We start from the raw sequence: 222,996 nt of genomic DNA on the forward strand, positions 1-222,996 counted from the left end.
TCATCTGTAAAACGGGGGCTAAGGCTGTGAGCCCCCATGTGGGACAGGGACTGGGTCCAACCCGATTAGCTTGTATCTACCCCGGCACTTAGAACAGTGCTTGGCGCGTAGTAAGTGCTTAAATACCATAATTATTATTAGCTTGTATCTACCATGGCGCTTAGAACAGTACTTCGTGCAAAGTAAGTGCTGAACAAATACCATAATTATTATTATTAGCTTGTATCTACCACAGGGCTTAGAACAGCACTTGGCACATAGTAAGTGCTTAACAAATACCATTATTATTATTATTATTATTATTATTATTATTATTAGGTTTACCCTGGCAGAACAGTACGTGATGCATAGTAAGTGCTGAACAAATACCATAATTATTATTATTAGCTTGTATCTGCCACGGGGCTTAGAACAGTACTTGGCACAAAGTAAATGCTTAACAAATACCATTATTATTATTATTAGCTTTACCCTGGCACTTAGAACAGTGCTTGGCGCATAGTAAAAGTGCTTAAATACCATAATTATTATTAGCTTGTATCTACCATGGCACTTAGAACAGTATTTGGTGCATGGGAAGTGCTGAACAAATACCATAATTATTATTATTAGCTTGTATCTATCACGGGGCTTAGAACAGTACTTGGCACATAGTAAGTGCATAACAAATACCATTATTATTTATTATTATCATTATTATTAGCTTTACCCTGGTACTTAGAACAGTGCTTGGCGCATAGTAAAAGTGCTTAACAAATACCATAATTATTATTAGCTTGTATCTACCATGGCGCTTAGAACAGTACTTGGTGCATAGTAAGTGCTGAACAAATACCATAATTATTATTATTAGCTTGTATATACCATGGGGCTTAGAACAGTACTTGGCACATAGTAAGTGCTTAACAAATACCATTATTATTATTATTAGCTTTACCCTGAACTTATAACAGTGCTTGGCGCATAGTAAGTGCTTAACAAATACCATCACCATTATTAATTATTGTTATTAGCTTGTATCTACCACAGCACTTAGAACAGTGCTTGGTGCATAGTAAGTACTTAACAAATACCATAATTATTATTAGCTTGTATCTACCATGGTGCTTAGAACAGTACTTGGTGCAAAGTAAGTGCTGAACAAATACCATAATTATTATTATTAGCATGTATCTACCACAGGGCTTAGAACAGTACTTGGCACATAGTAAGTGCTTAACAAATACCATTATTATTCAATTATTATTATTATTAGCTTTACCCTGGCACTTAGAACAATGCTTGGCGCATAGTAAGTGCTTAACAAATACCATAATTATTATTAGCTTCTATCTACCATGGCACTTAGAACAGTACTTGGCGCATAGTAAGTCCTTAACAAATACCATAGTTATTATTAGCTTGTATCTACCATGGCACTTAGAACAGTACATGGTGCATAGTAAGTGCTGAACAAATACCGTAATTATTATTATTAGCTTGTATCTACCACGGGGCTTAGATCAGTACTTGGCACAAAGTAAGTGCTTAACAAATACCATTATATTATTATTATTAGCTTTACCCTGGCACTTAGAACAGTGCTTGGCGCATAGTAAAAGTGCTTAACAAATACCATAATTATTATTAGCTTGTATCTACCATGGCACTTAGAACAGTATGTGGTGCATAGTAAGTGCTGAACAAATACCATAATTATTATTATTAGCTTGTATCTATCACGGGGCTTAGAACAGTACTTGGCACAAAGTAAGTGCTTAACAAATACCATTATTATTATTATTATTATTATTAGCTTTACCCTGGCACTTAGAACAGTGCTTGGCACATTGTAAGTGCTTAACAAATGCTATAATCATTATTAATTATTATTATTAGCTTGTATCTACCCCGGCACTTAGAACAGTGCTTGGCGCATAGTAAGTGCTTAACAAATACCATAATTATTATTAGCTTGTATCTACCATGGCACTTAGACTGTATTTGGTGCAAAGTAAGTGCTGAACAAATACCATTATTATTATTATTATTATTGTTAGCCTGTATCTACCACGGGGCTTAGAACAGTACTTGGCACGTAGTAAGTGCTTAACAAATACCATTATTATTTCTTCTTATTATTATTAGCTTTACCCTGGCACTTAGAACAGTGCTTGGCGCGTAGTAAGTGCTTAACAAATACCATAATTATTATTAGCTTGTATCTACCATGGCGTTTAGAGCAGTACTTGGTGCATAGTAAGTGCTGAACAAATACCATAATTATTATTATTAGCTTATTATCTACCACGGGGCTTAGAACAGTACTTGGCACATAGTAAGTGCTTACAAATACCATTATTATTATCACCATTAGCTTTATCCCAGCACTTAGAACAGTGCTTGGCGCATAGTAAGTGCTTAACAAATACCATCATCATTATTGTTATTAGCTTGTATCTACCACGGGACTTAGAACAGTACTTGGCACATAGTAAGTGCTTAACAAATACCATTATTATTATTATTAGCTTTATCCCAGCACTTAGAACAGTGCTTGGCGCATAGTAAATGCTTAACATTTGACAATGCTTACTGTGACTAGACTGTGAGCCCACTGTTGGGTAGGGACCGTCTCTATATGTTGCCAACTTGTACTTCCCAAGCGCTTAGTACAATGCTCTGCGCACAGTAAGCGCTCAATAAATACGATTGATAGATTAACAAATACCATCATCATTATTGTTATTAGCTTGTATCTACCCCAGCGCTTAGAACGGTACTTGACGCATAGTAAGTGCTTAACAAAGACCACAAATATTATTATTATTATTATTATTAGCTTGTATCTACCCCGGCACTTAGAACAGTGCATGACAACTGTTGCCAACTTGTACTTCCCAAGCTCTTAGTACAGTGCTCTGCGCACAGTAAGCGCTCAATAAATATGATTGATTGATTAACAAATACCATCATCATTATTGTTATTAGCTTGTATCTACCCTGGTGCTTAGAACGGTACTTGACGCATAGTAAGTGCTTAACAAAGACCATATTTATTATTATTATTAGCTTGTATCTACCCCGGCACTTAGAACAGTGCATGACACATAGTAAGTGATCAACAAATACCATCATCATTATTATTATTATCTGTTTCTATTGCTCACCATCTCCCACTGCCTGTCTCTTCCTCCTTGTCTCTAGCTGTATCTCTGCCTTGGTTTCCCTATTTACTTGTCTGTCCCTTTCTCTCCATCCATCTCCCTATTGCCTCGTTCTATATTCTCTACTTTCCTCTCTTTCCATCTGTGTGTCTCCATAGTCGTGTCTTCTTTTCCCCTTTGTCTCTTGGTGTCTGCCTCCCTTCCCATCTCATGTCCCACATCTGTCTCTGTCTACAAATACATATCATTTTCTGTCTCTGATCGCTTTCTATTTCCTGTCTGTCTTTGTTTCCTTTTCTGCCTCTACCACCGTCTCCCCATCTGTCTCTCGTCGTGTTTTTCTACTTTTGTCTCCCTTTCTGTACCTTTTTCTCCCCCTCTACCTGGCTCTATCTTGTCTCCAGCTGAGGAGGAGGTGGCGGTGGGTTAGCGAATGATCTCGGCCCTCTGGGCTTGCAGAGGTCGGCCCAGCTGGCCTGGGGTGGCAGTGAATGCCCCAGATGGCAAACCCTTCGTCCTGTCTTTCCAGGAGAGAACCAGGATGACCAAAAGGACTGTCGAAGGCCTCTCCCGGGGCTCCTGACACCTATTCAGCTCTTACAGTGCGCTAAGCACTGAACTTGTGTTGCGGGGGTGGAGGGGTGACACCGCCCCGGCTTGCAATTTCAGCGGATTTGTGTCGATCAAGAGGGCTGGCCGGGAGCCTGCGAGGTGGGGAGAGACAGTGAGTCTTCTTGGATCGTTTCCTCCTTGGTCAGTGAGTCTGCTTGGATCGTTTCCTCCTTTCCTCCTCGGTCCCACGCTCAAATGCATCTCTTTCCATGATTGCCTGTGTCTGTCTCTCTCTTTCTTTCTGCCTGCCTCTCTTTTTCTCTTTCTCTCTCCCCACCTCTCCTACTTCTGGGTTTCTGTCCATCCCTTGTTCCTCTGTGCCACCCCCTTTCTGTCCTTCTATATCTCTCTCCCTCCTGTTCTCTATTTCTCTGTTAATCTTTTTATCCGTATAGATCCCTTTCTGTCCATGTCTTTGCTCTACCTCTGTCTACCTGCCTCTTTCTAGGGTATTTAAGTGATTACTATGTTTCAACCACTGTTCTAAACGCTGGGGGAGATACAAGTTTATCAGGTGGACATAGTCCTTGTCCCACATTGGGCTCTCTCTCTCATCCCTGTCTCTCTTCCCAACTTGTACTTCCCAAGCGCTTAGTACAGTGCTCTGCACACAGTAAGTGCTCAATAAATACAATTGATTGATTTATCTTTCTGTTTCTGCCTCCCTGTCTCTGTCACTCTTTCCTTTTCTGTCTCTTTCCTCATATCTCTTGGTCTATCTTACTTTCTCTAATCTACCTTTTTGTCTCTGCCTTTCTGTTTATCTCTGTCTTCCCTCTTTATCTCTTTCTGTTGGTCTCTGTCTCTTCCTCCATCTCTATATCTGTCTCTGTCTTTTCCCATCTTACTTTCTGTCTCTTTATCAATGGTACTTACTGAGCGCTTACTGTGTACAGAGCACTATACTAAGCAATTGGGAGAGTACAATAGAACAGAGTTGGTAGACGGGTTCCCTGCCCACAACCAGCTTAGTCTCTGCCTCAGTCTCTCATTCTGTTGATCTTTTTCTTCTATATATATATATATATATATATATATATATATATATATATACACACACACACACACACACAAACCCATCTGTCTTGTTTTATTTCACTTTCTATATCCCTTTGTCTCACTCATTCCAGATTTCTCAAATTTTTTTTGTCTCTACCTTTTTCCCTGTCTCTATACATGTCTTTTTGTTTCTTCCCATTATCTTTTTTTCTCTCTCTAATCTTTCTTCCCATCCTTCCCTTTCTTCTCATCCCTCCCGTCTTCCTCTATCCACCTCTCTTCCTATCTCTCTATTTCCACATATGCGTACTTCTATACATGCCTTTCTTTAGTCTCTACAAGCCTATCCCCTTGTCTTTATATATATACCTTTCTGCCTCTTGCACTTTGTTTCTGTAGTGCTCTATAATCTTTGTCTCATCCTATCTTTTTATAAGTATGCCCTTTTCTGTTTCTCTCTTCTCATCTCCTGTCTCTCTACTTCTGTCTCTCTAGGTATCCCTTTCTGTATCAATCTTTCTCCTGTCTAGCTGTCTGTCTCTATATCTCTTCTATCTCTACCGGTCTCCTATCCCTTTGTCTAAAAAAATATATCCCTTTCTGCCTCCATATATCTCAGCCTCTCTCTCTTGCTCTTCCCATTTGTCTTTCTCTACATTCACTCATTCAATTGTATTTATTGAGCACTGTGTGCAGAGCACTGTACTAAGCGCTTGACATGTCTTTTCTGTTTCACTTTCTCCATCTCTATAGCTCTTTTCTCTGTATTTTTCTCTCCCTATCCCTTTCTACCTTTATCACTTCTCATCCCTTTTTCTATACGACTTTTTTTCTGCCTAAAAGGGAGACAGAGACAATCTCTGTCCATCTGTCTTTCTCTCTGCCCCTCTCATATCTCTCTGTCTCTCTCCCTCTACCTTTCTATCTCTGTCTCTCCTTTGTGTATCTATAGAAATGTATAGCACAACAGAGATAGGAGAAATATCTGTCTATATACATCCTTTTGTCTGCCTCTGTAGCTCTTGCTCTGCTCTTCTTCCCCTCTGTCTCTCCCTGTTTCCCTCTCTCTAGGTCTACCTCTATATATTCTCCTTGTCTCTCTCTTCCCATCTGTCTCTTTCTAGATGTCTGTTTCTGTCTGAAAGGAAGACAGCCTTTCTGTTGGTCTCTTCCTCTCACTGCTTCTCTATCCCGGTCTCCATGTTTCTCTCTCTTTCTCCTCTCTTCTTTCTCTCTCTCTCTCAGAGAGGTGTGTATATACAGATATAGATATCTGTCTATATCTATCCATCACTCTATATAACTCTTGCTCTCTTCTTCCTACCTACCTCTCTATATCTCTTTCTCTTCATATGTCTCATTCTGTTTCTCCTCTTTTGGTATGTCTCTGTCCCATCTCTCCACTTCACTCTGTGGATCTTATTCTCTTTTACTGTCTTTAAACCTCTTTGCCTGTTTCCCTCAGGGTTTCTCTTCCCATCTTTGTCTCTTTCTGTTCATATATGTCCCCTCCTTTTTCTGTCTCAGGAGTTAGAAAGAGACAATCTCTGCTGGTCTTTCTCTCCCCATCTCTGTCTTCCCACCTATGCCTATACCTCTGTGTTTCAGGATGTCTACCCATTTGTCTCTTTCTTCTTCTTTTTTTTCCTGAATGGCATTTATTAAGCGCTTACTATGTGCAAAGCACTGTTCTTCTCTTCAAGTCTCTCTCTACCCTAGCTTTGTCTCCCTCTGCTCCTTACTCTTCCCATCTCTGTATCTCTCATGTTCTGTCTCTGACCCTTCCTTACTTTTCTGTCTCTCCCCTCAGTCTCCCTACCTACTTCTGTACCCCATCTCCCTCTCCCTACTATCTCACTATATGATCCTCTAGACTGTAAGATCGCTGTCGGTCGGGAACACGTCTGCCAACGCTGTTGTACTGTCAGTCAATCAACGGTATTTGAGTGCTTACTATGTGCAGAGCACTGTACTTAGTGCTTGGGAGACTACGACAGAATAAACAGACACGATCGCTGCCCACGACGATCTTACGGTCTAGAGTTGGAGATAGATATTAATATAAATTATCAGATATCATTTAAGGATATATACCTCAGTGCTGCGGGACTGAGGGTGGGCAAACACCAAATGCCCAAAGGTCACAGAAGCAAGTGCGTAGACGACACAGAAGGGAGAGCGAACAAGGGAAAAGAAGGCTTCTTGGAGGAGATGTGACCTTAATAATGCTTTGAAGGAGGGGAGAGTCATTGTCTGTTGGCTATGAGGAGGGAGGGCATTCCAGGCCAGAGGCAGGACGTGGGCGAGAGGCCGGTGGAGAGACAGGTTAGATCGAGGCACAGTGAGAAGGTTAACACTAGAGGAGGGAAGTGTGTGGGTGGGATTGGTGTAAGAGAGCAGCAAGGCAAGGTAGGAGGGGGCAAGCTGATTGAGGGCTTTAAATAACAATGATGGTATCTGTTAAGCGCTTACTTTGGGCCGAGCACTGTCCTATGCACTGGAGGCCCATGTGAGGAGTTTCTGTTCGAGGCAGAGGTGGATCGGCAGCCTTTGGAGGTTCTTGTGGAATGGAGATGCATGGGCTGAGCTCTTTTCTTTTTAGAAAAATGATCTCGGTGATATTTCCTCTTCCTATTGCAACTCTGTAATCGTCCTCTCCCAAGCACTTAGTACAGAATATAGTAAGCACTCATTAAATATCATTGTATATAGTCTTTGTCTTTCTGGGGCTTTTTTAAATCTGCTTTTGTCTCTCTTCCCATCTTTGCCTCTTTGTTTATACCTCTCTTCCCATCTCTGTCTCTTTATCCCTGTCTCCTATGTCTTTCTTTCTCCTTCTGCCTCTCTTCCCCTCTATCTCTAATATCATTGTTTTTCTGCTTATCTTTATCTTTTTCTGACCCTATTTCTCTCTATATCATCTGTCTGCTTTCTATACGTTTTTTTTTCTGGTCTCTTCTCATGTCAATCTCCATGTCTTTTTTTCTCTATCTCTTTATATCTCTGCCCTTATCCCTCTTTCTTCTCCTCTGTTTTCCTGTCTGCCTCATTCTTGTTTGTCTCTCTCCATTTATGTATCTCTATCACTCACGGTCTCTTCCCATCTGGCCTTCTCTCCCTAACTCCTTTCTATCTCTAGTAGTATCTCTCCTTCCTTTTCCCTATTTACTTGTCTATTTCTTCTCATGTCTCTCCTTAATACCTCTCTATAATCTCTGCTTTTCTCTCTTCCCATCTGTGTGTCTCTGTATGTGTCTATTTCTTTCTCTTTTAGTATCTGCCCTTCTTCCCATCTGTCTCTATAAATATATATCACTTTAATCACTTTCTATTTTGGCTCTACCTTTTTGTTTCTTTTTCTGCCTATACTTCTGTCTCCCAATGTTTCTCATCTTTATCTACTTTTGTCTCACTTTCTGTAATTTTTTTCTCTCCCTCTGTCTCTACCTTGTCTCCTTTTCTGCCCCTCATTCTATACTTATTCTACACCTATTTGTCTTTGTATCTCTCTCTTCCCACCTCGATCTCTATTTCCCTTTATGTATCTTTCTCTTGTTCTCCATCTCTTCCTGTCTGTCTGATTTTGCCTCCTTCTATATGTCTTTCTCTTACTGTTTCTATTCCCATCTCTGTCCCTTCTTCTTGTCTCTATCTGTATCTCTCCCTCCATGTCCCCATCTCTTTCTTTCCATCTCTCCCTATCACTATCACAATATCATTCTAATCTCTCTATGCATGTCTCTCATCCCATCTCTGTCTCAACATATGTCTTTGGCAGTTTCTCCAACTCTTTCTGTATCTACCTATCTCCCCATCTCTCTCGAATCTGATACCTAGCTCTTTTCCTGGCTATATCGCTGTAGCTTCCCAGCACTGTATTTCTGTCTGAGGAACACCTAAAGAGGCAATCTGTCTCTAATATCTTTGTGTTTTTCTTCTTCTCTCACGATCTATATCTTTTTCTGTCCCCCTCTCTCTATTCTTTCTATATATCTGCATAGAAAGAGAAGAGGCGAAAGAGCCCGGGCTTGGGAGTCAGAGGTCATGGGCTCTAATCCTGACTCGGCCGCTTATCAGCTGCGTGACTTTGGGCAAGCCGATTAACTTCTCTGTGCCTCAGTTACCTCATCTGTAAAATGGGGATTAGGACTGAGCCCCATGTAGGGCAACCTGATTAACTTGTATCTACCCCAGTGCTTAGAACAGTGCTTGGCACTTAGTAAGCACTTAAATACCATTATCATTATTATTATATATCCCTTTCTATCTTTTCCTCTATCTCTCCCATCTTTATATTACTATCTCTGCCCCTCTCTGTCTCTCCTCACCTGCCTCTCTCCCTTTATGTATCTTTCTATGTCAACCTGTCACTTTCTCTCTTTCTCCTTTCTCTTTTGGTATCCTTGTCCCTATTTCAGTCTCTTTGCCTGTCTCTACTCCCATTACTATTTCTACCTCATCGCCTCTGTTCGGTCTCTCCCTCTATATTTGTACATGGCTCAGAGAGAGGGGGAGACAAGTAAAGACATGGAGCTGAGAAGAGAGATGCTGTCTTGAACTCCATCTCTCTTCCTGTCCCCATCTCTATCTCAATGAGAGATAGAGACAGAGATGGGCAGATAGAAATGGAGAAACAGATATAGAGTGAAAGACGCACAGGAAGAGGTGCAGAAAATGATACTTAGAGCCACAGATGCAGAGGCAGAACTATAGAGAGCTAAAGAGGGAGACACAGATGGGAAGAAATAAAGACAAAGGGATACATTAGATACTAAAAGATAGGGAGAGGGATAGGGAAATGGGCAGAGAGGTGAAAACGGAGAAACGGAAACAGGGATAGAGGCAGATATAGCGGTGGAAATGGGAAGAGAATAGAGAGATATAGGAAGAGACAGATGAGAAAAGAGGACAAAGGGATGGTGAAAAGAGACAGAGATAGACCGATAAGAGGCAGAAAGATGGAGCGTGAGAATGGAGAAACAAGACATAACAAATAGAGACACACAGATGTGGAGAGAAATAAAGTAGAGGGGGAGACAGTGAGACACAAAGAAAGAGAGAGAGGTTGGTCTTGTGTGTTTCAGGTATTTCTGATTTTCTCCTTACCCTATCTCTCTCATATCTGTTTCTCTCCTCTGGTCAACCCTGATTCTGTCTCTCCTGTCTCTGTCTCCCCCCACCCCGTCATCTGACTGCCTCTCCCTTTGTGTATCTCATTTCTCTTTGGCATGTTCCTGTTTCTCATTTTGCATTTGGCATCTGCCTGCCTTTTCCTCTCACCTATTTGTCTCACTTATGTCTCTGCCTAGCCCTCGGGTCTCTCGGTCAAGTCTCTATCCCTCCAGGCCTCTTGTCTCTCCTCTCGCTCTCCTTCCGTTTCCTGTTTCTCTCTGGCTTTCCCCCTGCCTCACGTCTCCGACCCTCTGGTCTGCCTACCTTTGTCTTGTGTCCAACTGTATCTCCGGGGTATCTCTGATGCTGTCTCATTTCTTTCTCTCGCTGTCTTTCCCCCCCAGCTCTCTTTGGGCGTAACCCTCTGTCACCTCTCTGTGTCACAGCCACCCAACCCTGGAGGTTGTTTTACCTGGGGAGGACTCAAAGACGGGGGTCAGACAGACCCGATGTCTCCAGCACAAGGCTGTGCCTGCCCCCCGGGGATGCCGGGAGGGGCCGGTTGCCCTCCTGGACGCCCACGGCTTTTTGGAAGAGCGCTTTCCAACCTGTCCAGTTGTGACCGATTCCACCGCGCTCCCCCCACACCCCACCTCTCGAGCCCGCAGCCGGGTTGGGTTGCCCACACTCTTACCACCCATCAGGGCGTCGCAGGGGCAGAGTAGCAGCGGACTCAGGATGGAGAGAATCATCAGCAGGGAGGACGACATGCGGAACATCCTTGCCCGGGGGGGCCGGGTCTTCCTTTTCCCGTGGCCACCGTGTGAGAACACGGTTGCAGTCAAGACCTGGTGACTGAAGCGGGACTCCTCCCCCCCCACTGCTCTCCCTTTCATCCACCTCTTTTCTCTGGGCCTCCCCCCAACTGAGACTGTGAGCTCCCTGATGATGATGGCATTTCTCAAGTGCCGACTATGCGCCGAGCACCGTACTGAGCACTGGGGTGGAGCCCACTGTTGGGTAGGGACCGTCTCTATATGTTGCCAACTTGTACTTCCCAAGCGCTTAGTACAGTCATCTGCACACAGTAAGCACTCAATAAATACGATTGATTGAGCTAATCGGGTTGGGGATGGTCCCTAGGCGGCTCATAGTCTTGACCATCATTTCACAGATGAGGGAACTGAAGCCCAGACAACAGAAGTGACTTTTCTAGACTGTGAGCCCACTACTGGGTAGGGACCATCTCTATATGTTGCCAATTTGTACTTCCCAAGCGCTTAGTACAGTGCTCTGCACACACTAAGCGCTCAATAAATACGATTGATTGATTGATTGAGCTAATCAGGTTGGGGATGGCCCCTAGGCAGCTAACAGTCTTGATGATCATTTCACAGATGAGGGAACTGAAGCCCAGAGAACAGAAGTGACTTTTCTAGACTGTGAGCCCACTGTTGGGTAGGGACCGTCTCTCTATGTTGCCAACTTGTACTTCCCAAGCGCTTAGTACAGTGCTTTGCACACAGTAAGCATTCAGTAAATACGACTGAATGAATGAAAGTGACTTGCCCAAGGTCACGGCAGTGAGGAACAGGGGCTGTTTATTTCCACTGGGCTTCCCCAGTGCCTGGCCTTTAAATAATAGTAATTGCGGTATTGTTAAGCACTTACTGTGTGCCAGCCTCTGTACTAAGCGCTGGAGTGGATGCAAGCAAATAGGGAGCCTCTGGGAGCTAGCGGTTTGTGTTGCAGACCTGCTAGGAGTGAAGATTAAACTGTACTGAGCGCTTAGGAGGGAACGACAGAAATAGGAGACACGAGTAGCTTACCGTCTTAAGATGGGAGCAGGACAAAGGAAAATGCTTTAAATTTTCAAAGCAAAGATATGGCTGGATAAAGAGATGAATAACAACAGTAGTGGGGCTGACGTGTGCAGAACACTCTACTAAGTGCTTGGGAGAGGACAACAGAATTGGCAGATAATAATAACGATGGGCTCACAGTCTTAGTCCCCATTTTACAGACGAGGGAACTGAGGCCCAGAGAAGTGAAGTGACTTGCCCAAAGTCGCACAGCTGACAAGTGGCAGAGCTGGGATTCGAACCCATGACTTCTGACTCCAAAGTCTTTCCACTAAGCCACAGCAGACGGGGAATCTAGACGGGGAGACAGACACCCAAATACGTTTGTTAGAAGGAAGCAGAAGTGGCAGTAAGGAAGATAAATCAGGGAGGGCCTGCTGGAGGAGAAATGATTCCAGAAGCGATCTCAAGATGGGGAGAACGGTGGGCCGCCGGATGGGAAGGGGAAGGTTGTGAGAAGAAAGGGGTCGGTGGAGGGAGTCGAGAATGAGGGCCGGTAAGGAGGTGGGCTTACGGAGAAACGAAACGGGCGGGTTGTGGCAGAGGGGGGCTAAGGGAAGTGGTCTGAGCGAGACTCTCTTAAGGCCAGTGTGCAGGAGTTTCTGTTGGATGCGGAGAGGAACGGGGAGTCGTTCGTGGGCAGAACGCCGTTTCGGAAAAACGTTCAGGACAAGAGCGGTGGCTGTTTGGGCGGAGTGGATTCCGAAAGGGGGACTGGTGACGGATTGAAGGCGGAGGCTGAGAGAGAAAGGAGTGGAGGCTAATGCCGGGGTTACGGTGGAAAAAATCATGAGAATCTAAATTCATTCATGCAGTCATTCATTCAATCGTATGTATTGAGCGCTTGCTGTGTGCAGAGCACCGTACTAAGCGCTTGGGAAGTACAAGTCGGCAACATACAGAGACGGTCCCTACCCACCAACGGGCTCATCGGTGACGCCAGTAGGAGTAGAAATATCGGATCGCCTCGTGGTAAGCGCTTAAATACCACAATGATCGTCAGTGTGGACTGTAAACTATTGCGGGTGGGGAACTTGCCTACCAACTCTGTTGTATTGTGCTCTCCCAAGTACTTAGTACGGCGGTCTGCACACAGTAAATGCTCAATAAATACAATCGAATGGACATTTATTGAGCGCTTACTGTACGCAGAGCAGCTGGGAAAGGACAAGACAATGGGGCAGGCAGAGAAGCAGTGTGGCCTAGTGGGCAGAACCCGGGCCTGGGAGCTCGAAAAAGCTGGGGTTCTAATCCCGCTCCGCAACTCGTCTGCTCTATGACCACGGCAAGTCACTTAATTCCTCCGTGCCTTCCGTTACATCAACTGTAAAACAGGGATTAAGAGTGCGAACCCCACGTGGGACACGGATTGGGTCCAACCCAATCAGCTTGTATTCATCCCAGTGCTTGGCACATAGTAAGCGCTTAACCAATACCACTGGAAGAAAAAAAAAGCAGAAGAGAACGCGCCTACCTCCGCCAAACACCGCCTCGTCCAGCAGCAACAGGTAGGAATTCAACTACTTGCCGCCTTCGGATTTTGCCCGCCGGCTCCTGAATCTAACCTGCTTGACGGAGGCAGCGGGATCCTGCCCCGGCTGGTTTGCCGTTGGGCAGGTGGATTTTAAAACGGGTTCTTTCCGTTCTCGTCAACGAATCCCCTCCTCAAGGGTGAAAACCACATCTTCTATTGTTTGAACACTGCCAAGTGCCTACGGGCTCTGCTCTGCACACATCCCAATGGATAGCGGCGGCGGTGACGGTAAAGACCGATTTTCCAGATGGGTGGCAGAATCGAGACCCCCGGGCACTTTGGAAGGGTCCAGCTTGGGGAAAAAGAGGCTTGTGATTAAAAATGATTAAGAGCAGAGAGAACGGCCCAGAAAACGGAGGGATATTGGGAAAGAATACTGGATTGTAAACTCTATTATGCTGGACTCTACCAAGCTTTTAGTACAGTGCTCTACACATACTCTACGATCAATGGGCTGATGAAGCCTGAGGGCGGGGATCACGCCGACCAATTCTACTTGTACCGCGCTCTCCCAAGCGCTCAGTACATCGCTCTGCCCCGTGGCAAGCGCTCGATACAAACCATCAAGTGAGCGGCCGCTCGAAAACACAACCGACAAAACATTTTGAAAGGCGGGCTTGAGGAAAGAGAGACTCCGACCCGCACCGCTTCACTGCCGAAGGGTCGGCGGGGCGGTGGGCGGGTTGGGGCGTAATTAAGCGCAACGATAAAAATGAAGGAAAAACTTACGGGTGGACAGCCGGCCGGAGCGGAGGTGAGTCTTCAGGCGAGACCGAGGGAAAGGAGGAAACTGCGACAAACCTATCACCAGCAACCAAGAGGACAACTCCGAGGCCTCTCACGTTCCCTTTTTCCGGGATCCTACACGCTGGCCGACGCGATCCAAAGGACTGTTTCGTTGTTCCCTGTTCCGATTCCTTGCAGTTTGCTCTGGCCTCTCCGAGCTGGTAAGGCCCCTCCCCACGGGGCTGGCCAAATGACTCCGGCCCGGGCTGTCCTCCTGGCCCTGCTCCAGCCGAGGGTCGGAGTGGGGGCCCCACCCGGGGCCCCGGACTCCGTCTCCTCTCACCTGTGTATTTTTGGCCCGGTGGCTGGAGCCCGGGCCTGTGAGCCAGAGGGTCATGGGTTCTAATTCCGGCTCCGCCGCTTGCCTGCTGGGTGACCTGGGGCAAGCCACTTCAATTCTCCGGCCCTCAGTTCTGTAAAATGGGGGTTAAGACCGTGACCCCCGTGCCGAACTAGGACCGGGTCCGATCCAACCGCCCGCCTCCACCCCGGCGCTTAATACAGTGCGTGGCACGTAGCAGGCGCTTAACAGATACCCTAATTTATGATTATTACTCCCAGCACTCAGCCAGCAGGCGATTAACACTACCGTAATCGTGACATTTGTCAAGCGCTGCCTCTGTGCCCCGTACGGTACCGAGCACGAGGCGATCAGGTCGGAAACGGTCGTTATCCTCCGCGGGGCTCGGAGTCCGAGAGGCGGACCGTTTTACGGATGAGGAAACTGAGGCCCAGAGAAGTGAAAGGGCGGAGCCGGGATGAGAACCCAGGTCGTTCTGACTCCCAAGCACGGGCGGGCCCTACCCGCCAGGCAGGCTCCGCCGCTTCACCTCACGGAAACGCTCCAACAACTAAGGCGGGCTTTGGTGTCTTTCTGGAAAGACAGGAAGGAGCAGCGGTGACGCGAGACGAGCCCCCAACTTCCCGTCCGTCCGTCCGCCCGGACCGGCTCGCGGGCCTAGAGGAGGCCGAAGAGGCAGTACAGGGAACGTTCTGGATTTTGGTCACTTTATTAAATGATATTAAATAGTTTTAAGTTTCAACTACTAAACAGCACTTTGAATGGTGAAAACACAGATAGGATATTGTCATACTTGAATGCTTTTCTTTAAAAACACAATTCCAGTCCTTATATATTACAAAACAGCCTTATAGGAAGAGTTGACATCTTTTCTACAGTACTTAAGATATTGAATACAGAACTGAAAAGCCGTCTAACAGAAACAAAGGCAAGTCTTCACAGCTGTATGATTTCAGCAGCCAAAGCTGGTTTGATGGACTGAATCGTTACTATACAACTGGGACAAAACATATACAATATCACGATACTAAGCAAAAACGCTTTACATCCAAAGGAATAAACAGGTTACAAAATGTGGAGAATTGAGCAGGCAAGGTTGTATTACAAGCAACAATTTTAATCATCATCTTCTTAAGCCATTGCAACTAGTTAAAACATCTAAAACAAATAGAAAAATGAGACTCTTTACCTTAGTGATGTCATTTTGTCCTTAAATATTGGTTAAAGCTCGATGTTATACTCAAAGCACGTATTGTGTGGCTAAAATGTCAAAGTGTATGCAATGTGGTCCAAGTTTTGTTTCCGGTTTCCAATTCGGTCTTCCTAGCCGTTACTCCGGAGTTTCATCCGGGGTGGGGAGAAAGAAATGCATCTTTTACAGTGCTGCCTCCAACTTCCACATCTAAAACCCTCGAGCGGATCAGCGGCCCGTGCTGGAAGTTCGCGCCCGGCCGTGGGGGACGCGTGGGGGTGAACGGAGACGGCCGCCCACAACCCACCTCCTTGGGACGTTTGCCTCGATCTGTCGTTCCCTTCCAAAGTGAATCCGCGCCTGCTCCCCGCTTCCTCCGCCGCTTTTCCTCCCTCCACCCACCCCAAGAGCTCCGGATTAACAGACGACTGGCGGGAAGTGTCCAGACTCGCACTCTGTCCTAGCCCGGCCCCCTCTACCCCGCCACCACAAGCCCCCGCTCTACCGAGACTAACGGGAGAAACTCACGGCCACCACCTGGCTCCTCCGTTTTGCACTAGACCGCGCCGATTCTAGAGAGCGAACCAAAACCAAAAGCTTCACCGAAAACAAAGTACCTCACGGCGAGTGCTTTTTTTTTTCTTTTTCGATTCCAAAACGCTAGTCCGATCGAGAGCGAAAACAAAATCCTCTGACAGTGATTCTAGAGCCCAGGAGAGGTTTAGCTGAGACCGGCAGCTCACACGAGGCCAGCGATGCCCGGGGACGGATCGCCCGGCCAGCCGTCCGATTCCTCCCGCGTTCCCGAGCGGTCGCCGCTCCCCGTTGCCACGTGGGCTCAGAGAGCTTCCCGTCGCTCCGAGGCGGCTTCCGCGGTCGGGCCGATCTGGTCCTTCGGAGACTCCGCGGGCCAAATCGCACGCAAAAGAGAGATGCTTCACCGAACCAGATCGCAAGTCCGGAGAACTTACTGATTTCCTCCCCCGCCGGGGCAAGGGGGAAGCCTTCCCGGCAGAAGGACGCCCCTGGGCCTGAAACTCACAGAGGAACTCTTCTGGTGGTGGATTCGTGTTCTGAAGAAAATGCAGGGGCCGAGAGCCAGAAAACCTCACCTCTAACAGGACAACTGACCTCCCGCTACCGCCTGCCCAGGAAACGGGGTAAAGCCCACCCCGCCGCGGACCCTTAAACCTCGGCAACGGCGTTTCCACGTCGGCGAGTCCCGGAGGACCGCCCCTGCCGCCTTCACCCCCTTGCCGGCAACGGGATGAAGCCCGGCCCCCGACGCCCTCGGGCGCAACTGTTGGAGGAGGTGGGACTCCTTCGAAGCCGTCCTTAAGGCCGTTGGCACCAGGTCAATGGCACCACAGGATTCCTCGAGAAGCTCAGGGCCCTGGCATTTCAGTGGGAGAGGGAGAGAGAGGAGAGAGGAGATAGAGAGAATGTGTGTGTCTGCAGCCCCCTCAGCTCCTGCCTCTCTGATCGGCACAGACGCTGTCCACGGAGCCCCCGTTTCACACTTCGGTGGGGTGGCCGGGTGTCCATTTCTATCCCTTTAATTTCCAGAAATGGGTTAAACGTACAAAAGCGTTCCGTAATTTGAGGAATCAAGTCTAAGTAAGAACTCAGCTGTGTGCGTGGCAGGCGATCAACAGAAATGTGGACATCTGCACTCTTTCCTAAGCGCCTCGAATCTGGTGACGGGCTGATGGCTTTGCTAGAAGCAAGCGGGGGAGTCGAGTTTAGAGACGGGGACTGGGGGCGGGTGGGGTGGGTGTCGGGTGCGGAGCTCCTACTGCTACAGAAGGACTTGTTTTCACTGAAAACGACTGGCAATCTCTCCTGCCCTCGCCATGCGTAATAAGAAAGTTCTAGGCGGCGTCCCCGGGGTTGGGGGGGATGGCGTGTCCCTGTTGAAAGAAAATCCCAAAAACTACCGTGGAGCGGGTGGCCTGGGAAGGGGGTGGGGAGTGTCGGGGGTTGGGGGGGGGGGGGGGCGGGGGGCGGACTATTCTACAGTTGAGTTCTGGAGAGCCATTGATTCCTAAAAAAATAAAAGATCTTCCTTTGCTCGTAGTGCAAAATCACATCGATTTCCCTTGGGAAGGTCCGGGATTTTTGCCTCTCATGGGGGGTGGGGCCCGCTGGAGGGGAGGGGGCTGCAAGCCTCCGGCCACCGACTGATACATTCCTCTCATATCAATCTGCTGGTAGTTGGAGGGGTTCATGATTAAACTGGGAGGCTTTGGCATCATGAGGTGACTCAGGGCGGCTTGCTGATAGGACATTTGCTGCTGCTGCTGCTGATTGTACTGCTGCTGGAGTCTTCGGTTCATAAGGATCCTCTGAACGCAACTGATTAACTGTGAACGGAGAGTAGGGAGCCGTTAGAAGGGCCAGACCCCTTTCGAGGCAGCAAGTATCAGGTTTTGAGTTCAAAGTCAATTTGTTCGGGGAGGGGGGGGGCGGGAGAGGGGAACGACCCGCCGAGAGGAAAGAGCCTCGCTCTTATCCGCCATCGCTAACTCGATGGCATTCGCCGGCTGATTAGTGGAGAAACCGGTTAGTAACTTCGTTCGGGCCCAGTTCTCTTAACGAACTAAGAGACAATTGTATTGGAGCGGGATGGAAGTCGGTTGCCCTGGCAAACCGGGCCCCCCCGGGAGATCCCTCCCAAGTATCGTTAGTTACAGCGCTTTTCCTCCCGGGCTCTGCCTTTCTCCAACATCCCCGGGAAAAACTCGCTCGTCAGCGAGCAGGTGACCGTTTCTGAAGGAGAAAGCACTTCCGGGTCGAAGACGACTTCCACCCCGGAAAGGTCTCGGCTTTCCTAAGGAAACTCAAATCCGACCGGCTCCGTCAATCACCTCCGCGCCTCCTGATCCACCCGAGTTCAGACCGCGGGGCCGGGAGCCGGGCTCTCCCCTGGCCACGGAACACGTTGGGAAAGACCGACGCTATACAAAGCGGGTCGGCTTCCCTCAACTTTGTGGCCACTTTCTCCACGAGACGGGGACGTCCGCTACGCGCAAAATGTCCTCAACCGTGGGGAAGGGCCGGGCCGCTATGGTTTGATATTTTTCAATCGGCAAAAATACCTATCGCTCAGTACAATGCTCTGCACGCGGTAAGCGCTCAACACGTCCAACAGGAAGATTTCAGAAAACCCAACGCGGACCTCGGCACTGGCTTTCTGACAAAAAGAAAGCTCTCGACTGAGTCTCCTGAGGGTAACAAGTGTTTGGTAAAAGCATTTTTAGACAAAGGTACAGTCTTCACTACTTTTCCCTTTTGAGGAATCAAGTCACCACCACAACCATGTCTCTCTCTTTCTCTCTCACACACGCACATTTTCTTTCTCTCTTCTACACCTATCTACTGGCATCAGTCCAAGGGAATGGACCTGCATCTTCAACCCATTCAAAACTCTTACCATCTGCTGTTTTGTCAACACGTCGGTGTAGATTGCTTCTCTGCGTTTCACGTCAAGCTCCTGGCTGGCTTGTCTACTCAGTGCCAAAGCCTGCACTTGGTCTTCTGTCAGATTCATATTTTCCTTCCACTAAATGGAAAAAATGCGCTTTATTACTCATTACCATGGAATCGCAAGAACAATTAAGGTGCCTCAAGATATCCAGCGTCTGCCAGAGTCCCTGGGTTTGAGATGACTTCAGTTCAATTCGCTGCCCTACTTACGTCGCAAGGATTGTAAAGGGAAGCACTGAAAAAAACGCTCTTGTCGACCCCGGGTTAAGACAGCGATATGAAGCTGATTGGTGCGGAGGGACTGGCGTGGCAATTTAAAAAAATTAACATAAATAAATAGATAATAGGGAAACGGTGCGCAAATATTTCTGGGAGAAGAATTTCCACGTCAATTTGTCCTCGCCAGGAACCGGCCGTTTCCCTTAACTGCTGCCCAAAAGATTTCCATCGCAGATGCAGGGATTACAAGCTTCTACCCCATATGCATCCCCTCCACACTCCACCTCGCTTTCTTAATAAGCGCTCCCTCGGGGGAGAATTGACAAGCCCCCACCCTCGCTGTCAGAAGAAAGCAAAGTCACAAAACCCCGTCCCTCCCCTCTCCCCTGGGGTCCCGCCTTTTCCAAAATCTGGCCGGGGAAGGGGGCGGGGAGACGAGGGAGGACTCCGGGCAACTCACTATCGTTGAAATGATGTCCTCAATGGGCTGGATCCTCACTGATGTCACGCTGTTTGTGGCTTCCACAACTTTCTCTCTCCCTTGATTAATGAGGTCCTGGGAAGGGAGCAGGAAATGCTTTAGGAGAGACTAGGTGAAAAGGCAACACGCTCCTCTCTCATCAAACCCCGAGGCCCGTCCCCTCCCCGGTGTGAGAGAACTTGATTTCTGCGACGTACAGAATTGAAAATAGAAGGGGCGATCTAGCGTAGGGCACAAAATTCACTCTAGCCAAGGTTTGGGACTGAAAACAACGCGGCATCCCAGCACCGATCTTTAGAATCGAATCGATGACCTCGAAGTGCCATTCGTCGTTTTAGTGCCTAAAGGAATTTTACGGATACGGGCCGTTTCCTGGTGTTTCCTGACAGCACGGCATTATTATTTCCTTAATGGAGCACCTACGCCTGTCCCAGAACACGAATGCATGCACACGAAACCCAGAGAACAGGGCAGGAGGTGCTTGTTGATTTTATTTAAAATCGCCCCCAATTTAAAGCCTTCTCCGACACACCGTACAGTTTACGTAGAGAGCACGGGCCTGGGAGTTGGGAGGACCTGGGTTCTAATCCCGACTCCGCCACGTGTCTACTGTGTGACCCTGGGCAAGTCACTTCACGTTTCTGAGCCTCAGTTACCTCATCTGTAAAATGGGGGATGAGACTGTGAGCCCCAAGCGGGTCAGGCACTGTGTCTTGATTTGCTTCTATCTACCCCAGCACTTAGAACAGTGCTTGGCGCATTGTACACGCTTAACAAGTACCGTAATTATTATTATTTGAATTTCCAATTAATGAAAATGCTTATGGATCAGAAAGATTTTTTTTTTTTTTTTTTTTGCATTTTTCACAGGGAAACTCTGAGAGGATGCGCTACTCCTACCTGGGGAACGTTTGCTCGAGGGACCCTTAGAAACGGCCTTGGAAAAGATTCGGTTTCTAATTGATACCATGCCTCCAGGCCCGCAACTTTATATTCGAGCCCGACCCCTTCGGTTCTTTCCCCACCTACCTCCAGCTGCTGATTACTCATTGCTGACAGGGCCCCCAAATTGAAAGGAAGATAAGGAGTCTGAGAGTTGAAATTGACAGGGGGCAAATTGGTCCCAGTTGGCATGTTGAAACGCATGGTCAGGCCCTGGAAAACAAGCAGACAAACAAAAAAAACGGGCTTTACACACTGAGCTCCCAGACTTGACATCCTACAACCCCTTATTGACCGGGGACGGACTTTTTGGCCTTCTCGGTGCCAAGAAATTTTCAACACCCACCCACACACACAAACAAAACCTCTTCTCCGCCCGAAACTGAGATCCTATTACCTAGAAGGCATTAACCCGTAAACCGCCGTCTCTCGCTCTCTGAAACTTCTCATAAGACCGCGCTCGCTCTGCCATCTGTCCGCTCAGCTCCTACACATCAGTGGGGCCGGGGTGGGGGGGGATGTTCCCAGAAGTCCGAAGAGTTGGAAAAGAGGGGCTGGGGCAGCGGGGGAGGTTCCGCTGAAATACCTTCGTGGAAATCGGTTTGATATTTGAAATGGCTGTGGGATTTTCCAACCAATCTGACCCCTCCCGGCCCCCCGTTCCCCCGCAAACCAGAGGCCGAGAGGCGACTCTCCACAATGGTTTCTCTCTGCTTTGGGAGGGTTTCCTGCTCCGCATTTTCTGGAGGAGCGGGTGGGCGCAGAGGGAAAACCACTCCGTGTTTCAGCCGTGGTTTTCGGGGGTCACGTCACCACTTTTAACCTCCTGGCCCCCCGTTAATCGCCACTGCTGTTACCCCATACCAGTGCCACAATTACTCTCGGGAGGGGCGGGAGGGCGGAAACACAATCGAGCCTCGATCCCCGATCCCTTGTTCCTGTTTCCCGAGTCCGTCTTCCAAATGGCCGGACAGGCTTACCTTCTTCTCTGCTTCGTATTCGGCCCACGCTGCCTTCCTCTCCTCCTCCGTCAACTCCTCTTCCTCTTTGTGGTCCAAAAGAGAGTCGTGCTCATGATAGCCCACTATGTGTTCTTTATGTATCTGCAGTAATTCCGCAAGGATGGTGTCCTGGTGGGAGATGCGGTTGATAGGCACGTGGCGTTAGTCGACTCTTGGGATGGGTAGTTCTTCCCTGGCGTCCCTAAATGCCACCGCTCCACCCATGCCAAATTTCAGACGTGAGCTACCCCCAGATACCCTCCAAGCCAGGTGACGACTTGCTCTTTCGGCACCTGAAGCTTCCTTTCTAATCCGTCGATCGGCCAATGCACCGAGAAGAGCACGGGCCTGGGAATCGGAAGGTCGTGACTTCGAATCCCGGCTCCGCCCCACTTGTCTGTGTGACCTTGGGCAAGCCACTTGATTGCTCTGTGTCTCAGTTACCTCATCTGTAAAATGGGGATTGAGGCCGTGAGCCCCATGGGAGACGGGGGCTTGTCCAACCCGATTTGCTTGTACCCACCCTAGACCACGCAGAGTGGCTGGGCGCATAGTAAGCGCTTAACAAATACCACAATTATTATTAAGTGCCTCAGTTACCTCATCTGTAAAATGGGGATTAAAAGTGTGAACAAATATCACAATTATTATTATTAAGTGCCTCAGTTACCTCATCTGTAAAATGGGGATTAAAAGTATGAATCCCACGAGGGACAACCTGATTACCCCGTATTTACCCCAGCATCTAGAACAGTGCTTGGCACATAGTAAGCCGCTTAACACATACCATTATTATTATTATTATTACTACTGAGTGCTTACTGTGCAGCTTGGCACACAGTAAGCCGCTTAACAAATACCATTATTATTATTATTACTACTGAGTGCTTACTGTGCACAGCGCACTGTACTAAAGTGCCTGGGAACGTATAACCAATACGGGTCAGTAGACATGCTCTCTACTACCCACAACGAGCTTACGGTCTAGAGATGGAGACAGGCATTAATATAAATGAATAAATTATAGAAGTGGACCTAAGTTCTAAGGGGCTGAGGAAGGGTCCGATACCAAGTGCACAAAGGGATACTTTCTAACAAATACCGTCTTTCCACAGATAAATCTTGGAGTGTATTTTGCTATTTTTCTTCCATCTCAAATGTTTCCAGAACTGCACCCGGGGGCAGTGACCACACCGTTTGTGAATCACCACTCTAAGCGAAGCATCGACTCACTTTACCTCCGTCTGTTCTCTCCCACCATTATCCTGATGCTCATCCCCTCCCTCCCGCCTGGAACTCTCAGACTGTAAGCTCTTTGGGGGCAGGGAACGTGTCTACCAATATGTAATGATTGACCTTTCCCAAGCACTTAGTACGGTGCTCTATACACAGTAAGTGTTCTCTAAATACCACTTTATGTATATATCTGTAATTTATTTCTTTATATTAATGTATGTCTCCCCCACTAGACTAAGCTTGCTGGGGGAAGGAAATGTGTGTTTATTGTTACATTGTACTCTCCCAAGTGCTTAGTACCGTGCTCTGCACACAGTAAGCGCTCGATATGACTGACTGACTGGCCGACTCCCCCTTCACAATCCACAGACCACTATTCCCATCTTCAGAGCCCTACTTGTGACACCTCCTTCAGGAAGCCTTCCCTGACTAACCTTTCATCGCCCCATCCTATTTTTCCTCCCTACCATTTCCTTTGAGTTGGTTCCCCCTAGATGCTCACTCCACCCCTAGCCCCTAAGTATTATCTTTACATTACCAGTAATTCAATCAATCAATCAATCAATCAATCAATCGTATTTATTGAGCGCTTACTATGTGCAGAGCACTGTACTAAGCGCTTGGGAAGTACAAATTGGCATCACATAGAGACAGTCCCTACCCGATAGTGGGCTCACAGTCCAAAAGGGGGAGACAGAGAACAGAACCAAACATACCAACAAAATAAAATAAGTAGGATAGAAATGTACAAGTAAAATAAATAAATAAATAAATAAATAAACAGAGTAATAAATATGTACAACCATATATACATATATACAGGTGCTGTGGGGAGGGGAAGGCGGTAAGGCGGGGGGATGGAGAGGGGGACGAGGGGGAGAGGAAAGAAGGGGCTCAATCTGGGAAGGCCTCCTGGAGGCCTTCATTCATTTTAGTGTCCATCTCTCCCGCTAGATTGTTAGCTCCTTGGGGGCAGAGAGGTGTCAATGCACTTGGACTTGTGACCTCTGGGCACCTGATTTGATTTCCACCCCCAGCCCCACGGCACTAAGTATGTATCTTTAATTTATGTATTATAATTTACATATATGCATATACATATAAAACTATATATGACAAATCATTCATTTATATTAACAGTTGTCTCCCCCTCTAGACTGTAAGCTTGTTAGGGGTAGGGAACGTGTCTGCTAATGCTTTCCATCCATCCTTCCATTCCATTCCATCCCATCCATCCATCCATCCATGCCAAGCAATGCTTCTTTCGGTATTCTTCCTAGAGGGGTTGTTTGCCTCCAACAAGCGAGAGATGGCACAACGAAAGCTAATGATTTCTAGTACTGTTCTCGCAACAGACTGGCATTCAGAGGACCTGATATAATTCTCACAAGGAAAGACAGCTCTATACTGGGGGGAGTTTCCCGTAAAGAATTACTTCATCTAAAAACTGCCATCCATCCTTCCATAATCGTTTTTTTTTTTTAAAAAAAAACCTAGCAATAAATACGTGTTCTCAATTTGGCCGCCAGCTTAATTCTTCTGCTCCCTCTTGGAGAAACCGATCTGCCTGACTTCTAGCCAGAGACTCTCCCTGAGGATCACAGGATCTGACTCCTAGTCCAAACCCAGGGATTCGACTTAGAGAAAATCCTCTTCTCTGTGGCCATCAGGAAGACTGTGGAGAACAGGGCTCCCCTGGCCACCCCCGGGACCCCCTCACTATACAATATGGAGGCACCGCCCAGGATTCCCCCTCAGCTCTTTGGTTATAAAAGTGCCCCGATTTTAATGCGCTATTAACTTTTTCAAGAAGAACCCTCAAGATGGGAGGAGATACAAAACCAACTATTCCCCCTCAGCTCTCTGGTTAGAAAAGTGCCTCCACTTTAATGAGCTATTAACTTCTTCAAGAAGAATCCTCAAGATGGGAGGACAGTGCTCTGCACATAGTAAGCGCTCAATAAATATGATTGATGATGAGGAGATACAAAACCAACTGAGCGAGGGGGGAGAGCTCCCCAGAGATTTCAGCCAGTTGTGATACCAGAAGCGTGATCAAGGCAACTCCGGGGTCCTATATAGCTTGGAATCAACGTAATTCAACATGTATTAAGGGGCTCAAAAGGCCAACAGAGTATGAGGCCAGGCATCTTTATGTGGGAGAGAAGAGTGGGGTGCACCATCTAACTGGGCTCCATCCGCTATTAGACACGAGCCAGGCTGTGCATCTCTGTGCTCTTCTCCTGCTATGGTCTACAGAGAGAGATCTAACGTGGCAGCTCTAGCGGATGGGTTTCGGGGGGAAAAGGGGGCTCATTCTCAGCCTGGGAAGCTCCCTTGAATGTCTGCCTCTCTTTGGGGGGCTGGGGGGTGTTTGTGTGTGTGCGGTCCCTAGTTTCAGGGAACTTATAAACCCCCTGACACAGGGTCTCCTTAGAGGAAACACATAGCTTTGGCTTAGCATGCAGCAGGGAGAGGGGGAGAGAAGGGGAGGGGGAATGCGTGGGGATGTGTGTGTATTTGTGGGGTGTCCCCAGTTTCAGAAAACTCATAAACTCCTTAAAAGAAGAGTGAGAGAGGGAGTGAGTGAGTGTGGTGTCCTCAGTTTCAGGGAACTTATAAACCCCTGGACACAATCTCTCCTTAGAGGAAACCCACAGCCTCATTTCAATGTGGGTGTGCGTGTCTTCAGTTTCGGAGAACCAACCCCTGACACAGGCTCTCCTTAGAGGAATCCCGTAGCCTCGGTTTAGCGCCCAGCCAAAATCCGCACCTCAGCAAGACCTCGGGTCACAGAATACCACTTTCTCTTCCCTGCACCTCGCGCAGCCCTATTCCTCTGCCACGTTTCAGTAGGTTTCCCAGGCCGGCCCCCGCGGAACCCGAACGTCCCGGCAACAGGGGGGATGGAGTCGTCTCTATTCACAGGTCAGGAAAAAAAGACAGGAAAGCCGGCCACTTGCCCAGGGTGACCGAGCGAGTTGACGTCCACGACCAAAATGGGGCCCGAATAAACAGCCCAGAGGGGCCGGCCTGCTTGGCCACCGAGACTTTTCGCTTCCGCGGGACAGGGGTTTTGCTTCTAAGACTTCTAGCTATTGCCAGAGAAAGTAAAACCCCTAAACCCACATCTGAAAGCAAAGTAAAAGCGACCAGACTTCACCTACACAAAAGGGCAATCAATTTGTCCTCTTTAAGGTCCCGGTGGGCGGAAATTAAATTGTCCACGAACAATCCAGTAATCGGATTACGGAGGGGGAATGGTGTTGGAAACGAGATACGTTAGAATGCATGTGGGGGAGATGGGGGAAGAAGTCCAGAAGAAGATATAGAAATTAAACTAACCCAATGCCAACTTTTAGCACAATATAGCAACATGCACCATATGTGGAAAAGTGGGTTTTTTTCCCTTTTTTTCCCCCCTTTGCAATATGCATGTGTCAGTTGCTATGGTAACATTATTATTGCAAACAATACTGGAATATAATCCACACTCACTTGGCCAGCCCGGCCATCAAAATGTGGTTTAAATTACCTCCAAATGTGTATGTTTGCTTTTCTTTGTCTAAACTTTTATTTTGTACAGTACTGAGTAAGTGATGAAGCTTGAAAGCTGAGAAAAGCAAGATCTACTTTTCAGTTAATGCTCTTTAATGTCCCTGATTTGAAAAGATGAGTAATTCAATTGGTGGAGCAGAATTAGTGGCAAATTAAACATTTTCATCCACTTGGATTAATTTACTTGGAAGTTAAAAAATATTTGGCAACACAGAGAAAAATTCCCATCTAATTAGTACCAAAATGCAACCTTGAAAGTCAGAATTGAGACGTGAAGCTGATTCTGGGGGTTTGTGGGGGGGCCTCCAGTATTTTTAAAAGTTTTTTAAAATCTGTAACCATCTGCAACTTTTCACAATGGCTAGCCACGGCAATCATCTGCTAGGTTGCGACCGTGATTCTTGATTTTATACGACTAATAGGAGTAGTGATAACCTTTCTGAAGGGAAGGGTCTACTGTGTGCAACGCACTGTACTAAGCGTTGGGAAAGATTACAGAGGTAAGGAATTAGGCACGGTCCCTGCCCCTCAAGGGGCTCCCAATCTAAGGATACAAGTGTGTGTGGTGGTGGCGACACACACAAATATAAAGGAAAGATGAAACGACAAAACATTAAAGCATGGTAAGGCGAGTGACTCTCATGAGGTCCCAACCAGAATAATATAATATATAATATTATTATATATTACATATATAATAAAAGTTGGTAGCCAACTAGAACGGCAACTTAAGCTGCCCGACACAACTGTCAGGATGAAACTGTCTGGTTTCACACACACTATTACACTCCCAGCCCAACCATTTAACTGCTACATAAAAGTGAAAGGGAAGAGAAACAAGAACCGAACACCACAAGCTGTCTAGCAGTTTTAAGTTAAAAACATGGAACTACTAGAGGAAAGGTGGCTTTGAAAAGATATGCTGTGTGACTTTGGGCAAGTCACCTAACTTCTCTGTGCCTCAGTTACCTCATCTGCCAAATGGGGATGAAGACTGTGAGCCCCCCGTGGGACAGCCTGATCACCTTTGTATCCTCCCCGGCGCTTAGAACAGTGCTTTGCACATAGTAAGCACTTAATAAATGCCATTAGTATTATTATTATATGCAACAGGGAAACCAGTGTGGCCTAGGGAAAAGAGCTCGGTCAAAGAGTTAGAAGAACTGGGTTCCAATCCTGACTCTGCCCCTTGCCTGCTGTGGACCTTTGGGCCAATCACTGCACTTTTCTGTTTTCGCTGCCTCAATTTTCTCACTTGTAAAATGGGCATTCGATACTTGTTTCTCTCTCCCCTTTAGACTGCCAGACCTAAGCGGGACACGATCTGGAGAAGCAGCGTGGCGCAGTGGAAAGAGCCCGGGCTTTGGAGTCAGAGGTCAGGGGTTCAAATCCCGGCCCCACCAACTGTCAGCTGTGTGACTTTGGGCAAGTCACTTAACTTCTCTGGGCCTCAGTTCCCTCATCTGTAAAATGGGGATTAAGACTGTGAGCCCCCCGTGGGACAATCTGATCACCTTGTCACCTCCCCAGCACTTAGAACAGTGCTTTGCACATAGCAACTGCTTAATAAATGCCACTATTATTATTATTATTATCTTGTATCTATCAAATCAATCAATCAACGGTATTTACTGGATACTTCCTGTATGCACAGCACGGTACTGAGTGCTCAACTATCACGGCTCTTAGTATAGTGCTTGTAACATTAGTAAGCACCCAAACACCACAATTATTATAGTAATCATAATGATAGTAACTTATTATTTTGGGGCCAGATCAAAATCAAGGGTTTGCAAATCGTATCATCATCAATGGTATTTATTGAGCACGCACTGTGTGCAGAGTACCATGCTGAGCATTTGGTGGAGCACTGTAAATCCCAACATAGTGGGAAGAGCACAGGCTTGGGAGAGGTCATGGGTTCTAATCCCGCTCCGCCACTTAGCTGTGTGGCTTTGGGCAAGTCACTTAACTTCTCTGTGCCTCAGTTACTTCATGGGAATTAAGACTGTGAGCCCCACGTGGGACAACCTCATTACCTTGTATCTACCCCAGTGCTTAGAACAGTGCTTGGCACACAGTAAGCCCTTAATACCACCGTAATTATTATTATTAACAACGAGGCCCTTCCACGTCCCCAGACGACGAAGCCAATTTGCCAAAGCATTAAAAATAAGAAAATTCAGTACCCTCCTTCAAAAATTTTCCTTTAAAAAATTAAAGACCAACTTCTTTGTCGTTGTCCATGTCTTTGTGGAATTTCTCATGGAATCGTTTCCCCTTGAAGTTAACTTTTAATTTGGCGGAGGAGAAGAAAAACACCTCTCGAGGGTGTCAGAGCCCGCGGGGAAACGGCAAACTACGAGACACTGACGTACGGCCGTTACTGTATTTGGGAGCTTTCTCGATGTTCACAATGGTTTTGGATCTCTGACCAGATAACCCAGAACATATGGAAGTAATGCCTTCCTGGGAAAAGAGAGGAGGAAAAATCCTCTGAGGACCTCCAGTCTGGGGTCAGACCTGGCTTCCGTCCGGATTCAGGCCTTCGATCTGTTTCAGAATCTGACCACCATTCATTCATTCATTCATTCAATCGTATTTATTGAGCGCTTACTGTGTGCAGAGCACTGTACTAAGCGCTTGGGAAGTACAAGTCGGCAACATCTAGAGACGGTCCCTACCCAGCAGCGGGCTCACAGTCTAGAAGGGGGAGACAGACAACAAAACAAGACATATTAACCAAATAAAATAGAGTAAATATGTACAAGTAGAGTAATAAATCTGTACAAACATATATACAGGTGCTGTGGGAGGTCACTCATTCAATCGTACTTATTGGGCGCTTACTGTGTGCAGAGCACTGTACTAAGCGCTTGGGAAGTCCAAGTTGGCAACATAGAGAGACAGTCCCTACCCAACAGCGGGCTCACAGTCTAGAGGGGGAGACGGACAACAAAACAAGAAATATTAACGAAATAAACAGAATATGTACAAGTAAAATAGAGTAATAAATATGTACAAACACATATACAGGTGCTGCGGGAGGTCATTCATTAATCGTATTTACTGAGCGCTTACTGTGTGCAGAGCACTGTATTAAGCGCTTGGGAAGTCCAAGTTGGCAACATAGAGAGACGGTCCCTACCCAACAGCGGGCTCACAGTCTAGAAGGGGGGAGACAGACAACTAAACAAGACATGTCAACAAAATAAAATAAATAGAATATTCATTCATTCATTCAATCGTATTTATTTGGCGCTTACTGTGTGCAGAGCACTGTACTAGAATTTGATGTGGCCCCAACCGCCACATCTTCACTCGGGGCCCGCTGCCACACGCTGTGCCCTGGCTACACACGAGGCAAGGGTCCCTACCCTCAGAAAGCTACGGGGGCCCGGTTAAGCGATCCACCTCCGGCGGGGTCAGGGGTCTACTGTGCTTTGCACATAGTAAGCGCTTAATAAATGCCATCATTATTATCATTATTATTACTGTGTCAAAGAATCAGGTTTCGGGCCGTTTCCTGGCGCTGCTGTCTTCGGGCTCTTCCACAGCCTCACGGATTTTTGAGGCAGGTGGACGAGAGTGTTAGAGAGACCACCTATGCCTTTTAGAGATTTCCAAGGGCCCAAAACGTGGCCCTGGGCGGCTGGAGGGATTGCGCCCGGCGGACTCCTGTGCAGCCCCAGGGCTCGGCCCCCTCTGGTTTCTCGCGTCTGATGTCTGTCCCCCGGGCCGGCAGAGAGAGCGGACGGGCCCGGCCGGTTTGGGGGCGGTGGGAGGATTTAGCCTCCACCGAGGACGCATTAGGTCCTGGGGCTGCGCCGTTCCATCCATCGCTGGTATTTCCCGAGCACTTGGCGTGTGCGGAGCGCTGGGCCGCGGGTTTGGGAGAGTCCAGTCCAACAGAAGGAGCCTTCCCAGACTGAGCCCCTTCCTTCCTCTCCCCCTCATCCCCCTCTCCATCCCCCTCATCTTACCTCCTTCCCTTCCCCACAGCACCCGTATATATGTATATATGTTTGTACATACTTATTACTCTATTTATTTTACTTGTACATATCTATTCTGTTTATTTTGTTAGTATGTTTGGTTTTGTTCTCTGTCTCCCCCTTTTAGACTGTGAGCCCGCTGTTGGGTAGGGACTGTCTCTCTATGTTGCCAACTTGTACTTCCCAAGCGCTTAGTACAGTGCTCTGCACACAGTAAGCGCTCAATAAATACGATTGATTGATTGATTGGAGGCGGCACAGCAGTGGGGGTGAGTGGATGTACGTGACAGTTGCAGGGAAACTTGCTGTGGGCCCTAAAAACCTTCCGCTGGGAGTTTTGGACCACACTGGGTTTGGCCCACTTTCGGGTTGGCGACGGCCTGCCGCTGAGCAGCAATTTCGAGCCGGCCTGCCCCGGCCGGCTTTGTGTCCGGGTGTCCCAGGCGGCGAGCTGCTCGAGCGCCGGGTCCCAGACCACCCTCGTTTTCAGGGGTCCCATCTCGCCGACCTCCCGGGTGCTTCCCCCTAGGTCAAGTACCCGTTCCAGACAACATTTCAGAGCACTTCCTAAATTCTTCCGACGTTCCCACCTGCAGTTCTTGGTTCTCCTCTATTTAACTGAATCAAAGCTCGGGCAGGGGCCTGGGGAGTCATTTTTGGTTTTTTTAACACTGTATTTGTTAAGTGCTTACTATGTGCCAGGCAATGAATGGGCAGGTTGGAATATTCTATTTATTTTATTTTGTTAACATGTCTTGTTTTGTTGTCCGTCTCCTCCCTTCTAGACTGTGAGCCCTGTCCCACATCGGACTCAGTCTTCACCCCCCTTTGACAGATGACGTACCTGAGGCCCAGAGAAGTTAAGTGGCTTGCCGTTGGGTGGAGCCGGGATTAGAACCCAGGTCCTTCTGATTCCCAGGCCTCTGCCCTAGCCTTCCTAGTGCTTCCCTAGTTCTTCAAGTTGTGCCTCTTATATAGATGTGCTTCCCTAGTTCCTTGAGTTGTGCCTCTCATACAGACATCCCGGTTTCAAAGCTTCCAGGGAAGCTGATCCCTTCGGTTAGCCCGAACGCTTAGGTTAGGAAGCGCACGCTAATGCTTGGCTGAAATTTCCCCTCATCTTTTTCCTCTTCCTCTCTTTCCACAGCTCCCTGGAGAGCCAAACCCACAACTGCTAATTCTAGTGACTCGCCCAAGGTCACACAGCAGACAAGGGGCAGAGCCGGGATCGGAACCCATGACCTTCTGACTCCGGGGCCTGTGTTCAATCGACTCCACCATGCTCCTTCTCTTACGTACATCGCCTCGAGACCCAACCTAGTTCCTGTCAACGGGTGACCCCACGGTGATGATATGGGAAGGTGGCTGACAGAAGTCGGTTATGAGAAGCAACGTGGTTTATTGGAAAGAGCCCGGGCTTGGGAGTCAGGTCACGGGTTCTAATCCCGGCTCCGCCACTTATCAGCCATGTGACTTTGGGCAAGCCACCTAACTTCTCTGTGCCTCAGTTCCCTCATCTGTAAACTGGGGATTAAGACTCTGAGCCCCACATGGGATGACCTGATTACCCTGTATCCACCCCAGAGCTTAGAACAGTGCTTGGAACATAGTAAGTGGTTAACAAATACCATCATTATTATTATTATCTCCCATCTGATGGTTGGCAGGAGGGGGGTAGGGAGGGGGCAACCGCAGGCTCAGAATTAGCAGGGCAATCAACCTGCACAATGGCATCTTTGTTCTGGAATCTCTGCTTTGAGGTATAAAGACATGAATAGAGGGCCTGAACGGGGAAGAAAAATTTGTATTTAAAACCTGGAAGGGGAAAAAAGCAAAAGTAAGCCTCACTTCAATTTCAATCCCTATTTTACTCTCCTTGTAATTACCGACCTAGCAGCCCACAGTTGAAAAGACACAGGTAGTGCAGTATTGGACGGGAGAAATGTCGGTAAAAAAAATGTTTGTGCTTGATTTACCGGCCTTTGTTTCTCTAAGAGAGGTCGCCAGACTTAAAAGAAACATGCCCCCCCCGTTTAATCATATGGTGGAATACGACCCGGCCTGAGATTTTCCTCTGACAGCTGGGTAATTCGTAAGTGTCATTCCCACAGAAGGTGCTTTCCCAACCAAATTTACAGAAACGTGAGCCGCGACGAGGCCCGAACCTCGAGAAGCCAGCCCGTCGGGCTGGGCTAGTCAAGCCTTGCTGGCAGGACACCAAGATTTTCGAAGCAAAAGTCCTTTGATGGGTTTGAAAAGTGCTGAACTGAAACCAGAACAGAAATGGATGGGCCCGGGGACGTGTGGCATTTGCGAGATCGGTACCCTGACGTTCGGGAAACACAGCAGCAGCGGGCTATTATTTCAAGAAAGCGCATTTCGGCGACTTAAGAACCAAAGTGCAATTGTTCAGGGAGAGGAGGATAAGGCGGCCGAAGGAATTACGCGGCTGGCTTTTGAACTCTTCTCCCGTTTCTTCCCCACGCTTGGGTCCGGGCTGGGGGGCTGGGGGCGGTTCTTGGCCTCTCTGTTCTAGTTTTAAGGCCTAGGAGACGGAGCTAATTGCACCCTGAAACTCACGGGAGTGTCGTGCAGGTTAACACACCACGGCGAACAGGGCAGCCCCGCAATTCGAGGTGGGCTGGCAGGATGACTGGAAAGGCCGAAACCGGGGAAAATAAAATCGAACACCAACTGACTGAAGAATTGGAAATTGCCACTGGGAAGCAGCGTGGCTCGGTGGAAAGAGCCCGGCCTTTGGAGTCAGAGGTCATCGGTTCAAATCCCGGCCACTTTGGGCAAGTCACTTCACTTCTCTGGGCCTCAGCTCCCTCATCTGTAAAATGGGGATTAAGACTGTGAGCCCCCCGTGGGACAACCTGATCACCTTGTAAACTCCCCAGTGCTTAGAACAGTGCTTTGCACATAGTAAGCGCTTAATAAATGCCATTATTATTATTATTATTATTATCATAAAGAACTCCGGATGCAGAGGCGGCCATCTAATTCAGAAACAGAGAAGGAAAAGGAACCACGAGAGACTGCAATGATTAGGTGAAACAGAAAAAGAAGGGGACAGGTAGTGGAAGGCATCCCCTGACAATCGCTCTTGCCAAGAATATGCTCTAAGATCCGACAACGAAGACAATCTTAGGAAATTTTAGACTGGGAGCCCACTGTTGGGTAGCGACTGTTGCCAACTTGTACTTCCCAAGCGCTTAGTACAGTGCTCTGCACACAGTAAACGCTCAATAAATACGATTGATTGATTGATTGAAAGAAAAAATCGTTCTTGGTCAGGACGGGGATGCAAATTAATTTCTACTTTAGCCAACAGAGGAACTGAAAGCCAAATTCATCATGAGAAAAATCAAAGCAGGGGCAAACAGGCACATTAAGAATAAAGACCACAGTAGTAGCATGTATATGTAAAGCACTGTACTAAGCGCTGGAAAAGATACGAAACGGTAAGCTCATCTTGGGCGGGGGGTGTGTATGTTTACTGTTGTATTACACTCTCCCAAGCACTTAGTACAGTGCTCTGCACACAGATAAATAAATATTTATCTCAATAAATATGACTGAATGGCTATATGGGTGAGAATTAGACATGACTGCTGGCCCACCGGGGGTCACAAGCTAAGAAAGAGGGGAGAGGGAAGGGGTGGGGACTGGAGACAGACACACAAGAAACGAGACCACCCCAAAATCAACACAAAAGCCAAGGCCAAGGATGGACACAAAAGTCAAACCAAAAGAGCAGAAGGATCTCTGTGGCTCAGAGAGCAGAGTTTTGGGCTCCCCAAAGCTCAGAATCTGACGACCACACAGCCACCCCATCACCTTCCAAGTCCTAAAACAGACCGGACAGAGGGTGAGGGATGGCTTGGGAAAAGCAGAGACCGAGAGCTCAACTCCGACAAATGAAGAGGTTAACGTGGAAGTATGAACGGATACCTCTGCCAATGCAGAGAACGAGAAAGGTATAAGGAAACTGTGTGGAATGAGGGTAAGAAATGAATGACATCAATACAGTGGAAAACTGACTTTCCCAAGACTTTGTCATCTGAAAGCTGGAGAGGAGAGCACCTCGGATAAATGGGGACCAGGAAAAAACCGCGCTTGCGGTTTATTAATAATGACTGATGGTAAGATGATAAGAAAAATTATTGTAGTATTTGTCAAAGGCTTACTATGATGTCCAGCACCGTACTAAGCGCTGGGGTACACACCTAATAATCAGATCCCACATGGGGCTCAAAGTCTACAGAGGAGGGGGTTCTGAATCCCCATTTTGCAGATGAGGGAACCGAGGCATCGAAATGCTAAGTGATCTGCCCAAGGTCACAGAGCAGGCAAGGGGTGGAGCCAGAATTAGAACCCAGGTCTCCAGACTCCCATGCCCACGCTCTTTCCACTAGGCCACGTTGCTTCCCAGTTCAATTAATCTCGGGTCCCAACACGTAAAGTGATATTTTCCCTTGCAGGACTCATGGTTTCGATATACACACTGAAGTGTGTATTCGTGGATGCCAAATGGGTTTAAGGAATAGTTGTTACTTTGACCCAGGCAATTACCACACTCTACTCACTGAGGTAAGTGACTACACACAACTGGTCTAAACGGACTATACAGAATGTCTCTGATCCTTGGCTTTTGGGGAAAAAGAAAAGCATTAACCTCCCCATAAGAAAGCCACACCGCTTGAACTTCCGGGGCTTTATCTTGAAATAAATACCACTAAAAAAAAAAATGGTTTCCGCAGTGGGCGGGCATAAAGATTCCGACACCCTCCATGTTTCAAGGTACACAGAACGGTCAATGAATGGAACCTAGATTAAAAAAAAAAGTTCTGGGTCTCAGAAGTTAGGGTTCAAATATGGTTAAAAGCTAATGTTCCTTAAATTCGGCAGATCCAGGGCACGTAATTTTCTAAGCAGGGACTGAAGAGCTGCAATACTTCAACGGAACTGCTTTTTCTCCGAACGGGACCTCGACATCGGGTTAGTATGCCATAGGAAAAATTGGGCGTTGTGAAATCCAAGTGGGTGACCACGTAAACTGGGAAGCTGACCGCTCCATAGGACAAATGTATCAGCATGACCTAGTGGACAGAGCACGGCCCTGGGAGTAAGACGGGCCTGGGTTCTAATCCCGGCTCTGCCACTTGTCTGCTGCGTGACCTTGGGCAAGTCGCTTCCCTCCTCTCTGCCACTGCGCCCCTCTATCTCCACTCCATTTGGCCCAGGCAACCCCTTTGCCTAGAGAGGGTGTGCCATAAACCAACAGAAATTTCAAAGCACAGCTAGAGATCGATCTAGAATGAAATTTTTACACTCCTTAAGCCCCTCATTTATGGCACCGTCTAACACATAGCTGACTTATCCCCACTTCTGGCAACCATGCGGCTGTTTATCTGAAAGAGTTAACACGGCCCTCAAAAAGACAAAAAATTCCCAAACCCTGTTGACTGAACAAAATCACAAGGTACCGTCCAAAATACCCCAACAGAATTGGCTCTGGTTACCTCAACTTCAATTCTATGGCTCCTCTTTCTTTGGATAATGGCTTGCTGCTGTCTATTTTTTACATCCAACGTAACTGCTAAAGCTACAGCCTAAGAAAGTGACCATCTCAGGTGCGATATTTTCACTTTTCACAGGGTGGAAATCAACAGAGCACTTTCAGTTGGTACTTGGAGTTATGTCCTAATCCTTTCTTTAAAACAAAAACAAAAAACCAGAAATTGTGAACTGGACAAAACGTCTAACCATCACGACCATTTATCATGGAATCTTTTCTTTGCCCACTGAAGACTGAGTATGTGGACATTCGCTGAAAAATATTTCTCTTTATAAAGGAGTAGAAACCCAAATAGAAGATACCGATATTATGTGCTTAGGGCCCGGTTCAATGTGCATATCAAACTCAAATTGTGACACAAGTTCTCTGAAAAGAACAGGGAGCTAGACTGCGAAGAGACAGACACAGAATCATGAAATAAAGGCTCCACACCGCACGGTACCGATACTGAATTTAAGGTTCAAGTTGGGCTCTCATTAACGTTACCGTACTGAAACCACCCCAAACGCTCAACTGGGCGATCAGCGCAGTTTATTTAGGGTTTACTGTGTGCAGGGCATGCTACTAAACACTTCGAAGAATACAATTCGGTCGGTCCATCGTATTTATTCCATCGTACCAATGCAGAGTTGGTAGACACAGTCCCCGTCCGGAACTTTTGAGAAAATCTATCAATACTTCAGGCTAAAAGCAGTTCTAAATGCCTATACAACTCTGACGTTTTTCGTAATCTTTTTGAAGAGTGTCTGGGCCAGGGTAAAAAATTATCATTTGCTACGATGGGCAATTTGGAAGAATTCACATTTCTGCCGATTGATGCCTTACAACTACTGTCTCCTGTTTACTTTGTCAGCTCCTGGAGGGCAATGGTTATTACTTGCATGTTTTTGTCAGTTCCTCAAGATACTAGAGCAGTGCCCTGCCCAAGAGAAGGGGCTCCAAACTGTGGATACCGATCCCGAGTTCAAAAGTAGCAATGGCTACGGATACTACTGAAAACGCAATAATCCCTTTCTGGTGTGCAACTGGACACACATACTTCATTTCCCAAAGCAATAGTAGATAGCCTTCTTCTCCCCTCTACCCCCACCTCACTTTAAATTCACTTTAACTGCTTAGAGCAAACTGTGGATTGATACAACGGGGCGAATCGCGTTTAGCGTTCCATCAGAGAAATGTAAAAGAATATTGTACCTGTTTTGTTAAAAAGAGATGTTCATTTTCCCGCAGTGAACTGGTTTACCACTGGGTTTAAAACATCTTACAGCCCACTGAAAGTGAGACTATTCTAAAGTTATCCAAATGTCTGACACAATCATAATTCAGAGTAATACACAAAGCGAGTCAGAAGAATACTTCTAATGCAAGTTTTCACAATTCAAATTAATTCCAAAAGAAGTTATTTGAGGTTTATCTTTCCTTTTTAATGGAAAGAAAGTTAACTAACCTTCCACCTTCAAGAAAAGTCTGTTTCTGTGACCTATTAAACGGCTCATTCTATGCGAAGGGCTTACATCTACTTGTTCACATTTATTTTCAAGTATTTTAAAGGGACTTTGCTATATAGAGTCTGTAGGCTAAGCTAACGCTTTCTAAATCCCCGACAGCTGCAAAGGCACTGTAGGTGGTCTAGTCAAATTCAGCCTGAAAAGAAAGGGATCCTGCGGAACCATTCCAAAACGTGCAGTTTAAGGTTTAAAGGTCAGTCTTATTCTAAAAATCCAGATTACCAAAATGAGGACTCTTTGAAGAATGGGAAAAAAAAAAAAATACACTGCGTCCTTCAAGTTCCACAAAAGAAAAAGGATTGTGATCATGTTCAACCTGACACATCATAAATGCAACTTCAAGCCCTTTAACCGAAACACAGAAAGGTGTTTTATTCAACAGCTACATGACTAGCAAATAGAGTTTTCCTGACACAGAATATCACCTACGGAAGTCGATTAATAACAGACAGGCCACCTTAACATGCTCTCGCATTCTACTTTAAGCAAATAAAAAGAACTCAGTTGGCAGACATTTCAAGATAAGGCGGGCATTGGGTTTTTGGTCAATTCAATGGCTTTCGAATTTTGGCGTTTAAGAAGAGAATGCCTATGTTCCAAGAACGTGAATAGCTAAGGGCTTGAATTCAATTTACGATGATAAAAGACAACAAGAGGAACAAATTTTCATACGTATACCTGAATGCAAAGAGCGTTAAACTAACCAAATAGATCATGCCCTATTTCTACAATTAGAACACATAGCTAGAAGGGAGTACCAGAGGACATTTGCAAAAAAACATTTCCAGGTGCAGTAATTAGTGTAAAAAAACTAAACAACAACAAAGTCTTCCTTTCACATTCTCCAAAATGCTCCGTAAATGACTGAATTCGCTATTCCATCTTATTTTTTTAACGCGGACCTTCCTCACAATGGACGATGCTTGCTAAGGAAGGATATTAGAATTTATGTCTGCCCTCTGCTGGGGTTTTATTAGAGACAGTTATAGATTTTCCTTGATGGCTTTAAATCCGGAAACTCTCTACAAGTCCTAGCCTCTTATCTGAAAAGCGACTGGAACTCAAATTGATGAACTCTGGCCAATGCCAAATAAATATGGTTCAGCAGGGGGATGGAGAGGATAGAAAAGGAGGACGTTTGTGATACCTAGAACTTGTGTAGTTCTCTCCCCCTCTCCTCCCCATCGTCCCCACCTTACCTCCTTCCCCTCCCCACAGCACCTGTATATATGTTTGTACAGATTTATTACTCTATTTTACTTGTACATACTTATTATTCTATTTATTTTATTACTATGTTTTGTTGTCTGTCTCCCCCTTCTAGACTGTGAGCCCGCTGCTGGGTAGGGACCGTCTCTATGTGTTGCCAGCTTGTACTTCCCAAGCGCTTAGTACAGTGGTCTGCACACAGTAAGTGCTCAATAAATACGACAATGAATGAATGAATTCAGGCAACAACAGTCTCTCTTGGGGGAAGTGGATGACAACTTGGCCACAATTACTCTCCTTGACTTAAAAGTTTTATTGAAGGCACATCTCCTCCCAAAGATCTTCCCAGACTAAGCCTCGCCTTTCCTCTTCTCCCACTGCCTTCTGCATTGCTCTGACCTGCTCCTTTCACTCTTCCCCTCTCCCTTCCCCACAGCACTTAAGTACATATCTGTAATCTATTTATTTGTATCGATATCTGTCTCATTCAATCGTTCGTATTTACCGAGTGCTTACGTGTGCAGAGCACTGTACCGAGTGTTTGGAAAGTACAATTCGGCAACAATCCTCCCTGCCCCTAGACTGTAAGCAGGGAACGTGTCCGTTTATTGTTGTATTATACCCTCTCAAGAGCTTAGTACAGTGCTCTGCACACAGGTAAATGTGATTGAACTGAATGAATGGATCCCCCCTCACCACCAAACCCCCCAACTTTAGACGTCTCAGTCTTTGTGCTCTTTCCAACGGCTCGAGCAGACATCTCGGGTGGGGACAGGATACTATCACCTCAGGAAATGCTCCCAACCCAGGGTCCTAGGCACAGGATTGGAATTTCCACCAATTCGCCCCAACACACCGGCGCCGGGTTTCCTCGTGACTACTTCAAGGATCGCATTTACCTTGGGTAGCATGGGGGTATCTCTCTTCTTCTTCTTTTCTGAATTGGGGTCATCCAACAAATCTGGCTCGAACGTATAGAGCTCGGTGAGCTCATTCATGGTAAAATGGCGCTCCACCTGCTGCTGGTCAACAACGCGGAATGACAGGGACTGCTTCGTTACTTGCCGGTCGTAGATTTTATCTTCCATGGTTCCCTACAGGAGAAGACACAATGCCATGCTGCAAAACATTCCACTGAACCCGTTACTGGAAATACAACCCACGTGGGACAGGGATTGTGTCCATCTCAATTATCTTGATGCTACCCCAAGGCTCAAGGCAGCGCTTGGCACATAGCAGGCATTTAAATACCATAGCTGTTATCACCACCATCATCATCACCATCACTGAGAATATTGGTGTTGATGAGAACTCCAGACCCTGGGATCGGTTTTAGCTGTACCTCCTGTATTGAGGACCGCCAAATTTCACTGACCAAGTTGCTTTGCCTGGTTTGGGTTTCCACGTCTTTGGGGAGATTTATAAATCAACAGCATCATAAAACAGGCCGGCCTAGGAGACAGAGCAACGGCCTGGAAGTTGGAAGGACCAAGGCTCTAATCCCGGCTCTGCCACTTGTCAGCTGGGTGACCTTAGGTAAGCCACTTCACTTCTCTTTACCTCAGTTCTCTCATCCGCGAAATGGGGATTAAGAACGCGTGCCCCATGTTGGACAGGGACTGGGTCCAACCTGATTAACTTCTATAATAATGATGGCATTTATTAAGCACTTGCTATGTGCAAAGCACTGTTCTAAGTGCTGGGGAGGCTACAAGGTGACCAGGATGTCCCGCAGGGGGGCTCACAGGTTTAATCCCCATTTGACAGATGAGGTCACTGAGGCACTGAGAAGTGGACTTGCCCAAAGTCACACAGCTGACAGAGCCAGGATTTGAACCCATGACCACTGGCTCTTTCCACTGACCCATGAGCCTGGGCTCTTTCCACTGGGCCACGCTATTCTCTATCTAACTTGTATCTTCTCTAACTTGTATCTACCCCAGCGCTTAGTAGAGGGCCTGGCACATGGTAAGCGCTTAACGAATATTATTAAAAAAACAACAACAGGCTAGTCCCATCTTGCTTTGCCAATATGTGGCAGTTGAGATATTATCAGGGTCGTTGGACGGGGGGTATAGGCGTCTCTGATTGGGAGCGACAGCTGGGTCTCAGCCCTGAGGCTTCGAGGCCAAGAACTGGGCACAGAGGAACCGATCCTAGAAACTGTGGATCGTAGAAACATCCTCTGACCGTCGTCGCTCGCGTTCCCGCTAGGGTACGGAGACCACGCGGCCGGTAAAGCGAGCAGGGGTGGGTCGCTCGCCGACAAGTGCACGTGTGGCCATGGCCCACCTCACTGGTTCCAAAGACGACCTGGACTAGAACTCGGGTCTCCATCACACAAAAAGTAGAGGGTGGAGGAAATGAAAGGCACTTAAGGTGCCCTTCCTCTCTAAACAGATGCCGGGTGGAATCTACTGCCCAGAGCAATCGACCTGGGGGACGGGGCGACCTCCAATCTGAAAACTTGCCGCCGCATAATAATAATGATGGCATTTGTTTAATACACTTACTATGTGCAAAGCACTGTAATGCTACGGGTCCGCCTCCTCGACTTTTACCACCTTTTCCTAAACTCATCTGGTTGTGCGGATTCCCGGGCAGAAAGCTGTTCGGTCATATATAGGAAAAACTGGCAGAACTTTTCAGAAGCCCAGTTTTCTTCGTGTCACAAGCTGTGAACCCCAGGACCAACTTAACCATTTCACCCCAGTCACCGACTCTTGGGTATACACAGACATTTCTCCTGGAGCTAAAAGTAGGGGGAGGCGTCAAAAACGGTCTGACCTTGGCCTCAAAAGAAATCTGGATGTAAGTGAAAGGCTCAAGATACACCTTTTTGACACGGTCAAGAAAAACCATACTGCGCTTGAGAATTTTTCCCCAAAATATTGAGCTGCACTAAACGATTTTCATCTAAAAAGAACTGGGCAGTGGGGAAACTGTTCCGTATTCAACTCATCAAATAGTCAAATGTTATTAAGACTCTGCGTCCCCGAGCGGAACAGGGACTGTAACCAACCCAATTGGCTTGTATCTACCCCAGCGCTTAGCACGGTGCCTGGCACATAGTAAGCGCTTAACTAATATAGGTATTATTATTATTAGAGAATCCTATCTTTGGCTTTGGAGCCGGGCCGTACAGCGCCGTTTCTCTTTACATGGACATCCTTTCTTTTCCCCACGGCACCTCTCGTCACCCCTCCGGATGGTCTGTCAGAGAACATGCGCTTTGAACCCACCTGAGCTAAGAATCTGTACACGTACACAGGCTTATTTTGTCCAAAGCGATAAACCCTGAATATACTCTGGATATCATAGGATGGATTCCAAGAGGCGTCAAAGATGATCACACGGTTAGCAGCTACCAGATTAATGCCAAGAGAGCCTGCTTTAGTTGAAATGATGAACAACCGGCCCCTGGAAAAAACACAAAGGAGGAAAAAAACAAACAGGGAAGGCTTTACTTATTTTCCAGCATTAGAATGTAAGCTTATTTTGCAGGCAGGGAATGTGTCTGTTTATTGTTGAACTGTACTCTCCCAAGCGCTCAGTACAGTGCTCCGCATACAGTAAGCACTCAATAAATACAACTGAGTGAGTATTTAGCCAGAAGTGGAACTCTGCCTGAGTGAGAGTCTTTGAAAAGATCCAAAGCCCTTGGAGATCGACTTGCCACCCGCTGAGCGGAACAAATCTGCGAATTAGACCCTGAAATGGACGACGGAGTTGGTGAAGGAGTGGGCAGCGTTCTGGCTAACAGAGGAAAGTCTGGAGAGAGAGAAGGCAAGTTTAGTCACTGAATGCACATACACGTCCACCACCGTATGTCCGGGCATAACAGGCTCTCCTCCCAGAGGGTAGTTTGAGATCCCGGGATTGGCAGCGTTCTTGGGCGGAAGACCTGAGCGTGGTGAAATCTGAGCGGTGAGTGCACGGAGGGCCAATCGTAGGATTTACGAGCTCCCCACCCCACGGGGCGTTATTACGTCATGCTCCGCCTGGAGCGATGCGATTATGTCATGGTGCCCAGTGGGTCCTTCGGGGCCAGGGCTGGGGTTGCGGGTGTAGAAAGCAGAGGAAGGAGTGATGGGGGAAGGGAGACGGAGAGGAGGAAAAAGGACAGGAGACGGCGGGGGGAATGGAGAAGAGGGGAAGGGGAAAGGAGAGGAGGGTAAAGGATAAGCGGGAGGGAAGGGATGGGTTAGTCTTTCCCCCCACCCCTCCCACCTTCTTACCCCAGTGAGATGACAGGGCAGTGTCCACGCAGGTGGGCACAAGCAACAACAGCAGCATAGACCCTCTCTCACCCCTGCCCGGATCCTCCCAGGGAAAGAAAGGAGCCCCTCATCTCCAGGGAACAGGTGGGCTCTGCTCTCCGCAGCTGGGAATGCCACACTGCCCTCCTCCAGCCCAGCGGTGACTGATTCTGGCTGGGCTGTTGGGATGTAAGGGGGCTTGCCAGTTGCCCCCCAGTCTAAATCCTCCTTCTCCCACTTATCCCTGGGTCTGGGCTTTGCCTTAACCCTCTGGGCTTAGAGACGGAGGTTGGAGACAAAAGCACGGACAACCGGGGACAGAAGGTAGCACCCAGGCCCTCAGGACTCCCGTCGTTCCTTTCCTTGACAACACCCTACAATACTTCTCCCGCCTCTGGTTCCCAGATGATCCCCTGATTTGAAGAGGCTGCTTCAGTCCTGACCCCAGCTGCTACCCACCTTTTCGGCCAAAAGGAATACAAGCCAAAATATAGAAAGCAAAACTCCTTGATCCTGAGTAGATCAGTGAGAGCGGTGGTTACTTCGATCTATCAGAAAGAGGATGTGCAGCATGGTGGACGCCATTTACAGTATTTCTACCTCTACTAGAAAGAAGCAGGTGTGTTCAACTCCCTGGGCACACTCCTGTCACCCCATTTAGTCACATAATAATAATAATAATAGCATTTGTTAAGCGCTTACTATGCGCAAAGCATTGTTCTATGCGCTGGGGTAGATACAAGGTGATCAGGTTGTCCCATGTGGGGCTCACCGTCTTAATCCCCATTTTGCAGATGAGGTAACTGAGGCCCAGAGAAGTTAAGTGACTTGGCCAAGGTCACACGGCTGACAATTGGCAGAGCCGGGATTTCAACCCATGACCCCTGACTCCCAAACCTGGGCTCTTTCCACTGAGCCACGCTGCTTCTCAATCTGGCCTTGTATGGTTAAAGTTTCCGAGGGCTGAATCTTGAAAGTTACTTTTCCTTTCAATTGCTTCGAAATGCAACAACACCATGCCTTAATTATAGATCATGTCATCAATAATACTGGAGTTTTGAAAAAATGCTACATTTTTATTATCTGAATGTAAAAACATTGTTTTTTTTTTATTTACTGGGAAAGGAAAATGCATTCCTGAAGCGCCTCGAGGTAAAAGCTGGGTGGAATTTGGCCAAAACTCACCCCAAAACTCAGTTAAAATTCAACCCTCCAACCGGGGCACAGTGGTCTAGTTCTCGGCAACATAACTGGGGAAAAAATGATGCAAGGGAGAGTAGCAGGAATGACCAGGTCCCAAAAAATACGACCCCTAGGACCAAAACAGTTAGCTTTTTGGGCAGGGAATATGTACATGTTATTATGGAGGTGGTTACTGACCATTTATTAACCAGGGTCGCGGAGGGAGAGAAATGAACAATGAATTTCAACACTTTGAGGAAGCTTTTGATAAGGCGTGAGTAGAGGAACACACTTGGCAGGGTTTTAGACAGTGATCTGAAAAGCTCAAACACTTTACTTACTCATTCATTCAATCGTATTTATTGAGCGCCTACTGTGTGCAGGGCACTGTACTATGCGTTTTATTGAGGAGGATCACTTTGCCTAGACAGAGCCCTACTTTTGAATGTTTTTATGATTCTCTGAAAACAAGGGAATAATGAAAATACCTCTCTTCACTACAGCACTGACTACACACTTAATGAACTGAGTTCTGAACTAAAATGAGTCCAAAAGAACACAAACCACAGCGAGCCAATCACGTTATGAACTGCTGGAAAGAGAAAAAAATAAACCTGACTGCACCAAGAACAAATTGATAAAACACTACACTTTTCATCTTCTACTTCAATTTTGAGCTCTTGCGGTAAATTGAGATTGGTAGGACACGCTTACGGTCAGGTTTATAGACCAAGGCAGCTCCAGAATGACTCCATTCGTTATATTCCGAATTTACAAAGTTTACTCAACATGTGCAAGAGATGGCAAGCAGCCACATCAAAGGATAAGACATGTGGCATGGAGCAAACCCTATAATCAAGAAACTTAATAGGAAACCTTTACCAAAATGATAAGTCTCGTTAGGTGTTTTCCCCCAAATCAAAAAAAAGCAGCCCCTCAAAAAACACTCCAAACCCAAACATCAAATGCATTTCTCCTCATTAAGGGCAAACCACCCATTATCAAGTTCACAAGCCCAAACTGAACTAGTGGTTTTTTGTTTCTTTTTGGAGTGGGAGGGTGTTAAATCTTTCAGGGTTAAATACCTCAATTGTTATGAAAAGCTATTTTGCAAACTCTTTTTATCTTTAATTTTCTCAGTCTGGCATCTTCAAGCCTAGTCTAAAAAGTATTAACCGGGGTTTCGAACATCACCTCAGATTTAAAATCAGTGACAAGGTCCATATCTAGACCGGTCTTATTTTTCTAATAGAGAAAATGTACACACAAGCACGCTTCAAAACGGAATGGCTGTCTGGATGCGGCTAATAAGAACAGACAGATTTCCTCCAATGCAGAATTCATCAACAGGCCCTTGGTTTGTGACACTCCTGGGCCAACGTGGAAGAAGCTGAATTGGGGCATCGACCGCCAAGGATTGATCGATGACCAGACTGTTGGGCAAAAATGTACACTTGGAAAAGACGGAGCCGCAACTCTATGACTTGTCTTAAATTCTTTAAAGCGCTCAGTGCTTCTCCAATGCAAACCACATTGGAAAAAAGTTGGTTTGGAATCTGCTGCGACACTGGTTTGAGCCCCCGTTCCCCTCTCCCCCAAATTCAACGACTCAAGGGGCCTTTCGTAGTTAAACGTGGGGTTCGACGAATTTTGGCTCAGTTCACCACACACAGTCATCCCGCCCCATTTGTCCCTGCCTTTGCCCGCAGGTACTATCCAGAACGGATGTCCGGAAGATCACCATCACGCGGTTTTTTCCCCCCAAGAATCCAGCTGCCAACAAAGACCAAATATTAGGCTAATCTGGACCCACTGGCCGAATCTCAATGGCCTTGCTCAAGCGTGTAGGCACTGATTTGTTGTTGATTTAAATCTCAATTCCGCGTACTTCTACCGCTTTGCCCATTTCCTACAAGACTGTTGCGTTCTTATTGTGCTTTTTCCACTGCCCCTGAACAAGCAGACCAGTCTGTTTGTAAGGCCGTGGGTAGAACAATCACTGTGGGGGAACAGTGCCCATTAGAAAGAAGGATTGGCAAAAACAGTAGCAAAAATTACAAAGAAAACTGATAAATTATATTCAGCCACGGCTGGAATCAACTGTATTTATTTAGCGCTTATGAGTGTAGACCACTGTACTACGCACTTGGGACAGCGCTTAGTACAGTGCTCTGCACACAGTAAGCGCTCAATAAATACGATTGATGATGATGAGAGTACAATATAACAACAGGCACGTTACCTGCCCACGAATTTACAGTTTAGAAGGGGAGACAAACATTAATATAAAATAAAATATGTATGTAAGTGCCATGGGGCAGGGAGGGGGGATGAATTAAGGGAGCAAGTCACTGGACTGAGACGCAAACTGGTCCAGTGGAAAGCACACAGGCCTGGAGACCTGGGTTCTAATTCTACCTCTTGTCTGTTCTGTGACCCTGGGCAAGTCACTTAACCTCTCAAGGCTTCAGTCCTCTCACGGTGTACGATGCGGATTAAATTCTGTGCTCCCTCCCCCTTAGACTGTAAACCCCATGTGGGAAAGAGGCTGAGGGCTTAGCACAGCGCCTGGCCCATAGTGAGCATTTAATAAACACCACCGTTATTATTATGATTTTTCGGATACCAGAGAAGCAGCATGGCCCAATGGATAGAGCACGGGAGTCAGAAGGTCATGGGTTCTAATCCCAGATCTGCCCCTTGTCTGCTGTGCGACCTTGGGCAAGTCACTTTGTTTCTCTGGGCCTCGGTTCCCTCATCTCAAAATGGGGATTAAGACTGTGAGCGCTTTATGGGACAGGGACTGTGTCCAACCTGATTATCTTCTAACTACCCTAGTGCTTAAGAACACAGTGCCTGGCATATAGTAATAACAAATACCGTTATTATTATTATTATTAGATACCAGAGGATAAACCAACCGGGTAGGAAGCTCTTAAAATGGCAATCCTCAAGTTCTGCCCTCTGAAGATACAGAGAACAGCTGGCTGGCCCCCTCTTAAACAAGAACCCTTCAGAGACTGGAAGGTGGCTACTAAGTCGTCTTTCCTCCAGACTCGACAACCCTGCTTCCTTTGGCCTTCTCTCGCCAGCTCATTTTCCACCCGCTTAAATCATTTTGGTTCCGCTTCTTCAAACGGAGCCACGCTATCGCCGCGACCGTGACGGTCTAAAGGACAACTGGATCCTTCGCAATAGACGGGCGGGAGCCCGCAGAACAGAGCGTCAAATGAGGCTTTCCACAGCGAAAAATCATCTCCTACCTCACGTTAGTTTCATCGTTGAACTCTTCGGCCCATTTCTTTCTGGACTGGGCGGTGGTGGAGCCGTCTAAACGATAGTAATCGATGTTTCGAAACCATTTCCCTTCACCTGGAAATTGAGCAGACACATAAATAAAAATAAAGGTCACAAGATTTATAGCCATGGGATGCCCTTTATGTCCACGAGGAAAAAAAAGTTTAAACACACATGAGCACACAGTGTGGCACCTGAACGATGTATGGAGCAAGATTCTAGACTGCAAACTGATTGTGAGCAGAAACATTAATAATCTGATGTACTAAGTGCCTAGTACAGTACCCCCCACCACAGTAACTGATCAATAAATACCACTGATGTTGATGACGACGAGGAGTTTGGGGCCCACCTACAGGGTAACTGACAATGCTGTCTCTGGTGCCCCTGAAATCCCAAAAATGCTTCAAACAATAATAATAATAATCATGGTATTTGTTAAGCGCTTATTATGTGCCAAGCACTGTTGTAAGCGCTGGGGTAGATACAAGGTAATCAGGTTGTCCCATGTGGGGCTCACAGTCTTAATCCCCATTTTACAGATGAGCTAACTGAGGTTAAAGCGCTTAGTACAGGGCTCTGCACCCAGTAAGCGCTCAATAAATATGATTGATTAAAGAGAAGTGAAGTGACTTGCCCAGAGTCCCACGGCAGACAAGTGACAGAGCTGGGATTAGAACCCAGGTCCTTCTGATTCCCAGCCCCGTGCTCTAACCACTACTCCACGCTGCTTCTCAAATGCAACAGTCTGTCCTGACTCCCTCCTTCCCCTTCTCCCCGTAACCCCGCTTTCACTGCCCTTTCTCCAGATCCGAGGTTACTATGCACTTGTTATCCGTCTATTTAAAAAGAATCAGAGGCAGCCTTGTGAGAGGAATGTTGGCCAGAATCTCCCTCCGGTTATTTTTTTAAAATGGTGTTTCCTAATATTAATTACCATTAAATATAAATTAAATAATTTTAAATAGCATTATGGTACATATATGCCAGGCACTGTACTAAGCGCTGGGGTAGATAGAAGCTAATCAGGCTGGATGCGGTCCTTGTCCCACATGGGGCTCAAGAGTGTTCATTCTCATTTTACACACTGAAGCCCAGAGAAGTTAAATGAGTTGCCTAAGGTCACACAGCAGTCAAGCGGCGGAGGCAGGATTAGAACCCAGATCCTTCTGCCTCCCATGCTCACGCTCTATCCAATAGGCCACGCTGCTTCTCCTTCCCTTCCCCACAGCACCTGTATATATGTATATATGTTTGTACATATTTATTACTCTATTTATTTTACTTGTACATATCTATTCTATTTATTTTATTTTGTTAGTATGTTTGGTTTGGTTCTCTGTCTCCCCCTTTTAGGCTGTGAGCCCACTGTTGGGTAGGGACTGTCACTATATGTTGCCAATTTGTACTTCCCAAGCGCTTAGTACAGTGCTCTGCACATAGTAAGCGCTCAATAAATCCGATTGATGATGATGATGTTCTGCTTCAGTTACCATTAAGCATCTGTTCTCCTTCCTACTTACACTCTAAATCCCATGCCGGGGAGGACAAGTGTCCACCCTGATTATCTTGGAGTTACCTCAGCGCTTAGTACAGTGTCTGGCACACAGCAGGAGCCTCCCATCTCTGATAATGATTAAATACCACATCGGGTGGAACTTTAAACTACAGATTATGTTAGGACTGGCATCTTTTTTTTTTATATAAAACTTCCGTGTCTTTTTCTATTAGACTGTGAGCCCAATTTTTAGACTGTGAGCCCGCTGTTGGGTAGGGACTGTCTCTATATGTTGCCAACTTGTACTTCCCAAGCGCTTAGTATAGTGCTCTGCACACAGTAAGCGCTCAATAAATACGATTGATTGATTGATTGATTAGAATTTGCTGCCGGCCCAAGATCTCCAAAAGGCTTGGTTTGGTAAAGAACCTACTCACGAGTCCTGGCTAGCCGAGATCGCCGATGAGTCTAAACTGCAATGGCTTCAAGAACATGCTTTTATCTGATTTCTCCTGCCGGTCCGAGTAGCGTTGTTTCCAACCATTAGCAACCTCAGCATTATCGCCTAACAAAACCAAAGAACCGGCTTCCCTTTACGAGAAATACCCGATGTCGGCATATGGTCCCAATTCGGGGGACGTTGTTCAGTTGATAAGGGAGCTGTTTCGACTTCAGATGTACATTTAATATCGTTGACAAGTCGTATTAACCTTTTGGCAGTGAGGTGGAACTTGGCCTACAGCTGGCATTAATGCCAGTAACCTGGGGTTAAGTATTTTTTCCTAGATCTATAAAAACACCCCTGAATTACAGGGGAGACGCTGCAAAACAGGCAGCACGAGGGGAAGGGGAGGGAAAGGGGAACAAAACCTCTTTTTTCCACCTTACGCCGATAGTCCCAATGTTAGCCCCAACACATCGGGCATATTCTCCCCTCCAAATGATACTGCATCGGTTCAGAGATGCTTGTTTATCGGCTGTGTGACTTTGGGCAAGTCACTTGACTTCTCTGGGCCTCAGTTACCTCATATGTAAAATGGGGATTAAGACCGTGAGCCCCACGGGGGACAAGCTGATTACCTTGTATATACCCCAGCGCTTAAAACAGTGCTTGGCACATACTACGCGCTTAACGAATACCATCATTATTATTTTTATTATTTTCCATTCCTCCTTGGACGTTCAAATTCCAAGTGCCGACTTCACATTCATGCCCCGAATACAATCAGTCCATCAATTCACGGTATTTACTGAGTGATTACTGTGTGCAGAGCACTCTCTGGAGTGCTCGGGAGAAACAACAGATGTGCCTAAAGCGTTTCATATTTTTGACTTCAAATGAATTTAAATGCACTCTTCCAATGATCACATCAAAGGCGATGCCTTTGAAAGGTTACTTAAGGACAAGTATTTGCCACATGGGCCCCACTGTCCATTGTCTGCTTATTTATATTAATGTTTGTCTCCCCGTCTAGACCGTATCCTCGCTGTGGGCAAGGAATGCACCTGTTTATTGTTATACTGTACTTTCCCAAGTGCTAAGTACAGTGCTTTATACACAGCTTACTATGCTCAATAACTATGACTGACAATGAGTAAATGAGCTTAAAGATGATAGTGATCTTCTCTTCCATCTCACCACTCCCTTACCTACTCTAACTTTTCCTCCTCTCAAATTCCCTGGCATTAATTGTGCGTTCTAAAATGGATTATTTCATAGCGCTTCTCACTTTGGCACAGCTAAGTGACTCCACACAGGCCGCCGTGTTTTACAGGATAAGAGACCGGGGCCGCCAACTCCCAAACGTAGTCTGCTCTGCTTTAAGCCGAGCACCAGTCAGTGACCGAGAAACGGCGTGGTTTTCTTATAATTTGGCCGTATTGGGCAGAAACCACCGGCCTTTATGGCAAAGTGGTGGATTTTAAGGTTTTACCACACGCCTCCTGATTAGCACACATCAGGTTTGGGCTTCCCCTTTTGGCTCAGAAGTGGAAAGTGCACAAACTGACACCTGTTTCTTTTGTTCTGCTGGTGTGCGAGGACAGCGTGGCTCTCCATAATCCAGGCACAACGTGGAACTATTAGAACAGATAAATCTAAGCCGAAGGGTAGTAAGGTCGATTTCCTTTTAAAGGATGATTAGCTTTAAAGGCTATCTACGGGCCTTACGCATGAGAAGCAGCACGGCGTAATGGATAGAGCACAGGCCTGGGAGCCAGGTGGTTGTGGGTTCTAATCCCGGCTCTGCCGCCTGCCTGCTGTGTGACTTTGGGCAAGTTACTTGACTACTCTGTGCCTTCAGTTACCTCACCTGGAAAATGGGGATGGAGACTGTGAGCCCCACGTGGGCCAGGGACTGTGTCCAACCAGATTTTCTTGCATCCACCCCAGTGCTTAGCATATGATAAGCACTTAAATACCACGATTATTATTATTACTACCGTGAACTCGTTGTGGGCAGCGACTGTCACTGTTTATTGTTGCATCGTGCTTTCCCAAAAGCTTACTACAGTGCTCTGAGCACAGTTAACGCTTAATAAATACAGTTGAATGAATGAACCAAGGAGAGTATTACAGTTCTACAAGGAGTCTTTCCATCTGATAGACTGTGAGCCCGCTGTTGGGTAGGGACTGTCTCTATGTGTTGCCAATTTGTACTTCCCAAGCGCTTAGTACAGTGCTCTGCACATAGTAAGCGCTCAATAAATACGATTGATTGATTGATTGATCTGATAGTCACCGCTACTATTCTTTCCAGTTCCTCCTCTGAGTCCAGGTAAGTTCAGAGAGTGGGCACAGGTGAGCTTACTGGCGTTAGGGTGCCACGGGGCAGATTGTGGGATCGCCTTCGGAAACAACCACCATGCCCAGGGCTCTCGCCAACGTCCGGACTAAGACACTCCGTGAGCTCTGTCCCGGGCGGTCACCGAGCAGAAAGGGAATTCTGCACCGAGCGGATCTCATTCAAAACCCACGCTTGCGCCGCGTCCGCTTCGGGACAGCCGACGGAGTTTGTTCTCGACCGCTCCGTCCGTCTACCCGAACGCAAATAAATACCACTGCCACCACCAAACCTGCGGGGAACTTCCCCGAACATACAACCGTAGCAGTCGAGCGGCCTGACAATGAGAGGGGTTCATTTCATCATCAATCGTATTTATTGAGCGCTTACTGTGTGCAGAGCACTGGACTAAGCGCTTGGGAAGTACAAATTGGCAACACATAGAGACAGTCCCTACCCAACAGTGGGCTCACAGTCTAAAAGGGGGAGACAGAGAACAAAACCAAACATACTAACAAAATAAAATAAATAGAATAGATATGTACAAATAAAATAGAGTAAAAAATATGTACAAACATATATACATATATACAGGCGCTGTGGGGAAGGGAAGGAGGTAAGATGGGGGGGATGGAGAGGGGGACGAGGGGGGACCTGAATGTGACAGCGAACCCTTCCCTGGGAAAATTCCCTAATCAACCCAACAAATCTGAATGGCAGATGGTAATTCTCAAGATAACCTAGGTCATTATGAAATGTATAAGTCTGATTCAAATTTACACTCGGAAGAACTTTACATGTGACTGTGACTTTCAATCAGTTTTTTAAACATCTTTTGGCTTTCACTGTTTTCTCACCCTGTTCGATGCCCCAGATGATTTGCGGCTGAATCATCCATCAGGTTTCTTGTACAACCTTGTTGCCCACTTTAATTCTAAAAAGGAACTACATTTAACCTTTGGGCACGATACCAGTAACCCTAATTTTCTAATTGATCCTTACGGTCTGCCTGTTTCGAATTACTATCGCTACAGACTCTTGTACAAATTGAAAGGGGGATTTCCAAAAAAAAAAAAAAAAGTCAAGGTCTAATCATTGCCGAGTTTAAATTTAGAACAGCTGTTTGAGTTTAATTAGGTTCTGAGTTACAGCTACTTCTTGCCAGATGTGGGAAGGAAAAATACAGCTGATAGAAGCAGATTTTTCTCTTTCGCTTTATAACGACCCTTTCATTTTCCCCGAAGGTCAAGGCTTATAGTTACACAAAATGACCCCCACTGTTGCCATCAATTAAAGTCAGAGCAGTTGTGTAGGAAGTACCGGTGAATTAGTGGAATTTACGTGTTCTCTCATGTCAGAAGAATGACACACCCACCACCGAGGGTGGAACTTTTTAACAAAAATCAAGGACCAGCTGAACACCAATAAAACAAGGAACACTAAAAAAAAAAAAAAAAAAATCACATGAAGTCACCGCAGGTGCTTTGAATAATCTTCAAAATATTTGAGACCTGTAAGTGATCCGCAATAAAAGTCTGGAGCTGGGTGCATAACAAAATATCTGAAAAATGTGGGTTAATGAGATTAAAAACAAAACAAAATAATAAAAAATTGTTTTATTATTATTATATTATTTTATTATAATAAAATAATAAAAAAAGAAACTAAAGATCACACCAAAAGCTGTGACCACTGACTCGGTAATTTCTTAAAACTCTTCATCAGGGAGGAAACTAAGCAAAGGGTTAGAATTTGCAGGGAGTGACCTCATAGTCAAGAACAGAAAAATCCGTTCTTTCGAATACACCAGTTGCTTACAGAGGTGCGAATTCATGAACATAACGACTTTGAAAATGAATTTTTTCCTGTTCCTCTCCAATACATGCATGCACACTTTACCACAGAGCGGGTGGGTTTGGCAAAGAAAGAGAGGGACGGGATCATACAATCACTGTAGTTCTTCCCCATATCATTGATTTACTGGCCACTTTAGTTCTCTAATGTTGCTGGATGACGCTTTTCTAGGATACCCACAGCGCTCTGCGCACAGTAAGCGCTCAACAAATACCACTGATTGATTGACTGCATCAGAGTTATGAGGTTTTGAGGATAAAGTGCATGGTTGGGTGTCCGAACCCTTTCGATCTCCGAATCATGCTTCTGGTGGGAGGGGTGGATGTCATTTCTCACTCCAGAGGGTTGCTATGAACATTCAATGTCTCCCCCTTCTTGAGTGTGAGCCCGTTGTTGGGTAGGGACGGTCTCTATATGCTGCCAACTTGTACTTCCCAAGCGCTTAGTACAGTGCTCTGCACACAGTAAGCGCTCAATAAATACGACTGAACGAATGAATGAATTTACTGAGCGCTTGCTGTGTGCAAAGCACTACGGTAAGCGCTTGGGAGAGTGCAGTATAACAATAAACACACACATTCCCTTTCCATGTGACCTTACAGTCTAGAGGACTGCCATATAATAATAATAATGGCATTTGTTAAGCGCTTACTATGTGCAAAGCACTGTTCTAAGCGCTGGGGGGGGGGATACAAAGTGATCAAGTTGTCCCATGTGGGGTTCACAGTCTTAATCCCCGTTTTACAGATGAGGTGACTGAGGCTCAGAGAAGTTAAGTGACTTGCCCAAGGTCACACAGCCTTCGTGTGGTGGAGTCGGGATTCGAACCCATGACCTCTGACTCCAAAGCCCGTGCTTTTTTCACTGAGCCACGCTGCTTCTCACAGCCACGCTGCTTCTCATATGCCATACATATGCCATATGTATATATGTTTGTACATATTTATTACTCTATTTATTTATTTATTTTATTTGTGCATATCTATTCTATTTATTTTATTTTGTTAGTATGTTTGTTTTTTTTTCCTCTGTCTCCCCCTTTTAGACTGTGAGCCCACTGTTGGGTAGGGACCGTCTCTATATGTTGCCAACTTGGACTTTCCAAGCGCTTAGTACAGTGCTCCGCACACAGTAAGCGCTCAATAAATACGATTGACTGACTGACATAAGCTGCTTTCGGGGGTCTTCATCAGCCACGAACCTCAAGTTATGCCCTTTGGAACCAAAGTTACACACGATCCAAACTTTCCTAACCAGAGTATAAGGGGGAGGATAGCACCTCCCTTCTCCCCAACCCAGGAGAGAACAGTGAACAGAGACTGCCATCCCAACATTTAGAAGGTTGTATTTATTGAGCACTTACTGAGCGCAAAGCTCTGTACTAAGCACTTGGGAAAGTCCAACGTAACAATAAACAGACACATTCCCTGCCCACGACAAGGTGTAAACAGTCTTCCGCACAAGATTTTGCCTTGAGGAGGCTGATGCCCAGAGATCAAATATTAACAGCTATTAAAGCTGTTCAATTTCATCCAGTTTGTTTTCTCCTCGGGGGTCTGGTTCATTTTAACTTTTGGCCGTAGCCTGTGCGCCCCTTCCCGCGCATGCGCTTCATCTCTTGGGTTCTAATCCCAGCTCAGCCACTTGTCTGCTGTGTGACCTTGGCCAAGCCGCTTTACTTCTCTGTGCCTCAGTTACCTCATCTGGAAAACGGGGATTGAGACTGTGAGCCCCACATGGGACTGGGATTGAGTCCAACCCGATTTGCCTGTATCTAACCCGGAGCGTAGAACAGTGCCTGTGGCACATAGAAAGCGCTTAAATACCGTTATTATCTGAGCAGAGTTTGGTTTTGAGTCAGTTAATTCTCTCTTGCTTGTATCTACCCTGGTGCTTAGAACAGTGCCTGGCACATGGTAAGTGCTTATCAAATACCAGAATTATTTTTATTATCTGAGCAGGGTTCGGTTCTGAGACCATCACTTCTCTCCCTGGCACTGAATATGGGCTCCTGACATGGGAAGTGCTTGATTAATTCCACGGAGAGGGGATCAAACAGCCTCTCTACAGATGAGTGCCAATTAGGCTTCTGGGGTCCAGCGATAATTCCCATTTAATGATGTCAGGATCCAAGAGGAATGTAAAAAATGATAGATGGCATCACTAAAATTTGTGTCAATGGTCCCCACAGTTTCTGGAATCTTCGTGTTAATGTTTCCAAATAAACCGATCACTGAAATTCCAAGTATCCAGAATCCAACAAGCACTGCTAAGTTACTCTCCAGGGAACAATACTACTCTAGGGGAGACAAAGAAATGAGGCAAAACATGATCACTGAATTCTAACGCTGGCTGAAACATTAAAATGCGGATACCAAAAATCATTTTTCCAAGGCACAGCACAGAAGTACTAACTCACCTTTATAAATAAGAGGCTTGTTCGTATCATCCGACTTTTCCCTACTAGCCAGCTCAAGAAAATCTTCAATCAAGTCCAGTGATATGAGAGATTGGCTAAAAACCAGCCTGGAAAGGAAGGAAAGACAGATTAAAGGGTAAAGCAGTAGCATGAGAGTTTCCTAAAATGAGTCCTAATTTCCAGAGAATTTGCAGAGAAGCAGCGTGGCTCAGTGGAAAGAGCACGGGCTTGGGAGTCGGATGTCATGGATTCAAATCCCGCCTCCACCAACTGTCAGCTGTGTGATCCTGGGCAAGTCACTTAACTTCTCTGCGCCTCAATTACCTCATCTGTAAAATGGGGATTAAGACTGGGAGCCCCACGTGGGACAACCTGATCACCTTGTATTCATTCAATCATATTTACTGAGCGCTGTGTGCAGAGCACTGTGCTAAGCGATTGGGAAGTACAAGTTGGCAACATATAGAGACGGTCCCTACCCAACAGTGGGCTCACAGTCTAGAAGACCTTGTATCCCCCTCCAGCGCTTAAAACAGTGCTTTGCACATAGTAAGTGCTTAACGAATGCCATCACTATTAATAATAATAATAATAATAATAATAATAATGGCATTTATTAAGCGCTTACTATGTGCAAAGCACTGTTCTAAGCGCTGGAGAGATTACAAGGTGATCAGGTTGTCCCACGGGGGGCTCACAGTCTTAATCCCCATTTTACAGATGAGGTAACTGAGGCACAGAGAAGTTCAGTGACTTGCCCAAAGTCGCACAGCTGACAATTGGCAGAGCTGGGATTTGAACCCATGACCTCCGACTCCAAAGCCCGAGCTCTTTCCGCTGAGCCACGCTGCTTCTTTATTATTATTCCAGCAACAAAAGGAAAATCCACCTGTTTGATTTTTAACACTTTTACTCGGTCCCAGGTTCACTACCCAAGTAAAGGATGTAGACGGGTGTAATTACAATGGTAGAAGAGGACTTTAATCGGGAAAAAAACCAACATTGGAAATCACCTCCTCATCTTGACTCCAGTATGGTACGAGAGGAGGGGACGAAGGAAGTTGAGAAGGATGGGATCAAAGCATGGGCCTTCTACTTCTTACCGGTCTTGTCTTATGCTGTTAAGTCGTCTCCGACCCATAGCGACTCCACGGATACGTCCCCCCAACCCAGAACGCCCCACCTCCACCTGTAATCCTTCTGGTGGTGTATCCAGAGGGTTTTCTTGGAAATGGTTTACCATCGCCTCCTTCCGCGCAGTAAACTCAAGTCTCTTCCCTCGACTCCATACTTCATGCTGCTGCCCGGATTATCTTTGTCCAGAAACGCTCTGGGCATGTTACTCCCCTCCTCAAAAAATCTCCAGTGGCTACCAATCAATCTGCGCATCAGGTAGAAACTCCTCACCCTGGGCTTCAAGGCTGTCCATCACCTCACCCCCTCCTACCTCACCTCCCTTCTCTCCTTCTCCAGCCCAGCCCGCACCCTCCGCTCCTCCACCGCTAATCTCCTCACTGTACCTCGTTCTCGCCTGTCCTGCCATCGACCCCCGGCCCACGTCCTCCCCCTGGCCTGGAATGCCCTCCCTCTGCCCCTCCGCCAAGCTAGCTCTCTTCCTCCCTTCAAGGCCCTGCTGAGAGCTCACCTCCTCCAGGAGGCCTTCCCAGACTGAGCCCCTTCCTTCCTCTCCCCATCGTCCCCCTCTCCATCCCCCACATCTTACCTCCTTCCCTTCCCCACAGCACCTGTATATATGTATATATGTTTGTATTTATTCATCACTCTATTTATTTTACTTGTACATATCGATTCTATTTATTTTATTTTGTTGGTATGTTTGGTTCTGTGCTCTGTCTCCCCCTTTCAGACTGTGAGCCCACTGTTGGGTAGGGCCTGTCTCTATGTGTTGCCAATTTATACTTCCCAAGCGCTTAGTACAGTGCTCTGCACATAGTAAGCGCTCAATAAATACGATTGATGATGATGATGACTCTCTCCCCTGCCGGCGCCGTCCAGCACAGGTGAGTTTTGACTTGCAGCATTCATTCATTCATTCAATCACATTTATTTTGCGCTTACTGTGTGCAGAGCACTGTACTAAGCGCTTGGGAAGTACAAGTCGGCAACATATAGGGACAGTCCCTACCCAACAACGGGCTCACAGTCTAGAAGAGGGAGACAGACAACAAAACATTTACGAGAGTGCTCAGTAAATTGGATGATTTGACGGACTTATGAAAGCGTTTCAGTAAATGGGCTGCTTTTAGGGATTTACGAGACCGCTCAGTAAGTGGGCTGATTTTAAAAAGTTACGAAAGTGCTCAGTCATTACTGTTTTAGGGATTTACGAGCGCTCAGTAAATAGGACGATTTGACAGATTTCCGGAAGCGGTCAGTAAACAGGAGGATCTTACGGATTTAGGCGCGGTCAGTAAATAGTTGACTTTACAGATTTACAAAAGCTCTCAGGAAACAGGCTGAGTTTAAGGAGTTCAGTCATGACGATTTCTCAGCGCTCACAACAATGCTCAGCACCTAGTAAGCCTTTAACAGATACCACCGCTGAAAAATTGCCGAAAACGCTCAGTAAATAGGAGGATCTGACGGATTTACGAGTGCTCAGTAAATAAGAGGATCTGACGGATTTAGGGACGCTCAGTAAATAGGAGGATCTGACAGACTTACGAGCGCTCAGTAAATAAGAGGATCGGACGGATTTAGGGACGCTCAGTAAATAGGCTAATTTAGATTGCCTTCCACTCGCTAGCCACGGGCCAAGTTGGGAATGTACATACGTTTGTATATATTTATTACTCTATTTTACTTGTACATATCTATTCTATTTATTTTATTTTGTTAGTATGTTTGGTTTTGTTCTCTGTCTCCCCCTTTTAGACTGTGAGCCCGTTGTTGGGTAGGGACTGTCTCTATATGTTGCCAACTTGTACTTCCCAAGCGCTTAGTCCAGTGCTCTGCACATAGTAAGCGCTCAATAAATACGATTGATGATGATGATGATGATGAATGGAATGGGTAGGCCTCTGCTTTACCCTCTCTCCCACAGCCGAGACTGGCAGAGGACTGGAAACTCTCCGGGTGCGGCCCTGAGAGGGGACTTTCTACTTTGCCATCCCCAAATGTACAATGTTGGGAAAGTTGTAGTCGTTCTTTAACCCAAGATGATTAGCCTTGAGCAGGGGGGTGTTGTCCAAAGACGGAATCAGAGCCCTGTTCTGTTCCTTGCCGTGAAAGCCCTTAAATTTGTCTAGTTTTATCTTCCCGGGGCATTTGAACCGTCTGTTCTCCTCATCCTACGTGCCTGCCCCTCCTCCTTCGTCCCCGCTTGGATCGCGGCGGCGGCGACAAGCAGCGTGGCTCAGCGGAAAGAGCACAGGCTCTGGAGTCAGAGGTCATGGGTTCAAATCCCGGCTCTGCCAACTGTCAGCTGTGTGACTTTGGGCAAGTCCCTTCATTTCTCTGGGCCTCAGTTCCTCATCTGTAAAATGGGGATTAAGACTGTGAGCCCCCCGTGGGACAACCTGATCACCTTGTGACCTCCCCAGGGCTTAGAACAGTGCTTTGCACATAGTAAGTGCTTAATAAATGCCGTTATTATTATTATTATTGAGGTTCCCAGGATATTAATGGGCAAACTCCCCCGATGGGAGACTTGAGGAAACATTTATGTATCGAGACCCCGCCGTCCAGATATGTCGCCAAGTGGTCATCATCATCATCAATCGCATTTATTGAGCGCTGTGTGCAGAGCACTGTACTAAGCGCTTGGGAAGTACAAGTTGGCAACATATAGAGACGGTCCCTACCCAATAGTGGGCTCACAGTCTAAAAGGTCCCAGACAGGTGAGGGGCTACTGCGGCCAGTGACTGGGCCCCAGCAAAAAGTTACTCGCCCCTTCTGGGACTAAAGCCTCCCCCGTGCCTGTGAGATTACCACTCTTGTTAAAATAAAATGTGGCTTCGCACAACCTCTCTGCCAGATACCTGTGAAATCCGGGGGTCCCTCTCCAGAACCCAATTACTTTAGTTAGAGAGCGCCAATAAAATACATTGGATCCAGTTGAAGAATAAACCACTAGAAAGGAACAATGTTCAATCCAACTCAACAGTTATCTGCATGAAAGCAAAATCAAGGAAAAAAGCTCAAACAAAATAAACTAACTTACACTTTATCCCCAAGCTCCTCTGCCATCCGCAGAATTTCGAAGAGGAGTACCATTTTCCCAGAATGTTCCAACACTTCCGCATCAGCGTCGCTAACGAAGTCTTTGTACCAGTCTGGGGCTGGACTGCCCGGGTTGGAAGAGGACGTGGCTTTACCTACGAAAGCAAAAATTACCCTGCGCTTTAAACAGGTCGTCAAAGCTGAAGAAGGAAAGCTACATCGGGGATAGTTGCGATAAGATGGGCAGGGAGGCAGTGTGGCCAAGTGGAAAAGCTACTGCCCTGGGACTCAGAAGATCCTGGGTTCAAATCCCGGCTCCGCCACTTCCCTCCTGTGTGACCTAGGGCAAATCACCTAACAGCCCCACACCTTACTCTCTCCCATTTGTAAAATGGGAAAAATAATACCCAACCCTACCTCGCCGGGCTGCTGTGAGGGCTAAAATAAAATCAGTAACGTAAGGTCCTTTGGTAATAAAAGCAGTCAACTGTATTTATTGCGCACTTACTGTGAGCGGAGCACTGTACTAAGCGCTTGGGAGGGTACAATAATAACAATAAACAGATACATAACCCTGCTCACGAGCGGCTTACAGTCTAGAGGGGGAGCAAATATTAATAGAAACCGATGACAGATATGTACATAAGTGTTGCGGGGCTGGAGAAAACACAAAATCAAACTCCTCTAGACTATAAGTCTGGGAATGCGTCCACCAACTCTGTGGTACAGAATTCCCCGACAAGCACTTTTACAGTGCTCTGCATACGGTAAGCGCTCAAAAAATACCACCGACTGATCGACAGACTACAGCTGAAGATATAACAGAGAAGGGCAACCAAGGTGACCAGGCGAATGGGGAGGCTTCCTTTTGAAGAAAGATGAAAACAGTGTCCAGTGCTTAGAACTGTGCTTGGCACATAGTAAGCACTTAAATACCATCATTATTATTATTATGAAAGAGAAAATGAGGCTTCTTCATCTGGTAATTTGTCATACGCAGGCCGAGAGGGGATATTTGAAGTCTCCAAAATCATACACGGTAAAAGCAAGGCCAATACCAAATTATCCCCAGTTTCTTCGTCTGCTCCGTCTATCTCTTACATGGCCAGCGCTATGTGGGATGGAGGCTCTGCTTGACAGGATTACAGTGTGGCCTAGTGGATGGAGCCCGAGCATGGGAGTCTTAAAGTCATGGGTTCTAATCCCGGCTCCGCCACCGGTCTGCTGTGTGACTTTGGGCAAGTGACAACCTCTCTGGGCCTCAGTTCCCTCATCTATAAAATGGGGATTAAGATTGTGAGCCCTATGTAGGACAGGGATTTTTGTCCATCCTGAATATCTTGTATCTGCCCCAGTGCTTAGATCAGTGCCAGGCACATAGTAAGCATTAACAAATGCTGAACTTATCATTACTATTGCTGTTATTATTACTATTATCGGTGGTGACCCTGAATGCTCACATAGTTTGCATTTCTTAGTTCTAGAACAATTGCTCCCAAATGTCCCTCAACCAGAACAAGAGACTGAAGAATGGGAGGTTAAAAATAAACCCCCCTGTCTAATAAATAAAATGAATAAATAAAAATAAAATGAACCCTGTCTTTCCACAGCAGGGGGGAAGCTTATAGAATTTGCTGCCCAGACAGTTGTGCAGAAGCTGAATACGCTGGCAGGTCTGAGCAGAATTTGGATCCATCCGTGGTCAAGAGGATCCTAACAGGCTAGCACGGGGAAGGAAAGTTCGGATTGCGGAGAGCTAAGTTTCTGCACTGTGGCGGAAAACCGCTGTTTGGGAACCTGGGGGGCCCATGTTTTGGGCCCAAAACACTTTTCATTTTTGAGCACAGGGGTGAGAAGAGTGCGGAGAGGCACCTGGGTTTATGAGGACTGTGAGAAGGCAGACTTTGAAGAGCTACGAGGCCAGGAAAGCCCTTATTTTGGATCTTTTCCGCCCTGGTTGCAAAATCCCAGGTCTTCTCAGGGACCTGCAAGAAGGAAGTCTGAGAGCTGAGCTGAAAAAAATAGTTCCGGGGCCATCCTCCTTCCAACACTCTCGTGGAGGGGACACCTAGACACCTCCATGGTTATTTAGTGTCGGTTCACCAACCAAAGTCGACAAACCCAACCCCAGGCATCTGAGAGAATGGAGGTATTTACCACCCCTAGAAAAAATCACTGAGTTCCACGTTTTTTCTTTAATTTAATTTTTTATGTGGTATTTGTTAAGCGCTCACCATGCGCCGAGCGCTGTACTAAGCACTGGGGTAGATATAAGGGTAATCAGGTTGAACACAGTCCTTGTCCCACATGGAGCTCACGGTCTTAATCCCCATTTTGCAAATGAGGTAACTGAGGCACCGAGAAGTTAAGGAAACTGCTAAGGGTCACAGAGCAACCGTGTTCTCCTCGAGGCGGGATCCCCAAATCGATCGATCGGTATTTCCACAGCACTTGAGGGCCTGTGCGCAAAACGCCTCTCATCATCATCAATCATCAATCGTATTTATTGAGCGCTTACTGGGTGCAGAGCACTGTACTAAGCGCTTGGGAAGTCCAAGTTGGCAACATATAGAGACAGTCCCTGAGAATTAGTATACGTAAGGAGTTTACAATCTTGTAGGGGGGTGGGGACACGCACAAAAATAAGATGGAAATAGATCACAGAGGAACTCGGTCAAATGGGGACTGGAAAGCCCTGTTTCGAATCGCTGCTCATCCTACATTACAATGGATCTAATAAAAGGGCTTTCTAAGTCTGGTTTGGATTAAGGAGGGAATAAGTTACTGCATGTAATTAGTTTGACTGGACACAAATCGCACGATGTGGTACAGCCCAGTGGAAAGAGCGTGGGGTTTGAAAAACAAGAGGCCTGAGGTTTTATAATCCCAGCTTTGTCACCGGGGAGAGTTGTTTCACCTCTCTGGGCCTCAATTCCCCAATCTGTATCAACTGATAAGTAGCACGTGTCTAGATCTGGGCGCTAATCGTTCGGGTAAGAGACGTAATCGCTGGCCTCAAGAAAGGGGAGAGCGACACTAAAATAAATGGTAAAATGGCAGTGTGACCCCTGTCCTCACTGCTTGGACCGTGTCCAATCTGATTACCTTGTACCTACCACTGCGCTGAGCCCAGGGTTTGACGCCTAGTTAATAAGCCCTCAATAAACACCATGACCAGCAGAAAGTTACTGAATTATAAACGAACACCCATCATCGCTACCCAGGCACTGCAACCTCTGAGAGAATAAATGCTCACGGCGCAGGTAACAAGACAATACCATCACAAAACAAGTGCACTGCAAAAGCACTCCACTCTGAGAAATATTAGTGAATAAAATCTAATTCTGAGAGAATAAATGCTCATGGCACAGGTAACAAGACAATACCGCCACAAAACAAGTGCACTGCCAAAGCACCCTACTCTGAGAAATATTAGTGAATAAAATCTAATTCTGATGCTGACAATCGGCCCTAATTCCTATGTTTGGCATCACTGGAGGCAAACAGAGCCTGTGTTTGTCTCGAGTTACCACTGCCTATCTCGCTCTGTAATAATAATAGTAATAATTCTGGTACTTGTTAAGCGCTTACTGCGTGCCAGGCACTGTACTAAGCGCTGGGGTGGATACAAGCAAATCGGGTTGGACACAGTCCTTGTCCCACATATGGCTCACAGTCTTAATCCTCATTTTACACATGAGGCAATTGAGGCCCGGAGAAGTGAAGTGATTTGTCCAAGGCCACACAAAGGACAAGTGGGAAGCAGCGTGGATCAGTGGAAAGAGCCCGGGCTTTGGAGCCAGAGGTCATGGGTTCAAATCCCAGCTCCGCCAACTGTCAGCTGTGTGACTTTGGGCAAGTCACTTCACTTCTCTGTGCCTCAGTTACCTCATCTGTAATATGGAGACTAAGACTGTGAGCCCCCCGTGAGACAACTTGATCATCTAGTAACCTCCCCAGCACAGAACAGTGCTTTGCACATTGTAAGCGCATAATAAATGCCATTATTATTATTATTATTATTATTAAGTGGCAGAGCCACAATTAGAACCCACGACCTTCGGACACCCAGTCCCATGCTCTATCCACTACGCCATGCTGCTCTGTACTGGACAGCCTGACCTGTACTAGATAGAGCAATGCAACGAACACCGAGCTTTTCATTTGTTAATGGGATTTTGGGTGTCCTCCTATTCTGGAGAAAAACTGCTTGAGGTCTGCACTTAAGGAAAACTTGCTAGTTTGACATCAAACTGAAGTTTGGCTCCAGGTGGTTTGTCCAATAGCAAAGGAGAGCATAAATTGATAAACTACGCAGTACGATTCAAATTGCACAGCAATGACCTGCTTATGAAACCAAAAGGTGACAATGATCAGGTCTACTGGCAAGCTGTACTCATTATACCTATATCTTAAGGAAGGAACAGCGAGTTCCAAACATGTTCACTTGGTAGTTTTAATGTGGGAATATGGTAGGAGCTCATTTTTCTGTCAGCGAATTATGAACAAAAGCAGGAAATGCTCTGCTGCAGTGACATACCCGCTGTGCTCCTTTTATTTCAAGCAAGGTGAGAAGTTCAAGAATCCATTGACAATTTGCATTGCCCCAAGGAGGAAAAATGCTTTTTTTAAAAAAATAAAACCTCTCACCTGCAAAAATAAAGGGAAACGCAAAATAGTTGTTCTCGGTAGTTATGGTTTTAATTTCCAGAATAACACTCCCTCTCTTTCAACTCTCACATTCAGACTGCTGGTAAAACCTATGGGTTTTTCCTCCACAATATTTCCTAGTTCTATCCATTCCCCTCCATCAGAAGGACCACCACCATAATTCAGACACTTTTAATAGTTAGTCAGGCATCGAGAAACAGCATGGCCTAGAGGAACGCGCAGTCGCGGGACCTGGGTTCTACTCCCAGGCAAGTCGCTTAACTCCTCTGTGCTTCAGTAATCTCATCTGTAAAATAAGGATTAGATCTTCCTCCTCCTGACTCCGGCTGCTTCTCATGGGTCAGGGACTGTGTCTAATCTGATTATCCTTTATCTACCCCGGTGCTTAGTACAGTGCCTGACACATAGCACTTAACGAGTATGAGGCTGGATGTGCAATTCAGGCTCCACACTGTCATTTCTGCCTCCCGTCTCTCCCCTCAACAGTCCACCCGTCTTCCTGATGTCTGGATCATTTTTCGATGTCAACTCCCCACTCCTTAAAAGTCTCTGACCCATATTCCTCTTACGATTCCTCTGACAAACAAAACAACTGACTTCAAGACACTTCCTGAGCACTCGCCCTCTTACTTAGCCACTCTCTTCCCCCACTCTGCCTCAACTCACACACTTCCCCTCAAATTACACTGTACCCTGTGCCTTGTTTTCATGTCTCCTGCTTCAGTCTTTTTGCTCCTTGCCCTCCTTCTCATTTACCAGGCCACACCTCGCCCTACCTACAAAGCCACTCTGAAAAAACCACCTTCTCCAAGAGGCCTTCCACGATTCACTTTTCTCTTCCTTGGGGCATAATGCGTCCGACCCTTCTGCACCAAGTACGTGTTTATGGGCGCAGACCTAATCACAGCACTCCTGCCCATCACTACTTACATCCTCTATACACAAGTGGGAGGAAGACACCACTCATGGTGAAGTTCACCTCTGAATCCACATCTGGCTTGGATTCATGCTAAACGGTGGTTCCCCTGGCCGTGACTTGGGGGCTACGGCACGGGCCTGGGATACGAGGAGGGAGGGCGTCCCAGGCCAGAGGCGGGACGTGGGAGAGCGGTTGGCGAACAGACGTGGTTTCGGTGAAGGGGCGATAAGCTCGGTTTGGATATGTTGAGTCTGGGACGCAGACAAGCCCCCCACATGGATGATCCTAGGGCCCAGGTGAGATGAAGGACCGAAAAGCGGGGGGCCGCAACAGGGCGAGAGGTAGATTTCCGAGTCACTCGCAAAGAGACGGTACCTAGAGTTGTGCGAGCAGATGAGTTTGAGAGTGGGTACTGAAGGAGCAGACCGAAAGATGGACCGAAAGAGGGAGCAGACCAAAAGTGCGTGAGGACACAGGCCGCTCCAGCCTCCTGCACTCTTTCCTTTCTCCTTCCTTCCTCCTTTCCCATCTCCTTCCCTCCTCCTTCCCTCCTCCTTTCCTTTCTCCTTCCTTCTTCCTTTCCCATCTCCTTCCCTTCTCCTTTCCCATTTCCTTCCCTCCTCCTTTCCTTTCTCCTTCCCTCCTCCTTTCCCATCTCCTTCCCTCCTCCTTTCCTTTCTCCTTCCTTCCTCCTTTTCCATCTCCTTCCCTCCTCCTTTCCCATCTCCTTCCCTCCTCCTTTCCCATCTCCTTCCCTCCTCCTTTCCTTTCTCCTTCCCTCCTCCTTTCCTTTCTCCTTCCCTTCTCCTTTCCTTTCTCCTTCCTTCCTCCTTCCCCATCTCCTTCCCTCCTCCTTTCCCATCTCCTTCCCTTCCCTTCCAAGGCCCTGCTGAGAGCTCACCACCTCCAGGAGGCCTTCCCAGACTGAGCCCCTTCCTTCCTCTCCCCCTCGTCCCCCCCTCCATCCCCCCCATCTTACCTCCTTCCCTTCCCCACAGCACCTGTATATATGGATATATATTTGTACATATTTATTACTCTATTTATTTATTTTACTTGTACATATCTATTCTATTTATTTTATTTTGTTAGTATGTTTGGTTTTGTTCTCTGTCTCCCCCTCTTAGACTGTGAGCCCAATGTTGGGTAGGAACTGTCTCTATATGTTGCCAATTTGTACTTCCCAAGCGCTTAGTACAGTGCTCTGCACATAGTAAGCGCTCAATAAATATGATTGATTGATTGATTGATTGAAAGATGCCACACGGAGCCTTGAAGGACGCCCGGGATGAGAGAGACGCTAAACGGCAAGCCGACTGCACTCAGTCAACCCAAACAGAAAGCTGCTGCTACGCTAAAGAGAACAGCCGCTGTTTCGAGTCACGTCGGTAGATCCGCTTTTACGTACAACTTCACCTCAGTGGGACCGTTGTACTCTAGCTCTGTTATTGCCACCTGCTCGCTCAATGTTTAATTCACAAACCAGATGGGATAATGAAGGCTGCACTTGGCTGCTGTTGCTCCTCGCGTCCCTGAGGTTCCTGACACATATCTGAACCACGGTAAGGTGGGAGGCAAATCCAACAGTGTGCTCTCACTTTCTGTGTTTTAGTCAATTCTACTACAAGGTAGGGTCAAAATCTATAGCATGACAGTGCTAGTCACCCTTCGAGGAAGAAGTGGATTTTAATGAGGAGCACATGATGAATGTAATTCCCAGGCCCTGGCAGGATTAATTCCACTCCTTTAGAGCGGACAGTGTTGGTGGGAATTGAGCGACGGCCTTCTACAAGGCTCAGGCAAGGGAGGGTTTTTTCCTTTTTCTTTCCTCATTTCAATGGTCTTTGTTAAGCACTTATAGGAACTGTACTAAGCGCTGGGAGAGATACAACGTAATCAGGCTGGCACAGTCCATGTCCCACATGGGACTCACAGTCTTCATCCCCACTTCACAACTAAGGAAACTGAGGTCCAGAGAAGTGAAGTGGTTTGCCCAAGGTCACACAGCAGACAAGTGGCGGAGCCGGGATGAGTAACCCTTTTGATTCCCGGATCCGGAGTCCAACCACTAGGCTGTTTCTCTGCACCAACAGTACGTCACATCAAAACTGACTCAGACATCAGACTCACTTTCCTCTTGCTTTACGGAGGCCGTGGGGTTATTTGAGGGTTCATCCGCGTTCCCTTCACCTCCTCCTCGGGATCGTGAGTTCCAGACTTTTATCACCTCGACATCGTTATCGCTGCCGCTGCCACTGGAGCTGCTGTCTTTTTTGCCTTTTTTCCCCTTGGATTTTTTTTTCCTAGAAAACATCAGAGGGTCAGGCAACGAACAAAACCTAAAAGCATTTCCAGTGACTGAAAAACGGGCTGCGGCTCTTATCGCTTGACATCTACCAAACTCATGCCGAAAAGAAAACGAACGCATAACCGGTCTTATGTCAAATCCACAGGTCCACAGAGACAAGTTCAATTTACTTAGCATAGTCGTCTGAGCTTAAACTCATTGAGGTCTCGTCGGAATCGGAAGCTATGAATTCATCCAAACTGTCTTCATCAAAATAGCCCTGGAAGACAAATTCATGGCAATGAGCGCTCTATCGCCATTTCAAACGGTCTTTCTTAATGACAAAACAGCCACAGATATGCGTTCCAACCTGAGGTAAAACGGCAGGTAAAATGACTGAGCTGTGTTTGGGACATTCTTCCCCACTTGTGGAGAACGTCCAGTGGTCGCCCATCCACCTCCACATCAAACAGAAACTCCTCACCACTGGCTTCAAAGCAGTTGATCACTTTACATATCTGTCATTTATTTATATTACTGTCTCTCTCCCACTCTAGACTGTAAGCGCATTTTGGGCCGGGAATGTGTCTGTTCATTTTTATTTTGTACCCTCCCAAGCGCTCGGTACAGTGCTCTGCACCCAGTAAGCGCTCAATAAATACGATCTGAACGGACTGAATGGATCAACAGAATTTTCCGTTACTGCAAACAAGTGTTTCTTGCACTGGACCTGAGTTGTTATTTGGAAAGTTTGCAATGGGGGAAGAAATAGGTGTATTTCCATATATCTGATTTACCTTGTTTTCTTTGCTAATGTAGTCCAGCTGCAAACACCAAGGGTGAGTCCAGATTCTGCTCAACATCTGGAAATCCTGGAAGAGTTTGGCTCCCGCTTTGCCCCTTCCCCCTTCGCTACTGCAACCGACACCTGAGGATGAAGGTACTGGGTTAGAGTTTTATGCTGAAACACTTAATTCCGTGCCAACGATGGTAGTGCATCTCTACCTCCAAGTGCACTCTTTGGCTCGTCTTGGGTTTTAAGACTTCCAACTGCTGACAAAATTAGAGTACACACCGAAGTGGACTTAACGCCAACGCGGACATAAACCTGCACTAAAATTAAAGGTAAAATATGTGCTTCTGATATACTACTTTTTCCGTTCGTTAAAGTTTAATGCCTACGAGCGATGGTCTGCTATACCAGATCTTTTCTTCAAAGCCCAAATATCAATACAGTCCTCTTTCCACAGGCGATTTTAGAAGAAAATAATACGCCGTTTAATGAACTCCAAGTTTTCCATCTAAGTCCCCTACATAAAATTTAAAAAATTACGTTGAACAGTAACAAATCTGGTGCCCATTACTTTCCCTAATAGGTATTTGTATTTAAGGTAGATAAAATCAGAGCTGTGATAATTATGTGACCCTTACTAATTTAAGATGGCATTTCAAAGTAAAGCCTCCATCTTGGTTTTATTAGACTTCCACGTTTGCAGTCTTCACGGCAAACTAGGAGTAGATGTAGTTTAGACAGGGGGCATGTCAAAGGACAGGGAGAGGAATCCAAAATCTAGGGTGCGTGTCGCTATTAAAAAAAGGCTTTAAAATATTCTTCTAATATCGGTAATCTAAAAACAAAATTCCTTACCTATCACGTCAGAACCCATGTACTCTTGTGGTTACGTATTAAAAAGCTATCATAAAATGAAGTACTAAAAGCTTAACATAAAATGAGACGTTAATGAAATAAACCCAACCTGCTAAGATAAAGCAGGATTACATCTGTAAGTGCCTATTTAGATAATAAAATTGAGGCCCCCATACGCAAATGCTCCAACTGGGGGAAAAAGGAATTCTTAAAAGAAAATACCTTAAAGCTTGGCCCACCAGTTTGGAAAAATCAATCTCTGAACCGCTTTTAAGAAACCTCCTCCAGAATCAGAACAAGTTACAAAGGGACAAAAAATAGACATAAAATTAAAAAAAACTTTCTGAAAGGCTTCTCTGATACTCATTCACAAGAGAAATTCTATAGCTTAGCATTTTACACTTGATTTTCTAAACCCCAAGATTCGGTTTTACCAAAACCCAAGAAGAAAATTCCTCTTCGAAACCACACCAAGGCATTTGGCTGCAATCTTGTCTGCAGATATTTACCTTTCTAACAGGCACACAACTAAACGCATCTCGTACACCTCAGAAGGCTTACACTAATGGTTCTCAGAAGACATCAACGCATCTTCTACTTTTATTCACATTGGTAGCCCGGAAAGATTCCTTTCATTTCGATCCTTACCCTCGGGAAGAGGGTTGGCTCAGGAATGAATCCGTCAAAAGACTTCTGGAAAGGCACTTTCTAGTTCAAAGGATTATTCAGTAACTCTTCCGGAATACGAAGAGCTGACGCTGTCGCCTGTTGATGCTTTCAAGTGTGATGAACGCACACGTCCAACACGGACAAGTAAAACTTTTCAGAAATACGCAACTGTATGTAGACCTTCTCTCATATCCAGAATTACCGGGTGTGCATCCATTTACTTCTGCTTGTCTTTTCTGCTGGACTTTCAATTCTCCCACGGCCCGGATCAGGTCCCAAGCGTGATTATGACGGCACTCTGACCCGAGAAATCATACTGAGGTTGATGATGATAAGTAAGGTCCCGTGACTTTTAGGAATGTGGACAACTGTTTATGGAGTAACTGCCTATCTTTAAAAGATCCCAGGATAAAGTGAGTGAGGGATAAAGCAACTCCAGCCCCATTTAATTGCTTTCGTTGAAAACTCCATTCCCACATTTGCCAAGGGTCGTATCGCATTGCAGGGTTCAGGTGGATCCGAATTTTTTTAATCCCTTGGCTCGTATCGTAACTGAAATATTGCCTCCGATAACTGACGCTGAAATTTTATCTGAAAAAGCTACCCCTCCAGTCCGTTTTGGTCTCATTAAATCTTTGAATGTCGAATCTGGGGGAGGAGTTCTTCAGTTGCGTTTGGCTACACGAACCAGGAATTGGGGACAGAGGGTTCGTAGCAAGGAACGTTCCAGACGTAGGCATAAGAAAAATGAAATCAGATACTCCTTAAAATACCACCGGGATTACTCTTTCACCTCTTGGGAAAGTTATCCAATGAAGTTATCCGTGGCTCTTTTAAAAATAAGGGGTTAACTTTTAAATCTCCTGTACTTACATTTCCTGCCCTAACCAAATGGGAAACAATAGGAGGAACAGAAAATGACACTGATCAATTTATGCAGGCTGATTCATATTTAGGGGGACACTGACATTTTGACATTTTTCAAAAATGTCGGTGTCCCCCTAAATATGAATCAGGGGGACACTGACATTTTGAAATATTTAATGTACCTAGCAACTATGAGATGATATTTTAAATGCATTGCAAAACTATGAAGAAAGTAAGAAAAATCAAAACATCACAAGCGCTATGTGTCAAGCACTGTTCTAAATGTTGGGGTTGACGCCAGTCAACCAGGTTGGACACAGTCCCTGTCCCACATAGAGCTTACAGTCTAAACTGGATGGAGCGCAAATAACGAACGGAAAAGAGTTTCCTTGGAACGTAGGGAAACTGCTGAATTTGGGGAAAAAAATATTTAAACTATATCAAAGGGGACTTATTTTAAATTTACATAGATCTCGAGCTTCATATATAACTCTGATAAGATTCTAGTGAGGTAAATGGGGATGGTTTTTAATTATTTCACTATTTATTTTAAAAGCAGAGAAATAACCCCGGGGTCTACATACGGGAATCAAGAGAGAACAACCTTTAATAAGCATCTCGGCTTGGGAAAAAGCTGCTTCAAAAGAGCTGTTTGATTGTAGTTGTTTTATTTTAAGGAAAATAAAGGTTGTATTCACTTAAAAAAAAAAAAAGCACCTTACAAAATCAGAAAGATTCATGGCACCAGATGAAGACGCAACAAGCATACCTTCCAGGGTTTACAAGGCATAGTTATTAGTGCTTTAGAAGTTTTATTCCTTTCGACTGCAGTCACAAAATAATTTGAGGCTTGGATTCTTTCTTTCCCCCTAAATTTTTAAACACTTGACTCCTCTTGGGCTAGTGAGTAGTTGCAGACACATCTAAACGTTAACATTTTGGTATCGGCTAATACGGCAGGCAATGCCCCGCATGCCACTTGGAAAAAAAAAAAGTCAGCTTATCTAAGACATCACAAGCTACAAAACTAAAAGCAAAGAAATTAAGACAGCACAGTCCCTTTCATGTCCAATTCAGCATCTGCTACGTATCAGTTTGATGCAAGATAGAATTGGTTTAATGACATCATCTTGTTCCTGAGAACTTCAGACTGACTGAACAGCAAACTAGTCCAGTAAACAATCCCATTAGAGTGTCTACATGATTATACTATCTCTTAGTACTAATCTTCAAATGTTTCATGACAAAGCTCTCCGGATCATTATAACAAATGTCCTCTAAATAATTAAAAATGAAGAAAAAAAAATGCCGCTGGCTAAGACTCCTCACCAAAGATGCGTGAGAAAAGGTGCAGCCAGGATGCGCACGCACACAAGTTGTGGGGCGTTGGAGATCTGGATGTGATTTTTTTTTTGTTTCCTTTCTGAAAGGGACCCACACGGCATTTTATGGTCTAATACCCGCAACATCTGGCGCTTAACAGGTGGCACACACCTGGCAACCTTCCCTGGGACTCCCAACACTGGCCCATTTGACCAACGGCACGGCCTACTGGGGTGACCTTGGGCCAGTCACTTACACTTCTCTGTGCCTCAATTAATCCATCAGTCGTATTTATTGAGCGCTTACTGTGTGCAGAGCACTGTACTAAGCGCTTGGGAAGTACAAGTTGGCAACACATAGAGACAGTCCCTACCCAACAGTGGGCTCACAGTCTAAAAGGGGGAGACAGAGAACAAAACCAAACATACTAGCAAAATAAAATAGAATAGATATGTACAGGTAAAATAAATAGAGTAATAAATATGTACAAACATATATACTTATCTACAGGTGCTGTGGGGAAGGGAAGGAGGTAAATTACCCACCCCCAAACTGTCAGGTCACTGTGTGGGCAGGGAAGGTCACTGTTTATTGTTGTGTTGTACTCTCCCAAGCGCTTTTCACAATGCTCCGCACATGGCAAGCGCTCAATAAATACACTGAATAAATGTTAAATGGGGACTCCATCCTCCTCCCTCCCACTCAGACTCTGAGTCCATGGGGGACAGAAACGGTACCCAACCTGATTATCTTGTATCTACCCAATACTTTGGACAGTGCTTGACACGCAGTAAATGATGAACAAATACCACAAGTATTATTATTATTAGAAACTCTGGGCTCTTTCCTGTTGGCTACAGCACTACTCTGACACCCCGGTTATTAGTGGGAGAGAAGGGTAGGAGTGAGGAGATGCTCAAGTCGACTTGATATCCCCGGAGTTTACTGGTGAACCTTCTCTCCCGCCCTCCCCACCACCATATGGGCACTTGGGGAAAAGTGAAAAGGCGTAATTTCTGCTCCTGAGAAACATACATAATGAAACATAATGGTAGGGTCAAGAGACAAAACGACAAATACCGTTTAGTTAAGCCTGAGACAATAGAAAAGAACCATAAATCTTCCAAGCATTGATCAACTGCCCCCAGACAGACCCAGTGTGCCAATAATATTAATAATCAGTGTGCTTGGTAAGCGCTTCCTATGTGCCAAGCACAGGGGAGATAAGAATCCGATCAGATCAGACACAATTTCTGTCCTACGTGGGGCTCAGCATCTAAGCGGGCAGGAGCGCAGGGATGTTATTTCACAGATGAAGAGACTGGGGTATGGAGAAATTAAGTAATTTGTCCAAGGTCACACTGCAGGCAACTGATGGGGCAGGGATTAGAACCCAGAATTCCCAACTCCTAGCCTGTGCTCCTTCCACTAGGCTTCACTTTTTCACGCTTGGCATAGCAACACCAAATATTTCTAGTCTGTTTTGCAGAGAGAACTGTCAAAAGCCATTATGGCCCATCTTTCTGGGAGGATTTTTTTTTTAACTTTATAGTTACTGTTTTTCAGGGCCCAAACATCCCTCTGATTCCTTTCTCTCAGGCTTTCTAATAGTACTATTGTAAAAAACAAAAGAAAATACTTCTTCCAAAGTAACAGGTGCTCTCTTTTCCACCCTGAACCACAACCAAATTCATTCTTCTTTTCTTCCTCTTACCCGAAGCCTGGGTTTTTACCTTTATATCCTTCCCCTGTGCTTACAAGACACCCGGTTTACGTTAACCGGTCCCTAGTTAAGTGCAGAGCTGAGTTCAGATGACAGTATTTGAGTCGTGGAATTAGAAGGGACGAACCGGCCGTTTTATAAGCCCACATATTCTACTCACATATTTGTAGCATGGGAAAACAGCTGGTTGGAAAACTGAAAATTGCAAAAGTACCACCTTTGTGGCAAGGGGAAGTTATGGTCTACTACCAAGAGACCAACAACAGAAGTATTTCGGTTGCCTACCTGTTAAGTGGTCCAAGTAGTACTGATAAAGCTTGCACTGAATTGACGTCATCCTGACCGCCAGCACGTATTCATGTTTTGGTGGCAAAAACTTGGTTAATGCGGTGTAATCTTTCCTCTGTGAATGAAGGAGAGAGGAAAATTGGCAGGAAGTTATTTACGTTACTTGGTAGGGTAGAGCCCCGCAACACTTTCATCTCCTTGAAATACAATGCTTTTGAGGAGAACGGGTGCTACTGCAGGAAACTCTTTTCAGGAGGGGACGGGCCAATAATACGAAAAGCCAGAGGCGAGTTTGGCTCATAGCTATCTCTAAAAGGCTAAGGTCCTCTCTTCATAAAATAAGCCCCCTCCTCCCCCACATCCCCCCCGCCTTACCTCCTTCCCCTCCCCATAGCACCTGTATTTATGTATATATGTTTGTATGTATTTATTACTCTATTTTATTTGTACATATTTATTCTATTTATTTTATTTTAATATGTTTTGTTTTGTTCTCTGTCTCCCCCTTCTAGACTGTGAGCCCACGGTTAGGTAGGGACCGTCTCTATATGTTGCCAACCTGTACTTCCCAAGCGCTCAGTACAGTGCTCTGCACACAGTAAGTGCTCAATAAATACGACTGAATGAATAAAATGATGATGGGTAGTGAAAATGTCAAATCAGAGTCTCTTGTCAAATGCCATTCATACGGAGAAGCATAATGTTCTCTCAGTATGAGAAGCATAATGCTCTCTCAGTATGAGAAGCATAATGCGAAGCAGCGTGGCTCAGTGGAAGGAGCCTGGGCTTTGGAGTCAGAGGTCACGGGTTCAAATCCCGGCTCCGCCAATTGTCAGCTGTGTGACTCTGGGCAAGTCACGTCACTTCTCTGTGCCTCAGTTCCCTCATCTGTAAAAATGGGGATTAAGACTGTGAGCCCCCCCTGGGCCAACCTGATCACCTTGTATCCTCCCTGGCGCTTAGAACAGTGCTTTGCATATAATAAGCACTAAATAAATGCCATCATCATCTTCACCATACTGCTGTCCACCCAAGTCCATGGCACGCTGGGTCTTTCCCAGGTTTTTTCTTTTTCCTGAACTAAATTCACGTCCCATCAACACCTCCTGTAGTGACTCTCTGATACCAAACTGTTGGCATGGACAAAGAGGGCTGGAAAATAACTAGTTTGATTTAAGGATGTTCATGACTGGGAATTCCTCTCAAAAAAAAAAAAAAAAGACCAAATACCTCCATTCTAAGGGTCCACAATGATTAAGTCCAGCCGAGCAAGGTGGTTTATAAAGGTCCTGATACCACTCCTATTTTGAATCAGAATAACTGATCACTCCCAACATGTCTCTCATGATTACCCACGAATACACTTAAGCCATTCTGAGGATTCCTCCCATCAGAAAATAATTCTCAATGCTAGCTACTGAATGCAGATACTGAATACTAAGCACTTAGTACAGTGCTCTGCACACAGTAAGTGCTCAATAAATACGATTGATGATGAAATACGATTGATGAATGCCAACCTGAAGTGATTTTTACCCGGAAGAACATAGATCCCTTCAGAAATTTTCAAAATAAAGACAGCAGTCCCTGAAATAATAATAATAACTATAGTATTTGTTAAGCGCTTGCTATGTGCCAAGCACTACTATTATAAACAATGGGGTAGATACAAGGTAATCAGGTTGACCCTTGTGGGGCTCACAGTCTCTATCCCCATTTTACAGATGAGGGAACTGAGGCCCAAGGGAAGTGAAGTGACTTGCCCAAGGTCACGGAGCAGACAAGTGGTGGAACCGGGATTAGAACCCACATCCTGACTCCCAAGCACGGGCTCCTCCTACTAAACCACGCTGCTTCTCTATGAAAAACATGGTTACAGTTGACTTGGCAAATGTTTAAATATTTGGTTGTAAAGGAGGAACCCCTATATGAACCCCTTTAACTGAACATTTACCTCAGGCACACTAGAAATCCTATAAATGTATTTTCCCAATGGGTCTTACAGCATGCATTTCAAATACTCTTAGGAAGGGATACCATCCTACAGTGCGAGGCAACTGACAGACCAAAATTAAACAACTTCCTTAAAGATGCAAAGCACGTCACAGGACCGGAACCCTCCCCACACAAAAAAAAAAAATCACACACGTTGCTCCTCCACTCGTAACTCGAACACAAGCCCCAGGGTGAGGTTGACTGATTTGGATAAAAACAAACACTTCGGGACTTCTCATTTCCGACGGACGTGTAGATGCATCGCGAAAAGTTTACCAAAAGTAAGTGTCACAAAGGGGGTGAGGTTTTGTTTGTTTTTTCAACAGCCACAAACATAAAGCAGTTTTGGTTTCTTGAATAATGCCAGAAGGTTGCCAAGACTGCTACATCATTCTAACACGATACTTGAGTGACGTGTATTAGTACCTGAACGCATCCGGCCAACATCTCATACAGGATATGGGCGCGCTTTTTCATCACTCTGACGTCCACCATGGTAGAATCAGCGCACTGGCCATTTTGAATGGGGTTAATAAACCGATTCCGGAATTCCTTAATTGAGCCAAGCAAATTTTCCTTAATAAAATTAACCATGCAGTGATCTAGGAGAGAAGAAAAGGCCTCCAGTAATACAACCGCAAATAAAAAACAGTTGACTGCTTAGGGGTTGATTCTCTGACAAAAAGATGATCCATTCGACTTTTGCGTATTGTTTATACGAAAGAGCTGGAATGGGTCACGTGACCCGAATCATTTCCCGTTAAACGCTGAACAAATTGTGCATAAGGAAAAAAAACGGGCCGATTTTACTCTAAATGAGCTCTACTTAATGATCTTAATGTTTGGAAGTATAAGATGCTTCTCAATCAATCAATAAATCGTATTTATTGAGCGCTTACAGTGTGCAGAGAACTGTACTAAGCGCTTGGGAAGTACAAGTTGGCAACATATAGAGACAGTCCCTAACCAACAGTGGGCTCACAGTCTAAAAGGGGGAGACAGAGAACAAAACCAAACATACTAACAAAATAAAATAGAATAGATATGTACAAGTAAAATAATAAATAAATAGAGTAATAAATATGTACAAACATATATACATATATACAGGTATAATGTAATTAGCATCAAATAATGTAATTCTCAATAATGTAATTAGCATCAAAAGTACAAATTCTTCTCCCCAAATGATGAAATTTGATACAAGCCACTTGAGAAGTTGGAGGCTACATTACAACGTTGGAGAGGTATTTACTTACATTCTATTAAGTTATTCTGTAGTGGTGTTCCAGTTAAAATAATCCTCCTTCTCGACCGTATGGAATTCATGGCTTTAGAAACAGCCGAAGCTTCATTTTTCAGAATGTGACCTTCGTCACAAACAACGAAGTCTGGGCCTAGAAGAAAAAATGAATTTCGCGTTACCGTTAAGAGTTCTTGGAATTGCTGAGACGCCCTATTGGACTCAACCGTGAACCATCGCTCGAGGACTAAGTCGGTGTACAAGTCAAGCCTTCGAGACAAATAGAAAAAACGGGACAGACTCTAAAGGTTTATTCACCAGCACGATTTTTCAAGAGGCATGTCCTGAGAAAGCAGCATGGCTTGGGAGTCAGAGGTCACGGGTTCCAAACCTGCCTCCGCCACTTGTCTGCTGTGTGACCACGGGCAAGTCACTTCACTTCTCTGTGCTTCAGTGACCTCATCTAGAAAATGGGGATTAAGACTGGGAGCCCCACGTGGCACAACCTGATTACCTTGTATGTCCCCCAGTGCTTGGCACATAGTAAGCGCTTAACAAATACCATCATTATAATTATCAGTATTACTCTAGCCCCTATCTGTAAACTCCTCGTGGGCTGGGATCAACGTCTACCAACTCTACTGAACTGGACTCTCCCAAGCGCTTAAAACGTAGCAAAGGCTCAGCACCATCACGAACACCATCGACGACTGATTTGCCACAATCAGTCAATCAATGGTATTTATTGAGCGCTTACTGTGTGCAGAGCACTTTACTAAGCACTTGGGAAGTACAACTCCTGACGGGGCAGGAGATAAGCAATCAATCCATCGATCAATGGTATTTACTGAGCGCTTCCTGGGGGCGGGGCACTGTACTCAGCGCTTGGGAGGGTACATTATAACAGAGTCGGTAGCCTTGTTCCCTGCCCACAAGCACCTTACAGTCTTGGCCTGCCGCTCACCCACTATCTCCTTGCTTCCCACCCAACCGGAAGGGCAAAGCAAAATTCCGGGGCAGCTCAGGATTATAGAAATTCCTTGGCTTTTCCAAGGTGCTCCAGCCTACACTCCTCTGGGGACTGGATCACGTCTCCCGTGCCACTGAAAGGATGGATCCCTGAAGTCTGCTGCAGTACTCTAGGAAATCTCTCTAGCGGTTACTCTGTCTCAAAATATCTGTCGGTAATCTGTGCTTTTCAGACCTTGGCCATTACCTGCACCGAAATTTCTATTCTCCTCCAATTCCATTTTTATCTTATTCCACCCGTGTGATTTAACACTGTCGACCCACACTGAAAGATGGAGGCGGATCACGGTAGCCGGAGAAACACATTGATTAATTCCTGGAATTCTGTCCCTGAATGACCTGCGCCTTAATTCCTTTGCTCTGAATAGATAAGATCAGTTCAAGATCGATTTCTAAAAGAACCAGCTGCAGCTTAGCCAGGGCTTCACATGGCTAGTTTCTCATCCAGTTCATTTTTCAATGCGCGGGGCAAGTCTATTTCCCTGCCAGACTCGACACTCCCATCACACCATTCCCAAGGATTGGGTGGAAAACTAAAGTCTGATTCATAAACTACAGAATTTAATGGCCTCCTAATTCTGAACACCATGTGCTTCACGAGAACAGATAATCCCCCCCGGCAACACTGCGCATATTTTCCTGCGGGTAGTCACCGGTAATTCCTTAATCGTTTCTGCAGTTGGTAGACACTCCCGTCACAAACAAAAACATCTTTCCGTTTACAAATATTTATTCGGCACGCGGCACCGGTGCCGGAATCTCACTTGCTCCACATGCTGAGATTTCATCAGCCAGCACGGTATCCCGGCCGCGTACGTCTTCGAGAAGCGCCTTTCGGGACCAGTGCAAACTAAAGGAGAGTGACACGTCGTGATTGACTTTAGGCTGAAATTCCCCAAAGCCCAATATGTTTTTCCCTCATTAGGGAAATGACACCAGTTCAGGGGAAACAGGCGACTTCTGGCTGAGTCAATGAATTCATTTTTAGGAGACCTGACAAAACCAACGACCTCAACCCATCACGCCGCAGAATTCCAACGTGAACACAGAAAATGAACTCATTTTATGCCCAGATGACACTTGACCATATCAATGGTGAATTTTCTCCTTCGCTCAAAGCTTTCCTTCTTGCACTGCGAAGGAGTCTGGGGCTCATCACATCCCAAATCCTCTCAGGATGCTTTCACAACCCCTTGACTGGGTTGTTACTCTTGGGTAACCTTGCATTCATCTCCAGCGAACTCGTTAGATTTAGAGGAACAGTGTGCCCTAGTAAATAGAGCCCGGACCTCGAGTCAAAAGGACAAGCATTCTAATCCTGCCTTCACCACTTGTTTGCTGGGTGACCTTGGGCAAGTCATTTCAGCGCTCTGAGCCTCTCTTTCCTCAATGGCAAAATGAGGATTAAGACTGTGAGCCCCACATGGGACAGGGGCTTTGCCCAACCCACCCCGGGGCTTGGCATATACTGAACATTTACCAAATACTATTGATCACTATTAGTTCAGAAACCAGTGACTGGTTAATGATTTTTGAGGACATGCGCAGTCTGCAAGGGAGCAACATACAAAACAAACTGGTTAATGATTTTTGAGGACATGCACAGTCTGCAAGGGAGCAACATACAAAACAAAGATCGTAATAGTATCTCATAAGGGCTTACTGTGTGCCAGGCACTGTACTGAGAACGGGGGTGGATACGAGCAAATCGGGTTGGACATGATCCTTGCCCCACATGGGGCTCACAGTCTCAATCCCCATTTTACAGATGAAGTAACTGAGGCCCAGAGAAGTGAAATCAATCATATTTACTGAGCGCTTACTGTGTGCAGAGCACCGTACTAAGCGCTTGGGAAGTACAAGTTGGCAACATATAGAGACAGTCCCTACTCAACAGTGGGCTCACGGTCTAAAAGGGGGAGACAGAGAACAGAACCAAACATACTAACAAAATAAAATAAATAGATATGTACAATAAAATAGAGTAATAGTAAAATAGAGTAATAGTAAAATAAATAAATAAATAGGCTCTTTCCACTGAGCCACGCTGCAAGTCACTTCACTTCTCGGTGTCTCAGTGACCTCATCTGGAAATGACTTGCCCAGGGTGACACAGCAGACAAGTGGCAGAGCCAGGATTAGAACCCACGACCCTCCGACTCCCGGGCCTGGGCTCTAGCCACTAGGCCAGGCTCAGAGAGCTGTCACATCACGAACACTAACCCTCGTTCGAATGTCCCGCGGCCGGCCGGGACCCTCGCACTTTGGTCTTGACGTCACGCCGGGAAAGAAGCGACCGGGCGGAGGCTCGTCGGGTCCGTCCAGCCGGACGCTCCCGGCGTCGCCGCTCGGGTCTCCACCCAAATGATGGGACTGCTTTTATGATTTCTTGAAAATTCACGTCCCCCGTGTGCGTCCTAACTAGCGACATCTACGCCGATCTCCACTGCACCCCGACCGCTGAGGGTGCAACAGCTATTCCCTAAGTGTTGGCTTATTTAATTGGCTGGCACATTAAAAGGCTTTTAACGGGAATCCTGGTAAAAAGGCATCAAGGCTCACAGGGGGCACATCTGTAGGTTTATGACAGGCAGCTGGTTTAAACTCCCACAGAATCTCAAGTCAGCTGCGTCTCACGATGAAGAAGTCAAAATAATGGCTTTGGCCAACTGTCACTCGATAACATTCAGGAGAGATTCTGGCCAGTCTTTAGTACTACAGCACTGATTCGTAAAAGCCGCCCCGATGACGTAGTCTCTGATGCATAGCTCCATTTTAAATTCAGCTTATTCGACTAACAATTAGCCGATGATGGTGGTGGAAATGTATTCACCCCTTCTTCAGGTCTTACGGGCGCGGAACGGATCTGGCTTTTCAAACCTATCAATTATCCCGCTGCACAAAATGCACCTTGTGACGACACCGTCAGCTTCTCTTAACTTTCAGGGACTTGGTTTAGGGCAGATGTTACTCGTACACGGGGAAGTATTTAATTAGCATGCTTCTACTGGATTTCTAAGATGATAGCTGCAAAAATAAGAGTCTTCGTTTGTCTTTCCCCCTCCTTCTTCCCTGCTTTCTTTCCTTCGCCCTCCCGTTTGGGGCTTCAGCTACTCTTGACTAAAGGCACCGAGCTAAGTCTCACCAATGAACCGCAAAAAGGTGCATTCTTGGATACCCGCGATTTTCAGGAGCAAATACTGTTCATTTTCATACTGCGATTTTCAGGAGCAAATATCTTGTTCGGATTTCTTAGGGATCCAGGAACCGCACCTAGTTCTCCTGGAAAACGTTTTACCTCGCCTTCCAAAATGACGTCCCCCGACCTCGCAAATCGGGTTTCGCCCATCTGAGATACTCTGTTTCCTCAAATCACCAGCGGTGATGCATAAATTCTCCCTCCATCGCGTACACGGAACCCAGAGGGAGAAAGGGTTTACATAAATAAGAAGAATGCGGTGGTTTCCAAGTTAACAACAGTGACGGAATTTTAATTAGCTGTTGTAGTACTGATGCAATATGTGAGTAATTCTGGACTGTGTTCTCGCTATTGCTATCAATAAACCAAAGAGCGTTTTATCGGGTTTCGCCAGGCATTATGGGAAACCATTTGCTGCCTTCTGCAAGGGCTGTTATTACTTCACATAGCAGAGTTAATTCATTAATGAAATCACTTCTCACACTCTTCCTCCACCCATAAACTTTGGCTAAACTTGTCCCCTCCCGCTCCCTTTCCCATAGACGCTTACGGCGGACTCCGGGCCATGCCATTACCCTAGCGGTGCTCGACCCGACCAGCCGCGTGTAATTAAATTATGGCTCAAATTCCACTTTTGCCACTTTTTAAAATTACAATGGCTCCCAGAGGCCCCGGTTTTCTGATTTACAGTCCCAGCAGTAGGCCGATGCATAATTCTGCAACAGCCTTTTACTGGAAGTCAGCTTTACTGCCAGAATCCTGACTCACAGAGGTACGACAACCCAAGCGATCGAAGTACGGCAGAGTTTTACCACCGAAACGTGGCCCCCGACTACCGAGGACTAAGAAAAAGGGCCTTTTTGGGCTGGGTGTCGCTCAGCAATCTGTAATGTACATTAAACTCTTTGCTACAATTCGAATGAGGAAATCCCCTGGCATCCACTGCCACTGGAACACGTTGAAAGAACTCACTGGGCACAGTACACACAGGCTCCGTGCTTTTCAAAACCAGTGATCATCAATCGTATTTATTGAGCGCTTACTGAGTAGTGATGCTACTTGTCCTTGTCGAACTACCCCCACCTCCCGCCCCCCAAAAAGTATCCCGGGCCAGGATAGTTTTGGGGTTAGAGAGACCAAATTAGTTATGGGGTCACAGAGACCAAGAAGGAGGAGGGACTCGCCTCGCCTCAGGCCCGTCATGTTTCCTCCCTGCCTCTCTGCCCACCCCCCGAGCGCTTAGTACAGTGCCCTGCACGCATTAATTTATTTATTATACTTGTACATATCTATTATTTATCTTGTACACATCTAGTCTATTTATTTTATTTTGTTAGTACGTTTGGTTTTGTTCTCTGTCTCCCCTTTTAGACTGTGAGCCCACTGTTGGGTATGTTTGTACGTATTTATTACTCTTCATTTATTTTACTTGTACACATCTAAGTCTATTTTATTTTGTTAGTACGTTTGGTTTTGTTCTCTGTCTCCCCCTTTTAGACTGTGAGCCCACTGTTGGGTATGTTTGTACGTATTGATTACTCTTCATTTATTTTACTTGTACACATCTAAGTCTATTTTATTTCGTTAGTACGTTTGGTTTTGTTCTCTGTCTCCCCCGTTTAGACTGTGAGCCCACTGTTGGGTATGTTTGTACATATTTAGTACTCTTCATTTATTTTACTTGTACACATCTAAGTCTATTTTATTTTGTTAGTACGTTTGGTTTTGTTCTCTGTCTCCCACTTTTAGACCGCGAGCCCACTGTTGGACAGGGACTGTCTCTATATGTTGCCAATTTGTACTTCCCAAACGCTTAGTACAGTGCTCTGCACACAGTAAGCGCTCAATAAATATGATTGATGATGATGAGGAGGAGGAGGGAAGCCAACTCATCCCAACTTTCAGATCTGTTTTCCACTTGCTATTATCCCCGGGGTCACAGAGACCCAAGAAGAGAGGAGGGAAGATGAATAACACAACTTTCAGCCAACTCATCCCAACTTTCAGATCTGTTTTCCACTTGCTATTATCCCTCAACTCACTCTCAACCAGTGCTATTTACTGAACGCTTTATTTGTGCACAGCCCTATTCGACAAGCCTGTAAAACAGATTTGATCTGCACGACTGGGGAGTTTACAGGCTCCAGTGGGGGGAACGACTCCTGTCATTTCTCTCGAGACCATCTTCTAACCGTGTGACCTGGAGGAAAGAGCCTGAACCTTGGCGGCACCGGACTTGGGTTCTAATCTTGGCTCCAGCACTTATCTGCTGTGGGAATTTAAGTAAGTCACTTAGCTTCTCTGGGCCTCGGTTTCACGATCCATACAACGGGGATTCAAACCCTGTTTTCCCTCCTACTTAGATTCCAACCCCATGAGGGATGGGGACCGTGTCCAACCTGGCTTGTATCTGCCCCAGGACTCAGTACAGTGCTTAGCACACTGTTCTGGCCTAACTCATACCGTGATTATCATTTACCTCCCTCTCGGCTCTCACACCTCTGTCCACTCGCTCATAAAACTGCACAAAAAACTCCACAGCACCTGTATATTTATATATGTTTGTACATATTTATTACTCTATTTTGCTTGTACATATCTATTTTATTTTGTTAGTATGTTTGGTTTTGTTCTCTGTCTCAATCAATCAATCAATCAATCATATTTATTGAGTGCTTACTATGTGCAGAGCACTGTACTAAGAGCTTGGGAAGTACAAATTGGCAACATAATTTGTCTGTTTCCCCCTTTTAGACTGTGAGCCCACTGCTGGGTAGGGACTGTCTCTATATGTTGCCAACTTGTACTTCCCAAGCGCTTAGTACAGTGCTCTGCACACAGTAAGCGCTCAATAAATACGATTGATTGATTGATTGATTGATTAAACTCCCCTGGATTGGAGCATCCCAACCAAATTCGAAAAACCACAGCATCCCCTTACACTAGAGGTCTCTTGAAACCCTGCCAACCTGCCTACACCCCAAGTCAACAAAGCCGAATTTTAACACACATGTGAGTGTTCACTCAGTTGGATGCTGAATTATTGTCATTTATTCAATCGTATTTATTGAGCGCTTACTGTGTGCAGAGCACCATACTAAGCGCTTGGGAAGTACAAGTTGGCAACATATAGAGACGGTCCCTACCCAACAGTGGGCTCACAGTCTAGGAGGGGGAGACAGAGAACAAAACAAAACATATTAACAAAATAAAATAAATAGAATAAATACGTCCAAATAAAATAGAGTAATTACTGTTTGTAAGTGCTTTCAGGTGCTTCTGCCCTTCGGAGTGGAAAATTCCTGGAGGGCAGGGAGTGTCACTAGTTTGTTCTGAACATCCCAAGAATTTAATCTAGTGGGTACTCACTAACTGCTACAGATTTTCTCTCCTACTCCCTACTTAAACATTCTGTGCTTGGCAATTTCACCAGGTTTCCCCTCTATTCTGTGAAAAAAAAAATTACCATAACCAATTTAACCTTTAATTTAACCTTTCATTTAGAAAAGGAGTTGATGCGGCCTGTTGGGCTTTCAGCACTACAACTTTTTTTAAAAATAAACGTTATTTCCCAAAATTAAGAAAGGTGCAGAATTTTAATTTTAATTAATTTAATTATAAGGTATAGCCTTTTAAATACTGTACAGCTTATCACTTCTAATGACATATACAGTGGATGTGAGCCCGCTGTTGGGTAGGGACTGTCTCTATGTGACTTGTACTTCCCAAGCGCTTAGTACAGTGCTCTGCACACAGTAAGCGCTCAATAAATACGATTGATTGATTGACTGATCTCAACTTTTAAAAAAAAAAAACCAACTGATTTATCAACACAATTAAATCCAATGTTTGGGCATTCTGCTTAATTTATCATGCTTTCAAAATAAAAATCCCCCTAACTCCCATTTATTAACAACCATCGTGAATGATAACACTGAACCTATGTGAGAGGTTAGAAAAGGGGTGACTAAAATCAGTTCTAGGTGACTAGACAAATTTTCCAATTGTCTTTCACCGCTGTAGTTAGAAGAGCATGAAATCTGTTTCCACAAAAAAATACAGGTGCAGAATAAGGTAAGCTTTAGGCTAATTTATTGGTACAGATGTTCACTTGTGTGGGGTTCCTGACTTCAAGTCTGGATTCCTAATCTTTTTGCCAGTTTTCAGATCCCACAAAGGACCCAGTCCACAGTTTCTGAGTCTTAAACACAGCGTAAGGAATGCGAGACAGGAACCATTTCCCTGGCTTGTCACACTCCAGCTGCTGATACGAGTCAACCAAGTGCCACTGCTGCCCTGATTTTGGAAGCTATTTCATTCCTCCAGGCATAACTATGATTCGGGAACTCTGTCAAAATAAAAAGGGAGAGGGAGGATGGCTGATGAGCCCACTGTTGGGCAGGGACTGTCTCTATATGTTGCCAATTTGTACTTCCCAAGCGCTTAGTACAGTGCTCTGCACATAGTAAGCGCTCAATAAATACGACTGATTGATTGATCAGAGGAGGGAAAGCATGGAATCTAACGGAAGGTCAGAGGCAAAGAGAGTTATCTACGGGTTCTGTCGTAAAAGGGAGTAACTCATAAAAGTATATTCGGGACATTCCCGAGTGCTTGGTGTGGTGTTCTGCGTGCAGGAAACGCTCAATAAACACCACTGATTGATTGACTGATTGATTGGTACAGGGCCAACACCATCTGGGGTGGAGGGATGAGAATGACTCAGACATCAAAGAGCTACTTGCCAAGAACCAAGCAGGCCTGTCCTTCCCGCGACGTTCCCATCACTGTAGACAGCCACCACCCTCCCCATCTCATAAACGTGGCCTTATCCCGGCCATCTCTCTCATTCAGCCTACCTTCGCGACACCGCTAAAATCCACCCTTTCTCTCGCCCCAAACTGCTATCGCGCCGCTCCAAATACATATCCTATGCCACCTTGAGTCCTACGTCGGCCTCCTGGCTCTCCTCTCTCCAGACACTCCTCCACTCTGCTGCTCGGATCACTTCATCATCAATCGTATCTATTGAGCGCTTACTACGTGCAGAGCACTGTACTAAGCGCATCACTTCTACAAAACCGTTCAGTCCCCGGTTTCCCCGATCCTCGAGACCCTCAGATGGTCACCCACCCACTTCGGCATCCATCAGAAACTCCCTCGGCCCTCTCCTCCCTCAGTTCTCCGATTTCCCACTACAACCCAGCCCCGGCGTTACAGCCGCTGCTGTGGCTACAGGTGTGCCGTGGGCTCTGAAGTCACGAGGAGCCTGAAACTCTTCTCTGATCACTACTGACTTCTGTTTTTATTTCGTGTACTGTACATATTTACTATTTTATTTTGTTAATGATGTGCATTTAGCTTTCATTCTATTTGTTCTGACTTGACACCTGTCCACATGTTTTGTTGTCTGGCCCAGGAAAGTGAAGTGTATATATGTTTGTACATATTTATTACTCTATTTATTTTACTTGTGCATATCTACTCTATTTATTTTACTTCGTTAGTATGTTTGGTTTTGTTCTCTGTCTCCCCCTTTTAGACTGTGAGCCCGTTGTTGGGTAGGGTCTATGTTGCCAACCTGTACTTCCCAAACGCTTAGTACAGTGCTCTGCACACAGTAAGTGCTCAATAAATATGATTGAATGAATGAATATTGTGCCCTTCTCCTGTTTTAACGTTTTATTTCTTCTTTGCTCCCAATGTGTCTCTCGTCACAGATTGAGCGCGTTGAGGGGGGCTCAATTTATTTCTATGAATGTCTGTCTCCCCCCTCTAGACTGTAAGCTCATTGTGGGCAGGGAATGCGTCTATTATATTGTTGTACTGTGCTCTCACAAGAGCTTAGTACAGTGCTTGGCACACAGTAAGCGCTCAAAAAAGTACAATTCACTGTCCGAGGGGCAAGGTGCATACCTAATGCCACCTGTATATTCTTCGAATTTCAGCAGATTGGACTGAGAAGCAGCGTGGCTCAGTGGAAAGAGCCTGGTCATGGGTTCAAATCCCCGCTCCGCCAATTGTCAGCTGTGTGACTTGGGCAGGTCACTTCATCATCATCATCATCATCAATCGTATTTATTGAGCGCTTACTGTGTGCAGAGCACTGTACTAAGCGCTTGGGAAGTACAAGTTGGCAACCTATAGAGACAGTCCCTACCCAACAGCGGGCTCCCAGTCTAAAAGGGGGAGACAGAGAACAAAACCAAACATACTAACAAAATAAAATAGAGTAGATATGCACAAAATAAATAAATAAATAGAGTAATATGTACAAACATATATACATATATATACTTCACTTTTCTGGGCCTCAGTTACCTCATCTGGAAAATGGGAATGAAGACTGTGAGCCCCACGTGGGACAACCTGATCACCTTGTAACATCCCCAGTGCTTAGAACAGTGCTTTGCACATAGTAAGCGCTTAATAAATGCCATTATTATTATTATTATTATTATTATTATTGGACACAGACCCTGCCCCACATGGGGCTCTGAGGGGGAGGAATAACAAGGACTGCACCCCCCATTTTACAGACGAGGAAACAGAGGCCTGGAGAAGCGAATTGGCTTGCCCAAAGTCACAAAGCCAGCAAGTGGAGGAGACAGAATTAGAACCAGGGCCTCCTGACTCTCAGGCGTGTACTCTGTCTGCTGCTATACGGTCTATACACGGCTTCTCGAACATGTATGCGTACATGCTGAGGATGGGTATGAATCGCTACGTCGGTGCTGGAGATGGCTGAGGGGAAAGCGTGTTGGAGGGGAGATTTCAGGAGGCTGGAAAATATGGAGAGGGGGAGATTTTCCAAGCCGGGTGAAACTCTGAGCGTGGGGATGGAGGGTGGAGAGTCGAAGAGCGAGGCACAGCTAGGTTCGCTGAGGGGGAACGATGGGAGCAAGATGGCAAACACCGCAGACACGTAAGGGCGGGGAGAGTCGGAGGACAACCTGAAATCCGATGGCGAAGACTGGACGAGGAAGGCCATAGTTCGGCAGCAGAAAAAAACGTAGGTTGGAGGCCGATGCCGAGTCGAGGGTGGCGCAAAGTCTGTGAGCTTCTGGGATGACGAGGGTTCACGACACGGGTGGAAAAGTTAGGAGGGGTGGGTTTAATAATAATAATAATAATGATAGCATTTATTAAGCGCTTACTATGTGCACTGTTCTAAGCGCTGGGGAGGTTATAAGGTGAACAGGTTGTCCCACGTGGGGCTCACAGTCTTAATCCCCATTTTACAGATGAGGGAACTGTGGCCCAGGGAAGCTAAGTGACTCGCCCAAAGTCACACAGCTGACAAGTGGCAGAGCCGGGACTTGAACCTCTTCCCTCTCTCCATCCCCCACATCTTACCTCCTTCCCTTCCCCACAGCACCTGTATATATGTATACATGTTTGTACATATTTGTTACTCTATTTATTTATTTATTTTACTTGTACCTATCTATTCATTTTATTTTGTTAGTATGTTTGGTTTTGTTCTCCGTCTCCCCCCTTTTAGACTGTGAGCCCACCGTTGGGTAGGGACTGTCTCTATATGTTGCCAACTTGTACTTCCCAAGCGCTTAGTACAGTGCTCTGCACACAGTAAGCGCTCAATAAATACGATTGATTGATTGATTGATCCCCTGACCTATGACTCCTAAAGCCCGGGCTCTTTCCACTGAGCCATGCTGCTTCTCTGCTAGGATGAAAGGTTTAGGTTTAGGATGAAAGATGGTTGCGTGAGCGTTGAAATGGTGTATGCACCTGCTGAGGTGATGGTTTTGGGGGGAGGATAAGACCTAAGGAAGAAAAAAAACAAGCAATGGGGAAGAGCCTAGTGGGAAAGATGGGATTTCGGGAAGGTCTTTGTGGTGGGTTTTACGAAAGGGCGAGGGATTTGCAAGGGCTGGGAAGCAGAAGAGTGAAGAACAAAAAGCAGTATGACTTAGTGGACACAATACGGGCCTGGGAGCAGGAAGGACTTGGGTTCCATCCCGGCTCCACCCCATCTGCTGTGTGACCTTGAGTGAGTCACTTCCCTTCTCTGGGCCTCAATAACCCCATCTGTCAAATGGGGATTAAGTCTGCCAACCCCATGTGGGACAGGGACCCGCGTCCAACGGGATTAACTTGTATCTACCCCAGTGCTTAGAACAGTGCTTGGCTCACAGCAAGCGCTTAACAAGCACCATAATAATTATTATTATTAACAAGGCAAGAGTTAAGAAGGGGAGTTTGGGAAAACACATGTGGGGTAGGAGGAGAAGACAGTGGGAAGGGAGAGCGGACGGAAGAGTTTCTGGTCCTTCCCTTCCCCACAGCACCTGTATATATGTTTGTACATATTTATTACTCTATTTATTTATTTTACTTGTACCTATCTATTCTATTTATTTTATTTTGTTAGTATGTTTGGTTTTGTTCTCTGTCTCCCCCTTCTAGACTGTGAGCCCACTGGTGGGTAGGGACTGTCTCTATATGTTGCCAGCTTGTACTTCCCAAGCGCTTAGTACAGTGCTCTGCACACAGTAAGTGCTCAATAGATACGATTGATTGATTGATTGTCTGATCCAAAGGCAGATGGATAACCATTAGGGGATTTTGTGGAGTGAAGAAACAAATGCAGTACAAAGACAGTCTTAAGCAGATGAAGCTTGGCACGGAAACCAGTACAGAGGGTGTTACAAGCATCAACCGTATCTATTGAGCGCTTACTGTGTATGGAGGACAGGACTAAGCGCTTGGAGAGTATAACAGAGTTCCCTGCCCACAACAAGCTTACAGCCGAGAGTCAAATTAGGATAGGACAAAGATCGAGACTAGGGTGTGGCAGTTTGGATGGCGAGGAACAGGCAAATCCGGGAAGAATCGCGGAGGAAAAACCGACAGGATTTGGCGACGGACAATGCGAGAGCTGGACGAGAGCAAGGAATCAAGGCTACTGCCCACAGTAAGCAGGAAGACGGGGAAATTAGAAGGAGGAGTGGATGTGGGGAGGAAGGGGAAGCTCTTAATTTTAGACATAACAACCTTGAGGTGCCGGCAGAACATCCAAGTGGAGATGCGCTAGGGACGAGAACAGACACGGGACTGAAGACAACATCGACGAATACTTCTCATTGGGACCAAACGCTCCACAAAATAAAATCTGAACACTCTTCGCTAAAGGACCGTGTCCCAAAGCTTCAACCGAAATTTATGGTGGGGAAGGAGAGAGAGGGGAGAAATGAGCAGTCAAGGGTCATGGCTGTGTTTTTTCAATCATTCACTTTATCGTATTTATTATTATTATTTTATTATTATTAGTGATAATAATAATATAACAACAATAATAGTATTTGTTAAGCACCTATTATGTACTAAGAACTGTTCTAAGTGGGGGGGGGGGGGGGTAGATACCTCTAGGAGGCCTTCCCAGACTGAGCCCCCTCCTTCCTCTCCCCCTCGTCCCCCTCTCCATCCCCCCTCCGTCTTACCTCCTTCCCTTCCCCACAGCACCTGTATATATGTATATATGTTTGTACATATTTATTACTCTATATTTATTTGACTTGTACATATCTATTCTATTTATTTTATTTTGTTAATATGTTTGGTTTTGTTCTCTGTCTCCCCTCTCCCCCTTCTAGACTGTGAGCCCACTGTTAGGAAGGGACTGTCTCCGTATGTTGCCACCTTGTACTTCCCAAGCGCTTAGTCCAGTGCTCTGCACACAGTAAGCGCTCAATAAATACGACTGATTGATTGATCAGGTCGTCCCACATGGGGCTCACAATCTTAATCCCCATTTTCCAGATGAGGTAACTGAGGCCCAGAGAAGTGAAGCGACTTGCCCAAGGCCACACAGCAGAAAAGTGCGGAGCCGGGATTTGAACCCACGTTCTCTGACTGCCAAGCCCGTGATCCTGCCACTAGGCCAAGCTGCTTCTCTTTATTGAGCACTTACTGTTTGCAGAACACTGTACTAAGCCCTGGGGAAAGTACAACGCAACAATAAATAAGAGAAGCAGCGTGGCTCAGTGGAAAGAGCACGGGCTTTGGAGTCAGAGGTCACGGGTTCAAACCCCAGCTCTGCCAATTGTCAGCTGTGTGACTTTGGGCAACTCACTTAACTTCTCTGTGCCTCGGTTACCCTATCTGTAAAATGGGGATTAAGACTGTGAGCCTCACGTGGGACAACCTGATCAACTTGTATCTACCCCAGCGCTTAGAACAGTGCTTTGCACATAGTAAGCACTTAACAAATACCAACATTACGATTATTATAAACAGACACGCTCCCTGCCCGGAACGAGCTTCCTCGCTGCCCCGCCGGCGTTCAGCACAGCAGCACCGGTGACTTCCTCGACCCCCCTCTCGTGCCTTGAAACACACTCCGGTGGTAAATCTGCCCTTTCCAACTCCTTCCAGATGCTGCGTGGAACGGTTAGTGACCAGGGAAGATTCGGACTACTGCTACAGGAAGCGGCAGTGGGAGAAGCAGCGCGGAAAGAGCCCGGGCTTGGGAGTCAGAGGTCTTGGGTTCTAATCCCGCCTCCGCCACTTGTCTGCTGTGTGACCTTGGGCAGGCCGCTTCACTTCTCAGGGCCTCAGTTCCTGCATCTGTAAAATGGGGGCTGAGACCGTGAGCCCCACGTGGGACAACCTGATTGCCTCGGATCGACCCCAGCGCTTAGAACAATGCTTGGCACATGGTCACATGCTTCTTTTAGACTGTGAGCCCACTGTTGGGTAGGGACTTTATATGTTGCCAATTTCTACTTTCCAAGCGCTTAGTACAGTGCTCTGCACATAGTAAGCGCTCAATAAATATGATTGATGATGATGGTCAGCCCTTAACAAATACCCTTATTATTACTATTGGACTGTTACTATTATTATTATTACTATCACCCTTTTAGACTGTGAGCCCACTGTTGGGTAGGGACTGTCTCTATATGTTGCCAATTTGTACTTCCCAAGCGCTAAGTACAGTGCTCTGCACATAGTAAGCGCTCAATAAATACGATTGATGATGATGGTCAGCCCTTAACAAATACCCTTATTATTACTATTGGACTGTTACTATTATTATTATTACTATCACCCTTTTAGACTGTGAGCCCACTGTTGGGTAGGGACTGTATATGTTGCCGACTTGTACTTCCCAAGCGCTTAGTACAGTGCTCTGCACACAGTAAGCGCTCAATAGATACGATTGATTGATACTGGAGAAGGCTTTGGCCCGCAATCTCAGTTTCCCCTTCCACAGTCCCCGTCCCCCGGGATGCCGAGCCTTGACTTCCCGCAGCCGCACCAACAGACAGGCAAGAAACGGGAACTGAGTGCACGGAGGGGAACGGTCATTTGGGGGTCCCACGTCCGGGGCTGCCTCGGCTGTGCCGGAAACCTCCCCGGGTACGGGATCGGTCCTGTCCGGGGGCGGGGACGACTCTGGAGCTTCCACTCCCGGGATTTGGCCGGATCTTGGAAAAGCGCCAGCGGGCTACGGATTCCTGGAAGTCACGGGGTCGCTGGTCTTTGGCGGGTCGGTTTGGCCGAAGCCTGCCGAAGAGGGTCTGCTCACCCCTCTCCTCAAAGGAACAGCAGAATCAACCGGTCCCTTGGAGAACGGAAACCTGACGACGGCTTTCTTCCTAATTTGAAAAATGACTTCACGCAGTGACATTCATTACCGCGCACTGTTTCCTCCCCAAAGCCTGCCCCTCCTTCCCGACCAGCTCTACATGGAAACTCCGCTCTGGGAAGAGGGGGTTTGTTTCAAGGACCTGACCGTTCCCCTTGGGGACAGGCCAACCCAAAACCAAACCCTGAATCCGGTGGGGTTGGACAGTCGGCCCTAGCTTTCCAAACCATCGTGGCCTCGTGGACAGAGCAGGGGCTTGGGGATCAAAAGGACTTGGGTTCTAATCCCGGCTCTGCCCCTTGTCTGCTGCAGGACCTCGGGCAAGTCACTTCACTTCTCAGCACCTCATCTATAAACTGGGGATTGAGACTGCGGGCCCCGAGTGGGACGGGGACTGTGTCCAACCTGATTCGCTTCTATCTTACCCCAGTGTTTACAACAGTGCCTGGCACATAGCTAGCGCTTAACAAATACCATACAAAAAAGCAAAAAACGGGTAAGCCAGAAGAGAGCCTGAAATTCACATCTGCAACAGATTCTCCAAGAGCCCGAGTTGTCCCCTGATCTGCGGGGCCTATTACTCCGGAAGGCAGGCAGTCACACAATCATCATCATCATCAATCGTATTTATTGAGCGCTTACTGTGTGCAGAGCACTGTACTAAGTGCTTGGGAAGTACAAATTGGCAACATATAGAGACAGTCCCTACCCAACAGTGGGCTCCCAGTCTAAACACAATACGCAGAGTGCCCTCCCAACTGCATCTCACCACCTCGGGTGTTTGCCTGATGGTTCAATTTTAGGGGTTTCTCCGCAATCCTAAAATTAAATCACACCACCTCATTTGTTCTGAGCTATTGGTTTCTGTATAAAAGCCTGCTAAGCAGAACCCCGCGGAAATGCCTAAAAACCGTCTTCAATGTAAATATTTTTCAGCAACACAGTTGACACCAGGAGAGGAAGTGGCACAAAGAGCAGGGAAGAATTCATTCATTCAATTGTATTTATTGAGCGCTGACCGTGTACAGAACACACTGTATTAAGCGCTTGGAAAGTATAATTTGGCTATGTGAAATCCTTCTTATGACACTGCTTTGGCTGAAGCCTGGGCTAAACGCATAAAGAGGCTCCCTTTAAATGATTTCAAGGGACTGTGGCAAAGGAAAACAGCTGCAGCAATAATACTTCACTTAAGAAGCTCACAGTTCTTAAAAGTCCACCAACACTGAAACTAACCACGGGCCTTTTTACGATAACAATTTCACTCAGTTTGAAGCAGCTAAATTTGGTATATCTTAAATAATTTCACAAGTACTGTACTCAGCAGTCCATGAAGGAAAATTGCTTTTCTTACTGAATACTCTCTCACTTGACGAAAGGATTTCCAGCACACTAAAAACAAAGTAGATTCAAATAGATCATGGCCTTTGGCTAAAATAGTATGATGTGCTAAAACTCACCGTACATTAAACTGATGACATCGATTCATAGAATAAATTGAATATATTAAAACACGTTCAAGATCTATTCATATCTATGTGCGCGAATAAATGTAAATGGACCCTCAAAAGAATCTTAACGTTCTTGATTGTACCAAGTCCATGTTAATCCCAAAGAGAGTGGATACACATATAATGGACAGTGTCAGAAAAACTCTTTCAAGAATCCTTAATGATTTACTGAATTGAAGGTACAGGTAAACCCTGCGAAGGTAAAGAGTCTTAAGGGGTCACCTTGGTAATGGCTGAACCGGAATACTACGATAGAGGGGAAAGACGTTAACAATAGCATTGATGAAGGTGGAAGTAGTAGTGTTTACAGAGGAGAAAAAGGACACCAAAATATTCCAGCTTCCTCCGAAACCAGAAGTGATGAGGTGGGGCCAGTGGAGGTTTTGGGAATACGGCAGTGGCCATCGTATCACTGTCACGCTGCATCCACTAAGAGAACAGAAAATTTGCAAGGGTGGGGAAGCTTCTCCCGATACTTCAACACCTTAACTTACTAAACTGACAACAATCAGGATGGGTGTCGATTATCTATGGCTGAAATAGTGCAAGAGAATGAACAATCACCCCAACGTGCTCACTGGCACGCTGCTGAATGTTCCACATAAACCGATCGTGCTCAACTGGATGAAATCTGCGGTAAGCTCCACGCTAAACTGCACCTGCAACTAAAACCCCAACCCTGCGGCAGCTAAAAACCGAGTCCAGCTGAATGGGTCCCAAGAAGCCGGACGCACCAGGTGCTTCGAACGTCGTGGATAGCTGAAGGTGAATGTAATCCTGCCTTTCCTTCCAAACTTCCGGGAGCCAGTAAAACAGCTATCCAAATTGGAGACAGGAAGAACAGGGATAAGAGGGCACTGGGAGACTTTTGGCATTTGAATTTCTCGAGAAATGCCAAGTAATGACTGGACTCCGTGAAAAGTGAAAATCTAAAATATACGATTTCAATTCTATTTAACTAATCCGGCACATGATATATACACACAGTCCAAACTATGTCCAAGCGCCTAGAACAGTGCTTTGCACATAGTAAGCGCTTAATAAATGCCATTATTATTATTACCTGATTAAGAAGTGCTTAGGACAGTGCTTGACTCATAGTTAAACAATCAAAAAAAAAAACAAAAACAAACTGACCCCTTCTCTTGCTTTTGCTACAATGGTATACTTCAAAATGGGAAAGACTTAATTCCTCTAGTCAACTTTCCCCCATGTATTTGTCCTGACCCTAAATCTCTCATTGGCCACTCCTCTCTCTTTACCCTTTCCCATATATTGGAGACAGAGAGAGAGAGACAGATTAGATATGTGTGGGGGGAAGAGGGGGAGAGAAAGAAAGAGGGACAGAGAAAAAACACAATCACAAACACATATATGGGGGGAAAAAGAAAGAGAGGGAGAAAGACAGTGTGAGCGAGCACACACCTTTGTTTTGGGGGCTGAAAAAAGCCCCCCAAACCCATGAGTTTTGAAGAAGTATGGCACTGAGTAAACCAATAAAAATGCCAGAATGAACTTTCGTCAGGGGGGTTATTTCAAAGAAAATCAGGATCATACCTGGGTCCACCAGAGCCTTGTTAAATATTTCTTTCAGCTTTCTGCTCTTCACATTCCTTCCTTGGGCGAGATTGCGGTACATCTCATAGCCAATGATCATGACGCCTCCATCCTCCTGCCACCTTTGGAGCATGTAGCTTCTCTCTTGAGGACGTTTCACAGTTGCTAATTCAGAGACCTTTCGAGGGAAGAAAACACTCGGTACTCTTCAACAGAAAACAAACACCACATGCTTTTTCTACGTGTCCCCCCGAAACGTTCCACGCCAACGCTTAGCAGTGAGGTTTGCTTTTTCACGGTTCCCTACAAATAGATGAGTGATAAATGATATCGAATATAAGTTGCATTGTACTCTCCCAAGTGCTTAGTACAGTGCTTGGCACAGAGTAAGCGCTCAATAAATATGACAATGAAAGATTACCTCAAGTTTCTCATCATCTTCTAATCCATCCTGCCACTTCTCGAATTCATTCATCCAGTTCAAGGCGGTGTTGAGGGGACACACCACCAGGGCCGTGCTGAAATCCAGTTTGTCGCACAACAGGACTGTATGAAGAAAACTCACCACCTAAAAGGAATATCCACATTGTATTCTTTACAAGTTTATAGGGCACGCGTTCCTGGACACAATCCTCCTTCTTGTCAGCTAAGAAATACATGCAATGTTAAACAGTGAAATACGGCATGGCGGAAACCTGTTATTCTTTCATTTCACTACAGTCCTGATATCAACTGGTCATAGCACTGTGAAATAACAAAAACAGCACCGGCTCTCTATTACAGCGACAATCTAAGGAAAAAGCCCAAGGCGTATCACAGACAGTTCAGAGACAAGAGATAGTGTATGTCAACTGCATGATCAATTTCCAGAGGAGAAACTCAAAATATCAGTTTAGGGACTGGGCAAGATTCATTAAACCCAATCCCAGGTGCTCAGTTTACCTTGATTTTCCTCCCTTTTTACCTGTAATGTCTTGCCAAGACCCATACAATGGGCAAGGATGCATCCCGAGCCTGTGGACTTCTTCGTTTTTCTGACAGATTCACAACAACAATCCCACATAAACTGAACGCCTGCAAAGAGCATTGAGAAAGTTCTCTGAGAAATACTGATGGACGGATAAGGAGAGAGGGGTTCTCACTTTCTACTTAGGAATACAGTAAAATAAAAAAATGTAGTTTTAAAAGGCCTGGAATTTCTCAAATTCATTCATTCATTCACTCATTCAATCAATCGTATTTATTGAGCGCTTACTGGGTGCAGAGCACTGGACTAAGTGCTTGGGAAGCACAAGTTGGCAACATGTAGAGATGATCCCTACCCAACAATGGGCTCACAGTCTAGAAGGGGGAGACAGACAACAAAACAAAACAAGTGGACAGGTGTCAAGACGTCAGAACAACTAGAATTAAAGCTAAATGCACATCATTAACAAAATAAATAGAATAATAAATATTTACAAGCAAAAAAGAGTAATAAATCTGTACAAACATCTATACAGGTGCTGTGGGGAGGGGAAGGAGGTAGGGCGGAGGGGATGGGGAGGAGGAGAGGAAAAAGGGGGCTCAGGCTGGGAAGGCCTCTTGGAGGAGGTGAGCTCTCGGTAGGGCTTTGAAGGAAGAATGTTATTTGTTTTTCACTCAGACTTGGACAATCAGAAATCGAGTGGCAAATGATGTAGGAAAAAATATGCCTTATTGTAAGACAACTGCAATGTTGAGACTATATCCTCCAAGCACATAGACAGTGAAAGCTACAAGGCCTCTCTGGAGCACGTATGGACAGGTCTTCATACTCAGTTGCTTCTGCCTATAATTTATTTTAATGTCTGCCTCTCCCGCTGGTTTGTCAACTCTGAGGGAAGGGATTGTGTCAGATTACTGTACTCTCCCACACATTTAGTACAGTTCTGGGCACTCAAGCGCTCAATAAATCCCACTGACTGATTGACTGTGGGCCAGTCCACCCACCCAAATAACTGTCTCAACAGTGACCCAAAAGTGCACATTTATGATGTCATTCCTCTATGAAATCATCATCATCTTAATCTTTCCCCTTCAACACCCTATTTTGGAATTACGGCTGACGAATTTACCCAGACCAATCGTACCTTGTCTCTTTTCTGCATAACCACTTTCCTCTGGTAACAAATCCCATATGCTCAGCACACCCCGAGTGAACAGATGTTTCCGTGCCTTTGGAGCCTACCACCTTCACCCTTCAATGGGGACCGACTCCATGTGGAGTGAGACTTTTAAACAATTCTGCGGTTCCGCGAACATCATACAGCACTCCTCACTTCTGTCCTTCTGAAAGTGAAGAGTTCTAATCCTTTCCATCTACCCAGAGATGATTGTTACTCGAACTACTTGGGCTCCGTCTTCTAAAGTGAACCCCGTCTACTCAGGGAGCAACGGATGACAGAGTGGATCTAAATTACAGTGGAATTTACCATAATGTAGGTTTCTTACCATCGACTTGATGGGGTTTCAATTTGGTAACCATGTTTCTATGAACCTGTACTAAAGGTTCTTTCGTTTCTTCATCTTCGTCCAAAACTAACTTGGTTGTTATTGGACATTTGACGGGTGAGGCATCCTCAATTTCTATAACCTGGAAGGAAAGTGGAAAGTTATCCCAAGTCACATTGAAAGTACTTCCTTCCTGCTGGGACAGACAGCTCGACATCATGGTAAGGACTGTTACCTGATAACTACTGTGGGGAAAAGAGCCGCCGCCTCCATTTCAAAGTACTTCTTAAGCAGCTACATAGAGAAGCAGCATGGCTCAGTGGGAAGAGCCTAAGCTTGGGAGTCAGAGGTCATGGGTTCTAATCCCGACTCGGCTACTTGTCAGCTGCGTGACTTTAGGCAAGTCACTTCGCTTCTCAGAGCCTCAGTGACCTCATCGGGAAAATGGGGATTAAGGCTGTGAGCCCCACATGGGGCAACTCACCTTGCGACCCCCAAAGCGCTTAGAACAGCGCTTGGCACATAGGAAGCGCTTAACGAATGCCATCATTATTATTATTACTTATACCCTGCTATATTCCAGAGTGCTTCACAATAAGAATCCTAATCTCCCCCAGGAGTCCTAAAGTCACATCCCCGCCAAGAGTTTTTCCCTGACTAAATCTCCATTCCCTCTTCTCCTATTTCCTTCCACATCACCCTTGCATTTGGATTCCACACTCGAATCATCCTATCCTCAGCCCCGCGGCACTCACGTCTGCATCTGTAATTTATTTAGTTACATCAATATCTGTCTCCCCTTCTAAGCCTTAAACTCTTGAAATTGTGTGTTTATTGTTATATTGGACTCTCCCAGGGGCTTAGTACACGGTAACTGCACTCAGTAAGTGCTCAACATAAACAGCTGACTGATTCTAATACCCCTTGCATTCAATTATCTCCTGCATTACAGAGTCCAGATTCTCATTTTTGGAAATAGACAGCACGGAGGCTGCATGTTGTAGCAGAAAGAGCCCAGGCCTTTCTGGGAGTTGCGGAACCCGAATTCGATTCCCGGTCCTTGCCTGCTGTGTGACCCGGGGCAGGTTACTTAACGTCTCTGTGCCTCCGTTTCCCGCATCTGTAAAATGGGATAAACTCCCTGTTCAGTCTGCCGGCCCTCAGCTGGGACAAGAAGTGTGCCGGATTTGAAGGTTCTCTATCCATCTCAGCATTTGGGACGGGCTCGACATAGAGTAAGTGCTTAATAAACATAATGCATTTGTCAGGAAGAACTGGGGCCTCAGTTGTGGTCTCAGAACCTCGAACTGAAGATCCCCTGGTGAAATTGGGAGCAGACTGGGCTATTAAACTGGGATCAGTTTTCGCGTGGGGAAAAGTATAGGAGGCACCTGTGCCTAGAACTGACAGAATGTGAGCGTCAGCAAGCGAAACGTTGGCAGGCGAAATACTTTAAGGCCAACAGAAGAAAACACAGCAAAGGTTGGTCCGTGCAACCCGATGGAATGGTAAAAACCAACGGGATGACACTGCCCAGTGGGATGAGGATGGACTGGGATGCCTGGACTTGGGTTTTTTGTTTTTTTAAAAAAAGGAGAATGTCTGCGTCAAAAAATAATTACAAATCACCCTCCCCAGTGTGTTTAGGTCTTCACTGCTCAGCGAGGGCTTGGCAGGAGAGCGTACGATTCAGAGGAATTCATGTCCCAGACACTGATCCCTAGGTGCCGTCAACAGTTTGAAGGTCTGAAGCACTGCGGAAGGTGTGCGCTGGAAATGGCATTGAGATATAGGCACCGCCGCAAACCTGAATGCCGGGAATGGAACCAAGTGACTCTGGGATCCCAAACTCTGTCTCTCCATTTAAGTCCCCGCTGATGCTGCTTATTCAATTGCTCGTCTCTTCCTGCCAATGTTTAGTAATAATAACAATAATATGAAAAGTATAACTGTGGTACTCATTAAGTGCTTGCTATGTGGCCAGCACTGTTTTAAGCGCTGGGGTAGGTACAACCTGATTTCTTTGTAATGATAATAATAATGGCATTTGTTAAGCACTTACTATGGGCAAAGCACCGTTCTAAGCGCTGGGGGGATACAAGGTGATCAGGTTGTCCCACGTGGGGCTCACGGTCTTAATCCCCATTTTACAGATGAGGTAACTGAGGCTCAGAGAATCAGTCGTATTTATTGAGCGCTTACTGTGTGCAGGGCACTGTGCTAAGCGCTTGGGAAGTACAAGTTGGCAACATCTAGAGACAGTCCCTACCCAACAGTGGGCTCACAGTCTAAAAGAAGTTGAGTGACTTGCCCAAGGTCACACAGCAGACATGTGGCAGAGCCAGAATTCAAACCCATGACCTCTGATTCCAAAGCCCGTGCTCCTTCCACTGAGCCACACTGCTTCTCTGTACCCACCCCGGTGCTTAGTACAGTGCCTGGCACTTGGTAAGCGCTTAACCGATACCACAATCATTACTATTAGTATTACAAGCTAACCAGGTTGGACACAGTCCCTGCCCCCCGTGGGGCTCCCAGTCTTAATTCCCATTTTACAGATGAGGGAACTGAGGCCCAAAGAAGTGAAGTCCTTTGCCCCAGGTCACACAGTAGACACGCGGCGGAGTCCGAAACAGAAGCCAGGTCCTTCTGACTCTTAGGCCCGTGTTCTACCCACCAAGCGACGCTGCCTCTCTGTCGCCTGGGATCCTCTGAGCCGCTCTGACCCTCTGAGCTTTAATAATAATAATAATAGTAATAATAGTGGCATTTATTAAGCTCTTACTATGTGCAAAGCACTGTTCTAAGCGCTGGGGAGGTTACAAGGTGATCAGGTTGAATGCTAAATGGATAGCAATCAACAGACGGAAATACACTGAGCCGAAATCCACACTGAGGAACAGGACGAGAAATGATTTCACCCAGAGAAAAGGTGGAATCCGTCGCTTCTAGTGAATGGCTCCTTCTATTTCCACTCACCTTTTTGTAAACCATCCAGGGAGCACGGGCTAGGCAGACGGAAGACTTTTTCCCGCCCTTTCATGCACTTCAACCTTCCTGATCCATGCGAACCCCATCTAATTAAGCCCTAAAACTCTAAATAAAGTCCACCAGTTCAAGAAACAGTCAGAAGGTGTCTCAGGATTTAGCATTTCTCTCTGAAACGTGGACTTTCCGGGCATATGCGGCCTTTCGGCTCCATCACGCTTTTCTACTCCGCCAGCGTGGAAGGTTTATTAGTGCAAAGGAGCCAATGGCGGATCATTTGATTAAACTGAAATACTGATGCCGATTATAACGCAAACAGCAGGAAAACATGTTTCCACTTCCCGTCACCAACCGTTCACAGAAAGGGTATTTGTTCCATTGTTTCATGTCCGAAAAACAAAACCCAAGGGCGGGGTTGGCTTTCCTATTGTACAAACTGTACGAAAGTGTTTACCAAACAGTCATTCGTGGTTAATAGTCACTACAACTATTTCTGTACATGCCCCTTTAATCTACAGGTTTTAAAGTCAATAAGGAGAGCAAATGAGAGTTTTGCAAGCTTCCCAGGAATCATGATGGCTACATTTTTTATACGCCTAAGAGAAGATATGGCATCCTACTCTTTTTCAGATCAGTTCCTTCTAATGGGAATGTTCTGAAGTGTCCAGAAATTGCTGACATTTGGCTATTCACCCTGATAAAGTCTGAGTTATAAAGTGTGTGTCTGTTTATTAGGGAAGGCAGTGTGGCTTAATGGACAGCTAACAGGCTTGGAATGCAGAGGACCTGGGTTCTAATCCCAGTTCCATCCCTCGTTCCTTGTCTTGTCTGCTGTGTGACCTTGAACAAGTCACTTTCCTGGGCCTCTGTTAGTGTCGTCGACTCGTTTCCGACTCACAGCAACTCCAAGGACACGCTTTCTCCAAAATGCCCCGTCCTCTGCCATAAACCGCAACCTTTCTACTGGTTCTTCCGTTATATTTGTTATGGTCTCTGTCCACCTAGCTGCCAGTCTGCCTCTTCCACCTTTTCCCTGGACTTTTCCTAGCATTAGTGACTTCTCCAGAGAATTAGGTGTCCAAAATATGCTAATCTAAGTTGAGTCATTTGGCCTCCCAAAGGACCTAGTACCACATCTGTAAAATGGATATTTATATTGAGCCCCTTGTGGGACATGGACTATGTCCAAGTTGATTAGTTTATATCTACCCCAGTGCTTACTGCAGTGCCTGGCACTAAGTAAGCGCTAACAAATGCCATTACAAAAAAAAGTAATTTCTAAATCTGGCCTTGGCAGAAATCTACTCAACAGAACAGAAGTTAAACAAACTACCAATTACCTCTCTTAATTTTTCTCTCTCTCGTTCTCGTTCAGCAATTCGTTTCCTCCTCTCTTCCTCCTCTTTCAGGGCGTTCTGGGTCTCTGTCCTTAGTTTGTCATCTTTAAGGATCTTTCTGATTTTCTTCCTCCCCTTACCAGGAGACTTTGAATCGTCATTTTCATCCTCTTCTTCAGAATTACTCTGTTAAAATGAAAACGCTTAAAAGTCACAACTACGTTAAAAGTAAACAGTGAAAACTCCTCAACCAGGACTTCTTATTGCATGAAGCTACTGTCTTTTGTAAATATTTGTCTGTTTCATGGAGATCATCCTTTCCTACTCAATCCAAACCAGGAAATAAAGACATCTTAAAAGTTACTGAAATGAGCATTTGCTATGAAACATTTTATGGCTACCTTAACTGTGATTCGAATCAAATTGCTACACATTTCCAAAGAAACAACAGGAGCATGAAACTACATCAATCTGAAAGTAACATGACCCTGGATTGATTGACATGCTTCAAATCGGTTGTTTCAGAATTGAAAAATATCCTTCATCCCTCTTTCTTCACTTCTCTGTATGCCTGTCACTGGTCTCCTATCTCGTTAAATCCCCCCTTCTTGTATTTCTCCCCCAACTCTGAAACGTCATTAATTTTCCTTTCCTATTCTGGCGGTGAGACGTACCCAGTTGGGTTTGGACAGACAGAGAAGAGACTCGGGGAAACTCAACAGACACTCAATGATAGAAACCAGGAAAGGCGACTAAAATTTCTGCCCTCTCTTTCAGGACTTGCTTGCGAGGGGTAGGCAGGGGAGAAAGGAGAAAACGAAGACAAGGAGGAAGGTAAAGAAAGGGTGTTCTTGAGCAGGGACCTCTCCATTCTTCGCTCTCCCCCTTCTTTTCACACACAGGACAACGGACGTGTAAGGCGACACACAAGAAAGGGGGGTTTTCTGAAAACGGATACACAATGGTTTACGTCACATCTGAAGATGCTGCTTTGACTTCAGAAAGAATCGAAACCAAAACCTTGCACTGTAGTTTGGTGGCAAAACAGTAATTTTCAAAGCCCCCGATTACAAAGAAAATCGTTCTTATTTAGTGGAAATACATTAAATTACAAGGCAACACACAAGAAAAGGGGGTTTTCTGAAAACGGATACACAATGGTTCACGTCACATCTGAAGATGCTGCTTTGACTTCAGAAAGAATCGAAACCAAAACGTTGCAATGTAGTTTGGTGGCAAAACAGTAATTTTCAAAGCCCCCGTTTACAAAGAAAGTCGTTCTTATTTAGTGGAAATACATTAAAGTACAAGTTACACGAGCACTTTACCCAGACACACTCCGCATTTCTAAGCGACTACTCATTTCCTCATTTTTACCATGTCCGTCCCCACCTCTGATGCCCACGCCGAACCTTCTGGAGTGGATGCTGCCAATTTGTACTTCCCAAGCGCTTAGTACAGTGCTCCGCACATAGTAAGCGCTCAATAAATACGATTGATGATGATGATGGATGGGCAAAACAGCCAGAAAGGTGTGTTGGGGGGTCCCTCCTGGGGCTACCCCCTCAGCAGCAATGAGCCACCTGGGATACCTCACTCAACAACAATCCTGAAAATAGCTGGCTACCAGTGGTGGGAAAGACCCACGAAACCCATCGAGATGGCTCCCCTGGTGTAAGCTTGTTGTCGGCAGGGAATGTGTCTGCTCTATTGTACTCTCCCAAGCGCTCAGTACAGGGCTCTGCACACGGTAAGTGCTCAATATATAGGACTGACCACTGTCTGCTCCGCTAGCCCTATGGACCAGTATCGGCATTATGCCATAGGCCCTCTGGTCACGAAGGGGTGCTGCCCACAGAACTCCTGCGTGCACTCAACGTTGTGCGGGACAATCTGCACACCTGCTTCCCCGACTAGGCTCGACGGGAACATTACGGGAAGCGGGGCAAGCGCGTGCGAGTGGTGGTGTAAAGGCCCTGCTACTAAGATCGATTCCTTTGCGTGGGTTCTCGAGCCCCCAAATTCCCCGGGCCTGGACCGAAAAGTCGCCGTCATTGGCGACAGGGATCCCGCCCAAATCCCCGCCTGCGGCTTAAGCAGCGTTCGTGGAATGTGAGTATTGACTTCCTGAGAAAAGACCACACGGATGTGCTGGGAAGAAGAAGCAGGTTGTCATAAACAACGCATTTGAAAAGGACCGGACTCTATTTTAAGTGTTGGTTGTTCGAACGCCCCAGCAGCCCTTACTATGATGCGGTCCCTCTGAAGTATCGTTATCTAAACCGTCAGAGGCTGCAAGATAAGTTAGGAAAGGAAAGCTGGATAAAATGGGCATGAAAAAATCCAGTGTCCTAGCATTTGGAGAAAACAAAACCCGACCACTCAACAGTCCACCTAAATAATGCTTCTGCAGACACTACCTTGTTTTCACTTGAAGAGTCCTCCTGAACTTTAATGCGCCGCCTTTTCTTCTTCTGCTTATAGCTCCGCTGGTTTTCTTCCAGTTCTGCTTTCTTCGCAGATCTGAGGGATTGAAAGGTACTCAGCAGATCCACACATTAGGGAATAATAGCGCAGATTACACGCTGACTGGCAAGAGGCCTAAATTTAGACACGTCCTCAAAGAGTGACGGCGGATGCACGGCCGTTTCATAGCACAGGGCTTATTTTCATCGCTGATGATCTAGGAGACCACACGTGGATTCACTCCCAGGAAAAAACTCGTGGCCCGATGGAAAAAGCCAACCTGGTTACAAAATGTCCCGCGCACAGGAACCCAAATGGACCCCAGGACTGCAGCGAAGTCGAAGTTGTTGTCGTTGTATAGAAACTGTACGCAGTTGGAATTGAAAATATTTCTTTTCCAAGCAGACTTCTTTGCTCATTTCTCCCCCGCGGCCTTTTATTTTCCTATCGGATACCCGCTTAGTAATAAGTTAGGTAACTAGAAATGACTCCAATAGGGTCTGCAGGCTGAGCCAACTGCATCGGGAGTTATGTTATGTTGCCGACTTGTACTTCCCAAGCGCTTAGTACAGTGCTCTGCACACAGTAAGCGCTCAATAAATACGATTGATTGATTGATCAGGAGCCAACTAGGGCTGAAGCTTCGTTCACCACCAGCCAACTACAGTCGATTGGTGCTGACAGTGCTTCGCACACAGTAAGCACTTAAATACCATTAAAAAAAAAAATTAGCACAAGAGATTTTCCCCAATCTTGTTTAAATACATTGCATGAATGCTGATGGGGATGCAGTATAAAAAAAACCCACCCATATTACCCACGAAATGACACAAAATTGATACACCTAAGCAAAAATAGCATCCTGAGAACGGGGCAGGCAGTTAAAAATTGAACTGTGTGGCTTGTAAAGTTTCCAAAGAACAGAAAATAAATCAAGTCTCACAGATGAGATCAATGGAAGAAATCAACCCGTCACATTTGCAGATTTGCTTGTATCCACCCCAGTGCTTACTACAGTGCCTGGCACAAAGTAAGCACCCAACAAGTGCCATTGTTATTATTAATGTTATTATTATAAGACATCAAAACCATTTTATCTTCTGAGCCCTCTCTCTCCCAACCACTCTCCTAAAAAATTAGAACCTAGAAGGCATCAACTCTGCTTTCTGATGGTAGCAAGCAGGTCGGCTGAAATCACCTCTTCTCGAATTCACTGTAGCCGCACTGTTGCTCCTGAAATTTTTCCTCCGTAGGAAATGGAACACACACGAACAGGCAAAATGCGTACCTTGTTCTTGGCCGCTGTTCGTCTTCAGACTCACTAACTTCTTCGCTAACTCCCGATTCTTGGAAGTCCGAATCACCCGAATCTTCGCTGCTCACTGGGGAAAAGAGCAAAACCCTAAATCATCCCATCTTGCCAATAAGCTGAGATAGCTCCCGGTGTTCTACCTTATCTATTTTAGCTCATTTTCAAGATTCTTGCCTTCTGCACGGTCCTCACTTCTCCGATGGTGAAAGGAATCTTAAGATGACACAAAGTCCGTACCTTCACAGGATACACCGATCGCGGGTAGCAACAACTTTCATCTCTTTGGCACCAAGTTTGTATTCCTGCCAGCATCTGCTGCTCGCTGATTCCTGCTACGCTCCCCAAAATTCTCGCTTTTACTGGCAGCCCAGGGAGAAGCGGAGCGGCAAATTGGAAATTTACTACTGTCATCCCGGCAGCTGAGCCAGGATTTTTAGCTACATAGTACCCCGTACTCTAAAGCTCGGGCGGGATAGCCACACTATCCAGGATGACTTGAACAGCCAAATCACACCCCTCCTCCCTGCCCGCGCTCCTCCCCAACTCCCCTCGAGACTTGATTTTTCACAAGTAGTAATTAGACGTAGAGGCTGTGACAGCCGCACATCACTAAGGAATAGATTTCTGAGATTTAAAAACATACAGGCACAAATATAGAAGCAGCGTGGCTCAGCGGAAAGAGCGTGGGCTTTGGAGCCAGAGGTCATGGGTTCGAATCCCAACTCCACCACATGATGGCTCTGTGACCTTGGGCAAGTCACAACTTCTCTGAGCCTCAGTGACCTCATCGGTAAAATGGGGATTACGAGCGTGAGCCCCACGTGGGGCAACTTGATCACCTTGTATCCCCCCCACCGCTTAGAACAGTGCTCTGCACATAGTAAGTGCATAACAAATGCCATCATCATTATTATTAATAAATATAACTTGAGGGGATAGGGGATTCTTAAGGCTTTTTTTTAAATTGGGGTAAAATTTGAGCTTTGATCTCCAAACTCCCAGAGTGCTAATTTCAGCTTTAATTAATAATAATAATGTTGGCACTTGTTAAGCGCTTACAGTGCAGTGCACTGCAGTGCAGTGTAAGCAGAGTGGCTCAGTGGAAAGAGCACGGGCTTTGGAGTCAGAGGTCATGGGTTCGACCCCCGGCTCCACCACGTGTCTGCTGTGTGACCTTGGGCAAGTCACTTCACTTCTCTGTGCCTCAGTTACCTCATCTGTAAAATGGGGATGAAGACTGTGAGCCCCACGTGGGACAACCTGATCACCTTGTAAATTCCCCAGTGCTTAGAACAGTGCTCTGCACATAGTAAGCGCTTAATAAATGCCATTATTATTATTATTATTATTATTATTATTATTATTATTCTAACTAGGTGCAGAGCGCTGGAGTAAGCACTTGGAAGAGCAACAATAATAATAATTGTGGTATCTGTTAAGTGCTTACTACGTGCCAGACACTGCACTAAGCGCTGGAGTGGATCTAAGCAAATCGGGTTGTAGACGGTACTTGCCCTACATGGGGCTCACCGAAAGAGCACGGGCTTTGGAGCCAGAGGTCATGGGTTCGAACCCCGGCTCCACCACGTGTCTGCTGTGTGACCTTGGGCAAGTCACTTAACTTCTCGGAGCCTCAGTTACCTCATCTGTAAAACGGGGATGATAACTGTGAGCCCCATGCAGGACAACCTGATCACCTTGTACCCCCCCGGCGCTTAGAACAGTGCTTTGCACATAGTAAGCGCTTAATAAATGCCATCATTATTATTATTATTATTATTATTCTAACTAGGTGCAGAGCGCTGGAGTAAGCACTTGGAAGAGCAACAATAATAATAATTGCGGTATCTGTTCAGTGCTTACTACGTGCCAGACACTGCACTAAGCGCTGGAGTGGATCTAAGCAAATCGGGTTGTAGACAGTACTTGCCCTACATGGGGCTCACCGTCTCAGTCCCCATTTCACAGATCAATCAATAGTATTTATTGAGCGCTTACTGTGTGCAGAGCACTGTACTAAGCGCTTGGGAAGTACAAGTTGGCAACATATAGAGACGGTCCCTACCCAACAGTGGGCTCACAGTCTAAAAGAATGAGGTAACTGAGGCACAGAGAAGTGGAGAGTAAAACACAACCGAGTTGGGATACCTGTTCCCTGCTCCCGAAGAGCTAAGAGTCTAGAGTATGAAGGGGGGGGGAATCAGGAAAATCAGTCCGTCAGTTGCATTTATTGAGCGTTTACTATACTAAGTGCTTGGGAGAGGACAATATAACAAGGGAACGGACATATAACCTGCCCACGATGAGCCGACAGTCTACAGGGGATCAGGAATCAGCTGTATCGGGGGAGCTGGGCAGTTATACCAAGTTCTTCCGTCCTAATTTGAAGAGCTCGAAGACATTCAAAGGGGCTCCTTTCGAGAATGTGGTGCTGTGCGTTTGTTCAGACTGGAGAGCATCCCTTAGGGCTTCCACTGTATTGACACTCTGGATTTGTGGTGTATGTTCTTGAGGGGAAAGAATCAAATCCTGCAGCTGTTCTGCTTGCTGCGTGTGCAAGATGGTATCTGTTATATTCTGAGAACGCTCAGCAGTAACAATCCTGATTTTATTTTTAAATGGTACTTGTTAAGCACTTTACCATGTGCCGGGGTGGTGCTAAGTGCCGGGGCAGTTACAAGTTAACTGGGTTGGAGCCAATCCCTGTCCCACACGGGGGTTGGGGTCAAGCCCTATTTTCCAGATGAGGAAACTGAGGTCCAGAGAAGTTAAGTGGCTTGCCCAAGGTCTCCAAGCGGACATTGGGTGGAGGCAGGATTAGAATCCAGGCCTGTTCTCTTTCCACTAGGCCGTGCTGCTTCCTTGGCTATGAAAAACCGAAACAGAGAAAAAGAAAAATAACCAACGGGTGGCATCTCCTCGGTAACACATGTCCTCTAGGCTCAGCTTCACGTGCCGAATGCCACAGAGCTGGTTGGCCCTGGGCAGGAAGTGACGGGGCATTAATAATAATAATAATAATAATAATAATAAAAATAATAATAATAGCATTGCTTCGTTCTTGGTGTAGGGCTTCTTTCCTCTCTGTATTTACTTGTGATTTGGGGGGGGGCGGGGGACGGCTAGCATCTTTCAATGCATGGCCCAGTGCCCAGCTAAATGAAATGTACCCAATGCCCACCTCGTGATGAGGGAAGACAAAGAACCCCTTTCTGCAGCCTAGATAAGCCATCACCACCCGAAGGCCACTGTAATCAAGGAATGCGGGAGTCCGAGGCCGGGAGGATCCTGCTTTGAGAGAGCTGTTCCCCAAATTCCTTTCAACAGGACACTGTGAACCGACTCTTTCCAATCCGAACGGATTCTGGTACATGGGGCTGTTACACAAAAAACATTCAACTCGGAAAATATTTCCCCTCAGGTCGAAAAAAAATAACCCAGAGTGCCCATCGAACATCTGCCTTGTAAAAAGACGACAGTTGGAATATGATAGCAAAAGGAAATGAAAAAAATTACAATTAAACCGATTCACGGCCGATCCACGGAGACCATTTCTCTGGTACGATGCATAATTTACAACTCCTAAATAGAGGAGAGACATTAAAAATTGAAGTAACTGGATTTTCAACTGGGGTGGGCAAAAAGTTTCAAATTGAAAATTTAGGTTTTGGACGTGGCTTTCAGAAAGCCCCCCTACAACTTCAGCATCAGACTAAAGTCAAGGTGGGCCAACAGCCACAACCGACATAAAGCATCTACTAAACAGCAACTGTGAAGGTAGGAAGACAGTGTCATTGAAGAACACGGATAAAAACGCCGTATGCATGCCTGCACATGTATACACAAAACACAAATATCTGCAATACAAAAACCCATAAATTCACAGGATTTTGGCTCCTTTCCTAATTTTAAGTGTTTGCACAGGCCTAAAGGAAGGCCAGCGCAATACTGGAACTGCATAGCCTCACTCCCAGCACATCTTTAACCACTACTGAACAGAAAATAATCAGGTCCAGAAAATATTTTAGGAGAATAACAGAAGGTGGTCAACTACGAGGAAAAAAAGGAACCGCCAAGAGATGCCACAGAAAGAGAAAAGCCTCGTCACCACGTAAGCCATGTTGCTCTATTGTTCTGTCACGTTTCATTCTCTTAAATTCTTCGGCATTGATATTTCATACCTTTTCTCCGACTTCTGCGTTTGGTTTCCTTGGTCTCCTTAGGCTTTGCCTTTTTCTCCTCTCCTGACTCTCCATCACTCATGGACAGTTTGTGTCTCAGCAATCTGTGTCGATATCTAGGCTTCTTAGATTCTTCAGAGTCAGAGTCTGATTCAGAATTGTCTTCCGCATCATTCTCCTCTGAAAGAACAAAGTTAACAGAAGACACAAAAGTTTATTTTCTCTACTGCGATACCGTCTGAAATGGCGCAGATGAGCCGGAAAGTAGGTATTTGCCCTGCAACTGCTGAATCACTTCTGAATGAGAAGCAGTGTGGCTTAGTGGATAGAGCACAGGCCTGGGGCCTGGGTTCTAGTCCTGCCTCTGCTGTGTATCTGCTGTGTGACCTCGGGCAAGTCAATTAACTTCTCTGGGCCTCAGTTACCTCATCTATAAAACAAGGATTAAGAGTATGAGCCCCATGTGAGACAGGGACTGTGTCCAATCTGATCACGCTGTTGGATAGGGACTGTTCCTATATGTTGCCAACTTGTACTTCCCAAGCGCTTAGTACAGTGCTCTGCACACAGTAAGCGCTCAATAAATACTACTGAATGAATGATTAACTTGAAACTACCACCCAGCTCTTAAGACAGTGCTCGGCACATAGTTAAGTGCTTAAGTACAATAAAAACAATATTATTTTTATTTATTCTGGTGACTTGACACCTGTCCACATGTTTTGTTTTGTTGTCTGTCTCCCCCTTCTAGACTCTGAGACCATTGTTGGGTAGGAATAGTCTCTATATGTTGCCAACTTGTACTTCCCAAGCGCTTAGTACAGTGCTCTGCACACAGTAAGCACTCAATAAATATGATTGAATGAATGAATAATAATGGTTAATAATAATCCAGCCCAAAAATGTAGCAGTTCATCCTTTAGTACTGATTATAGTTTCTATGCAAATCCATTTATTTACAAAGTTGCAAAAATGAATGGTTCTGTACAGGAAACTTTCCTTTCCTCTTTTCCCACACCCTTTTTCTTTGCCCTAACTTGCTCCGTTTGTTCTTCCCCCACTGCACTTATGCACATATCTGTAATTTAGTTATCTGTACTGATGTGTCTCCATGCCTCTAGACTGTAAGCTCTTTGTGGGCAGGGAATGTGTCTGTTTACTGTTGCATTGTACCTTCCCAAGTGCTTAGTACAGTGCTCTGCATAGAGTAAGCGCTCAATAAACTGAATGAATGAAACAGGAGCATGTGTGATGCTCTCAGAGATAACCACTGAAACCCGAAGTTGGCATTATTCCTATGAGAAGATATCCTAAAACGTCTGATGGCTTAATGATCCTTTAATATTTTAATCAAAGAAAAGAAAAACATTGTTTTGAGAAAATGGCGCATTTCTATTTTCATTCACCAAATCAAGGCACTTACCATCATCTCCTGAATGCCCTTCATTTTGTTTTCCAGTTCTCTTTTTTTCTTCTTCAGGTTCCTCATCTGACGATCCATCTTCATCTGATGAAAGATTAGCTTTGATTTCTTCCAACAGCATCTTCTTGGCGATTCTTTGAAATGAAACAAAAACGGAAAAAAAAAGAACTCATGGATCCTGTGTTTGGAACACCCTTTACGCCCAAATGTCATCCTTAAAAAGATTCTCAACCTCAAAAATCAGGTGAAGACATAAGCTACAAATGAGCAAACAGACAGAAGCGGGGCTGAAAATAAAGACATCCTTGACGAAAATACAATTCAATCCGAACTAGTGCCTCGACAAAAATATCAGACTAGCAATAAGGACTTTCAAAATTTGTAGCTTATTAAAAGCACTGCGTTTTGGGCCAAATTGTATCTGTAATTTTTATAGAAATTTGTAATTTGGAATTTACTTGTGTTATTCCTGAATTATTTAATTCCTCACGGGTAAATTATGTTCTCTGAAAGGATATGGGTAATAGACCACCATATTGTGTCCTGAATTTAGACGGTTTGGAATTTATGGGCTAAAACGTCTTACCCATCAATTCTGTTCACCAGTCAGAGATACATACCTTTCTCTTCTGTGTTCAAGAAATCAGCGACCATCAATCCTGATGTGCTTCAAATTGCAAATTTGTTGAACCAATCAAGAATAGTAGAGCCCAGAGGGTAAGGGAGATGAGTGCTATTACACACATCTTTAGAGAACACAAATTACAAGCAAATAATCTTTCCTTCTCTGTAGATAGCTGGTGCAATAGATTTCCACTCTCTGAAAACCAGAAAATTCTCACAGATAGCAACCGATCCTTGCGAGGGAGAATACTTGATTCTGAGCACCGAAAGTTCATGCTCTTCTATACGTAATTCTTTTCAGAAAAATAAGCAACTTGGGTACTCGAATGAACAAAGGGCAGTTGAAGTAATGCAAAACTTGGCGAAAAATTAAATGCGTACAAAAAGGTCCGGACACTCAAGAGAGTTTGCATCAGCCAAGTGAAAAGCCACACACTAGCACATCCATTTGATGAATTCCTGCAAAACCAACAGATCACCCCCAAGAATATACACCCAATTCTTATGTAAAATAAGGGTTACATTCTCGTAAGAGTCTCCCATTAAGGGAAGCTCATACTGAGGTACTCACCCGCTCTAAATTCACGCAGACGCACACTAGCAGTTCCTTCTATAATGCGATACGCCAAACCCACTCAAGCGTGTGTTATCACAACAGAATTCCCTACTCCCTTTATCGCCAAGCCACGCATTGAAAACCCTCATTATGGTCCAACAGGACGCTGGTCGGTTTTTAAATAATGCAAGTTTTCACTACACGTTTGACAGAATAAGATGGCACAATTAAGGAACGTCCTTCCCACACTACACATCTCTCCACACAGAATGTGATGTGGTGCTAGAAGAAACATTTGTGTGCATGCATGTGGCATTGACCAAAGCATGAGTACTATAACCCAAATTTTCTTTAAGGAAAACAACCCGACTTCTAGAACTGCCCGTAATCTCGCTCTCCACTTCCAAAACCTGCGACGAGTGGAAAATTCCAAATGAGATGAGAGGCGGAGAATGAACTGATTCCAAATAATCAGCCAGACATTATCCGCTGAAGCTCGGTAGGGATCAGAACTCCACCTTTTTCAGGCCAGTTATTAAAAAACTGGTTTTAAGGCTGGTGGGAACTTGACTTTCCTTGGTCCTGAGATCTGGAGCCTGCTTTCTCACCTCCCAGATGGAAATCCGTATCCGTGGTGTGGCTACAGAGTTTGCGAAAGTATCCTTTATTTTCGTTCCGTGGCTAGCTCTTCGGAAGAGATTAATCTTGACTTTCACTGTCTGTGGCCTTCAAAGATGTGAACCAGAGTGGCTGAGGGGACTGAGTGAAAATCCATGCGTCTAAACACTACTGGGCTTGTGATATCCCTATCGAGCCTGGATTAGTTATTTAAAACCTTTTGGGGTACTTAGAGTTCTACTGATGTCCAAAATGAACTGCCTGTCGGTTCTCGAGCTGATCTTCTGATCCTGATCTTCGGGGGAAAGAGAAGGAACTTCATATGCCCGATTTCAAATCAACGTGGCCAGTGATGGAACAATTGAGTCTCCTTATACCTCCTTATGCCTTATACCAGTCACCGAAAACTTGTTTTCTCTTCCGGAAGACCCTCTGGGATCCAACCTCAGGAATGGAATGGCTATCCGGCAATACTCCAGAGGAAAACCACCAACTTCCCATTCCAGTTCATATAAATCACGTGGCATAATGGATAGAGCCTGGGCCCGGGGGTCAGAGGTCACAGGTTCTAATCCCGGCTCCGCCACTTGTCTGCTGTGTGACCACGGGCAAGTCACTTCACTTCTCTGCGCCTCAGTTACCTCATCTGTAAAATGGGGGTTGAGGCTGTGGGCCCCATGTGGGACAGGGACTGTGTCCAAAGTGATTTGCTTGTAACCACCCCAGTGCTTAGTACAGTGACTGGCACAGAGGAATCACTTAAGTACCGTAATTAAGGGTGAGGACGGGGAGAGCATCACAAGGGAAGCTATTCACAGGCTCCAGCAGTTTGGCTTCCAGAATATCACTTTCCAAAACCTCTCTTCTCTGGGGATGCCTCTGCCCAATATTTTCACATCTCACACCGCATGTAAGCGCTTAGTACAGTGCTCTGCACACAGTAAGCGCTCAATACGATTGAATGAATGAATGCAGGGCAGCAGAATTCCTTGCCTCTCTCCTCCTGGACCCCTCCCCTGCACAATGAAAAGATGTTACTTTTTTCTCTCCTTTTCCTCAAAAGCACGGAAAATCTGCCACTCTGATGAAGTAAGAGGGAAGAGTCCCATGATCGCCAGAAGGATTTCCAGCTTTAAAGTATGTTGCGACCCGCTACCTGCCCTATTATTTGACATAAGCTCACTGACCTGAAGCCTGTTTCTCTAAGGGAAATGATAATTAAAAAGCCTTAGTGTTCTATTTTGGCTGAAGTCTGCTAGCCAGGCAACCTAAGCTATGATATTCTTCCACTCCTATGAATATCAGGGTTTTCCAACGGTGAAGCCTGACCAGACAAAATGCCACTTCCAAGGAGAGCGGTCGGGGGCAACGAAGAAATTGAATTTAACTTCAGGGCCTTCATTAGGCCAACTAATGAACTCGGAGTGAAATGGGGGAACAGCACCACTGGCTTCTGAAGAATTTGATCATACCGAATCTGCGGTCTTCAAGATCGTGATAAGTGGAACCACATCGGGCTCTCCTTACAGGTGAGAAAAGGATATTTTTTGGGGTGGGTGACTTTTCTTTGTCTGTGAAGATAACTGAACAGTCCCTAGCCTTGCCGGTAGAGCAGTGCTTGAAATGCCCTCAGCATTTCACTCCGATACATTAGGAGGACGCCGAATCCATCCTTGACCGCCACGCTGCTCTGAAGATACTAGACATGTGGAATGGGATCACTTTCCCAACACAGAGAGCTCTGACGGTACGGCCAAATAAGATACTGAGGGCAGTCACGGAGCCTTTTTATTAAGCCCGGTCAGGCCCCGAACCACTAAGCCGATCAACCTACTAAAATGGAACTAAACTTGAAATAGCCGAACTTTGTTTTTCTTGGGGAAGAGAAGTGTTCTTCCCACAAGCCGGCAACAAGACATTTTAGGAGGTTCTTCTTCACCGACTATCGCGAGTCTCAGGGACCCAAAGACATCCTTTGAAAGGCAGCGGTCTTCAGCAAAGCATCATTCTGAAGATCTCAAACCAGATTTGGGCTAGTGAAAGTAGCAAACATACTGCTGATGTTTAGACTGCCTCAAGTTTTCTTTCTAGAGATCTTTCAGTTATAGTCTGAAGAGAAATTATCCCGGTAAACGAAGAACATTATCTGGGTTGTTCTAGATCACTATCTTCAGAACATGCATAGTATCCCAATTTGTAAGCTGCGAGTCTATCAATCTTACTGAGCGCTTTCTGTGTGCACAGCACTGAACTAAGCGCCTGGGAGAGTACAATATAACAGAGATGGGATTACCTGAGCACAAGGAGCTGACAGTCTAGAGGGGGAGACAAACATGAATATATATAAATTATTGTGGACGTATACATAAGTGCTGTGGGGCTGAGGGAGAGGTGAATAAACAGTGCAGATCCAAAAGTAAGGGTGACACAGATAAGAGTGGGAGACGAGGAAGTGAGGGCTTAGTCAGAAGAGGCTTCTTGGAAGAGACGTGCTATTGGAGAAACATTAAATCAATCAATCAATCGCATTTATTGAGCGCTTACTGTGTGCAGAGCACTGTACTAAGCACTTGGGAAGTACAAGCTGGCAACACATAGAGACAGTCCCTACCCAACAGTGGGCTCACAGTCTAGAAGGGGGAGACAGAGAACAAAACCAAACATACTAACAAAATAAAACAAATACAATAGATAGGTACAAGTAAAATAAATAGAGTAATAAATACGTACAAACATATATACATTAAAGGCACAGGCTGTGCCAGCCTGGCACAAAACTTGGGCAATGCGGGAGGAAATGGAAAGGAAAGAAGGGGGCAGACTGCAAGCTCGTTGTGGGCAGGGAACTGTGCTCTACACACAGTAAATTCAACTGACTGAAATACACCCATAAACCATATATAGCAAAGATCCAAAATGTGATCAATATAGAAGAAGTCGCAGGAAGGGAGGGGAAATATCCACCGGCGCCATGCAAACCGCATCTCAACGAGTAGCTTACCACACCTTAAACCAAAGTCAAGTGTGGCAGCCACCGTACAGTTTGAAGGACCTGCGACAAACGGAGCTGAAACCGACAAGCAATTTGGGTCAAGCCGGTAAATCCAAGATCGCTATCAGGGTTTCTGGTGTCTCCTGGAAGTTAAAGGAGTGACTGTGGTCCACTAAAATGAAATTATGGCAGTCCTGGAGGCCGCGTTACTGAAATTTCAAAACGGTTCGCACGGGAAAAGAAAACAAAAGAGAGTCATCTATTGCACCAGCTGGCTTTTAGAGAAGCTGCCAAACGCAGTAAAACAGGAAAAATGCATATATTTAGAAGTAAAGCAGCCCAGGTCAAACTTCTAAATCTGGGTTTAGAAGGATATCAGAAATGACACTATCAACCTCGGCCCATCAAAATGGAACTTGCTCAGATAAACCCTAAATCCTTCTCACTCCTTTTCCCTCGGCTTTTCACATGTCCCACTTTAAAGCGGGCAGGAAGTAACCAAAGAATCGCTGTGGAAAAATTAAAATTTTAGGTTAAGCTGCCTTGTCTTGCCCTGGAGCTTGCAAAACCAGAAAATACTTCATCACTCTTTTTCATATCTTTTCACCCAAACTCCCCAAAAAACCCTTTAACATAAAAAGCGTAACTATTTGCAAGCACCTTAAGGCCTCAAAATACATGTTAAAATATACAGTCTGAAATATGATACATCAACAATGGCTACAGAACGGAATCCAACTCAAATCCAAACTCCACTGTAAGAAAAAAATTAAGGGCTTCCAAAGCAAGTGTTAACTTCCCATACCTTTCAAGTTGGGGGAAAAATATATTTTAGACATTACTTATGAATAGGGTATGGATTTTTAGTTTCAACCAATTCAACGTGGCTTCTTTTCCCCTTTCCCCCCGTACCCCTTGAATTACTTATTAAATACTAAACACCCTCCAAAATTAAACCCACTTATTCTGATTCTCTCAAAGCATTTCCACAGCCAATACGGGCTTAAATCAAATAGGAATCGACCAGATTTCTGTCACAGTTGACACAGCTTTTTGGTCCATTTCCACAATAGTTCCACATCACGGTCTGGTGGGTACAGCATGTAAAATGGGGATTAAGACTGTGAGCCCCATGCAGGAACTGTGCCTGACCGGTTTACTTTATTATCTACCCCAATGCTTACAACAGTGCTTGGCACACAGTAAGCGCTTAACGAATGCCATCTTTTTTTAAAAAATTTTAAATTGACACTAGGGTCAGGTGGTCTTTATTTCCCGAGGATGCTGCTCCTTCTCATTCCTCTATAATATCATCATCAATTGTATTTATTGAGCGCTTACTATGTGCAGAGCACTGTACTAAGCGCTTAGCACTGTACTATCCTGTAATATCCTCTGCTAATACCAACAGTTGAACTCAGGAATGCCCCACAGTGATTTTTGGGCCAGTCATTTCACTTTCTCCGTGCCTTAGTTTCCTCATCTGTACAATGGGGATTATGTCATTACCATTTCTCCTTCCTACTCACTTGGGCTGAGAGATCCAGGTGGGACAGGAATCAGGTGCAAAATAATTATCTTGTATGTACCTCGGCATAATACAGCACTTGGCACGCATTAAGATCTTAACAAATACCCCTAGTAGTATTATCATTACTGTTCATTTACTATTACTATTGCCTGTATTTTGTAGAGTACTCTCTCACTTTGTGAAAATGCTCTGGTTTTACAGTGCAAGCGGAATTTACCTCGGCTCAAACACCATCCCCAGCGCTTAGAACAGTGCTTTGCACAAAGTAAGCGCTTAACAAATGCCATCATTACTATCCCTTTGCTCTTTCGGCTAACCATTTTGTCCATTTTGACAAGGTTCTGTTGGGCAGTATTAACAGATTTTTACTCTGTCAGTACAAAGCATCCTTTCGCTGGACAGCATGTGCAAAGTACCCTTTAAATATTTACATCTGCATACTTGAAAAAAAATCAACTCGATATCCATTATCACTGGGACATTTTTACACTTAATAATAATGACGGCATTTGCTAAGTGCTTACTCTGTGCAAAACACTGTTCTAAGCACTGGGGAGGGTACAAGGTGAGCAGGTTGTCCCACGGGGGGCTCACAGTCTTATTCCCCCATTTTACAGATGAGGGAACGGAGGCACAGAGAAGTGACTTGCCCAAGGTCACACAGCTGACAATCGGCAGAGTCGGGATTTGAACCCACGAGCCACTCTTTCCACTGAGCCACGCTGCTTTGTAACAATACATATCCACACTGTTTGGAAATATATTTATTTGGTATAGGTCAATTTTCCGGCTCTGGGGTCCAGAATATAACACTATGGGAAACTCTATCTCACTTAATAATAATGGCATTTATTAAGCGCTTACTATGTGGAAAGCACGGTTGGTTTTCTTTCCCTTAACACTTGATTTTCAGGGAGCCAGTCGAGAGCGCACAGTTGGGTTTTCATCTATTCTGACCTTTTGGAATGATACTGGAGTCCAAAACCCTGAATGAGACCAGTTGCCTTAATTTTGCCATATATAGCAAATCAGCTGTAAATTTGGTGGTTTACTGAATCTCCTGTGTGACTGGCAAGCACCAGAAAGGAGTAATTTTACCAAGTAAACACGTGCCACACCGGAAGTTGCATGTGAATCATAAAAATCCAAGGTCAGATGAAACCCATGAGTGTAAATCTAATTTTTCCCCCTCCAAATTGATAGACTTCATTTCCAAAGCCTATTTTAACTTAAAAAAAAATCCATACCCTATCTTCAAAGCTCAAATATATGACACGCTATTTAACCCATGCCATGCTACACATGCAACACTAATTGCAGTGTGCTCACTATTTCAATAACTAGACGATTTCAACTTTGTTGGTGCAAATGGCTGTTCTCAAGATGCTAACATTTCTACCAAAGGTTTGGTCTAAAAATGCACAAAACCAAGCAGTGACCCCTATTCACTCCTATTAAAATAAGTATCCCTAGAAATGCTTTCTTGTATGCTATTTCCTTGCACTTTAAAACTACATTAAGCTGGACTAGGAAATGAATTTTTATTTAGCTTGATCCACTTTTCCAACAGGCAAGTTGGATTCCCCCGGCAAAACTTGGCCAACTTTTCCACGCTTCAAAATTCTTCCATTTTTCCACGCTTACAAATATTCCACTTTTAATTCCAAGCTGGGGAAGGTTCTCTCTCCGCCCCCCCACCAAATAATATTAGCCCATTTTTAAAATTTTAAGGGTTCGATGCTCCTCCTCTACTCACATGAGTGTTTGTTAGGGAAAGAAAAATCTGGCAAGGTAGGAGGAATGTGCATCACTATTGATTATAGTAAACTTGTGGCATGAAGAATGGAAAGTCTGAGATACTAACAGAGTATTTGACTGTGCTAGAAGTCCCTCATTAGATAATCAATTCAGTCATGGTTTAAAGCCATTTTAAACCACCTGTTTTACAAAGCAGTGTAGACTGCGATAGTTGTTTTTCTTTTTGGAGAGGGCGACAGGAAAGTGAATTATGAAATGACTAAAAAAAAATCTCAGAATGAAATCAGGATTATAAAGAAATCTCTCTCACGCTGAGTACCCACAGTTACTGGGAATACTTATATTAGGACACTTGCTGAGCCAAACAAAATTATCTCCGAAAAAAGGGAGCAAATTAATTTCCCAGAGTAATTCTCTAAAGCTCCAAATTACACTGACCTTGGAGGCAAAAGCTGTGCCTAAATCAGGTTAAGGAGGATCACACAAATTAACAAATGTTCAAATCTGAGAATTAAATCAAGGATGGATACACATTTCCCAAATCCCCCATTTCATTTTGGAATCTCAGGGTGACAGCACACGAGACAGATTATAACATCGAAGAAAGGGCATTTAAGATCATAATGGGGAATGTTTTCGAATCCACAGTACTTTTGAAGTCAACAGATGAACAGTACTTACCAGTCCAATCTCAGAGAACTATTAAATATCACTATTTTTGCCACTTTCAGAAAGGTATCAGGCACTTTGAAAAATCTCGTTTAACTAGATAGAGGCAAAAGTCGGTTGTGCCAACATGAAGGGAACCATTCTGAAAATATGCAAAACAACTTTGCCAGAGAGGGGGCCAAGGTGAATTGGAAAGAGATGAAAATAACCATAATACGGCAAATTCTCTGACAAGAAATTAGTCAAAGGCTTTGAAGTCTTAAATTATTGCAGGAGTGTGCAACAAAGAAGCCAACGATTTGCGGCATTGCGGGGAAATTTTGATTCGCATCTGTCCGTAAGCAGAGCTGAAACCAAATACGCGTTCAGAGGAACTTCTTCGTTAAGGAACGCAAAATCCAACAGCTACAAATTTCCTCCCAAACGTATTCTGGAGTCGCTGGGCATGATGCTTCCTCACGCCAAAAGACGGCACGCACCAAAAAAAAAAATTTAAAAACTGCACAAACTGCCGAAGCTAACGGGGGAAAATACACAATTATCTGCAAGGGCTCTGGATGCAGGAAGGGAGTGTCATCTACTTGGTGGCCTGGGAATTGTAAGTTTTCGGTGCTACTGCCTGGGCTCCCGCTCACTCACTGGGAACTTTGGGGTTCTCCTAACGACCCCAGAGAGAACGAAAGCTCCTTAAATTGAAGGGGTTGAGGAGGAAATGTCGGGGAAGGGCTCTGGGCCAGCTCCCGTAGGTGGCACATCTTATCTTATAAAAATACCATCATCATCATCTTATAAAAGCAAAGTACCACACTAACACTTTTAGCCAGTTGCTGGCTGTGGCAAGACACCCATCAATGAAACTCCCATAATGACGTCTAGGTCCACCAGAATCAAATTTATAATATTTCTCATACTGGTACAAGACCTAAGACATAATGACAACTTTTTTTAGATTTAGGAACAGTGGCCCACCTTTTGACCCTCCGATACATACGGCTGGACAATTTTAAATTCCTGCCTTAATCCCGCTAAATATTTATTGACCCTTGCCGGAGCGGGCGTCTTTTACTCATCATTCTTCTGAAAACGTAGCTGGGAACTGAACTGTACTAAGTTATGTTTACGTTGGCCTGAAAGACAAAATCTGGTCTCATCTCAAGCCATCTTCGATGGAAATTTGGAAAAGCCCTTATGGGATTTGAATGTACTTGTCGACAGTTGTGAGCTATACATGCCCATTCTGGACAATTGGATCCATTATTAAATCGTGAGAAGGCCTCCAACATAAAGAGTGGATTTAAAATGATCGGGGTAGAGTTTTGAGCAGGGATGGGAAGGCAAATGAAAACCCCAACCAATTCCAAATGAACTGTTTTAAAAGCATTTGGGTACCTTGCATGCTCCAGGACAAATCACAATGTAGACAACACTGGTGCAGTTGGATCGGTTATTATCATTTGTTTGATCGAAAGCACAAAATCTGGTCTAAAAAGTCCTAAGATCTGATCAGTTGTGCCAACAGGAAAATACTTGTCTTCTAATCACAGGACAAGAATAAGCTTGTTACAGTGGCAGAGAATGCTCTCAAAATGAGAGAATTCAGGATTGTAAACATCGATCAATACCATCGCTGTTTTTTTGTAAACATACACAGGATGTCCAAAATTACAAATTCGCTTGGAGGCTAAAATCCAAAAATCGAACGGTTAAGTAAGGAGGGAATGGTGAGTGCTATTAATTTTATTAAAATATAAAATGTTATTAAAATATATGCATCTATTCATATCCATGAATATATTCATGTGTTCAGAGGCCTAAGGATGGTTAAAAACGAACATTCCTATAATAGAAATGTAATCTATACTTCTGCAAAATACTTTAACTGACTTTATTCAATTTAAAAGCCTACATATATAATGTCAGACTTGCTTTGGTTCAAGTGCCTTCTTTCACCAAGCGCCGAATTGTCTACTAACTTGATTGACTTTTGTTCCAACAACCTCGTGACCTGATGGATAGACCGGGGTGGGGGTCAGAAGGACCTGAGTTCTAATCCCGGCTCTGACACTCGTCTGCTGTGTGACTCTGGGCAAGCCGCTTAACTTCTCTGTGCCTCCGTCACCTCATCTGTAAAATGGGGATTACGACCGTGAGCCCCACGTGGGACGCGGACCGTGTCCACCCTGATTAGCTTGCATCGGCCCCGGCGCTCCGTACGGTGCCTGGGACACAGCTGGGCGCTTAACAAATACCATTTAAAGCAAAACAAAACCAAAAACCTCACCGTTCAACCCTTTGATAAAAGATGCATTACAGTGCAAATTAAATGCTTGAACGAGAAAAATGTTTTACAAAGATTTATTTCAACCAACAAATACTCATAAGCATACTGCAGTGATACACTATTTACCTCTTTAATAAACAAGAACACTGCAAATTACAGCACTAAAAAGGTAGAAGCAGAAATTATAATGAAACAAAAACAGATACACAAAGTAATGAGAGAGCATACAGCACTGTCCGTCATATCATGACCTGGTCACAAATTGCAAGCTAGCAAATATAATTCGAGGATTTGATCTCATGCCCTGGATGCAAACTTTCAGGATCATTTAGTGCACAATTCAAATGCAATCCAATGAGCTGCCTCACTACAACTGTGCAATCCAGTACGTCCACCCTAAATAAACTCTGGGTATTAAATCTCCCTCTTTGGCCCGGTAAAAACTAAGCAACCTTCTTGCTGGGAACCTCAAAAGACTTTCCCTCTTGCATGGCTGAAATATCTACCTTCAAAGCCAATTTGAAATTCTGGTTATAAAATTCTGAAATGTCGTTTAGCAGGACAGTGGCACCATTTTCAGTCCTACGTACACCATGGAGCTGTTGGCGAGATTTACCGATAAAATGCCCTGCCCTCCCAGAGAGAAAGTCTCCGAATATTTCAAAGTTGAAACTGCTTTTCATATTGTGTTAGTTCACACAAACTCAACTACGGATTTAAAAACGCTCCCTCGTGGCATTCTGCTGACCACCTTCCCCCAAATTAAGGCTTATATACCAAGAATGAACTGGAATAAGAAAATACTTCTCTTTGAGCAGTAAATAACATCACTGTCGGTTGTGTCATTTGTAGTAAATGTTTTCTTTGAGAGAAATGGGTGACAAAGACTTTCTCCGGGTGTTCTTTACAGATGGGGAGTATACATAAAGCACAACTGTGAATAAATCACGACTGCAAGTGCTTCAGTGATCCCCTACTGTGAAGCCCCTCATACGTGGATTTCTAGCTCTACTCAAGACACAAAATGAGATTTTGAACTTACTTCAATAAAATGCCCCTTGGTATTTTGCCGATGAGAACTGGTGGCTGTGTTTTCACAGTCTGTTATTTAAAACAAGTTTCCCGTATAGAAAACCCTCACTCTGTAAGGAGCAAACCTAATTTTAAGCACCAACTTCAACTCTGTTCAATCTCAATCTACCGGTGAACGGCAACGAAAAGCACTACTCTCCCATCCCGCTGAACGCTATCCAGCCACCGCGTTAAATGTCACGAACCTAGTCGAAATACAGGGCGAGGCTGTGAATTTCTCTGTAACTATCGATTAGGTGCAGTAAAGGCAGTGGAGCAGAAAAATAGACGACATCAGTGTTTGCGAAACACGATTACAGTACAGCGGCGTTTACTAACTTCTCCTCGGAAATTAAAAAAAAAAATGTCGCTCAAAAGAGTCAAACGAATAACTCCACCTTTACAGATTAGGAACCACCATGAAATGTTTGTCCTGGTATGCCCCTCAACTGGGTCAGCTCACTGCCATAAATGCTGACTTTTCACAGGTCACTGTGCATCTGAAATCAATGTGCACTTCAGCTGAAAGCCAACGCTGAACGCACACGATGGGAAGGAGTTCATACACAAACTGCTAACCCATCTACGATACTTCTGCTTCTCGGAAAAATATTCAGGTTAAAGCACCGTATTAGGGATTTAAATGGCGGGGAGTTTCAACTCCTTTTTACGACCATTCGAGTTCCCCCGTTTTCGCTTTCCTAACCAAGATTTCAATGACCGGAACCACCAGGGTAGACTTAGAGACCAACGACCAAAGGAGAGCTAGACCGGTCTCCAACATCTATTTACGTCATTTTGAGTCACAGCTGATCCTGAACAGGTTTTCTGTCCGCCCGGGATTAAATCTCTCTCCGAAAAGTTGCCACAGTTTACATGGGAACGCAAAACCGACGGCGCTGCGATGCATTTAGAACGCACCCTACGCCAGGGGTGGAAATGCTTCTAAGGATTTATTGGCGCTTTGTGTTTCTGAGCTTTGGCCCCTGTTTTCTGGCCTTTCCTTCAAACTTGCGGGAAGCCTGTGAGCAAGTCTTTACAAGGCAGGCAGTCCTGGTTTTGACACCCTGCTTGCTGCTCCGTTGTTCTTGTGTGCGCCCACGCCTAGGGGGTGTTATAATCTTTTTAAAGTCCTTACGGATGGAATCATACCTATTCTCAGGATCATCGTCATCATCATCATCATCCATGGTGACAGGCACCGATTTAGTCTCTGCTTCATCTCCTTAAAAGAGAAAAGTTGAGGCACATTTAAAGGAGAAGAATCATCCACTGGCCCAATGGAAAACAGTGCATATATCATGGTTTTTTTTTTCAGAACCACGCCTTGCAAAGTTAAACGGAATTTTCCAACAAAAATAAATTTCATTCTGCTCTTTGGGGAGGAAAAAGGGGGCGGGGGGGGGGACGGCAACCCAAGACCAAAGGGGATGCGATCAGCAGACTCCTGTGAAAAGGAAGGGCGGGTGCCATTTCCGATCATAATGTGCCAGACTTTGGAGCTCAGACCAGAGGTGGGTTGGTAAAAATATGCTGAAGATTCACCCTCTCCAAGTTTCAAATCTAGAGGCTGCATTTGTTTTACAAATGGGTAGGGAAGACCTAATTGGCTGCCGGATGTAAATGGATGCCCAAAGACTCGTTTGTCCGAGCGGACGATACCTCAGGCCACGGTGATGGAAGTCAACCTTCTGATCTCAGACTTTAGACTGTAGTCCTCTAAACAGTAAGCTTGTTGGGGGCAGGGAATGGGTCTGTTTAATGTTGAAATGTACTCTCCCAGGCGCTAGAACAGTGCTCTGCACATAGTAAGCGCTCAATAAATACCATTGATGATGATGGAAAGTGGCAATACCAATCCAATACCGCCCGCTAGTCTGTGTGCGGGGACGGTGAGACAGAGAGGGAAATGACCCAGGAATCGACCTCCACTGTGCTCTACACGTGAATGGCAGGTTCAAAGGAGGTCACGTCACGGGGCTGGAGGGCCGAGACGTGAAGACTGGCATGGGAATGATCCTGCTCTGGGCTAGGATAGTGGGACGAGACTGCTTCCAAGAATCGGATACTCTTCCTCCTGTTCCAATGTCTTAAGAGCCTCTGTTCGGGGGAGACTTGTCAGAGGATACCCAGCCGTTTTGTCCCACCATGATCAGGGAGTTCAGGTCAGGTTTACTCCCCCACACAACCTTCTAGTCAACACAGTCCTTCTCTAGGGGGAGAAGACCAGAAGGTGACGAAACAGGACAAAGAAAACTCAACCCAGGGATACCGTAAGCTTTGTGAAGGCAGAGAACACGTCTACCAACTCTTTGGCACTGCATTTTCCCAAGCGCTTAGTACAGCACTCTGTACACAACGCGTGTCCGATAAAGATCACCGAGTGATCGGCTGATTGAATAACTTTCACCCTGGTCTCACTGCACTCGGAGGCCGAGAACTCTCCGGGCACGACTGATCTGCAAATCCTTTCACATTATGATCCGACACGGCCCCTCCTCTTGGAGAATGCGTTTTTGAAGGGTATCAAGGACTGCTTCTTCTTCACCCGTGTTAAGGTGCCAGGCAACGACGACATCTTCAGTTGCCTTAACCACCCAAAGACAATCTAAGAAGGGGTGGGGTGGAGGGGAGAAGTGGCCGAAATGAAATATGGGTCTGGAGCAGTACAGACAAAGCTCGCAGTTTCTCTTTTGTTCTTGTTTTCTGCCACCATTCTGGCCTCCCCGGGCAGACCCGTTACCCAAGGAGAGGCATGACCAAAGAAAAACAGTTGGGAGACGAGGCGGAAGGGAAGGTTCAGGCTGACGCTGACCTAGAAAGGAGGCAAAATGTCTTCCCATACCATTCTCTGGCATAAGGGCCAACTTGTACTTCCCAAGCGCTTAGTACAGTGCCCTGCACACAGTAAGCGCTCAATAAATACGATTGAATGAATGAATACGCAAGGGGCTGGGCGGGGGATGGAAGGGGTGCTAGATTCCCCCACCCTGCCCTCAACACTGTCAGTACTGAAAATATCGGAGATTCCTACTCGAAAAGTTAGTCCTCGACCTAGATCTTTCATCTGTACCATCTTTGAAATATCATGCACCAAACCCCCCTTCCTAATTCTTTCCCAAAACGGGGCCCAAGAATTTTCCATTTATGCTCCATTAGCCATTTGCTTCTTAAACGGTGCCAGGCATTAACGGGCTTTAAGTTTTGCCATTTTTATCTCGGTCTTCTAAACAATTGCTCGTTACATAAAGGAATAAACTGTTTCATCTCATCCTGGAATTTTTGGTATAAAACAATGCGCTTATTTGAGGCAATCATAAAAATCAGCTGGAGAACCAGCTCTGCAAGGGCAGAGCGCAATAAAAGTTCAAAGAACAGCTGTACATAAAGCTCAATTCAGATCTGGGGGATTTTCAGCCAAAATCTTATTATGCCGATAAGTGAAGTGATTTCCATCGTTCCATGGCATGTTCTCAGTACATAACTGAATACATGCCGCTCACTGTGAACCCAGCCAGTTGCATATGTGGATAACAACTGAAAAGCGGCAACCTAACATTTAGTTTTCCATCACTGGATCTGCTGGGAAAACATGACTCCGTGTCAAAGGAAAAAAGGGAGAATTCTGCGCTCTAAAATTAAATCAATTTACACGGACTAAAGCATTTGGAAATACTCAAGCACAGAAGTCACAGGGGACAGAATATTCACTGTGGCACTTGTTAAGCACTTACTATGTGCCAGGCATTTTACTCAGAGATGGGGCGGAGGGTCTTGATCCCCACTTTTACAGATGAGGAAACCGAGTCCCCGAGAACTTAAGTGACTTGCCCAAGGTCAAACGGCAGATAAGCGTGGCAGCCGGCATTAGAACCCAGGTCCTTCTGACTCCCGGGGCCGTTCTCTAGCCACGGGGCCACGCTGCTTCTCTAGGCAGCGATCTAGGCAATTTAATAATAATAATAATAATAATGGCATTTATTAAGCACTTACTATGTGCAAAGCACTGTTCTAGTTTAGCAGTCTAGTTACTGCAATCTAGGCAGAGAACATTTCAGAATAAAAACTCTACACCAGATTCATCCTAACTCTTGAATATTCCATTTTTATCAAAATATGTCTACCTAAAAAACCCCCAACAAACCACAGTTTAATCAGAATTGCTTCAGGACAGCTTCTTTACCTAACGAACCAGGGCAAGGGACTGAAGCCCTGCTACTTTAAGGAACCGGCTGAAGAAATGAAGTTTTAAGCAGAAACATCTGCTCTACTCATCAACAGCTTGATGATGGACTGGGGCAACAGGTGTCAACGTAGCTAACCGAAATTAATTCGGAGGATTTCATGGAACGCAAAGATAATCTGACCGATTTAAAAAAATGCACGTGCATGGCAAAGTAGTTAAACCTTCACATGCCACGTTATTAAATCATCACTTGATGCCCATCTCCATTACAACACTCGTCTCAATTGGGCCTGCTGGCGGCCTTTCTGTTTTTCCCTACCAATTCCTGCCAGGTATTCGCCCCACAGAGGCAATTCGGCTCGATTTGAACAGGGCCAAAGTACTACGAAATCCTTGGCTCTTTGGATTTCCAAGCCCTATAGGGCAAAACCAGCTCGAGTGTTTTCTAAAAGTGGCGGTAATGGGAAAAGAAGAATTACGGCCAACTAAAGCAAAGGAGTCGCCGTGGGTCGGAAATGACTTGACAGCGTAAAACAAGACCAAAAAACTGCATTTTTCTAAAAAAAAACAAACAAACAAAAAACCCTAAGAAAAAAGGACAAGCGATTATCCCATACTACCTCCCATGTCGATATGGCAGGGAACATGACCGCCCAATTCTATTGCATTGTGCTCTCTCAACCACTTAGTACAGTGCTCTGCACATAGTAAGCACTCAATAAATACCCCCCGATTGGTATCAATACACACACGATGAATACCAGTGGCAAAGACTGTAAAAACATTGTTTAACTATCTTTTTTGCACACCTGAAGACTGGCAAAATCCAACATTTGAGGACAGGATTAAGTTCTCAGTCACGGGCTTAATTTTCTGCTCATCGCTGCTTCCCTCGCCTGCTGAGTTCTGGTCGTCGTCGCCTATTTCATCGGAAGAAGAGGAAGTGATGTCTTGCTGCTTTCTGGAATTTCCCTTTTTCTCTTTCGGGCTGCCTTTTTTGGTGTTCTTGGCTGCGTTTTTTTTTTCCCTCCGCTTCCTCTCGTCTTCTGAACAAACCTCTTCGGGTTCGGAAGACGCCGACGAGCTGCCGGGCAATTCTTTGGAGTTCCGACCGACGTTCTGCTTTCTTCTTTCCCTGGATTCTGTTCTTTTTCTTCTCGTCTCGTCAGAATAGTCACAGCTGTCTTCTTTTATGGGAGACTTCTCCGGGTCAGAGGATGAACTGTCCTCTCCCTTCTTAGAACTCCTCTCGCCGCCGGCCTTCCCCTTCGTGGCATCTTTAACGGACGGCCCCGTGGTGTTCTTTTTGTCTTCCGACGAATCGCAGCTTTCCACGTGCTCTGACGACCTGTCGGCGTCGTCCAATAACTTATCTTTTTTTTTAGAGGTCCTCTCTCTCAACTTCCTGCTTTTCTTTTCCATTTCAGGTGTGCCCTTCCCGGACGACGTTTGGTCTTCCGGAGAGCGGCAGTTCTCTTCTTTCCCCGAGAACAACTCGACGCTGTCTGACGACGATCCATCCTGTTCCCTCTTGCTGCTTTTCCTCCTCGAGTTTTCTTTCCCTTCGATCCCTTCGTCCTTTCGCTTCTTCTTGTCTTCGGAAGAGTCACCGCTCTCCTCCTTTTGGTGGGGCGGCTCTTCAGCCTCATCGGATGACCCGTCGTGTGCCTCCTTAGGGCTGGGGGTCTTGAGGTTCTGCTTCTTTTCTCTGCTCCCTTCCTTCTTCCCTCGAGGGGAATTGCAGCTCCCCTCTTTCTCTCCAGCCCATTTGCCGGAATCGTCAGAGGAATCGCCCTGTTGCGGCTTCTTCGATCTCGGCACCCTTAACTCTGTGTTCTGCTTTCCTTTCTCGTCCGTGCCTTCGGAAAAGCAGGAGCTCTTTTCTCTCTCTCGAATCTCGGCGCCATCGGATGACGATTCTTCCTGCTCGTTCTTGGAATTTCTCTTTCTCTCTCGCTTACCCGCCCCCTGTTTGCTTGGCTTTTCTTCTTCGGAAGACTCCAGGCTCTCTTTCGTGGGGCACTTCTTCTTGGATTTCTTGGCCGGCCGGATTTTGCTCATGCTCTTGATCTCTCTTTCAAGTTCCGAGTCATAATTGGAGGAGTCTGAATGGTTCTGCCGTTTCTTCTTCGCAGCCGAGTTTTTCGGCGCCGGCCCCTTCTGGACGTCAAAATCCGAACCGGAAGTGGAGCTTTTCCTTTTTCGCTTTCCTTTGTCGCTTTTCGGGGCCTCGCTCTTCAGCTCACCCAAGGCGGCCTTCGGAGCGTCTCCCTGCGTCTCGTGGACGTCGGTGTCAGAAGAACTGTGACTCATCATGGCCACCTCCTTGAGGACGGCCGGCATCTCGTCCGAATCCGAACTCTGATCCGCAGCCTCTAGCGGCTTGGATTTAGGCTGCTTATTCGGTTTCGGGCTACCCATCGCAACCTCTGAGGAAACGCGCTTGTCCTTTTTCTTCGCCTGCCCGGGAGGCTTTCGCTTACACTTCTCGTTGTACGCGTCGTGGCTCTCCTCTTCCGAGTTGGACGTCACCGGATTGTTTTCGGTCTGCCGCCTTAACGGCGTGGTCTTGACCCGTGGGGACCTCCTGAGGTCGGGTTCCTCCACCGAACAGGGAACGTCGTTCTCGACTGGAGGCTCGTCGTCACTGCTGTGGCTTTCCTTTCCAGGCGCACCGTTCTCGGACTTGGGGGGCCGAGTGGGATTTTGGTCATCTTCCTTTTCCTGCGCCACATCCTGACACTCGGCGGCTTTGACTGGGGAGTCGGAGAGGGAAACGGGAGTTAATTTCACGTATAATTCTTTCGTTACTTTTGCCGGGCCTTTCAACTTGATGCTGCCTCTGCCGTCTCTGGAGGCTGCGCTGGATTTCGTGGGACTCTCGGTGACGGGTTCGGCTCCGCTACCGCCATCGCCCTGAAAATCAGCGGCACTCTGGACTTCCATAGCCGATTCGAGATTCTCGAAGATGTCTTCAGGGACTGAAGAAGGGACGGACACAATGTCCATGTCTAAGGCCTCCGAAGTGTTGGCTGGTTCGTACTGCGGCTCTTCGTTGGAATTCGATTTCCTGTCTTCGCGACCGGTGCTTTTACCTGCGGCTCGGGGCCCCGCCGGAGCGCTCCGCTCCGTGGTCTCAGGATGGGCCTTGTCTTCCGGCAGCTTTTCGTGTAACTTGGGCGTGCTCTTATTCTCTGAGTCACAGTGGTTTTTCTCTACCTTCTTCGCTTCAGTTTCAGGTTTAGAATTTTCGGTTTCACGTTCTTTGGTACTCTTCTCCTTGGTTTGAACATCCAGAGCCTGAATCTCCAAATTTAGACCATCTTCCAACGCCAGGTGAGCCTTCTTGATGTCACTCAGAACAGATCTAAATGCCTTCAGTTGGCGTAATTTCACATTTGAGTTCAATTCCGAATTGTCGGCCGCTTGCTTCAAAAACTTTACAAAACTAGAGTTCATATTTGCTGTGGTTTCAATCAGTTTTTTTGCCTTTTTAAGCATGTCTTTTGGCACCATGAGTGCTGTGTAAGAGTAAGTTATAGAACCAGAATAAGAATCGTTGAATTTTTTTTCTTCTCCATTGCAATTTGAATTATTTTTCTTTGGAGAAAATTTGTGCGTATCGTATATTTTATTACTCTTTTCATTTTCAACTTTCATCTTCTTTTTGCTCTGCTGCAATAACTGTTCTAAATTCTCAAACACACTGTCACAGGCAGTGACCAAGTCCAATAAAGGTTCCGGGTGGCAAATGTAGCAATACCATTGGTTGTTTTCATCCATTATTGCCGACAGCTCTTTTCGGCCTAGGTTACGCAAAATGCACTTTTTGCAGAAGGCATTATGGCAAAAGTCGCAACAAATCAAGTTTCCGCCTTCCGCGCACCATCTGAAATGTTGAAAAGATAGCAGGTTATTCTTATTGAAGCGAGAGGACGGCCTGATGCTTAGAAAATTCAATTTGCTAATCAATGATGCATTTCGTATGACAAACGGAACAGAGTTCAGAATTGATTCGGTAGAGAAATGTCACCAACTTTACACTTAACAGAGGTTTGTGCTAAGATAGTTCATTAAAAAGGATAATTCACAATTACAAAACAGGTGTCCATATTGATTAAAGAAGCAAGAATCAATGAGTACTGTTAACGCTGTCTTCCTATACCTACCTACACTGTTCATCCATTCCATCAGAATCACGGCTAATGTCATCACTCATGTAATATTTGTAGCAATTCTATTAAAACAAATTAATATTTTTTCTAATTAGTATCATTTATGTGGTTAAAACATTCACAAAGGAAAGGCTAATTAAACCATTAAGTTATGATAGCCTGTTTTTCTCTGTCTCAAATCAATGTGGAATGCTACTTACTCCAAAAATTAGAAAAATAATAATAGAGATTTTACATAGTAATGTAACAAAGGCAGTACTGACCAACTACCTCAAGGAAGTGACAGGAAAAGATATTATCCTACGAAAACAGTGAAAAACAAAATCACAACTAGCATTATAAGCCTTGATGTCTCTAAAAACAGCAAGCTAAAAGCAAAATTAAATTACAGGGCTTTATGTAGGTCATGCTTCTTTTTCATTTTAGGAACACTAATTCCTGATTACACTTTTCCACTTTTATACAATTCAAACTGTAGTACGGCTAATAATTAAATTACCCGAAAACCATTCATTGAAATTTTTGCCCTTTGATCCTGAAATGACCAAAAAAAGGGCAAAAGAGTTAATCCGTCCTACTGTTAGTTACTTCTTTTAAGGAAACGTTCTGACACTACCACACAAAAATGTACTTTATTGTTTCCTATCAATAATGCTCTTGGGAATTCTTTGGATTTTCAAAAAAAAAAAGCATTCTGAGGGAAAACATATTGAGCTGAAACAATTCTGCTGGGGGTCATCTGGAAAGTGGATTTTTCTGAGCAACATGTTGCGCTTTTTTTCCTTCTGTTGCTCATCTTCTAAAACGTCCTCCCTTAGGAGTTCGAAAAGCACAGTAAGGGGAGTGTGAAACAGGTCTGATGTTTGAATGGGGAACTTTCACACTGATTGCTAAAAACAGCCTTCTTCTTCCTTCAATACATAGTTTATGCCATATGTCCCACCACATTGAGGTCACAGTGAATACTGGGATTTTGCCGTGCTAAAACTCGATCCAATTAACCCCAATAATTTAGTTTGGGTTGGGGGACGCCTGTAACAGCAGAAGAAAACTGAATATATTTAAAGAAATGCCCTTTCATCATATCACCAGTGTGATTTGGGTATGGGATGCAACAGGTTTCATTTTATACTCCTCCTGTCTAAATTTGTCAGCACAATTGTCCCTTTAAATCTTTCCAGTCAGACAGCTTTCACAGGAAGTGCCCTCCCAAAAGGTGGAACTATTTCTCCCCCGGACATAATCATGTGATTGAGGTTTGCTTTCTTAAAGCAGGGTAAAAACCAATTATGTCCTCAAGCCAATTATGTTCTTCGCTTGCTAGCAGTAATATGGGCATATAGAAACCACACATCTGATTAAAGGCACTGCCACATCGTCAAAGAAGCAGGGGTGAAGCATCGAATTATCAGGATTTCTGGAGTCCAAATTAATTAAAATTCCCGATACCTACTGTGTGTTTCTATACACACACACACACACACCGTGGAAATAGCCACATCTATACAGCTTTGTGATGAATATGTGTTCTAAGAACATATAACTTAACACATATATTCATCACAAAGCTGTCACCCATGTGTGAATATATATGTTATATGTTCCTATAACACGTATTCATCACATATAATCTATATAAATGCGGCCTTGTCCAATTTGCTACAAATTTTAAAAAGTTAAACAAACTGCCGGCACCACAGGAGTTTAATCTGTGGTTTCATATTGTATGTATAGGCTTACTTCCTACATCATGGAAGTTGCATTTCTGCAAGGCCCTGGGTAAACCCAAAATTACGTGGCGTCAAGAATTGTATCCAGGGGAAATAATGTACTACTTCAACTGTTTTCTCTCTTACTGGAAAAATTCAAGAAGGTTGAGGAAAACAAAATTTGAAGTGAACTACTGCAGTTCAGCTATCGATCCTCATCAGCACCTCACTGAAACCAATTTATCTTAAAATCAGTTTCCTAGACACACTCATAGCTAATCATTTGTGACTGGTCCCCTAATGCTAATGAAGGCCTAATAACAGACTTTCCCCAGGCTCCTGGATCTGCTTTAAACAGCAATTCTACAAGAGTCCCATCCTTAAATAATAATAATAACGATGGCATTCATTAAGCGCTTACTATGTGCAAAGAACTGTTCTAAGCGCTGACAATTTCCCAGACACATTACAGTAACAATCTTCCCATGTTCTTCCACACAATCTAACCAAATCATATAAAGAAAATGACTTTTTTTAAAAAAGTGGAAATGGCTGTGTGAATAATCTCATATATCTATATATATATATATATATATATATATACACTTACTAATGGTATTTATTGAGGGCATGAATAATCTCATTTTATATATATATAGAGAGAGAGAGGGCTTACCATGTGCCAGGCATTGTACTAAGTGCGAGGTAGATACAAGTTAATTGGGTTGGACACAGCCCCTGTCCCACATGGGGCTCACAGTCTTGATCCCCATTTTACAGATGAGGGAACTGAGACACAATGACGTTAACTCACTTGCCCAAGGTCACAGAGCACGCAAGGGGCAGAGTCAGGATTAGAACCCAGGTCTTCCTGACTCCCGGGCCCACGCTCTACCCCCTAGGCCACACTGCTCCTCATGCAGATGCAGATTATTGGAATACCTCACAGTTCTTCAGTGAGATCGGTGAAGCAGTCAATGCTACTTACTGAGCGCTTATCGCGGCAGAGCAGTGGGAGAGTACAATAGAGTAGAGTTGGTAGACACACTCCCTGCCCACAACAAATTGAGCCTAGAAGGGGAGGCAGACATCACTATAAATCAATAAATTGCGGGCTGCACAGAAGTACTGTGGGGCTGAGGATGGGGTGACTACAAGGTGCCCAATGGAGATCAGGAATCTCGCCGGTCACAAAGTTTAATACGCCTATATTTCATTAGCTCCTCTGAGCCTGCCCTTACAGTCTGTTACAGTAAAAAAAAATAAGACTATTAGTTCCTTGAGGGTAAGAAACCATTCTGTGCTTTAAAACATCTTGCACAGCCCTCTGAACACAACAGTCCATCAATCATATTTATCATATACTGTGTACAGAGCACTGTAATAAGTGCTTGGGAGAGTACAGTATAATAGTATCACAGACGCAGTCCCTGTCCACAGTGAGCTTACGCTCAACGAACACGGGGAAAAAACCTAGAAGATACTATGTTCCAATGGCACTGCATCCTGACAGTTCAGTATCCCTTCAGTCTTATAGAATAAGAAGAAGAATAATGTTGGTTTTTGTTAAGCGCTTACTATGTGCCAAGCACCCTTCTGAGCACCAGGGTAGATAGAAGGCTGTCCCACGTGGGGCTCATTATGGCCTAATGGAAGGAGCCCGGGCTTGGGAGTCGAGAGGTCCTGGATGCAAACCCCAGCTCTGCCGATTGCTTGCTGTGTGACCTCAGCTAAGTCACTTAGCTTCTCTGGGCCTCAATTCCCTCATCTGCAAAATGGGGCGTCAATACCTGTTCTCCTTCCTGCTCAGACTGGCAGCTCCATGTGGGACCTGATTATCTTCTGCCGACCTCAGCGCTTAGTACATAATAAGTGCTTAAACACCACAATGAGTACTAAACTCTTATGTTGTAGTTCTGCTTTCTCTTTCCATTTCTAAATCTTGCCTCAGCCCAAACTACGAGGCAATCAAATGACTAAAATCTGGTTCTCCTTACCTACTAGTCAGTCCTGGAACACAAGGTAAAGTGAGGCCGACACAAACGTTACAGAAAGCGTCATTTAGTGATATGAAATACAGAGCCTCAAAATGAAGCCAAACCGACCTCATTTGGGGCCTTTAATTTAGAGAGAGAGGCATCCATGGTGTCTAAGCCTAAGTTTGGGAGCTTGAAAGGGCACAAGATAAATTATGTGCACACTTCTAGCTGGTTATTACTCTAATTCCACTAGATTGTAAATTCCTCCACTAGGTTGAAAGCTCCGCGAGGGCCGTGTCTACCAACTCTACTGTACTTTCCCAAGTGTTTAGTGCAGTGCTCTGCAAATAGTAAGCGCTTACTGAGTACCACTGATTGATTCTCCCACAATAAATCGAGATATTATGGACCACCTGTTAGGTACAGTCAGTGCCACTAAAACGCATACTTTCGCTATGCAGTTTGGATTGAACACTATTCAAGAACCTGCTGATTTTATTCCCACAGTCTGTTGTGTCTGTGCAGACCCGGCACAAAAATCCACAGGTCAGCACAGGTCAATTTGATATCGGGAGAAATGGTCTGGCACAAACTAATTTTGATACAAGGTTCTTCAAGATTACAACTATCACATTATGGAGAACGAACTGGCTGGTGAAAATGAATGACTGAAAATTACACAGCACAAAACCATGGCAAAAAAAGAAAAAACAAACAAACATGGAAGGGTTCTCAGGAAGTTTAGTTCATCCTCCTGCCTGTATGTAGTTTTCTATTCTTAGTTAAAAGAAAAAAAAAATCACTGGTTAAAGAAAATATATTCTGAGGTATACGTCACCCACTAAAGAAGGAATTCAGTTAAGTCACTCAAACTGAAGGGTGAAATTTAGGCTAACTTCCATCCTCAGGATGTTAGTTAAATCGTACTCTATCTTTCCTCTCGAGTAAAACTCTTGTTAAATTTGAAATATCTTTGGCAAGAGAACAGGATTCCACCATATGAAAGAATGGCTAAATACTGATAATGAGCTGTTCCAAAAAGGTGCACTCTTTTTCATCGATACTTCTATTTTTCAGAATAAGCTTTTTGCCAGAACTGATACCTTGTCATTGAAGTAGAGTAACGGGGGGATACGGAGAGGGAAGCCACACTTATCAAATACAAAATTCTAATCTAACATGAGCGCAACTAAATTAATGGAGACTCATATCCCAGATGGAGTTCCAGTCTGCAGCGATAGGAGTATTATTTTTGGTGGCACTTAGAGTCCAGTTCCTCAAAAGAGGGTAAAAGGGTCAAGGAGTACCCATAAATTGAATCCAATATTTGTCCCGAAGGGTCAGGTCCTAGATCCAAAACAGAGGACGCGGCGTGGGCCGGTGGAAAGACCAGAACCTAGATTCTAATCCAGTACCTGCCTGTTGTGTGACCATGGGCATGTCCCTCAACTGCTCCGTGGCTCGGTTTCCACATCCGTAAAAGGAGAATTCAATCCTACTCCCTCCTTTTTAGACTTTGAGTCGCATAAGGGACAGGCACTGTGTCCAACCTAATTATCTTGTGTCTAGACACTAAGCTCATAGTGGGCAGGAACTGTGTTTACCACCTCTGTTGTACTGTATTCTCCCAAGCATTTAGTACAGTGGCTCTGCACAGTAAACACAATAAATACCACTGATTGATCTACCCCAGCGCTTAATACAGTACCTGGCATGTAGTGAGTGCCTAAGAAAATACCAAATTATAAATAATGATAATAACAACAACAACAACAACAATACCATCTCTCTAGCCAGCCCCACAATGGCACTCCTATCATAGAGAAAGTTACTTCATGAAAAATACTGGTTTTTCAACAGAGGAGCCAAAGATTATCACCATATGGATTACATACCTTACAAATAAGAACTTTCAGTGTTGGATGTCTATAAATTGAATCTTTTTGAAAATGGTTCACCTGCTGTCCACAAGCTGTGCAGCTTACGATTCCATGCAGCCCTTCTTCTAGAACAAAGGGGTGACCATCATTCACAAATATATCTCAACGATTTGAACATAAGAAAATGAAGCTTCCAGTTCAGAGGTTTTCTTCTTCATAAAAACACCACCACACATTCAGATCCATTCCAATACGGAATTTTCTTCAGAGTACTATACCCAAGACACTGCATGATTATTTATTTGCTCAGTCTTCTTGAAAAGTTTGATTCCATTTTATAGGTACCAGGAAGGAAACTAAATTTGTCTTCACGCGTAAATGCTGAACGTCCCAACTAGTGGATTAAGAGGGCATGATCATTTCGCTTCGGGATAGATTTCCTCCCGATCCTTTCCTACAGGATAAGTTGTGTTCCCCAAGCACCTCAACTACCGACCAAAAAGCTCACCCCTTGTCTACCCCACACCAGGGCACCCTTGGCCAACTGAGAAAGGAATCACAATATTCGGGCTACCCTGGAGGGGAGGGAGAAAAAAGGGGCTGCATCTCGCCTGGAGTATTTTGCCTCCAACTCAGCTCACCTCCAACTTGTGAGAATTTCCTTTGCCCTGCTGATGGCTCTTCCTCAAGCTTCAAGAAGCTTCCCCCATCTCTGGAGGCCTCCGACCTAAACAACCTTTGCAGACCTTCCCGGCGTTTCTGAACAGCATTCCGCAACCCACTACTCGACTGGGAATTTTGGTCTGTAGCCAGCCTGACCAGGTGGAACAACATACCACGATCTCCTCTTTTTGGTACCTTGATATTTTCTTGGATTTATCTTGGGCATACAGGTGCAGTTACTTGATCTTACGTTTACAGCTACAGAGCTATGTACACTGTTTCATAGGGTTAAGCTGACAAATTAGGAAAACCCATTATTTTAATGTTGGCCCACTAAGGGAGGACTGCAATTTCATAATGGGAAGACTGCGTTAATTGATTTTAACTTCTATGTCTGCATTTGTTATGGCCATATCAATCATCAAAGGTAACAGCTTCCACGACAAAGGGGAAGTAGCAGAGGTAGGAGAGAATCCTTTCTATTAACAACTTCACAAAGCTGACTAATGTTTTGGGGTTTTTTTTTTTAACATTTAATACATTAAAGAATGCACTGGGGGGAGGGGAGGCGCCCTTAATTTTTCTAAAAAGAAATTTTTCTATTAGGCTAACATCAACAAAAAAAATCCAGTTTTCTATCAGCACCTTCTAATGGGAAGTCAACATAATAAAATCACAACAGAATTGAAGCTAGGTTTAGGACAAGAAAATGAGCTACAGGATTAATTGTGTGATGGGGTGTTCAGATCAACAGTTGAAACCAAGGTAGTGGTCATGTTCATAGGCTATTTTTTGATTCGGTGGCCTACACAAGGATAATGGGAAATGAATTACAGCGCCTATTCAAACTTTTCCTGCCTCTCCTAGTCTCCCTTCAGAATTAAAGCACCGTGGTTTTAATTCGTTGATGGTTCCAAAAACAAAAAGACAAGGACAAAAAAAAGGCATACAGACCAAACTTCCTTTCACTCCTGGAGAATCTTTTTTCGGAACAAAGTGGAAGCACTTCAGTAGGGCGGCCCCCACAGAGTTTCGACCAGAGCCGGACACATCTGACAGGTGAGCCTAGGATTTCTTTCCATCGTTTTGAGTTTTCACTGGACGCTGCGGTTTCCCCGGTCCCCATTAATCTGCTTCTCTACCGTGGGTACCCTCGTCCAGCCCCAGAGCTAGACGTCTGGAAGCCGTGACAGCCGAGTAACTCCGGAGTGACGGGGTAAAGGAAGCTTCGCTGGGGCTCTCCCAGCAGCTCCTACGAGTCCCCTTTCTCCTCTCCGATCTCCCAAATTCCTGGGAAACTGGAAACAGGCTCTAAGGGGTGGTAGGGGCTGCGGACAGTTGGACTGAATCGGCACCGGCTGAATCTCACGGTCCTACTTCAAAGGCCCAGCGACTGCCGTCACTTTCACACTCCACGGTTGCCTGCCACTTGCAACCCGGAACCCCGTTCCATTACAAGTGGAAAGTGGGTGAGGAGCCTCTGCCTTCAGTACGTTTAGAACATACTTGTCTTGGTGAATTGATGCTGTTGTTTAATTGTTACTGCTCTGCACTCTACTTGTTGTGACTCCTTTCATGGGAGACAGGGGAGTTCTTCTTTCATCCTAGACTGACAGCCCCTGGAGGGCTAGGGGCCAGCTCTAATTCCCACCTTTGTTTTCTTTCCCAGGGCTTTGAAGAGTGCTCTGCGCAAACTAAGTGCTTTGTAAATATGATTACTCTCACTACCACTACTGCTGTTACTAGAACGAGGAGTGGATTGTGAGCCGGATCACCTGACTCAATTTCTTTGAAAATTTTCCAGCATTTAGTGGAGCGCTCTGCACATTTTAAGTCCTTAGTGACGGCCCAACGAATCGAAACAAGAAAAAGCACTGCACTCCTTTTTAGACAACCTGAACTATTCAGTTCCTTTTACGCTGCTCCACTCAAGAGCAGCTCTTTCAATCAATCAATCGTATTTACTGAGCGCTTACTGTGTGCAGAGCACTGTACTAAGCGCTTGGGAAGTGCAAGTTGGCAACATATAGAGACTTTCCTGTGTGAGATCTGGCAATCACAGTCAATGGTGCCAATTCTTGTGAGCTGTTGAACTGGACAAGCTTCGGGGAGGACTCCGAGTGTCCTAAGCATTAAACAATTTGGCTTATTACTGCACTCGATTTCAAAACTCAGCTATCTACAGAATAAAGCTAGACGTTGCACTTCACACAGGGTAGGCCCAGACTCAGCCCAAGGGTGCTGGGCCAGAAAGTTTTGGCCCAAGGAAGCCCCTCCCTTGCTCCAAACGAGTCTCGGATGCTGGCGGTGGCCCCTCTTATGTGCAGGGGGTCAGGAATTGATTTCTCAGTCCTCAGCTTCGGGAAAAGACCTAAGTACAAACCCCTCGTTGTCTTTTCCTGTCCACCCTTACTGCAGTCACCTACACAAATGTAATAAATCCACAGACCAAAATAATCGCCCACTCCTGCTTTAGAAGAAGCAAAAACGGCCATGGTCATGGATCTTGACTCAAGAAGATAACTTTAAACAGATAATTTTCCCAAGAGGGCTCCATCGAACACCACCAAACTAAACTCCCCTCCCCCTGGCCCCACAGAACGAGTCACTAAGGCTACAAATTTCCAAAGTAATCCGTAACACTTTCTATGGACAAACAAAAAGCTGAATTTCTTGGTTCCCGCATGTCACCTACCATGAAAGGGAAAGGACTGGCTACTTTCCTGAGATGCGACTTTGATATTTCTATTTTTAAGTGTGCCGATCTGTACTGCCGGTAGGGTAGACGGAGGGAGAGAAAACTTTTACTTTATCCTTCGAAGAAATGAACCTCCAGTTCATCCACAGTACCTGAATGGCAGGTTATTTTTGGAAAGTATTATGGGAGAGCAATTTAAAACAACCTCTGGGTTTTTTGACTGCCCTTACGTCGCCAAATCAATTCCAGGGTAGGTAGAAGTGAACGCTTAACAGGCTCAAGTAAACCACACAACTACCCATCAGCTCAGGCCACACCAAAACTGGCTCACTAAGTCTGAGCCAAAGAAAAGCACACATCCTTACGGAGAGCAAGCCGTAGGCCGCAAGACGGACTGAGTGCTTGTCCTGAAATCTTTTTCCAAAGGGCAGCTACTAAATCTAGCTGGCTTGTAGAACTGTAAGATTCAAATATGGGAAAGGGGATGGGCTCAAATCTTTGGAGGTACCCCACAGGCCACTGAAGGCAAACATATTTCTACCCACGATGACATTTAAATCGTTGCGTTCCGGAGCAGGGGGAGCAGTGGAAATTACTTTCGAGTCCTGCTTTCAAATGAAAAAAAGGTAGAAGAGTGGAGGTATTTCCCAAATGTGGTCAAAAAAAAAAAAAAACAATTTAAACTCAGGTTTTCAGTATTTTAAACTGTATTTACCTCCTCGCTTTTTGAGAGTTTCAGTTTTCATTTTACTTCTGCTTCTAAATTCAGGCCCCTTAAAATCATCTTTGTCTTCATTCAGGACTGGCTCTGGCTGTACAACCACTGTACCTAGAATGATTTCATTTAAAAAGTGAAAACCATTACACATTTCACATGTGCGAGGGATGCGCAAGACTTCAGGTCAGATAAAGTCAACATTTTCCGTACGCCCCTTGTATCTTTCCCTCTTTCAACCTTTTGACAAAGACATATTTTAACAGCACAGGGGACCGTCAGCAATGCAGAGGGCCTACCCCTGGGCCCCCTGAGAGTTTGGTTCACCCCCAGAGGGGAAGTCTTTGCAGAGACTTGGTTGCTTAGGGTTAAGGGGAAATGCCTCGACAGACTCGTCCCACGTCCTGAAAGAACTTGGAGGGGTCCTATACGACTGGAAAACATCGTGAGGTTCGTTCGGTACCCTTCCGAGAGTCTCAACCCAGGGGCTACGGAGCGAGAACTTAAAAACTGAACTACTGTCTCGGCCAGACTAGATGACATAGGGATCTCAGAGGAAGATGAAGCCAAAACGGTACGGGAGGGGGGTGGAGGAAGCAGAGCGTGGCCTGTCATGAGATCGATGAGCTGCATTTATTCTGGGAACGGAAAACCTTTGCTCTTCATCGCAGCTTCTAAAGATGATTTCGATCAATGGAGACTGAATAACAAAACGAACCCTTTCCTGGTCTCTCCCAACCCATGACACTTGGACTTTTACCTGCCTCAAGTTGTGAAAAGAAATGGCGGGGAAAACTCCACACTTTTGTGTTGTACTTTTGGTCCTTGGATCCAACTCAATTCAGGAGGCTTGAAGAACTGAATCGGAAACCTTTAGGGAGCTGTGTGATACAGCTTCGTTACTGTCTTTCATTATTTACTGAACTTCAACCATGTACGCGACTTAAAAGCTACACAATCCTCCCGTCCCTGACCACTGTTAGTAATTTCTCACTTGGGATTTTCTAGGCAGGATGTTTGTCATTAGGTAAGAGAGAAGGAAAGACTAGGAGATAGGAAAGCCCGGGTTCTGCCAATTTACTCTGCTACTGGCCTGCTGTGTGACCGTGAGAAAGTCACTTAACCTTTCTGAGCCTCAATTTTTTCCACTATAAAATGAGGAAAAAAATATCTGCTCTCCCTATCTCAGATTGTAAGGCCCTTTTGGGGCAGGCACTGTGTCAAATCTGATTAATCTGTATCTCCTCCAGCATCTAGCAGAGTGCTTGGCACCTAGTAAAGGGCTTAATAAATACAATTAATAATCATTACTATAAAATACCTACTGAGTTAAAATTTAAAAGAATCACCGAAGGTTCAGTTTTAGACTAAATGCAAGTAAGGCTAACTATAGCTAACCACAAACCCCACAAAACACCACTCGTTAGGATATGTGAGGGGAAGGGGGAAGAGAGAAGAGGAATTTCTTTTACAATGCTAATTTTTTTTTGGACCTTTAGTCTGCACAGGGGCGTGGATCTGCAAACAGTACAACTTCCTGATGACAAAATACTTCGTGAAAGTCAAAGATTATGAAACCTATTAAGACTAATCTTTCTCGGGGTCTTGCCTTCCTCATTTTAAATACGACCAACTAGGGTTTCCCTTGAACTACCCTAGGCTCCGGGGAAAGTGGCCCTCGTCAATAGAGCTTAGAAGGAGCCACTGCTGCGGAAGTCAAATTTTAGATGATCTGAGGGAAGGCAGATTTGCCGTAAAAATCAGAGAATGCAAAGAAGCGAATAATCCTCGTGCAAAGAACGCGGCGCTGATTATTAACCTACCAACCCAAACTCTGAGCGCTCACCTGCAATCTAGGTTCTCCAAAGACAATGACCTTGTGCTATCGTGTGTACGATGAACCCCGGGTCAGGCCTGTTAGGAAGAGGTTCTACCTCTGCGGTGGCGACAGCCAAGAAGGACGGTTTTTCTGAATTTTTGGGCCATCCCTGCAAGATGGGGGTCTCCTTTTTCTGACTGCACTGGAAGACCACATCGGGGAGAAAGCCGAGCTCACGACCAGAGTGGACGGTCCGTTCTCATTTGGCTATGGGGGTGGGTGGGCTGCTATGGTCTGATACGTTTCTGTACCATCTGTAACTTACAATGCAGGCCGGCCCCCCACGTCTCTCCGAAGGCGAGCGCCATGCCGGATCGCAATGGAAGACTTCAGTGCTTTCGGGACAGTCAACTGGACGTTTGATCCATGTCCACAAACCACCCAGGTCCAACTGGATGTGGACAGTCAGCCGGGAAAGGGGGCTAAGGGATGGGCCACCTGAAGTAAGCTTTGCCCCTGGAGACTTTCTGGGCACAACTGTTGGGCATAGGAGCAAGGTGAGGACGGGAGGTGACCGTCTTCAAAGGAACGACTAAGATGCCCGGTCCCGGATGGCGTGGCGATGACCTTGCCCGCCGCAGAGAGACTCTGCTTGTTACCGTTCCCTCTGAAAGTTTTGCTGATTTGACCAAGGTCAGTAAATTTTAAGAGCGACTTGGGAAGTCTAAGGGATCGGGATCTTCCCACTCAGCGGATGACAGGCCTCTTGATATCCAGATTTGGGATTCTCCATCATTCCCTGTCTTAACAACTGAGGGACTTGCGAAGTGCTTATTACGGCTTAGGAAATAAATGTGAAAATCCATCTCTCTGCCAAATACTGCCCTGTTGGGCAAATCTTCATAAAAGGTGAACCAATCGCAGGGCCAGCACACTACCTATTCTGCAGTTCAAAGTCCCCTCCCCGCCACTGGAAGAAGGGTTTTTCACAGGAAAAACTTTGGTCGATAACGGGGAACGCAAAAGCTCAAGCCAAACACATTCCTCTAGCCTCCGGGACCCCGCCCCGTGGAGGTGGCGCAGTACTTCGAACTCAACGTCTCGTCTCCCCGTCGACCTTTCAAATCTCTGGGCAAAAAAGGCGCCATCCTTCCTTCCACCTTGACAGGCAACGCCTCGTTATCTTTCTGGGGTCCACGTCTTCCTCCACGGCATTTCCTCGCTCTGTCCCTTCCTCTCCGCACAAACAGCTCCCACTCTGGCTCAAGCTCCTGTCAAGTCACAGATCGACTGCTGCTTTTGGTCTCTTCTCCCTTTGGCCTACACTCCACCCCGTCGTTGCCGGATAGCTACCTTGGGACAGCTCTCCCCTCCACCAACACTGGCCCATCGTAACCCATCAGCTCTTCTCCCCGGCTCTTTCAAAGCTCCGCTCTTCTCTCTCCCCACGCTCACTTTCTACCCAAACCATCCTTCGCTCATGTCACGCTACCTGCCTGGAACTCCCTCCCACTTGAAATACACCAGGCACACATCTCCCCATCTTCCAGGTCTTCCTAAAATCGCCGCCTCTTCCAAGAAGCCTTGCCCAGTGAATTCACTACACCCAAAGTCCGGTCAATCCAACAGCCTTCCTATGTGGTGTACGCATTTCACGTCCAATCCTCAGCACTTTCATATCTTCGCGTATTATTTTCCTCTAACGTTTTCCTACTATTACATCTTTGTTTTTTCCTCCCCTCACAACTATTTGTACATGACTTTTTCTGTCTACCTACTAAAACATAAGCTCTTTGTGGATGGGGAAGGTTAGGTCTTCCTTCTATTGCACTTTCACCACACGCAGTACAGCTTTGTACTTGGTGGGCACTGAATAAACACCACTGAGTGTATTTAGACTTTTAGACTGTGAGCCCACTGTTGGGTAGGGACTGTCTCTATATGTTGCCAATTTGTACTTCCCAAGCGCTTAGTACAGTGCTCTGCACACAGTAAACACTCAATAAATACGACTGATTGATGATGATGATGATGACTGGCCATCAGGAAACTTCAATTCCTCACTGGCCAACTTAATACCCTCTCTCACTAACCAGAACACCGGCAGCTGGTTCACCCAACTCCTTTCCACCCTCTGGGTTTTAAAGGAATATCTTTTCTGAGGACATCCGGAGGCTGGGGAGGCTTAGCTATAGACGGTCTTCCAGAATCCATTGTAGCAGGCCGGCTTTGGTTTCCAGACATGGACCAAATGGAGAATCTTGCATGGGTGATCCTTTCATAGCCCCTGCTCTTGGTTTCTAGTCTGGAGGTTGATTTCAAGTCTGGGAGAGGGGCTTGCTAGCCTCCCCATCTCTTCCCCTCAATCCACCTGGCCGCTGCTACCTGAAAAAGTTCTTGGCCTGTGATCCTGGAACGCTTCTATTTCCCCAAGACCCGTAAAACTGAAATTCCCCAAGGGACTCATAAGCGATCCTTCATTTTTATTGGATTTTTCCCCAGTGCCTCCAACAGTGCTCTGCACACAGTAGGCCTTTACTAAATACTTCCGAATGCATGAATGCATCGCTGATTATGCTCTTTAGAGGTTGTCCTTGATCTATTTCTCCTCCATCAAGATAGTCTGAACATCTACTATGAAAATTGAACTGCCAGGCCAACGGTAGGAATCCAGAATCCAGAAGGCCCAATCCAGACACCAAAGTGCTAGCCAAGAGCTAGTCGAAGGCTGGATCCACTCTAGCTCTCACCTACTTTCTGATACAGTCAACGGTAGCCAACATTTTCTACTCATCAGTCTTCTTGGTCCCACGGGCCTCGATACAAGCCCCGAAGCTAGCTACCTTGAGGGTCTTTGGCACAATTATGATAGAATGGCATATGGCTGCACACAGTAGCGCCATGCAGGGCACGGTCACATTTCTTCAGAGAAGATCTGGGCTGGAAAAAGCAAGCCCTTGGGTCAGCCTGGTGGGTACCGTCGTCCTGAATGCCTACGCTACGTTGCTGAACGGTTCCTGGGTCCAGTTTCCTAGAATAAGACGGAAGGAGGCGGTCCTACACCTCTCGGAAGCCCAGATCCCAAACTACGGCTTTTGGATCCCGGGAAGCTTGCTCTTTGGGAACCGCCAGGGTAGTCAAATTCCTCATTTTCCAGACAATTCCTCAGAAATCTTTTCCATCCGCCTCCCGGGGGTAGAAGGTAGGGTTCCAGCCCCTCCCGGAATTTCAAGCTCTAGGAATGAGCATTGGGAACCCAAGCTGACTTGAGTTATGGAGCTGTATTCTGGGGGTTTGGGCAAGGGGTTAAGTGTGACTGAACGAAGAGGTGTGGGTGGTCTGATGAGAGAAAGGTCCCCCCTAGGTTTCAATGGAACAAGCTGATCGTGGGGCACTGCTACGGACCCCAGCATCCTCGCTGGGAAAGCGACTGAGGGGATTTTGGTGCGAGCCAGGTTCGTCAGCCCCTCTGCTCAGCGTCTCAACAGCCCTTTAAAATGGCATCTCTTGACAGAGCAACAGGGATGTGCTTGCAAGGGACCCTAGGACCACTGCCTGCCGTGACCGCTGCCAATTGAAGACTCCTCCACACAACTGTAAGCGCCTCAAGACCCTAGCTTTTACTTCCGTTGCATGTCTCCAGCCACCTAGTTGAGTACTTTACAAAGACTGGACGATCGATAAAGGTTGCTGATGGGGAGGAGAAAGACGACGATGAGGATGATGTCACCCTGCCATCACCTAACTGTCCGGATTCAGAACGGAAGGTTCCCTGGGGAGAAATGCACTGAGTTCTCGGGATCGTGTGCAGAGGAAAGTTACCGCTATTACCGCTTTCGCTCCTGTTGCCCTCGCTCCTGGTCTTTCATTTGGACTTACTCAGGACTAGTGCTGAATTCCCACCCAAAAGGGAAATGGCAGCATTCCTTCATGCCCCACTTCCCCAACACACACACTACTCGCCCTTCCTGCCCTCCCAGACATCAGATCTGCTCCATCGGGGCGTGATCAAATGAGTTCTGATGGCGGGGCTGGGTACAGACCCCTGGATTCAGGCGCTTAATACAGTGCTCTGCACCCAGTAAGCGCTCAATAAATACGATGGAATGAATGAATGAATGCATGGATTTGGGTTTAACACCATGCAGGTCAGCTTGGGCGAGGCCCATAATTTTAGGCCGAGGGACTGAGGACCTACATCAACCCAAACCTGAGAACTAGAATGAAAATCTGGAAGCTACTGATACCTCTTTACTTTTTTACAGTCAATCAATCGTATTTATTGAGCGCTTACTGTGTGCAGAGCACTGTACTAAGCGCTTGGGAAGTACAAGTTGGCAACGTAACATAACATTACAGGGCCTGCAAGCGCTTTTAGTCAGTTAGATCTGCAAATATTCTATTGAAATACTGAAGAGAAATCACTTTGGCTGTATCTGATAGTCGTAGAGGAGAACTAGGCATCTTTCGTAATAAAATTCATGGCATATGAAAATCACATCAAGATTTGCGGCCTGGATATAACCAACTGTTTCAAATAGCCATAAAAATAAGGCACATACTACCTTTAGGCAAACTTTGCATAGCAAGATCGTTTTCTGAATTTTCATTTGAAGCATCTTCATTTATCTTTTCATCTAGCGTCTGATCATCATCTGATCCAATATATTTTGTTACAACTGAAGGTTTCCTGAAGGAAAAGAAAGGGCAGGAAAGGTCTCAAAAGACAGAACAAAACAAAACTCGACCCATGAGGGACTTTCAAATTGACAACCATTTCTGAGTATCAGGCTCCCGCACCAGAGAGGTCCCTTAACTACATCTGCGGATTTTTCAACTGAACCCACGTTTTTTTTTCCCTTGAACCCGACTAACCTTTTGGAACGAGATGTTCCGAGAGATTTGGGTCTTTCTGAAGAGCTATTGCCCTAAACGGGAGAAAGAAATGCAAATGTCAGTGTGACCATATCATCCTTTGCATGCACGTGATCCTTTTCCTACTCTAGGCAATAATGGTAAGTGAAGTGACTATTCCTCCAAGTTCCTTCCCCCTCCCTCCCTCTGTCCTACCCCCCTCCCCTCCCCACAGCACTTCTATATATTTGTACATATTTATTACTCTATTTTACTTGTACGTGTTTACTACTCTATTTTATTAATGATGCGCATAAAGCTATAATTCTATTTATTCTGATGACTTGACACCTGTCTACATGTTTTCTTTTGTTGTTTGTCTCCCCCTTCTAGACTGTGAGCCCGCTGTTGGGTAGGGACCGTCTCTATATGTTGCTGACTTGTACTTTCCAAGCGCTTAGTACAGTGCTCTGCACACAGTAAGCGCTCAATAAATACAACTGGATGAATGAATGAATAATAAAAAAACATCAACAGCATTTATTGAGCGTTTACTATGCGCCAAGCACTGTATCCATCATCCATCCATCAATCGTATTTATTGAGCGCTTACTGTGTGCAGAGCACTGTACTAAGCGCTTGGCAAGTACAAGTTGGCAACATATAGAGATGGTCCCTACCCAACAGTGGGCTCACAGACACTGTATCAAGCAATTGGGAGCGTACAATACAACACAATTAGCGGACATGTTCCCTGCCCGTAACTTATAATCTAGAGGGGAGGCAGGCATATATATACAGTTTGCTGGTTTTGTTTGTGGGTTTTTTTTTTTTATTACAACCCCGCTACCTTCAGAGCCAAGATTAATTTGTTTCGGTCACTTTCAGGAGCCAGAGCTGTTCATCCCCAAGTTGATTCCCTTTGGGAATCTGGGAGAATTTTAGGATCTGTCAGTTTTGGGGCCCTCGGCAGGCCCCGCTCAAGAGACCCAAACCTCAGACACCCTTAGGCAGGGAAAGCCACGGGACAAGAGCTCAGGACTGGCCTCGTCCTGCGTTCCTGGCCCCGCCAAAAAGCGGATTTTCCCCACTCATCTCCCAGGTCTGAGATCACAAAGTGCGCAACAGGACTGCAATGTTTTTTCTTTCTTTTCTTATGGTATTTGTTAAGCCCTTACTATACATCAAGCACTACAGTAAGCGGAAGGGTAGATACAAGTTAATCAGGTTGGACACAGACTCTGTCCCATATAAGGCTCACAGCCTTAATCCCCATTCTACAGATGAGGTAACTGAGGCTTAGGTGACTTGCCGAAGGTAACTCAGCACACAACAGAAGTTAGTCTCTGTCCTGAACTATGGCTGCTAGTTCTTTAAATTCCTAATTCTGAAACCACCCAGCTTCTGATTTACAAATTTACTCTTTTACCCCCACTTTTCCACAACCGAATGCCCTGATTGTGGCCACATTTTTTTCCTCTTATGGCATTTGGGGTTTTTTTTGGTTTGTTTGTGTTTTTTTAAAATATAGTAGTCACTGTACTAAACACTGAGACAGGTAATAATAACAATGATGGTGGTATTTGTTAAGCACTTACTACGTGCGAAGCACTGTTCTAAGCGATGGGGGGGGATACAAGCTAAGCCAAGGTAGCTCTCTTCCTCCCTTCAAGGCCCTACTGAGAGCTCACCTCCTCCAGGAGGCCTTCCCAGACTGAGCCCCTTCCTTCCTCTCCCCCTCTCCATCCCCCCCATTTTACCTCCTTCCCTTCCCCACAGCACCTGTACATATGTATATATGTTTGTACATATTTATTACTCTATTTATTTATTTATTTTACTTGTACACATCTATTCTATTTATTTTATTTTGTTAGTATGTTTGGTTTTGTTCTCTGTCTCCCCCTTTTAGACTGTGAGCCCACTGTTGGGTAGGGACTGTCTCTATATGTTGCCAGTTTGTACTTCCCAAGCGCTTAGTACAGTGCTCTGCACATAGTAAGCGCTCAATAAATACGATTGATGATGATACAATGCGATCAGGTTGGGCCACATGGGGCTCACAGTCTTCTTCCCCATTTGACAGATGAGGCAACTGAGGCACAGAGAAGTTAAATGGCTTGCCCAAGGTCACACAGCTGAGCCGGGATTCAAACCCATGAACTCTGACTCCAAAGCCCACGTTCTTTCCACTGAGCCACGCTGCTTCTGTACAAGGTATAAGTTGACCAGGTTGGACACAGCCCCTGTCCCACATGGGGCTCACAGTCTTATTCCCATTTTACAGATGAGGTAGCTGAGGCCCTGAGAAGTTAAAAAGACTTGTCCAAAATCATGTAGCAGGCAACTGGCTGAACCAGGACCCAGGATAAGGACCCAGGTTCCCTGATTCCCAGGCCTGTGCTCTTTCCACTAGGAAATGCTGCTCCCCTAAGGACTTTCATCCTGTACTTAAGGACCTGACTAAAACCAGGAGTCTGGTTCAAAAGTCTGGGAACTATTTATCCAAATACCTTCAGAAGAGAGCCACTCTGTCGAATTGTCAGAGTAACAGCAAAAATAAAAAATGCCTTGCTTCTATTGAGGCCACACCACAACTCAACATGCTAGGCTAAAATAATAATAATAATAATAATGATGGCATTTGTTAAGCGCTTACTATGTGCAAAGCACTGTTCTAAGCGCTGGGGAGGATACAAGATCAATCAATCGTATTTATTGAGAGCCTACTGGATGATCAGGTTGTCCCACATGGGGCTCACAGTCTTCTTCCTTATTTTACAGATGAGGTAACAGGCACAGAGAAGTTAAGCGACTTGCCCACGGTCACACAGCTGACAATTGGCAGAGCCGGGATTTGAACCCATAATCCTCTGACTCCCAAACCCGTGCTCTTTCCATAAGAAGCCAGGCAGCAGCAGAAACCACTGAATCTTGATTATTTTTTGCCTTCTAAATAGTTGGCAGGTCTTGGCTCTCAAGTAAAGAAAATCCTCCTTCTATTAAGATACTGCTAGTATCTACTGCTGGTATAATAATAATGGCATTTGTTAAGCGCTTACTATGTGCAGGGCAATGTTCTAAGCGCTGGTATATTATTGAGATACTTTTTCTAATGAGATACTGCAAGGACAACTACCAGATCCAAGATTATAATACTGCGGATTATTTTTCCTGGCCGTTCCCGGCCCACCAACTCATGAATGATTACATGCAACCAGTTTTGCCACAATGTGAGTTTCCATTACATTAGATTGACCGGAAAATTAGTATTCTTATACTCTTCGGGAGACTGGAAAAAATAACAATTCTTAATTATTTCATATCGCCTACTCTCCCTCTTACTTAGACTGTGAGTCCCCCGTGTGACTTGCATCTGCTTCTCTTAGGACACAGTAAGTGCTTAACAAATACCACAGTAAAAGTGATGAAGATGAACTTGCAGAAAGGCTTCTAACCTTCGCTTTTTGCAAGTGCATTCAATGCAGACAGAAAGCGGATTTCTTAACACCGCATAAAAAAGGGGTGGGCATAACTTCAAGACGGCTGCGGAATACATCCGGGGAAAGACAACTAATAGAACAATCAATCTGGGAAGGGACGTTTAATAGAACCATCAATCTGAGAAAAGGCATCTAATACAACAATCAATCCATGCTATCAGAGTGCTCAGTGCTGGGAAGAGCGACAATAAAACAGTGCAATAATAGGTGACCGTCTTCTAGCGTCCATTCTTCACTAGTTCTCGCTGAGCCCCATCAAAATAATCATAATTATTATTACTACTACAAGAAAGTTGGGGGAGAAAGCCCAGGTCAGGGTGGTGGGACAGGGGAGTGGAAGCTCACTCTGAGAAAACTTGGAGGAACAGTCACTTCACTTCTCCGGGCCTCAGTTACCTCACCTGTAAAATGGGGGTGAAGACTGTGAGCCCAGGTGGGACAACCTGATCACCCTGGATCTACCCCAACACTTAAAGCAGTGCTTGGCACGTAGTAAGCGCTTCACAAATTCCATCATTATTAATAGAGGGAGGGAAGCCCGGGGAAAGTCTCAGCCATGGGGAGCTCGGCTCTGTCAGTCTCTTTCTCTCTCCCTGCCTTTCTGACGCTCCTCCTGGAAGCTCTTCGGGGCCAGACCCGGCCCCTGTGCCTCAGTGGAAAGAGCCCGGGCTTGGGAGTCAGAGGCCATGGGTTCAAATCCCGGCTCCGCCACCTGTCAGCTGTGTGACCTGGGGCAAGTCACTTAACTTCTCTGAGCCTCAGTTACCTCAGCTGGAAAATGGGGAAGAAGACTGTGAGCCCTACGTGGGACAACCTGATTACCTTGTACCTCCCCCGGTGCTTAGAACAGTGCTTGGCACACAGTAAGCACTTAAATACCAACATCATTATTATTATTATTACCTCAACACGTAGAAGACTGCTTAGCACATAGCGCTTAACAATAATTATTATTATTATCCTCCTGAACAATGTGCGCTCCTTCTGGGCAGGGATCACTTTTACCATCTCTGTTGCATTCTACTCCCCCAATTACTTACTACAGTGCTCTGCACACAGTATAATAATAATAATAATAATAATAATGTTGGCATTTGTTAAGCGCTTACTATGTGCAAAGCACTGTTCTAAGCGCTTGGGGGGATGCAAAGTGATCAGGTTGTCCCACGTGGGGCTCACAGTCTTAATCCCCATTTTACAGATGAGGTAACTGAGGCTCAGAGAAGTGACTTGCCCAAGGTCACACAGCAGACATGGGGCAGAGCCGGGATTCGAACCCATGACCCCTGACTCCAAAGCCCAGGCTCTTTCCACTGAGCCACGCTGCTTCTCAGTAAATACCAGTCAAACACACTGACTGAGCCCTGTGTGAAAAGTACTGTAATGAGAGCTTGGGAGATTACAATTCAAAAGAGCTGCCAGACACGTTCCCAGCCCACCAACTCATGAGTGGTTACAGCATCAGAATCATCATCATCAATCGTATTTATTGAGCGCTTACTGTGTGCAGAGCACTGTACTACGCGCTTGGGAAGTACAAGTTGGCAACATATAGAGACAGTCCCTACCCAATCAGTTCTGCCAAAATGCTTGTTTCCATTAGACATTTTGGATGGATAGGGTGGCGTAGGGCTCTTCATTCAATCTTATTTACTGAGCGCAAAGCACTGTACTAAACACTTGGGAGAGTACAATGTAACAACAGACACATTCCTGCCCACAACAAGTTCACAGTCAAGAAGGGGGAGAAAGACCCTATAATTAGTAAACTGCAGATATGTACATTGAGTGTTGGGGGCGGTGAATATTAGGTGCTTAAAGGGTACAGATCCAAGGCAGAGGCAACGGAGAAGAGAGACGGAGCCTGGGAAAAGAGGTCTTAATAGGGAAAGGCCTCCTGGAAGAGATGGGACTTTAATAAACCTATGAAGGTGGGGAGAGGGATCGTCTGTTGAATATGGACGGAGGACCCCTGAATGATTCTGCAGAAGCTCGGAAGTGGGTGGGATGGCAAGATGGATGTTTAACCCAATCCCCAACCCTGGCACAGTCTTACAGATTTAATATCGCAGTTAACGGACGGCTTTCGATCTGTGAGCTCTGCCGTCACTACGTGACATGCTAATTCGTGAAGTGTTCCACATTTTTACGGTACTGATGCCTGTCTACTTGCTTTGTTTTGTTGTCTGTCTCCCCCTTAATAATAATAATAATAATAATAATGGTATTTGTTAAGCGCTTACTATGTGCAAAGCACTGTTCTAAGCGCTGGGGGGGATACAAGGTTATCAGGTTGTCCCACGTGGGGCTCACAATCTTAATCCCCATTTTACAGATGAGGTAACTGAGGCACAGAGAAGTTAAGTGACTTGCCCAAAGTCACACAGCTGACAATTGGCGGAGACGGGATATGAACCCATGACCTCTGACTCCAAAGCCCGGGCTCTTTCCGCTGAGCCACGCTGCTTCTCGACTGTAAACCGCTGTTGGACTTCTAGACTGTAAACCCGCTGTTGGACTGTGAGCCCACTGTTGGGTAGGGACTGTCTCTATATGTTGCCAATTTGTACTTCCCAAGCGCTTAGTACAGTGCTCTGCACATAGTAAGCGCTCAATAAATACGACTGATGATGATGTTGGGTAGGGACTGTCTCTGCTGCCGAATTGTACTTTCTAAGTGCTTAGTACAGTGCTCTGCACACAGTAAGCGCTCAATAAGTATGACTGAATGAATGAACGGAACAATCACAAAGGAAATCCATGAAGGGGCATTATAAAAAGAAAACGTTAACTCTCAACACGTTCGGTCGGTTCAACTTTAATGAAGGGGTTGTACTCCTGAAGAATGCTATTTTCCTGTGCTCTTGCCATGACCTATTCCACAAGCAGGTCCGGGGCCATTTCTTCCACCACCGCCTCACGTGTCTTACGGGAAGAAAGCTCCCCAGTCCTTCGACAGCTCTATTCCGCTCTATCCAAAAAGTGTACTGGAAACAAGCATTGCGGCAAAACCGACTGCATGGAACCATTCCGCACACAGTAAGCGCTCAATAAATACAACTGAACGAATGAATCCGTGTGTCGTGAAACCGTTCTCTGGAATGTGATGGAATCGGTTAAGCCTGAAATCAGTGATTTGGAACATCAGAAACACTGCAAACGTTTCAGTGACCACGCTACTTGCGCTTACCTCTTCCTTGCTGTTTTCCATTGGACTCACGCTGTCTCCAGATCCTCTGCTTTTATCTAGGAAACGGTAAAAAGATCTAGTTAGTGCTCTCCAAAAGTAAATACCGGAGATTCCACAAAAATTCATCGTCTCAATAAATGGAACAAATCCTCCTGGCCCGGATCTTTCAAGCTCTAGGTGACACGGTAAGCGCTCAATAAATACGATTGATGATGATAAACGACAGCGACTGGAGGATTTACAATTACCTTCCTCTTGTCAGAGTGAGGCTGACAAAAAGAGGAGGCAGGTGACACTTAGGGAAGATAACATGAAGGAGAGTGACAGCTGAATCGCTCTTGCCCGTAGTCAAAAGAAAGCTAACAGAGAGATGGAAAACTAACTAGCATAGGCTCAAGCTAGGAACGATTGGCAGGGGAACAGGAAAATACTCCGAAATGGCAGCAAGAGCAATGATCAGCTTGCCCTGAGAGAAGATGTTTACGATCTCAAACACAGCTTCACCCGTAATTAGTTTCCAGTTTCTGTCTTCAGGCCAATGGCTGAATGGGAAATTTTTCTGGCACCTCAATAAGGAATGTGTATTCTCCCAAGGGCTTAGTACAGTGCTCTGCACAAGGTAAACGCTCAATAAATACAACTGATTGGCTGACTGCAGTTTATTTATTATTACTCTATTTATTTATTTATTTTATTTGTACATATCTATTCTATTTATTTTATTTTGTTAGTATGTTTGGTTTTGTTCCCTGTCTCCTCCTTTTAGACTGTGAGCCCACCTTTGGGTAGGGACTGTCTCTATATGTTGCCAATTTGTACTTCCCAAGCTCTTAGTACAGTGCTCTGCACATAGCGCTCAATAAATACGATTAACGATGATGATGCAGTTGGCAATCTCCTCCCTGAAAGAGACTTTGGCCATAATTTGGCAACTCCTAGTAACTTCTTTCGTTATTTTCTCCGTGCCCATTTCTTCCTATCAGAAGCATTCTGCTTGGAATACAAACCACCCCTTCTATTAGCAGCTTTTTTTTTTCAGCCAACGTTGCAAATAAGTAGTGTAATCCATTTTCCTGTGCACAAATTGATTTGCTTTTACCAGCCTGCCCTTCCCTCGGGAATATAAATGCCTACAGATATTTACCAAAGAGGAATGGCCATTTCCCAAGCTATTTTAAAGCCACCTATTAGTTCCAGCAAGCCACCGCATTAATAACCTGTGAATTCTCTAATCTGCACTAGTTGGCTGTCTATTTCGGTCAGAAAGCAACTACCACTGTTGCCAAGATATCAGGACAGATAAGAAATTTTCTTTCGAGTCACTGGGCAGAAAATTACCAAAAACCAACAACCAAAAAACCCCAACATACTGCTCCTTGTAAAAATAAAACCTTTTTTTTTTTTCCCTTTTTTACACTTTCGGGAGTAAGAACCTGCTACCCTCAGAAAGTTTGTGCAGGTGATAAATATCAACAGGTTCCAGAAGATTTTGGATTAATTCAGCAGAGGCCTGTAGCGGATAATAGTCTTATCTATCTCGTATCTCTTCCAGTGCTCAGCACAGTGCTTGACACAAAGTAAGCACTCGATACCATGATTATTATTATCATCATAGGAAATATTCTGGGTATTAGATGGTTGCATCCCTCATCAGTACAACAGATACCCATGAGAGCAACCATTACAATACTCCTCCATTCTTCGTTGCCACTGCCAAGAAAGAATTTTAATATGAATGAACCCTGCAATCTGACCCAAGAAGGCTTTCTGAAATTGAAGTTATCTACAATTAAAAAAAAAACTAAGGGATGACAAAAGTTGTTTAAACAGCCAAAGACCAAGAAACAGCCAGATCAAATAACCAATGATATTTTCCACAAGCAGCAGCGTGGCGCAGTGGGAAGAGCCAGGGGTTGGGAGTCACGGGTCATGGGTTCTAATCCCGGCTCCGCCACTTGTCAGCTGGGTGACTTTGGGCAAGTCACTTCACCTCTCTAGGCCTCAGTTCCCTCATCTGTAAAATGGGGATTAAGACTGTGAGCCCCATGTGGGACAACCTGATTACCCTGTACCCCCCCGCCAGTGCTTAGAACAGTGCTTGGCACATAGTAAGCACTTAACAAATGCTATCATTATCATTATTATTATTTATTGGGTGCTTACTCTGTGCAAAGCACTGTACTAAGCATTCGGGAGAGTAGGATATAAAAACAGTTGGTAGAAACGTTCCCCTCCCACCAGGAGCCTACAGTCGAGAGTGGGTTTACAGGTCTCTTCTAGAATAAAACCATCCAGACTGGACATTCTCCCAGAACTTGACACATTCCGTTTAGCTCTCATGGGATAAGAGGTAAAATATTATCTGAGGAGCTTCTGCTTAGGGAATGCTGTACTGCCCCACCCTCTTCAAAGGAGTTTATTTTGTGGAGTTATTTTATTCGCAGGTCCGAAGCTGGCCGTCGACCCTTTGTTATGTATATTACATACTGCCTGCACTATTATATAATCTAGCAATCGACTTTATTGAGCACTAAATGTACGCAGAGCACTGTACTAACCCCATGGGAGACTACAGTAACAGAGTTCTAAGACGGGAAGAGCTCCTAAGCAGGCACACAAATTACCTGAGATTTCAAACAACAGCACACCCAACATAAACATTTAAGATTCACAAAAAGATACCGCTGAATCAATCAGATGGACTATGTTTACTTATGGAAAGAAATCTAGGCAGGAAAGGAAACTTGTCTTACAAACCCCCGAATTCATCCACATTCCTTCACTAGAAGCAACTCAGAAGACAGAAGCTATAGCACCCAGGGCTAATTTCTCTATTACCTTGACTTTTGCTCACAGTCAGCCTTGGAGGAGAATTCGCGTCTTCAGATTCTTCTGACGAATGCGCCAGGAAGTCATGAAGCTTCTGCACCAACGTATTCAATTTGCTTTCACTGTTAGAAAAAAAAAAAAATTCAAAACAATTTCCATTATTATACTCTCGGCAGCTACTCTTAAAGGTTCAACGGACTTAAAAAATCCAAACTAAAAGTCAGCCTATTTATTTAACCTCGGCTCTCAGCTATATGGGCTTTAGCAGCAGTGAGGGAACAAGGGCAATCAGAGCAAGTGAGAAGAGGGGAGATTTTTCCGTGAGATTTGAAAGCGAGGAGGAAGCGGGGAGTGAAGTTAGGTGAACCCGAAGGCGCCGTGAACAATACAATGGAACATGGAGAATCAAATGCGAGGGATGGGGAGGAAGTTATCGGTTTGGGCCGTGCCGGGATAACCACTGGAAAAATGATTCCTAAGGTATGAAGACGCCAGCTGGTCGGACCTTGAAGACTTATTAAGAGCATACGTATATATCTCGATATATATAAATACAAGAGAAGCAGCGTGGCCTAGTGGAATGCAGGGAATCAGAAGGACCTGAATTCTAAACCCGGCTCCGCCACGTCTGTTGTGCAAACTTGGGCAAGCCCCTTCACATCTCTGTGCCTCAGTTACTTCATCTATAAAATTTAGACTGCGAGCCCCACGTGGGACTTTTTTCCCCCCCAACAACATTCAGTCCATGTTTCCCCACTGAAGAACCTCCGGTGGTTGCCCCTCCACTTCCTAATCGAACAGAAACTCCTTCTATCAGCTTAAAAGCACTCAATCACCTTGCTACCTCCTACCTCTCCTCGCTACCCTCCAACTACAACCCAGCCCGCACGCTTAGGTCCTCTGCCAACCTACTTACTGTACCTCACTCTGGTCTATCTCGCCGCCGACCTCTGGTTCACCCTCCTTTTTCATATCTGACAATTATTTCCCCCAAATAACCTCCCCAACTTCAAAGCCTTACTGAAGGCACGTCTCCTCCCAGAGGCCTTCCCTGACTAAGCCCTCATTTCCTCTTTTCCCACTCCCTTCTGTGTCCCCAACTTGCTCCCCTTCCTCAACACCCCCCCACCCACACAACACTTATGTATATATCCATAAGTGATTTATTTATATTAATGTCTGTCTCTCCTCATACTGTAAGCTCATTTTGGGCAGAGAATGTGTCTGTTACATTGCTATGTTGTACTCTCCCAAGAGCTTAATTCAGTGCTCTGCATACAGTAAGTGTTCAATAAATATGGTTGATTGACATGGACTGTATCCAACCCGATTAGTCTGTATCTACCCCAGTACTTAGTACAGTATACTAGTTAGTAGTAGTAGGCACTGTATTAACAAATACCATTAAGAAATTCAGAGAGTTTATATATCTCTATAGACAGACAAGCACTTGAAAAGTCTTCAACAATAAAATAGGGGAAGAGAGACAGAAAGAGAGAGAGAGTTGGCCTTTGAACTCAAAGACATCACTGAAATTCATGTAGAAGAGCATGTGTGACAAATGACCAATGAGGGGACCAAACACCTGGCTGCATTGTGCACCCCACAATTAAGGGCGGAAATCTACTGCAAACTGCAACTGGGAGCTACTAGAAGTTTCTTGAGTGCAGAAGTGATATGGAGTAGGAGACAGAAAAAGAAATCCTCTGAAAATCTGCATATTCAAGGAAGAAATTAACCTTAAAAAGGTGGTGATATTTCGTTTCCTCATTTTTTGATCTCCTTAGTGGACATAAAGGAAATTCCCTTTTTCAAAAGTAAAACTAAATACACCATTCTGTGCTTAAATTTATTGGGAAACATTATTTTTCCTCACATTAAAAACCTGCCATTCAAAATTCTTTAGATAGAGACATTAGATGATGCTGGGAATTCCACTGAGTTGTTAAACTGTGAACTCTTTGTGGGCAAGGAATAAGTCTGTGTATTATTATTATTATAGTACTCTCCCAAGCGTTTAGTACAGTGCTCTGCATACAGTAAGTGTTTAATAAATACGACTGAATGAACAGGTTCTACACACCTGAATGACAGCACTACGTCTCTTCAAAGCTTGGCAAGGCTAAAGATCTAAAGCTAAAGATCTTTTAGACTGTGAGCCCACTGTTGGGTAGGGACTGTCTCTATATGTTGCCAATTTGTACTTCCCAAGTGCTTAGTACAGTGCTCTGCACATAGTAAGCGCTCAATAAATACGACTGATGATGATCTGGGAAAGATGATGACACTAAAAGCTCCATATTAACCAGGACAGTTTGGATCTCCTTGATGGATTCCCCGATCAAATCAGAGATGAGCTCTGCTCTTAGAGGTCTTTACGGCATGTATTAAGTGCTTAATACGTGCTCAACACTGGGCCAAGTCCTGGGGTAGATCAGCTCGAATCGCCATACCATAAGGGGCTCAAACTGTAAATGGGAGGATACACACAAAGAAGAGGGAAACTGAGTAGAGATGAACTAGAGACTGCAATTGACAGGGCCCACTGTTGGGTAGCGACCGTCTCTATATGTTGCCAACTTGTACTTCCCAAGCGTTCAGTACAGTGCTCTGCACACAGTAAGCGCTCAATAAATATGATTTGATTGATTGATTTTCCCTTCCCCACCTTCAGACTTTTGTGTTGTGGGGGAAATCTCCTGGAGTCACCCAGGTCCCCACGACTCCGCTCGCGTGAGTGCAACTATTTCTCCCGAAACCACGTCACGCTGTGTCGACAGGCCCGCGTTCTCCGGAAAACATTCCCCAACTCGAGCACTGCCGTCTAGCCAAAATGTTCAGGGAAAACACACGATCTATCGGAGTTGAGGTGTGCATTAATAAGGGAATGCAAGAATAATGCATTGCCTCTATACTCTGTGTTTTACAAGTGTTTGTTGTATTGCACGTATGTATTTATTGAGCACTTACCATATGCAAAGCACTTGGGAGTACAATAGTTAGAAGGAATTATCACTTCCTTCAAGGAGCTGACTGACTTTTAAGCAGGGAGACCTCCACTACAGTCATTTAGCTAGGAAGGAAAGGGGAAATAGTGCCTAATAGGCTAAGCAGACTTTACTGTGCCAGTTTTCAGCTTTTATGACCTCATTTTGAAATCTATAAATACCCTCAACCTACAAAACTCCAATCGTTTCTCTTCATTTGCCCAATTTCCTCTGTGCAAAGTAGTGCCCGGCCGAATGATATGGTAAAATAGTTTTGTTGCTGCTTTTTCAAATTTGAGCTATTAGGTGTGGCCTCTGCTACAAATACACTCCGCGATCTGCTTAAGCCTCTTTTAATTGCTAAAAAGGTTAGGTTTAGGCTGCATAATACGATAGGCTCATGGAGGAACTACGCTGGCCACATCGAACAAGGGGTTCGATGATCCGAAACGGAGAACAAGGTTAGAAGCAGCACGGCGTAGTGCCTTGAGCCCGGCCCTGGGCGTCAGAAGGTCATGGGTTCTAATCCCGGCTCCATCGCTTGCCTGCTGGGTGACCTTGGGTAAGTCACTTCACTCCTCTGTGCCTCAGTTACCTCTTCTGTAAAATGGGGACTGAGACTGTGAGCCCCTTGTGGGACAGGGACCGTGTCCAACTCGATCTGGTTGCGTCCACCCCAGCGCTTAGTACAGTCTCTCACCTTATCCCGACTGGATTACTGCATCAGCCTCCTTTCTGACCTCCCAACCTCCTGCCTCTTCCCGACTTCAGTCCATACTTCACTCCGCTGCCTGGATTATCTTCCTACAGAAACTTTCAGGGCATGTCACACCCCTCCTCAAAAATCTCCAGTGGTTGCCTATCAACCTTCGCATGCAGCAAAAACTCCTATTGAACTACTGGCTTCAAAGCTCTCCATCACCCCTCACCTCCCTTCTCTCAATCAATCGTATTTATTGAGCGCTGACTGTGTGCAGGGCACTGTACTAAGCGCTAGAAGGGCTCTCCTTCTACAGCCCAGCCTGCACCCTCTGCTCCTGATGGTAACCTTCTCGCTGTGCCTCCTCCGTCTCCCCCTTTTAGACTGTGAGCCCACTGTTGGGTAGGGACTGTCTCTATATGTTGCCAACTTGTACTTCCCAAGTGCTTAGTACAGTGCTCTGCACACAGTAAGCGCTCAATAAATACGATTGATTGATTGATTGATTGATTGTTCTGCTGCTGACCCCTGGCCCACATCCTACCTCTGGCCCGGAATGCCCTCCCTCCTCAAATCCGCCAAACAATGACTCTTCCCCCCTTCAAAGTCCTACCAAAGGCACACCTCCTCCAAGAGGCCTTCCCAGACTAATCTCCCTTTTCCTCGGCTCCCCCTCCCTTCCGCACCACCTCAAGTCGCTCCCTTTGCTCTTCCCCCCAACACTTATGTGTATAGGGACATATCTATAATTCTATTTATTGATATTGATGCACGTTCACTTGTTTCGATGTCTGTCTCCCCCACTCTACACTGTAAGCCTGTTGTGGGCAAGGATTGCCTCTCTTTATTCCAGCACTTAGAATAATAATTATTATTATTGTACTTCCCAAGCACTTAGTACAGAGCTCTGCACACAGTAAGCGCTCAATAAATACGATTGAATGAATGAATAATAATAATAGTATTTGTTAAGCGCTTACTATGTGCAAAGCACTGTTCTAAGCGCTTGGGGGGGGGGATACAAGGTAATCAGGTTGCCCCACGTGGGGCTCTCAATCTTAATTCCCATTTTACAGATGAGGGAACTGAGGCTCAGAGAAGTTAAGTGACTTGCCCAAAGTCACCCAGCTGACAAGCGGCAGAGCCGGGACCAGAACCCTTGACCTCTGACTCCCAAGCCCGGGGTCTTTCCACTGAGCTATGCTAGTAAGTGCTTAATAAATGTCATTATTATTCCTGCATTGTACTTTCCAAGCGCTTAATACAGTGCCCTTCACACAGTAAACGCTCAATAAATAATAATAATAATAATAATTGGCATTTGTTAAGCTCTTACTATGTGCAAAGCACTGTTCTAAGCGCTGGGGAGGATACAGGGTGATCAGGTTGTCCCATGTGGGGCTCACAGTCTTAATCCCCATTTTACAGATGAGGTAACTGAGGCCCAGAGAAGTTAAGTGACTTGCCCAAGATCACACAGCAGACATGTGGTGGAGCGGAATTCGAACCCATGACCTCTGACTCCAAAGCCCGTGCTCTTTACACTGAGCCAAGCTGCTTCACTATATGGTTGAATGAAGTGCCTGGCACAAAGCAAGTGGTTAACAAATACCATTATTATTATTAACAAATACCATTATTGTTATTATTATTATTATTATTATCATTAAGAAGCAGTGTTGCCTAGTGGATAGAACACAGTTCTGGGAGGCAAGGAAACTTGGGTCCTAATCCTGACTCCACCACTTGTCTGCTGTGTGACTTTGGGCAAGTCACTTCACTTCTCTGGGCCTCAGTTCCCTCACCTGTAAAATGGGGATTTAGACTGAGAGCTCCACGTGGGATACAGTGTTCAACCTGATTAGCTTATATCGACCCCAGGGCTTAATACAGTGGCTGGCTCCTAGTAAGCGTGTAAGAAATACTAGCAAATAAAAAAAAAAATTGGGGGCAATACTAACTCCTAATTCATTCAGTCGTATTTATTGAGCGCTTACTGTGTGCAGAGCACTGTACTAAGCGCTTGGGAAGTACAAGTTGGCAACATATAGAGAAGTATTTGGCCACTGTGGCTGTGGCCACCCAATCTCTCCGGTCAACAGGGGCTGGCTGCTCTTGCAGGGGGGTGGGTGGGCGAAGAAGGGACGGGACCCTCGAATCCAGCTTGGCAATTCATTCAATCGTATTTACTGAGCTCTTACCGTGTGCGGGGCACTGTACTAACTGGACACTTACACTACTTGCTGTAGTGAGCGCTTGGCACCAGCTCACTGGCCCTGGCAAGACACTTGACTTCTCTGTGCCTCAGTCATCTCATCTGAAAAAGGGGGATTACGACTGTGAGCCCCAGGTGGGACACGCTTAATTTGTATCTTAACTTGTAGGGAAGCAACACGGTCTAGTAGATAAAGCACAGAACCGTGAGCATTGTGTAGGCCAGGGACTGTGTCCAACCCAATTATCTTGTATCTAACCCACTGCTCAGAACAGTGCCTGGCGCATAATAAGTGCTTAAATACCATAATTATTATTATTATCTATCCCAGCACTTAGAACAGTGCCTTGATACGTGATAAGTGCATAATAAATACCATTTTTTAAAAAGCTGTGGTTTATAGGAAAGAACGCCAACAGTGGCCCCAAGGTTTCTCTGCGTTTTCAGACTAATAATCAACTTTACAAAAGGAGGAAGGAGGAAGGAGTCCCTGCCTTTCCCCCACAAAAACAATTGCAGAATACAAATGGGTGAATGTGCGTCGCTTTCATACACTCAAAGTTACACATACACTAGAATGCTAGAAAATATCACAACTTGGTGGGTTGACAGTGTTGTCGTAATGATGGCAAATAAAGGAGGCTATATCATCATTATCGATGGTACTGTGTGTGCAGAGCACTGTACTAGGTGCTTGGGAAAGTACAATGCAACAGATTTGGTAGACACGTTCCCTGTCCTTAAGGAGCCTACAATCAAGATGGGGAGACAAACATGAACATAAATGAATAATTTATAATATATAATTTATAGATTATGCCCGTAGGTGCTGTGGGGTTCAGGGTGTAAATCAAGATGGGGAGACAAACATGAACATAAATAATTTATAATATATAATTTATAGATTATGCCCGTAAGTGCTGTGGGGTTGAGGGTGGGCTGAATATCCGATGCCCACGGGGCAGAGATCCATGCACACAGGTGACGCAAAAGGGAAAGGGTGCCAGGGAAAGGAGGAATTAATCAGGAAAGGCCTTTTGGAGATGTGACCTCATATACCAGAAGAAAAGCCTAAAGAATTGGCAGATTTACTTTAAAGGATAAAAATGAGAAAACAATCGCGTGGCTGTCTTAGACAATGTAAATAACTGGTAAAGACAGAAACATTTTATTCTCTCCAAAACCAAAAAGGAATAAGAACTTGACAAAAGCACGGAAATAACCTTGGCAGTGAGAATTATAGCTTTAAGAAGCAAAGGGAGGAAAATCCACCAATCACTATGCTGATATTTTCACGAGTCAAGAGCGACAAAAATTAAGATGCAGTGGCAACAGCCTGTTGGTTCTTACTTATTCATTCAATCAATCGTATTTATTGAGCGCTTACTGTGTGCAGAGCACTGTACTAAGCGCTTGGGAAGTACAAGTTGGCAACATATAGAGACGGTCCCTACCCAACAGTGGGCTCACAGTCTAGAAGGACTGTTACTTAGAGCTAACTACCGATAACCCACAATGTCAATTAACCCAAGGAGATTTTAATGTGGCAATAAAACTGTAGACACTACCTATAAGGTTGTACACCTATCCTTATACTCTACTTCCCCTACCTGTAATGGATTTTAATGTTATCATTACTATTCAATCATTCATTCAATCGTATTTATTGAGTGCTTACTGTGTGCAGAGCACTGTACTAAGCGCTTGGGAAGTCCAAGTTGGCAACATATAGAGACGGTCCCTACCCAACAGTGGGCTCACAGTCTAGAAGGGGGAGACAGAGAGCAAAACAAAACATATTAACAAAATAAATAGAATAAATATGTACAAATAAAATAGAGTAATAAATCCGTACAAACATCTATACATATATACAGGTGCTGTGGGGAGGGGAAGGAGGTAAGGCGGGGGGATGGAGAGGGGGAGGAGGGGGCTCAGTCTGGGAAGGCCTCCTGGAGGAGGTGAGCTCTCAGTAGGGCCTTGAATTATTATCATCATGGTACATGTTAAGCACTTACTGCGTGCCAAGCACTGTTCTAAGCACTTGGACAAACATAGATTAATCAGGTTGGACACAGTCCCTGTCCCACATGGGGCTCACACTCTAAATTCCCATTTTCCAGATGAGGAAGTGGAGGCCCAGAGAAGTGAAGTGGCTTGCCTAAGGTCACACAGCAGAGCCAGGCTTAGAACCCAGGTCCTTCTGACTCCTGGGCTCTATCCACTGCTGCTTAATGTCTGTTTCCCCCATTAGGCTGTAAACTCCTTGAGGGCAGGGATTATGCCTACCAACTCTGTTGCAGGGAAGCAGCGAAGCCAGGGGTGTCAGAAGGGCCTGGATTCTACTCCCGATTAGTCCACGCTTATTATGATTATTAGTGTCCATTCCCAAGTGGTAAGCCACGCAGAGACACCGCTGACTGACAGATAAAACTATCCCCTGTATTCAAAATAACCCTCCTGGCAAGAAGTCCCTACCCCGCTTGACAGACGGGGTGGGTGGGGGGCTGAAAAGACCTTTTCCCAAACAGCAATTTGCCTAGTGTACAAATAACAACCCTCCTCCATTCGGCCGACACATTCACCAACTTGTGGAACTCGTCGCTGCTTTCTAATCTCTCTCCTAATAATAATAATAATAATAATAATAATAATGACATTTATTAAGCGCTTACTATGTGCAAAGCACTGTTCTAAGCGCTGGGGGGGGGGATACAAGGTCATCAGGTTGTCCCCCATGGGGCGCACAGTCTTCATCCCCATTTTCCAGATGAGGTAACTGAAGCCCAGAGAAGTGAAGTGACTTGCCCAAAGTTACACAGCTGACAAGTATTTTATTTTGTTAGTATGTTTGGTTTTGTTCTCTGTCTCCCCCTTTTAGACTGTGAGCCCACTGTTGGGTAGGGACTGTCTCTATATGTTGCCGACTTGTACTTCCCAAGCGCTTAGTACAGTGCTCTGCACACAGTAAGCGCTCAATAAATACGATTGATGATGATGATGACGACAAGTGGCAGAGCCGGGATTTGAACCCATGACCTCTGACTCCAAAGCCCGGGCTCTTTCCACTGAGCCATGCTGCTTCCCTAATCTGCTTCTCCTAATCTACCTCCTTGTCCCCTGAGATCCTCAGGACACCGCTCAAAAAAATCTCCTCCCCTCCCGCTGCCCCATCATCATCATCAATCGTATTTATTGAGCGCTTACTGTGTGCAGAGCACTGTACTAAGCGCTTGGGAAGTACAAACTGGCAACAGTTTGTGCTGTCCCTTTCAACCAAAGACTAAACTAAAGGTAGAGAATCATCATCATCATCATCAATCATCATCATCATCAATCGTATTTATTGAGCACTTACTGTGTGCACAGCACTGTTCTAAGCGCTTGGGAAGTACAAATTGGCAACATATAGAGACAGTCCCTACCCAACAGTGGGCTCACAGTCTAAAAGGGGGAGACAGAGAACAAAACCAAACACGCTAACAAAATAAAATAAATAGAATAGATATGTACAAATAAAATAGAGTAATAAATATGTACAACCATATATACGTATATACGGGTGCTGTGGGGAAGGGAAGGAGGTAAGATGGGGGGGATGGAGAGGGGGGCGAGGGGGAGAGGAAGGAAGGGGCTCAGTCTGGGAAGGCCTCCTGGAGGAGGTGAGCTCTCAGCAGAGCCTTGAAGGGAAGCCCCATGCTTTACACTCATGGGTTTGTAGCTGCTGTTTCTTCCCAGGCTCCTTCTTCCTCACTTTTTGGGACAGGGCTTCGCCGAGGAACGCGCAAACTTCGCTCTGCCCTCCCTGCCAAAGGCCACTAAATAGAAGCACTAGGAGGGTAAAAAAAACTAGTGAAAGCTGAGCCTGGGGAAGAACAGAACATTTTTTTAATGGTACTGGGCTGGGCAGCAGTGGCGTGGGAGAGACTCGAGGGTGGAGACGCAGGTTTATCGCACGGAAGGAGGCAATGGTAAACCGCTTGTGGATTTTGACCAAGAAAACTCTGTGGATACACGACCAGAACGACTGCAGATGGAGGTGAGGGGTCTGGGAGAGATGTGTCCACGCCGTCGTTGCGGGTCGGGCACGACTCGACGTCACAAGACAACAACAAATTCATTTAATTTATTTGTACATATCTATTCTATTTATTTTGTTAGTGTGTTTGTTCTCTGTCTCCCCCTTTTAGACTGTGAGCCCACTGTTGGGTAGGGACTGTCTCCATATGCTGCCAATTTGTACTTCTCAAGTGCTTAGTACAGTGCTCTGCACATAGTAAGCGCTCAATAAATACGATTGATGATGCTTACTATATGCCGGGCACCATAGTGGGCACTGGAGTAGGTACAAGTTAATCAGGCTGGACACAGTCCCTGTCCCACATAGGGCTTACAGTCTTAATCTCCATTTTACACAGAAGGTAACCGAGGCACAGAGGAGTGACTTGTCCAAGGTCATCCAGCAGATATAGGTTGCCAACTTGTACTTCCCAAGTGCTTAGTACAGTGCTCTGCACACAGTAAGCGCTCAATAAATACGATTGATTGATTGATTGATTGATAAGTGGCGGGGGTGAGAGCAGAACTCAGGTCTTTCCTGACAGGCCCGTGCTCCATCCGCTGGGCCACGCTGCTTCTCTGCAAGTCACTTCCCCTTTCTGGGTCTCGGGTTCCTCGCCTGCAGAATGGGGATTCAATACCTGTTCTCTCTCCTTCCTGGACTGTGAGCCCCAACTGGGACAGGGACCAGGTCGAACCTGTGATAATAATAATAATAATAATAATAATAATAATAATAATAATAATAATGGTAGTTTTTAAGTGCTTACTATGTCCAAAGAACTGTTCTAAGCGCTGGGGGGGGGCTACAAGGTGATCAGGTTGTCCCACTTGGGTCTCACAGTCTTAATCCCCATTTTACAGATGAGGTAACTGAGGTACAGAGAAGTTAAGTGGCTTGCCCAAGCTGACAAGGGGCGGAGCCGGGATTCGAACCCATGACCTCTGACTCCCAAGCCCTCGCTCTGTCCACTGAGCCACGCTGCTTCCCCAGTCGTTCTACTGATTCCGTATCTCTCCTGGAGCTTAGTACGATGCTTCGCCCATAGTAAGCACCTAACGGACTGTCTTGTCTAATGCCGTCGAGTCGTTTCCGACCCATAGCGACACCACGGACACATCTGTCCCAGAACGCCCCGCTCTCCATCTGCAATCCTTCTGGTAGTGGATCCACAGGTTTTTCAATCCATTATTATTGACCACCACCACTGAAAAGAAGAGCAAGGTGGGTAGCCCGCTACGGCAACAAGGGGTCTCCAGAGACATAACCAGGGTGCTTGTCAGGCCCACGAGTAATAATAATAATTGGGGCATTTCTTAAGTGCTCACTCTGTGCCAGCCACTGTACTAGGCGCTGGGGTGGACACAAGCAATTTGGGTTGGAAAAAGTCCCTGTCCCACACGGGACTCGACCGTCTCAATCCCCATTTTACAGACGAGGTCACCGAGGCACAGAGAAGTGACTTGCACAAGACCACACAGCATTCATTCATTCATTCAATCGTATTTATTGAGCGCTTACTGTGTGCAGAGCACTGTACTAAGCTCTTGGGAAGTACAAGTTGGCAACATATAGGGATGGTCCCTACCCAACAGTGGGCTCACAGTCTAGAAGGGGGAGGCAGAGAACAAAACAAAACATATTAACAAAATAAAATAAGTAGAATAAATATGTACAAGTAAAATAAATAAATAGACTCCCAAGCCCATGTCTATCCCCTACTCCGCAAGTCAGCGTGGCTCATTGGAAAGAGCCCGGGCTTTGGAGTCAGAGTTCATGGGTTCAAATCCCAGCTCCGCCGCTTGTCAGCTGTGTGACTTTGGGCAAGTCACTTCTCTGGGCCTCAGTTACCTCAACTGGAAAATGGGGATGAAGACTGTGAGCCCCACGTGGGACAACCTGATCACCTTGTATTCCCCCTCCAACGGTTAGAACAGTGCTTTGCACATAGTAAGCGCTTAATAAATGCCATTATTATTATTATTAAGTGGCAACAGTGCCCGCAGGTTCTTCTTCTGGGGCCCCAGCCCACAACATGCCAACTCCTCCTGGGGCACTTCTCTAAGCATGTGAGGGAGTCTGGGAGGGACCAGCCAAGCATGGGTATCGGGCCCTGCTTCACCACAACTTGGCCTTTCCTATTTTACTCCTGTTTATTTGTCTCAATCTGGAGATGCTAAGGAATAGCTCCCTAGTAAGATGCAGCGTGCTTTGCCTTCTGGGGTTCCTTTGCTCTAGGGTCAAGGTAATAACAATTATTATCATTATTATTATTAGCACGGTATTTGTTAAATACTTACAATAAGCAGAGCCCTAAACGACGCACAGGATAATCAGGTCGGACACAAAACCTTTTTCACACAAGGTTCACTGTCTAATGGGGAGGGAGATGATAATTGATAATCATGGTACCTGTTATGCGCTTACTATGTGCCACGCACTGTTCTAAGCCCAGGGATACATACAAGGCAATCAGATTGGCCCCCGTGGGGCTCACAGTCTTAAACGTATATATGTTTGTATATATGTATATATCTTTGCAAGCATTTTTTACTCTATTTTACTTGTACATATCTATTCTATTTATTTTATTTTGTTAATATGTTTTGTTTTGTTCTGTCTCCCCCTTCTAGACTGTGAGCCCACTGCTGGGTAGGGACCGTCTCTATATGTTGCCAACTTGTACTTCCCAAGCGCTTAGTACAGTGCTCTGCACACAGTAAGCGCTCAATAAATACAATTGATTGATTGATTGATTAAACCCTATTTTACAGATGAGGTAACTGAGGCCCAAAGAAGTGAAGTGACTTGCCCACGGTCACCCAGCAGACATGTGGCGGAGCCGGGATTAGAACCCAAGTCCTTCTGACTCCCAAGCCCATGCTCTATCAACTAAGCCAAGCTGCTCCTCAGCGTGAGACGGGAGATCACTACTCCCAGACTGAGCCCCTTCCTCCCAGACTGAGCCCCTTCCTTCCTCTCCCCCCTCGTCCCCCTCTCCATCCCCCCATCTTACCTCCTTCCCTTCCCCACAGCACCTGTATATATGTATATATGTTTGTACATATTTATTACTCTATTTTACCTGTACATATCTATTCTATTTATTTTATTAGTATGTTTGGTTTTGTTCTCTGTCTTCCCCTTTTAGACTGTGAGCCCACTGTTGGGTAGGGACTGTCTCTATATGTTGCCAATTTGTACTTCCCAAGCGCTTAGTACAGTGCTCTGCACATAGTAAGCGCTCAATAAATACGATTGATGATGATGATGATGATCAGGTAACGAACCCCCATTTGACGGATGACAAAACAGAGGCACAGAGAAGCTAACTGACTTGCCCCGAAGTGTCCAACTCTTCTCTTCGAGGCTCGGCTGAAAAACATCAAGTCTGCCCCTTCCGCAGTTTTGATACCGCCAATTTCTGGCCGGGGGGCACCCAAAGACCCCTGGCTTTGATCAGCTCCTTGGGATCTCCTTGAGAGCCAACTCACAACCACCATGAGGAGGAATCTGTGAGGGGTGGGGAGAACCATCCCAATTACCACTCTGGGGAACATGGAGTAGTGGAAACCTCCTGGAAGACCTCCCCACCCACCTGCTCCCACCCAGGAGCTCTCTATTTCCCATTTTTGGAGAAGCAGCATGGCTCGGTGGAAAGAGCCCGGGCTCTGGAGTCAGAGGTCATAGGTTCAAATCCCGGCCTCGCTACTTGTCAGCTGTGTGACTTTGGGCAAGTCACTTACCTTCTCTGCGCCTCAGTTACCTCATCTGTAAAATGGGGATTAAGACTGGGAGCCCCCCGTGGGACAACCTGATCACCTTGTAACCTCCCCAATGCTTAGAACAGTGCTTTGTAAATAGTAAGCGCTTAATAAATGCCATCATCATCATCATCATCCCTTTCTCAGGCTGAAAGAGAAGCACTGGCCAACAATTCGCCACCTGCCAAGCTCCCAAACGGGGAGAACCCCAAAATGCCATAACATTGCACAGGAGTTCACTCAATCATATTAATTGGCGCTTACTGTGTGCAGAGCACTGTACCTGGAAGAATACAACAATAAACAGACACATTCCCTGCACAACCAACTCACAATCTAAAGGGGGAGACAGACATAAATATAAATAAAGAAATGACAAATATGGATATGTGCTGTGGGGATGAGAGGGGAATGAATAAAGGGAGCAAGTCAGGGTGATGGAGAGGGGAGTGGGAAAAGAGGAAAGGAGGGCTTAGTCAGGGAACGCCTCTTGGACGAGATGTGCTTTCAGTACGGCTTTAAAGGATGGAGAGTAATTATCTGTCAGATAGGAGGAGGGACGGCATTCCAGGCCAGAGGCATCATCATCATCATCATCAATCGTATTTATTGAGCGCTTACTATGTGCAGAGCACTGTACTAAGTGCTTGGGAAGTACAAATTGGCAACATATAGAGACAGTCCCTACCCAACAGTGGGCTCACAGTCTAAAAGGCCTAAGAGGCAGGACGTGGAAGAGAGATCGGTGGCAAGCTGGAGGTACAGTGAGAAGGTTCGCATTAGAGGAATGAAGTATGTGGGCTGGGTGTAGTAAAAGAGTAGCAAGGTGAGGTACTTTTATTTTCAGCCCTCAATTAATCAAGATTGAGGGAACGTTTGAGCAAAGAAACACCACTTGCAATTTAGTGGCTGTCCAACTGGATATACATTCCACCATGTTATTCTAAACCCCGTCTCCCAAGTAAATCCTTCCAACCTCAATTGAAAATGCGTGGCATCATTTCTTCAAAACCCTCCTAAGGGTGCCTAAGTGCTACTCCACTCCATACAAAACAGAGCAAGGTGGCTCTCCAGGGAGACGGAACAGAGAGGGAATCTCTCACATCTAAAGCCACCACAAGCCAAAGTACTATCGCCTAAACCTACAAAGCCGTTCATGGAATCCCGGAGGCGGGAGCCAAGGGCGCTAATTTCATCGAGATGAATCTCAAAAATCATCAAATCCTCCCTGTTTTATTTTGAAAACCAAGCACCACTTCAGAAGACCCAAATAATGAATTAATGGAGAGTTTAGTGTGAATACAATTAAAAAAAAACACCACCGAATCAGTGAACAATCAAGTTGCTACCTTCTACACAGAGAGCTGCACTGCTCAAAGTCCTGGAAGGAATTAAAAGGAATCAAGCCTCATTCAAGGGTACACAGGGCGGCCACAAGGTCACCTCACCCCCACCGAAAAATGACTAAACAGAAAAATACAGGCTGGTGGAGAGTAAAAGCACGCCAGATGGGACAGACTCCGCCTCAAGCCCGGTTCTCCGGGTCATTTCCAGCCGCTCTGTAGGTACAGATGATCTAGATAACCATAATACTGGTATTTTTCAAGCACCGTACTAAGTGCTGCACGAGACAGGAGTTCACCAGGTTGGACACAGTCCCTCTCCCGCATGGGGCTCACAGTCCCATTTTACAGACGAGGTAGCTGAGGCACAAAAAAAAGTGAAGGGACTTCTCCAAGGAAACACAGCAAAGTGGCAGGACTGGGTGGGTGCCCCTGAGCAGCGGGCACCTACACATTTGGCTCTGTACCCACAAAACTATTAAGGAACTAACCTCACCCCACAGCACTTACATCCACATCCTTCTATCAATCAATCAATCGTATTTATTGAGCGCTTACTGTGGGCAGAGCACTGTACTAAGCGCTTGGGAAGTACAAGTCGGCAACATATAGAGACGGTCCCTACCCAACAGTGGGCTCACAGTCTAGAAATGCTACCGCTCTCCCCGTCAGTGATTACACATTCGTTCAATCATATTTATCGAGTGCTTACTGTGTGCAGGGGCACTCTACTAAGCGCTTGGGAGAGTACAACACAACAATCAATGGACACGTTCCCTGCTCACAACAAGCATACCGTCTAGACGACTGATTAATAACCGTGTCCCTGACTAAACTGTAAGCTCCTTGAGGGTGGGGATTGTTGTATCGCCCTCTTCCAAGCGCTTAGTACACCACTCTGCTCGCGGGACACACTCGATAAATAACAAGATGATTGTCTGGGGCCCTTGGGGTGTTGGGGGGGGAAGCACGCTACTGTTTGGGCGAACGATTATTCTACATGAGGAGTCTGTGCTTCGGAAATGAAGTGGGCAGAAATCAGACAAATTTGTGGGAAATGTCGTGGCTTAAGTCGCTGGGGCGAAGGAGAGGTTATTTGGGCAGAGGATATGGAAAGGCAGACAGTTGGTCCTAAGCAGTTCTCAGCTTCATTCAATCGCATTTATTGAGCGCTTACTGTGTGCAGAGCACTGTGCTAGCATGAGAAGCAGCGTGGCTCAGTGGAAAGAGCGGGGGCTTTGGAGTCAGAGGTCATGGGTAAAAATCCCGGCTCCGCCAATTGTCAGCTGGGTGACTCTGGGCAAGTCACTTAATCAATCAATCGTATTTATTGAGCGCTTACTGTGTGCAGAGCACTGTACTAAGCGCTTGGGAAGTACGAGTTGGCAACATGTAGAGACAGTCCCTACCCAACAGTGGGCTCACAGTCTAAAAGGTGGAGACAGAGAACAAAACCAAACACACTAACAAAATAAAATAGAATAGATATGTACAAGTAAAATAGAGTAATAAATATGTACAAACAACTTCTCTGGGCCTCAGTTCCCACATCTGTAAAATGGGGATTAAAACTGTGACCCCCCGTGGGACAACCGGATCACTTTGTAACCTCCCCAGTGCTTAAAACAGTGCTTTGCACATACTAAGTGCTTAATAAATGCCATCATAATTACTATTATTATTACTAAGCGCTTGGAAAGTACAAATCAGCAATTGATAGAGACAGTCCCTACCCAACAACGGGCTCAGTCTAGAAGGGGGAGACAGACGGCAAAACATGTAGACAGGTATCAATCTCATCAGACAGGGAATGTGTCTTATATTGTACTCTCCCAAGCGCTTAGTACCGTGCTCTGTGCAAGCGCTCAAGTGGCGCTCCCTGGGCAAGTCCCTTCACTTCTCTGGGCCTCGGTTACCTCATCTGGAAAACAGGGTTTAAGACTGTGAGCCCTCAACAGGACGGGGACCATGTCCAACCCGATTTGCTCTCCTGCCCACACACTTCACCCTTCTATCAATCAATCAATCGTATTTATTGAGCACTTACTGTGTGCAGAGCACTGTACTAAGCGCTTGGGAAGTACAAGCTGGAAACATATAGAGACAGTCCCTACCCAACAGTGGGCTCACAGTCTAGAAGGGGGAGACAGAGAACAAAACCGAACATACTAACAAAATAAAATAAATAGAATAGATAGGTACAAGTAAAATAGAGTAATAAATATGTACAAACATATATACAGGTGTATACTTGTACTGCCAATCTACTCACTGTACTTCGATATTGTCTATCTCACTGCCAACCTCTCATCCATGCCCTGCCTCGGGCCTGGAACTCTCCCCCTCTTCATATCCAACAATTACTGGGAAATTCATTCATTCATTCAATCGTATTTATTGAGCGCTTACTGTGTGCAGAGCACTGTACTAAGCGCTTGGGAAGTACAAGTTGGCAACATATAGAGACGGTCCCTACCCAACAGTGGGCTCACAGTCTAGAAGGGGGAGACGGAGAACAAAACAAAGCATATTAACAAAATATGTGAAATGACTTGCCCACGGTCACACACTTGCCCTCTCCAAAGTCTTATTGAAGGCACATCTCCAAGAGGCCTTCCCTGAGCCCTCATTTGCTCTTTTCCCACTCCCTTCTGTGTCGCCCTTGCACACAATAATAATAATTATGGCATTTGTTAAGCGCTTACTATGCACCAGGCGCTGGTGCGGATACAAGCCGCTCAGGCTGGGCACAGTCCATGTCCCATGTGGGGCTCAAAGTCTTCATCCCCATTTTACAGATGAGGTAACAGGCACAGAGAAGTTAAGTGACTTGCTCAAGGTCACAGGGTAGACAAGTGGCAGAGTCAGGATTAGAACCCAAGTCCTTCTGACTCCTAGTGCTTTATCCACTAGATGCTGCTGCTTCTCTTGAATTTGCTCTCTTGATTCACCCCTCCCTCATCCCCACATCACCTTTGTACCTATACCTATTTTTTTTTAACTTAATGACAGGCTATCCCTGTACCTGTGGCGAACCCAACACTTATACAGGTGTGTGGCATACAGAAAGCACTTAACTTTTAATGGTATTTGTTAAATTTCTATTTGCTCTGCACTGCACTAAGCACTGGGCTATAGACAACGTAATAAGGTCGAGCACAGTCCTTGACCCATTCACAGCTCCCAGGCTATGCTGGAAGAGAAATTTAATCCCCATTTTACAGGTACAGAGACATGAGGTGACTTGCCCAAGGTCCCACGGCAGGCAATAATAATAATAATAACAATTATGATATTCGTTCAGTGCTTACTATGTGTCGGGCACTGTACTAAGTGCTGGGGTGGGTACAAGCAAATCAGGTTGGACCCAGTCCCTGTCCCACGTGGGGCTCACAGTCTCAATCCCCATTTTACAGATGAGGTAACTGAGACCCAGAGATTCATTCATTCATTCAATCGTATTTATTGAGCGCTTACTGTGTACTAAGCGCTTGGGAAGTACAAGTTGGCAACCTATAGAGACGGTCCCTACCCAACAGTGGGCTCGCAGTCTAGAAGGGGGAGACAGAGAACAAAACATATTAACAAAATATGTGAAAAGACTTGCCCACGGTCACATAGCAGACAAGTGGGGGCACCGGAATTAGAACCCATGACAACAGATCCGGGATTAGAACCCACCGTCTTCTGTCCCCAAGGCCTGTGCTCTGGGCCAACCGGCTTCTCAATCAATCAATCAATCAATCGTATTTATTGAGCGCTTACTGTGTGCAGAGCACTGTACTAAGCGCTTGGGAAGTACAAGTTGGCAACATGTAGAGACAGTCCCTATTCAACAGCGGGCTCACAGTCTAAAAGGGGGAGACAGAGAACAAAACCAAACATACTAACAAAATAAAATAGTATAGATATGTACAAGTAAAATAGAGTAAAAAATATGTACAAACACATATACAGGCGATATTAATAATTAATACAATAGTAATAGGTCACATTATTAGGTCTTGTTTTCCTTCCTACTTAGACTGTCAGCCTCATGTGGGGCCTAATCATCCTACATCTACCCCACTGCTCAGTATAGTGCTTGACGCCTAATAAGCGCTTGAGTGCCATAATCGTTATTGTTATTACGAAGAGTCAGATTTAGCTGGTCCTGAGCCATAAATTTCATACCCCTCATTAATGCAGCAGTAGTAGGAAAAGAATTCATGATACGCTTATCTTATAAAGCACACCTTGCTGAGGCTAAGGATAGTAAAAGATAGACTTATTAGATACGGCCTCCCTTCTACTTGGGTTTCACAATCCAAAGGGGGACAGGCACATAGAACCGCAAGTGTAAAAAACAAAGCACAAAACTGTAAAGCTAACAATTCTAGATAATAATGTAAAACAAAGTAGCCAGGCACAATTCTGCTCCCGCTCAGGTATTATCCATGCAAAATGGATATGGGCTCTAATCTTTCTATTCAAGTCAGCCAAGACACTTTGGAGGCTGAAGAGAAGACAGAAGTGTTTAAAGCTAAAATTATTATAAAGCAAGTTTACTTGGGCTATCTCAGACACCACTAGGAGTTCTACTGAAAACACACAAGTCTCCTTGGGTTCAGTTTGTCAATCAATCAATCGTATTTATTGAGCGCTTACGGTGTGCATAGCACTGTACTAAGCGCTTGGGACGTACAAGTTGGCAACATATAGAGACAGTCCCTACCCAACAGTCATTACTCCTAGAAGGGGTTGGCTCGGAGATGGGACTCAGCTGGATTACACCATCAATCAACCCTATTTACTGAGTGCTTATAGTGTGCAGAGCACTGGGCTAAGAGCTTGGGAGAGTACACTATAACAGAGCTGGTCAACTCGTCCCCTGCCCACAAGCAGCTTACAGTCTAGAAGGGGAGACAGACAGAAATAGACATGAATTACAGATACCTGTATGAGTGCCGGGGGGCTGAGGGAAGGCTGAGTAAAGGGAGCAAATCCGATGCAAGGGTGACACTACTCAGGCCACACTTTAAATCAGACAATCTTCCAAAGTAAGAGTGGTAGACCTCTATGCTTGAGGTCCAGAGGACACAATTCATATCCAATAACAATAATAATAATGGTATTTATTAAGCACTTACTATGTGCCAGGCACTATACTGACCGTTGGTATGGGTACAAGCAAATTGAGGTGGACTCAATCCCTGTTCCATGTGGCGCTCACAGTCTCAATCCCCTTTCTACAGATGAGGTGACTGAGGCCCCGAGAGGTGAAGTGACTTGCCCCAGGTCACACAGCAGACAAGCGGCAGAGCCGGAATTAGAACCCATGACCTTCTGAGTTCCAGTCCATTTTCTGTCCACTACACCATGTCAATCAATCACTGGTATTTATTGGGTGCTTACTGTTTGCAGTGCTCTGTACTAATTTTAGAGAGTATAATGGGGTCCATATGGGACCTAATACAGATGAGGTGACTGAGGCCCAGAGATGTGAAGTGACTTGCCCCAGGTCACACAGCAGACAAGTGGCAGAGCCGGAATTAGAACCCATGACCTTCTGACTCCCAGTCCATTTTCTGTCCACTACACCATGTCAGTCAGTCAATGGTACTTACTGGATGCTTACTGTTTGCAGTGCTCTGTACTAATTTTGGAGAGTATAATGGGGCCCATATGGGACCTAATTATCCTGTATCTACCACAGTGCTTGGCACATAGTAAGCACTAAACAAATACCACAATTATTATTAGTGGTAGGGTACTTGGCAGCTACTAACAAATATCAAATAACAAATATGAATGATTATTATTCTGCAAAGATAGTATCTTCTAATAAAAATAAGGCGAGCACTTGAATGCTTGCAAGGAGATGCTAACTTCATCCCCGACAGATGACAATTCTAACCCATGGTTCCTGCCCCATAAAACCTCCCTTTGAAAAAGATACAGAATTGGGCATTTTCCTCCCAGAATATGGCTGGAAAAAGAATCTCTAGTAACATTAATGACAAAGTCCCATGAACAAATGGAAACCGGTTCTGATTTGGCACGGGTGTGATGACTATCACCCTGATCCAGGAGGAAACAGGGAATATGAATTAGTCGACGGCCTCCACTGATTATTTGATTGTGCCCCCCAACAATCAGAAAAGGTAGAAATTCCAAGTACAAGTCCAGGTCTTGGGAACCGCCCCATTATCCTAACACCAAGACCCGCCCAAGAGGAGAGGTTAAGATGAATCTCGCGGTAGGAAGACTTACAGAAGAGGAAAAAGGCCCGTTTCTTCTAGACTGTGAGCCCACTGTTGGGTAGGGACCGTCTCTATATGTTGCCAACTTGTACTTCCCAAGCGCTTAGTACAGTGCTCTGCACACAGTAAGTGCTCAGTACAATTGATTGATTCTTTATTCGCAACCTTAAGCCACAAGGCATTCTCTTCTCTCCCTTCAAAGTAAACAGCAACCCTTTCCGAAACTAAAGAAGCGCCCATCAATTTTTCATTCCCGGCAGTCCTCGGACAACTAGTTCCGGAAAATTGCATCCGAAAGTCGGAACTAATCTTCGCGTAGGAACGATGCTACAGATGGGGGGGTCTGGCTCCTTAAACCGCACTCGAATGCCTTGTTTTGCTCAAAATTATTCTGCGTTGTATCCGCTGGCGATTAGGGACGCGGTAACGTAGCTACGAGAACGTATTCGTGGAGCCCAGGGGGCACAGCCCGGCTCTGGGGATCGGCAGACTAGGGCTGTAGTCCACGCCCTAGTCTGGGCTCTGCCCGCTGGGGCTGGGCGGTGGGCGAAGGACCACCTTGGACATCCCCACTGAAGCGTGACAGCCTTCCGGAGGCCGGGACGCAACCTTTGCGAGGACCCCAGAGTGGGCCATGGCCCATCTGCTTTCTCGCCGTCCCCTGGCGGGAAACGCATCTGGCATTGTGCGACCGCTAGCAGCACGGGAGAAATAATCCCTTCCTCCCCGCCGGTTATCAGCCGGGAAGTCTCCGGATCGGGGCTCGTTCACCATTCACTCATTCTAGACTGGAAGCTCATCGCGGGCAGGGAATGCGCCCGTTTTTTGTTATATTGTACTCTCCCAAGAGCTTAGTATAGTCCTCTACACACAGTAAGCGCTCAATAAATATGATTGAATGACACTCCACCACTGTCAATGTATTTCTGTATTCGGGGGGGGGGGGGGGGGGGTCCCTGGGGAGGGTAGCCTTGCTCCTAGGGTACAGTATCTCCCTGGAAGGTAAGGGACACACTGATCCCCCTCTGGGGACTCTGCGATATCTGATAAGTCACTTCACTTCAGTTCCCTCATCTGAAAAATGGGAATCGAGACTGTGAGCCCTGCACGGGACAGGGACTGTGTCCAACCCAATTTGCTTGTATTCACCCCAGCGCTTAATAAAGTGCCTGGCACATATTAAATGCTTAACAAATACCATATCTTCCAGCACTTAGAACGGTGCTTGGCACATAGGAAGCACTTAATACCATAATTATTATTATTACCCTCCCAGGTGCTTAGTACAGTGCTCTGCACGAAGCGCTCAATAACTACAACTGACTGAGTGACAGGCAGAGTCACAGAGGAGGGTGAACACATGCATCTGATCCCTAATATGAGGCTGTTCTGTGGGCAATCAAGCAATCATATTTATTGAGCGCTTACTGTGTGCAGAGCACTTACTAAGCGCTTGGGAAGTACAAGTCAGCAACACATAGAGACAGTCCCTACCCAGTAGGGCAGTAATGGGAGTTTGGACTATAAACCTCAGACCTGTGTGCTGATAATAATCAATTTATAAGTAATAATAATAACAACAACAGTATTTGTTAAAGCGCTTTCTATGTGCCAGGCACTGTACTCAGCGCTGGGACTGATCCGAGCAAATGGGGTTGGACACAGTCCCCGTCCCACGTGCGGCTCACAGTCTCAATTCCAGACGAAGTAACTGACAAAGTAGCCGGGGCTCACAGAAGTGAAGTGACTCACCCCAGCTCACACAGCAGACAAGTGGCAGAGCCAGGATTAGAACCCATGACCTTCTGACTCTCGGGCCCGTGCTCTATCATACTACGCCACGTGTAATTTGGAAATGCCATTCACACTATTTCTGGGAGTCACCCGTCCTTCACGGCCTGGGTTTAAGAGTCGACGGGTCTCCAAACCACCTGATTTTCACTCCCACCTCTTCCAGGAGGAGCTCCCTGGTTCCCTGTCTCCTTTCCGAGTCTCACCCACATCCTTCCAACTGTCATCCTGGCACTTACGTACTCCCCAATCACCCAAAGCCCTTGGTTACCAATCAGTTTCTCTACTCTACCTAAGCACCTATATTTTATTTTCCTTCCTATGGGTAATGTACTCTGCGCCTCTCCCGCACTGGCTTGGAAACATCTTAAGAACAGGGGTCACGTCTGTCGCCTATAGGGTAGTCCCCCAAGCGCTCAGTACACCGCAGGGCCCGTAGCAGATGCTCCGCTCAACAAACCGACTGAACGCGAAAGCCTCATTTTTAATCACAAACCTGCTTAGCCAGTAAACGACAATTCATTAAAGCAAAAGACTACAACTGCCAGTTCCCGGAATTTTACGCAGAGAATTGGCTTAATCCAAAGGTCATCTGGAATGGTTTAAACCAATTTAAGGCATTAACTTTCAACCCAGAGGCTGGGAGGTCTGTCCTCGCTCTCACCCCTCAGGCCTCTGCACAGGTCTTCGAAAAGGCAACCGAGTTTAGGAACAGAAAGACGGGGTTTTCCCTTGGGAGGCCAACACACCTTAGCCCTTCTTAGGACCCCAAACACCAATACAACCATTTTGGGTCGCTGAAATCACATTACGAAGAGGCTAAACGGTGAATTATTTACAGAGCCTTCTGTAGTCCTACTTCAAATTCTTGTGGGGAAAATACAGACGGCCCTTAAGATGTTTCAAGTTATGAACAGCACTTATGTGCTTCTAAATCTTCTGTGCTTCTAAATTTACACCCTTCTTCGGCTTCTCCCCCCACATCATTTCGACTATGCAATGCTAGGCTCAGCGGCCTGGCCCAGCTGAAAGCGCACGGACCTGGGATTCGAGGGATCTGGGTTCTAATCCCGGCTCTGCCGCTTGGTCGCTGTGTGGCTTGGGGCAAGGCCGTTCACTTCTCTGGGCCTCGGGTACCTCATCTGAAAATGTGGACTAAGACTATGAATGCCACGTGGGACAGGGACTTTGTCCAACCTGGTTAACCTGTACCTACCCCAGTGCTTAGAACAGTGCTTGGCACATAGTAAGCGCTGGACAAGTACCGCTTCACTTCTCTGGGCCTCAGTTTCCTTATCTATAAAATGGGGATGAAATACCTGTTCTCACCCTCCTACTTCAGAGGCAAGCCTCAAGTGGAACAGGAACTGTGTCTGACCTAATTTGAACCCAGTGTTAAGTATAAGGCTTGGCGCTGTACTAAGCACCTAGTGAATATCACATTAGAGTCCTTCATGCGCTGTCTGACTTGTGGGCAGTTGGGAATGGATGGATGGACGCATACGAGAACCGTGGAGAAATGTTTTAAACTGTGATGGGAATGTAAAAGAGGGGATAAGTCTCAAATGGAGAGAGAGGTAAAAGGGGTTTAAACTCACCAGACGCACGAGTCATTCATTCATTCATTCAATCATATTTATTGAGCACCTACTGTGTGCACAGCACTGTACTAAGCACTTGGGAAGTACAAGTCGGCAACATGATTGATCTCCGGCTATGAGCTATTTATTTTATTTTGTTAGTATGTTTGGTTTTGTTCTCTGTCTCCCCCTTTTAGACTGTGAGCCCACTGTTGGGTAGGGACTGTCTCTATATGTTGCCAACTTGTACTTCCCAAGCGCTTAGTACAGTGCTCTGCACACAGTAAGTGCTCAATAAATACAATTGATTGATTGATTGATTGATATAGGGACGGTCCCTCCCCAACAATGAGCTCACAGTCTAGAAGGGGGAGACAGACAACAAAACAGGTAGACAGGTGTCAAAATCGTCGGAACAAATAGAATTAACCTAATTAACGATAAGTAACCTTATCGTGGACTCCAAAGCCCACTCCATGGAGATAATCTCCGCTACAGCTTTTTCAGCCTGGCTCATTCCAGGCCTCTGATGACACCTGAGTTTCCAAACAGGGAAGAAGAGACCCAAATAGTGACTTTCTAACCTGACAGTCCTTGGAAGCCTGTCTTCTCTCAGTTCCCTCTGCCCCACCGAAAATCCCTGTGCCCTTCTCGCCCCCAGATGCCCAGTGAAAAGTCGACCCCTATGATCACGGAACCTCTCGATATGAAAAAATACATCACGGTAGGCATATTACTCTGCCCAAAACACCTTACCTTCCCACCTAAACCCTGCCCTCCTTATTACTTTCCCATCACTGTAGACAGCACCACCACCCTCCTTGTCTCACAAGCCTGTAACCTTGGTGATATCCTTGACTCATCTCTCTCATTCAACCCACATTCAATCTGTCACTAATTCTAAAACACTGCCCTTTCCTCTCCATCCAAACTGCTCCCCCATTAAACCAAGCACTTATCCTCTCCCACCTTGATGACCGTGTCAGCCTCCTTCCTGACCTCCCGTCTCTCCCCACTTAAATCCACACTTTACTCTGCTGCCCGGATCATTTTTCTACAGAACCGTTCGGTCCACCTTTCCCCACTTCTTAAAAGCCTCCGGTGGTTGCCCATCCACCTCCACATCAAACAGAAACTTGTTACCATCAGCTTTAAAACACTCAATCCCCTTGCTCTCTCCTACTTCGCCTCCTTGATTTCCTAATTCAAACCAGCCCACACACATCGAGCCCCTAATGCCAACCTACTCACTGTACCCAATCTCGTCTATCTCGCCACCGGCCTCTTGCCCAAATCTTACCTCTGGCCTGGAAAGCCCTCCCTCTTCATACCTGACAATCACTCTCCCCATCTTCCAAACCTTAATAAAAGCACATCTCCTCCAAGAGCCCTTTCCCAACAAAGCCCTCCATTCCTCTAATCCCACTCCCTTCTGCTCCCTTCTCGCACTTGGATCTGCGCCCTTTATTCATCTCTCCCTCAGCCCTACATCGCTTACGTACATATCTGTAATTTATGTTAACGTCTGTCTTCCCCTCTGGAGCACAAGCTCAGAGAACGTGCCTACCGACTCTATTATACTGTATCTCCCAAGCGCTCTGCACAGAGTAAGCACTCAATAAATCCAACTGACTGATTGCTCATTTGGGGTACAAACGGGAGATTCGGGAATCAATCCCCCATTTAGGAGAAAACTGGTTCCTACTTCCGTTTTGACTTGTACTTCCCAAGCGCTTAGAACAGTGCTCTGCACACAGTAAGCGCTCAATAAATACGATTGAATGAATGAATGAATGACTTAAGATGCAGTTTGCAGGAAACAATCCAGCCCAAAAATCTGAGGGCTGCCTGTACGCAGACGTTTATCACCTCGAAACAATTCTCAGAAAAACTCCCCCACCTCAGTTCTCACTCTGGGAGCAAAAAACCACTGGTCCTGGCAGTGAGCCAATGAATCTGAACCCTCTAAAGATAGTGTTACCACTGGAAGGACGAACCACCTCTCCAAAATCACCAACGGTTGGGTCACCTCCTCAACCCAGAAGACTCACCTTTGACAATTTGGCTACGTCCCCTCCCATCTGACTACAACGGAACTAACTTAAGGTGAAATAACGGACAGATCCCTTAGAAAGGGGAACCACACCAAGAGATGTGGAGAGATTTTTGTTTTTCTGTTCCCTTAATGGTACTTGTTAAGCACTTTTCATGTGCCAGTCATTGTAATAATAATAATAATGGTATTTGTTATGTGTTAAACACTGTTCTAGGCACTGGCGTAGATACAAGGTAATGCGGTTGCCCCACGTGGGGCTCACAGTCTCAACCCCCATTTTACAGAGGAGGTAAATGAGGCACAGAGCGACCCAAGGTGACACAGCAGACAGGTGGCAGGGCCGGGATTAGAACTCAAGTCCTCTGACTCCCAAGTCTGTGCTCTTCCCACTAAGACACGCTGCTTACCGTTATTGTATGAAGCGCTGGGGTAGACAGAGCACAGGCCTGAGAGTAAGAAGGACCTGGGTTCTAATGCTGCCTCTGCCACTTGTCTGCGGGCACATCACTTCACTTCTCAGGGTCTCAGTCACCTCATCTGTAAAATGAGGGTGAGGATGGTGAGCCCCCCGTGGGACAGGGACTGTGCCCAACCTGACTACCTTGGATCTACCCCAGTGCTTAGCACAATGCCTGGAAAATGGTAAGCACTTAAATACCATAAAAAAAGAAGGGGGAGGGATGGGACTCAGTCCCTCAGTGGAAGTCCACGGGGGTCCACGGGACCTATGAGGGTCTCCCCCAAAGCCTCCTCATCATCAGGGGCTACTCAATGGATGCTCCTAACTCAGGCCTAACCAGCTGGGACGGCAGGCGGGAGCTGGGACTCCCCTGGACCATCCCAGTAGGAGTTTCCTCGCTACTCAATGGCCAGGGAAGTCTTCCCCTTTCCAGCTTTTCATTCATCCAATGGTATTTATTGAGTGCTTAGCGTGTGCCAAGCACTGTACTAAGCGCTGGCCCACCCTTCCGAACACTGAGCCTCCTGTGGCTACCTAGGAAAGATTGCCTGTGGTGGTGAGGATGACCCCCCTCATCAAGCACTGCTGCATCTTACCTCACCTTCCATTTTCACAGTCGCCTTCAATGAGTTTTGGTTTCTTGGTGCTTTTATTTTAAAAAAAATGGTATTTGTTGAGCGCTTACTACGTGCCCAGGCACTGTTCTAGGTCCTGGGGTCGGCAAGAACTAATCGGGTAGGACATGGTCCCCGTCCCAAATAGGGCTCACACGGTTTTAATCCCCATTTTACAGATGAGTTAACTGAGGCCCAGAGAAGGGCCCAAAGCCACCCAGCAGACAACAGGCAGAGCCAGAATTAGAACCCAGATCTTTCTGACTCCCGGGCCTGTACTCTATCCACTAGGCCAAGGTTCTCATATCCTACCCGCTCCCCGGCCTTCATTTGTGAATCCTTTGCGGGACAGGGACCAAGTCGCCACTTCTTAGCTTGCCCCTGCCACAGCGCTTAGCACAGACTAAGCACAAAACATCAATAAAGAGAACGGGCTCTGCAAGGCAAGAATACTGAGTTCCACCGGATCCGCCAGCTGTCAGCTGTGTGACTTTGGGCAAGTCACTTAACTTCTCTGGGCCTCAGTTCCCTCATGTGTAAAATGGGGATTAAGACTGTGAACCCCCGTGGGACAACCTGATCTCCTTGTAACGTTGCCAGCGCTTAGAACAGTGCTTTGCACATAGTAAGGCTTAACAAATACCATCATCATCATTATTATTATTATTATTATTGTTGTTGTTATTATTATTATTATTATTATTCCACTCCCTGCTGGGACCTTAGTCACACTGCTTCATCTCTCTCTCTCTCGCTTCCTCAGCTGTAAAACGGGGGAAATATCGGCCTCTCTGGACCGCATAGGGATGTTGAGACTGCAAAATGAGATAAAGAATGTAGGAGGGGTTTGGAAAAATTAAAAAGTGCTACCACAGCACATCCCGTTCTCGATGCAGCAGGTGTGTTGCCATCTGACCCCGTGGCAAAGAACACACACACACACACATGCACTCACAGCATCCCACATTGCATCCCCAAGCATAAGTCGTTTCTGCCAATATGGTGGGACCCTGTCCCCAAATGGATTCGCGCTATGATCAGATGAACCTGCTCTAGTCTCAAAGAAGAGAGCTGATGATGGTATTTGTTAAGCGCTTACTACATTCATTCATTCAATCGTATTTATTGAGTGCTTAGCGTGTGCAGAGCACTGCACTAAGCGCTTGGGAAATACAAGTCGGCCACATACAGAGACGGCCCCTACCCAACAACGGGCTCACAGTCTAGAAGGGGGAGACGGCCAACCAAACATGTAGACAGGTGTCAAAACCATCAGAATAAATAGAATTCAAGCTATACAGAATTATACCTACTCACGCCACACACTGTCCTAAAAGCTGGGGTAGAAACAAGCTAATCAGGTTGGACGCGGTCCCTGTTCCACAGCCTTAATCCCCATTTTACAGATGAGGTAACTGAGGCCTAGGGAACTCAGGTGACTTGCCCAAGGTCACACAGCAGACAAGTGGTGGAGCTGGGATTGGAACCCGGGTCCTTCTGACACCCAGGCCCGGGCTCTAGCCACAGGGTTATGCCACTTCCCCTAGAGAACGATTTGACTAGATCGATATTCTAGTCAAAAAAGGTGGAGAAAAGCCACATTTCGGGGAGACCAGGTGCCCTCCATATTAATCAATCAATCAATCGCATTTATTGAGCGCTTACTGTGTGCAGAGCACTGTACTAAGCGCTTGGGAAGTACACGTTGGCAACATACCCAACAGTGGGCTCACAGTCTAGAAAATTAAGCATGGCACGATGCAGTTTTGGAGCACATTTAGGCAACTGCTACAGCATTCTTCAGGATCCTGTCCCCAGGAGTTTCCCACAGTGCCCAATTTGCTTTTACTTGAATACACTGTGTCCTACTCTTCCAAGTCCGGAAATCCCGCTCCCAATCCTGGCAGAGCGTTGTTTCCATAAAAGTGGGGGGATGACGGACGCGGAACTTACTCCCCAAAGGGAGAGGAGTGGAAAAAGGAAAAACTGCTGCAGGCGCTGGGGCTAGGGGAAGGTGGAAGCAGGCCCGAAGGGACGGCAGTGCTCTGGGAAATCATCAGGTCATTCGTTCATACAATCGTACTTATTAAGCGCTTTCTGTGTGCTCTGGGAAATCATCAGGTTTGTACGTATTCATTACTCTGTTTATTTATTTATTTTACTTGTACATATCTATTCTATTTATTTTATTTTGTTAGTATGTTTGGTTTTGTTCTCTGTCTCCCCCTTTTAGACTGTGAGCCCACTGTTGGGTAGGGACTGTATATGTTGCCAATTTGTACTTCCCAAGCGCTTAGTACAGTGCTCTGCACACAGTAAGCGCTCAATAAATACAATTGATGATGATCAGGTCATTCGTTCATACAATCGTACTTATTAAGCGCTTTCTGTGTGCTCTGGGCAATCATCAGGTTTGTACGTATTTATTACTCTATTTATTTATTTATTTTGCTTGTACATATCTATTCTATTTATTTTATTTTGTTAGTATGTTTGGTTTTGTTCTCTGTCTCCCCCTTTTAGACTGTGAGCCCACTGCTGGGTAGGGACTGTCTCTATATGTTGCCAATTTGTACTTCCCAAGCGCTTAGTACAGTGCTCTGCACATAGTAAGCGCTCAATAAATACGATTGATGATGATGATGATCAGGTCATTCGTTCATACAATCGTACTTATTAAGCGCTTTCTGTGTGCTCTGGGCAATCATCAGGTTTGTACGTATTTATTACTCTATTTATTTATTTATTTTGCTTGTACATATCTATTCTATTTATTTTATTTTGTTAGTATGTTTGGTTTTGTTCTCTGTCTCCCCCTTTTAGACTGTGAGCCCACTGTTGGGTAGGGACTGTCTCTATGTGTTGCCAATCTGTACTTCCCAAGAGCTTAGTACAGTGCTCTGCACACAGCAAGCGCTCAATAAATACGATTAATGATGATGATGATCAGGTCATTCGTTCATACAATCGTACTTATTAAGCGCTTTCTGTGTGCTCTGGGAAATCATCAGGTTTGTACATATTTATTACTCTATTTATTTATTTTACTTGTACATATCTATTCTATTTATTTTATTTTGTTAGTATGCTTGGTTTTGTTCTCTGTCTCCCCCTTTTAGACTGTGAGCCCACTGTTGGGTAGGGACTGTCTCTTTATGTTGCCAATTTGTACCTCCCAAGCGCTTAGTACAGTGCTCTGCACATAGTAAGCGCTCAATAAATACGATTGATGATGATGATGATCAGGTCATTCGTTCATACAATCGTACTTATTAAGTGCTTTCTGCGGGCCCAGCACTCAACTAAGCGCTTAATGTCCTTAAGGTTACTAAAGTCCCTGATGGGGCGGAGGAATCGGGCGGGAAAAATCAGCTGGGGCAGTGCAGTCGTCTCTGAAGGGGGAAAAGGACGCTTAATTAAGGAGCATAATGACTTATCAGTGTAGTAGCTTAGCCCCCAAACCTCTCTCTGGCAGTATTAAGCAGTGTGGCTCAATGGCAAGAGCCCAGGCTTTGGAGTGAGAGGTCCTGGGTTCAAATCCCAGCCCCGCCACTTAGCTGTGTGACTTTGGGCAAGTCACTTCACTTCTCTGTGCCTCATCTGTAAAATGGGGACAAAGATTGTGAGCCCCCTGTGGGACAACCTGATCACTCTGTAACCTCCCCCAGCACTCAGAACAGTGCTTGGCACATAGTAAGCGCTTAATAAATGCCATCATTATTATTAAGCTCCTGGGACCTCTGTGGGGCTACAAGGAGTAACTGTGTCTTTTGAAGGTTAAGGAAGGGTAAGCCCCCGACCCAGAATCTGACACCTGAGGTGGTGATTCTTCTATTATTTTTTAAATGGCATTTGTTAAGCGCCTTCTACGTGCCAGGCACTGTACTGAGCTCTGGGGCAGATGCAAGTCCATCAGGTTGGACACAGTTCCACAAAGGGCTCACCGTCTTGACGCCCATTTTACAGGTGAGTTCAACGAGGGATGGAGAAGTGAATGGACTTGTCCAAGGTCAACGGCAAACAGGCTCAGTCCTTTTGGCTCCCAGGCCTGTACTCTGTCTGCTAGGCCAGGCTAGCCTGAATCTTGGCCTAGAAGAAACAGCCCAGGCCTGAGAGTCCGAGGACCAGGGTTCAAATCCCGCCTCCGCCAACTTGTCTGCTGTGTGACCTGGGCCACGTCACTTCCCTTCTCGGGGCCTCAGTCCCTTCATCTGTAAAATGGGGATCGATTCCTACTCCCTCCTACTTAGACTAGGATCTCCTTGTGGGAGATTGGGTCCTAGCTGATTATCTTCAATTTGCGGCGGTGTTCAGTACAGGACTTGGCATGCAGTAAGCGTTTAACGAGTACCAGGAACTGGGTACAAGCTGATTATCTTCTATCTACCCCAGTGCTTAGTACAGGGCTTGGCACACAGTAAGTGCTCAACAAGTACCAGGGATCGGTTCCAAGCTGATTACCTTCTACCTACCCCAGTGCTTAGTACAGGGCTTGGCACACACTAAGTGCTCAACAAGCACCAGGGATCGGTTCCAAGCTGATTATCTTCTACCTGGCGGAGTCAGGGAGTCAGAAGGTCATGAGTTCTAATCTCGGCTCCGCCACCGGCCTGCTGTGTGACTTGGGCGAGTTTCTTCACTTCTCTGGGCCTCAGTTACCTCCTCTGAAAAATGGGGACTTGAGACCGTGAGCCCCACGGGGGACAGGGTCCAACTCGATTTGCTTGCCCCAGAGCTTAGCACAGTGCCTCGCACGTAGGAAGCGCTTAAACAGCATAATTCTTCTTCTGTCTTTCCCAGTGCTTAGTGCAATGCTCTGCACATAGTAAATGCTCAATAAATAAGACTGATTGATGGAAAAAAAAGGGCGGGGGGCTAGAGGGGGCTGACTGGGAGCTGGGACCGGCACGGAAGCAGCAGGACTCGTGGGAAATGAGCAGCCCAGAGCGGAGCGAGCTAAGCAACAGCATCAACAGACTGTTCCCTCCTAGTCCTCCGGGACTTCTGGGCAGACTTGCACGGCCTCCAATAAATCAATAGCATTTGTGGGGTGCTTGGGTTCACTAAGCACTTGGGAGAGGACAATAATAATAATTGGCATTTGTTAAGCGCTTACTATGTGCAAAGCGCTGTTCTAAGCGCTGGGGAGGATACAGGGTAACCAGGTTGTCCCACGTGGGGCTCACAGTCTTAATCCCCATTTTACAGATGAGGCCCGGAGAAGTTAAGTGACTTGCCGAAGATCACACAGCTGACATGTGGCGGAGTCGGGATTCGGACCCGTGACCTCGGACTCCAAAGCCCGGGCTCTTTCCACTGAGCCACGCTGCTTCTCTAATGCAACAGAAGTAGCCAACAGGCTCCCTGCCCCTCACGCGATTATACTGTCCATAGGCCTTGGGCGCTGGCTGGCCACCCGGGATTCACCGGGAAACGCTATCTCTAACCTTGGTTACTCTGACTTGAATCCCCTGGGTCTCTTTGGACGGCTGGTCCTCGGCCTCGGGGCTGGGTCCCCGTCTCAATTCACACTCACTCCCTTGGGGAGCCTCATCTGCTCCCAGGCCTTCAATTATCACCTCTATTTGGATGATTCCTACCCCACAGCACCTGTATATATGTATATATGTTTGTACGTATTTATTACTCTATTTTATTTTGTTAATATGCTTTGTTTTGTTCTCGGTCTCCCCCTTCTAGACTGGGAGCCCACTGTTGGGTGGGGACCGTCTCTATATGTTGCCAACTTGGACTTCCCAAGCGCTTAGTACAGTGCTCTGCACACAGTAAGCGCTCAATAAATACAATTGATTGATTCCCATATCCAACCGTGAGCCCCACATGGGGCAGAGACTGTGTCCAACTCGATTTGCCTGCATCCACCCCGGCGCTTAGTACAGTGCCTGGCCCATAGTAAGCGCTTAACCAACACCACCATCACCATCAACCTCATCAGGCCGGCTCGCTCAATTTCCCTTCCATCTCGACCTATCAAATTTTCAATCGCGTTTTTTGAGCGCTTACTGTGCGCAGGGCACCGCACTAAGCGCTTCGGAGAGTATTACTTGAGAAGCAGCATGGCATAGTGGGCAGAGCACGGGCTTGGGAGCCAGAAGATCATGGGTTCTAATCCCGGCTCCTCTGTGACCTTGGGCAAGTCGCTTCACTTCTCTGGGCCTCAGTTACCTCGTCTGTAAAATGGGGATTGAGACTGTGTCCAACCGGGGTTGCTTGTATCCACCCCAGTGCTTAGTACAGTGCCTGGCACATAGTAAGCACTTAAATACCATCGTTGTCATTATGACTACACAACAACAAAACAGACACACTCCCAGCCCGTAAAAGTATACAATCTAGAGGGGGAGATGGACTTTCATATAAATAAATAAATTACGGGTACGTACCTAAGTGCTGTGGGGCTGAGAGGGGGGATGAATAAAGTGAGCAAATCAGGGCAACGCAAAGGTAGTGAGGACTTAGTCAGGGAAGAACTCTTGGAGGAGGTGTTCCCTGCTGTTGGGTAGGGACCGTCTCTATATGTTGCCAACTTGTACTTCCCAAGCGCTTAGTACAGTGCTCTGCACACAGTAAGCACTCAATAAATACGATTGGAATGACTAAATAAAATTGGGATAAGACTGTGAGACCCATGTGGGACAACCTGATCACCTTGTAACCTCCCCAGCGCTTAGAACAGTGCTTTGCACACAGTAAGCGCTTAATAAATGCCATCATTATTATTATTTAGGCTGAATATCTGCACCTCTTGGGGGCGGGGGGGTTGATTGGTAGTTTTCATCCGTCTCGACGCCACTGACTGAAGCAACTATACTACGCCGACTCCGACGGGTTGAATTTTTTTGTTGTTGTTTATCATTAGCCATCGCCCTCATGTGTATTTTAGGACTCTGCGTCACTCGCAGCTCCTTTCTCTTAAGTGTACCAGAACCGGGATAGACTGAACTGCTGAAGAGTGACTCCTCGGCTCTGAGTCAAAAGGGTGAGCCTCGGGGGACGGCGGCTCCCCCCTACAGCGTTTTGAGCTTCCCAGCCTTGGGAGGCGGGAGCTGGGAATTCCCCATCAGGATCGGAAGGACCCAAAATGGTGGCTTTCTGGACAATTAGCCCTTTAAAGCCAGTCCCATCCCAAGACCCACCCTCCCTAAAATCCCTGCCTCCTTCAGCCCGCCCTGCTCAGAATAAAAGTTTGGCCCCTATGGTTCCTATTTTAGGGAGCTTACAATCTACCCAAGGAGGAGATAGAAGATCCCATCCCAAGACCCACCCTCCCTAAAATTCATTCATACAATCGTATTTATTGAGCGCTTACTGTGTGCAGAGCACCGTACTAAGCGCTTGGGAAGTACAAGTTGGCAACCTATAGAGCCGGTCCCTACCCAACAGTGGGCTCACAGTCTAAAAGGGGGAGATGGAGAACAAAACCAAACATACTAACAATATAAAATAGAACAGATATGAAATGATAATGATGGCATTTGTTAAGCGCTCACTATGTGCAAAGCACCGTTCTAAGCGCTGGGGCAGATACAGGGGGATCATGTTGTCCCACAGGGAGCTTACAGTCTTCATCCCCATTTTACAGCAGAGATGTCCTGAAGGCAGGAGGATACGCAAGACCACCAAGAGGGAGGGAGATCAGGGCTGGATACATAGGCTTGGGTGTCATCAGCCTAGGGGTGATAGTTGAAGCTGTGGGAGTGAATGAATTTTCCAAGGGAGTGGGTGCAGACGGAGAAAAGAAGGGGACCCTTGAGGGACCCCCCCGACACACAGCTGGGGGACGGCAGGCAGAAGAGGAATCCGCGAAAGAGACGGAGCACGAGCAGCCGGAGAGACAAGAGGAGAGCCGGGAGAGGCCGGTGTCAGCGCCGAATCCCTGCCTCCTTCAGCCCGCCCTGCTCAGAATGAAAGTTTGGCCCCTATGGTTCCTATTTTAGGGAGCTTACAATCTACCCAAGGAGAAAATAGAAGTAGGTTGCTTTACATAAACACGAGATCCCATCCCAAAACCCACCCTCCCTAAAATCCCTGCCTCCTTCAGCCCGCCCTGCTCAGAATGAAAGTCCCGCCCTGCTCAGAATGAAAGTTTGGCCCCTATGGTTCCTATTTTAGGGAGCTTACAATCTACCCAAGGAGATAAAAGAAGTACGTCGCTTTACATAAACACGAGATCCCATCCCAAAACCCACCCTCCCTAAAATCCCTGCCTCCTTCAGCCCGCCCTGCTCAGAATGAAAGTTTGGCCCCTATGGTTCCTATTTTAGGGAGCTTACAATCTACCCAAGGAGATAAAAGAAGTACGTCGCTTTACATAAACACGAGATCCCATCCCAAAACCCACCCTCCCTAAAATCCCTGCCTCCTTCAGCCCGCCCTGCTCAGAATGAAAGTTTGGCCCCTATGGTTCCTATTTTAGGGAGCTTACAATCTACCCAAGGAGATAATAGAAGTACGTCGCTTTACATAAACACGAGATCCCATCCCAAAACCCACCCTCCCTAAAATCCCTGCCTCCTTCAGCCCGCCCTGCTCAGAATGAAAGTTTGGCCCCTATGGTTCCTATTTTAGGGAGCTTACAATCTACCCAAGGAGATAAAAGAAGTACGTCGCTTTACATAAACACGAGATCCCATCCCAAAACCCACCCTCCCTAAAATCCCTGCCTCCTTCAGCCCGCCCTGCTCAGAATGAAAGTTTGGCCCCTATGGTTCCTATTTTAGGGAGCTTACAATCTACCCAAGGAGATAAAAGAAGTACGTCGCTTTACATAAACACGAGATCCCATCCCAAAACCCACCCTCCCTAAAATCCCTGCCTCCTTCAACCCGCCCTGCTCAGAATGAAAGTTTGGCCCCTATGGCTCCTATTTCAGGGAGCTTACAATCTACCCAAGGAGATAACAGAAGTAGGTCGCTTTACATAAAGATGCGTGACATACTATATACGGGGAATATGTAGGTGCTAAAGGAACTGCGGAGATGATTGTTTTACCAAGTACTATTATTTGCATCTACTGACAAACGACTCAGAATGTAAGCTCGGTGTGGGCAGGAAACCTGTCTACCAACTCTGTTGCACTGTACCCTTGAGAAGCAGCATGGCATAATGGATAGAGCCCTGGCGTCAGAAGGTCGTGGGTTCTAATCCCGGCTCCGCCACTTGTTTGCTGTGTGACCTTAGGCAGCTCATTTGGCTTCTCTGGGCCTCAGTTACCTCACCTGTAAAATGGGTAGTAAGACTGTGAGCCCTAGGTAGGGACCGTCTCTATATGTTGCCAACTTGTACTTCCCAAGCGCTTAGTACCGTGCTCTGCACACAGTAAGCGCTCAATAAATATGATCGATTGAATGATTGACTGATCCAGTGGATTTGACTTCTACTTTCTCGTGGTTGTTCTGGAGCAGCCCTTAGCCGGGGAAGGCAATTAATGGTAACAATAAGTCTGTTGATTAGTGGTTATAAATCAGTGCAAAGAAGGGGTCACCCCCTCTGGACAGTTTGCCAGTTCTGGAGAGGATATTCCCAAAGTTTCTGGAGATATTAATGAATTAATTAGAAGTTTCCAACAGCACACAGTTATGAAACCCCTCTTTCCTCTCCCCCTCGTCCCCCTCTCCGTCCCCCCCATCTTACCTCCTTCCCTTCCCCACAGCACCTGTATATATGTATATATGTTTGTACGCATTTATTACTCTTTATTTTACTTGTACATATCTATTCTATTTATTTTATTTTGTTAATATGTTTGGTTTTGTTCTCTATCTCCCCCTTCTAGACTGTGAGCCCACTGTTGGGTAGGGACCGTCTCTATATGTTGCCAACTTGTGTGCTCTGCACACAGTAAGCGCTCAATAAATACGATTGATTGATTGATTGATTGACAGGGACTGGGTCCAACCTGGTTTGCTTGTATCCACCCCAGCGCTTAGTACAGTGCCAGGCACATAGTAAGTGCTTAACAAAGACCATAGTTATTATTATTGAGTGAGGGGGAAGCTGTGATCTGTCCGATGTGAGGTGGGAGGGAGCTCCAGGACAAAGAATCAGGGAATGAGGACCCTGAGAAGGGAGAGTCAAGAGCAGGGAACAAGAGATGAGCTACTAAAGAAGCAGTGTGGCTCAGTGGAAAGCGCACGGGCTGGGGAGCCAGAGGTCATGGGTTCAAATCCTAGCTCCTCCACTGGTCAGCTGTGTGACCTTGGGAAAGTCACTCAACTTCTCTGGGCCTCAGTTCCCTCATCTGTAAAATGGGGATTAAGACTGTGAGCCCCACGTGGGATAACCTGATTAACTTGTAGCTACCCCAGCGCTTAGAACAGTGCTTGGCACATAGTAAGCGCTTAACAAATACCAACATTATTATTATTATTATTATTATTATTATTATTAAGACAGCAAGCCAGGGAACAAAATACCAACATTATTATTAATAATAATAATAATAATGTTGGGATTTGTTAAGCACTTACTATGTGCAAAGCACCGTTCTAAGCGCTGGGGGGGAACACAAGGAGATGAGGTTGTCCCATGTGGGGCTCACAGTCTTAATCCCCATTTTACAGATGAGGGAACTGAGGCACAGAGAAGTGACTGTGAGCCCCACGTGGGACAACCTCATCTCCTTGTGTTCCCCCCCAGTGCTTAGAACAGTGCTTGGCACATAGTAAGTGCTTAACAAATACCAACATTATTATTATCATTATTATTATTATTATTATTATTATTATTATTAAGAGATCAAGCCGGGGAACAAAATACCAACATTATTATTATTATTACTAATAATAATAATGTTGGGATTTGTTAAGCGCTTACTATGTGCAAAGCACTGTTCTAAGCGCTGGGGGGGAACACAAGGAGATGAGGTTGTCCCACATGGGGCTCACAGTCTTCATCCCCATTTTACAGATGAGGGAACTGAGGCCCAGAGAAGTGAAGTGACTTGCCCGAGGTCACACAGCAGACATGTGGGGGAGGCGGGATTATTATTATTGTTATTATTATTAAGAGAGCAAGCCGGGGAACAGCGGGTGAGGCGAAAAGAAAGCTAAGGCAAGGCCCGTTGGGACAGGCAATTGGGAGGTTTGTTTCAGTCACTCGTTCAATCATATTTATTGAGAGCTTACTGTGTGCAGCGCACTGTACTAAGCGTTTGGGAGAGCACGATACAACAACAGATGCACTTCCCTGCCCACAAGGAGTTTACAGTCTAGAGTGGGGGAAATAGACATTAATGTAAATAAATTAAACCCAAGGGGACCCGAGAAAGCCACGGAAGGATCTGAGGACTGGAGTAAACTTGAAGATGATGATCCATGCGGCCTAAATTGGAAAGGTGAGAGGCCGGAGGGTAGGGATACCAGCATGGAGATGGAAGCAGCATGGTTGAGTGGAAAGAGCCCGGGCTTTGGAGTCAGAGGTCACGGGTTCAAATCCCGGCTCCGCCACTTGTCAGCTGTGTGACTTTGGACAAGTCACTTCGCTTCTCTGTGCCTCAGTTACCTCATCTGTAAAATGGGGATTAAGACTGTGAGCCCAACGTGGGACAACCTGATCACCTTGTAACCTCCCCAGCGCTTAGGACAGTGCTTTGCACATAGTAAGCGCTTAATAAAATGCCATTATTATTATTCCTAAGGTCTGATCCCAAAAAGGCCAGAGCTGGCACACAACGGTCTCCCGCTTCTAGACTGTGAGCCCGTTGTTGGGTAGAGACCGTCTCTATATTTGTACTTCCAGTGCTCTGCACACAGTAAGCGCTCAATAAACACGATTGAATGAATGAATTTATTACTCTATTTTACTTGTACATATTTATTCTATTTATTTTATTTTGTTAATATGTTTTGCTTTGTTTGTCTCCCCCTTCTAGACTGTGAGCCCGCTGCTGGGTAGGGACCGTCTCTACGTGTTGCCTACTTGTTCTTCCCAAGCGCTTAGTCCAGTGCTCTGCACACAGTAAGCGCTCAATAAATACGATTGAATGAATGAATTTATTACTCTATTTATTTTACTTGTACATATTTATTCTATTTATTTTGTTAATATGTTTTGTTTGTCTCCCCCTTCTAGACTGTGAGCCCGCTGTTGGGTAGGGACCGTCTCTATGTGTTGCCTACTTGTACTTCCCAAGCGCTTAGTACAGTGCTCTGCACACAGTAAGCGCTCAATGAATGAATGAATGAATGAATGAACAACTCACCTTGTGGTGACTTGCTTGTTAAATAAACAGTGGGTATTGGTGAAGCGCTTACTAAGGTGCCAAACACTGTTCTAGGCACTGGGGTAGATCGAAGACCGAGTCTCCATCCCACCTGGGTCCACAGTCTAAGTAAGAGGGTGCACGGGTACTGAACCCCCCAATTTTACAGATGGGCAAACAGGGCCACAGAGCGGTGAAATGACACACCCAAGGTCACCCAACAGGCAAGGGTGACCTTGGGGTTGCAACCCAGGTCTCCGCCTCCCAGGTTCGGGCTCTTTCCACAAGGCCAGGCTGCTTTTCAATAATCCTCTGCAACATGGAGAGGCCGGTGTGTCAATGAAGCATATTTACTAAGCGCTTCCTGGGTGCCCAGCACTGTACTAAACACTTAGGAGAGTATACCACCTTTGAACTGCCCACCTGTGGGCTTTCAGGGCACCCAAGGAGACGTAACATCATTATTTTTGACATTGCTGCGGTAACACTGGTTATGGCCTTGGCCCAACCCTCGAAAACCCGCTTCGTCTCCAAGTTGGGGTTCATTATTATTAATCGTATTTACCGGGCGCTTCCTGGGTGCTAAGCACTGCACTGGGCGCTTGGGAGAGGGACGTCCAGCACATTCCCTGCCCACAATGACCTCAAACCCCTGAATCCTGCGCCAAACCCTCCAGTTTCACAGCCGCTCGGCCGGGTGCCCTTTTTCCAAAACTCACCGTGGGCAGGGAACGTGTCTCTTTTGATTGGGGTCCTCTCCCGAGCGCTCAGCGCAGTGTCCTGCACGCAGGAAGCGCTCAATCACTAGGCCCAGACAGTGTCCAACCCATTTGGGTAGGGACCGTCTCTATTTGTTGCCAGTGGGTGCTTAGTACAGTGCTCTGCACACAGTAAGTGCTCAATAAATACGACTGAATGAATGAATCCACCTCAGCGCTTAGTACGGTGCTGTATCAATTATAAGCGCTGCACACAGTAAGTGCTCAATAAATACGACTGAATGAATGAATCCACCTCAGCGCTTAGTACGGTGCTGTATCAATTATAAGCGCTTAGTACAGTGCTCTGCACAACGTAAGCACTCAGCAAATACGGCTGAAAGAATGAATCCACCTCAGCGCTTAGTTCGGTGCTGTACCATAATTATAAGCATTTAGTACAGTGCTCTGCACACCATAAGCGCTCAATAAATACGACAATGAATTTTCACTTCTCGATCCTCTCAGCTGCAGACTGGGGTCCGTCTCCCCGCTTCCAGACTGTGAGCCCATGGTTAGGTAGGGATGGCCTCTGGTGATGAACTGTCCTCTCCCGAGCGCTTAGTACAGTGCTAAGCCCTCAATAAATGATTGAATGAATCCACCTCAGCGCTTAGTACGGTGCTGCATCATAATTATAAGCGCTTAGTACAGTGCTCTGCACACCGTAAGAGCTCAATATGATTGAATGAATGAATCCACCTCAGCGCTTAGTACGATGCTATACCACAATTATAAGCGCTTAGTACAGTGCTCTGTACACTGTAAACGCTAAATATGAATGAATGAATCCACCTTGGCTATTAGTACAGTGCTGTACCACAATTATAAGCGCTTAGTACAGTGCTCTGTACACTGTAAACGCTAAATATGAATGAATGAATCCACCTCGGCTATTAGTACAGTGCTGTACCATAATTATAAGTGCTTAGTACAGTGCTGTACCATAATTATAAGCACTTAGTACAGTGCTCCGCACACAGTAAGACCTCAATATGACTGAATGAATGAATCCACTTCAGCTCTTAGTACAGTGCTATACCATAAAAAGCGCTTAGTACAGTGGTCTGCACACAGTAAGCGCTCAATACGACTGAATGAATGAATCCATCTCAGCTATTAGTACAGTGCTGTACCATAATTTTAAGCGCTTGGTACAGTGGTCTGCACACAGTAAGCGCTCAATAAATACAACTGAATGAATGTATCCACCTCAGCGCTTAGTACGGTGCTGTACCATGATTATAAGTGCTTAGTACAGTGCTGTACCATAATTATAAGCACTTAGTACAGTGCTCCGTACACAGTAAGACCTCAATATGACTGAATGAATGAATCCACTTCAGCTCTTAGTACAGTGCTATATCATAATAAGCGCTTAGTACAGTGGTCTGCACACAGTAAGCGCTCAATACGATTGAATGAATGAATCCATCTCAGCTATTAGTACAGTGCTGTACCATAATTTTAAGCTCTTGGTACAGTGGTCTGCACACAGTAAGCGCTCAATAAATACAACTGAATGAATGTATCCACCTCAGCGCTTAGTACGGTGCTGTACCATAATTATAAGCGGTTAGCACACCCTGCACCCAGTAAGCGCTCATTAAATATGACTGAATCCACCTCAGCGCTTAGTACAGTCCTCTGCACCCAATAAGAGCTCACTAAATTTGACAATGAATTTGTGAGCCTTTGGTTGGGTAGGGATGGCCTCTGGTGACGAACTGTCCTCTCCCAAGCGCTCAGTACAGTGCTCTGCACACCATAAGCACTCAACAAATATGACTGAATGTATGAATCCACCTCAGCTATTAGAACAGTGCTGTACCATACTTATAAGTGCTTAATACAGTCCTCTGCACCCAGTAAGCGCTCACTAAATACGATTAAATGAATTTGTGAGCCCGTGGTTAGGTAGGGAAGGCCTCTGGTGCTGAACTGTACTCTCCCAAGTGCTTAGTACAGTGCTCTGCATCATAAGCGCTCAAATACGACTGAATGAAGGAATCTACCTCAAATATTAGAACAGTAGTGTACCATAATTATAAGCCCTTAGTACAGTCCTCTGCACCCAGTAAGCGCTCACTAAATATGACTGAATGAAGAAATCCACCTAAACTATTAGAACAGTAAGCCCTCACTAAATAACACTGAATAAATCCACCTCAGCTATTAGTACAGGGGTGTACCATAATTTTAAGCGCTTAGTATAGTGTTCTACACACCATAAGTGCTCACTAAATACGATTAAATGAATTTGTGAGCCCGTGGTTGGGTAGGGAGGACCTCTGGTGCTGAACAGTCCTCTCCCAAGCGCTTTGTACAGTGCTCTGCACCGTAAGCGCTCAATAAATACGATTGAATGAAGGAATCCACCTCAACTATTAACCTCAACTGTACCATAATTATAAGTGCTTAGTACAGTCCTCTGCACCCAATAAGCGCTCACCAAATAGGATTAAATGAATTTATGAGTCCGTGGTTGGGCAGGGAGGGCCTCTGGTGCTGAACTGTCCTCTCCCAAGCGCTTAGTACAGTGCTCTGCCCCCCGTAAGCGCTCACTAAATACGACTGGATGGATTTTCCCTTCTCGATCCCCTCAGGCGCAGACTGGGGTCCATCTCCCTCCTTCCAGACTGGGAGCCCGTGGTTGGATTGAGAGGGCCTCTGGTGCCGAACTGTCCTCTCCTAAGCGCTTAGTACAGTGCTCTGCACACAGTAAGCCCTCACTAAATAAGTCTAAATAAATCCACCTCAGCTATTAGTACAGTGCTGTACCATAATTATAAGCGCTTAGTACAGTCCTCTGCACCCAATAAGCGCTCGCCAAATAGGATTAAATGAATTTGTGAGTCCGTGGTTGGGTAGAGAGGGCCTCTGGTCCCGAACTGCCCTCTCCCAAGCGCTTAGTACAGTGCTCTGCATCCCGTAAGTGCTCACTAAATACGACTGGATGGATTTTCCCTTCTCGATCCCCTCAGGCGCAGACTGGGGTCCGTCTCCCTCCTTCCAGACTGGGAGCCCGTGGTTGGCTAGGGAGGGCCTCTGGTGCCGAACTGTCCTCTCCCAAGCGCTCAGTACAGTGCTCTGCACACACTAAGCCCTCACTAAATACAACCGAATAAATCCATCTCAGGTGTTAGTACAGTGCTGTACCATAATTATAAGCCCTTAGTATAGTATTCTACACACCATAAGCGCTCACTAAATACGATTAAATGAATTTGTGAGCCCATGGTTGGGCAGGGAGGGCCTCTGGTGCCGAACTGTCCTCTCCCAAGCGCTTAGTACAGTGCTCTGCACACACTAAGCCCTCACTAAATACAACTGAATAAATCCACGTCACCTATTAGTACAGTGCCGTACCATTGTTATAACTACTTAGTACAGTGTTCTACACACCATAAGTGCTCACTAAATACGATTAAATGAATTTGTGAGCCCGTGGTTGGGCAGGGAGGGCCTCTGGTGCCAAACTGTCCTCCCCCAAGTGCTTAGTACACTGCTCTGCCCCCAGTAAGCGCTCACTAAATACAACTGGATGAATCTTCCCTTCTCGATCCCCTCAGGCGCAGACTAGGGTCCATCTCCCCGCTTCCAGACTGGGAGCCTGTGGTTGGATAGGGAGGGCCTCTGGTGCCGAACTGTCCTCTCCGAAGCGCTTAGTACAGTGTTCTGCACACAGTAAGCCCTCACTAAATAAGACTGAATAAATCCACCTCAGCTATTAGTACAGTGCTGTACCATAATTATAAGCGCTTAGTATAGCATTCTACACACCATAAGGACTCTCTAAATACGATTAAATGAATTTGTGAGCCAGTGGCTGGATAGGGAGGGCCTCTGGTGCCGGACTGTCCTCTCCCAAGCGCTTAGTACAGTGCCCTGCACACAGTTAGCCCTCACTAAATAACACCGAATAAATCCACCTCAGCTATTAGTACAGGGGTGTACCATAATTATAAGCGCTTAGTATAGTGTTCTACACACCATAAGCGCTCGCTAAATACGATTAAATGAATTTGTGAGCCCATGGTTGGATAGGGAGGGCCTCTGGTGCCGAAATGTCCTCTCCCAAGCGCTTAGTACAGTGCTCTGCACACACTAAGCCCTTACTAAATACAACTGAATAAATCCACCTCAGCTACTAGTACAGTGCTGTACCATAATCATAAGCGCTTAGTATACTGTTCCACACACAATAAGCGCTCACTAAATACAATTAAATGAATTTGTGAGCCCGTGGTTGGATAGGGAAGGCCTTTGGTGCTGAAAAGTCCTCTCCCAAGAGCTTAGTACAGTGCTCTGCATGGTAAGCGCTCAATAAAAACGACTGAATGAAACAATCCACCTCAACTATTAGAACAGTACTTTACCATAATTATAAGCACTTAGTACAGTCCTCTGCACCCAGGAAGCGCTCAATAAATACGACTGAATGAAAGAATCCACCTCAACTATTAGAACAGTACTGTACCATAATTATAAGCACTTAGTACAGTCCTCTGCACCCAGTAAGCGCTCACTAAATACAACTGAATGAATTTGTGAGCACGTCATTGGGTAGGGATGGCCTCTGGTGTCGACTGGTCCTCTCCCAAGCGCTTAGTACAGTGCTCTGCCCCCCGTAGGTGCTCACTAAATACAACTGGATGGATTTTCCCTTCTCGATCCCCTCAGGCGCAGACTGGGGTCCGTCTCCCTCCTTCCAGACTGGGAGCCTGTGGACGGATAGGGAGGGCTTCTGGTGCCAAACAGTCCTCTCCCAAGCGCTCAGTACAGTGCTCTACACACACTAAGCCCTCACTAAATACAACTGAATAAATAATAATAATAATAATAATGATGATGGCATTTATTAAGCGCTTACTATGTGCAAAGCACTGTTCTAAGCGCTGGGGAGGTTACAAGGTGATCAGGTTGTCCCTCGTGGGGCTCACAGATTTAATCCCCATTTTACAGATGAGGGAACTGAGGCCCAGAGAAGTTAAGTGACTTGCCCAAAGTCACACAGCTGACAATTGGTGGAGCCGGGATTTGAACCCATGACCTCTGACTCCAAAGCCCGGGCTCTTTCCTACTGAGCCACGCTGCTTCCTGAGCCACGCTGCTTCCGCCTCAGCAATTAGTACAGTGTTATACCATAATTATAAGCGCTTAGTATAGTATGCTACACAGCGGAAGCGCTCACTAAATACGATTAAATGAATTTGTGAGCCCATGGTTGGATAGGGAGGGCCTCTGGTGCCGAACTGTCCTCTCCCAAGCGCTTAGTACAGTGCCCTGCACACACTAAGCCCTCACTAAACACAACTGAATAAATCCACCTCTGCAATTACTACAGTGTTATACCCTAATTATAAGCGATTAGTATAGTGTTCTACACACCATAAGCGCTCACTAAATATGATTAGATGAATTTGTGAGCCCGTGGTTGGATAGGGAGGGCCTCTGGTGTCAAACAGTCCTCTCCCAAGCGCTTAGTACAGTGCCCTGCACACACTAAGCCCTCACTAAATACAACTGAATAAATCCACCTCAGCAATTACTACAGTGCTATACCCTAATTATATGCGATTAGTATAGTGTGCTACACACCATAAGCGCTCACTAAATACGATTAAATGAATGTGTGAGCCCGTGGTTGGGCAGGGAGGGCCTCTGGTGCCGAACTGTCCTCTCCCAAGCGTTTAGTACAGTGCCCTGCACACACTAAGCCCTCACTAAACACAACTGAATAAATCCACCTCAGCAATTACTACAGTGTTATACCCTAATTATAAGCGATTAGTATAGTGTGCTACACACCATAAGCGCTCACTAAATACGATTAAATGAATGTGTGAGCCCGTGGTTGGATAGGGAGGCCTTCTGGTGCCAAACAGTCCTCTCCCAAGCGCTCAGTACAGTGCCCTGCACACACTAAGCCCTCACTAAATACAACTGAATAAATCCACCTCAGCTACTAGTACTGTGCTGTACCATAATTATAATCAATCAATCATTCGTATTTATTGAGCGCTTACTATGTGCACAGCACTGTACTAAGCGCTTGGGAAGTACAAATTGGCATCACATAGAGACAGTCCCTACCCAACAGTGGGCTCACAGTCTAAAAGATATATAAGCGCTTAGTATAGTGTTCTACATACCATAGGCGCTCACTAAATACGATTAAATGAATCTGTTAGCCCTTGGTTGTATAGGGAGGACCTTTGGTGCTGAAAAGTCCTCTCCCAAGCGCTTAGTACAGTGCTCTGCGCACACTAAGCCCTCACTAAATACAACTGAATAAACCCACCTCAGCTACTAGTGCAGTGCTGTACCATAATTATAAGCGCTTAATATAGTGTACCACACACCACAAGCGCTCGCTAAATACGATTAAATGAATTTGTGAGCCCGTGGTTGGGTAGAGAGGGCCTCTGGTGCCAAACTGTCCTCTCCCAAGCGCTTAGTACAGTGCTCTAAGCCCTCACTAAATACACCTGAATAAATCCACCTCAGCAATTACTACAGTGTTATACCCTAATTATAAGCACTTAGTATAGTGTTCTACACACCATAAGCGCTCACTAAATACGATTAAATGAATGTGTGAGCCCGTGGTTGGGCAGGGAGGGCCTCTGGTGCCGAACTGTCCTCTCCCAAGCGCTCAGTACAGTGCTCTACACACACTAAGCCCTCACTAAACACAACTGAATAAATCCACCTCAGCAATTACTACAGTGTTATACCCTGATTATAAGCACTTAGTATAGTGTTCTACACACCATAAGCGCTCACTAAATACGATTAGATGAATTTGTGAGCCCGTGGTTGGATAGGGAGGGCCTCTGGTGCCAAACAGTCCTCTCCCAAGCGCTCAGTACAGTGCTCTACACACACTAAGCCCTCACTAAACACAACTGAATAAATCCACCTCAGCAATTACTACAGTGTTATACCCTAATTATAAGCTATTAGTATAGTGTGCTACACACCATAAGCGCTCACTAAATACGATTAAATGAATGTGTGAGCCCGTGGTTGGATAGGGAGGCCTTCTGGTGCCAAACAGTCCTCTCCCAAGCGCTCAGTACAGTGCCCTGCACACACTAAGCCCTCACTAAATACAACTGAATAAATCCACCTCAGCTACTAGTACTGTGCTGTACCATAATTATAATCAATCAATCATTCGTATTTATTGAGCGCTTACTATGTGCACAGCACTGTACTAAGCGCTTGGGAAGTACAAATTGGCATCACATAGAGACAGTCCCTACCCAACAGTGGGCTCACAGTCTAAAAGATATATAAGCGCTTAGTATAGTGTTCTACATACCATAGGCGCTCACTAAATACGATTAAATGAATCTGTTAGCCCTTGGTTGTATAGGGAGGACCTTTGGTGCTGAAAAGTCCTCTCCCAAGCGCTTAGTACAGTGCTCTGCGCACACTAAGCCCTCACTAAATACAACTGAATAAACCCACCTCAGCTACTAGTGCAGTGCTGTACCATAATTATAAGCGCTTAATATAGTGTACCACACACCACAAGCGCTCGCTAAATACGATTAAATGAATTTGTGAGCCCGTGGTTGGGTAGAGAGGGCCTCTGGTGCCAAACTGTCCTCTCCCAAGCGCTTAGTACAGTGCTCTAAGCCCTCACTAAATACACCTGAATAAATCCACCTCAGCAATTACTACAGTGTTATACCCTAATTATAAGCGATTAGTATAGTGTGCTACACACCATAAGCGCTTGCTAAATACGATTAAATGAATGTGTGAGCCCGTGGTTGGGCAGGGAGGGCCTCTGGTGCCAAACAGTCCTCTCCCAAGCGCTCAGTACAGTGCTCTACACACACTAAGCCCTCACTAAATACAACTGAATAAATCCACCTCAGTTACTAGTACTGTGCTGTACCATAATTATAAGCGCCTAGTATAGTGTTCTACACACCATAAGCGCTCACTAAATACGATTAGATGAATTTGTGAGCCCGTGGTTGGATAGGGAGGGCCTCTGGTGCCAAACAGTCCTCTCCCAAGCGCTCAGTACAGTGCTCTACACACACTAAGCCCTCACTAAACACAACTGAATAAATCCACCTCAGCAATTACTACAGTGTTATACCCTAATTATAAGCGATTAGTATAGTGTGCTACACACCATAAGCGCTCGCTAAATACGATTAAATGAATGTGTGAGCCCGTGGTTGGGCAGGGAGGGCGTCTGGTGCCAAACAGCCCTCTCCCAAGCGCTCAGTACAGAGCTCTACACACACTAAACACAACTGAATAAATCCACCTCAGCAATTACTACAGCGCTACACCATAATCATAAGCGCTTAGTACAGTGCTCTGCCCCTCGTAAGCGCTCCCTAAACACGCCTGGATGGGTTTTCCCTTCTCGGTCCCCTCAGGCGCAGACCGGGGTGCGTCTCCCTCCTTCCGGGCTGGATGGATAGGGAGGGCCTCGGGTGCCAAACAGTCCTCTCCCAAGCGCTCAGTACAGTGCCCTGGCCCCCGTGGGCGTCCAATAAAGCCGAGGTCTGAGGCGATTTGGGGGCCCCCGTGGGGGGGGAGGCCACTTCGGGCAAGGCGGGCAGGCCTGGCTGCCCCGGAGGCCTCTGGGAAATGGAAAACAAAATGTCAGCGAGGCCTCAGGAGCGAGGCCCGACGACGACGACAAGATGAGGGGATTTGGGTGACGACGGCCTCCACGTTGGAAAGGGGGAAAATGGGGGTCGCCCCCGCTCTCCTCAGAGGGGGGACGGGGTCACCGCCACCATGACGACGCCGGGCCGCGCCTCACCTCATGGGCTCCGCGGTCATGTCTCCGCCCGGTCCGCGGCCGCCGAGCCGGGGGGAAGGCGGGCCGTGTGAGGGGGGCCGTGTGTGAGGGGGGCCGTGTGTGAGGGACGCCGCCTCCGCCGCCCCCTCCTCTCACAGGCCGCCGCCCAGACAAAGCAGGAGCGCCTCGGCCGCCTCAGCCGCCGCCATTTTGTGGGCCCGGGGAACCAGCGCGGCCTCCCTCTCCGCCCCCTGCCCGCCGCCCATTGGCCGCCGCCGGCCCCGGCGCGGACGCTGATTGGTCGCCGCCGGCCCCGGCGCGGGCGCTGATTGGCCGCCCGCCCTCGGGGGCCTGTTGCTAGGGCGGGTGACGTCACAGCCCTCGGCACGGGGGCGCCGCTCGGTCCCTCATTGGTCGGGGGCGTCGCCTGACGTCAGCCCGGTGACGTCATGCCCCGCCCGCCATTCATTCATTCACTCAGTCGATTTATTGAGCGCCTACTGCGAGCACAGCACTGGACTAAGCGCTTGGGAAGGACAAGCTGGCAACATTCATTCATTCCCTCCCCCTTTTAGACTGTGAGCCCACTGTTGGGTAGGGACTGTCTCTATATGTTGCCAATTTGTACTTCCCAAGCGCTCAGTACAGTGCTCTGCACATAGTAAGCGCTCAATAAATACGATTGATGATGATGATGATGATTCATTCACTCAGTCGTATTTATTGAGCGCCTACTGTGTGCGGAGCACTGTACTAAGCGCTTGGGAAGTACTGGTTGGCAACATTCATTCATTCACTCAGTCGTATTTATTGAGCGCCTACTGTGTGCAGAGCGCTGGACTAAGCGCTTGGGAAGTACTGGTTGGCAACATTCATTCACTCAGTCGTATTTATTGAGCGCCTACTGCGAGCGGAGCACTGGACTAAGCGCTTGGGAAGTACAAGTTGGCAACATTCATTCATTCAGTCATATTTATTGAGCACCTACTGTGTGCAGAGCACTGTACTAAGCGCTTGGGAAGTACAAGTTGGCAACATATAGAGACAGTCCCTATCCAACAGCGGGCTCACTATGTGCCAAGCATTCATTCATTCAATCGTGTTTATTGAGCACTTACCGTGAGCGGAGCACTGTACTAAGCGCTTGGGAAGTACAAGTTGGCAACATTCATTCATTCACTCAGTCGTATTTATTGAGCGCCTACTGCGAGCGGAGCACTGGACTAAGCGCTTGGGAAGTACAAGTTGGCAACATTCATTCATTCACTCAGTCGTATTTATTGAGCGCCTACTGCGAGCGGAGCACTGGACTAAGCGCTTGGGAAGTACAAGTTGGCAACATTCATTCATTCACTCAGTCATATTTATTGAGCGCCTACTGCTAGCAGAGCACTGGACTAAGCGCTTGGGAAGTAGAAGTTGGCAACATTCATTCATTCACTCAGTCGTATTTATTGAGCGCTTACTGCGAGCGGAGCACTGGACTAAGCGCTTGGGAAGTACAAGTGGGCAACGTTCATTCATTCATTCATTCAATCATATTTATTGAGCGCTTACCGTGAGCGGAGCACTGGACTAAGCGCTTGGAAAGTACAAGTGGCAACATCATCATCATCAATCGTATTTATTGAGCGCTTACTATGTGCAGACCACTGTACTAAGCGCTTGGGAAGTACAAATTGGCAACAGAGACAGTCCCTACCCAACAGTGGGCTCACAGTCTAAAAGGGGGAGACAGAGAACAAAACCAAACATACAAACAAAATAAAATAGAATAGATATGTACAAATAAAATAAATAGAGTAAAAAATATGTACAACCATATATACATATATACAGGTGCTGTGGGGAAGGGAAGGAGGTAAGATGGGGGGGTGGAGAGGGGGACGAGGGGGAGAGGAAGGAAGGGGCTCAGTCTGGGAAGGCCTCCTGGAGGAGGTGAGCTCTCAGTAGGGCAACTCATTGCATGGATAATAATAATGATGTTGGTATTTGTTAAGCACTTACTACAATAATAATAATAATAATAATCATAGCATTTATTCAGCACTTACTATGTGCCAGGCATTGTTCTAAGCGCTGCGGAGGTTACAAACTGATCAGGTTCATTCATTCATTCATTCCACGGGGGCTTACAGTCTTCATCCCCATTTGACAGATGAGGGAACTGAGGCCCAGAGAAGTGAAGTGACTTGCCCAAGGTCACACAGCTAAGTGGCGGAGCTGGAATTCGAACCCACGACCTCTGATTCCCAAGTCCGGGCTCTTTCCACTGAGCCACGCTGCTTCTCTTAAGCGTTTACTGTGCGGCAAGCACTGTTCTAAGTGCTGGGGGAGACCCAGGTAAACAGGTTGTCCCACGTGGGGCTCACAGTCTTCATCCCCATTTTCCAGATGAGGTCACTGAGGCCCAGAGAAGTGAAGTGACTTACCCAAAGTCACACAGCTGACAAGTGGCGGAGGCGGAATTTGAACCCACAACCTCCGACTCCCAAGCCCGGGCTCTTCCCACTGAGCCACGCTGCTTCTCTTAAGCGTTTACTATGCGGCAAGCCCTGTTCTAAGCGCTGGGGAGACAGAAGGTAAACAGGTTGTCCCCCGTGGGGCTCACAGTTTTAATCCCTGTTTTACAGATGAGGGAACTGAGGCCCAGAGAAGTGAAGCGACTTACCTAAAGTCACACAGCTGACAAGCGGGGAGCAGGGGTTAGAACCCACGACCTCTGACTCCCAAGCCTGGGCTCTTTCCACTAAGCTTGGCCGAATTGATTATTATGGTATTTGTTAAGTACCTACTATCATCAATCGTATTGATTGAGCGCTTACTGTGTGCAGAGCACTGTACTAAGCGCTTGGGAAGTACAAGTTGGCAACATATAGAGACGGTCCCCACCCAACAGTGGGCTCTATGTGCCAAGCACTGGTCTAAGCACTGACCTCCCCCCCTTCAAAGCCTTACTAAAGGCACATCTCCTCCAAAAGGCCTCCCCTGACTATGCCCTACTTTTCCCATGGTATTTTAGCACTTACTATGTGCCAAGCACTGTTCTAAGCGCTAATTCCCCCTTCAAAGCCTTGCTGAAGGCCTATCTCCTCCAAGAGGCCTTCCCTGACTAAGCCCCACTTTTCTTCATCTTCCACTCCCTTCTGCGTCACCCTCACTTGCTCTCTTGGTTCTTTCCCCCCTCCTCCCTGCCCCACAGCGCTTAGGTATATATTCCTAATTCTATTTATTTATCTTGATGCCTATTTACTGGTTTTGATGTCAGTCTCCCCTCCTCTAGACTGTGAGCCTGTTGTGGGCAGGGATTGACTCTCTTTATTGCTGTAGTGTACTTTCCAAGCTCTTAGTACAGTGCTCTGCACACAGTAAGCACTCAATAAATGATCAAATATATATATATATATATATGTGTATATACATATGTTGGTATATGTTGGCATATGTATGTTGCCTACTTGTTCTTCCCCAGCGCTTAGTCCAGTGCTCTGCACACAGTAAGTGCTCAATAAATACGATTGAATGAATGAATGTATATATATATATATGTAATTTCATTCATTTATATTGATGTCTGGCATATAGTAGGCACTTAAATACCATAAAAATACCAGTCTTCTAGACTGTGAGCCCACTGTTGGATAGGGACCGTCTCTATATGTTACCAACTTGTACTTCCCCAGCGCTTAGTCCAGTGCTCTGCACACAGTAAGTGCTCAATAAATACGATTGACTGAATGAATGTATATATATCTGTATACATATATATATATATATGTATACAGATATATGTATCTGTAATTTCATTCATTTATATTGATGTCTGGCATATAGTAGGCACTTAAATACCATAAAAATACCAGTCTTCTAGACTGTGAGCCCACTGTTGGGTAGGGACTGTATCTATATGTTACCAATTTGTACTTCCCCAGTGCTTAGTCCAGTGCTCTGCACACAGTAAGTGCTCAATAAATACGATTGAATGAATGAATATATATATATATATATTACAGATATATATATCTGTAATTTCATTCATTTATATTGATGTCTGGCATATAGTAGGCACTTAAATACCATAAAAATACCAGTCTTCTAGACCGTGAGCCCACTGTCGGGTAGGGACCGTCTCTATATGTTACCAACTTGTACTTCCCCAGCGCTTAGTACAGTGCTCTGCACACAGTAAGCGCTCAATAAATACGATTGATGATGATGATGATGTCTGTTTACTTGTATTGACGTCTCTCTCCCCCCTCTCTAGACTGGGAGCTCATTTTGAGCAGGTACTGTTACTCTTTATGGCTGTACTGTACTTTCCCAAGCGCTTAGTACAGTGCTCTGCACACAGTAAGCGCTTAATAAATACAATTGATCGATTCCCTGAAGATCCCACTCCTCCCCAGATACAGGGTGGCCTCAGCTTGTGAGTGGCCATCCTTTCCCACTCCAAGGAGGGACAGTGAAGGGGGTGGGGATAGTGACAGAATAATAAAAATTATTATTATTACTACTATTATGATATTCGATAGGCGCTTACTATGTGCCAGGCACTGTACTAAGCGCTGGAGTGGAGACAAGCAAATGAGGTTGGATACAGTCCCTGTCGCACATAGGGCTCACGGTCTTAATCTCCATTTTACAGATAAGGTAAAGGAGGCATGGAGAAGTTAAGCGATTCGCCCAAGGCCACACAGCAGACAAGTGGCGGAGCGGGATTAGAACCCAAGACCTCCTGACTCCCAAGCCCGGGCTCTATCCACTCAGCCATAACCACCTTACACAAATCGACACTCTAACCCTGCCATATTTGTACATATCTGTTCTATTTATTTTATTTTGTTAGTATGTTTGGTTTTGTTCTCTGTCTCCCCCTTCTAGACTGTGAGCCCACTGTTGGGTAGGGACTGTCTCTATATGTTGCCAACTTGGACTTCCCAAGCGCTTAGTACAGTGCTCTGCACATAGTAAGCGCTCAATAAATACGATTGATGATGATGATGATGATATGAATCCCCTTCTCCCACTCATCCCCCTATTTTCTTTCCCCTCGCGCCCTACTCCTGGCACATCCTTGGGCCCAGAAGTGGGCTAAATCTGAGATCTGGTCTCTGTCAGACTTAAATCTCTTCCTAATATCAACCGAAAGACTCATTCTAAGCAAGCTAAAATTCAGACATGAACAATAAAACAAGAGTGACTAAATGAGGAAGGTCTTGATCATAAAGACGAATAAAATGGGAGCTTAATGCTTTTAGGTGCAGAAGTTTGCCAAATGCCATTACTATCCATTTATTACTCTATTTATTTTACTTGTACATATCTATTCTATTTATTTTATTTTGTTAGTATGTTTGGTTTTGTTCTCTGTCTCCCCCTTTTAGACTGTGAGCCCACTGTTGGGTAGGGGCTGTCTCTATATGCTGCCAACTTGGACTTCCCAAGCGCTTAGTACAGTGCTCTGCACACAGTAAGCGCTCAATAAATACGATTGATGGATTGATTTAGTTCAATGCAAAGTTTAGGTATATCTCCGCTAAGTGAAAGTTGTTACTGGCTAGTAGGATGCAACGGACGTTTGTAAGTGCAGCCCACTGTTGGGTAGGGACTGCCTCTATATGTTGCCAACTTGTACTTCCCAAGCGCTTAGTACAGTGCTCTGCACACAGTAAGCGCTCAATAAATGCGATTGATGGATTGATTTAGTTCAATGCGAAGTTTAGGTATATAGCCGCTAAGTGAAAGTTGTTACTGGCTAGTAGGATGCAACGGACGTTCGTAAGTGCAGCCCACTGTTGGGTAGGGACTGTCTCTATATGTTGCCAATTTGTACTTCCCAAGCGCTTAGTACAGTGCTCTGCACACAGTAAGCGCTCAATAAATACGATTGATGATGATTAATGAAGGGCTAGTATACCATTTCTGATTGATGATGATTAATGAAGGGCTGGTATACCATTTCTTATTTTTCTCTTTCAACTCCTCCGCAATTTTTGGATTAGGTTTATTCTCGGGTATGGTGGTAAAGCAGGAAATTTGGTAAATAAAATGCGACACAAACCCTCAATTAGTGGTTAGGCATCTAGCCTCTGACTGGCTTCTTTTTTTTAGTCTGACCCAAGTGACAGCATGGGAAAGAGAAAAAAAAACCTTCAGAGGGTCTGCTACCTGCAATCAAAGATTTCCTTTTTTAAAGTATGTGTTAATCACTTACTATGTGCCAGGCACTGAACTAAACAAGTGCCTTTGAAACCCAAGTCTTTATTGCAATCGCAGTTAAAGCTGCTGTAGGGCACCCAGACCTTGGAGGAAACCAACCGTCATTTTGATTCCTCTTAAAACTAGCTTGGACAAAGAGCTCGACGGTCACTTCTTTTTCCATCTTTTCAAGCATTCAATAGTTCATCCATCTCCCCTGCCCGAGACCTGGATTTTATTCTCACCTCCTCCAGGAGGCCTTCCCACACTCAGCCCCCTCCTTTTCCTCTGCTCCTCCCCCCATCACCCTCTCCTTCCCTCTGCCCTTCCCCTCCCCACAGCACTTGTGTATATTTGTACGTATTTATTACTCTAATTAATGATGTGTATATAGCTATAATTCTATTTATTCTGATGGTATTGACACCTGTCTACTTATTTTTTTTTTGTCTGTCTCCCCCTTCTAGACTGTGAGCCCACTGTTGGGTAGGGACCGTCTCTATCAGTTGCCAATTTGTACTTTTCAAACGCTTAGTACAGTGCTCTGCACACAGTAAGCATTCAATAAATATGATTGAATGAATGAATCTACCTGACCACAGAATCTTTTCCTCCTTTGTTGACTTTCTTGCCTTTCACAGCTTTCCCTTCCATAGAGTCAGAAATGCTCATGTTGGGCTTTGAGCTCCCATAATAGTTTCTTAGACTGTGAGCCCACTGTTGGGTAGGGACTGTCTCTGTATGTTGCCAACTTGTACTTCCCAAGCGCTTAGTACAGTGCTCTGCACACAGTAAGCGCTCAATAAATACGATTGATGATAATAGTTCTTTGAGAATTTCTACATATAATAATAATAATGATGGCATTTGTTAAGCGTTCCAGAAATGCTGCTCTTGGCCATTCTGTTAGCCACGTGTGAGGGAAATGGTCAAATTGGAAAGTCCAACTCTTTGAGAACTGAGGACAACCAATGAACTTGGCTGTGTTTTTAGAGCCTGAGAGAACTTCCTTTTCCTCCCCAACTGATCTGTATATATGTATATATGTTTGTACATATTTATTGCTCTATTTTATTTGCACATATTTATTCTATTTATTTTATTTGGTTAATATGTTTTGTTCTCTGTCTCCCCTGTCTAGACTGTGAGCCCACTGTTGGGTAGGAGCCATCTCTATATATTGCCAACTTGTACTTCCCAAGCTCTTAGTACAGTGCTCTGCACACAGTAAGCGCTCAATAAATACGATTGAATGAATGAACGATCTCCTGAAGGAGATCGGGGCCTTGTAGCATTCACTATTCCTTTTTGATGAAGTTGGCAGTTTGTCCTGTAGTTTTTTCCTCCATATTTTCAGAATCCACCCATCTCTCCATCCAAACATCCACCACACGATCAAGGTCTTTGGTCCCTCTTGTTTTAATGTTCCCATCCAAAAAGCACTGCATCCCTCGCTGATCTTCCGGTCTCGGCCCATTCCTCTCACCACTCCATACTTTGTTCTGCTGCAGAGGATTATTTTTCTAAAACGTCCACACCTCATAAGTCTCCAATTGTTACCTCTTCCTCTCCATGTCATGCAGAAACTCCTAACCACTGCCTTCAGGGCACTCCATTATCTCTCTCCTTCCTTACCCTCTCTTTTCTCCCACTGCACCCCGGCTCGTACTCTTTGCTCCTCTCAATCCACCGCCGATTTCTCTCGTCTCTCCCGTCGCCAATCTCTTGGTCACATCCTTTCCCCTCCCTGGAACTCCCACTTCAAATCCAACAGATCACAGATTTCCCCATCTTCAAAGCCCTCCTGAAATGACATCTCCTCCAGGAGGCCTTCCTCAATTAGTCACACAGTCGATCGTATTTACTGAGCATTGCCTGTGTACAGAACACTGTACTAAAGCGCTCTGGAGAGTAGAATTTAGCAGATTTCACAGACACAATCCCTACCCACCACGAGTTTATTCATTTCTCATCTCACAAGATTAGATTCCCCCTTCTGCACTAAACACTTGTGTACTCACCCTCCCATAGCCTTTATTTACATTCCTTAAATATCCTCCTAATCAATCAAATCAATGATTTGTATTGACCACATATGCAGAGCACTCCTAAGCATTAACTTAAGGACATATCCCCATTTCCTTCTTCATTTTGCCTGTAATTTACATTAGTGTCTCTACCCTGCTAGACTGTAAGATCCTTGAGGATAGGACTGTGTCTACTTGCTCCATTGTACTCCCTTAATAATAATAATGATGATGGCATTTATTAAGCGCTTACTTATGTGCAGAGCACTGTTCTAAGCGCTGGGAAGGCTACAATCAATCAATCAATCATATTTATTGAGTGCTTACTGTGTGCAGAGCACTGTACTAAGCACTTGGGAAGTACAAGTTGGCAACATATAGAGACAGTCCCTACCCAACAGTGGGCTCACAGTCTAAAAAGGTGATCAGGTTGTCCCGCGGGGGGCTCACAGTCTTAATCCCCATTTTACAGATGAGATAACAGGCACAGAGAATAATAATAATAATGATGATAGCCTTTATTAAGCACTTACTATGTGCAAAGCACTGTTCTAGGCGCTGGGGAGGTTACAAGGTGATCAGGTTGTCCCACGTGGGGCTCACGGTCTTAATCCCCATTTTACAGATGAGGTAACTGAGGCCCAGAGAAGTGAAGTGACTTTCCCAAAGTCACACAGCTGACAATTGGCGGAGCCGGGACTTGAACCCATGACCTCTGACTCCAAAGCCCGTGCTCTTTCCACTGAGCCACGCCTTATGCATATAGTACAATGCTCTGCACAGGGTAAATGCTTAATACTACCAAATGACAATGCAAAGGCTCTGGACATTGACCCCAGAACCTCTGTCATCTATGATCTTTTATTTACAAACTCACAGCGATTGAATCCGTTTTTAACTGACAAGACCCCAAGGACCTGGGTTCTAATCCTGACTCTGCCGCTTATCTGCTGGGTGACCTTCGGCCAGTCCCTTTGCTTCTCTGGGCCTCATTCATTCATTTGATCATACTTATTGAGCGCTTCCTGTGTGTGGAGCGCTGCACTAAGCGCTTGGAAAGTACAATTCAGCGATAGAGACAATCCCTGCCCACACCGGGCTGACAGTCTGCATTTGCCTATGGCATGACCCCATCTGTAAAATGGGGATGAAGACTGTAGACCCCATGTGGGATATGGATTTTGTCCAATCTGATTAGCTTGTATCTCCTCCAGCGCTTAGTACGGTGCCTGGCACATAGTAAACGCTTGAGAGATAGCATAAAAGAATAAAAGATCACCATTACATGCCTTTTGGGACTCCCCAATAACAACACCATCTTAAGGCCACTGCTCTGAGGGATTAATGTCCTGCATGACGAGTAATAAAATACATCCACCTCCTTCCCTTGGATTGTTGTTAGAGCCCCGATACTCAGGAAATCCCATTTACATTCTTCTCCAGACAAATAACAGGTGAGTCGAGGGAAGCAGTCTCACAGGGCCTTTGGCCCCTGGAGCGTAATTCTCGGATCAGGTGACGGGATAATGATAGAAGACAAGGTAAACTACCTGCAGGTTGCCCAGTAAGGCGTGGATTTAAATACTCCAATGATTTATTTTTTAAAGAAAAAAAATATTTGACAGGTTCCCTGACCACCTAAGAGATGGAGGAAGGGTAACGTGGTTCTTTAAGCGACCTTTCTCCAACCAGTTTTAAACAGGAAAGGTATATTTAAGAAGGCCGTCCTCTGATTTTATGAAACACCAAGAGAAGCAAACAAGGTACATTAGCAGGCAAATCAGATATAATATTCCCTCCTTAGAAGCCGGTGGGGATTCAATTAATGATGGGATGAAAAACAAAATCTAAAATGTGAAATCCCCTTAACACTTTACACTTATCTTCTGTTCTTGGGAGGTGGGGGGGAGAGAAAAAATAGTTGCTTAGCACCATGGGCTATATGCCATATTTGGCTGGGGAAGGAAAGAAAGCCTGAATAGTAACGGCTACAGTTTAAATTCTGGCTTCAGAAAAAGCATGATGAATCATGATTCGACGAACACCCAAACTGGCTGAATGTGGACGTCTATAATTTAAGAGAATCCCGCTACAACCAAGTTAACAAGCAACTTCATACAGCAACGAAAGATGAATCAAGGAACGTTTTTATTGAGAATCGGAACAGAGGTAAAGAGAGACTGCAAAATCATCCCCCGCGAAGTTCTGGAAAAACCTGCTGGATGAGCCTCAGTTTCACCCTAAGTGTGCCCCTTTGCTCAAACCACAATTTAGTACCAGCTGAATTGTGTTCAAACTGGGGAGAACGTTTCAGTCAATCGTATTTATTGAGTGCTTATTGAAGTGATCAGAAGAGTACAAGATAATAGAGACGTTAGACGCATTATGTGCCCACAGTGAATTCACAGAGGGGGAGACGGATATTAATATAAATAAATTACAGCGATGTAGATAAAGTGCTGTGCGGCTGGGAGGGGGGAAGAACAAAGGGAGCAAGTCAGTGTGATGTAGAGGGGAGTGCGAGAAGAGGAAAAGCGGGGTTGGTCAGGGAAGGCCTCTTGGAGGAGATGGGCCTTCAACAAGGCTTTGAAGGTGGGGATCAATCAATCAATCAATCAATCGTATTTATTGAGCGCTTACTATGTGCAGAGCACTGTACTAAGCGCTTGGGAAGTACAAATTGGCATCACATAGAGACAGTCCCTACCCAACAGTGGGCTCACAGTCTAAAAGGGGGAGACAGAGAACTGAACCAAACATACCAACAAAATAAGTAGGATAGAAATGTACAAGTAAAATAAATAAATAAATAAATAAATAGAGTAATAAATATGTACAACCATATATACATATATACAGGTGCTGTGGGGAAGGGAAGGAGGTAAGACGGGGGGATGGAGAGGGGGACGAGGGGGAGAGGAAAGAAGGGGCTCAGTCTGGGAAAGCCTCCTGGAGGAGGTGAGCTCTCAGCAGGGCCTTGAAGGGAGGAAGAGAGCTAGCTTGGCGGATGGGCAGAGGGAGGGCATTCCAGGCCCGGGGGATGACGTGGGCCGGGGGTCGATGGCGGGACAGGCGAGAGCGAGGTACGGTGAGGAGGTGAGCGGTGGAGGAACGGAGGGTGCGGGGTGGGCTGTAGAAGGAGAGAAGGGAGGTGAGGTAGGAGGGGGCGAGGTGATGGGGAGCCTTGAAGCCTTGGGGAGAGTAACTGTGTGTTGGCTATGAAGAGGGAGGGCATTCCAGGCCAGAAGCAGGGCGTAGGCGAGGGGTTGGCGGCAAGAGAGACGAGATCGAAGTACGATAAATTGACATTAGAAAAGCGAAGTGTGTATGCTGGGCTGGAGTAGGAGAGCAGCGAGGCAAAGTAGGAGGGGGCAAGGTGATGGACGGCTTTAAAGCCACCGGTAAGGAGTTTCTGTTTGATGCAGAGGTGGATAGGCAACCACTGGGGAGTGGGGAAACGTGGCCTGAATGTTTTTGCAGATATCAGAGAGAAGTACGGAGTGGAGCGAGACGGAGGCTGGGAGACCAGCAAGGAGGCTGCTACAGTAACCAAGGTGGGAAAGGTCAAGTGGGTGCTTGGATCAACGTGGTTAGACGTTTGGATGGAGAGGAGAGCGGCGATTTTAGCCATGTTGTGAAGGTTACGCCGACAGGATTTAGTGATAGATTGAATATGTGGGTTGAGGGAGAGAGGTGAGTCTGGGATAATGCCAAGGTGATGGGCTTGAGAGACAGGAAGGATGGTGGTGCCGTCTACAGTGATGGGAAAATGAGGGGGAGGACAGGGCTTGGGAGGGAAGATAAGGAATCCTATTTCGCTTCATTAGTTAATGCGAATTTTCATCTCCAGAAAATTAAGATCTTCTGACTACCTCACAATGTTGCTGAATTATACTTTCCAAGCGCTTAGTGCAGTGCCCTGCACACCTTAAGCGCTCAATAAATACAACTGAATGAATGAATGAATTCACTCTTTTAAAATGAAGAACTCAAGACCAGTCCCCTTCTCCTATTCACTTTAATGCAAGAGTGATCAAAACAACATTGGTCTGAAATTTAGATGGATAACTGTCATTTGTGTGTCCATCCCTTTTATCTGCCTGGTTGTTCACACTTTCTAGTCAGGTCACTATTCGTTTCCTTTGCACTATCACCCCCCTTTTTTTAAAAATGGCATTTGTTGAGCACTTACTATGTGCCAGGCACTGTACCAAGTGCTGGGGTCGATACAAGCTAATCAGGTAGGACAACAAATGGGGCTCACGGTCTTAATCCCCACTTAACAGATGAGGTAACCGAGGTCTAGATGTAAAGTGACTTACCCGAGGTCACGCAGCAGACACGTGGTGGGGCCAGAATTAGAACCCAAGGCCTTGGACTCTCGGGCCCGTGCTCTTTCCACTAGGCCATGCTGCTTCTCTCCTTCTACGGGTCTGTGAGCAACAGAATAAGAGGTGCTGACCTTTCCAGCCCACTTGACCTACATTTCAGTCAATAATGTGGCTTTCTCCCATTTAAACACATTGGGTGGGCACAGCATGACTCTATAAGGTGCTGAATTCCCAAGTGGGGCGGTTAGCAGTCTTACCGGGCTGTCTCCCCCTCGTCCCCCTCTCCATCCCCCCCATCTTACCTCCTTCCCTTCCCCACAGCACCTGTATGTATGTATATATGTTTGTACATATTTTTTTTACTCTATTTATTTATTTATTTTGTACATATCTATTCTATTTATTTTATTTTATTAGTATGTTTGGTTTTGTTCTCTGTCTCCCCCTTTTAGACTGTGAGCCCACTGTTGGGTAGGGACTGTCTCTATATGTTGCCAATTTGTACTTCCCAAGAGCTTAGTACAGTGCTCTGCACATAGTAAGCGCTCAATAAATACAATTGATGATGATGATGATGATGATGATGATTCCTTTCCTTTGGGGGGCATAAAACATCATTCTCCCGGACCCAGAGTGCCTCGCTTTAACAATAATAATATTAATAATTGTGGTATCTGTTAAGCACTTACTATGTGCCGGACACTGAACTAGGCACTGAGGGAATCGAGTTGGACACCATTGCTGTCCCACTTGGGGCTCACAGTCTCAATCCCCATTTTACAGATGAGGGAACTGAGGCCCGGAGAAGGGAAGTGACTTGCCCAAGGTCACATAGCAGCCAAGTGCTCCCGACTCTGCCACGTGTCTGCTGTGTGACCCTGGGCAAGTCACTTAACTTCTCTGGGCCTCAGTTACCTCATCTGTAAAATGGGGATGAAGACTGTGAGCCCCATGTGGGACAACCCACTTACACTGTATCCTCCCCAGTGCTTCGAACAGTGCTTTGCACATAGTAAGCGCTTAACAAATGCTATTATTATTATTACTAAGTGGCGGAGTCGGAATAGGTAATCTGCCTCCCAGTATTCGTTCATGAGAGGAATAGGCAAAGTAGTGAAGAACTGCACGGAAGTAACGACATTCAATTAAAAGACATTCAATTCTTTACATTTCTTGCCTTTTTTGTGACCTTGGGCAAGTCTTTGTTAAATAATAATAATGATGGTATTTGTTAAGTGCTTACTACGTGCAAGGCACTGTTCTAAGCAATGGGGGGGATTCAAGGTGATCAGTGAGATTACCTGTTCTCTGTTCTAATTGAACAGTTCACCCCGCGTGGGATAGGGATTGTTATCTGACTTATCGACCGCTTTATCTTGTATCTACTCCAGTGCTCAGTACGGTGCACAGTAAGTGCTTAATATCACCACAGTTATATTACTTTTGCACATTTTAAATCTTTCAAACCCATCGTTTTAATTCCTCCCTGTCAAAGGCAATTGAATCACGAACCTGAAAGTCAGCATTACTTCCGCTGTACAAATGGGGTTCGGTGATGTTAAATCAATCAATCAATCAATCGTATTTATTGAGCGCTCACTG

General features: G+C 45.8%; 1 protein-coding gene across 2 annotated transcripts; it reads right to left on the reverse strand.

Annotated features, from left to right (window-relative positions):
- Positions 1–17,532: 17,532 nt before the first annotated feature.
- ATRX (ATRX chromatin remodeler) lies at positions 17,533–209,015 on the reverse strand. 2 transcript variants are annotated; one of them, XM_038747865.1, is made up of 35 exons: positions 208,860–209,015; positions 159,270–159,382; positions 156,432–156,487; positions 149,760–149,812; positions 149,450–149,574; positions 143,066–143,179; positions 139,005–139,114; positions 133,416–133,483; positions 130,056–133,135; positions 126,213–126,285; positions 112,961–113,094; positions 111,538–111,717; positions 107,333–107,426; positions 105,999–106,101; positions 103,582–103,764; positions 99,254–99,395; positions 97,746–97,855; positions 97,203–97,349; positions 96,782–96,959; positions 77,888–78,025; positions 77,055–77,230; positions 74,631–74,748; positions 68,913–69,043; positions 68,307–68,395; positions 67,959–68,131; positions 60,240–60,393; positions 56,056–56,162; positions 47,468–47,576; positions 42,006–42,183; positions 39,663–39,857; positions 21,653–21,802; positions 20,760–20,885; positions 19,710–19,805; positions 18,978–19,106; positions 17,533–17,907 (listed from the first exon to the last, which is right to left on the reverse strand). In XM_038747865.1, the coding sequence occupies exons 1-35, from the start codon at positions 208,877–208,879 to the stop codon at positions 17,629–17,631; spliced, it is 7,431 nt and encodes a 2,476-aa protein (XP_038603793.1). In that variant the 5' UTR covers positions 208,880–209,015; the 3' UTR covers positions 17,533–17,628. The 2 variants fall into 2 exon arrangements, with proteins under 2 accessions (XP_038603793.1, XP_038603795.1); XM_038747867.1 differs by having other exon boundaries at positions 17,629–17,907; positions 139,005–139,111.
- Positions 209,016–222,996: the final 13,981 nt, after the last annotated feature.

Source organism: Tachyglossus aculeatus, chromosome 6, assembly GCF_015852505.1.
Source record: "Tachyglossus aculeatus isolate mTacAcu1 chromosome 6, mTacAcu1.pri, whole genome shotgun sequence".
Taxonomy (NCBI): Eukaryota; Metazoa; Chordata; class Mammalia; order Monotremata; family Tachyglossidae; genus Tachyglossus; species Tachyglossus aculeatus.

Excerpts from the sequence above, each read along its gene's own strand:
- ATRX (XM_038747865.1), bottom strand. The coding sequence starts at position 208,879 with ATGACCGCGGAGCCCATGAG. Across the intron at positions 149,813-156,431 it reads TGGAAAACAGCAAGGAAGAG|GGCAATAGCTCTTCAGAAAG; the intron begins GTAAGCGCAAGT and ends TCTCCCGTTTAG. Across the intron at positions 126,286-130,055 it reads TGGATTTTGCCAGTCTTCAG|GAGATGAAGCAGAGACTAAA; the intron begins GTGTGCAAAAAA and ends TTCTCTTTTAAG.